Raw genomic sequence first — 288358 nt, forward strand, 5'->3', positions numbered from 1 at the left:
ATGGGCATGGCCCAGAGATGGTACCACACAGACAGATGTCCAGGGGTTCTCGTGGGAGCATCCGTGGGCATACTGCCCCTGTCAGACATGCCCACAGAGGTCTTACAACCTCAGCTATGTTTTGGGCTGTCATGCAGGCACAGTCACGTATGGAACGGTACACCAGACAGGGTCTGAGGGAGCTGACAGCATGTCGCACAGCCATGACTGACAGTATGCGTGACATTGCGGCTGCCATCCGTGATTTCACCGATGTCATAGACAGATGTTGTGGGGACATATTAGACCGGTTCCACAACTACATGTCCATGAGCCAGGGCGATGGTGGACGGTTGAGGCGTCGACGTGGCGTATGCCAGCAACAGCAGCAGCTGGCAGTCGTCGCGATGACAACAGGGCCGCCCCGTAGTGCCAGCAGCAGCCCCAGCAATGCTGGGTCTGTGCTGTCATCAGACCGCCCCAGGAGACCACGTGCACGTGGCTCTGGCCAGGCCCGACAGGGATCTGTGTCCAGTCAACGAACACCTGCTTCTGATGACAGTACCCAGTCTGGGTTGGTACCGGATACGGTCCGTAGCACCCTGCAAGGCACAGGTACCGTGTCCGTGGCCAGAGACACTGATCTGTATGACCTGGCAGGTACAGTCTGTGGCTGTCCACAAACACCAGTATATGGCAGCCATGAGGTGGAACTGTGTGCATCCATACACACATGCGAATTGACAACACCTAGGGCTACCGCATACACGCACACACTGCATCAACATTGCCCCACCTTCTACTGCTGTCCCTCACCAACACACATACACATACATGTCAATCGGTGGTATCGGTGGCTGACTCAGGCATACCAAGTTCACACCCTGTGCATATGATGAAACTGTGCCACCTCCTGCAATCTGTAACAACTGTGCAGGTACAGGTTAACATGTTGCTGATGCACAGGGTGACCACATAGACGTGTAGTAATAGTATCATGTTGTTAACAGTACTGTGTGCTGAATTAATTGTGGGTATATCACAGCATGCCTGATGCAGTAAGGGTGTGATTGTCATGTACTGTTGTCTACACCCATGGTAAGTACCATAGTGTATCATCTGCACATGTTGGCATACTGGTGGTAATGATGTCAACAGAAGGCTACATACATAGGTAGCACAGGGATAAGGTAATGAATGTAGTAATACGCAATGATGGACATGTAAACTGCAAGTGGCATGTTGCCCACACTGGACTCTGCAATGCGGATGTTTGAGGATGTTGATATGTGTGCAGTACTACACGACTGGTACAGGACACACAGGAGCACCCTAGCACTGCAAGCTCACATCTCATACCATGCTAGACAGCCCCAACACACAAAACTAACTGTCACAGGAGGGAGAGTCCCCATATATGTTAGGGATACTGTGGTGGCAGGCCAGGTAGCATACATCCTACTAAGTATGGAACCACTGAGTGAAGGCTCAGTGTCTGTTATTTGACATGTGTATTACTGCAGGTATGAGCACATGGGTTTCCATCCAGTTATTGTACATCCTGACAGTACATGGTCTGTACACTTGTGTGCGCTGAGACTGGACCCTAGCCATCTGACCCGTGTATTTCCATGTACATGTGCATAGTGCCTGCATATTTGCAGTGTTACCTACTGGAAGTGGTACAGCTTGTTTGTTGTACAATGGACTACATGCAGCCCTGTTTACTGTAGCTTTGTTTGCATGCATGTTTGCTTGCAATTACCCTGGAATACTGATCCCACCTGCAATGCATAGTTATAGAGCTTCTGTGGACTCCTAGTGCCATCTGCATAGCTTACTATATGTATGTCCATGTCTCACTTGACAGAATGTCACTGTTTGTCCTGTTCACATGTACGTTGCCTGTGACACAGTGCATATGACTTACCTGGCATGTGTCCACGTGAGCAGTCATATATGCTACTGCTAACTAATCACAGGCACTACACCTTCACATATTCATCTTCTGTTGAACCACCTGCTTCGCTAGGGATGGCCTGCACCTGTCACCCCTGGGCTTTCAGATATTGGCAAAGGCTCTTGCTACCCCCATAGTGCCTATGTTAGGCAAGGCTCAAATGACAAACCCACCTTCATAGGTATCACAAGGGATAAGAAACTAAGAGTAATGCTACCCAACGCCAGAAGTCTAAACCTCAAGATGCATGCACCAAACTCTCCTTGGCATGGAGAACATCGATATCTGTGCAGTAACAGATGCCTGGTTCAGGGCTACTGAGAGCACACCAGCACTACCAGGTTTAACCTCATACCATGCTTTTCAGCCCCAAAACTTGAATGAACCACAAATGGAGGGGAGTATTGATATTCATCAAAGATACCCACACCTCCAGGTTGGTGGCAAAGCACCAAGCATCAGAGACTATCCATGTGCAACTAACAATGGGTGAAACTGCCTTCCAGGTTATAGCCTGCTACAGACCACCCTCCCAAACCCAAGAACTGCACTCGGCCGTCCTGTGAACAGTGGAAATATGAAGGTCTCTCCAAACACCATTATATTGGGCACGTCAACTACCCAAACATGGACTGGGAGCATGACTCTAGCTCCAACACCCTAGGCCAAAGATTCCTAGAATATATGAGCTCAAATGCTATGGAACAACTTGTTACCACTCCCACAAGAAGGGGAAACATACTGGACCTGATCATCACCAACATGGGGACTCTATGCTCCAGACCAGAAGTGTATCCCTCACTGGTAAGATCGGACCATAAACTAATCTCACTGGATATTCACATCCCGACCCCACACCCTGCCCAGAACACGACAGTGAACAACTTCTCTAAAGCAAATTCATACTCCTCAAAACTTAGGTGGAAACCTTCAAAGCCCCCGGGCCTGTGGAAACTACAGACCAGACCGCAGATTCCTCTATAAACGCATTCTATGGACACCTTCAGGAATGCATGGATCATGTGATCCCGAATAAAACCAAGACCCAATCCTCCAAAGGCAGACGTCCTGTCTGGTGGACCCCAGCCATAAACAAACTACACAATAGAAGGAGGAAGCTACTAAATGATACAGCAAATTCCCAAATAGGGAAGGCATCACTGATCAGTATTAGCAAATAACTACAGGCACTCATAAGATTGTCTAAGGCCAGCTTCGAGAGAAATTGCACAGGACACTAAGGATAATCACAAGGCTTTCTTTAGTTATGTTAGGAACCTGGGTGGTAATTCCCAGATATGCTCAGAGGTAGTCCAAAATGTCAATAGAAACACCAAACCCACAGACATTGCCAACATTCTAGCTGACAGGTTCAGTGCAAACTTCTCACCCCCCCTCCACACTGAAAGGGCAAATATGTATCCCAGCAGAGTGCTGCCCCCCCTGACATCTCAGATGCTCAGGTAAGAGCCGCCTCCAAAGCAATACACACTGCATCAATGGGATGAGACAGTGTCCCCGGCTGTGTCCTACATGACCACCAAGACGTGCTACTACCAAACATAAACCTACTGTTCAATCCCAGCCTTACTACAGGATATGTGTCCAAAGTGTGGTGCACAGCAACAGTGGTCCCTCTACAGAAAGGTGGTGCCTCAACGGATCCTGGACACTATCACCCCATAAGCCACACTAGCTTGGTCTGCAGAGCTATGGAAAGGATCATCATGGACCACATAAATATAGATATTGCGGACCTACAGACACTGGTTCATACCCAGTTTGGCTTTGTTAAGGGCAGATCCTGCCTCTCAAACCTGGTTGATTTCTTTGAAACAGTCACCAAGGCCATTGACGAGGGGAAGGTGGTTCACACAGCCTACCTGGACCTCGCAAAAGCCTTCAAAACAATACCCCACTCGGGCATTCTAGAGAAGCTCACCAGCTTAAATATAAGCCCCTATGTCACTAGATGGATTGCACACTGGCTCAAGGACAGAACCCACATGGTTAGAATTGCTGGAGCCATGCCAGACTCCAAACCAGTTACGAGTTGTGTCCCACAAGGCTCAGTCCTGGGACCTCTCTTGTTTGGTATATATTTATCGGAGGTACAGGCCAACACGGAAGGACTGTGGCTGACCAAATATGCAGATGACTGCAAACTGGCCACCATAATCGACTCTCCAGCCGACACAAGCATCTTCCAAAGGGGCATCATAGAAACAGACAACTTGTGCCAGAGCCATGGCCTCCAGCTGAATGCAAAAGTGTGTATAGTCATCCCCTTTGGCAAAACAAAGTGCCCACAAAGTACCACATAGGTGGTACTCCATTATGTACAGAAGAAGTAATTAGGGACCTGGGGACCCAAGTTGATAGCAATCTCTCATTTGACAACCACGTGGCCAAAGTGGTTAGAAAGACATTGTATATAGCCCACCCCATCATGAAGGGATTCACATCTACATCAGGGGAGGACATCCTGCCTCTTTACTCATCCCTCATCAGGCCCATAATTGAGTACAATCCCCCTGTCGAGATGTACCTTACCAGACACCTGCAGCAACTGGAAAGACCCCACAAGTAACTCACCAAGAGGATCAAAGGGCTCAAACAGATGCCATATGCTGACCGATTAAATAAACCCCAGCTCTACTCAGTGACATACCGCCTGTTCAGAGGTGATCTGTGCCTAATGTATAACACCATGTCGAACCCGGAATTAATGGGCATGCTGCACCTGAGAATATCCAAATCCCATCGGGATACACGCTTGAGAGACCTGAGCCTCAGCACTGAAATAAATAGGACATGCTGGAGGGACAGATTCATAACCCAGAGGCTCACTTCACTCTGGAATAAAATCCCAGTCCAGGTTAGGCAGAGTCCCTCATTGACTCTCTTCAAGAGGAATCTTGATGAGTGGATGGGACATTGCAGGTTTACCCCGGGTATCACTTCTGTGTCACTGTTAGACAGAGGCACAGTATACTAACCTCGGAAAAGGGCATGGCAAGATATATTTACAATGGATGGCGACAGCCAAACACATTCTGGCTAGGTTCTTAAATGCCCTAGGGCAGATTGCCTAGTATGACGCTATGAACCTATGAACCTATGTACCTTGTTCCCCATTGGCCCTATGTGCTGTTAATCACCATGGCAATCACAATACTATGGTAGCATGTTCAAAGGTCAGTTGTCAGTCACCTCTATGCTACAGTTGTGGAATATGTGGGTCATGTGGCAATGTCACAGCTGCCACATGTACACAGTCAACCCTCTCCCCTACACATGGACGTACAACACATGTATGAGATGGAACCACATAGCCAAACTGGGGACTAAGCACTCTGAACCCAGTACTGGCATAACCTGTCAGGTGGCATGCAATACTACAGTGACTACAATACCAGTCTGATGTAGACCTACACTGACAGCAATACAAGCACGTGAACACACTGGGCCATTCGTGGAGCCTTAGAATAGCATCCTGCCTGAGCAGCACACACCTCTGCAGCTGGCACACAGGCATACGTTATGCCTGAACACATCACACATAACACATAGCACACAAATCCTGTGTTCCAGTCACAGCCTGTACGGCTAGACAACACACCTGCCACAGTTGTGTTAGCTACCTTTATTGTCCGGTACAGTATGGTCACGCTCACCAGGCTGGACAAGGTGAAGGTCACAGTGATATGCCTGTGGGGCACTATGGTCCACCACATAACACAAGCATACAGGTCAGTCAGAGGCATGGACACATATGACTCAGTCATTGTCCATGCCACATACCTTCTCCTGCTGTACCTATAGGGTGCTGACATCATCAGTGTTTAGAAAAGGGAATGTGCATCCTGTAGTCTGTTCCCCTAGTTGCCAAAAGGGACATTTCCTTCACACACACTAACCCCTCTCAGCCAAACACACACACTTGTCATTTGCAGGATTCAAACCCCTACCTAACTATGTTATGACACTTGAGATGGATGCATTAGCAGAGCGCACTATTTGCATTACTGGGAGGTTTCTCTTCTCCTGCTGTACTTATAGGGTGCTGACATCATCAGTGTTTAGAAAGGGGAATGTGCATCCTGTAGTCTGTTCCCCTAGTTGCCAAAAGGGACATTTCCCCTCACACACACTAACCCCCCTCAGCCAAACACACACACTTGCCGGATTTAAACCCTACCTAACTATGTTATGACACTTGAGACGGACGCATTAGCGGAGTGTGCTATTCGTATTACTGGGAGGTTTTCCTTCTCCTGCTATACTTATAGGGTGCTGACATCATCAGTGTTTAGAAAGGGGAATGTGCATCCTGTAGTGTGTTTTCCTAGTTGCCAAAAGGGACATTTCTCTCCCACAGACTTGCACACACACCAACCCCACTCACACCCACACACACACTGAGCCTTTGCAGGATTCAAACCCCTACCTAACTATGTTATGACACTTGAGATGGATGCATTAGCGGAGCACACTATTCGCATTACTGGGAGGTTTCCCTTCTCCTGCTATACTTATAGGGTGCTGACATCATCAGTGTTTAGAAAGGGGAATGTGCATCCTGTAGTGTGTTTTCCCAGTTGCCAAAAGGGACATTTCTCTCCCACAGACTTGCACACACACCAACCCCACTCACACACACACACACACTGAGCATTTGCAGGATTCAAACCCCTACCTAACTATGTTATGACACTTGAGACGGACGCATTAGCGGAGCGCTATTCACATTACTGGGAGGTTTCTCTTCTCCTGCTGTACTTATAGGGTGCTGACATCATCGGTGTTTAGAAAGGGGAATGTGCATCCTGTGGGGAGGCAGACGCCAAGCACACTCTGGCTAAGCTGTCATTCCCTAGGGCAAACAGCCTAGTGTTGACCTCTACACCCATATGTTTAATTGTCAAATGCACATTATTTGTTGCTGATAGACTGTTTGCACGTCTTTATTGCCATAGCATTCCCTGTTTGTATGAACAACTTGTGTATCTGTGGAAGATGTTTGCATATGGGAGGGATCCACTATATCATGTATGTCTCTGTAGTCATTTAACTGTGTGCACTGGGCAGATTGCTGTAATGTGGTTGGTTCCTGGAATAACACGTAAAAATACCAGATATGTGTGGCCAACTGCTAAACTGAGATTTGGCCTAAGTGTGTGAGCATGCCCAGTTCAGCCTTCCCATGGCATGTTGTCTGACATATGTCTCATTTATCAAAGTGTGTGAGCATGCCCAGTGTGAGCATTCCATATGTTGAACTCTGCAGCCCACCACATTTGTGGATGAGTGTGAACTTCAACAAATATCTCCCGTTTATGGTTGTGTGTTGTGTGTCATGTTGTGTAGTTACTGTACAACTGCTTTGTGTGTGAACACAACAGGATTATACTGTGCCTGCAGGGTTTGCATGGGATACTTTGCATACAGTTGTCAACATCCTTTCACACTGACCTAACACTGTAGTACTGTATAGTGTACTGGTTCAGTACTTTGACTGTGGTGGACAGTATCCTGGGCTTTAGTCCTATCACTGCTTTACATTTCCATAGTGAGCACAACAGCCTGGTTAGGGGCCAGTTGTGCACATCTGACCATGTTGCATTATGTTCAGATATGAACTACTTAAACCAGGCTTGTCCAACATTGGTAGTGTATTCCACAACATAGGTGTACATTTGCAAACACTAGCGATGTGCCCTAGGCCATTTCTAATGCTAGTCGGAGAGTGTGTTTGTCCTTCGACACACATTGTAAGTGGAGTTTGCCATGACATATGTCATGGTTAGTATACTGTGCCTCTGTCTACCTGTGACATGACAGTGATACCCAGGATAAAGCTACCATCTCCCATCCACTCATCAAGATTCCTCTTGAGGAGAATCGATAAGTGACTCTATGGGTAGCCTGTACTGGGAGTTTACTCATGGGTGGGGTGGCTTCTGTGTTATGGATCATGCAGTACAGCTTGTCCTATGTAAGTCAGTGCTGGGGTTCAGGTCTCTCATGTGCATAGCTCACTGCCATTCAGATTGTACAAGGTGCAGCATGTTTATTGATACCAGCTTGGACATGGCTTTATACATCAGGCACAGCTTGCCTCTGGGTGGGCAGTATGGCAGTGTGTGTAGCTGCAGTTTGTTTAATCAGGCAACACATGGCATCTGTGCAAGCTCTTTGATACTCCTGGTGAGGTACTGTTGGGGACTTTACAGTTGATGGAGGTGTCTGCTGAGGTACATCCCACAGGGGCTATTGTAGTCAATTGTAACGCTGATGAAGGATGACTGCAGAGCCACAATGACCTCCCCTTATCTAGATCTGACAACCTTCATGATTAGGTGGGTATATGGTATGTTTCTGTAAACACTACAGCACATGTTTGTCCAATGCAGGATATCTATCACCTTGTGTCCCCAGGTCTCTCATTACATGTTAAGTACGTAATGGGTTAACACCTATGTGGTAATTGGTGGGCACTTACTGTATATCCACGGGGGTTGACTATACACTTTTCTGCAATTAGCTTGCTGACATGGCTATGGCACCAGTTGTCTGTTTCTATGTGGCCCTTTTGTGGGATGCTTGTGTCAGCTGGTGGATCATATATGGTGAGCAGTTTGTAGTCCTCTGCAAACATGTTCAGACACAGTCCTTCCATGTTGGCCTGTACCTATGGGACATATATACACCAGACGAGGGAGATCCCAGGACCAAGCCTTGTGGGATGCCAGTTATATCTGGTTTGTAGTCTGACATGGCTGCAGCATGTCTGACCATGTCTGTTCTGTCCTTGGTCTGGTTTGCAACCCCTCTACTGACATAGGGGTTTATATTTAAGCTGGTGAGCATATCTATAATGAACACGTAGGGTATTGTATAGAAGCCTTTGCAAGGTCCAGCTACGCTGTGTGGACCACATTGCCCTCATCAATGACCTTAATGACTGTTTCAATTGAGTCAAACATGTTTAGGGGCAGGATCTGCACTTAAGAAAGCCACACTGGGTAGGGTCTGGTGTCAGTAGGTCCCCAATATCTTTATGTCTGCGGTACATGCTGATCCTTTCCATAGCTGTGCAGACCGAGCTTCTCAGGATTCTGGGGTGGTAGTTTTCAGTATCCATTCAGGCAACACCTTTGTTGAGAAGGACCACTGTTGTTGTACACTGCTCTTTGGGTACATATCCTGTGGTAAGGCTGACATTGAGCAGTAGTGTGATTTGGCATTCCATTCGTCTTGGAGTCCATGTTGGACTCAGCCCAGGACACCATCTCATACCATTGCTGCTGTGTGTTTTGCTTTGTAGATGCTGGCTGTTACCTCAGCATCTGCAATGTCAGGGGGCCAGCAGTCTGCTGGGATACATATTTTGCATTCTGGGGGGGGGGGGGTTTGCACTGCACCTGTCGGGATGTATGTTGGCAATATGTGTGTGTGTTTGGTATGTTGTTTGTGATATTTGTGTGATTCAGAGCATATCTGTGAATTCCCAACACGGTTCCTAACATCAGTTGTGAAAGCCTTGGGACTATCCTTAGTGCCCTGTACACTTTGTATCTTCATAGGTTCATAGGTTCATATTAGGCTATCCACCCTAGGGCATTTGTTAGCCTTGCCAGAGTGTGTATGTGAATATTATGGCCATTTATGATTTGCTTTGCTGTGCCTCTGTCTGGACATGACACAGTGAAGACCCCCAGTGTAACTCTACGATCATCCATCCACTTGGCAAGATTCCTGTTGAAGAGTGTCAGTGAGGGGCTCTGCCTAACATGGAGTGGGATTCTGGTCCAGGGTGTGGGGAGCCTCTGGATTATGTATCTGTCCCTCCAGCACATCCTATTTCATTATTTGTTGAGGTTGACATCTCTCACTCTCACAGCTCCGATGGCTTTGAGTTTTCTGGGGTGGAGCATGTCCATTACTCCTGTGTTGGGCATGGCCTTGTACAACAGGCATGCAATGCCTCTGTGTAGGCAGTATGTGACTGCATTCAGCTGGGGTGTCTACAGCCAGGCAGCATATGACATATATCTGAGACCCTTTATCCTCTTGGTGAGGTACCTTTGAGGTCTTTCTAACTGCTGCAGGTGTCAGGTAAGGTACATCCTATATGAGGCATTGCACTAGATTATGGGTGTGATAAGAGAACAGTATAGGGGCACAATGACCTCTGTTGACGTAGATGTGAATCCTTTCATGATACGGTGTCCAATGTAGACAGTCTTCCTAGCCACATTGGCAATGTGAGTGTCACATAACAGGTTACTGTCCACTTGTGTCCCTAGGTCCCTGATTACTCCTTCCATACATAATGGTTTAACACCTATGTGGTAATTTGTGGTACCTTGTTCGGTATTTGGTGGGACATTCATACTGTCCAGTGTCTTCAGGATGGCTGGGTGGGGTTCCTGTGTGTGAGAGTGTGGTCTGTAGCATGCTACAGACTGTACAGCAGTCTTGCCTACAGTTAGTTGCACATGGGTGGACTCCAATGCCTTGTGCATTGTCAGTTACCTGGACGTATGGGTGTCTGTGCTGAATATGGATACTCACCCTCCTTTTATGTTTTGTTCCAGGTTTTGGGGCCATGACGCATGATATGTGGTATAACCTGGTAGTGCTGGTGTGCTGTCAGGAGGCTTGCAGCAGGTTTCTGTCACTGCACAGACATCGATGTTCTCCATACTGGTGATGGCCTCGGGAGCATGCATATTGGGGTTTACACATCTGGCAATGGTCAGCATTACCCTTATGTTTCTTTCCACTTATGTTTTCTAGGGTGGTGGGTTAGTCTTTTCAGCGTTGCCTACGAAAGGCTCTATGTAGGTGGCAAAAGCCTTATCTAATATCCAGATGCCCAGGGGTAACAGGTGCAAGCCATCCCAGGAACAGCTGTGTGGCTTGTCAAGCATGACATCCCAAGCAGACAGACATTGGATCCCCTTGGAATGACACCAGTAAGTGTGCCACTTGCTATAACTGATCATTCCGTGTTTGTACTGTGGCATCATTCTTGGTAAGGGTAGGATGCTGCAAACGGTGAGTGTCATACAGGCCTGGACTACATAATCAGAGAGCTCATCTATGTCTCTTTTCATGTAGTCTAGGGAGGTACATCTCAGGTCATTCACACCAGCATGGACTATGACTGCATCATATTTCTACTTGCTTTGGGGTGACCTGCATACTTGTGTTATGTGGCGTATTGTGGCAGCCTACAGGCAGCTTACTGCACCCTTTCCCTTGTTCAGTCTGGTGTGCGGGACAGCAGTGTGTCTCGCTATGGAGTCACCTATTACAACTGTATCAGGCATGTTGTTTCTCCTTCTGGCCTGTGACTGTTTGGCACACCAGCTTTGTGTACTATGTGTTGCATGTGCTATGTTTGGAAGTTGTTTGATTGGGTGCCTGCTTTAGAGGCCTCTGTTGGTGTGCTGTGTTTGTAATTTGTGCCTTCGGGAATTTTTTTCTGTGATTATGTCTTTGGTTTGCAGTTGTGATAGGTCTATGTGGGACTGTGTTTGTGGTGTGTGTGGTTACCTTCTCCTCCTGACTAGTTTTGGGAGTACTGAGTTGAGGGAGCTCAGCCTCCAGTTTGAATAGATGGTTGCATCTCTCACATATATTTGTATTTCTTGGGGGGTGTTGGGGGTTGTCTATGTACTTGGGGCAGGTGTAACATTGCCTCAAGATTCACAGATTCAACTTGTTGTGGCTGGCCTTAGTGGATTGTATGTGTGGACATATTTCATAGTTTCATAGTTTTATAGTATAGTACTAGGCTATCTGCCCTGGGGCATTTGTATGCCTAGCCATAGTGATGTGGCTTTTGCCACACCATGAAATGGTACAAAAATGTACAGAATAAATCTAGAATACTGTGCCTCTGTCTAGTAATTGACACAATGAAGGTCCCCTTATATAATAGAATTAGTTTACTGTGCCCCTGTCTAGCAGTGACACAGATGTGACCCCTGGGGTAAACTTACGATCTCCCATCCACTCATCAAGATTTCTCTTGAAGAGAGTCAGTGAGGGGCTCTGCCTAATACGAACTGGGATCCTGTTCCAAAGCATGGGAAGCCTCTGGGTTATGAATCTATCCCTCCAGCATGTCCTATTCATACTTGTGCCGAGGTTTAAGTCTTTAGCTCTCGTGGTCCTGATGGATTTGGATTTTTGAGGTGGAGCATGTCCATCAGATCCTGATTGGACATGGCCTTGTACATCAGGCAGAGATCACCTCTGAGCAGGCGGTATGCTACTGAATAGAGCTGAAGTTTCTTTAGTCTGGCAGAATAAGACATATGTTGGAGACCCTTGATCCTTTTGGTGAGGTACTTTTGTGGTCTCTCCAGCTGTTGCAAATGCCGGGTGAGGTACATACCAAATGGGGCATTGTACTCAATCATGGGTCTGATGAGGGAGGAATAAAGGGGTACAATGACATCCTTGGATCTGGATGTGAATCCCTTCATGATGAGGTGTGCAAGGTAGAATGTTTTTCTAACCACTTTGGCAACGTGGGTGTCAAATGAGACGTCACTGTCTACTAGGGTCCCTAGGTCTCTGATTACTTTTTCCGTACTCAGTGGGTTGCTGTCTATGTGATAATTTGTGGGTACTTTGTTTTTTCCAAAAGGGATGACTATACATTTTTTGGCATTTAGTTTAAGGTCGTGACTACGGCACCAGTTGTCCATTTCAGTGAGGCCTTTTTGTAGGTTGTGTGTGTCTGCTGGTGTATCGACTATGGCGCCTAGTTTGCAGTCATCTGCAAACTTTGTCAGCCACAGCCCTCCCATGTTTGCTTTAACATTTGAGAAATAAATGCCAAACAAGAGGGGTCCCAGGACAGATCCCTGTGGGACACCACTTGTGACTGGCTTTGAGTCTGACATTGCTCCAGCGATTTTAACTTTATGGGTTCTGTCCTTTAGCCAGTTTGCAACCCATCTAGTGACATAAGGGTTTACTTTTAAGCTGTTTAGCTTATCTATGATGCCTGAGTGGGGTATTGTGTCGAAGGCCTTAGCCAAGTCCAGGTATGCTGTATGGACTGCTTTGCCCTCATCAATGGCTCTAGTGACTGTTTTGAAAAGTCAACCAGGTTTAAAAGGCAGGATCTGCCCTTTACAAAGCCGAACTGGGTGGGGTCAAGTGTCTGTAGGTCCCCTATGTCTCTCTTTATGAGTTCCATAATGATTCTTTCCATAGCTTTGCAGACCAGGCTAGTTAAGCTTATGGAGCGGTAGTTTCCAGGGTCTGTAGAGGCACCCCCCTTGTGGAGTAGGACCACTGTTGCTGTACGCCAGTGTTCAGGTACATATCCCGAAGTAAGGCTAAGGTTAAATAGCATTTTTATGTGTGGGTTTAGCTCCTCTTGGAGTTCACGTAACACGCACCCTGGGATACCGTCAGGACCCATTGATGCTGTGTTTTTTGCTTTGTTTAGGGCGGTTCTCACTTGGACATCTGAGATGACAGGGAGATTACATTCAGCTGGGATAAGTATTTCTTCTTTGGGGGTGAAGGAGGGGAGAAATTTGCACTGAACCTGTCAGCCAGAATGTTAGCAATATCTGTGGGTTCAGTGTATTTTTTGTTGTTGTGAACCAACTCTGAGCATATCTGAGGGTTTCCGCCCAGGTTTCTAACATAGCTGAAGAAGGCTTTGTGGTTATCTTTAGTGTCCTTAGCGATTTTTCTCTCAAAGTTTGTCTTGGATGTTTTTATGAGAGAACGTAGTTTTCTGCTAATGTTGTTCAGAGATGTCTTCCCTTCATGGGATTTCGCTCTGACGTGCAGTAGCTTCCTTCTTTTGTTATATAATTTGTTTATGGCTGAGGTCCACCAGACAGGATGCTTACATTTGGTGGAGAGGGACTTGGATTTGTTTGGGATTGCATGATCCATGCATTCTTGGAGATGTCCATAGAAAGCATTAGTGAAGGATTCGGCATTGTGGGATGTGGTATCCACTGGCACAGTGGGCTTAAAGGATACCATCTCAGTCTTAAGAAGAGTGAAGTCTGCTTTTGAGAAGTTTTTCACTGTGGTCTTTTGTGCTGGGGGTGGAGGTGGGATATGTATATCCAGGGTGATTAGTTTGTGGTCAGATCTCACTAGTGAGGGGTATACTTCTGGTGTGGAGCATTTTGTCCCCATGTTTGTGATGATCAGGTCTAGTATATTATCTCTCCTAGTGGGAGAGATGACTAGTTGTTCCAGTGCATTTGAATTTATGAATTCCAGGAACCTTTGGGCTAGGGTATTAGGGCTAGAATAATGTACCCAATCTATGTTTGGGTAGTTGAAGTCTCCCAGTATGATGGTATTTTGTGATACATTCATATCCTCCAATGTCTTCAGGAAGGCTGAGTGGGGTTCTTGAGATTGGGAGGGTGGTCTGTAACATGCTACCAGTTGTATAGCAGTTTTGCCTATGGTTAGTTGCACCTGTATGGTCTCTGATGCTTCATGTGTTGCTACTAACCTGGAGGTGTGGGTGTCCTTTATGAATATGGACACTCCCCTCCTTTGTGGTTCGCCCGGGTTTGGGGCCGAAAAGCATGATACGAGGTATAGCCTGGTAGCGCTGGGGTGCTCTCAGGAGCCTTGAACCAGGTTTCAGTTACTGCACAGACTTCGATGTTCTCCATGCTGAGGAGTGCATCAAGTGCCTGCATCTTGAGATTTAGACTTCTGGCGTTGAGCAGCATTATCCTTAGTTTTTTTCCATTTTTGTTTTCTAAGGAGGTGGGTTTGTCTTTTGAGCCTTGCCTAAAAAAGGCACTATGGGGGTGGCAAGAGCCTTAGCCAATATCTGGGAGCCCAGTGGTGACAGGTGTAAGCCATCCCTTGCGAAGCAGCGTGACTTGTCCAACATATCATCCCAGGCAGTCAGACATTGGAGCCCCTTAGAATGACACCAGTACTTGAGCCAATTGTTAAAGCTGATCATCTTGTCTTTGTATTGTGGTATCATTCTTGGTGAGGGCAAGATGCTGCTCAGGGTCAGGGTCATACCAGCCTGGGCTACATAATCGGAGAGCTCCTCTATGTCTCTTTTCATGTAGTCCAGGGAGGTACGTCTCAGGTCATTCACACCAGCATGGACAATGACGGAGTCATATTTGTACTTGCTTTGGAGTGACCTGAGTGCGTGTGTTATGTGGCGGATCCTAGCTCCCGATAGACAGCTCACAGTCACCTTCTCCTTGTTCAGCCTGGTCAGTGGGACATCAGTGTGTCTGACTATGGAGTCACCTATTACTAGTGTATCAGGCAAGGTGTTTGGCCTTAAGGGCTGCAATTGGTCGACACACTGATTTATTGAAGTATGTGTTGCATGTGTTTTGTTTTGAGGTGGTGGAATTTTGGATGTCTGCTTTGGGAGCCTCTGTTGTTTTGGTAAGTTTTTTATTAGAGCCTCCGAGTATGTCTTTGTGTTTTTATGTGTTTGGTTTGCAGTTGTGGTAGGTCTATGTGGGACTGGGATTGTTGTGTGTGTGGTTTCCATCTCCTCCTGTCTGGTCATGAGTTGAGAGAGTTCAGCCTCCAGTTTGGCTATATAGTTGCATCTCTCACATGTATTTGTGTTTGTTGGGAGGAGGAGAGGGTTGTCTGTGTACATGAGACAATTGTAGCATTGTCTCAAGATACCCAGATTGACCAGCTGAACTGGAGACGACGCCAGTAATCTACCACTCGACATGCTAGAACAGTATAAGGGAGTGGTATACCTTTAAGGGAAGTGGATATTCACAGGGGTGGTAAGTAGATGTAGTGCTTTACTTAGTACGAGAGTGCTTACTTAGTAGAGAAGTATTGAGAACAAGTGCTAGGCTTATTTTATTGCCATACTACTGATCAGTGATTACTTCATTGTTTATGTTTTCTCTATCATGTAGTAGCTTCCTCATTCTCTTGCATGGTTTGGTTATGGCTGGTGTCCACCATGCCAGATGCCTGCGTGTATGGCATTGTGTCTTGTTTTAATTTAGGATTGCATAATCCAAGCATTCCTAGCAGTGTTCATGGAATGGCTATATTACAGGTTCTGAGGTGTGGCCCATATTTTGCACCTGCACAGGACCTTTAATGGATTCCACATCAGTTTGGAGGAGTGCAAATATTGCTTTACACATGTTTTCCACTGTGGTTTTCTGGCCAGGGACTGTGGTCAGGATTTGTATATCCAGTGTGATTACTGTATGGTCTGGTTTTACCAGTGAGTAATACACTTCTCGTATTGCCATCCAGTACCCATGTTGCTGATTATCACATCCAGTATGCTTACCCCTCTTGTGGGAGTGGTACGTTGTTCCTGGGCATTTTGGTTTATGGATTCTATGAACTTTTGTCCTACAGTGTTGGAGCTAGTATAATGCTCCCAGTCTATGTCTGGGTATTTTCAGTCACCCAATATAATTTGGTTTGGAGGACTTGATATATTCATGTATTCCAGCATAGGTCAGGTGCAGTTCCTGGTGTTGGGACGGTAGTCTGTAGCAGGCTATAAACTGGGGGGCAGTTTTAGCTACTGTTACTTGACCATGGCTAGTCCATGCTGCTTCTTGTTGTGGTACCAACATGGGGGTGTGGTTATCCTTGACAATTATTGCTAGTCACCCTCCTTTTGTAGCTTGTTCCATGTTTTGAGGCTGTACAGCACAGTATGAGGTGTAACCTGGTAGTGTTAGGGTGCTGTTGTGAGCCTTGACCCAGTTTTCTGTTACAGCACAGATATCAACATTCTCCATACTGGGTGAGTTTAGACTGCATGCATCTTGCTGTTTCGACTTATCCCTTAACTTATTCTTATCCCTTCTGATACCTATGGAGGTAGGTTTGTGTTTTGAGCCTTACCTATTCAGGGCACACTGTGGGTAACAAGAGCCTTTGCCAGTATCCATACGGCCTGCACTGATAGGTGCACGCCAGTCCTAGCAGGTGGAGCATCATGTCATGCTCAGCATGTCATCCCAGGCTGGCACACATTGGATCCCCTTTGACTAACTGCGATACTTCAGTCAATTATTGCACTTGATTGTCATATTGTGGCATGATGCTTGGTGAGGGTAGGATGTTAGTCAGGGTCCCCAGGTGTGCATATAGTACATGGTGTTACATTACTTAACACATGGCATTCATGCCTCAGGTGGTGCTGCAGGGCTGCCTCTGTCGGATGCGCATATTACACTTCCCTGTACATGTTTGTGAGCAGGTCATGTCATTTTAGGCATCCATGTTATTATTTGAGTGAGTCAGAGGGGGTATCATTCCCAGGGTTCCTACTGAGCCAGTGTATGTGCTATGCATTGCCTCTTTGCCAAGGCCAGGGCATACTGGGCATGCCTCCTTCTGCCTACTGGGGCAGGCTCTGGTTGTTCCTCCTCCGAGTCACGCTCTGCCTGTGATGGCCTTGGCAATGGTGGGGGGCTGTTTGGACCAGCCCTATGCTGGTCCTGCTGCAGCTGTTTTCGCAAGATCATATTATGTAGCATAGCACATACCATGACAATTTGGGTACATGTAGTTGGTGTGTACTGCAAGGCTCCACCAGATGTGTCCAGACACCGGAACCGTGACTTGAGCAGCCCAAACACACGCTCTATTACATTACGTGTTTGTGCATGTGCCTCATTATGGCGTTCCTGTTCAGGTGTGTGTGCGTTTCTGATGGGTGTCATCAGCCACGGCTCCAGTGCATAACCTGCATCCCCCACTAGGTGTCCATGTGGGATGTCCCCATTGGCAAATGTCTGGTACAGCTGTGTCAAATGCCAGATGTGGGAATCGTGGTAACTCCCAGGGCAGCCAGCACACACATTCATTATTATGCCCTGGGCATCACACACGACCTGGCAGTTGATGGAGGGGAAGCCCTTGCGGTTAATGTAGGCCCTACCCCGCTCACCGGCTGGTGCTTTGATGCATATGTGCGTGCAGTCTGTTGCACCCACTACCTCAGGGTATTCCGCTATTTGCTGGAAGAGACGCATATTGCTGGCCAATACCTCACGGGCATTGGGGAAATATACATAATCACCGAAATGTGCTGACATGGCATCCAGGAACTGGTGCAGTACCCTGGAGGCTGATGCCCGTGATATCCCCATCATATCACCAGTTGGTCTCTGGAAGGTACCTGTTGCTAGTATTCTTAGGCCACCACATACCTTGGCTTCCACTGGGATGGGTTCCCCTCTGTTGGTTCTGTGTGTGAGGCGTGGCCTACACAGCTCCACTATTTGCTGCAGGAGGTCTCTGTCCACTCTATAGCGCTCTACTATCTCCAGCTCATGTAACCCGTGGTAGATGACCCTGGGCCTGTACACTCTTCTCCGTCTCCTCACTGTGGGTTGTCTGTCACCATCTGCATTGTCACCACCCTCAGCAAGTCGCCTATGTCTCATTATGACAGCTATGGCAGCCCCTAACATTTCTGCTCTGAGTTCAGCTTTTTCAGTTTTCACTTCTAATAGCTTACTCCTGTCTTGCAGTGTCTCTTGAGAGAAACATCTTGCAGATTTTTAAGTGTTGGGCTGAGCTACCATTCTGCCTGTGTCATTGCCTGCTTCTAATTGTTTTTACCTGCTAGCTCCAGCAGTATTCCCTGGCAACTTCCTACTAATTGTGTTGCTTCCTTTTTCCTTTCTGTTTCCTCAGGGGGGAGCAGCGTGTATACCAGCAGAAACACGCTCACAGTGGCTTACACGTGCGCACACATGCTTACATGGTTCAGAATCTGCTTATTCGGGTTAAAACGCGTGCACACCCGCGCAAACAGTGTGAAACATCTCCCAACACACTCCCACATGCTCAGACTGCCTTACACGTGTGCACACTGTCTTACACGCGTTTCATGGCGTGCACACGTGCGCATGCATGCCCAGCAAGAAACTTTGGTGTAGGCAACAGTGTACACCTTACAGTTCTTGAATTTCCCATGCTTATGTTGTGGCACTCCTCTTTCCATGATATGTATCTGACATCTGTCATGTAACTCTGACCTCCAATGAACTGCATTTCTTTCTGCCATTCCCCCCTGTGATGTCACCTATCTCCTACTCTGTTCCTCCCCCTTCTGTAACTCTTACACTACTCAGAATGTGCTCATTTGCTATGTGACAGTGGAATTCAGTATACTAACACTCATTTGCATCAGATTGCCTACTAATGCTTAGTTACATCTCTTAGACTCAGCTTCCCCCCTTAGCAACCACTACACGGTGGCCATGTTGTTTTGGTCTGCTGGTCCCTGCATTGAAAATCCATGTATTCCATAAAACCCACATTTGTGGGTTTATAACCTTCATTTTATGTATTATGCAGTGCAGCCCGTTTGCTGGGCTGCGCTGGTTTAAACATCGGCGATCGAAAAAAAATTATATTTTTATTACTTTTGCATCAGGTTACCTTGCCAATGGCCACATATTTGGCCATTGGCATGCTGCCTGACACATATGCACCCTTTATTTGGAGCTGACATGGCTCCATTAGAGTTTTTGCAGAAACGTACTCAGTTGTCAACTGAGTACATTTCTGCAGCTAAAACGGCTCTTACACGGGCTGTTTTGGGCTTCCTGGATCGCTAATCATCCTCATTTGCATGCTATTCGTCTGCAAGTGAGGTGATTAGCTTATCCACGCCCACTCCGTGTAAGAGACGTTTTAGCTGGTCTCTTACACGGACTTTGGGCTGTTCCTGGATCGCGAAGGCTGCATGGAGTCTTACACTACTCTTAGACTCCGTGCAAGCCTTCATGAATCCTGCCCCTTATGTCTGAACAGGTGGATAGCAAGGCCGTATTGTTACCAGAGGAAAACTTTTTTAAAATATACAGTATCAGCAGTTTTTATGAATAGAGGACTGTAAGCTAAAGAGATGTAGATGCCCTGTGACATACCACGTCAGTAAGGTGGGCACAACTTAAATGTAAAGACTATAAAGTCTGTGTACTTCCTGTTTCATGTCAGACAAAATTCTGTACTTGTACGTTTTTTGCCTCCTGGTGTACACTAGTAAACTTTTGAACCTGAACCTCCTGTGTATTGAATTCTTGATTTTATTTAACATATATATATATATATATATATATATATATATATATATATATATATATATATATATATATATGAGTAGCAGAGGTGTGTCCGGTAAAGTGAAGCACATTTTTGCAGGGGGGTCAAGCCCCCCTGCACTCCCACACCCACGCTACTTATATATACTAACTCCAAGATTGCACTACAGTGGGGGAAAAGGGTATATTTCCTTATCCCCACTGTACCGTGCTTCGGTTAACTGATTTACACCAAAGTGCATTTTCGCTGAAGTGGATCTTGGCTTTTTGTTGTTCGAAAAAGTGTGTTTTCAAACAACAGAAGTAGGCCTATCCCAAGATACCTACAAAATCTTAAACTGTGTGTTGATTAGTGCCAAACTTGGACTTGTAATACTGTTACAGTATGCCAGAAGAGACAACCATGGTGTATATATGCCTATGCATGTACGCGCTAAAAGTACACATATAATGTATGTAACACAACTGACTGACAACTTAATACCATTGCTGTACTCACATGCTCACATCACATACATCACTATACTGCATTGCTCATATAGGCAGAACAATTTAACAAAGCCCATGCAGTATGCCTGCACAAGGGCTATAAGTACACACAAGCAAAACAGAGATCTCATACTTTTGATTACATTACAAAAAGTACGCATTTGCGTTCAAAAATTATCAAAATAACTATTGATGTGAGTTATTACTTCTCCATGAAGCATAAGTTTAAATTAAAATATGCATCTGTTTTCTAGAAATTACAGTTGTGTAAGTAAAGTTTAACAAAGCAGAATATTTTTGAATGATTGCTGCTGCAGTAGCCCAAGCTATATGGGTTATGTCTTGCTAAGGACATAACAGCCAGCTAACTTGCAATGCTTCTGGGCACCTTCCATGCACCCAGTTAATCAGATTGAGCTGAGCTGACAAAAGTCAGTTTTGGGATTTCATTCCAGCAGAGAGGGATAATAAAGCCCTGTAAAGACCAATGCTAGGAACATAATAATAATAATAATAATAAAAGCCCACTACCTGGCATAAAAAAGCATGCAAAAAACAAGGGGAATGGAAGGAGGGCGTTTCTACTGCAGTAGCGATAATTTTAACACCTACTGTCCTGGTATGTTTACAGCTGTACTATGTTCTTCATTTAATCATTGCTGCAGTATATAGCAAGGGTAGACTACCATAGTTTAGAAGGAACTGGGAGGAGGAAGTATGAGGGTCCTACACTTGGAGAAGGACTCTAGTATATAGTGTTTTGTAAACGTATGCACAATGGACTAAGTTGTTGCTTCTAGAATATGTCTAGAATCAAACCTTTTCCAAAAATCCAAAGAAGAAGCCAAGGCCCTTATGGAATGAGCCTTGACCCTGCCTGGAATAGTTTTGTTTTGGTAGAGATAACAAAAAGTAACAGCATGAGACAACCATTTGGAAATAATCTGTTTTGATACCAGTTGTCCTCTCTTCTTAAGAAAGAAATGAACAAATAATCAGAAGTTCTAAAAAATTTTGTTCCATAAAAAGACTACTTGAATTGTCTATGGTCATCCAAGGTAAGGAATATCCTTTGTCACTAATTTTTAAGCTCTGTAAAGAAGACAAGAAGATGGATAGCTTGGCTTAAAATAAACTTGGACACCATGTTAGGCATAAAAGAAGGATTAGTTTTCATAGAAACCCTATCTTTGTGAGAAATTAAATATGGTAAGACCTTTCAACTCAGCTACTCTTCTTCAAAAGGTCAGATCAAAAGTTAAGACTGTTTTCCATATCAAGCACCTCAAGTCAGCCTTATGAGCTGGTTCAAATGGAACAAGTGTTGGTTTTTCTGGCACAAAATAAGATCTCAAGGAGGAGCTGACTGTTTTCTTGGAGACTTCTTCTGCAACACCCCTAAAAACATTTTCACATGAGACTGCATGGAAACAGGGGGATCCAAGGGCAGACATGTGGAAATGATCGAAAAAAGAACCTTGACTGAGGAGTAAGACAGGCCATAGGATAGTAACTCACAAAAAATAATGTAAATTCAGAGAAACAATAGCCCTGTCTGGTTCCTGGTTCTGTTGTTGGCACCAACTACAAAAATGTTTCTATTTGCTAATATGATTTTCTAGTAGCAGGTTTTCTTGCCTCCATTAATACCTGTTGCAAGTACTCAGAAAAAATGTACCTAAAAGGCATTAAGGTCCTATCATCCAAGTAGTCAGTTGCAGTTGTTTAAGGTCAGGATGTATTAAACACCCCTGGTCTTGTGTGAGTAAGCCCAGTCCATGAGGAAGCTTGTAGTAATTGCTCTTGGCCATTTACAGAAGAAGGTTGAACCACTGTTGAATGAGCCAGAAGGGAGTCACCACAATGATCTTTGAGGAGTTCTTCTGAATTTTAAGAAGTACACTGTATATTAGTGGAATGGGTGAAAAGCATGCAGGAACATTCCTCTCCAAAGAAAAGAAAATACATCTTTCTTCCAGGCCCTCTTGCAAAGAGCCCTGGAATAGAATTTTCCCAATTGATTGTTTAGAGAGAATACAAAAAGATCTATTTGAGGTGTTCAGTCCTCACAGATGTATCAAGTCTTGGAAAATTCACTGATTCAGTTTCATTCATGAGGGTCTGTCCTGGCCCTGCTCTGCTTGTCTGGAACATAATTTTGCTGTGATGGAATGTAAGATGCTTGTAGAGTGAGACTGTTCTGAAAAGCTATAAACCAGGCTACCGTATCTAACCTGCATAGAGGTCAAGATCTTGTTTGTGTCCAGCATCACTGCAGTGCTGTCTGTAAACACTTGAAGGGGTCTCAGGGTCCACAGATGATTTAGAGAGTTGAGAGCATTTATAAGAGCTAACATCTCTTTTATATGGCCATGGCTTGGTCTGCTTGTTTTGTTCCAAAGGCCCTGTACTTTTCTCCTAATGGATACTGCTACCTAAGCAAAGTCTAAGGCATCAGTTGTGTCTGCCTGTGCTTGAGCAGGAATGGAGTATGGGAGAATTGGATTCTGTGAGATTTGCTTTCTTTGTCGCATAATCTCCCTTTTCACAAATCCTAGAATTGGAATTTGAAAAGTCAAGGGATGCTGGTGCTGGGAGACTTCAGGTAATATAATAACTTTCTTGTGGAGTTTTTCAAGCAGTATCAGTAGCATTTTTAATGCCATGAGGCCCAGAATCCTGAGGAATTTCCTTGCTGAGCCAGTAGTCTGAGTGGAAAACCTCATGGATACATTTAAATACAGATCTATTTTTCCAGTATAAGAAAAGCTCTTTGAACAGAGGTGTCCTGTGAGGAGGAGTCAGAAAAGACTTGTGAATGTTCTCTTGAAATCCCAGCCTATGTAGAAGAACAGAATTCCTGCCACTTTACAAAGTTAAGCAAGTCATCTAAACAATGAAAATGTGAATATCCTGCAGTTTGCAGAAGGCTATCACAAGAGCTAGACTGTTTGTGAATTCCCTTGGAGCAACAAATATCCTAAAAGGTAAGGCAGAGAACTGATAATGAGATCCAGACATACAACACTTAAAAGCCGGAAATCCAGCCCTATATGAATGTGATGCTATACATATTTTAAATCTGAGGTCACTAGAAAACTCAAATGGGGAATAAGGGTTAACAAGTCATGAAGTGACAGCATTTTGACTTTGGGCACCATCACAAAGTGGTCCAGAAAGGAAAGCTCCAGAACTGGTCTCCAAGAGGCTTCTGTGTTTCATTGACACCAGAAACATCGTAGAATAAATCCTATTCCTAACTGAGAAGGATGGACTGCTTCAAATCCCTCTGAGTCAGCATCTGCTGGATGACAGGAGGGAAAAGAAGATTCCAGTTTGGGAGATGAGGAGGAATCTTTTGAATAGGAGGGGGCTTTCTGCTTTGTTTTGGAACCTCCTGGTCACCACTTTCTAAACATCTGCTTATCAGCAGATTGATAGGATTGTTTATTTTCCCTTTTCAATGCAAATTAGACAAGTGAACATAGAATCCCTTGATAAACTTAGAGAAGGAAAAATGAAAAATGTGAGAGAGCCCATGAATCAGTTTCTCTCTCTCATCACACTTGTTATTACTTCTGCAGCTGAAGGTCCAAAACTAGTTATCTATCCAAGGGAGAGTTCAGACATTCATTTTTGACATCATTTGTGAAATTTTGAGATGCAGCTAGGCAAACCTCCTCATAACATCTTCAGTGGCAGCAGGCCTGGATGTGGCATCAGTAGTCATATGCATATTTCAAACAATGGGTAGTGACTTGAAAATCAGTAAAAGCCAAATTACACAAAGCAGATTTTTCCTCGCAATAGGAATGCAATTCCAAAACATTTTTCATATTCTCAAATGTGGCCAGGATAAACTTCCTTCCCTTGTTTGTCAGAATGTGATGGATTAGTACTAACTAAAAATGTAGCTGACTTCATTAAAGCAACATCTTTTGGATCAGCTCTGGGAAGAGTGCATAAAATCTTGAAAGACTGAGGAATCTTATATAACTTACATGCTTTTTTAGCAGCAGCAGGTTAACTGTCAGGGGGAATTGCAGGCAGTGACAAAAATATCCTCAAAAGCAAACAAAACTGGAGGAATAGGGGAAGTGCTGGACATTCTAGTTGTAGAAAATCATAATACTCTCTGAGGGACTGAGAAACATCATTGTTTTCCCACTGAAAGAATGGATTCATCCCAGAAATCATCTCAGAGAAAGAGAATCATTCAAAGGGACTGACAGATGTCACACTCTCCTCAAAATCAAAATCTAATTTCTGAGAAGAAATCACTTCATCTGCCCCTATGTCATCATTATGAGGGTCAACAACACAAATCCCTTCAGAAAATGAGGAATCTATTTTTTTCTCTTACCAGAAACAACCATATTAAATGGGTCCAGAACCTGCAGTAAACCCTGAACTGGTTCCAAAGAAATATTCCTATTCAATGTAACTGAGACAGTAGAAGACATTTCTTACAGTTTTTGATTCTTTATAGCAGGAGATTCTGAAGAAATAGACCTAGAGTTGCAATTCATTGTCCTCCATAGGAAAGGGCACAACTTTCTGACTAGACAGAGAAACATTCTCTGCCTCTTTCTCCAGTACTGACCAGAGTGGCTCTCATTTGCCTACTAAAGGCACTTTAACAGCCACAAAAGATGTGTCAAACCCTTGGTCCTTGGTGGCTGTAGGGAGTACACCAGATGGGTTCAAGGAAACAGCTGACTAGTCTGTCGAACCAGCTTTGGACACTCCAGAGGCACTCACCTATGGCTGAGGCAATTCACAATCCTGCTGTGTTGGCAAATGCTGTTTAATGATTTTTCTTCTTTTTGTGGCTAGGAGAAGGCAGGACAAAGGAACCAGTAGGTTGTTTCAAAGTCAAGCCAAAAAAGGTGTGAGATTCCCAGGTACGTTTAGCAGCAACAGTCAATAAATCAGGGAAGTATAAAAAACACACAGTAAAAAGCACTTAACACACTTATCCTGGTACCAAAAGTAAATTAAACTGAGTTTCCCCAGGAAAAACAAAAGTAAAAAGTGATGCTCCTGAACCCAGCAGCATATATTTGCAGAAGACAGTCAGTAAAACAATCTGTCAGTATCATTCATTAAAAACTCCCCCTAATGTTTTTGCTTTCAGGGATGTAAATTCAAAACACTTTTGATGCTTATCACATAAATTGCCAAAATAATTCCATTGCTTCCAAGTAATGTCAAAATTGCCCACACAACAGTCAAGGGCCACTTTTTTCAATATTAAAAACACACATTTCGTAAAGATTTACAACATATACAATGTTTGGCTTTTAAAGCATTGTTCATGTTTTGCTGTCTAATAGCATATTTATGCTCAGTTATCCTTTCAGATATTTTTAGCAGACTTACTTTCATAATAATAATTACAAAGTACATAATTTACAAGATAATGTATTCCCCTTGTTATTACATGTGTAATATCCCCCCCAACCTTGATTGTTTTCATTATTACTAACTGAAAATGGGAGATGTGTTCACAAATCTGCATTGGGAACACGTTCCACAGGGGAAGGCACCATTTTTCTTCTAATATTCACTATTTTGCACTAAAAAAAGTTTTACTGTATTATTTCTTTTATTTACAAAACAAGGAGCTTCCCAATAATTTGTATCTATTCCTGGTTGCCTAGAATCACCTTTCTGTCATTACAAACAATATTTTTACATTTTTAGAATCTCTGTATAAATTCATTTGAAAGCCTGATGTACCAGTGACCTGAGCTAAGCTCCTATTAAGATTTACCATATCCTACTTTAATGTAGATTTAAAGGTTCTACACCTGATTTTCTCAATTTCCTTTCTAATTTTCTCTGTTAAAATTTCGAAGTATCCTCCATCTATGAACATGTACCTTAACCTTATGACTATCTGGTTTTCTTCATGTTGGTTAAGGTTTAATATTGGAGAGTACCATTTTACTGGGTGAAACTCATAAGTTCCCATTTTATTGACAATAGAGAGCTGAAATGGGTATAAAGAAGCACTCGGGTAGCAGAACTGAACCTGCTCTACTGCAGAGCCCATGTTTAAAATTATCTTAGTGATTTGATGAAATGGGAATTGATACCCGTCTCTTGATGTTAGAGGAATCAGCACACATTGTGGAATTGTCATAAATATTTATATCTATGTATATGTACATTTCATTATATTATGAATGATCAAACATTGAAAAAATCAACTATGCATAAAAAGCAAATACTGCATGAATGTTGAAACTGTTCAACATATGACCCTTCATAAAAGAAAAACAAATACATCTTCCAACAAGCGCAAAACACTCTTTAAAACTCTAAAAAACTAACAAACAAAAAACCTAATAACAAACTCCCTGCAAAAGCATGTCAAACTCTACATGAAAATTAAAAAAAAAATAAATAAATAATTAAAACAAAATGATTTTACATGAAGGACTTCAATCCCCTACACCGCCCCCATGCTCCCTTACTTAAAAATATCACCACTCACAACAATGACAAAAAGAAAATCGGCCTGAAAGATAACCTTATCTAAACAGAATTCAAATATTTAACCATAAGAGGATATTCACTTCACAGTCAGTCATTTGAACAATCAGCCAAAGATACTGCAGCTATATATATATATATATATATATATATATATGTGTGTGTGTGTGTGTGTGTGTGTGTGTGTGTGTGTGTGTGTGTGTGTGTGATTATAGATCGATGGATAGATATGTATATGTGTATATATGTATTTTATATATATATATATATATATATATATATATATATATATATATATATATATATATATAATATGTGTGTGTGTGTGTGTGTGTGTGTTTATAGATTGATGGATAGATATGTATATGTGTATATATGTATTTTATATATATATATATATATATATATATATATATATATATATATATATTTAGATATATGTTGGTGCATGTGTTGATATACTGAAAATAATCATATGTATAAGACACTGCAACCCACATGCTCCAAGAAATAACCTTGGAGGATATGATATAAAAACCATGCTTTTCTGCACCCTCTATGCGGGTAGACAATGTTGCTATTTATATATTCCAGTTCTGTTATTGTAATTGTTCAGTACAGGGGAAAGGGCTTATTCTCAAAATCAGTATTATGCTAATCTTCCACAAATGTCAGTCAGCTATCCAGTCAACCAATTTAAGTTGATAGGAAAGATTATTTACACATGCTCTATAAATGATATTTAATTTTTTTCTGTGCTGGTGTGAATATGACTTCATTTGTTACACATAGTTGACGATATGCAAAATGGTGCTAATGCTTGATGATTTATACTTTATTCATAATTAGTATCCATTGCTGGGATAAACAAAAACATGTATGTGGTTGTAGAATATGTGAACTTAGACATCCCTAGAGCCTCCCACATATTTAACTTATCTAACATGGTTTTATTTTGAGAACAGGGTTTTGTTAGCCCTTTTTTTCTGTAGGACAATATCATAATGCAAATATAGAAATCTCAGCAAGTGCAAAGCATTAGAAATTTACTTTTTTCATATTTCCCATTGTTTAGAAAAATACAGGGTATATGTATAAAAAATCACTCATTTTGTAGAAGACTGCTGTCTGTGTATACTACTACTATCATATTAAGTTAATTGAATCAGTGCATTAAGAAATGGGCTTCTAATGATTTTTGTAACTCCTGTTCATCAAAGTTGAATACTTACATAAGATATATATCCCTAGGCATTTTACAGAGATTTGTATGAAGAACTTTTGTACTCCCAGAACACTGTTGTTCTGAAGTTTTTTTCTCCTTTATTTATTAACAAAAACCTGCTTTTATTTGTCAAACTATCTACACATCTATCACTGAAAGTGGGCATTCTCTACTTTTCAAACGTTTATTTGTGTTTATATTTGTAATGTGTATGTGTGTATGGAATAAAATCTTTAACCATTATTTTTCATGTTATCTGAAACTGACTATAGTGCAGTAAACTGGAACATGGTGAATACTGCTGGTATAACAATAAATATTTAAATGAATTTTGGGACCTGGTGATTCTGGTTGTGTATTAATAACTTTTGTATTTATTCTGATAGAATGCTAATAAAAAAATCATCTGTGCTCTAGCACAGATGTGTCTTTTTATTGCATTCAATAACTTATTCTATCATTAGGACAAATAAAGATCCATTAAATAAATGGAGTATTTGTGTTCTGAGGTGTGATATATGAAGTATCTGCACTGTAGATGTAAAGGAAAGAGTTGCATAATTCTACAGTTCTGATTTTTACATGCCACATAAACTAGACTCAGCATCTTCCAGTTATCTGTTTTTACTAATTTTCCTTCATTTGAATTACTATTTCTCATTCATTTCAAAATTTTATAATAAATATGTAGTGCATGGAGCACCTTGATTATACTCAAAAATGGCAAAACTATATCCTGGTTCAGTACTGCTATAGAGCAAGACCCAACCTTAACAATACTTACAGAGGTGCTTAACAATTGTTAACTCCTACACAGTGTTAACATTGAATCTGCACTAAAAGCAGACAGAGCTGAGCAGAGCATATCAGTAGTAGGACAGGGAACAATTTTTTTTAAAACTCACTGCCTACTGTCTGCTAAAGTATGCACACATTTTGAATTGGACTGCTTCCCTTAGACAGAGAATGTATAAGAACATCAACCACTTCCCCACTGCTTTACCGGATTTCAAAGCTTCGAAAGAAAAATTGCACAAGACACCAAAGATAATCACAAGGCCTTCTTTAGTTATGTCAGAAACCTGGGAGGCAACTCCCAGATATGCTCTGAGTTAGTGCAAAATGACAAAAAATACACTGAACCCACAGACATTGCCAACATCCTGGCAGAAAGGTTCAGTGCAAACTCCCCCCCTTCCCCCCCAAAAGAGCAAATGTCTATTCCAACAGAGTGTAGCCTCCCTGAGATCACAGATGCACAGGTGAGAGCTGCCCTCTCCAAAGCAAAAAACACAGCATCAATGGAACCAGACGGTGTCCCGGGCTGCGTCTTACATGAGCTCCAAGAAGAACTAAACCCTCATATAAAGTCACTGTTCAATCTCAGCCTTACTACAGGATATGTACCCAAGGAATGGCATACAGCAACAGTGGTCCCACTCCACAAAGGTGGTGCCACAACAGACCCCGGAAACTATCACCCTATAAGCCTGACTAGCCTGGTCTGCAAAGCTATGGAGCGTATCATCATGGAAATCATAAACAAAGACATTGGGAACCTCCAGACACTGGATCCTACCCAATTCGGCTTTGTTAAGGGCAGATCTTGCCTCTTGAACCTGGTTGACTTCTTTGAAACAGTTACCAAAGCCATAGATGAAGGGAAGGTAGTCCACATAGCCTACCTGGACCTCACAAAAGCCTTCGACACAATACCCCACTCGGGCATCATAAATAAGCTCACCAGCTTAAATATCAACCCCAATGTCACAAGATGGGTTGCAAACTGGCTCAGGGATAGAACCCACATGGTCAGAATAGCAGGTGCTATGTCAGACTCTAAACCAGTTACAAGTGGCGTCCCACAAGGCTCAGTCCTGGGTCCTCTCTTGTTCAGTATATATTTCTCTGAGGTACAGGCTAACACGGGTGGACTATGGCTGACCAAGTTCGCAGATGACTGCAACCTGGGTGCCGTAATCGACTCTCCAGCTGACACAAGCATCCTCCAAAAGGGTCTCACACAGACGGATAACTGGTGCCAGAGCCATGGCCTAAAACTAAATGCCAAAAAGTGCATAGTCATCCCCTTTGGGAAAAACAAAGTGCCCACAAATTACCACATAAGTGGTAATCCATTAAGTACAGAAGAAGTAATTAGGGACTTGGGGACCCAAGTAAATAGCAATCTCTCCTTTGACAATCACGTTGCCAAAGTGGTTAGAAAGCCCTTCTATATAGCCCACCTTATCACGAAAGGGTTCACATCTAGATCAAGAGAGGTCATTGTGCCACTCTACTCATCACTTATCAGGCCCATAATTGAGTACAATGCCCCATTTAGGATGTACCTTACCTGACACCTGCAGAAACTGGAAAGACCCCAAAAGTATCTCACCAAGAGGATCAAGGGGCTCAAACAGATGCCCTATGCAGCTCGGCTAAAGAAACTCCAGCTCTAATCAGTTGCGTACTGCCTACTCAGAGGCGATCTGTGTCTGACGTATAAAGCCATGTCCAACCCAGAATTAATAGACATGCTTCACCTCAGGAAATCCAAATCCCTTAGAGCTACATGCTCCAGGGACTTGAACCTCAGCACAGAAATAAATACGACATGCTGGAGGGACAGATTCATATCCCAGAGGCCCCCCTCACTCTGGAACAAAATCCCAATCCATGTTAGGCAGAGCCCCTCACTGACCCTCTTCAAGAGAAATCTTGACAAGTGGATGGGAGATCGTAAGTTTACCCCTGGGATCTCTTCTGTGTCCCTGCTTGATAGAGGTACAGTAAACTAACCTTAAAAGGGCTACCTTCTGTGACCTACTATACAGAGGCACAGTCAACTAATCTAAAAGGGTGGTGAAAACCAAACACACTCTGGCTAGGCTTATAAATGCTCCAGGGCAGATAGCCTAGTATCAACCTATGAACCTATGAACCTATGAACAACAGATCTCATTTTTTAATCAAAATTTGGACTAACAAGTAGTGCATGGAGAAGATAATCTTCCATGCACTACAAAGAATTATGATTGGATCTGCCATCGTAATGAATTGTGTGTTCTTGACCCAGATGCCAAGATTCACCTCAGGAGTTTTTGAGGTAAAAATTTGGCATCCATGTCTTGAACACATAATATGCACATTACAATCAGCGACAAGATCAAAATCCTCTATGTTATTTGCATATTAATGTTCTGAATACTGTTTATGTAGCTTGCATAGAATTTTTATGAATGAGCTGTTTTTTTTGTTGGGCTTTTTGGGTAATTTCAAACTTTTTGTAATATTTTAGACACTTTTGAGGCAGTTTGAGGACTATGTTAATATTTGTTATTTTTTATTATGTTTGTGTTTATTATTCAATAGTTTAGTTTTTGATTTTTTTGTCTGATTTGCTAGTAATGCCATTTTCCATCTGTTGTTTGTGCTTATGATTTTATAGCTTCATAGGTTCATAGCTAAGTATTAGGCTGACTGCTGTTGTGGGCCATTTTAAGGCCCAGCCAATTTTCCATTTTGTGCTCAAAATAAACTATTCCATATGGTTATAGATTGCCCTTACCAAGCCTTTGGTTGATAATTATATATTACTTGTAATGATAATAAGTGGGATCACATGATAGATAATTTGAAGGGACTCATCCATGGGATAAAGTATTCGGGAGCTGTCTCTGTCCATTAGTAGTACAGGGGGCAGTCCTGGGGTAAATATTCTATTTCCCATCACTAGATCTAAATTGTGCTTGAATATGGACAACTTTGTTCATGTGAATGGGGAGTCTGTCCCACAGCAGCAGTATCCTCTGCAAAATATACCTGTTCCTCAAACTATTCTGTTGATGTTGCAGACGAGGTTTAGATCTCTATACTGAGTATTTTTTGTACCATTTGACTTGTTGATGTGTAGTAATTCTCTAAGTAATGGCCTGGAGAATGACTCGTATGGCAGACACAAGTCACTTCATAGCAGTCCATTGGATACAGAGTATAGTGACAGGGCTTTGAGTCGGTCCATGTAGAATGTGTTGTTTAGGTCTTGTATCCTTTCAGTAAGCCATCTCCTTTGGGTGTTCCAGTCGTTGTATGTGTCTGGACAGATACATGCCAAAGAGACATTATATTTAATGACTGGCCAAATGAGGGCTGAGTAAAGGGGGACAATGACATCTCTAGATCTAGACACAATCCATTTGTTTATAATCTGAGCAATATAGAAGGACTTTCTCACAACAATAGACACATGTTGGTCAAAAGTTAGGTCACTGTCTATATAAATTCCCAAATAGCAACTTGGGTCAATTCTTAGGGGCATATTATCAATGTCATAGTTCCCTGGAGTAGATGACTTCCCAAAGGATACAGTAATGCATTTTGGCATTTAGTTTCAGCCTGTGAAGCACCAGTTATTTATTTTGGACATCCCTTCCTGCAGTATGGCTAAGTCATATGGGGATTCAATGACTGCTCCTAGCTTGCAGTCATCTGCAAATGGAGGCAGCCAAAGCCCTATGGTATTGGATTTTAGTTCACAAAAGTAGATGTCAAACAAGAGACATCCCAGCATAGAACCCTGGGGGACTCCACTGGTGATTGGTCTTTTTATGGTGGTAACTTCCCCTATTTTAATTATCTGTGCCTTATCTGTGACCCAGCTGGCAATACAGTGGGTTTCATAGTGGTGTACTCCCAGTTTATTTAGCTTTTCTACTATGTCTGAGCTGGGAATTGTGTCAAAAGCTTTGGCCAGTTTGAGGTATGCAGTGTGCACTGTTTTGCTTTCATCCATTGCTTTGGTGACCTTTTCAAAAAAAAAAAATCCACCAGGTTGAGTAAGCATGACCTGTCCTTGAAACCAAACTGAGATGGTTCCAGTGTTTGGAGGTTCCCTGTGTCCTTCTTGATTAATTCCATTATAATTCTTTCCATGACTTTGCATATGAGGCTGGTCAGACTTATGAGTTTGTAATTACTTGGTCTGTGGAAGGTCTCTCCTTATGCAGGGGAATGTCTGCAGCTGTTCTACATTCACATGGTACAAAACCTGTATGGAGGTTGAGACTCAACAATGTCATTTGAGGTGTGGCTAAATCATACTTTATCCTATTTAAGATGCATCCGGGGATCTCGTCAGGACCCATCGATGCAGTATTATTAGCTTTTGATACCACTTTAGGTAGGACTTGTGTGATAGCTGGAAGCGAGCAACTTTTGGTATATCTTGAGGGACAGACTGAGGGGAGAGAGGAATAAAGTTACAGCTAAATTTATCAGTCATTAGATTTGCTATACCTTCAACCTCAGTGTAGATAACATTGTTCACAATCAGTTCAGTGCTTTTCTGTGTTGTGGTTTTAACGTTACACACATAAATAAAAATGCCTTGTAATTGTCTTTGGCTTGTATAGCTATATTAGCTTCAGACTTGGCTTTGGTAGATTTTATTAAGCTTCAGAGCAACAGGTTTTGCATCAACATGTATTTTCTGAAGAATAAAAAGTGTGAAACTGTAATGTCTGGCATTATTGACTGACTGTAATCATCAGCGATTTACTAGAAAATCAAACATTCTGTGAGGGCCATGGCAAAATCAGGAACATTCTGCAAAACCAGGGACAGTTGAGAGGCATGAATGCCAACAAATGTACTATTTAACTATTTTTCTACTACCATATGTTCTTCTGGACTGGAACCATAACAGAATGCCAAACTGGTACAGTGTACAAATGACCCCCTCTACTAACATAACCCATAAAGCTAGAGCCTGAGTACAGACTAGCTTCAAACAGTTCCAGGCATGGCTTGAGAACTGGCTCCTACACTCCCCTTCTATGATCCCTGCTGTGGCTGCTGGCAGGATATTTAATGTACTACTCAATGAGCACACTTGCCTGGCCACATTCATTGTTAAGGAACTTTGGGACTGGTCATGCACACTTGGTAAATAGAGGTGGGCTAGCCTCAGTGGTGGCCATAGTTTTTCTGACTCCCAGCATTAGCTTAGAGTCATGAACAGGAAGTCTAAGGTAGTGCTGCTATCTAAACTGTTTGGACTATAACTCTTAACAACTTTTTATGTAACAGTGTATAAAAATTTGCACAGGCATATAACAGATTAGAAAAAGATGACACTAGAAGATGATATACATATACAGTGCTGAAAGAATTAGGCTAATTAGAATTTCAGAGTGATTTAAAGACAGGCCATTTAAAGTTTGATTACAGACTGCTGTTCTCTGGAACCACCCCATCACTCATGATGACAAAATTTCAAGCCCCCCAAACCATGAGAACACTGCTGCCTACATGGAGCAGTTCAGGGCAACCCCATACAAGCATGTTAAAAGCTGCATAGAGGCAGCTATTCTCACCATGAATAAGTACAGAACTAACTGACAAAACAAGCCACCCTGGTGGAATCACATTAATAGGCTTTAGAGAATGGGCAACTGTACATCAGCACCCTGACTGGAGAACAAACTTTCTCCAGCAGGGTATTAATCGTCGCTTCACTGCAGCATATCAAGCTGCCATGGAGCTCAGACTGAGAATACGGAATGGATGCCATTATTTTATGCTTGCAAAGCACCACTTTTGCTGTTTAGTGAGTGTAAAATGTGAAAAAAAAGAAGACAATTAAAAAAATGTTGCGCGTGTGTGTGTGTGTGTGTGTGTGTGTGTGTGTGTGTGTGTGTGTGTGTGTGTGTGTGTGTGTGTATGTGTGTGTATGTGTTTATGCCTGTGTGTGAGTGTATGCGTGCATGTCAGTGAAAGTGAGAGGAAGTGAGCCATTATTTTACACTCACTAAGCAGCACTTTTGCTATATAGCAAGTGTAAAATAAAAAGGAAAAAAAAATTAGAATAAATGTGTATGAGGGTGTACACGTGTATGAGAGTAAGAGAGAGAGACTGAGTGAAACAAAAAACTGTGTGTATGTGTGTTTCTGTTTCTGTCTGCGTGTGTGAGTGAATGCGTGCATGAAAGCAGAAGAGACTCTCTGTGTGTTTATAGTTCTGTGTGTGCACGTGTGTTCGTGCGAGTATGTGTGCGCATGTACGTGCACATGCGAGACAGAGAGAGTAAAGTGTGAAAGCGATCTAGCAAGCCCCTGGCAGCAGCAGCAGCAGTTTTGCATACCTCTTGACCTTAGATATAGTTCTCAACCTATTACCACAAGAAATCTGGGGAAAGCCTGACATAATGGGGGGACAAATGATAAGTAATAGGGACACATTTTAAATATTGCTCTTATAAACTTAGAAAGTTGCTAGAATAACAGAGTTTGTGTCAGCATGTATTTTCTGAAGGATTTGAAATCTGAAACTCAAATGCATGTCATTATTTAGCAACTTTAATCTTTAGATCATCCCAGTGGTTTGTCAAAAAACACATTTTTTTATGTGGAATAGACCAAATATAGGAGGCAAAAATCTGGGTATTCTGTAAAAATATGTACACTTGAGAGGTATGCTCTTAAATCAAGTCTAAAATAAACATGAGCAAGGCTTAAACTAGGAACATATTTTAAATTATTTGTATTAGCATGCATTTCCTGAAGCAGAGGTTTGTGTGTGTGTGTGTGTGTGTGTGTGTGTGTGTGTGTGTGTGTGTGTGTGTGTGTGTGTGTGATAGACCACCGGCAGCAGCAAAGAGGTTTGTATACCTCTGGACCCTTCAGCTAAAGAAATCTGGATAAAGCTTAAAATAAAAGAGGAACAAAGGCTCAAAAGTAAGAACAGAGTTTAATTATTGCTCTTATAAAATTACAAACTTTCTTAAATAAAAGGATTTGTGTTAGCATGAATTTTTTAAAGGAAGTAAAACTCTGAAACTCAAATGTATGTCATTATTTGGTAACTTCTGTCTCAAATGACTGGCAATAAACTAAACATTTTAGGAGTAAGGGACCAAAAAAATAAAGCAAATACATGGATTTTTTAAAGTGTTACATTTTGGATGTAAAGTGCTTCCTCCAACATCATTAACATATACTACAACAAGTTTGAAACATTAGGCAGATGAACTATTTTACATCAAAAATATAAAAAAATATATAGTACTTAAAAAAATAAGTAAGTAAAACACAGCAATTTTACAGAGATCCCATTCTCTAAGCTCAATAATGCCCTCCAGGGTGTGTGTTAATGTGTAACTAATACCTCTCCTGGGGTGTAGAGGCCCTCTACCTGTAATGTCAGGCTTCATAATAACCCTGGGCAGGTGTTAATTACACATTAACACACCCTGTTGGGCATTATTCCTTGTGTATAACAGAAGGAACAAAATCATTGCAAAAATTAGGAGGTGTATCACCCATCAGGATAAAAGTGCTCTCATCAAACTAGATAAACAACTCAGAGGACAAATAAAGTCTATCAAAGCAAAATTTGAAGGAAAACTGCCCCCCCCAGGCCAAGAAAAAACACAAGGCATTCTTTAGCTATGTCTGCACCTCAAAGGCAATACACAGTTTGTGCAGAGCTGATTATTAATGGAGCCACCTATACTGAGCCAGAAAATGTAGCAAACCTACTTGAGAACAAATTCAGCTTTAACATTACCAATCCCACCTTTCCAGCCTCACCTCAGGAAATACCATCAGATATAACTCTATCAACTATCATCAAAGAACAGAACCACAATGCTCTCTCTAAGACCAAGAACACTACATTGATTGGTCTGACAATATCCCAGGATGCCTTCTAAACAGCATGAAACACGACCTAACAGGCCCTGTGGAATCTCTATTTAACCATAGCCTCCAAATAGGCTTTGTGCCTCTTGAATGGAGAATGGCAACCATCATCCCTCCGCACAAAAGTGGACAATCTATGTACCCTGGAAACTGCTGACCTATAAGTTGCACTAGCTTTATATGCAAAGTCATGGAAAGAATTATCATGAACATGAGCAATAATGACATAGCAAACCTTCAGACACTGAACCCAACCCAGTTTGGTTTCATTAAGTGCAGGTCATGCCTACTCAACCTGGTGGACTTCTTTGAGACGGTCATCAAAGCAATGGATTAGAGTAAAATAGTTCACGCTGCCTATCTTGGCCTGGCCAATGTATTTGACACAATACTCCACTCAAGCATTGATGACAAACTCGAGGATAGTTTTAATCCTTTATGTTGCCCTATGGATAGCCAGCTGGCTCACAGACTGGACCCAGAAAATTGGAATTGGCAAGTCCACCACTACAAAGAGACCTGTCACTAGTGGAGTCTCTCCAGGACTGGTCCTGGAACCACTCCTTTTTGGCATACACTACTCTGAAGTCAAGGCCAAAGACAAAGGCAGTCATAGGATCCTCCACCAACACTAATATTCTCCAGGAAGGGCTGACACAGACAATTAACTGATGTAAGAGCCAGGGACTAAAACTAAATACCAAGGAATGCATAATAGTATCCTTCAGGAAGTCAGCCACCCCTGGTAACTATCATATTGACAACATACCCCTAAGAGTCGACTCAGTAGTCAGGGACTTGAGGATACACATAGACAGTAATCTAGCCTTTGACTATCATGTGTCTACAGTAGTGAGGAAATCATTCTATGTTGAGCAACCTATAAAAAAACATATGGCATCTAGGTCCATTGAGCTCCTGGCTCTACTGTATTTGGCATTCATCAGACCTCTCATTTAGTACAATGCCCCCTTTGGTATGTATCTAACCAGGCATATCCAACAATTGGACCATCCAGAGAGGTTCCTCACTAAAAGAATACAGGACAGAAGTAATATGTCCTATTCAGACCCTCTCAAAACCTTATCCCTGTATTCTGTCTTCTGTATACTGTTGAGGTGTCTATACCTGGCACACAGGGCATTATTGGCCTCACTCTGATGTATCTTATGTATACCCATAACACAAACATCACCAGAATTAACCATTCTAAAGACTTAAACCTTGCCTGTGATATAAAAAGGACCTGCTGGAAATACAGGTATGCATCACAGAGAATACCTCTACTCTGTAAAAGACTCCACATCCATTTGAAGCAGAGGTTCTCCGTAACCCAATTTAAGCGTTACTTGGACAACGGGATGGGGAACTGGAAGTTCACCTCTGGTTTGGCAACTGTGTTTTCAATGGACACAGACAGCCTGTAAATGTTTTATCTCCCAGGACCCCAGCTTGTAAATGTCTCACCTCCCAGGCATCTCCTTATACTACTAAGGGTAACATCATTTGTCAGAGATTAGGGATGGATGAAGAGGCTTGAGAAGACCCCAGTGGCTGTTAGCCTAATGTGTATCTATGAACTTATATTCAGTTGATATTTGCCATTGCTTGACTATCTCCTCACTTAATTCATAAGATGTAAAGTGCATATCAGGTTAGTCTTCATACACACAGTGTAGCCAGCACTTGGATTGTAATATCCTTGCAGTTTCTGGAGGATTGTAAGGGAAATATGTGTGTAAGACCACTGCTAGGAATAAAATGCATGACTGCTGGTTATACAGATGTGTGCATAAACATCAACAATTAGACAGTCATACGAAATAACTTTTGTATGTTCCTAATACTGGTAGTTTCTGTCTCTTTTTGTATTTAAACTTTTATTCAAATTATAAACAGTTAACTATATTTTAACATTTACAGCTCTTAAACTTTCTAATGTAAATTATGACAGTTTCTAGCGGAGTATCACTGAAGCAACAGCATTCTCTGACCACTTGATATTGCCAGTTATTCCAATTTATATCTACTATGTTACCAGTCTGCTTAAAGTCATGAAGTTTATTCAAATAACTTTTTTATTACTGCATTTACCTAAAGTATTTATAACCTTAATGATGCTCAGTGCTTCATATGTTATGTCAGGGCTGTCCAACCTTAGGTAATCCGAGGGCTGCAGTAAAAAAAAAAAGATTTATCCGAGGCCCGCATCCAGAATAATAAATACAGTACATATAGTGAAATTACTTGGAGAGTCTTACCGTTAGTTAGGTTTAGCAAGCACTTCGAAAATTTCATAAGAAAGAAAAGCCATGGTTCTTATAAAAGTTTTTATTGAAATGGACTGGCTCCCCTGTTTCCCAAAGGATTCTGTCAAGTTTGGTCAGTGTGTTTTGGGGGAGACAATACCCCCCAAACTAATTTAACTATCCTCGGGGTCATGGCATTTGTGAAGAAGGGTGGACAGTCCTGATACTGATGCTTCAAACAGCATAAGTTCTACCTCTGCTGCTTGTGCAGTGCATCCGACTGGTTGTTACAAGTAACCACTGACCAAAAGCATTGGCTGCAGGTGCCATCCAAGTAGAATTTAATTAAGTTGGCTGCTGTAGTTTACAGCTGCATTCAGTAGTTCAAAAGCACTTTTCTTGCTTTTGTTCTTTAACGCTTTCTGCTTTATTAAGTGTGGCAAGAGCAATTGTGTATTATGACACAACAGCCAATAACATCTTAGCACTGCCTTTTGGATATTCTGTTAAGTCTGTTACAAGTACTACATGTACGTGTATCTTCTTACTGCACACTATGCAAATGCAGACCTGTACACAACTGCACATTAAAAAATGAAATAATAATTCCTCATTCACATAGTGGTTTGTCCACGAACACTGGTCCCTAACCTCTTAATACAAACTCTTTGTGCCAAGACCCATAACCTCAGTCTGTTCACCTCATCACATTCTAAGTTTGACCTGCAACTACCCATTCACTCCTTTGCATCTTCACTTTACCATGCTTCTCTTAAAGAGGTCAGCTTGTGCCTGTTTCTACATCATGCTACTTCAGCCTTCTCAATATTCTGTTCTTTCCAAACCCAACTCCTACTTCAACACTTTCTTTGTCCCCATCCAGCTCCTCTCTTCTCACACTTAGGTTGAGATTTTTCTTTCATCTACTCTCGTGCTATCTCTTCTGGTCCCTCATCTCACATTCTCAGCTCAGCCCTGTCTCCATGCCATCCTCTCAGCAAATTTGTCTCATTGTGCAGCCTCTCTAACCCCCACAACTTTAGCCCATAGAATTGGCTCCAATTCCTCCCCATCCTTACCTTGTACTCCCGGCTTAGTTTCTGTAGTTTTTGCTTTCAGATTTGCACCTCTGATCAGGTAGAACCCATGGCATCTTCCCTCCATATGCCCCCCCCCCCCCCAGGACCATGTTCTTCTGCTGTTATACAGTGCCATTAGTTATCCAGTCTGCTGCTGCACTTTCCTGCCTCACACACGAGTGCTTCCAATTTTCCCATCTCTATTACCCAGCTTCTGACACGCACTGTACACAACTCAAACTCACTTCTTTCCTTTTAAAAATTCCAATTAACAGCTACTGCATTCACAACTCTTCACCTATGCCACTGCAGAGGTGTTTCACCTGCACCCTTGAAGGGAGTGCACATGGAAACCTGGGTCACCAACTGCTCGAGCAGAGCATTATTTATTTGCAGTCCACATTAGAATACAATAGGGAACAACTATGTATTATGTTTTAGGCTTTAGTACCTAGCTTTTCCCTGCAGTACTTTGCTCTGTTATTGTACCTATGAGGATTTGTAAAAATGTTTTCCTCGTTACACATGATAGCAGGCGGGCCACACAAAATTGCACCATGGGCCATGTTTTGGACAGCCTTGTGTTATGTTACAAGTTGCTTCTTTCCATTTTAACATATCTACAGTCTAGCTTGTAAAAACAGGGAAATTTCATCTGGAACCTCAACTGTTGGATGCTGATGTATAAGTGATTATTTACAACTATGTATGTTGGAACACAGCTACACTGCATTTCATGTAAATGATTGCTATCTGTTTAGATATGTTTCTTCCTAGATAATGGACTGTACTTATATGGACAACAAATTATAAACAAATAAACAAAACACCATGACTGGGTGCCTCTGACACAGCTAAATGCAATATTAACTATCTGAATTTGGAAGACCATCAGCCAGATTCAATAAAGCCTACACGGTCCATTTACACTGTGTGCATTTTTCACCGCAGCACACCAATGGTTGTGTACCATTTTGGATTCAATAAGCAGCTTTACACTGTGTGTAGAGCTGCTTACAGCTGTGCAAACAAGGTAAATACCATGGCATGCAAATTACAGCATAAGCAGCTGAATTATATGCCAATCAACCAATCCGAGATGGAGGAGCTTTTCAACAAGCTATAAAGCAACCATGTAGACTCAGTGCTGTTTTTTCCTGTGAATTTCAGCACATATCGGAATACAGCCATGGAAAGAAGTGTACACAGAAATAATGTTAGGGGTTGCTGTTGCTTTAATTCATGTGAATGTGCAACAGGCTGAAGTCTATGCTGCTGTTGCTAATAGACCAAGCCCAAGGAGCAGAAGAGTTTTCAGACCCTGGGTAACGTATTACAACCTACATGATGTGGAAATTGTAGAGCGCTACAAGGTGGATAGAGACACACTACAGTAACTCTGCCACCTCTGTCATCCTCAGCTCAGAGCCAGGGCAAACCAAGGGGAACCCATCCCAGTGGAGACAAAGGTATGTGTAGTACTTAGAATCTTAGCTACAGGTACCTTTTAAAGACCAACAGGGGACATCCTTGTGTTGTCACAGGCATCAGCATCCAGGATTCTCCATCAATTCTTGAATGCTGTACTCCAACATGCCAGTGACCACATATATTTTTCCTGTACAGCTGATGATAATGACAGAAATATGAAGGAGTTCTACCCTGTAGCACACTACCATGAAGTACTGGATGCCATAGATTGCACACGTAGAAATTAAGGCACCACCAGGGAAACAAGGAAGGCTTCATATTAATAGAAAGGGATTTCACTCTATTAACTAGCAAGTTGTGTGTAATGCCAAGGGAATCATCTTCAATATGTGTGCTGGCAAACCTGGCAGATACCACAACTCACATATCTGGCACACCTCCCAACTGTATAAAATTTTCACTGGGGGGATATCCCACTCGGTTATTTACTGAGGGATGCATGCTATACAATGGAACTGTGGCTGATGGCACCCATCAGAAAGGCACACACACCCACTGAAGAATGCTATAATGATGCAGAAACTCAAACCAGAAATGTCATAGAGCATGTGTTTGGGCTGCTTTCCAGTGCCTAGATATATCTGAAGGAGCCCTGCAGTACATAGGTTCATAGGTAGGTACTAGGCTATCTGCCTAAGGGCATTTATAAGCCTAGCCAGAGTGTGTTGGCTTTTGCCACCCCATTGATTAATTAACTGATCCTCTGTCAAGCAGAGTCAATGAAGTGATCCCAGGGGTGTATTTTCTGTTAACCATCCACTCGTCAAGGTTTCTCTTGAAGAGTGTTAGTGAGGGGCTCTGCCTAATGCAGTTTGGAATTTTGTTCCAAAGCATGGGAAGTCTGTGACAGAAATCTATCCCTCCAGCATGTTCTATTTATTGTTGCGGTGAGGTTTAGCTCACTAGAGCGCGTGGCTCGCAGTGACTTGGATTTCTTTAGGTGGAGCATGTCCATCAATTCTGAGTTGGACATGGGTTTGTAAGTCAGGCAGAGATCACCTCTGAGTAAGCGATATGCCACTGAGTACAGCCGGAGTTTTTTCAGTCGGGCTGCATAGGGCATATGTTTGAGGCCAGTAATCCTCTTGGTGAGGTACTTTTGTGGTCTCTCCAGCTGTTGGAAGTGTCTTGTGAGGTACATCCCAAATGGGGCATTGTACTCTATGATGGGTCTGATGAGTGATGAGTAGAAGGGCACTATAACCTCTTTATTTCTAAATGCGAACCCTTTAGTAATTAGATGGGCCACATAAAAGTATTTCCTAACTACTTTGGCAATATGATTGTCAAAGGAGAGATTACTATCTACCTGGGTCCACAGATTTCTTATTACCTCTTCTGTATTAAGGGGGCTGCCACCTATGTGGTAATTTGTGGGTGTTTTGTTTTTCCCAAACGGGATGACTATGCATGTTTTGGCATTTAGCTTGAGGCCATGACTTTGACACCAGGTGTCCATCTCAGTAAGGCCCTTTTGAAGGATGTCCATGTCAGCTGGAGAGTCAATTATGGCTCCCAGTTTGTGGTCATCAGTGAACTTGGTTAGCCGTAGTTCTCCTGTCTTTGCCTGTATTTCTGAGAAGTATATGCTGAACAGTAGGGGTCTCAGGACCAAGCCTTGTGGGACACCACTTGTGACTGGTTTAGAGTCATACCTGGAGCCCGCTATTCTTACCTTGTGAGTTCTGTCTGTAAGCCTGTTGGCAACCCATCTCATGATGTAGGGGTTTATGTTCAGGCTGGTGAGTTTTTCTGTAATACCCGAGTGGGGAATGGTGGCGAAAACCTTGGCAAGATCAAGTTAGGCTGTGTGAACAACCCTTCCCTCGTCTATGGCCTTGGTGACTGTCTCGAAGAAGTCAACTAGGTTTTAGTAGGCATGATCTGCCTTTAACAAAGCAGAACTGGGTCGGGTCAAGTGTTTGGAGGTTCCCAATATCTTTGTTAATGAGTTCCATGCTGATGCGCTCCATAGCCTTGCAGACCAGGCCAGTCAGGCTTATGGGGCAATAGTTACCAGGGTCAGTTGTGGCCCTTCCTTTGTGGAGTGGAATAACCGTTGCTGTGCGCCATTCTATGGGCATGTAGCCTGTGGAGAGGCTGAGGTTTAACAGCATATTTAGGTGGGGGGGGTTAGTTCGTTCTGTAGTTCATGCAAGACGCAACCTGGGACACCATCTGGCCCATTGACGCTGCGTTTTTGGCTTTTGAAAGGGCTATTTTCACCTGTACGTCTGTGATTTCTGGGACACTACACTTTTCCGGTATTGTTGTTGTTGGCCCTTTTGGGGGTGAGAGGCGGGTGAGGTTTGCACTGAATCTATCTGCCAGGATGTTGGCAATATCAGTAGGTTCAGTATACTTTGTGCTATTTTGCACTAATTCAGTGCATATCTGTGAGTTGCCACTTAGATTCTTAACATAGCTAAAGAAGGCTTTGTGGTTATCTTTTGAATCCTTGGCTATTTTTCTTTCGAAGTTAGCCTTGGATGATTTTATGAGGGACCTTAGTTTCTTACTGATACTGATCAGGGATGTTTTTCCTTCTTGGGATTTGCTTTTTTTCTGAACTAGTTTCCTCCTTCTGTTGTATAGCCTGTTTATGGTAGGGGTCCACCAGACTGGTTTCCTTCTCTTAGAGGAGTAAGTCTTGGTTTTGCTAGGGATGGCATGATCCATGCATCCTTTGTAGGTGCTCATAGAGTGCATTTGTAAAGGTTTCTGCATCTTGGGCAGTGTTATCCTTTAGCGTGGGGGCTGTGAAACCTACCGCCTCTGTCTTAAGTAAGGTGAAGTTTGCTTTAGAAAAGTGTTTTATTGTGGTTTCCTTAGTTGGAAGTGGTGATGGGGTGTGGACATCCAGAGGGATTAGTTTATGGTCTAATCTAACCAGTGACGGGTTGACCTCCTGTGTGGAACACCTGTCGCCCATGTTTGTGATGACCAGGTCCAATATGTTTTCACCTCTGGTAGGGGAGTTTACCAGCTGATCCAGGGCATTTGAGTTGATGAATTCCAGGAAGTGCTGGGCCTGGGAGTTTGTACTCGAGTAGTTTTCCCAGTTAATGGTAGGGTAATTGAAATTGCCCAATATCACAATCCACAGACATGTACTTAAATATTCACAATATATGCCATGCTACACAACATCATTCTGAGAAAACAGCTTCAGCAGGATGAAAAAGGGGAAGGACCACACATCCCACCACCACTGCCAAAGTCACCACAGCTAAATGCAGGCAAGGAGTCAGAGGGAGAAGCAGCAGCTGCTGTGGGTGTAGGCAGACATAGGCGTGCTCAATATGCCATCGCATTGGCTAAGAGACAACACAAGGCACAATTGATCACCACCTAAGGGCCTACAACCTTCCTCCTACACACATTCATATAGTAACATTGATGCCAGGCAACTCTCACAACCTTTACCTCCTCCTGTATTGGCTGTGTAGTGCTTGCATCAGAAAGAGTCAGTCCTGAATGAAAATTGTTGCAACTGCTGGATTTACAAGGTAAGTGTTGAACCTGAAGTGTATTGTGTGATAATATGAATGACTGGCATATCCTTGTATTTTGTTACTTGGTAGTGTAAGCAATTAATTGGTGGGATATTTGTACAGAAATGACCTTAACATGTGACAGCAGAGATTTATTTGCCTTTTATGTGTCCATTATTAAGTCATAGGGCTCAGGCATCAAAGACTGATACAGCCATACTTCTCAAAAGTAGTGATGGTTACTGCATGCCCTTAGTTTAGCACCATACTTTTGTATTGGAAAATTATTAAAGAGAGTAGTTAGAAAGTAATGATACATGTTGCAGTTTCAGACTTCACAGCCCTCACAAGAACAATCACAATAAAGTTGGAAATTTTTGATGCTCTCAACTGTCTAATTTTCTAAGACCAATATAAGTCAAAGGTACAATTACCAGTTAATGTCACAAATGCAGATATACTAAGCACTAAGTCAGCTATGCACCCTGAGCATCAGATGCAAAGCTTATGTATCTCAGAATCTAAAAGATACAAAACAGGTATATGGCACAGTTATCATCACTTGAACAGGGTGTTGAGGGTGGGCAGGAAGCCAAGGCTGACACAAAAGGTTGGTGAGAGTAAGAAAGAGAAGCAGGCAGACATTTGGATAAACCAATAAATGACCAGTGAGACAAAATTATTTTAAGCTGCACTGCTGAACCATGTAACTGTTGTGTGTATGTCTGTAGGGGTCCTCCAGGTGAAATTGGTGTGTGAGTGTCTGCATGGACACAGCCAAGCTCTGTGCTAGCTCTACATCTTGGTATATCAGACAGATGTGAGCTGTGCATGGTAGAGGTGGCAGTTCATCATTGTTATCCTTGACTATGAGAACTTGCTCTGCCAGGAGTTGCACTGGCTTGTTCACACTCACATTCAGATGTGCTGATGCTACCTGAACATGATTGATGTCTGCTGTACAAACTCCCCTCATAAATATGCCCTGGACCATGACCCCATGGCCTGCCATGTCTGGGTGTGGAAAGCTCTCCCACTGATGGAGCAGTGGTAGTACTGCCACTATGGCAGCATGATTGGACATGGCCATGTTGGCTAACAACAGATGATGTGGCTGACCTACTCCCACAAGGATGCTGTCCCCTTCCCAGCAGATGCTCCTACACAGACACTGCTCATTCCAATGTGTTATTCCTCTGATCCATTGAATCATCAACCTGGTGGAAGCAGTCACACATGTCAGCCTGTGCCACCTATGGAAACATGCCTGTGCCTCCATGACTGCCCTAAATATATATGGCACGGGAAGAGACACCTAGATCAGGTGGAGGATGGATGGCAGGCCTCCTCACACTTTGGCTATGGTCAGAGTTAACAGGCACTGAAGCCAAAGTTACCACACTTCCCTGATCAATTGTCTCACCTTCCAGTTGTCTAATATCTGTGAGCTCAATGGAATGGGAAGGCATAGGCATACAAGCTGTGTCCAGTGGAATTTCAGAGGATGGCTGCATGTCACCTTCAGTGTCAGATTCAACCTCTGCAATCCCTGATTTTGCCACTGGGCACCATCAGCATCAGAGTCTGCTGATACTCTAACATCAGGTCATAGAAGTCCACCACTTCTACTGTCAGGATCACCTGTGATAATAAGCAGCGAACACAGGAAAAGTAAATACCTAAACTACTATACTCTAAATATATACTAACAAAATAACAGTGCTGCCACTATTAGACAGTGCAGCAATACACACAACAGTCCTGACATCAACATCACACACTAAAATATTTCTTTGAATTGCTCATCAGTACTCACATAAACATGTTTGGCTTGCCATGTGCAGATGATGGTATCTTCTGCATGCCAGATAGTCCTGAAAGAAGATAAGCAAAAGGTAAGGAAAACATCATCACAATTAACAGTAACGCATGGGGGTAATACTCTTTTCCCTTTATATGTCCATTAACTCTACTTTCAGGAAGAACTTGGATGGCAACTCCAACCTAAGCTAATCAACTAGAATGTGTGTTTAACAGCAGCAATTTTCAATCCCACCCCCCAAAAAAAATATTGTGAAACAAAAGTAACATATCAATTTAAATTGTTTTACTATGCAACAGTATTTAACAGCTGAGATACAAAAGCCTACCTGGAAGCTCTTCCTAGGACATGACTGCTTCCCTATAACAGTAGCACCAATGTCAATGACATGCTGGTCTGCACTTTCCTGGGAGCTGTCTGGATCCCTGACAGTGGACAGGACCCCTTCATTTGCTGTTAGTGGTGGCTCTGTAGCAGCCCCCCTGGTACCCATCCAATCACAGCCCCCTGCATCTGCTGTCCTCTGTGCAGATGAGATCATGTCAGTGGCCCTATGGTGCACCTGGTCATATATGCTGCTGTGGCCACCCACTGCATTAACATCTGTGACAATCTGTTGTCAAATCTGCATTCTGACTGACATATCTCAATGTCCTCTCTCAAGCATGAAGGCACCAGTTTGTCTAAAAGTGTCAACAATGACCTGATTTTCAGGGTCAATGAAGGATGGTTTTCAAGGACTGAGACACCTGGGTGGTATAGTCCTAAGTGTCCTAAAAGACAACAGAAGGATAATACATATAAGTATCACATAACTACAAATAACTGTTTCCAGATAAAACAGAGAAGGTAGCATTTCAATATAACTCACTAGAGAAACACAAAACAGCCTAGAGATTTGAAATATGAACAATAGGCTGGATGCAACAAAAAGGAGAGCAACAATAGTAACATATTCTTGTTTGTGACATAACAGAAAAGCAGCTTTGTTCTCCCCCCAAAAGAACAGGCTAATGATATATTTTACTAACAAACCATCTTTGAAATGTTAAAAGTGTTATCAAATGAACTGTTCCTGAAACATGTCTAAAGATTTAACATACAACATTCAATTTTAAAGTATTGCATATCATGTATACCTGTGAAATGCCCTGACAATCGTGCCCATGTCATCAGTACACTTCTAACTAATGCATACAGATAAATGTACAAAAGCCTTTGCTAATCAAAAACAAAATCTATATATATATATATATATATATATATATATATATATATATATATATATATATATTAATTAAACTATTATACCGATTTTTCTTAATTACATTCTAGCATATGCAGTATGTAGCTGACAAAATGCAAGCATACCTTCCCAAGTTCAATAATCCTCTGTTCAGATATATCCCAAAGTAATAGCCTCTTTTCTGTGGTCACCACATAAACGAGTCTCCTCACCTTCAGTTTCCATAGCTACAAGGTTGCCTTTTTATGGTGTAGATTCAGGGCTGTCAGCAAAGTGAAGGTGCAAATTAGGTGTGAACTCATTAGAATTGCTGAATCCCAAATGCCTAGCTCCATGTTTCAGATGTAAACATAGTACAGGCACTCCCTCAGTGTTTGTTTTTAATGGAGTGCAGCTGTGAATGATTACTGGTTTGGAGAAGGAAAACACAACAGCACTGCAGGCTGCCATACATCCAGTGGGCATGTCAGGTTAGACTTACAAAGTGTTAAATGTAATTTTGTTAAGGGTGGAAATGTAAGTAAGCAGCACACAATTTGCAGGTTCTGTTCATTAACATCCAAACTCCCCTTCATTTGTTGGCAACTGCATTGATATTATTGCCATTTAATATCCTCACCCATTTTAAGGCCAATAATATAGAATGACTTACACACTGTATGTCTCAGATTACTGGTCAGATAGGAGAAGAATGATCAACAAATACTGAGATGTAAGACAGAGCTGCATATTTGCAAACAATAGTCATAACTGGTTGTGTGATCACTTAGTGCGCTACATGCAAAAATAAATGTACAAATAACAGTTGTACAGTTTCTTATTACTGCAGATGACGTTGCAGTTGGTTGTATGCAGAATTATTTCAGTTCCTTGCTGTAAAGCTGTTTGTGTGGCAAAGAGGGATAAGGCACCCTTCCTGTGTTCTGAATGCTCATTGCAGGGAGAGTGTAAATCCAGACCTATGTAGAAATGTCTTATGTGTACTAACAAACATTTTGTTGTGTTTATTTCATATATTGCTTTGCTTTATTTGAACTATTTTTCTTTTTTTTTATTTATGTTTCAGTTCCCTGCTGCAAAGCTGTTTGAGTGGCACCCTTCCTGTGGTTCATTGGAGTGAGAGTTCAAATCCAGACCTATGTAAAATATCTCCTGTGTACTAACATTTTCTAGTGTGTATGTCATAGATTGCTTTTCCTCATTTCAGCCACGTGTCCCTTTTTTTCTTTTCTTTCTTTCTTATTTGTTTTTTGGGCCAGTGTTTGTGAGATGCATTGCTTAGCACAAAACACAGGAAATGGAGAAAAATGAATGTCAGGTTTGGCTGTGCTAATCTCATTTGAGCTAAGAGCAGCAGTGGGCAAACTGGACTAGTGGGCCATCCAGGTAGCAGACAGGACACCTTCAGAATACCTGCAAACATGGCATCAGTAAAAGGGCAAAGGTCAGCAGTGGTGCAGCAGTAACATTGTTGCCTCCCAGCAAGAGGTTCTCCAGTTCGATTCTCAGCTGGGGTGCCTTTTGTGTGGAGTCTGCATGTCCTCCCTGTGTTCGTGTGGGTTTCCTCTAGGTGCAATGGTTTCCTCCCACGTTACAAAGACATGCGTCTGGAGTGTTTCTCGCTGGGCCTCCGCTGAAAATTGGCTTCATTCCAAGTCAGACTTTCCCAGTTATCAAATGTTAAATAAATAAATAAAATAAAATAACATAAAAAATAATACATTGTTGTAATTTTTGTATTTCATCGTGCAATTACGCTTTGCAGTGTTGCACAGCATTGTGTGGTGGTTAGCATGGTTCCCCAGCAGCTGCAGCCAACAGACACCTGCAGACAGCAGTCAGACAGCCAATAATTGAAACTGGATACATTCTATTAATTATGCGGAGCACCACACAAACCCACTAAGTGAGACATGGCAGTTAACACAGAGACTTTAAGTATGATTAGGAAATTAGGAAACTTCATGTAACTAATCCTCTGGCAGCAGATATAACTGTAGGGCTGGAATACAGCTGGTTCTGGGTTCTAATACAGGCTGTGCAACCTATTTTTCTGTTGTGACAGTGCAGTTTATAGCAATGAACTGAAAAATAGACAAGTGCTATTTCAGTATTCTTGTGGCAAAAGGTGTAGGTGTAGTACTGCCATACGCATGGTTTTAGGTTCTAATGCAAGATATTTCAGACATTTTTACTGTTCCATTTTCTGTTATATTCACTGTCACTTATAACGCTTTAGGTAGTGGAGCTGATATGAATTATATGTATGACGGATGAGGCACCATTATTGTGTTTTCAGATGTATGACTGAGGGTATGCTTTCTACTATATTTCTGTAAGTATAATTCAGCTATCTGGACTTGTATGGCCTTCGCAATTAACTAAGACGCATACACAACTGGATCTATATCCAATAACCGTGTCAGGTCACAAATATACATGTGTAACAGCTCAAAATGTCACCTGTATTTATGTATGATTCTTGACTATGTCTGAGCAACACTTCTTCTATGGCAAAGATGGAAAATCAGTGCTGTGAGATACATTGTTTTGTCACTTATGCCTAGGTTTGAATCCCACACTGTAAAAGTAAATGTTCTCAGAGTATAAAGACAAAACAAATGTGTCAGGTCATTACACTTATGCCCCCAGTGCACGTCTGCAAACGTAACTCACCTAATAGTCACCTTTCAATTTCCAGTATATATGTTCAGGCTACAACAGTACACATCCCTCAAGTTAATGCCAAGTGTCAGATTTACCTTCCAATTTAAGTTATTTAATTCCTCCCTGCTTGGCACTGCTGTGCTCTGCTTAACATCACACAAACATGGTTGGCATTGTTGATCGGGTTTGCATACTACCAGTAAACGTGATAATTGGAATTGGTGGGAAAGCATCAATTTCCATTGCTCTAGTTCAGCTGGTAGACATGGCTGGCATGGGAGAGGAAGGTGCACACTTTAGCGCACAGATGTGGAGTGTCCAGGAGTGCAGTATATTTACTGGACTCCTGGTAAAGCACCACAGCCAAAGGCTTCTGCAGGGGGACTATTCTGGCTCCCAGTACAAGTCTGAGGTGTGGAATAGTTTGGTCCAGGCTGTATCCAGTGCCACTGGTATCCCACACACTGGAGGGCAATGTAGGCATCATGTTAATGACCTTTGAAAGAGAAAAAGGGATACTTTCAACTGTTGGTTGCAGGAATCCGAGATTGCAGACATCCTGTAGTTGTGTAAGTATGACAATAAGAGAGTACATGTAAGACTTAGAAAGCTAAATATAGGCAAGACTGGTATGGATAATGCTCTTCTGTTCCTTTCTGTTCTTTTCCCATCTCCCACTGAATGTGAGTTCAATCAACAGGCTCATGTTGCTCTGTTGGAGAGACTGAGGGAAGCAAGTGGTATGTATGTAGCAGAAGAGAAATGTTATTGTAGCATTAAAAGTTACAGATAGCTTTTTTTTTCTCTTTTATAGAGTTGTATCAAATTGAGCATACATAACCCAACTTTAAAAGCAAGTGTGCATGCATCAGTCTGTAACCAATTGTAAGAGTCCGATATTAGACTGTAGTCAGAGGGTGTGGGTTCAAATACCACAATTCCCAACTATACAATACTGCGATTTCTTCAATAATATTTACATTAAATGAAAAACTCTATACCAGTGGCACAAATCCTCTGCTGTAAACTATAATCTGTATAATTGGAACATGTATATTTGCAATATATACATATTTTAAGGATTACTTTCAGCAATCCATAATGTAGTGTGTATATTTTAGGACATATACTTAAATGTAATACCTCAGATAAAAGAGTTGTATAATTGTGTTAAAGCATTGTATGTCACATATGATGGTACTAATTTTATGTCTTTTTTCTCTCACCCCAATCCTTATCTCTCTTTTTTATTTTCTATTATATGTTGTCAAAATGTCTCCATGTCATTCATGTGTACCACATCACTAAATGCTACACAGCACAGCAAGGTATGCCAGTCCCACTGGATCAGCCTGCACCTGCTCCAGCACCAATGCCCAGCATGTCTGGGAGCAAAACCGGTAGCACTGCCTCTGCTGCCACTGCACTACCTGTGCCCTCAAGTAGTACTGCCCTGGAAGCTAGTGCAGTTGTACCCTCCAGGAACAGTGCTGGGTATGATGATTTCATTGACAGAGAGTCACCAGGGATGGTGCATACGGATGTGCACTGCACCACTGGTGTATGCCTATGCCAGATGGAGAGGCTGCTCTCCCTCATGGTCCATAGGAGGAGGATTTGTCAAGCACTCCAGTTACCAGTGGAATTTGGTGACGGTGATGACAGTCCAGTGGTTGAGGCCTTGATTCTCACAGATTCTCCGAGCTTGATGTCCATGAACCTGTGTTGTCCCTTCCCTCACCCCAATCATGGTGTCCCCCAAACTTTCGTGTCCATCACCTTCCCTGTCTTTTATCTTGTTTGTTTGTATTTTCATGCTCACCTACCCACCTTACCTGACCCAGACATACCTATGTCCCTTACCCAGTAGTCCTTTCGTACTGAATTTGAAAAAAAAAATTGGGTACCTGTCCCACAAAAAAAAAAAAAAAAAAATGAAAAAAAAGAATCGTCCCATACATATCTGTCAATTTCACACGTGTCTTCTTCACACACTTGATTCGGTCCAATTGGCTATACAATATGATTGTGTTGTTGTCACCACTCTTTGTGGAGGTGACAGTCCAAATTCAATTAATATTCTGCACATATTTTCAATTTATACTGTTAAAGAAATGGATAGCTGTAGTTCTTTCCTACCACCCTCCTGCACATTCTTGTATTGCTTTGCCTTTGTTATTCCCCCCTGCTTGCTCCCCATTCCATGACTTTCCTATCGACCCCATTTTAAAACCTATAATCTGGTCAAAAAATAGAATCACACACAACACACATATGTAGCAGAAAAGGCAATGGATCGCTTCACTATTTGGCCTCTGTGTTTGCATTGAGTTTTGCATCTCACACCAATGTGCAGTGATGACAAGCGGCGGTACAATGCTGGGGTTATCTCTGAGCAATGCATCTTAACCCTGCTGTGCTATGCCAATACACAGCAACTCATGTACTATAAAGAATTTATTGTCATTGAATTATCACTGTTTATTTAAAAGTCTTTAAAAGTATCAGACACACCTGGATTCAAACACAATATCATCTGGGCTCAAAATGAAATGTGTCAATGCATTTTTACCTGCTACCACAGAGTCAGTAAAGCAGCAGGTGTGTTTCATAGACAGTACTAACTCTCAGACTTTTCACAATGCGGCTCATGTTTGTGCTCTGCTTAACTATGTACAGACATAGAACATATCGAAAATGTGTATCTCGCATGTGCAAACACTTTGTCAACCATCGGGCAAACCCACTGCTCATCGCGCTATGGAAAAGTAAATATTATTATGTATTACTGATTTTACTGTCCATTTTCTGTCTATGACATGAAATTCATTGTGGAAACATAACAAACTGAAGGGCCCATGTAACAATATTTCACATATTTACAATACAGCCATGTGCTGCCTCCCCCTAAGCACTGAAACCGTAGTGTCTAAGTAATTTTTCCACACATATATCACCTGCATTGCAGACATTAATATCAAATGTTGCATGATACACAATGCACATCAATCTGGTAACATGCAGAACTGGAACTATTGACCCATAAGCCTGAAAAGCCTTATCTGCAAGGCTAGGGAAGGGATCAGCATGGACCTTAGCCACAGGGATATAGGTGACCTTCAACCCACTTGATCTGACCCATTTTGGTTTTGTCAAGGGAAGATCTTGCTTATTATACCTAGCAGACTTCTTTGATACTGACCCCAAAGACCTGGATAAGGGATAACAAGACATACTGCATATGGCCAGTTATCCAAGACCTTTGACACTATCCCTCATTCAAGTATCATAGAGAAACTGTCCCATCTGGGGATTAACCCTTACATTACTAGATGGATAGCCAACTGGCTCACCAACAGAATTCACACTGTCAAAACTGGTGACTGCACCTCCACCTCTAGACCACTTACCAGTGGAATACCATAAGGAACTGTGCTGGAACCTCAGCTGTTTGGGAACTATTTCTCTAAAGTCCAGGCAAAGGTAGATAGCCTGAGGCTTACCAAGTCTGCAGATGACTGTCAACTGAATGTAGTCATATAGAGTCCCCCAACTATGTTAACATATTACAAAAGGGACTGGCACAGACAAATGACTGGTGTCAAACTCAAAGATTGAACCTTAAAGCAAAACATGCTTCATTGCTCCCTTTGGCAATGAAGTACCACTGCTAATTATGATATACATAGTACCCCTCTAAGTTCAAACATGTGTTGCAAGACTTTGGAACACATGTTGATAGCAATCTACACTTCAATCACTATGGTTTCATAGTGGTGAGACACACATTCTACATTGGAAACCTCATAAATAAGGCCATCACATCCAAAACCAGGGAGGTCATAGCTCTGCTGTACTCTGCCCTTATCAGACCATTAATTGAGTATAATGCCCCCTTCTGTCTGTACCTCACCAGACACCTGTAGCAAATGGAGAAAACACAGAAGTTTGTGACTGAGAGAATCCAGGGACTGCAAAACATGACAAACATGGAAAGACTGAAAGACTTGTCACTGTATTCAGTATCATGCAGGCTGCTGAGAGGTGACCTGTGTTTGGCCTACACAGCCATCTCAGACCCTGTCCTACTGGAAATGTTGGACATTTGCAAATCAAATGAGATAAGAATAACTTGTTCCAGGGATCTCAACATAGCCTGTGACATAAACAGAGCATGTTGGGGAGACAGATGTATCTTCCAGTGATTGCCACTCCTGTGTAATAGGCTCCCACTGTATGTGAAGCAGTGCTTCTCAATGACCCTATTCAAGCTCAACCTTGACAACTGGATGGGTGATTGTAAATTCACCCCTGGGGTAGCACCTATGTCCCTCTTGGACAAGGCCAATCAGTGCTGATTACAAAATCTCTCTGCTAAAAATGACCATCTAACTATGCTCAATAAGGATATTTGTGTTTTTGCATGGCTAGGCTTGTAAATGCCCTAAGGCCATTACACTAGCAACCTCCTATGAACCTATGCAGGCCTCCTAGCATCTTCTCTCCAACATGCCCTGCTAATGTCATTCACTATAATTTGACCTGCACTCTTAAAAAAGTCAGACTTGTACAGTGGTGCTGGCATAACGTACTGAGTTCTGTACTTTGTGTACTTACATAGGTAGGGGTTCTGTTCTCACTATAGTCAAATGTGTGTGTGTGTGTGTGTGTGTGTGTGTAGTCTGAAGATCAAAAGTGTGTATCCAACAGATACTGTTCCAAATCAATGGATTGACAGTATTTTGATAGTTGCACATGCCTACGCATCCATTTCATGCAGGCCTCCCAACAGCTTCTCTCCAACATGCCCTGCTGATGTCATCCACTATAAGATGACCTACAGTTTTATAAAAGTCAGACTTGTGCCATAGCACTTGCATAAAGTGTTGAGTTCTGTAGTCTGTGTACTTAGATAGGTAGTGGTTCTGTTCTCACTGCAGTCAACTGTGTGTGTTTTGCTCTTGGTTGACATTACAGAGAACATTTTACACCAGCATGTGGGACATTGTTATCACCATATTCTCAACAGACACTGCTGATGTCATCAGCTATGAAGTATTGTTAGAGACACTCCATGTCTGATTTGGGCTGTGGTGCTTGCCTTAAATACAGAGGTCTGTAGTCTGTGTACTTAGGTAGGGGTTCTAGTCTCACTGCAGTCATCTGGGGGGTGTTTGTGCTCTTGCTTGATATTACAGACAGCCTTTTACACCAGCATGTGGGACACTGTTATTACCATATTTTCCTAAACAGACACTGCTGATGTCATCGGCTATATATGATTTGTGAATATGCACTATTCCCACCAGGGCAGGGTCAGAGACTGCAGAAGTTACCTCATCCTATACAATATAGAATACATTGACATGGCTTTCAGTCTATCCACATACATCATGGCATGGTTTGTAGGCCCTGTATTTTCTTGGTAAGTAACCCCTGTGGTCTCTCCAGCTGCTACATGTGTCTGGTGAGGTACATGCAAAGGAAGGCATTATACTCTATTAGTATTTTGATGAGGTTTGAGTACATTGCTGTCATACAGTCCAAAGATATGAATATGATGGCATGACTTATGATGTGCACAACACATGCTTTCAATACCAGTGTGGACACTTGGTGGTTGAAGTTCAGATTGCTATCTACATGTGTTCCCAGTGCTTGCATAACTTGGTTTCAGCATAGAAGGGCTGTTGTCAATGCTGTAATTAGCATGGAATTCCACTTTTCAGAAGGACAAAAATAAAGACACATTTCTGCATTTATTTGTAGATCATGTGGCTTTGTCACCAATCATTTGTCTGTGTTAGCCCCTCCTGTAGTATGTTATCATCATTGGTGGACTCAGTAATTGCACCTAGTATGCAAGAATCAGAAAACCTGGTTAGCCAAAGGCCATATACCTTAGCCTGAACTGTCAAGAAATAAATTCCAAACAGTAAAGGCCTAAGCACAGATCTCTGGGGTAGACCAATGGCGACAGCTCTACTGGTACAAGTTGATTTACTAATTTTCACAGTATGTGTTCTATCAGTGAACCAGTTTATTAACCATATAGTGACATGAGGTTTAATCCCCAGCTGGGAGACTTTTTCAATGATCCCTGTGTGGGGGATTGTGTTCAAACCCTATGCCAATTGAGGATAGCCAGTATGTACTGTCTTACCTACATTGAGTCCTATCACACAGAATCAATGGGCTGTGACAGCATCACAGATCACCTATCACATGACTCATCACATACACCTTCATGACATGGTTTAATAAACACTTCAACACACCCTCCACACAGATTATGTTGCTGTAGAACAGTGTTTTCAACATGCATCCATGTGAATTGAAGGGGGGACAGCACCCAATACATGCATGGATAGACACATCCTGACTCTCCTCATCTGTGAGGTAGACAAACATGTCATCATGGACCTTTTCTAAATGGACACTAGTGATATCCTGGCTGTGTGCAACAGACCTGTGTGAGTTGTTAATGCTACATTATGTCTGTTACATCTGTCAGATGTCTTCAAAGAGATCATTGAGGGCATGCATGATGGCAACACTATCATCCATTTGAACTTGACAAGCCAGAGGCATTTGACACAAATCCACACTGAGGTATTCACTGAACATTGTCAGATGTGGCCATAGACACCTATATCACCAAGTGGGTAGACCACTCTATCACATACATGGCATCTAAATATGTTGGCATGTGTGAAATGACCTATATCTCAGGTCCAGTTATTAGGTCCGTACATCATGGCTGTATGCTAGGCCCTTTTCTGTCCATTGTTTAAGTAATAGATATCACAGATGCCATACATATCCTGTGTCCAAATTGCTGCCTGAAGGACTACAGACAGTGGTCAATCTTCAACTTCAACTGTGATATTAGTATAATACAGACAGTATCAACATACACTAAAGATTGCTGCCACAGCCATGACAATACCTGCAATGACAAAAGAAATGGGGGGATTTGTTATGTCAGGAAAACAAACACACAACCCAACTATATTGTGGACATCACACTCTATAATCAGACCAATAGGAATGTGACCTCTGTTTTGGGGTAGATGGTAAGTGGAACATCCACCAGCATGTGTTCACAGTGCTGACTACTCCCTTGTATGTATCATAAGTACTGAGTATGTGAATGACATCCACATCAGAGACCATAATACCTCCATAGTTCCCAGCCTTTATCACACCAATAACTGAGTACAATGCACCCTTCTTCATGTATCTCCCTACACATCCTTCACTGATGTGTAACTGAAGTGTACCGCCTTTGTCAGAGTGAGCTGTCACACAGCTTATTAGCCATACCTAGGTATTCTTTTTGTGGCATAAACATTACTGTCTGATGGTGCAGAACCCTCATCAAGTTATTAAACCAGATGCATGTGTGCAATCTGTTCTGGTGATGCACACAGTACATACATAGGTGTTTGACAACATTAATGGCACGAATAACATTAATGGCATGGATAACATTCATGACAGTGTGGATTGTGTCATATATGTATGCCATGCACACCAGTCAACAAGCCTGTATTGATCATATTGTCACATACAGGTATGGCAGTGTCCCTCCTAACACCTCCAGCAGACGTTACAGTGCCAGGACAGTGTGCATGATTACCCTCATAGAGTGCAGATGTATCATAATAGTTGTACAAGTGTGTCTGTGCCAAATCATCTCTGATCACTCTAAATCACATATGTTATGTCAGAGGCATGGGATTACTTGTGTTATTATTCTGATATTGTCCATGATTGTAGTTGCTTATTTTAATGTTGTCCATGAGCCTTTACCTGCTTTCCACTTGGTGGAGACCTCTGCTGAGATTACATTCATATTAAGGCAAATCAGTTTGTATAGGTTCACAATATGCACCCTACCTCAATTGTATGCCAGATTCCCTGATAGATTTCTCTGTATTATTCATGTAAGGATGATTATCTCACTCAGACATCCTCTCCATTGTTATGTCACCTTGTGTGACAATCACGTAATAAGCAGTTTCACTGTGCAGCCTCTACTGTACCATATTGATATGTGATTGGCATTGCTGTTACAACTCTCTCCTATTGACATGCCCTCATCTGCTGTACATTAGGTTGGTTTACCTGTCCTCTTTCCCTATGTTCAATCTTATGATTCAACTGTGTGTCCATATTCAATACACACACATGTCCCCTGAGTGTTCATTTTATATGGTAGTCCATGTACCTCTTACAGATCATTTACACAACTTCAGTACAGAATGCTAGGAATGGGATATCACAACACTCTGCACTGTAGATGCACTGTCCTGTACTGTGGTTGGACCATATACTTAACATCCATACCTGTCAACTGTCCAGATCTTCACAAAATGTCCAGACAATTTCCTTATCAAATTTGTGATTTTCCACCACATCACTGGGATGATCTCAGGACTGATGTGAATCAATATTACATACGTTTGAGTTTCAGAATTCAAATCCTTCAGAACATATATCTTAACACAAACCCTGGTTATTCTAGCACATTTCTATAGGCAAATATGTCAAATATGTCCCTATTTCTGGGTCATTGTTCCCCCATTATGTTGAACTTTAAACATATGTCTTGCACTAAGAGATTAAGAGCTATCTGTGAAGCCCTGGTGACAACTGTGGCATTCTGGGCAAAACTGTGGACCTTCAGTGCTCTGATTTAAACAGGAGTGCTATCTGTGTTTGCTTATATGGTTTACGGGCTGCTAACACTGTTGCCAGCCAGAAAACCTCACTTAATTATGTTTAAACGTGGTGTACGGCATGAATATGCAATGAGGGCTGCTGCTCACCGTACATCAGTGTGCAGACATGTAAACTCCATGTAGGCTTCACACGAAGCCTACACAGAGTTTATTGAATCTAACTGCATGACTTTTCTCATTAACATAATTAAAATAAGTGGAGTTTAAAAGCTGACTTGTTTTTGTTATTCGTAAGCTATGAATAAATAAAGTAATGTGACTTTGCTGACATTGATAACATAACCAGGATGGGTCATATTCATATTCTTACCTCTTTCCATTCTTTCCAGTTTCAAGATATTGAGAAATTCAGTAAAGCACTTCTCATCTCCATTCTTTCAATAAGTGTTCCTAACTTTTAACAAAGAGTATTCTGAATTTTACTGTTAGTAGCTAAGGAAACATTTTTTTCATCACAAAGTAAACTTTTTATCTCTTTAATCCAACCCCAAGAATGATGTGTTTAAAGAAATCGCTATTCAAGCTTCCTCTGTTTCTTGTCTGTACTTGAGTTTGCAGTTTTTTTGCTAGTGCCACTTAGGCTGGGATTTAGGAGGCAAATTGCCTAGACATAGTGAGGACCTACTAGGTTTAATTCGAATGGCTGCCAAAAAGCAATTACTAGAAAATGGAAATCAAAATCTGTACCAGCTGTTAGAAGTTTTAAACATTGTAAATGCAATAAAATAACTGGAAGTGAGAATGTTTAGAAAAGGGAACGACCAAATTTTATAGAAGTAAATGTAATTAATGGGAACAATACATGCAAAACAATGTATGGATTGGGGGAGGAGGAATGAGATTTAAGGGCAGGCAGGAGTTGAGTAATTTGTGTAATGTCGGAGTGAATGAAAATTAATAGAAAGGAAACACAATCCCCCATTCCACCTTTGGAAAAGGATAAAGATTCCTAGCACTTAATTTCCTGATAAGTCAAATATTTGAATGCAAATAACATTATCCAAAGCACAGTTGATTAGATAACCAGAACTTTCCAGCCCAAAATTGTATAGCTTTTGTCAGGGAGTGACAATCAAAGGAGTTCTAGATTTGCTAATGTGTGTGCATGTGTGTGCGTGTGTGTGCGAGTGTGTGTGCGTGTGTGTGCACTCGTGTGTGTGTGTGTGTGTGTGTGTGTGTGTGTGTGTGTGTGTGTGTGTGTGTGTGTGTGTGTATGTGCGTGAACTTGCATGTATGTGTGTAACAATTTTAATTTTTGCTGCTCTCTTCTGTTTAAAATTGCAGTTTTTCATATTGCACATCTATTTTACATTTTTACTGAAAAATAAGCAGCTACATGTTTTGTGCAGTTTTTCACATTACTCTCTTTTAAGACTTCAGACAAGTTTTCTTGAGGCACTCCCAAAAAAGAACAATAGTTTTAATTGAATGGGCATTCCTTTAGTTATACTAACCAGTTATTGCCTTAATACTAAATCTACGTTTGTATTCCTAGCACCACCCCTGTGCTGGATTGTTATGTTGCCGGACAGTAACCCCAAGTTCCATCTATGAAGTGCATTATTTTCTCTACTGACCCAGTATAACCACATTAAAGGATTGCAGTCTATACCAACTGCAAATTTTCTACCATAGCAGGGTTGAAGCTTTTGAAGAGACCAGACTATCCTCAAGCAATCATTTTCCACAGCTACATATGATTCTTCTTTTGGACAAAGTCTGTGACTGAGACACATTACTGGATTTCACTTTGATAACACCTGGCTAAGTATAGCCCTGAGACCATGTTTTAAATAATATACCTGCAGAATAAGCTCTTGATAGTAGTCAGGTTTGACTGCTGCAGCGGATCTGTACAAGGTCTCCTTGAGATTTTGAAATGCCTGCTTCCAAGCTGCTGTCCATATAACTTCATCTGGTCTGTCCTTTAGGGTAAGATCTGTAAGAAGAGTAGATGTTGTACTATAGCAAGGTGGCAAACTTCCTAAATTGCCTCACTATCACAAAGAATGCCCCCTCTTGCTTTTTGGTAAGAGAGTTAGGCCATGCCTGAATAACTTTAAACTTGGCAGGCTCTGCACAGATTTTTATCACCATTCATCAAGGTAAGACACTTCCATTCCTACCTGACATTTCTTTGTTCTGAAGTTAATTCTGCCTGTTTTAATCTGCTTCATACCCCAATAACCCACTACATACGTTGTTGCCATGGTATGGTAGGACTTTATCATGTTAACCTGGTGGATTATATGTTTCTGCCCCCTCCTGGCAACTCTGTCACATAGTTAATGTTGCTTTGCTTCCTCAGAATAGCGAAGGGACTGTCCCTTTCTGCCTGTAGCTTATTCTGATGAAAAGAGATAAGTACCTTGCCCTTTTGTCTATATGCATGTTCCCAGGCACTATGTATCTGTGCATAATAGATTTTTTTGTTGCTGTGATGGTTGGTTATGTGATCATGTCTCAACCCCTATTAGCTCACTAAGCATAGTCATAAAATATAGATAATATTGCACAAAACACCTTTTATGAATCATATTCACTCTCCCACTTGTTGCAAATGAAATACACAGGTCTTTGTATCCTGTGATCATAAAATATCACAAATGGTGAAACAATGACTACCTTGACACATTTCTGGATGCAAAGAAGACATAAGACATGTACAAGTCTTATTCTTGCTTGAACTGATCTGTAAATGTTCAATGTGTGGTCTTAAGAGGAGAGTTAAACTGTTGACCAGGCCATTTGTTTGTGGGTTGAAGGAGGCAGAATTTAGCAAGCTTTATTCCACAATACTTCCACAAGCAAGTCAGCAGGTTTGATATGAAATTAGCTCTGCGGTTAGCATTTTGTGAAGAAAGCCAACACTGCTGAAAATTTCTTACAGATCATGTTGCCACCTTTTATGCTTCAATAGTGGACACAGCTATCACTGTCAGGAGGCTACCACAAAGAGGTTCCTGTTAACCTTGGTGTTTGGGGGGGGGGGCGCACTAAGAAGTCCCTAAATGTCCATGGCTATGCTTTGCAATGCTTATGGTCTAACTGGGAAATGAGAAAAAGCAGTCCTAGTTTTATTTTCTACCTTGCCTGCCTTTTGGAACTGTTCACATATCTTACAGACATGGAGACACTATCAGTCAGGGAAGAGTGCCATCCCCTACTGGACACATGTCAGAATCTGCAACTAGCACCAGTGGGTGGGTAGGATACACATTTTTGAAGGAGACATGTTAACTGCCTTTTCTCTAAAGTTGGTGTGTCAATGGTCACAACCCAGTGAATACACAAAGCCATCATGGGCGGATAGGCCACTACCCCTGCCATGGCAGAGTTTTTTATTTATTTGTTTGTTTATTTATTTATCCTTTGTTGAACAGGTTAGTCCCACTAGGCTAGTAGCCTCTTTTCAGGGGAGACCTGAAGTGGTATTTATACTACTAGTGGAGATTTGGGCAGGGCATCGAGGGCCTCCCCTTCTTGTCATTGGTTTGAGTAGGATTCATTGTGCAGAAGTGGCCCAGAGAAACAGGGAGGCAGATGGAGAGAGAAGGAGATTATGGAGAGGTGAGAGAAATGGAGGAGAAAGAAATATTGAGAATGGAGAATGTATGCAGGATTCTGTGGAGATGTTTCAAAGAAATCTGTTTGATGGAGATGAGTCAACAAATGATGGATGCATAATTACAACCCTCTGGTCAGGAGGGTTGCAGGACAATTTACTTGAAAAATGGTGATACAGAGTGAGCAAGAAAATGAAGGAGGTGTTTTCTGGGGGACATTATGGAGAAAATACAAAAGGAGGATACAGAGACAATCCTGAAAAATAGTGGTGAGATGGAAAAGAAAACATATGCAGAGAAAGTAAAAGAAGGCAGAGGGGAGTAGCAGAAAAAAGGCAGAAGAAAATGAAAACCAGAAGTATTTATTGGGGATTCAAAGTAAAGAAGACAAAGAAATGGACAGGTATGAACTGTGGGACAACTGAATAGCTCCTTCAGGAGTAAAAGCATATGAAGTAGTAAGATCATTTATTCTTGTTAACAAAGAGACATTTTGTGGCATTATATCTGAGACTGTTTTTTCAATGGAAAATTTTCTTGGAGAATATGAAAAAAAGACTGTAACCCATGGAGTCTTTATGTGATAAAAGCATCTAAAATGAAAACAAAAAAGAAAATTTATGTAAAATTTTGTACAGAGGTAGAAAGAGAGACTGTGAAAAGGCATTTGAAAACTTTAAAGAAGTAGTGGTTACTGCAAACATTTATGACAAAAGAGGTTTATGGACTGGTGGCTGGGATTGTAATATTGTATTAAAAATAGGAAGAGAAACATTACAAATATATCAAGCATGGTAAATATGGAGGAGAATAGGGGTGTTGTAAAATAATGGGGACAACCCAAAATGTGTTTTGTTGTACAAAAGAAGGACATTTGATAAGTAACTGTGACAAAAGAAAATGTTATATTTATGGGGAATGTATTTTTATTTATTTTACATTTGGATGGTGCAGTGGCTTGCATTGTTGCCTCACAGCAAGAGGTTCTCTGGTTCGATTCTTGGCTTGGGTGCCTTCTGTGCACAGTCCGCATGTCTTCCCTATGCTCATGTGGATTTCCTCCGGGTGCTCTGATTTCCTCCCACATTACAAAAATATGCATCTGGAGCATTTCTCCCCAGACCTCTGCTGAAAATGTGCTCATTCCAAGTCAGATTTTTCTGGTAAACAAATATTAAATACATAAACATGTACCGGGAGTGTCCTACTGAGCCAAAAAAAAAAAGGGCCATGATGCAAAAAATTGTAACGGAAATGTAATAAAATTGGACATTTATAAATGGATAGCAAAAAATAAAAATAAGAATAAGGAAAAAGAAAGAGAAGAAAGTGAACAATGAGAAGCCATTTTAGAAGTAGTAGAAATAGAAGACAAATTAGATGAGAAAAAAATAAAAAGGACATAGAAGAAGGTTCTGAAATAAGTGATGAAGAAAACATAAATTGGGAGGTAGTAAAAGGAAAAGAAACATTCTACTGGTGAAAGGGTAAAAGACGGAAAAAGAAAATTTAAAGAGGTAAGTACAAAGGAAAATAAAAAGGAAATGGATGAAAAAGAATATATGCAGGTAATGACTGGAGGGGTTGATATAATAGTTAAGGTGTTTGATTTTCACCTTTGGGAGGGAAACTGGCTATGCTTAGAATGGTCTATGAAAAAAGCTAATTTAGTAATTAGCTATGCACTTATGAAGCAATGAAGCTAAGGAAAAGGGAAAATTTAAATTTTAGAGTGCTTTCTGTAAATGTGAATAGTAGTAAGAATATTATAAGAAGACTAGGGATTTTGGAGAAATGAAGAAAGATTACAAACAGAAAAACTATGAGGAGGAAAGATAATCTGGAATTTGGGAAATGAGAGATGTTTTGAAATAGCTATATATTGTAGAAATACAATAAAGGTATTATATGTAAGTTTAGCAAAAATGGGAAGATTAACTATTGTAGATTTAAAATGGAAATAGCGAGTATACAGAATTATAACATTTTATCCTTATACTAACTGTAAAGAAAGGATAAGCTTATTTCATCAGATTTTAGACTATGTAGTGATAAATCTGAGTATTACAATAACAGGAGAGTTTTACTGTGATTTAATAAGCAAGCGTAAAAAAGAAAATGATATAAGAAAAATGTTAGAAGTTATAAGATGTGATAAGTTAAAACTTTGGAACAAAAATTCATGGACTTACAGAAGGGGTATGTATAGAACTGAAATAGATTATTTTATAGTATCAGAAAGTTTAGTTATAGGAGAAGGGGAGGTAGTTAAAACAGGATTTTCTGATCATCTTACAGCATGACTAGAGTGAAAGAAAAGCAAGGAATATATATAATAGGCAAAGGAATAAAATGGATATATGATAAAGCATGAAATGAATCAATGAAATAGATTAATAATACAGTTATGGAAAGATCATATTGCTATGAGAACATTTTATAAAAACATGTCTGAATAGTTGATAATATTTAAGGAAAAAAATTTTTTTTTTATGTAACAATATGATGTGAGAAGAGTAGGGAAGGAAAAGTATAAAATAATATATAACAATGTATTGGAAGTTTTAGAACATATTGATAGAAAGTGTTTTGACAAAAAAAATAATTATATGAAACAAATCAAGAAAAAATGCAAGAATTATTACTTAAGTAAAAATATTTTTACAAGGAAAAAGAGGAGACGTATTGAGTTACTTAAGTAGATTAGTAAGGAAGATGGTAATGTAATGAGAGAAATAAAAACTGTAAAAGGAGAAATAGAAAGAATTGAGGATAAGATTATTATTAGTGCAGTACAATACATACATAAAGTGTTAAAGAAAAAAGAAGGTAGTGAAAAAAAAACATGGAAAGTAAAAAAGTTAACAGAAAAAAGAGAATACAGAGTTGGAAAAAGATATTTTTAAATGAGCTAGATAAAGTATCAAGACAAGTAAATATCGATTCAGCTACAGGACCAAATGGAATAGGGTATGAAATGTATAGTAATTTTAAGGGATTTGCAAAAATATATTTATTTTTAAAGATTTTCAATGAATGGTTAAATGAAAGTTTTATGTATAAAGAGTTATGTAGTGGAATACTTAAATTCATAAGGAAGAAGGAAGATAGAAGACAATAAAAAAAACTGCAGACCAGTATAGTATTGAATAGTAATGATTATAACATCTTTATGAAAATAATACAAGAATGATTGGAAATTAAAATGGAAAATATTATGGAAGGCTTTATTAAATTTGTATAAATTGTTAAAGTGGATAAATGAAAAGATGTGAGATTAGTAGTAAAATTGGGGTCTATATTAGAACAGCGAATGTTCTAAGTAGCGAATGCTGACACGAGTGAAAAAGCAGGACCTCAAAGTTTTTTTTTATTGCAGTATGGTGAAGATCAGAATATTTGCCCTTTCCTCACTGTAGTGCGATCTTGGAGTTGGAATATATATTTAGCAGGGGGAGGGGTGCAGCCCCCCACAATAACATTTTTGAGTTCCTGCATTTTCGCTCATGTGAGCATTCACTATTTAAAACATTCAATGTTCTAATATAGACCCGTAAAATTGTATAAATATTGTGATGATCCTCCACTGCCAACCAGTAATCAAGGAGCCTCATTCCTCACCACTGGCAACAGTGGGGGGGGGGGTGTTCACTGTGAGGATAACAAATACACACACACACAGTATTTCCAGATGTAGCTCTCTGCATCAAGTGCAATTTCCCTTAAGAACACACAGAGACCACCATCAATCTGCGGCTGGTTTCTCCTTCTTTCTCCAGATCCCCAATAAGACTCCCCACTGGCACAGCTATAGAGTTGAGATCTCAGCTGAGTGACCAAGCCAAGACCTCCAGCACTCTCTCTGTCCAACCAGTGCTTCATGTCCCTGCCAATGTAGCTGACACACACACTCTTTGAGGTTTGATTTACACACACACACACACACACACACACACCTGGGAAAGGCTGGCACAGGTTTACTAGCTATGCCCCCTTCTGTCCAGACTATAAGGTAATTACAACTGCTACCAGTCACTCCTTATCAGCTACTTTAGGGCCCCTAACAAAGGATGTCCAATTTTACTTTGTAATATTAATACTAATACAAATGGTAGTTTGACCAAAAGCAAGGCCATTAGGAATGGCCCACACAGTGTCACCAAATAAATATGCAAGTACTCTCAAAGCTTAAATATCTCTACATAGATCAGCCACAATGAAAGATTTAAATATATTTAATAATAAATAATGAAAGAACAAGACAATACTAAATATATATTCACAGTGACATCAGAGTTCAAAACCACAAGAAATATTTAAAATAACATTGCTGTATAGGCTCACACAAAGAAAAACAAAATCTAAACCAAGCTTTGCTATATTCTTTACTGTATCTAAGAGAGTTACTATACCCTAATAACTTACTTAGAGCAAGGCAGATGAAGTGAATGGTTCTTATTGTTGTTGTCAGGTCCAAGACAGAATGCAGAATGCCCTGTCTCACTAAGAGACTTCTCAAAATAATATCGAAAACATTACTGCTGGGATAGCTTGCAGAATGACATAATTTCTGGTCATCTGACTTCTAGTTCCCAGGCAATCCCCCAGTGATGGCAGCTGATAGCATTTAGCATCTATCTGTAAAAATACTCATACAAGGGCTTTTGCTCAGATCTTTGGCAGGTGCTGGAAGTCATAAAACAAGTGCATTCCTTCATGCTTCCAAAGTAGCAATTAGTTCACCCCAAAAACAATACAGAAAGCTTCCTAGTACAGACTTTGTGTCACTAGCTGCATTAATAGCCTCTTTATGTACTAGCCTATAAAGTGATTTAATTTCAAATATTTTTAAAATGTTTGCTGGACTGAGGTTAACCCTCCAGTTTCCTCTGTTAATATATACATTTAAACAATTACAATAGTGTGTCTACATTTCTGTTCTCTTCCAGTAGGGTACAATGTGGAAGGTCTATATTACAAGATCGAATATTTAGGTGATCGAACACCGGCCATGAAAATAAAAAAATAACTTTATACCCAAGCTATGCCCCTCTCACCCCCCCCCCCCAACTAAACACAGCAACTCCGAGATTGCTCTACAGTAGACAAAATGGCAAAATCCAGTGAACGGCCAAGGGAAATCTTTCCCTGCATTAAATCGGCCGTTCACCATTTTTTGCTTTCGATATTACAAGTTCGATGTTTAGGTGTTCGAGCATCTAAACATTTGATTTTGTAATATAGACTCCACCGTGGATACATTTTAAGCACAAGCACTTTAAAAATACCTTTCAACATAAACATCTATACAGAGCAGCTTGATATACACATAAATACATTTCTAATACATTTGCAACACAAGCATCTCATATAAATTAGTTTGATATTCACAAATGACATACAAGTATTTAGAAAATTCCAGCTTGCTGTGCTGGCAGTACCCACTTTCATCACAAATATAAGTATGATAAATTTTGGGGTATGGTAAAAAAGAGCAAAAGAGAAGAAGAGTGTATAAACGAAGAAATAAAATTTTACCAAGAAAAAAATATTTTTGTGGAAAATAAAATTGATGATACAGAAAAAAAGACAGAAAAGTACAATATAAAAATGTGATGATAAAACATTACTGTGTAGAACCATGGGAAAATCTAACAGATGGAAAACAATTAAAGCTATAAAAATAAGAAGCAAATGGTTTAATCAGAAAGTAGAATGCCAACATTTTTGTGGTGACTGGTAATAGATAAATTGCCAGTAAAAAGAAATATGCCATATAAAAAGAAAAGTGATAGAATATGTTTACATTGTCAAAAAGAAGAAGAAGAAGAAACTACAGAACGTGTTTTTGAAATGTAAAAGAGTTAGTTACGGGGAAAACTATATCAAAATTTTTTCAAAGATGTAAAAGAAGTGAACAAAATAAACATGGATATGATTACATATGGATATTATAAGAATAGAAGTAAAGAATATTTTAAAAGAATAGATACAACATTATTTTATGTTATATTGGGGATATGGAATGAAAGAATAAATGAAATTATGTTTAATGGTAAATGGATTTTAGCAACAATATTAAGTAAAATCAGATGGTGGTTATGGAAAAAGGAGTGCGGGTCGAATAGGGACGAAAATTTAGTATGATTGCTGGGAAAATTATGAACGTGTGCAAATAGATTTGTATAACTGTATATTTGTACATTTGTAAACATGTAAATAAGAGTTCTTTCTGCATACAAATAAAGGACCCCTACTTCTTTGGATAGGTGCTGTAGGATTTTTACATCCACCTGAGCTCCCAGCTACTCTAGCAGATGGAGCTTTGATTTAACTTCTTATCCAAAGGACAGCACATGCTTATGCTACACTACATTGTCAGCAGTTGATCTACCTGGTGTGGGAATAGAACTTATAGACTTCTGCACTAAAGGTGGGTGTGCTACCTGTTATGCCACTGACACTACCTGATTGGCCTTAGAGCATAGTTAGTGTAAAACCTGCTTTTTTTCTGATCACATATAAGCCTTGTGTTTGCACAAGTCTTGGTTCATTTATCCAAACCTGCTCATCCCTTGGTGACAATGCCAATGATTTTACTAACATCTGAAGCCATCCTTGGCAAGGCAAACAAAATTAAGTATCATTTTGCACACACATTGTTTTTTTTTTTCATTATACAGTGAAAGCTTACTGTGCTATTATTTATTTTTTTATTTATTTTGCACTTCTTTAAAGTTTAAAGTTGCATTTACAATTTGCTGTAAGGGCTGCAATTCTGCACTGAAATGTATCATATCTAGTGTTTCTTAATTAGTATTAGACATCTGTTTGTGGTTCCTTAACACATGGGCTCCAAACCAGTCATTTTACATTAAGAGGGTCAAAGTCTGCACTCTTATGGCAGGAGAGGGCTAATTTTATCAATAAGAGCTGAGAATTGCTGGTGGAAAGCTCATTGTGTGATTACCTGATTGGCCTTAGGGCAAACAGTATTTAACCAAGTAGAAAACTGGTTCCAACAATGTCGCCTCCTCCTTAATGCCAAAAAAAACTAAACTATTACTATTTACTACAACTATTAAATCTGCCCCAATAGATTTCTCTATTATATCCATTGATGGTACAATCATAGCTCCTGACCCAACTACAAAACTATTAGGTGTATTGATTGACCACAACCTCAACTTTGACTCACATATTAATGCCACTATTAAAACTGTAAACAGAAAACTTGGATCCTTATATAGGATAAAACCTTTTCTCACCCCAGAAGCCAGAACTACTACTGCCCAGACCCATCTGATCTCCACCCTCCTCTATGCCTCATCAGTTTATACTAATCTTTCCAAAAGCAACCTAAACAAATTGTCCACTTCTTATAACAATATTGCCAGGTTTGCTACTGGGTCCTCATTTAGAACTCATCACTGTCTAAATCTCAAACTTCTTGGATGGCTAGAACTACATAACCAGCTAGAATTTCAACAACTCTCCATTACCCATAAAATTCTGTACCAGCCTAGTAATGCTCCTATTCTCAGTAGCCTCATCTCCCCCTACACAAACCTTACTAACCTTCGCTCAGCAAATAAACTACTGGTTACCATCCAGAAATCCCACAACAGGGCAGGTGATTCACTTTTCTCTAATACAGTGGGGAAGATCTGGAACAAGCTTCCCACTAAACTTACATCTCTCTCATCATTACCACTCTTTAAAAAGCAACTAAAGATTCAACTAAAAACACAATGGCTCTGTCCTTGTACTAACCCTGACTAACCCCCCCCCCAATATAACATTATTCTATAACTCTCTTCCAATAACCCTCTTTGCAGTATTAGCAAATTCATCCTGCACCCCCTTCTTAGTATCTTATTCCCAAGCTGCTTGCACTGAGTATGCTCCTAACAACCTTGCCTTCTTCAGTGAGCTCTTATCTTTCCACCTTGTATATAAACCAATCTATTTCATTCACTATGACTGTAACTACTTCCCCATGTACATACATTCAATAATTCTCTTACTTCTCAGTGTTATACACTTTTTCATAACCAATTTACATCTTTACAAAGGCACATTCATACTCAATATACTAATCAAGAATATCTATCTCTTTCCCTTGGTAATAATACTGTATTTTACCTTATTAAACTCAGTAGGCACAATCTGTATATTTTTAGTTCTGTATAACTCAATTTGATGAAGAAATTCTTCAAGTTTATGTACTGTATATATTGCATGGACTTTTGTTTGTCGTGATTTATTTAGTTTAAAGTGGAGCTTTTCTCCCCAAGCCTCTACTGAAAATGGACATGTATCCAGTTAGACTAGCCCGGTCAACAAATGTAAAATAAATAAAAAATAAAAAAAAAAACATTAGTGTAAAACATGCTTTTTTCTGATCTTATATAAGCCTTGTGTTTGCAAGAAGCTGCTCTTTGCAGAGTGGTGGTTACTGATGCCTTGTATATATGCAATTACCAGAAGTTGAAATTTCCCTATATAAACACCTATGTAGGTCTACCTTACATTATTATAGCACCCAGGACTATCGCTGCTCAGACAGCATTTGGTTTGGGTGGTGGGCAGCATCACTGGTTAGGTTACTTAGATCACACCAAGTAAGCATCGTTCCCTCACCTGGTTATAAACACACTCCACTCCTATACCTTGCAAGTAAACATTAGAACTTGCAGCCATGGATATGCACTGTCTTGCTATCTGTGCATCCATCTTGGTGGACATGGGCAGTTTGAGGTGATGTAGCAATTGCCTTATATATACTGATAACCACTTAATTCTCAAAGAGACAAGTTCAGTATGTGAGAGATGTAGTGACACTGGAGGTTAAACTTTCACATACAGACACAGAAAGCAACAAACATGCTGTCAGTAACTCACACACATCACTCACTGCACTTACAGAGGACCACACACATAGACCCACATATGTAGAGGTGCTTACATGTAACTTACTCAAATCTCAAAGTCCTCTCAGGAACAGTCCTCAGAAACTCCACATACACACAAACAAGACAGTTCCTACCACAACATATAAAGCCACATCTCACTGTGTCTCAACTATCAAGCCCATTAGGTGAAATATTCCACAATGCAATATTCTGGTCATAAGAGACTCCGTTGTGACACACTGATGCCCCTCATACTAGGTTGGATAAGGAGAAGGTTATAGTTACCTGCCTGTTAGGGGCAAGGATCCACCTGATCACACAAGCAGTCAGGTCACTTACCCCTAAGTACCAGTATGACTCAGTCATAGCTCATATGGGTGTGAATGACGTGAAACATACCTCCTTGGAATATATGAAGACAGACATGCTTGAGCTCTCAGGATATGTGTTAGAGGTGGGTATAGCATTGAGCAACATTTTACCATCTCTAAGGATGATGCTGCAACACCATCTGAAAACGATCAGCTTTAACAATTGGCTTAACTACTAGTGCCATTCCAAAGGGATTCAATACTTGTCAGCCTGGGAGGACATGGTTTACAGGCTGTGCTGCTTTGCCAGAGATGGTCTTCATCTGTCATCCCTAGGTTTTGGATATTGGTCAAAACATTATCCACTCCATATAGTCCCCTTTTTAGGCAGTGCCTAACAGAAAGATCTCCCAACATAACAAAAACTACTCAGGACAAACTAAAGGTGTTGCTGCTCAGTGCTAGGACCCTCAACAAGAAACTCCACTACCTAGAAGCTCTCCTCTCTCTGGATAATGTTGACATCTGTGCAGTTACTGAAACTTTGTTCAAAGCCATGGAAAGCACTCCGGCAGTGCATGGCTTTAACACCTTTCATACATTCCGACCATCCACTGAACATGAAAGAGCAAAAGGCAGAGGTGAATCTATCTACATAAAGGATAAGCACACCTCTAGGCTGGTCAAACAACATGACATGCTTGAGCTACCCCATGTCCAACTAACCAGGGGAGAAATCCATTAACATATTCTTGCTAGCTACAGGTCCCCCTCCATGAACCAGGAAACCCATACATTGTACCTAAAGTTACTAAAATCACTCATAATCCAGCCCAATACCATGCTCATGGATGATTTTAACTGCTTCTCTACTGTTTGGAAAGCATACATGACCACTAACATGCATGCCCAAACATTTCTTGACTTTGTAAATTCAAATGTCCTGGAGGAGCTAGTCTGTACTCTCACTTGTGGAACAATTATCCTAGATGTGGTACTCACAAATATGGGAGAGCACTGCACTGCCCAAGTGTGATGTCCACACTGTTAGGATCAGATCACAAAGCAGTCTCCCTTTAAATAAAGGTAAAACTAGTCCCCCCACCTAACCTCAAAAACTTCAAGAACTTCTCTAAGGTAAACTACAGCCTGTTAAAGGATGGCATAACTAGTTTCCAACCTTCCATAAATCCAGAAAACACATAGATATATGCAGAGGCACACACAAAAGCCCTGTACAACCATATAAACAGCTGCATAGAAATGGCAGTATCAGACCAAAATAAACTCAGGTCAAACCACAAAAATAAGCCACCCTAGTGGACCCTTAGTATCAATAGGTTGTACAACAAAATAAAGAAAATCCTAAAGTAAGAAGGCATTTGCCAACAGAACAAAAAGTCCCTCATTATACTAAACAAGTGAATCAGGGAACTAGTTAAGTCTCTGAAAGCAGACTTTGTGGTAGAAATAGCCTCCAAAGCTAAAGATAACCATAAGGCATTTTTCAGTTATGTCCACAGTCTTAAGGGCAAAGCACAGCAATGTGCGGAGTTAGTTGCTGATGACACCACCTATACTCAACCAGAAGATATTGAAAATCTGCTGGCTAACAAATTTAATTCATATTTCACCTCCCCATTACCCCCAGTTCTCCTCCCAAAAACACCCATCACCACTCCACTGCCAATTATTACCAAAGAACAGGTTGCCACTGTGCTCTCTAGAGCTAAAATCATGACATTAAAGATGCCTGATGATATACCAAGTTGCTTCTTAAAGAGCTTAAATCAGGACTTATCAGGCCTATTAGGCTTTCTATTTAACTACAGTCTCTGGACTGGCTTTGTCTTGGTAGAGTGAAGGATAGCAACAGTCATCCCTATGCATAAATGGAGACCATCTACTGATTCGGAGAATTACAGACCTATACGTTTGACTAGTCTTATATATAAGGCCACGGAAAGAATAACCATCGACCCGATAGTTAATGGCATAGGAAATCTAAAACCTCCAAACACTAGACCCGACCTGAATCAGCTTTGTCAAGGGTATGTCATGTCTATTGAATCTAGTGGATTTCTTTGAGAAAGTCAATAAGACCATGGAAAAGGGTAAAACAGTACATATCACCTACCTCAACCTGGCCAATGAATTTGACACAATTCCTCACTCAGGTATTATAAATAAACTCACAAAACTGGGCATAAATCCCAATATCACCAGATGGGTAGCCAAATGGCTCATAGACAGGACACATTGTTAAAGTGGAAAATCCAGAGCCAGCAAGAGGCCATATACTAGTGGTGTGCCACAGGGTTCAGTACTGGGACCACTCCTGTTCTGAATATACTTCTCTGAAGTTAAGGCTAATGTGGAAGGCCTCTGGATGATAAAGTCTGTGTACGACTGCAAGCTGGGGGGCAATCACTGAATCCCCCAATGATGCAGATATCCTTCAGGAGGGTCATGATCAGACAAATGATTGGTGCCAGAGCCATGGCTTAAAACTAAATGCGAAAAAATGCATTAAAATACCCTTTGGGAAATTAAATACCCCTGCAATTTACAGCATCAATAGCACACCCAAGTGTAGACTCAGAGGTGAGAGATCTAGGTACACAGATAGATACTACCTTGAACTTTGACCACCATTTGTTCACAATGGTGAGGAAGTCCTTCTATGTGGCACAACTTGTAAGTAAAGGTATAGCATCCAGATCCAAGAAAATTATAGTCTCGCTGTACTCAGTCCTCATTAGACCAATAATCAAGCACAATGCACTATTTGGCATGTACTTAACAGGCAATTACAGCAGCTGGAGCAACCCCAGGAGTTTCTTACAAAGAAAATATGGGTATAAACAACATATCCTATGTGGATAGACTAAAAGCCATATCCCTTTATCCTGTCTCCTACTGAATATTAAGGGGAGACCTATGCCAGACCTACAAGGCACTCAGAAGTCCAGCCCCGATTGAGCTTCTATACATCCATAAGTCAAACAGCATGGGGGTAACCCAATCTAGGGATCTAAACTTAGTCAGTGACTCAAACAATACATGTTGGAGAGACAGATATGTGTCTCAGAGATTGCCGCTTCTTTGGAACAAGCTTCCTATTCATGTTAAGCAGAGCACTTCCTTGGACTTTTTCAAATGCAATTTGGATTAATGGATGGGGAATTGCAAATTCACACCTGGGGTAGTACCTATGTCCCTTATAGATGGGGGTAATCTGTAAGATATTCAAGGCATAGGCACAAACCCATGCCATCCTCTTGCCCCTAAGGGCCATATATTGGGGAAAATTGGGTTATATTGGTTAGGCTTGTAAGGGGTCTTAAGCCTTTAGACTGGTAATCTCCTAAAAATCTATGTGTGACATGTGTGATTGTACTAATAAGCTAAATCATCTATTGGAACATGTTCTGTCCTCTCAAGATTGTTTTTCATGCATTAGGTGCTGTCCACAAAGTCACTCCACCAGTACATCTATGGATGGTTGCCATCATGGCTGCAGAAGAAATAAACCATGCTCACGCAGTCCTAGCACTTCTACTGCTACATCTGTTATGGGGATGTCTACACCCAGGAAAAGGCATTCCTGGGGTCATAGTAGTCATGGTAGTGGCACATCTTGCAATGAACTTAGATGCCAAACATAGTCACACCACCACTGTATACAGTACATCAAACACACACACACAAACACACACACACACAAACACACACACACACACACACACACACACACACACACACACACACACACACACACACACACACACACACACACACAAACACACACGCATGCACACACTTTCTTGCTGAGATAGTGTCCTTTTGCAATAACCTTTGTATTAAGCCTCCAATCCCAGCCCAGACACACATCTGCATTCTTTGTCTTACTCGTCCTCTGCACTCAAATATTTTCCTCTGAAAAGCACCCATACGTGCTCCCTTAATCACCTGTGCAGATGATGATAACTGAGCTCTACCTTTTGTTCAGTGTTACCTGGGTTGCCTAAGTCTGATGTACAGTGTGGCCAGCCTATGCATGGGTGAGCACAGTCTGGTGATTGTTTTGCATTCATTAGTTTTAGTGTGGGATATTTGCTATGCACCAAATCTGGGTGCTTTACAGCCGCTCAAGTCTCAGCTGCTCGAATTCCAGTACCTCACAGCCAGGGACTCAAATGACTGTTAGCCTGTTCAACAAGTTGTTCATGCTCAAACTTGAATTTGAATTCAGTCAAGTAGGTGTCACATACAATTGGTTGTGTGCTAGGGAACAGAGTCAGGAAGTGCTCATGGGCTAGGTAAATTGTGAAGGGAAATGGTAAGAAGGAGGATTTTAGGTTTAGGGAGTGATTTGGAGTTTAAGTTTTGGTAGGGTAGGGGGCTGGAATTTTAGGTTTATGGAGCAATTGCTAGATTGGGCGTATGGAACAGATGAAGATTTTAGGTTTAGGAAGTGATTGGTACATTAGGTTTAGGGAGGGGCGGGGATTTTAGGTTTAAGGTGTGAGCTGTACATTAAGTTTAAGAAAGGGAGGAAGATTTTGGATTTAGGGAATGACTGGGAACTGGTTTAGGGAGTGGATGAGAGTTTTTAGGGTTAGAATCAGGGTTCTGGTATGGTTATAAAAGATTGGACTTTGTGATTTTGTAATAGATGCTTAGATAAGGGGCTTGAGTTAGTAGGAGTTAGACCACTTGTCAAAGTGAATGAGTAGCAACAAAGGTGTATGTCAGAGAACGTGTATGTCTCAAGCAAATATGTCTCAAGCAGATGTAGTAGACCCACTGAAGCTATGTACAAACTGTTGGCTATTTGTCAGTCCCACAGCAAGCAGTGCCCACCTCCTTCTAGCATGTTCATTCCCTGCAGCTGAGTCCTAAGCTGAATCCTTATATGGCTCTGCCTTAGCTACCTGATATGCTGTGATGTGCCTCTCTTGCAAGTGACACCCCTGCTGTATATATCTTCTCAGAACCATATTGTGCAACATTGTACATACTGTAAATATTTTTGCACATATGCGAGAATCCTACCACCAGTTGAATGCAGACAGCAAACCATGCCATCAGTAGCCCAAACACCTACTCAATAATATTCCTTCTGGGATATAGGCATAAATGTACCCTGGGATGCTTAATTTTGTAGGTATCTGATGGATGCCATCAGCCAGAGTTCCAGGGCATATCCAACATCATCAATAAGATAGCCCTGGGGGAATCATCCATTTCAAAACATTGGTACAGTTCACAAGTATGTCATGGAAACTGCCTGGGAGGCCCACAGACACGTTGTAGATGATACTCTATGCATTATAAACCACCTGGTTATTGAGGATGTGAAACCCTTTTTGGTTCATGTACCTCCTTCATGTATTCCCATGTAGGGCATTTTTTTTCAATGTAGGCAACCCTTAGTACCTCAGAAAAATGGTCTACATTATAGAAGTCCTACATGGTGTTCCATTTTTTAACTGTGCTACAAGGAAGCACATATGCTCCCCAACATGCTGCACCGTGGCATCAAGAAACTGATGGGGTATTCTGGAGGCAGATGCTCGAGATACACCTTTTGTGTTCCCAGTAGGTTAGTGAAAGGTCCATGTAGTCAGTACAAGTAAAGTCACACATACCTTGGTACCCACTGGGATAGGTACTCCACTACTCCCACAAGGCTGCATATGAGGATGACATATGCTCTGCATGGTATCCCTATCCACAAGGTTGGTGTCATGAAGTACATAAAATGGCCCCTGTGCTGGTCCCATAAACTAGCGTCCCACCCTGTTAGCTCTTCAGGTGAAGAAAAGAACTTCTAAAGAGCAGTAACCAATGCACTCCACCTCCTCAAGCAAAAAAAAAAAAAATCCCATTCCTTTTACTAGCACGCCAGTCAGATAGCTAAATACAGGACACCCCCACCTGCCACAGCAGGTCCTGCTTCTATGTCCTACCCAACCATCCTTCTTTACATTAAAATAAAAAAAAAACAATAATAATTAAAAAAAGAGATTCTCTTTTAAGTTGAAGTAAACTGCCTACTGCAAATGTAGCAAGCAATTGCAACAGTTTATGTCCTGTAAGCAGGGCTACATCACTCAGGTTTTAGTTTAAAGAAAATTTTTTTACACTTAAACTGTAGTAAACTGCTTGATACAATGTAGTAAGCAGTTGCTACAGTTAGACCACGACAGCCCTCAGGTTTGACTGCAAATGCAATACCGATTTTTAAAGTCTAAAAAAAAGTTTGGTATTGCACTAAGAGCAGAAGGGATGACGGATGGCCGATCAAATTTGTGCCTGGTGCAGGTGGCCATTTTGCCCCACACAAGCTACACTACTGGCTTGTGGAGGGAAATTAGAGCATGTTAGAAATGCACATTTACTAATAGTATGGCAATCCCTAACATTTTTACACAATTCCCTCATCATGAATACAGGGAATGAGTTATGTGGTGTGTGCAGCTCTGTGGCCCAGCATTTATATGTTTAGGAATCCCTTTACCATCTTGATTTACCTCATTTTCATACAACAAGCTGCATTTTACTTTCTCATTTATTTGCTGGGTTTCTGCACTGGTCTCATTACCATTTCATTATATGTCCATTGACATATACTGCACCAAGCACTGCTGCTCCATATCTGCCACTAGTGGTATGTGTGTGTGTGTGTGTGTGTGTGTGTGTGTGTGTGTGTGTGTGTGTGTGTGTGTGTGTGTGTGTGTGTGTGTGTGCATGGGTATGTGTTTGTTTACAAAAACATACACAGAGCACATAGCCACTCAGCATGCCAATATGCTTTCCACAATGTAGCAAAGTTTCTGACTCCCAGACATAATGTTTTGACAAAGATGTCAACTCAGACCAAGTAGTACAGAGCTGTACCAACTGCAATGCATATGATAATAACAATCCAAATAAACAGATGATAGTACATACATTTCCAGATCATGGAGCAGATATGTTTCAAAGCAGAGAAGACAAGTATTTCATGTGTGCATGGATTATTATTATTCCAAGTTCACTGAAATAATCAGGTTGACAGACATAAATGTATGAGCACATGCACATGTTTGAGTAATTCATTTAAATCTAAATTCACAAGACAAAGTACATCAGATATTCTTGTATCTGACAATGGCCTGCAATGTACAAGTCAGAAATTCAGAAGAATTTATGCATGAACAAGAATTCAAAGACATAGTATCCAGTATATACTGTTCCCAGTCAGGTGGGTGCATGAAGAGAACTTTTCAAACAACGAAGAAAGTTACAGGGACTGTCATCTAAGAATTTTGGAATATATAAAGATTTATTACAGGGACTCAGTCACGCACCAGCTCATCTCCTGGTGGGCAGAAGTTTGAGACATTACTGGTGCCTGAAAATCAATATAATATAAAGGAAATAATGGAAGGGAATCAATAAAGACAGAAATACTACTTTGATAGAACTTCAAAATGCTACCAGATACCAGGTTGGTGATCCAGTAAGAACCCATAAGTCATGCAAAGTATGTGCAAAATGAAAAAAAAAACATTTTCAAAGAGCACACAAAACTAAACACACAAATGACAAGCAAAATATAAAGAATTAAGATTCAAAAGATAGAGAGTTGATCAAACAGAAGAGATCATATGTGAAGAATACAATACAAAAGCAGCACTATGAACAATAAACTCATAAACTCAAGATCCTAATGAACAGTATATATGTATGTGCACATAAAGCCACTAGGGGAGGTAATGAAAAAGAGGCATCGGTTTTTGTGATCAGAAAACACAAGATTTCAGAATTTTTTAAAATATGTAAGGGTTCATGATCACTGTTACCATATGCATAACCTGATTACTCAGGGCAACAAGTGAAATCCCTGGTTGTAAGGACTTTTTCTGATTCTATCATATTCAAATGCACATATTTTTCAAAATTAAATGTTCTTGCTTCCATAGTCAGGGCTAGATCCAGCACAAGGCAACCTGGGTGGCTGTCTAGGGTCTGGCACTAGCTGAGGGTCCTGACCTGGACATAAAAAAAAATATTCCACTACCTTTCCAGCTGTGAGAGAGTTTTGAATGCAGGAAATCAGGCAAGGACATGAGCCTGATCTTTGCCCTTTGCTTTCCAGCACTAGCCTGCTGCTTGGGAGTTTTGAGCACAGGAAATAAGGCAGATAATTGAATCCAACATTTGCAGCCTTTGCACTTTGTTCTCCAGCATCAGCCTGCTGCGCAGTAGTTTTGAACACAGGAAATTGGGCTGGAAATTGAATCTGAAAATTACAGAGAACACTTCAGGCTTTCTATTGGACCTGTGTGACCTCTTGTGTGACCATTTTCAGCATCTTGTTTGCAGAGCACATGAAGCAAATGAGGAATCAGACCTCTGCAGGGCACACTTCTCAAGAAATTTTGTTTTTCTGCTACCTTTTTGCTCACCCATGTCATCAGCACTACATTTTCCGCTAAAATCAAATAAAAGACAAATATCAGGAAGCTTTAAATGAAACATGGCATCAAACTGGATTGCAAGAACTTTGCACTTCTAGGGAGATAGGGATGTCATTTCTGCTGTATTTAATTTACTGTTGGTGGTATATGAGAAGTAACTGTAAGCCAAGGCTTCCTACATGATACCACTTGGGTGAAGTGATAACTTGAGAAATAACATTAACATTCTCTTCCAGTGCTGTAGCTGACTTCAAGTGCTCATTAATTGCAGTGCTGAAGGTTTGGGGTTATAAAATTAATGAAACCTCACACAGGTGTGAATTCTAATATAACAGTAGTGATAATTTGTTCTTGAGCTGAATGTCACATTAAACTTGTCTCTGTAACACATTTTACTTTCTGCTTACTTATAGGCTCATAGATTAGTACGAGGCTAAGAGCCCTTGTGGGTCATTTTAAGCCTAGCCAGTTACCCCATGTCAGAATCAAACCCTGCACCTTGTGCTGGTAAAGCAGACACCTTAACCATTATGCCAATCTCCTACCCCCCCTTTTATTAATGTACAGAGTAATTAAGAGCTGTACATGTTTCTTAACCTCATTTAACTCTTTTCTGTGTGTTCTCCCAGATCTTTCAAACTCTAAACATGAGAAATCTGGATAAAGCTAAAAATAACGGGGAGACAAAGGCCCAAAACTAGGGACAAATTTTATATATTGCTCCTTTAAGTCTTATAAAGTTGCTAGAGTAATAGGTTTTGCCTTGACATGTATTTTCTGAAGGTTATGAAGTCTGAAACTCAAATGTATGTCATTATTTAGTTACTTCAATCCTCAATGATTTGCCAGAAAAGCACAAATTTTATGAGAAGACCAAAAATATAAGAGAACAATCTGGACAGTTGAGAGCTATGGTTCCCCTGATGATCTGCAATGAGTCTTACTGACATTCTACCTGCAATACTGCTCATTCTGCTGGCAGACCTAAATGTACAGACTGCCATTCTACAAAATGATTACAAACTGCTGCCTATCCAAGGATAATTTGCATTTATAGCCTGCCATTCTGCCTCCAGGAGGACTGCAGACTGAAAATTCAGGTAAGGGTTTACAATTAGTCAGTAATAGCTCTCATTCAGAGAATATATTTTTTTATTCACCATGTCCCGAGAACAATGTCTGTTTAAGTGACTTGCTCAAGCTCGCCAGGTAGGCAAAGGAAAGCTGAGGGAATCAAACCCTGTAGCAAAGGAGCTACAGCTCACAGCTTTAAGTCTCTGTGCCAATTAATATTTTAACTGTGAATACATTTGTAATTAAGTCTGTTTTTTTTGCAGGCACACAGGTGTGATATGCACCATAGTGGGCTACAACAGTGTGTCTGGTACTAGGTGCAAATGAGTAAGGTTACGAGCTACTTCTATAGGGTAGGGCTTATTTCTCCTAGCCTTCTTTATCTACTGTGTGACTCTGACCCAATAACTTCACCAGACAGTGCTCTTAGGCTCCACCTCATACCTCTCAACCTGGAAACATCAAAAATCTGGACAAAGGCCCATGAAAAGTAGGTACAATAGGCCAAAAATTGGGGCGGGGGGGTGATTAACATAAAATTTACATACATGATTATGAAACCTCACACACTTCTATGGAAATGGGGGATACCAACATGGATTGAATTCACTAAATAATAAATAATGGCAGACATTTGAATTTCAGACTTCATATCCTGCAGAAAATGCATAACAATGCAAAACCTGATATTCTAACAACTATCTAAGTTTACAGGAGAAATATTTAAAATATGTCCCTATTTTTGGGACTTTCTCCCACCATTATTTTTGGCTTTGTCTAGATTTCTTGCTCTGAGAGACTGAGAGTATGGCTGTACTCCATATAAATACACACAGTTCTGACTAATCACTAATATGTTTTAAATTCATAGGTTCATAGGTTCATACTAGGCTATCTGCCCTAGGGCATTTATAAGCCTAGCCAGAGTGTGTTTGGCTTTCACCTCCCATTTTAAATTAATTTTGCTATGCCCTTTTTCGAGGTTAGTATACTGTGCCTCTCTCTAACAGTGACACAGAAGTGATACCCGGGGTAAACCTACGATCTCCCATCCACTCATCAAGATTCCTCTTGAAGAGAGTCAATAAGGGACTCTGCCTAACCTGGACTGGGATTTTATTCCAGAGTGAAGGGAGCCTCTGGGTTATGAATTTGTCCCTCCAGCATGTCCTATTTATTTCAGTGCTGAGGTTCAAGTCTCTCGAGCGCGTAGCTCGATGGGATTTGGATTTTCTGAGGTGCAGCATGTCCATTAATTCCGGGTTGGACATGGCTTTATACGTCAGGCACAGATCGCCTCTGAGCAGGTGGTATGCCACTGAGTAGAGCTGGAGTTTCTTTAAGCGGGCAGCATATGGCATCTGTTTGAGCCCTTTGATCCTCTTGGTGAGGTACTTTTGGGGTCTTTCCAGTTGCTGCAGGTGTCTGGTAAGGTACATCCCAAAAGGGGCATTGTACTCAATTATGGGCCTGATGAGGGATGAGTAAAGAGGCACGATGACCTCCCCTGATCTAGATGTGAATACCTTCATGATTAGGTGGGCTATATAAAATGTTTTTCTAACCACTTTGGCCACGTGGTTGTCAAATGAGAGATTGCTATCAACTTGGGTCCCCAGGTCCCTAATTACTTCTTCTGTACTTAATGGATTACCACCTATGTGGTAATTTGTGGGCACTTTGTTTTTGCCAAAGGGGATGACTATACACTTGTTGGCGTTTAACTTGAGGCCATGGCTCTGGCACCAGTTGTCGGTTTCTATGAGACCCTTTTGGAGGATGCTTGTGTTGGGTGGAGAGTCGATTATGACGCCTAGTTTGCAGTCATCTGCGAACCTGGTCAGCCACAGTCCTTCCGTGTTTGCCTGTACCTCCGAGAAATATATACCAAACAAGAGAGGTCCCAGGACTGAGCCTTGTGGGATGCCACTTGTAACTGGTTTGGAGTCTGACATGGCTCCAGCAATTCTAACCATGTGGGTTCTGTCCTTGAGCCAGTTTGCAACCCATCTAGTGACATAGGGGTTTATATTTAAGCTGGTGAGCTTATCTATAATGCCCGAGTGGGGTATTGTATCGAAGGCTTTTGCGAGGTCCAGGTAGGCTGTGTGGACCACCTTCCCCTCGTCAATGGCCTTGGTGACTGTTTCAAAGAAATCGAACAGGTTTAAGAGGCAGGATCTGCCCTTAACAAAGCCGAACTGGGTAGGATCTAGTGTCTGAAGTCCCCAATATCTTTATTTATGAGGTCCATGATGATCCTTTCCATAGCTTTGCAGACCAAGCTAGTCAGGCTTATGGAGCGATAGTTTCCAGGATCCGTTGAGGCACCACCTTTGTGGAGAGGGACCACTGTTTCTGTACGCCACTCTTTGGGTACATATCCTGTAGTAAGGATGAGATTGAACAGTAGTTTTATGTTTGGGTTTAGCTCTTCTTGGAGTTCATGTAGGACACAGCCCGGGACACCGTCTGGCCCCATTGATGCTGTGTTTTTTGCTTTGGAGAGGGCGGCTCTTACCTGAGCATCTGAGATGTCAGGGGGGCAGCACTCTGCTGGGATAGATATTTGCCCTTTTGGTGGGGGGGGGAGTTTGTGCTGAACCTGTCAGCTAGGATGTTGTCAATGTCTGTGGGTTCGATGTATTTTTTGTCATTTTGGACTAATTCTGAGCATATCTGGGAATTCCCACCCAGGTTCCTAACATAACTAAAGAAAGCCTTGTGATTATCCTTAGTGTCCTGTGCAATTTTTCTCTCAAAGCTGGCTTTAGACAATTTTATGAGTGCCCATAGTTTTTTGCTAATACTGATTAGAGATGCCTTCCCTTTTTGGGATTTTGCTCTATCATGTAGTAGCTTCCTCCTTCTATTGTATAGTTTGTTTATGGCTGGGGTCCACCAGACAGGACGTCTGCCTTTGGAGGATTGGGTCTTGGTTTTATTTGGGATTGCATAATCCATGCATTCCTGCAGGTGTTCATAGAATGCGTTTATAAAGGATTCTGCGGTCTGGGCTGTATTTTCCACAGGTTTGGGGGCTTTGAAGGATTCCACCTCAGTTTTGAGGAGTGTGAAATTTGCTTTAGGGAAGTTTTTCACTGTGGTTTTCTGGGCAGGGGGTGGGGTCGGGATGTGAATATCCAGTGAGATTAGTTTATGGTCTGATCTTACCAGTGAGGGATACACTTCTGGTTTGGAGCATAGAGTCCCCATGTTGGTGATGATCAGGTCCAGTATGTTTTCCCCTCTTGTGGGAGTGGTAACAAGTTGTTCCATAGCATTTGAGTTTATAAATTCTAGGAACCTTTGGGCTAGGGTGTTGGAGCTAGAGTAATACTCCCAGTCTATGTTTGGGTAGTTGAAGTCACCCAATATAATGGTGTTTGGAGAGACCTTCATATTTTCCAGTGTTCTCAGGAAGGCCAAGTGGGATTCCTGGGTTTGGGAGGGTGGTCTGTAGCAGGCTATAAACTGGAAGGCAGTTTTACCCACTGTTAGTTGCACATGGATTGTCTCTGATGCTTTGTGCTGTGCCACCAACCTGGAGGTGTGGGTATCTTTGACGAATATTGATACTCCCCCTCCTTTTGTGGTTCGGTCCAAGTTTTGGGGCCAAAAAGCATGGTATGAGGTATAACCTGGTAGTGTTGGGGTGTTCTCGGGAGCCTTGAACCAGGTTTCTGTTACTGCACAGATATCGATGTTCTCCATGCTAAGCTAAATTTTATTATTAATAGAGTGGACTGAAGTATAAATTACCTGACTCAAGCAAGTTCTGCTCAGTTTTTTTCAACATGACAGCCTATCAGTAGATTGGCAACATTATGTGCGTTTATCTTCTCTGAGCTTTCACAAAACTTTTCACATCTTGGAAACTATACACCCTAAACATATTATCAGCGGTATTTTAGTTCAGCCACCCTGTGGAATTTCTTGCAAGCATATCTGAAAGCCTGCATACTAGGACATGTATGGAACTATGAGCAGCTTTTTTCTACCTACAATTAACAACTAACAAGGCATAGTTCCCCAAGATGTATGGCGTGCACTACAAGTATTTGTTACAAAGTACAATTTTTTTCAAAATAATATAAACTCTAGCCTGATATCATCAATAGCTTGTACGTCACCTAGTTTTCGAAACATTAATGTGTGCTTGAAAACATTGGTTTATCTTCATAATTATTGGCAACATCTTGATTATAATGCATTAGACACATAATTGGGCAGTGAACTTTCTGTCTCACACCACTGCATTTTAAAGTATGCCCTGAAGGAGACATCTCATTCAGTTATGAAAACACAAAGGAAAATAAGGATAAGGAGTGACTAATATCCACACTGCTGCATATACTTGCCCAGATTAATAATCTTAATGTGCTATCTTGTTTATTGCATACCCTTTCACATGCCAGCTGCCTATTACAGGCTGGTAAAGTCACCAAGATAAAGAAGCAATGACCCCAACAAATGCCGTGACACTATACAAAGCAATGTCTGTTAAATGAAACTATACATAAAATACTTTAGAAGTATGAATTAGAAATCAATATGGTAAAATTTCAATCTTTAATAGACAGGTGTGCATATAAAACCCCTCAAACCTACTTGCACTTTATTAATGAGTCCATTTTAAGTGTCTGTACTACACAGTTACACAGAATGGACCCATCCTGACAAAAAGCAAGGTGTCATTTACTGTAACTGAAACTGTGTTTGGTACCAACCAGTGAACTAATTAGAAAACAGCATGAAGATGTTTTTGAACTCATTTTACCCAACAGCAGACAAATAAACAGTTTCTCTAACTTTCAGGAATTAATCATTATTTTGGAGGTATGGCACCCACATCAGTAGCGGGGGGGGGGGGGTCTTAGACCAGGTACTAACAATAGGGGCAAAAGGTACACACCATAAGGGCCTATCCAACTATATACTTCCTTTTCCCAAAAATTGGACAGCGAATTTGTTATGTACGGTACTGCCCCAGTCTCCAAGTCCGAAAGGCAGTCAGGCACAGTCACAATGCTGATGGCATCAAGCACACCCCTGTACATTGATGATATTACCGGGTAAGCTAACAATATGTGATGACATCAGCCATAACAAAAAATTTTAAATAAAAATTTTTAAAACATCAGGAATTGAAGGGGCCACTCGGAAATTCGTGGCACCCCATTAATTTGCCCTCAAAAGCATTAAATACTGAGGATTTTGGTATGATTGAGAGGTATACTTCTCCTGAAAAGAGATACTTGCATCTAGTGGGCTGTCCCAAGCTTTTAGCAAATGTGTTGCACATTTGTCTTTTTAATTCCTGTGCCATTTACCTAGTCGCTAATTAATCCTTTTCTATATGCTGTTATATGTTGTTTGAGTATGAGTCCCAGCATGTTTTGTAGTTTAATGGATTTCCAGATGCATTTTCAGTTAATGTGAGTTACAAAGGAAGAGTTGTTTACTGTTGCTCATGCTAAGTCTTTCAGTGTGACTGTTTTTTTTGTTGTTGTTGTTTTGTTTAGCAAATGTCTGTCAATGCTTTTGCTGCAAATTTTGAAATCACAGTTTTAAATTAAATCCAAATCTCTGTGATCATTGTAGAAGCAACAGAAAAAGAACTGACTGGTTTAAATTGTGTTTTATGGTAACTGAAGCAAGACAGCAAAGTAGTAGGACAAAGGTCCCATTTGACCATGATCCAACTCTGTCAATAGCATATTTGTGAAACAACACAGCAGAAACTGCAGAAACCATCTTTCTCTTCACTGAACAGCATAATTATATCCTATGTATACTATTACTGTATCATACTGTTTTGTCTATATACTTTGTCTGCTGAAGGACAATGTTGTCATGTTCAAGGCTTAGAATTAAAAAGCAGGAACGTTTCCTTTGACTGGCCAAAGTGATTGCCTGAAGTTATGAAATCTTAAATACAAATACCCCTGTTTACACCATATATTTAGACTGGAGTTTGTTCTAGTTTGAGTGGTGTATTGACAGAATAAAAGCTTACTGGCAAATCAGGATACCTAATGTAAACTGTACATTGTTAAAGATAGAGTAACCATCTCTCCATTTTCAGACAGGACAGTCCCTATTTGGTCAGATGTGCCTTGTGAACAAAAGCATGAAAATGGCAAATGTCCTGACGTTTTATGGCAGAAAGCATTTCTTACGTTTCCTATAATCGTTGTATAAAACAATAATTCTGTGACTGAAATATCCTAGTATTTGTATGAAGCAACATATGAATTTAAATTTTATAATATTTAACTCTTATTTTGGCAAAAGTGAAGTCCAACTCTTTGCACTGGTTGTGGGTATGGCTTGTCCTGCAAAATCTCATGTTTCCATAAAAAATGTCATACTCTTAAGCATCTGAAAAGGTGGCAACCTTGGCTGAAGAAGATATTCATAACATTTCTATAAGTGTTTGGGACCTCACCTTACTTTTAAGTGAAACAGCTCTATGCTTGTCACCAGGAAGATGTCTAGCAAACAGTGGAAATAGAGAATGTTTTGTTTGCACCTGTGCAGCAGACCATTGGCTGTCACTGGTGTCTCTTTGCAACCTCTTGAGGCTAACAGAAGGAACATGTTTGGTTGCTAAACATCAGAGAAAGTACTCTGGCTCTTTGCTTTGTTTGGTATTCACTGTTGTTTGGGTAAATAGTCTGAAAGTCTGTCCTGTTTACAAATACTTTCTGACTTGTGGGTTGAATCTTTTATTGTGTTTTATATAAATATGACCTTTGCAGTCAGGAATTAGTCCAACATATACACACAATTATTTAATGATATTTTGCAGCCTGGGCAACAAAAATAAGTAAATAGCTTTCACTATATTACATTTTGTTAGTTTGTGTGTGTATGTCTGTATGCATGTGTGTGCAACATACATACATATATATATATATATATATATATATATATATATATATATATATATATATATATATATATATATTTACATACACACATACATATATATATATATGCATATATAGGTGTATTACCCAACATCGGATGGGTACTTGATTGACATCTATTTGGCTGATGCCATTTAGTTGGAAACAGATGGTCAACAAGTTTGTGAGATCAAAAATCCCAGTGTAGGAGAAAATACTCTTTCCCTGGGAATTTTGCAATCTCTAAGTTAGTACATATAATTAGCAGGGATACGGGGGATGCAGAGGAGCTTGCCATCCTCCAAAAACACTTGATTTTGGATTCACCTGCTCTGAAGTTAATCTTCAAGCATGCACTGTATGTGTTGACATTCCATTTTCAACATTTTTAAGCTGATATTTTGGACACCGATGATTGGTCTAGTCAACAAAAATAAATACACCTCTCTCTCTCTCTTTCTATATATATATATAGATATATATATATATATATATATATATATATATATATATATATATATATATATTTATATATATATATATATATATATATATATATATATATATTTATATATATATATATATATATATATATATATATGCTTAAATGTTGTGTATCTTTTGTTGACAAGATTAGTCTCACTTGATTAGTAGCATCTTTTCAGGGGAAAATGAAAGTGGCATTTATACTACCACTGGAAATTTGGTCAGGGCATCAGAGAACTTCCCCTACTCTTCTCAATAGGTGCTGTGAGATCTTTTACATGCACCTGATATTACCATCAACTCAAGCAGATGAGGCCTCAGTTTAATGTTTTATCTAAAGGAGAGCACACTCAGGAGTGCAGTACCCCACTCTTATGCTGCACTATTTGCATGGTGTGGGAACAGAACCCAGAACCATCTACACCAAAGGTAAGTGTGTTACTTGTTGTGCTACTGACACCACTTACACACACACACACACACACACACACACACACACACACACACACACACACACACACACACACACACACACACACACACACACACACACACACACACACACACACACACACACACACACACACACACACACACACACACACACACACACACACACACACACACACACGCACACGCACACGCACACACACACACACACACACACACACACACACACACACACACACACACACACACACACACACACACACACAATTATGAATTAGAATAACTCACAGACTGTCAATCACAACTGAGTGAAACCTGATTTAGTCGACTATGAGGTGGAAGCAAAGTGAGAATTGTCTCCATTGCATAACCTGAGGTAAATCACACACAGACATACACATGCACACCGACACACACACACACACACACACACACACACACACACACACACACACACACACACACACGTGCAAACAGACACAAGAGTCTTGAAAATCTTTGATTCACGTGCCTACCTGACTTAGTGGCATTTGCTGATAATTGTCAAACTGGTATCTTTTCACCTAATATCATATGGTCAAATCTGACTAAAGCAGAAACAGTGTAGGTGTCAATAAGCACATAACACAAACGACACCATGTGAATTTCTGTACTCAGAAATAATCTGTATTATGTCCTCAGGAACCAAGGTAGCCCGCAGGATTTTTTGCAGGGGGGGTGCAAACCCAGAGCCCCGCCCCTCCACCCACACAGCCTCCCCTGCCCACGCAGCCATTCCAGTGTCCCATTACTTGGATATTTCTCCCCATTTGTCATAGACACTGTTCAAATCTCTCAGTCTGCATACTGTTTTATGCTTTACTTCTATAATGATTACAGATATTTGGATTTCATTTACAACTTTTATTTCAAATTTTATAGCACAAACACTGATAGACATTTACTAAACCTAAACAAAGCAATAGTTTTACAATGAAAACTGACTTAGCATTAAAACTTCTCTACCTTTGAAACCCCCATTCACTGAAACAGCATTGAAACCCACATTCAAAGAAAATGCATCTGGCCAGTGTCGCGGTAAGTTTTCCTTTGGGCCGTTTTCAAACCATAGGCTCCTTCCATACATTTTTAGAACCATGCAAAAGTTCTTTGATTCACCTTCCTGACTATATTAATTATACTATATAATAATTGAATTATATCCCTTGTATAATACAACACCACTTGTTAGAGTGTGTTTTAAATTTATAGTTCTGAACATTTTTCCTTTAAGCAATGAAACAAATCATATGAACCAATAATGACAACCTGCCCAATTCAGAACATTTCAACCATAAAGGGCCACTCAAACTTGTCATACAATCCACCAATATCAATCAATATGCAGAATCTCTGCAGAAGTAAAAGTCATCTGAATAATTCCACTTTAAATAGATCTGAAACCAATGAAGAGGTTGTTGCTAAAAAAACAACTTTATATTTCAGTGTTTCATTTACAAATTCAGTGCCTGTTGCCCTTGAAGAATAAATTGTCTATGTTGCATTAAAAGAAATGGTAAGCTGGTATATTGCAATAGGGAGTGGGGGGGGGGGGCAAGAAAAACAGGTTCATAGTTATTAGGTATCTCATCCAAAGGAGAACATACTAAGGACTGCACTTGTTAGAGTGTATTTTAACATTTATATTTTTGAACATTTTTCCAGTAAGCAGTGAAACAAAACATATGAACCAGTAATGACAAACTGCCCACTTCAGAACATCTCAACCATAAAAGGCCACTCAAACGTCTGTCATACAATCCACCAATATTGGTCAATATGCACAATCTCTGCAGAAGTAGGTAATCTGAATAATTCCACATTAAAATGATCTGAAACTAATGAAGAGATGTTACTAAGAAACAACTTGTATGTCAGTGTTTCATCTACAAATTCAGTGTCTGTTGCCCTTGAAGAATAAATTGCCTACATTACATTAAAAGAAATGGTAAGCTGGTATATTGCAATAGGGAGTGGGGGGCAAGCTAAAAAAGAGGTTTAAAGTTACTAGGCGTCTCATCCAAAGGAGGGCATACTAAGGACTGCAGTGCCTAACTCCACCCTTTAAAATACAAATTTACATGCTGTGGGAGTTGAAGCTACAGCCCTCTGTATCAAGACGCAAGTATGCAACCTGCTGTGCTACTAATACTGCTTTAAAACTCTATACCACAATAGTGATACCATTTGCTAAACAAAACAGTTGCACATTTTAAGCAGACTTAGCATGAGCAGCTGTAAACTTTTCTTCTCTTGAAGCTCACATTTCCTTGAAAATGCACTTGAAAATAAATTCCACCTACAGCTTCTAATTGTGCAGTTGTTGTTAATGCTGATGTATGCTGTGTATATTTTCACTTTTTAGAAATCTTTTTCATGGAGCATTTCTACTAAAACTGGTCACTTTCTTATGACATTTGCCTGTCTGATTTGAAAATGTATTATTCTTGTTTCTATATCCATAATTACAGGTGGTTTGCACCCTTAAAAAAAGAAACCATGTCTCAGTGGGCATGAGCATTTTCTGAATCAATAAAATAAAAATTTTAATTATGGCACAGTCAGGCATTAATAAACCAAGCCCCAATGTACTAGTGCCTTGCGACTCAAAATGTAGACATTGTAGTAAGTGGAGTGTAGTGTTTTTGGTTGTAACAGCCTTCACAAATCCATGCATACCATTGAGATGACCTCTGTTAAGAAAGATTCTGGGCAGTGACCTTAATTATTTCACAGTAAAAAGTGAAGGCTTTCTCTTAAGTGTCAATCCATATCTGAGAATGTATTATTTTGCACAAGTAAAGTTTTTAAAGGATGTGAGCCAAACAGTCTTTCTGCAGCTTAAATTTATAGCAGGAAAATATAACAGAAAATATTTGTTCCAAGTGCCATAGCATCCAGAACTGTTCCATTTTAATGAAAGCAATAAGTAAAAGTAAGTCGAACTAAAGTGAGAAAAATGTATATTTTTTACCTGTGCAGCAGCAATATACATAGTTTGTATCGATTTTAAAAGCAGACCACTCACTCCTTTTAATCGGCCAAAATCTAAAGAATGTGCTTCACTATAAATGTCACAAAATATATTTATGTGACTGGTCTGTAGTTATTGGCAGGGCTGAATCTATAAAGGAGGTACAAAGTAACTGTCACAACCTACCATTTCACCTTGAATAAACATCATTCTACACATGGGAGGGGGGACACCTGTTTCATCAAAATTAATCAAGCGCCAACACATCGAAGAAAATGCAAACACAAAACCACAGAGCACCCAGCATAAACGCACGCGGACATTAGTGTCACCAACCAAAATGGAACACATACCTTTCGACTATCCCTGATTTTGGCTTTTTTTTCTTTCTTTAAGAAAATGTGGTATTGCACTGATGAACTTTTCCTCAGTATATTTTAGGTAAAGAGGGGAAAACTACTTAATTATCTCAAATGTGCCACTTTAACTTTTTGGCACCAAGCTTGAAGCTTAGCTGACATAACTGACATTGATTCTTTGGGTATAAAAAAAAAATACCAAGAGGAGCTTCTTTCTTGCGACAGAACGTACCTTAAGTGCTGCACACATGACAAATCCGATTCCGATAATCTTTCTGAGGCAAAAGCTCTTTCTGGTCACAAAAACACACAACTCTCGTCGTTCACTCTGCCACTGGCAATCTGGATAACTCTTGGCTACGCTGCGCAACTGTCAATGGTCAGAGAGGCGGGAGATGCAGTTTGAGGAGGAATTGAGGCTTGCTCGTCATATGCATCATATGACTGCAACCTGCAATAGCATATCAGCATCTCCTCTGAATGATGCAGGTTTAACGAGGGAAAAAAAGGAAGTTGAAATTGAAAAATGTGCGGTTTTGCCAGTACATTTTTCGATTTCAACACACATCATCGGATAAATTAAGAAAATCCAGGGGGGGTGCAAGTGCACCCCCTTGCACCTGCCTGCGGGCACCCTTGTCAGGAACATAGGATTTGGTATGTAAATTCAAATGATTGTCTATAATAGTGTAAATGGACAGCTATAAGTATCAGATAGCTGATCACCCACATGATTTGAATGAAATTTGTGTGTTACGTGTGTTATAGGAGTTAGGGTTTGAAAGACTAAATATTTCCACTAGGGTCTATACTTCTGAGATTCTGCTTCTGGATGCCTATGTATTAAATTTGCTTAGGAAACAGATACAAAACCCTAGCAATAAAATACATTTCACTTACCAGAAGGCCTAGTTGTCTCCTGTATTGATGCCGATACGCACAAAGAAGTGGATGATTTATCATAAAAGTAAACAGGACACCTGATGTGTTAAATGCTTGAGGCTATCCAGTGTAATTATCTTTTCTAATTAACACTCATGACCCATTATGAATCTTGTATGTTGCTTCAATTATGTGGAAAGGACTATATAACATGTTGAAATGGTTATTTGGGTAAAACTGTAGTAATGATCAAGTTTATATGCGTGAATTCATGCCCGTGTACTGTTGTGAAGAATAATGTCACCAATGATATAAGGCACTGATGGCTTTTGGTTACATTTAGGGAATCATCAGTGACATAAGGCACTGACAGCCACATTTCAGTTACAGCTGCAAGGTCAATCCAGCTAAACCTAAGCCCTCATCTCTGTCCCCTCTACTACTTAATCCTCACTTCTAACTAACCTGCTTATATACTCGATACTTCTTATTTCAGCTACCTCACTATGGTACTTTATTGCATTAACATCTCAAAATCCATCTCCTCTTACTAACCACTCCTGATTACCTGTTGTACCCTTCCCAATTAGTTGATAATCCCTGATCACAGCTAGCCTACTATTCTAATATTATTCTATTCCAGAAACCTCCTAAATTATGTTAAGATACACAACTAATCCACCACTTACCTATGACAAAATAGTGCATAAGAACAAACTTGAGCATATAATATCAGATTGTACATGCTTCTTGTATTATATTAGATTATTTTATTCTACTTTTCTACTCAAATTTGTATATTACTGTTTTACACATATTTGAATTCCTACTGTGTTTCCCATGTTGTCATTGTATTGTGTTATCTACTGTACTTGCTATTATCAATGCAAGTAATCGCTGTAATTTTGTGTGGAGCTTTTCTCCCCAGGCCTCCATTGCAAAGTTAATCTGACGTTCCTGGTAAACAAATGCAATAAATAAACAAAGCTAGGGTGACAGTTAAACAAGGCACTGACAGTCATGTTATAGTTACAACTAGGCATTCTTTTGTTTTGCCTATAGCTGTAATAGTCTTAGTTGTCATTGTGTGATGTACTCAGATGACATGCACTGAATAAATCAGTGGGAGGGTTGCAAACCCTGTTACCACTGTAGATTTTTCAGAGAAGTAATGCCACATAAAAGAAACAGAGAGAGTCACATTGCCCACTGCCATAATTAGAAGAAGGCTGATCATCTGCAAGTACCAGTACCTTTGGGCAGACTCAGTTCTAGCGGCAGTCATGGAGACAAGAGAAAGCATCATTTTTTTAAAGGCTGAGGTTTATCTCCCCCATCTAAGTCACATATTTCCAGTCTACTAGAATAAATATTCTATGGCACTTCTATTGTCCCATAATCCTTGTTTAAAATTTACTATAGGATAACATAGACTACTATGTCCTGATATGTCTTCATGCTGAAAAGGCATCTAAAGCAGTTTGTATATACCTTTTTCAAGATGTTCAATACTTTGTGGTTTGTACCACACTTTTTCAGATAGACTGGGTGTTTTCTTCTCTCCTTTAATCGAGATCGGGACCCTTCCACATTGCTTTCTACATACCGTGAACCAGTATAGTAAAGACTGGAGAAGTAATGTGATTTGAAAGGCAAACTAATATTAAGCACATTATATGAATATTGATGTACTGTGGCTGACTGAATGACAGAAATGGAAGACAGACCTAATTCAGCACTCAAACTGCAGTCACAAAACAGTGACTATTTAGTTAAACAGTAAACACTGAAGCTTGCTATAGCAATTTCAAAACCTTTTTGCAGGGGCTTTGGTACCACTACAACCCTGATATAGAATGTTTTTCTGTACCACTGCTACTTATATCCTATCTCCGAGATAATTATACATTGGAATTAAGGGAATTCTCTAAGACATAACTGCAGCCTTGGTCTTGCTATACATACCATTTGAATCACATATTTGTGATTCGACTTCTCAGTGTCAGTTGAAACTGTCTCACATTTCTGCATAGGACTCACTAAGGCTTGCAGTCTGTCATCTGAGCTACACAGTTGGTTTTGTATGTTTTTTTCAGAAGCAAAATTAATGACAGTTATAGAAAGACATGAACCAGAAGGCAGCATCATCATTCTGGCTTTCATTGCCAAATCTTAATCGGTTTCTGCTAATAATCTTTGCTGTTACTTTACTTTAAAACTGCAATTTTAAGCTAAAAGAATAGGTCAAAAAGTCACATACATTATAATGGACACTGGACATCTTCTTTAATTTATCAAAAATATAATATGTGTTAAAATTACTGTAGACTGAACTGTGTAACTCCCATGACTCCTTACACAATTGTACAAGGAAAATAATAGCATAAACATAAACCATAAACATACCTCCAAAGGCAAAAAGTGGAAAGATACGCAAAAGGGCTGATGCCATCAAGTTCTACAGAGATGAAAGCACTTCCCATCTCATTTCTTAAAGTAATTCTTTAAAAGTTTACATTCCTGAGCCTTCATCTGGTATTTGTTTAGGTTCATTTTTCAGTTCTGACAATTATTCAGTATAGATAAATTAGTCCACCCCCTTGCTCAACTTAATTACAGGTTCCCCATCATAGCCACAGTGTCTAAAATACAACTCATCCACTCTATAGTTCATTGAAAACAAAATCTGCTGATTCATGGCAGACTCCCCCCCACCACCACCAGGAACATCACTGCACCACCTGCTCCAAAGCCAGATGGCTCCCAGTCTCCTACAAAGTTAAGCTACTCTTAGGGTCTCTTCTTTTCAGACTGCTTCAGACAGGCACCTTCTTGCCTCTTGTTGCCAAACTCCATAATAAAATCATGCTCCACAGCCTCCACAACCTCTCCTAATTAACTCCCTCACTTAGAACTCCCTAAACCAAACTGTACTGCACTGTACCAACCACTTCTTTTCCACTTTTGCAACCAAAATCTGGCAATCTCTTCCCTTTCACCTAAAAGAAATCTCTTTTTTCCCACTTTCAGGGTGCAGCTCAAAAGACACCGCCATCAAAAATCTGACTGGAAGTGCTTTTTCACTGAAATCATCACCTAACTCCCCCCCTCACCTACATCACTTCTGCTTCAAGTCTCTATTCTGTCTTGCTCTTTACCTCCCATACTTATTACTAAAATTAATCCATATTTGTTTTTCTACTCTGGTAATGATATTAGCTCCTTGTTTCAATTGTCTGCAGGGCTCTCTGCTCTCTGGGATTACTCCATGTATGTGAATTTTTTCAACCGGACCATGCCTGCAAATAGACAATTGTGATCAGTGTACTACCCTGTAAACTAAACTAAAAAAAAATAAAATATATACATGGGTTCTCTCATATATGTGTTTTGCCAGTAGCAAATGATCGACAATCACCTGATTGACTTACTGGTGCGATCTCAGAATTGGTATATATAAGTAACAGAGGGTGTAGAGGTGCAGGAGGCTTGTCTCCTGTAAAAACAACTGTTTTTTTTTTTTGTTCTGGAACATGCACAGTTTCTTGCCAATCTTCTAAGAATTATATGTTTGTGTTGCTTACATGTGAGTTGATCTAATGTTTGATGTATCAACATACACATATCTATAAATACACACACACACACACACACACACACACACACACACACACACACACACACACACATATGTACACACGCATACACATACACACATACATACATGTATATAAACACAAAATTAGGTCACAACAAATCATGGATACCTGAAACTTAAAAAGAATACACAGTTTTAAACAATAAGCACATTCCATCTTACTTTATCAAGACTTCATCAGATCGTTTTAAAACTCATTCAACACATTCATGTATGCTCTCTTCATTATCAAGTTACAAATTACACAAATAACAAACACGTATCATTCAAAAATAAAAATATATATATTTTACACAACAATTTAATCATATAACCCACCAATAACATTATCCAGATGCATATTTAAAAGTCTGTTTATCATTTCCTACCTCTCATTAAGTACTGGAAGGAGATAAGCTCCTAACTTACTTTACCATCTCATTTTTTTGAACTTAACTTATTGTCTCCTATCTAAAATAGCTTTCTCTAAAACAAAAAGCTGTATTTTTCCAACCCTTACATTTATGAGAGTGTCTATATAATGCGTTGTATTTCTTTTCTGCCCTCACTGCATATAAGTGATCCTTCACTCTCAGTGCCAATTTCCTTTGCTTTACCCACATTAAAGGATGCACATGGCCCACATACTGGTGTACATACTATTCCCTCACTACTACATTTTGTAAAAATGTTACTTCCTATTGTCCTATCATATCCTTCTACTGCTTGAGGTGTTACACATAAACCTACAGTACCTTTACTTCCCACATAAATACTTCCCTATTTTTTTAATTTTTCTGTACTTATTATGTGGCTCTCCAAGACATCTGGCACATTAAACTGTATTTTATAAGAGAACATTGGACTTTCTCACACGTTTCCCATGCCCTTTTCAGCATTTACTGTCATTCATTTAGAGCCTATTATATTTTTTTTTATTTCTTTGTTGTCCACTGAATATTCTAACACCATTCAATTTACTTTGTTATTAGTAATCTGTTTTTCATCCTTTCTAAAAAACTGTCTCTATCTTTTTGTATTTAGCTACTTAACCTATAATTTTCCCTCTCTATTGTTCTTTATTTTATCTATCACCCGATTAATTAAATGTCACTGATATTGTCTGTTTAAAAACAGTTCTTTGAATTATTTTAACAACAAAAAAAAAACTAAACAAATATTCTCTTTATTTTATTTATTTTTATTTTGACATTTGTTAACCGGGCATGACTGACTGGGCATGAGCCCTTTTTTAGTGGAGGCCCTGGGAGAAAAGCTCCAAGCAGAGTACATTATTAATACATGGAATCTTATATAAAAAAGCTATAAATACAATCAACAGTCTAGTAACGGAGGAGGATATATATGCAAGTAAGTTTCAAAAATGCAGTAATTATTAAATATGCCTTAGTCAGAGGAGGTAGATTATATATATTAATGATGTAGTCAATAGTTGATAGAAGAGCTGATAAGCAAGTTCAGGAGTATTTAACTTAGAAAAAGGATACAACTTTGTAGAGAAATCACGAGCAGGACAGACAACAGAGTAGAGTGCACTTAGTTGAGAGAAAATAGTTAATTTGGGCTTAGGCAGGAGCAGGTCTAAGAGTTTAGTAGATTTTTTTTTAGGGTTTCTTTGAAATTGTGAGTACTGGATATGGTTCTGATGGTGAGCGATAGTTTGTTCCACACTAGGGCTGTTAAATAGATATATAGTTGTTGGCCAATTGTTCTTTTGGGCTTGCACATTTCTAAGAGGGACTGGTCTGAGCTCCGTAAAGTATGAATAGGATTATATAAAGAGATGATGGAGAAGATGGTAGGTCAGGAGGTGTGTTTGTTGAGTATAGAGTGTATGATGAGTAGATGAGGTAGATGGAGCTGGTGGGAAAATTCTAGCAAGTTAATAGATTTGAGGGAGATGCAATGGTGGGAGCTATAGGGCTGGTTTGCAGCGAACCTAGCTACTTTATTGTAAGTGAACTCAAGTTTAGGTTTTAGAGTAGATTGTAGGTTGGTTATGATCTGAGAGCCATAGAAAGGTTAGAAAAGAAGGTAGAAGTAAGCAAGGGAGAGTCTGGAGTAATTGGTGAGGATTTTCTTTTATTTCTATACAGAAATCCTAGTTTTTGCTGAGTCTTTTTTATGCAGTAGTGTACATGTAGGTCAAATCTGAGCTGATCATCAATAATAACTCCTAGGAGCTTACTGTGTGTTTCTGCATGAATGATAGTGTTGTTTAGAGATGAGATAGCAAATTCAGGTTTAAGATGAGTGAGAGATTTGGGGAGGAATAAGAGAAGTTTGTTTTTGGGGGGGGGGGGATTGAGTATGAGTTCATTGTCAGTAAGCCAGTTTTCAATGGAGCTGAAAGAGTTTTGAGTTAAAAAGTGAAGGTCAGAGAGATTGTCAGAAATAGAGATGATTGTGGAATTGTTGGCATATTTTATAAGGTAGGAGTGAGAACAAGAGGTGTGGAGGCAGTTAATGAAGATGTTAAATAGAATTGCACCAACTATGGAGCCTTGGGGAACTCCCATCTTGATGGGGAGAAAGGGAGAGTAGGAAGAGATCCATTTGACAGACTGTTGTCTAATAGTGAGGTAGCTTGAGAACTATATAACAGGATTAGAGAGACTAAGGTCTGATTGTTTGGCAAGGAGCTTGTGGTGGGAGACAGGGTCAAATGCTTTGGAGAGATCTATAAAAGGCAGAAGGCTAATTTGTTATTTTCTCTGGCTTGAACAATTATTTGTGTGAAAAAATTAGAGCTGATATAGTGCTGTGGTTAGAATGGAAACCATGTTGTGTTGGAGTTAGAATATTTTCTTAAAGAAGATAGTTCATGAGCTGCTTGTGTACAGATTTTACAAGTAGTTTAGAGAGAGGAAAAAGAAAGGCTATGGGCCACTTGTTAGATAGTTCAGTGGTGTGTCCTCCTTTATGGATTGCTATAATATAAAATTGTTTTCAGATAGTGGGGATGGTAGATTCGCTGATGGATTGTTAATAAGGAAGGAGATTGGCTAGACAGAGTCTGCAGCAGGCTTAAGGAAGAAGGCAGGTAGGTTATCCGCAGATGGAGAGCCAGGCTTTAATTTGCTAAGTAGGGTCTTTATATAGCTAGTAAGAGGTTAATCTTGAGGTTCTAATTAAGTAACTTTTAATAATTTTCTTCTTTAACCAAAATGGATAAGCACTCATAAAATGAAAAAGAAAAAGCTATTTGCTATGGTCTCTTTTCCATAATGCTTTGTATGACTTATGCCAGACATAAGAAAGTAACTTTGAATTCCCATGCCATTGACATATAATTGGATTTGTGAGGGTCACTGTTATTTTCTTTACCTTTTGTAAAAGGACTGCTTCTTTTCTGTCTCTAATCACTCTCATTTATGTTTGGCTCAGACCTTGTTTTACACTACACTTAGAATTTACCAGTTACAGCCAGAAAAGTAACTAAATTGCAAGCCTTTGTTCAGTGTTTTCTTTTGGAGTTCAAGAGGAATTGAAAGACCCTCCCCCACACTACTGCAGAGGTGTTAAAACTGTCACTGCACTGAGAGACCCTTGCAGAGTCAATTCCTCTTAAACTACAAAAGAAAACCCCCACAAAGGCCCGTAATTTAGTTACTTTTCTGGCTGTAGCTGGATAACTTCTAAGGATTGTGTAAAACAAGGTCTGAGCCAAACATAAATGAGGGTGGTTAGAGACAGAAAACACAGAATGTAAAGAAAATAACAGTGACTCACACAAATCCCATTATATGCTAATGACATGGGAATTCAAAGTTACTTCCTTATGTCTGGCATGAGTCATACAAAACATTATGGGAAAGAGAAAGGGTTGAGGGAGAACAAGATCACATTGATACATCAAGCCCCATTAGTAGCCATGTTGTGGAAAACAGGCTAAAATTAAAAATAAAACACTTAGAGTGATTCTGAGGTGTTAAAATAGGTCATGAAACAAAGAGAGTGAAAAAAAAACATATTTTATTTACTTCCAGGGTGTATATTTCTTTTAAGGTATGGCACATGCAATAAAGATTGTGATCTCTAGTGTCTAAGACTAGATGAAAAGGGGTTCTAGGCCACGTTTTGTGTGTGTGTATCCCCCTGTAAAAAAACTGAAAATCCCTCATTGGCTATCAAACAGCAATGGTTATGCGCCTTTTGGCCCTGTAAGTTGCTGTTGGCTTCCAAATTGCCCCTTCTACAAGGCCTGATGATGTCATCTACCTTAAGACTACCTGCAGCCATTGTGATACTACCCATAAGCCGTGGTGCATGGGATAAGTGTTGTGATCTATAGTGTGAAATACTAGATAGGTAAGGGTTCTAATCTCACTATAGGGAACTTTGTGTGTGTGTGCGTGTGTGTGCGTCTGTGTGTGTGTGTGTGTGTGTGTGTGTGTGTGTGTGTGTGTGTGTGTGTGTATGTGTGTGTGCATGTGTCTGTGGGTGCACGTGTGTGTGTGTGTGTGTGTGTGTGTGTGTGTGTGTGTGTGTGTGTGTGTGTGTGTGTGTCTGTGCGTGTGTGCTATCTGTGTGCTGTGCTATCTCCTGTGAGCAGTAATTGGAAGTGTTGCTATCCTCAGTGTAGCCATGTTTGTGTGTGTGGCTGTTAGAGCATTTTGCATCAGCATATGGAACCATAGGACATTTGAAATTCCCTAGAATAATGCCCATACAGCCCTCGCTGTGTGTGTGTGTGTGTGTGTGTGTGTGTGTGTGTGTGTGTGTGTGTGTGTGTGTGTGTGTGTGTGTGTGTGTGTCATGATGATGTCATCTACCTTAAGGCTACCAGGTGCCAGTGTAGTATCACACTTAAGCCATGGCTACCAGGTGCCAGTGTAGTATCACACTTAAGCCATTGTGCATGCGATAAGTATCATAATCTATAGTGCCTAAGACCAGAATGGTAGGGGTTCCAATCTCAATCTAGGCCACTTGGTGTGTGCATGTATGTCCGTATGGTATAAATATGATCACCTCAGTAACTTAGAAAGAGGAAGGGTTGTGCAGTATCTTATTTGTAGCAGGTGATGTGGCCCTCCAAATGCCTGACCACAACTAGGTCTGCTGATGTCATCAAGCATAATATGTCCTAAACCGACAGTACTAGCAGATATGAGGTGTGTTCCGTGCATCACATACTGTGATCAGTAGTGTGTACCATTACATAGGTAAGTGTTCTAATCTACATACAGCCAACTTGCACTATCTGTGTGCTGTGCTATCTCCTGTGAGCAGTAATTGGAAGTGTTGCTATCCTCAGTGTAGCCATGTTTGTGTGTGTGGCTGTTAGAGCATTTTACATCAGCATATGGAACCATAGGACATTTGAAATTCCCTAGAATAATGCCCATACAGCCCTCGCTGTGTGTGTGTGCGTGTGTGTGTGTGTGTGTGTGTGTGTGTGTGTGTGTGTGTGTGTGTGTGTGTGTGTGTATCCCTCTGCAAAGCAACTGAGAATCCCTCACTGGCTATCAAACTGTAATGGTTATGCACTTCCCTATAAGTTGCTGCTGGTTTCCAAAACTGTCCTCTTCTACAAGGCCTGATGATGTCATCTACCTTAAGACTACCAGCTGCCATTGTAGTATCACACTTAAGATGTGGTGCATGCGAAAAATATTATAATCTATAGTGTCTAAGACTAGATAGTTAGGGATTCTAATCTCACTCTAGGCCACTGTTTGTGGGTGTGCTTGTATCCCCCTGCAAAACAACTGAGAATCCCTCATTAGCAATCAGATTGCAATTGTTATGCACTTTTTGACCCTGTAAGTTGGTAATGGCTTCCAAACTGCCCTCTTCTACAAGGCCTGATGATGTCATCTACCTTAAGACTGTCAGCTGCAATGTTAGTATCACACTTAAGCCGTAGTGCATATGATAATCAGTATGATCTATAGTATATACAACTAGATAAGTAGGGGTTCTAATCTCATTCTAGGCCAATTTGTGTGTGTGTGTGTGTGTGTGTGTGTGTGTGTGTGTGTGTGTGTGTGTGTGTGTTTGTGTGTGTGTGTTCCCCTCCAAAGCAACTGAGAATCCCTCATTGGCCCTGTAAGTTGCTGCTGGCTTCCAAACTGTCATCTTCTACAAGGCCTTATAATGTCATCTACCTTAAGGCTACCAGGTGCCAGTGTAGTATTACACTTAAGCCATGGTGCATGCAATAAGTATCATGATCTATAGTGCCTAAGACTAGAATGGTAGGGGTTCCAATCTCAATCTAGGCCACTTGGTGTGTGCAGGTATGTCTGTATGGTATAAATATGATCACCTCAGTAACTTAGAAAGAGGAAGGGTTGTGCAGTATCTTATTTGTAGCAGGTGATGTGGCCCTCCAAATGCCTGACCACAACTAGGTCTGCTGATGTCATCAAGCATAATATGTCCTAAACCGACAGTACTAGCAGATATGAGGTGTGTTTCGTGCATCACATACTGTGATCAGTAGTGTGTACCATTACATAGGTAAGTGTTCTAATCTACATACAGCCAACTTGCACTATCTGTGTGCTGTGCTATCTCCTGTGAGCAGTAATTGGAAGTGTTGCTATCCTCAGTGTAGCCATGTTTGTGTGTGTGGCTGTTAGAGCATTTTACATCAGCATATGGAACCACAGGACATTTGAAATTCCCTAGAATAATGCCCATACAGCCCTCGCAATCCTAGACAACTTCATACCCTTATTTACATGATCAGCACATGTTGCCCCAGTCCAAGAGGGGCACAGGCAGAAGACCTGTTGGTGAAATGATGATTGCCCAGCCAAACATACAGATGGCATGTACTTAGGTGCACCGAGGAGCTCTGTTTGCCATTATTCAAGGTTCTGTTTCAAAGGTGTGTTAAAGTCTGCTAGACAAATCTCTCCCACCAGCATTTATTACTAATATCACATACTAGATTAATGTCCTTAGAGTGATTAATCCATCTACTATGCCACCTACAGATATGCAGCATGTAAAATCAAGCAGGGTCATGCATTACCCCGTATGCAAGCAGAGATCACCTCTGCGTAGTCTATATGCCACAGGCTACAGTGACACTCATTTCAGACAATCTCAATTGAATACGTACTAAAGACGTGAAGTTACCTTGTGATGGACCATACTGTTGTGTGCAATTGCCAGTACCACTTGGAAAATAACATTACCAAATGGCCATTGCACTCAGACATTGGCATGCTGAGGGAAGAGTACATGGAGGTTATGAGTATGCCAATTATGTGTGACTGTGCACTCAGCTATGACATATGATTCCTGTCATACTACTGGGGAGACATGGTGATCTCAGGCATATTAACTGTAAACCTATGTGGCCAGGTCTGTTTGCCCAGTTTTTACATTCCTGAGTATGTACATAACATGTTGTGACTGATGTGCTACTTACCAGGTACGTAGGTGTTAGTGATGGAAATTATACTACATATATATTTGCATATAGTTTTTGGCCATTAGTATGTCAACAGACATTTGTTCATCAATACCCTTTTGTAGGATATTGACATAACTCACAGACTCTATGAGTGCTCACAGTTTGCAGACATCAGCCAACATTGTTAGCCACAGGCATTCAGTATTCACTTGTATCATAGTGAAATGGATTCCAAGCAGTAGAGGACACAGGACTGAGCCTTGTTGAACACTGCTGCTTACAGGTCAGCTATTGGAGGTGGATGTCCCTATGTTGAATATGTGTGCCATCAATGGGCCACTTAGTGACCTTTACAATGATAGTACTGTGGATGCTTAAGTGGGTGCTTTGTAAATGATGCCTGAGTGGTGGATATAGTCAGATGGTGTAGCTCAGTTCAGGGGGTTGTATGCCCTGATGTCCTCTCATTCAGGTCCTTGGTGACTGCCTCAGAAATGTCTTACACTTTTAGCAGTCATGATCCCCCTGTCAGATGTCCAAACTGTGTATAGTCACCTGTGTGTAGATCACATATATGTGTGCTGATCAGCTCCATGATGATTGTCCTTACAGGCATACAGATATGGATACTCAGGCAAAGAGATCTATAGTTCTAGTGGACAGCGGATGTACCACTTCTGTGCAAGGGAAAAACAGCTGCCATTGTCCAGTCAGCTGGGGTGCAGCCAATGGTTTCAGTATGATTTCAAGGTGTTCCTAATAGTTTTAGTAATCCTTGTTGGATCCAATGTAGGATGCAGCCTGGGATGTTAGCATGCCCAGTAGATGCTGTGCATCCTCCATAGAGAGGCCATTTATGACCTGCTCTGTAGATATGGAAGTTATGGGACAGGTTGTAGGAATGTCATGTGTCACATGTGATGGGGACAGGGGAGTGAAGTTGATGCAGAACCTGTGGGACTATAGGTTAGGTATGAGTACAGACCCATTATATGTGGCATCATTACGTATGAGTTCACTGACAATCTGGGCCTGTCCTTTGAGGTTACACATGTAATTACACTGTGTGTTGTGGTTCTGCTTTGTGTGGGTGGCTAATTTTGTCACTTACTGTGTCTACACAACATCACAAGAACATTATGTGCTTGATTTAGCTGAGGAGGTTGTGCCTCCATTTTAGGGGGGGCACCCTCACCCCTACTGTCACATAGCAATGTCCACCTCTTATTGTACAGCCTGATAATGGCAGCTGTCCACCAGGTAGGTTTGCTGTGCCATGAGGAGCCTGTGTTCCTCCTGTCAGGTACAGCTGAGTTCATACATTTGTAATTCTACTGGCATAATGCAAGAATGTAGAGCTCTGCATACTTGCCTGTCTCATCTGAGGGGGGAGGTGCAGTCAAGCTATATAAACCATCACACAGGAGGTAATAGATGGCTTTATTGAAATATGTGTCTGTATTGTCTGCAAGGGGGGGGGGGGTTACTGCTGGAAGTTTTAATGAGAATGATCTGTGGTCAGATCCCAACAGGGAGGACCTCACTTTGGGGGGGCTGCAGTGGTCACCCAAATTGGTAAACATAAGATGTAGTACATTGGTTACCCTTGTGGGGATCATAGCACTACTCCAGGGCATTGTAGTTAAGGACATGGACTAACCTTTGGGCAAGTGAGCTGCAGCATGACTAAGCAACACAGTTGGTGGTCACCTAATGCCACCCCAAACCATGGTGTAATGATATATCTTTCTAGACACATGTACATATAAATATGCACAATGGGTGTCTGTATTCATGGAGTTACTCCTGTACCCAGCTACTGCTTGTTATTGCGCCCTTCCAGTACTGAATGATGCATGCAGTGTCTCTGGGACATCACAGTGTTTTACAAAATCTGGATGTGTATCTATCCTTAATGAGTATGTATACACCACCCGCATTACCTTGCACACTGTCATTTTGAGGTCTGAAGAAGTGGATGGATGTGTGGTCTGGTATGGTTGTGATGCTGTCCACAGCCTTGACCCAGATGTCCTTGACTGCACACATGTCTGCATATTCCAGGGTGGGGACATCTTTCATAGAATGGAGTTCAGTGTTGCCTTACCCAGCATGTAGCAGCATAACCATGATGTTGTATAAAGATGATGTTCTTCCTGCAAACTTTACCCTCAACAGTGCATCTAGGATGCATTGTGGGAGGTGTCAGCAGCCTTGGCCGGTACTCCAGATCTCAGGGGTGAGAGATGAACACCATCACTGGTGAAGCATTGATATCTGTTGAGCAAGACATCCCAGCCAGACATGTACTAGATCCCCTTACAATGATACCATACACTAAGGCAATTATTTACTTCCATCAATTTCTGTGTGTATGGAGCCATCATCCTAGGTGACGGTCAGCTGCAGCTGAAAGCTATGTACATACACATGGGAGACACAGACTGGCTAAGCTCACGCATGTGCCTGCACACAGTCTGGTGACATATGTTCCTAGTCATACACACCTGCAGGAACTATGATGTCAACATTATGTCAACTGATATTCCTTGATTTGTGGCAATGTGTGGTAAGGCCTATGGTGTCAACCCACAGACCGCTATCTGTGATCTTTCCCTTATGTAGCCACTTGACACAGACATCAATGTGTCTCATGATGTAATCACCTATGACTAACAGGTGTGATTTTCTATTTTGCTTCAGGTGTTTAACTGGTAAGAGAATGGTGCATGCAGTATTATGTGTACTGTGCTCTCCAGAGGCAGGATTTTCTGAGGTGTCTGTTGTTTGGCAATGTGCCTGGTAAGGAATTGCACACATGCAGGTGTGTGTGATGTGGGTGTAGGTGGTGCAGGATGTGAGCTGTGCATGCTGACATACTGCTCATTGTCATATGTAATGACTGCTGTTGGAGACACCATGGCAGCAAGGTTGGAAATGCAGTCACATATGTCACATGTTGTGTTTGTGTGTCATAGGAGAAGAGGGGGTATGGACACTGTCAACATCTCATCAGCAGGTCCTGCAAAGTTAGGGCTATGCTGCCACATACTTAGGGTTGACAGCCTGATATACAGTGTTTGTAGACACAACTTGCAGTGAAGATGTTGATGCCCATGCATGCATAGAGGACTTGTACAACTTTGCTGACATTACATTGGCCTCGCAAGTGTATGATGCCTGTCAAGCAACAAGATAGCACACTGGTTGTTGTGTGACATGATGTGGGAACACAGACATGTGTTTCAGGTACATAACTGCACAATATTGCATGCCTAGGACATGTGGCAGGTGGACACACATTGGCCAAATGTGGCCAGTCCACTGCAGTAGGTCTCACAGCCATGTCATGCAGATATCCACCATTAATCTGTTGAAGGGCAAGATGCATGACTAGTTGTGAAATTGTCACCTATGATGGCTCACCGCCAGTGTTCTGATTGTTTCAGCAAGACATGATATCTATGTCACTGGACATTGCATATTATATTGTGGTGCTACAACAGTGCTCCTAACCACCATCTTGTCAGTTCCCTAGTGATATTCCACCAATCCTGGAACAGAAGGCATAATACATGCAAAAGCCAACTAAGTGCCCAGGTTGCTAATCAAGGCTTCTACCTGGAGAAGGGTATATGCAGCCTACAGAGCCTTTTTTGATGTGAGACAGCTATGTGGGTGAACAAATAGGCTGTATCCATCTTCTCATCATGGTCTTCTTTGTAACATTTTGTGTGTAATGACAGAAAACATATTGGAGCATGGTATCCTATGTGAGACTGGTGTCAGTGAGGCCACCATTAGTAGTTGTCAGGCACTGGCAATTCCATGGACTCCCATGCTTAACACAGTTTTCACAAGGTAATTGTGTTCTTCCAGTACACACCGCCTGAGTAGTGCCCAACTGCAGGATACCTGCGTAAAACCCCCACCTTGCCTTTACAGGGTATACATATTACACTTCCCTAACTTGTTTGTCTGTGCTCTGTACAGACACCTTGGATGACTCACTTCTTGGAACATGCTGGATGTAACTGCAATACTTAGTTGCACAAAGGACAACTAGCATGTAGTGCCAAGCAGTGTCTCCAGATCTCTGGGCCACGTGACATGAAATGCCATGAAAGGAGTTAGCATGGATACAAGCAGTAACACTGTCATACACTTACTGATACTGGACCAAACACAGTTTGTTTTGCTCAAGGCCATATCATGCCTACTAACTCTAAACTGGTGGACCCCATTGAGTGTTACACTATACAGTGGATGACAGGGATATGATTCACTCTACCTAACATGGCCTGACAAGGTGTTTGTCAATATTAGGCCAGCAGGCCTTGCTGGAAACTGTGTAGGTTGTCTACAGAGTGTTATACCAGATGGTTGATAGGCAAGTGTCTGACAGTCATAATCTGAGAAGATAGCATTGGGAGACCTATGCTACAATGACACCAGCCACCAGTGGATTTCCCCAGACATCATTAATGGTTTACCCCTTCTAGCCATTGCCTTCTCTGCAGTCAGAGCCACTGTCAGTGCCTCTGAATGACTACATTAGCAGGTGATTGCATATTAGGAGCTGTCACTGAATCCCACACAGAACCAACAGTTATCCAGGATGGCCTGCGACACACATTCAGTTGTTGTCTGAGCCACTGACAAATACTAAATGCCAATGACTGCATAATACGAACCCTTTGGGAAGTCATCTACCCCTGGAAAATATAGTAGTGTCTGCACACTGCACACAGTTCAGCCATTAGTCATGGACTTAGTACAACCTATACAGAAAGGTATGGGATGTAAATCCCAGACTATCATTGCTATACTGAATTTGGCACTCATCACACCTATCATTAAGTGCAATGGCACCCTTGCTGTGTCACTACATAAGCACATCTTACAACTGTAGCAGCCACACAAGTTCAATGGTAAACCAATACACACTGTAGATAACATGTCCTATGGAGTCCATGCCATGACTGCACATGTGCAGTCTATCTTCTAAATGCTTTAGAGGGGATGTGTATGGCTGCCATACAGGAAGGTTTCAGATCCCACTGTTTACCTTCCTCGTATCCATGACAGGACTAACACACATCATTCCTGTTCTACACACCTACATCTTTACTGTGGTATAAATAGTCCATGTGAAGAGACAGGTATGTAACACAGACAGTACACCTTATATGTAACAGCCCCCCTCCATGCATGTGAAGCACACATCTTCAGCGACACACATCATGTTCAGATTACACCATGGGATGCAGAACAAGACAATCATAGCTGTTGTCAGACAAATGTCTGTACTGGACACAGGAAATTTGTAGATGGGTCATCTCCAGCACCACAGCTTGTAGATGTACACTCATCAAGGATATCAGACCTTTGCACAGATTAGGGATGCATGAGTATGCTGAATGATGCCATTGTCCTTGTTAGCCTGTTATACACATATGAACCTATGGAGCCATGCACCTGTAGTGCTGTACCTTGCTGAAGACATATTTCTTCTGTGCTGACATTCCATCCTATGCTGTGACATCTATGGCTTTATTGCAGCTGTGTATTCATAGGTGTTCCCAACCGACTCCTGAAACATAAACAGAAACAGGTCTGTGTCACACCTTTCATTATGTGAGTATACAGCCATTACAACATCATACAACATAAGGTATACAAAATTATGTGGCTTACTCATTACAAATGTCAGCATACAGTATTTGTCAGTGACCAGTACAAGTGGCATGGAAAAGCAACACTGCATTACACAATTACATATTAATTTATACAGTCACCTTGTGCATCAGACACATACCTTAATTTCCCTGCATCGATGACGAGAATGACAGGGATGTGGCACAGGTATCATCACTTGCACAGGGTGTTGTGCGGGGGTGCAGGAGGCCTAGGCAGACCCAAAAGGTTGGCAGTATGTGTGTATGTCAGGAAAGGAAGCAGGCAAGATGGACCATGGAAATTTGCCATTTGTGTCTGTAGGTGACCTGCATTTGACAGTGGTGTGTGAGCGTGTGCATGTACATAGCCAAGTTCCGTGATAGCCCTACATGTGTGTATGTTGGACAGCTTTGAACCTGCATGCTACAGCTGAGAGTTCACCATCTCCAGCCCCGAACATGGAAACTGGCTCTTCCAGGAGTTGCACTGGCACCTCCATGCCCCAGGTCAGAAGTGGTGCTAGCACCTGATGGTGACTGCTGTCTGCTGGAACTGTGTCCTCCACGGGAATGCCCTGGACTATAAGTCCATGGCTTGCCATGTCTTGATGTGGGCAGCACACTCCCCTCTGTAGCGCTGGATGTATGCCACTATGGGAGTGTGCTTGTGCACAACCACGTGGACTCTCAGCAGATGGGGTTGCTGACCTATGTCCATGAATCTGACTCTCAACTCCAACCACAAGTTCCAGCACAGACACTGTATTCGAAGACAGATAGTGTGTGATCTGTCTCAACCCACCTTTTGACTCCATCAGTGAATCATTCCAAGCTGCCAGTAATGCTGTGGAGGCAGTCACAGATATCAGACTGTGCTGCATCCATAACCATAAGCATATTTGTCTAGTTCCTTTCAGAATATGCCAGTGCCTCCATGAAGGCCCAAAACATGCACCGAGTGACCCATGATGTGACATCTGCAACAGGTGGCGGACAGACAACAGGCCTCCTACAAGAACCCCTATCAATCCACCTGTGTGGAACCTCACCAGCTATCTGGCTATGGCCAGCGTCTACACTCACTGGAGCCATAGTTACCACACTTTCCTGTTCAATGTCCCCACTCTCTGACAGTCCAATATCTGTGGCTTCCAGGGACTGGGTATGTGTGGGCATACTGACTGTGTGTGGTGACAATGATGGCAGAAGAGGGATGTCAACCTCTGGGACAGATTCAGGCCCTGAAATCCCCACCTCTGCCTCACTCTGGCCACCATCATCACCAGACATCAGGTTGTGTAGGGGACAGAGACCAATCCCCCTGATCACCTGGTATAACAAAGGAAAAAGCAGTACATTAATACCTTCTTTTTTATGCTTTGCAGTACTATGTTGCAATATATGTAAAGCTCTATATACTGTTCTCACTATTATAGACCTGTTGAAAACCCAACCTAAAATAACAGGACAAGAAGACATTACTTTTCTCACAAACAGCTGTAGTTACTTGTAAATAAAAGCTCTTTACACAGCAATCTCATCAGCAACAATGAGGTACACTGTTGACATTTGTGAAGACTCACAGCACAGTTGACACATATGACAAATCTGTAATGCCTGACAATACTGTCACATATATCAGTGTGGTCACACCTGCAAGGCATAGGTATGACTCTAACGTGTATAGTCAGAAAATATATGTGCAGTTGGCAATCATGGCAACAGTACAGCAATCCAGGCAGCAAACCTGTGATGACACTTCAGGGATTACATTGCTGTAAACCTACATCTATAACAAAACAGTGTCATGCTTACCAGGAGCAGGACCACGGCCCTGTCCAATATCTGATAGACCTGTGAAAATTTGAGGGAGAGGTAATGTCAATACCATTGCATGTTGCACCACAAGAAGGTAATACATCCATATATTTCACATTTGTAGTAGCTACTGTGTTAATTGTTATATTGGTCAACATCTGAGCATGAGAGGCAAACTGCAGTTAAACCCTTCCCCCCAAAGAACAAAAAACTGACACCCACATAAAAGTATGTACACCCTGACACACTAAATGCTACAGTATTGCAATGGTGATCAAACTAAGCTTGCCTGCATGCTTCTGAGCTGTGGAAACTGTGGTACCCACATCCACAATGTATGGTGTGAGTGATGCTTGGGAGCTGTCGTGTGTGCCTAGGTTCACCAGGAATTCTTCAGTGGCTGAGAGTGGTTGTTCCACTGCAGGCCTTCTAGCAGTGATGCCACAATTCCTGGCTCTGGTTACATCTGCTGCTCTTCTGCGTGCAGCATTGATCATGTCCTTTGCACAGTGTTGAACCTACTCATATGTCCTGCTGTGATGACCTGTGACATTCACGTCATGGACAAGGTCGGCCCACAATGCTGCCTGCTGTTCCCTGTTTTGCATCCCCTTGGACAGTAGGAGTTCATGGTGTTGCTGGAGGCCTTCCAGTATAATATTATTCTCTGCATCCGTGAAAGGTGCACTGCGTCTTGGATACGTGTTTTCTGAAATTCAACAAAATGGGAACACATATCAGGCTCACATATGTCAGAGTACACTATGTACAGATACAGCAAGGACAGAATGGCTGGCAGTAGCCATTGCTTGATCACACATGTGATATTCCACAGTGTGCAAATACTTAGCATATGGATACAACTAAGATAATAGAGATAGTCAGCTATTCCCATGTGTGCCATGACAGATAATGCTGTATGATCATACACCCAACACTGGAGTCTATTCTGGTGTATCCCCTAGGGTCAACCCCCTTGATAATATGTCAAAACAACAGTGCCAAACAAATAGCAGTGTGCTATTACAACCACTATAAAGGGACAGTCCCACAAGACCAGTGTGCCACATTGACAAAAAACATTCCACCCTTGATGTGTTGTACATCCTCTGTAGGTGTAACAAATCTGGACATCAATGACATGTCATTATCACAGTTCTAAGAAAGGCTTAATGCTGTAATCCCTATTCCCCATAATTATATTCACACATCTGCATTCGGTTGTAAACAAAAAGGTTACATGCCTGATGGAGTACAAAACTCCTCTGTTGATATGTGGTGTTACTTAAGTTTTTGCAAATATGTGTTCTCTGTGAAGAAAGTCTCATACAGAATGATTCCTCATAGCCAGTTGTTTGCCTTTTAACATGTTTTTCATTATCATGTGATTGCCTCTTAACCAACCTGTGGTTCTGAAATGCTAATTGCAGTCAACACAGCTGATTTACACTATCATCAGTCAATGACATGCAACCACTGTGCAAGATATAAGGCCTTCATGTAGATTAGATGCTCTTTCTGATATGTTGAGCTGGACATTACTGGGGTGAGGAGACTATGTCAATGCAGAGGGTAGGTTTGTAGCAGCTACTTTTACATAGAGATGTGTGTGCTTCAGGCTGCAGCTGCTGCTGCAGGTAATAGGCATAGGCAGTGTGTGTGAACACTTTGGAGGACAACAAGCTGTAAGAGTAACTGTGGGAGCTATGTCAGCCTTGTTGTAGAGACAGAGCCAAAGTGAGGGTAACCATTCTACTCCAATTACGGCATGTGTTTAAGGTAAGTATATTAGGCAACGATATCACTAACAGAGTACTAGGCAACATGTGTGTTGTGTCTTTGAGCAACACAGGGGACAAAAGTAACATTATGTCCACCATTTGGGCAACTTCCAGGCCATGTGTTACAGTCTGGTAGTCATTTGGAACGTGTATGCTGGCAGTCCTTGTCACAAGTGGGGGCTTCATATGTGTATGTTCATTGTGCTAATCTGCACTGTGAGTTTGAAAGGATTGTGTACTGCACTCTGATATTAGTGGGCCTCATTTGCATTAACTGAGTTAAAATCCTCTGTTAATGCATATTACTGCATGACATGACACTTTATGCACTTACAGTTTTGCTATAGGGATATGTAAAGTGTGTTCCTATCTGCAGGCCTGTGACTTCCATCAGTGAAAAGCAGACATTTTATTTGAATTGCATTGTGTAGATAAAGAGTGCATGTCTCAGTCATTAATTGCTGGTTTCACAATAATGTAATTTAAATACTACACATCACTGGATTTGAACACAGGTCTGTGTGAGGCAAAATATACTGTTTGCAAGACATTTAAGAGACTGAGTTACTGAGTCACTGTTACAGCAGGTGTATTTGCAAAATATATGTGCACACATACAGGCTGTGACATACTGTTTTTTTTTACATCCATCATTATGTGCTTGGCTTTATATGGATGTATTTCTGCACCAGCGTCCCAGATGAATATGTATTTTGACATTAATGCCTTAGCAGGTGTATTTCTAAATGTTGCTGATAAAAGGGCACATTTACCTGCTGTCATGAAAGGAGATATTGCCAGCACAGTTATCTGGAATTTTGCAAATAATTATATGTCATTTGTGAATATCAACACGATTCATATAAGATGCTTGTGTTACAAATGTATTAGAACTGTATGTCATGTATATATCAAACTAGGTTTGTACAGACGTGCATTGAATAGATACTTTATAAAGTGCTGTTTAAAATGTAACCATAGTGTGCCCTACTGGAAGAGAAAAGAAATGTACATGCTCTATTGTAACTGTTTAAATGTATATATTTTAACAGTGGAAACTGGAATACAGGAGGTTAACTTCAGTCCAGCAAAACTTCAGAAAAATAGCTGAAATTAAATTACTTTATGACAGCTACAGGCACAATGTCTGTGCTGAGAAGCTTTCTGTATTGCCTTTGGAGTGAGCTAATTACAACTGTTTTATGACTTCCAGGATCTGCCAAAGATCTAAGATTTATCCCCAGGATTCATGAAGCTCGGCGCAAGGATGGTTTTAGCCTTGCACCGAGCATCTTCCTTAGAGATGGTGCAGCAGTACAATATGAATATTTATGAGGGCACGCTGCTGCACTCTCTACATGCACAGGAAATGTGTGCGAGTGCAGAGGGCATGTTTAAGCATGTCATGGAGGCTTAAACATGCCCCCACAGTTGCACAACCTACAATGCTTACTATTAGAGCCTGCCTCTAATAGTAAGCAATTATTTTCAGTGTCCGTGGATACTGAAATGTATGCAAATCATACAAGAGTGTCCACAAACACTGAAATAAAATCAAAGGAGTAAACACACAAGCACGTAGTTTAATGTTGAGCCCCTGTCCCTAGAACTATTACATTTAAATTACATGTTCCTATTTTACATTTTTATTTCTTTATTTAAAGTGTAAGCGAAGTGCAGCGTGTTTGCACGTTGCTGCCCTTTGCTTAGTGTAGCTTACACGTCAAAATCATCCAAATAGAAAAAAACATACCGCATCAACTTTAATGTCAATAGTGTAGTGGCTAGAGCATCCACCTAATAAACAGGCATTCATGGTTTGAGTCCCACTGCAGCACATATAATTTTCTATGTAGAATATTTTGTACATCTTTTTGCTGTATAACCTACACAATAACATATAAATGTGAACTGGAGTACTGCATTAAATGCACATATGAAGTGTGAACAAGTGCAGGGGGCTTGTCTGAGAGCAGACCTCTCAGAATAAACACTCCCCTGCAAAGTACAACAGCAGAAAGTCTGAATAAATGAGCGAGACCGCTCATAGGTGTTCGCATATCCCCACTAACAGTCCCCATATGTACAACAGCAACAGTACACAGAAATAAAATGAAGAAACCATTTATTTTGTCTTAAAACCCCAAGTACAGCTAACCATAGGTGTGTGGGTTTGCCCATCACTTAGCTACTGTTAAAGCAGCTGAAAAGGCTGAAGAGGATAACAAGGAATATAAATGCAAATGCAGCAGCACAGCAGTAGTGTAGTGGTTAGAGCATCCGCCTAATGAACAGACATTCCTGGTTCGAGTCCCACTGCAACACATATCTTTTTCCATTGGAAATCTATATATGAACATATTTTGACATCTGTTTGCTGTATAACCTGCATAATAACATTTAAATGTGAACTGGAGTGAAGTGTCAGTGTCATAATGAATAAGGCACTAGTAAGCAGGTATAACCATAAATAAGCAGTAGTAAGCATATGTAAATACTAGTTAGCATGTTTGCACATTGGGAAGCAGTGCTAACAGCCAGTTACAGTTTCTCACACTCAGATAGCTTCTAGATTACTTCACCTGTGTAGGCAGTGCTTACCCCCATGCAAACAGGCTGAAACCCTCCTACTGCTGCTTAAAAGTGCTTACTCCTGCTTACCCCCGCGCGAACAGGCATAGACACGCTTATTGCAGGAAGGTGGTGAAAAAGGGGCACAAAGAGGGAAAGCCAGTAGGCAAGATAGCTAGGGATGTGCAGGAAGGGTATAGGGGAGGTCCATACCTGCCCATTTATTCTATAAATGTGCTGGTGCCCGGTGCCACCTGCATTGATAGCGTGATATAGGTATTCCCTGGTGTCAGTGGCATCTGTCCATAAAGGACATGTGTGTAAGGCATTGTATGTCCTTTGTGGATCAAATTTGATGGCACCACATATGTTGCAGGCGTCCAGTGGGGAACATAGTGAAGGTGCATTGTCCACAATTATGTGCCTATTGTTGGACAGGCTGCCATGCCCTCTGCAGCCCATTGCAATCACACCATGATTACTATCTGTCAACAATATGCAGGGTACTAGGAATGTAGTGGCAGTCTTCTAGGCAAGTGTGTTTCTGTATGAGACATGGGTTTAGACTGTATTCCGGGTAATATTAGTGTTGCTTACTTTGTTCACCAGGCCTTTTATCAGATGTAGGGTTATGGCTTGCCAACCCAGTCTCTTGGCTAATTGAAATCTGTAATCCTCATCAGGTGGACATTGTGACATATAATATGGCCACCATATAGTAAAAGTACAAAACCCACTCCTCAACAATTCCACTTGTTAGGCACTCACAGCCACCTCCACACAGGATATGACTGAGAAACACACACACACACACACACACACACACACACACACACACACACACACACACACACACACACACACACCTGCCATGTCTTGGAATAGAGCTCCTACCTAACTAGTTCCTCACACTACAGCATTACACAGTTATAGCATGTACTATAGAGATTACTGGGCTACAAGGTTCCCAGACGTGTATTTTCAGGTGGGTGACATCAGCAACCTAATCCTGAATGCCTTAGCAAAGTTAAGTATGTGAACTGTATGAAGTGTGACTACTCTAAAAAACATTGTTCTCTACACAGGCAGAGATGGACAGATGAACACACACACACATTTGCCAGGTCTGGGACTAGAACACTTAACTACTTTAGCACACTACAGCCATATGCAGTTACAAGACACACTACAGAGATTACTGGATTACAGCATCCCCAGAGGTGTATTTCTAGGTGGGTGACATCAGCAGGATTGCCCAAGTAGGGCCAATGAATTGTAGTGAGTGTGACTAGCCAAACATGCATTGCTCTTTACACAGGCATAGGATAAGACACAAAAGCACCTACAACTCCCATGTATGAGACTAGAACCCCTACCAGAGTTCTATATTACACTACAGCATTACACTGTTATTGCATGCACCACAGAGATTGCTGGAGTACTCGTTTACCCAATGGTGTACTCTCCACTGATTGACATCAGCAGGATTGCCAATGTAGGGCATTTGAATTGTATTGAGCGTGATTAACCTCAATTGCCACAATTAGTCTGTATGCATTAACTGCTGTCCTGGCCGGACCAAATAACCCACCTTTGCAGGTCATGAACCCAGGACCCTGTACATTATAGTCACAGTAACTAACCACTAAGCCATCACAACATAGGTTCATAGGTTCATAGGTTCATACTAGGCTATCTGCCCGAGGGCATTTACAAGCCTAGCCCATAGTTTTGTGGCTTACGCCACCCCTTTAGTATGGGGAACTATACCCATTATTTTGCTGTGCCTCTGTTGAGCAGTGACACTGAGGTAATCCCTGGGGTATATCTGCGATCTCCCATCCATTGGTCAAGATTTCTCTTGAACAAGGCCAGCGAGGTGCTCTGCCTCACATATACCGGGATTTTATTCCACAGCATAGGGAGTCTTTGGGTGATGAATCTATCCCTCCAGCACGCCTATTAATAGCCATGTCGAGGTTTAAGTCTCCGCCCTTGTGGCTCTGACGGATCTAGATTTTTGAGGTGAAGCATATTCATCAAATCTGGGTTTGACATGGCCTTGTATGTTAGGCAAAGGTCACCTCTGAGCGGTAAGCGTTTACTGAATAGAGCTGGAGTTCTTTCAGTCGGGCAGCATAGGACAGATGTTGGAGACCCTTTATCCTTTTGGTGAGGAACTTTTGTGGCCTCTCCAGCTGCTGCAAGTGTCGGGTCAGATACATTCCGAATGGGGCATTGTACTCAATCATTGGTCTGATGAGTGATGAGTATAGGGAGACTATGACCTCCCTTGATCTAGATGAGAATCCTTCATGATAAGGTGGGCAATGTAGAAGGTCTTCCTAACTACTTTAGCTACATGGGTGTCGAATGACAGACTACTATCAACCTGGGTCCCCAGGTCCCTGATAACTTCTTCTGTACTCAGTGGATTGCCACCTATTTGGTAGCTAGGGGTAACCTTGTTTTTCCCGAAGGGTATGACTATGCATTTTTTGGCATTTAATTTTAGGCCATGGCTCTGGCACCAGTTATCCGTTTCTGTGAGACCCTTCTGAAGGATATCTGTGTCAGATGTGTTTTCTACTATGGCCAGTTTGCAGTCATCTGCAAACTTTGTCAGCCATAACCCTCCTGTGTTTGCTTGTACTTCGGAAAAGTAGATGCCAAACAAGAGTGGGCCCAGGACTGAGCCCTGTGGTACACCACTTGTGACAGGCTTTGAGTCTGACATGGCGCCAGCAACTCTGACCCTGTGGGTTCTGTCACTCAGCCAGTTTGTAACCCATCTTGTGATGTATGGGTTAACATTTAAGCTGATGAGTTTTTCAATGATACCCGAGTGGGGTATTGTATCAAAGGCCTTCGCCAGATCGAGGTAGGCTGTATGGACTGCCTTTCCCTCATCAATGGCTTTGGTGACTGTTTCGAAAAAGTCAACCAAGTTTAGAAGGCATGTACATGAGACTGAGGTTTCACCACAGTAATCCCACCATAGGCTAATCAAAGTGAACATGTGAAAGGAATGTATATACAGTTGTCCATAAAAGACCTATCCAAAGCCAACTTTGTGCTACTCAAGGCAGAAGTGACAATGTTTGTGATACCCATGGGGACAAGAGCTGACAGTTCTACTGATGAACACTGCACTAAGGTACTGTATGAGCACATCCACTTGTGCATGATTCCTAACATCCCACATGAAACCACAATGCTCACCTCTGAAATAAGCAAGCCGGTCTGGTGTTCTCCTGCCATTAGCAGAGTATACAACAGAAGGGAGACACTGTTGCAGCAAAAAGGATACTCCAAGGATGCAAACAACTCTCTAACCAACCACAGTAAGATGTTGAGATCCCTCAAGGAAACCTCCAAAGCTGGTTATGTAACTAAAATCACCACAGATTCCATAGACAACCACACAGCATTCTATAGTTATGTTCAGAATCTAACTGGCAATGCTAAGAAGTGCTCTGAGCTATGACAGAAAGGCATTACACAGATTTCTCCCACGGATTGTGCCAATATCCTGGCAGCTTGGTTTAGTGCCACAGTCACCCCCTCTCACCCCCAAAAGGGCCCATGGCAATATGAACAGAGTTCCATTGGCCAGAAATCATGGCCACACAGGCAGAAACTGCACTATCCACAGCTAAGAATACATCATCCATGGGACCAGACTGTCATGTGTAATCATAACCTCGCATCAGGCCTGGTGCCCACTGAGTGGTGGACAGCTGCAGTTATCCCAACTCCACTTGGGGGGGGGTCCACCCTGGATCCCTGGAACTACTGTCACATCAGTCTGATGAGCCTGATCTGCATGGATATGGAATGCATTATCAGGGAGGTTTGGAACACGGACACTGGAAACCCTGGAGCACTGGACCCCACACAGATTGGGCTCATGGAGGACCATTCTTGCCTCCTGAAACTGATTGTCTGCTTTGACTCAGTCTGCATAGCTGCTGAAGAGGGTAAGGCAGTGCGCAACACCTATGTGGACCTCGCCAAGCCCTTCAATACCATACACCAGTCTGGAAACATAGATTAACATACTAATCCGGCCATACATCCCTATGCCACTCGATGGTTTGCCACATGGCTTGCTGACAGAACCTAAACTGTAGGTGTAACTGTCTCCAAATCCATCCCCAGACAAGTGACAGGTGGAGTACCTCAGCGTTCAGTCCTGGGACCACTGTGTTTGAAATTTACATCTCTGGAATACAGGCCAACAGTATGGGACTCTGGCTAACAAAGGTAACAGATGACTGCAAAATATGAGTTATTATGCGCCTGACTGTACTGCATGATATGTTACTGATACCAGCCTGACATCATACCGGTGGGATGGGGTACTGTCAACATCTTGTGGCCTTGTTGTGTAAGGTCCTGGTTATGGGATCTGCAACAGTTGGTAGTGTATTGCAGGGCAGACATGTTTGGCAGTTGGGGGGAAGTACTTACTTGTGCATGACGTATGTTGTTTGTGCCTGTCAACCCCATTCATGGTACATGTGGACATATATGTCTCTGCTATGCTCCCACCTTATCTACAGATGTATGTTCGTATATACCTATATAGATATAAATATCTGCTTACACATATATGGATATATATATATATATATATATATATATATATATATATATATATATATATACATTTGTATCTGTGTAGACATTAATATATTTTCATACACCCATACATCTACATGTTGGAATACATTCTCTGTACTGTTGAATGACTGGGCCAGATGATATGTTTGTGAATACAACAGGGTTATGTATATCTGAGGTGGCTTAGAGGTAAATCACTTTGGCTATGGTGTGCATGGTCCTGGGTTCAAGTGTAGCAGAGGTTGTTTATTTTGTTGCTAGGCAGAACAAGGGACAATGGATACAGAGTGATTAAGGTACTGTAAAGCAGTTGTAAGCATGTCATCAGGCATGGTATGTCCGTTGTGAGTCACATGTGAAGGCACCATAGGTGGTGCAGGTGTCCATTGGGGAACATGGTGGAGGTGCACTGTGTGCATGTACGTGCATATTGGACAGATGGCCAGGGTGACATACCCTCTGTAGCCCACTGCTATCACTGCATAGTTACTATCAGTGGCCAATATGCAGTGTACTACCCACATATTGGCTGTTGCCTAGGCATGTGTGTACATATGACACATGGGTTGAGTGTGTGCCCTGGGTAATAGTGGGGTTGCTAACTGTGATTTGCTTGCCTTGATGTCACATGTATGGGTATGGCTTTGCACTCCAGCCTCACAGCTAATGTTCATCTGTTATCCCTGTATGGTTGACATTGTGATATAGAGCACGGCCAACATACAAAATATGCAGAACCCCCTCTACATTGCCCACAGGTGTCACACAATTCCAACCACCACTACAGAGGATACAAGTCACATTGACCTGTCATCTCTGGTATTCAGACCCTTACCTAACTAGTTTATTACACTATAGCAGTACACAGTTATAGTATGCGCCACGGACATTACGGAAGTACTTTTTCCCCAAAGGTGTATTTCACAATGAATGACATCAGCAGGATTACCAAAGAAGGGCATTTCAAGTGCACTGCGAGTTTTACATTTCTTTTAAAAGTTTTTACCCACTGCTTACTGTCACAAAAACACATTTATACCTGCTTACAGCTGCCTTATTATGGCCTAAACAAAGTTATTAACAACCCTTGCAGGTTTTGAACCCTGGACTATGCACACCATAGTCACTGAACTTACCACTAAGCCATCTGAGTTATAAATAGCTTCATGTTTTTTTTTTAGAATACACCTTTTACTACAGGTATTCCACAGTACTGAAAACACATGTGACAGTCACTTTGTGTACATATGTACAGTACCTTTTAATGTACTGTACTTTGTGAAACAACATAGACAAGTCTACATTTGTACAACTGTTATAAATAAATACTATATATATATATATATATATATATATATATATATATATACATATATATATATATATATATATGCACAGACACACACACACACACACACACACACACACACACACACACACACACACACACACATATATATATATATATATATATATATATATATATATATACACATACACACACAGACACATCTATAGCCATATATATAAACATATCTGAACACCCTTAGTGACACAGACGGATTCCAAAGGAATGCAGTGTACACAAAAACACAGGCAACTCTTGTATTATAACATTGAAATTGTAATTAGTTCACCAGAGAAGGGATGGTTGTTGTGTATGTGGAGTTTGGGGTGGGGAATGATGGGTTAGGAAATACACCCCAGGGATTGTGGAGTTTGGGGGGATGATGGGCAAGGAAATACACCCTTGGGATCACTTCTGTGTCACTGCTCGACAGTAGTCATTCTTGACTGTCTATTCTTTTCTATTCCTACCTATGTAATATTTTGTAGACTCCACTCACCACAGATGACTGCCATGGTGTGCAGCATGTTAAAAGACATAACACATGTGTATGCCTGGCTACAGGGTAGTCACACACACACACACACACACTCACACACACACACACACACACACACACACACACACACACACACACACACACACACACACACACAAACACACAAACACTTGCCAGTATTGTGCTTACAAATCTTACCTATGTAAAGGTTACTAGTAGAGTGGTAAGCAGTTGGAGGATGTGCCACAGAACCCATATAATTACAGTTAATCTGATTCTGCGTCTGAGCTGGGTGACATCACAGGAATGATTACTTGGAATGGGGAGGGGGGAAAAGTGTGGTTTATCAGATGACAATGATAAAGGCCGGTGCAAAAGGTGGTTTCTTTTTGGAAAGCAGTAAAATACACACTCATGACAGGAGGCAGACACAAATACACTCTCACTCTGGGATTTCCAGACACGCACACACACTTGCCAGTGGTGGGATTAAAACTCCTGCCTGTCTACAAATTACTATTACAGTACTATGCAGTTACAAGATGCACCGCAGAGATTACATATTTCCAGACAGTCAGAATAACCCTTCTAAGATTGAAGACATCAACAGGGATACTGACAGTTAAGATGTACATAGCTGTAAACCTGTGTGTTTAAAGTAATAGTCCATTACAACCTGTACGCACAAACAAGACACATCATCTGCAGGTAAGACATAGGTAGGCCTGAGAGGTGTATTTGTAGCACAACAAGCCCTGTACTGGAGTATGTCCATCTGTGGAATGGACTACTACTATCACTATACAGGGTTACAGTGGGCATGCTCATACACTTAGAATCACAGGACTTGCGATGGATTGACTCCAATTACACAAGTTGACAGTGGGCACGCTCATAAACTTAGTAGCACAGGGTTGTTTGGGATGCACTCTGATTCTAACTACAGAAGACCACAGTGGGCATGCTCATACACTTATACATACAGAACACATTGTAATGGAATCCTATTGTAAACACACAGGTTTACAGCTATGTACATCTTAACTGCCAGTATATATGCACATCATACAGGTTTACTAACAGATACCTGTATGTGGCCCATAAATGATATATCTGCGTCTGTGTTGTGTGATACACATGCATACATGTACATGAAGTACTGCCATATATATGTGAAGCATGCACAATCATGCATGTGTGGAAGTGACAGACAATTGGTTAACTGGGACACACAGGTGGATGCAAAGTACAGCATGTGTCACACACATAGCTGCCCTAAAAGGCATACATTGATATCAGGTTGTGGACAGTGGCATTATACTTGGAACAGTGGCATGTGAAAGCATAATATGTGAGCCCCATTGTCTAATGGTACTGAGGTGCAGGTGTCAAGATGACCTCACCCGCCTGTGTTAGTAGTTGTCATTATTAGCAGGACTGCTCCACTAATTCTATCTCACATTGGTCATCTACACAATGTCTGCTGCTGTCCGTCACCTTAGATGTAGGATTTGATACCAAGCACAATACTGCCACTCACAGTGATGTCATGGTAAGAGTGGCAACTGCTTGACCAAAAATATGAGCCAATGTCCTGCTGTAATTATGAGGTTGTCTAGTGGCTGTCACTCCGGGATGACATGACTGAAAGAAGACAAACCTTTGTCACATATCACATGCAGCCATCATTCAAGGGAGTGTGGATAATATCTAGGTTGCATTTACCCATATAGTGCCATTCCAAGGCAAATGCCCTAAACACAGAAGTAACACCTTGACACATACAAGACAATTGCATTGGATGCTTATGCTAACCAGTGCTAGATGTGTGGCTTTCATAATCCACTTGCTCAATGTAGAACCTACAATGGGGAATGCTGACATCTGTACAGTGAGGAACACCTGGCTGAAGGCACTGTAGTGCACAATAGCACTACCACCATATAACTCAGATCCAAACATGTCAGCCATAACACTGGTATGGACCACTCCAGGTGGTGGTGTTCCCATATTCATAAAGGCTACTCACAAGTAAAGAACACTACTCCAACATAATTCATCACAGATGAGTCAGGTACAGGTGACAGTGGCAAAAGCTGCATTCTAGCTTGTATCCTGATATACATCCCTCACCCTGTCCTCAGACTACCAACACACATCCAAAAATGTGGTATGAAATATTATGGTACAACGCCAAATAACCTTCAACTGGTGGACTGTACCTAGCCCTACATCAACTGTGCAAAGTACCCATGTACTGACACAGTTGCATAATGTGTTATGCAATTCAATAATACCACTGTTTTTAACCAGGTCAGTTGTACACATACCAGGGTCCCTTGGATGTTGTCACCAGTAACACAGCTGACTGTTGCTATACACCAGTAAACAACACCCTCATGGTCAGATATGACCTAGACGTACCTGCCCTGGATATGTACATCCCACACTTATACACCATACATGAAAATACCATAGCTGTTGTTGTCCTTTGTACATACAGGTGGCTACATTCATTACACACATGCACATGGAAGATTATAACTGTGATGTGGAAGCTACAAAGTGCATGCAGGTATTGTCATACAGACCTGTGAGTAGTCTAAATTTACATATGGGACACTAACTGAAAACACTGACATCCCCCTTGTAGTCTGTATGCTCACATTTGGTACATGCAATTACACCTGAAAGAGGAAGGCAGAACATCAAGATCAACATGCAGTTACTGTTGTTACACATGATACATACTGTCAACAGTACAAAATGCATTCTAAAACTCTAGTACATGGTATGTCTGCTGACTGCCAACACTACTCAACCATTGTAATCTACAATTGTCTTCCTAGTATGTCCACCCTGTGCATCAGACCATATGACCATGTCCATGCACCGATGGTATGGATGACAGGGATGTGGCACAGGCATCATCATATGCACAGGGTGATAATGTTTGCCAGAGGCCTAGGCTGCACCATTGGATGACATCATGTGTGTGGGTTAAGGCCTTTTATCTCACTGTGTGTGTGTGGATGTTATGCATGTATGTGTTGAGGTGCCCTACATTTGTTTCTGGTGTGTGTGTGTATGTATGCACACAGGTCTGGCATGTGACTGGCCTACACAGGGGTATTATTGACAGCTGAAGACTTTACAGGGCAGGTTGGGCAGTTCACGGTGTCCGGCCCACAAACACGTGACCTGCACCTGCCAGGGGTTGCATGGCCACTACCAGGCAGAGGAACAGATTGGGTACTTTCTGATGACACATGCCTACCAGAACCATGTCCCTGTTGGAACTGTCCAGGACCATGTGCACGTGGCCTGCTGTGTCCTGGTGTGGACAGCACAGCACCAGCTGCACTATTGCTGCTGCTTCTGCCACTATGGGAGTGGGCATGTGAAGTAGCATGTTCACGTAGACCTTCAACAGTTGGTGTAGCTGGCCTACGTCCACATGCCCGATGCCTTACTCCAACCAGATGTTCTAGCACAGACATTCCATGCTTGAGGATCAACACGCCATGGTCAAGGACTCCCACCATGTCACACAATCGTCTATCCAAAACATCTGCACGCTGATGGTGAGCATTTGCAATTGCCTGGATGTTGTCAGTTAAAGAACAGACAGCAGCCCTCTGAAGCCTAAGACCGTCTCTGTTGTGCCATTCAGAACATCCCTGTACCTCCATTACAGCCTGAAACATGTGTCTGGTGACACCAGCTGATGTGCTATGTCTTGCAGGGGCATGTTGGCCAGAAGCCCCCATACAAGCATCCCCGGGCACATGCCTGTGTGGGATATTACCAGTCAGTTGGCTGGGATCATGGTGTGCAGACACACCTTCCATAGTCTCCACACTTTCCTGTTCCATGCTACTACCCACCAACTGTCCTTTCACTATGGCCACTGGTGATGGGGTATGTGTAGGCATGTTAACTGTGTGCGGGGATGAGGGGGATACAGGTGGAATGCCAACCAATGGCACAGATTCAGCCCCTGACAACACTGCCTGTGCCTCAATCATACTTTCATCATCACTGCTAGAGTCTGTGGGGACACTGACATCAGGTGGACCACAGGAGGCCAACACACCTACATCAACACCTGTGAGGGGCAGACAAGAACTGTACATTACCAGTTATACATCACAGTACAGACACACAGAGACAGACACACATAGACAGACACACAGGCAGACACAAAGACAGACACAGACAGACACATGATATGGCACCCAACGGCATGCAACATGCATGTGATATGGCAGAAGGCATTCAACTTAGAAAATTATAGTGGTAGTTATCATACATCCCTGAGTTGCACACAACAACATGCATGTGTTATGGCAGAAGGCATGCAGCTTACAGAATTATAGTAGTAGTTAGCATACATCCCTGTGTTGCACAATTTGTGTTAGTAGGTTACGCCCCAAACCTGCAACACAATGCATGCACTATGCACCGTTGCACCACACTGCCATGTTTTGTGCACCATACCCCACATCTTAACAGACCATCGCTGACCTGGGTACATCTGCCAGTGATGCTTTGTTTTGGCCACTGCCCCTATGTGTGAGGAAGACATGAGCAGAAGGGTATGTTGAGTGAATACTATGTTTGCCAGAGCCCTAGCTTGCATATCTTCCCATAAACAGTGCATGTTTGTTCAACATTATTCTGCTTACCCCTGAGCTGAGTCTATAGACAATGTGCATGTGGCTATACACACGTTTGACATGGCTGTCCCTACTTTGCAATGGTTCCACAGACCAGCACAGGTTAACAGTACACTAGCCTAATGTGTGGCATATGACCTTGCCAATCACATGTAGTATGACATGTCTTCTGCTGAAGTGATGAATGACATGCATACATGTTTAACACAATGGTGTCCTTTCAAATATACAGTGAGGTACTAGTGTCCCAATGCAGGGACGTGTTATATTAGCATGGACCTTCAGCTGACGCAATGTTGTCAGTCCACCCTACAGATATACAGTGACATACTGCACATTGAGCTGATGTGCATAGCCATTGCAGGGCATCATGTGGCTTCACTATTGCTATACAGTGTGAGTTACAGACACAATTCATAGCCATGACTGTGTTCAGATGCAATGCATATCTAATGTGGAATGTGTCCCACGTCACTGAGGTGTATACACACTAAACCCTAATGTGGAATGTGTGACACAGGTCACTGAAGGGTATACAGATGACACCCCTGCACATCTGCAATCATATTATGGATGCCTAGCAACTGTGCCCAGGCATGGGTAAGTTTTCAGTACTCCATGTTCCACATGCCATCTGTGTACCTCACACAGGTCCCTATCAAACGATAGAAAGCTCATTTGATAGAAACTCATTTCATTGACACCATAAGATAGAAAGCTCAAAACACTAAAAACTCATTTGACTGAAACTCAAAACACTGAAAATGTTATATGCCCTTTTCCCCATGGTAGTGCGATCCTAGAGTTAGTATATATAGTTGGGGGGGCACAGCCCCCCACAATGGGTGGGGGGTGGGGGGCATAGCCCCCCACATAGGTTATGTAAATATTGTTTTCTCCAAACAGTTATTCATTGTAGTTATTAGTCTCCATGTGTAGGGTTTAAAATGTATGACGTATGTGGAGGGCTACACCCCCCACCCCCCCAACTATATATATATATATATATATATATATATATATATATATATACTAACTCCAGGATCACACTACCTTGGGGAAAAGGGCATGTAGCATTTTCAGTGTTTTGAGTTTCAGTCAAATGAGTTTTCAGTATTTTGAGTTTTCTATGTTTTGGTTTCAGCCAAATGATTTTAAATCAAATGAGTTTTCTATCATTTGATAGGGACCCACCTCACACACATGAGGAGCAACCATGACAGTGATGTCTGACAGCAGCAAGGTGAATGTACTGTATCTGTGGCCTGATGTGGTTGTATGTGTATGTCATGCAACACATGTATGTATTTGGATACTGTATATGTTAAAGCTTTCATGTCATGACACACTCAAAATGTTCAAGACATGTTTTGTGGTGCTTTGATGTCATGCCTACACAAGGTGTGTACAGCCCTGTATGATGTTTAGTGTATCATATCTGCAATATAACCATTACACAAAGGCCAGAGTTGTATTGTGTCGAGCCAATGCACAACAGGGTGTACACACATGTACATCCCTTCTACTTTCTGTGTTGCTTCATGTCTCTGGCCATCCTCCATGGCCATGTATAAACATGTTTTGTCCAATGGTTGTGATGGGCATCTGTTTCATATGTCAGTGTTGTCCCATATGACATACACCCGTAGATGTCATATGCTCCACTGAGGACAGGTTTATGCAGACAAAGGGTGGTATGTTTGGGATGTGAGATATCATGTTTTGCAGGATAGTTAACCAGTGTTGCAGTCAGCCCACAAAATGTCATGGACATGTCAGATAGCAGATGGCATTGTGTGACATTCATAGCAAGGGTATACTCCACAAGGGTGAATCCTGTCGGTTTGTCATAATCCAGCTCCAAAACATATAGAGTGTGTGCACACATATGCTCTTTGTATAGTACTGCTTGTATTCCCCACATGTGTAATGCTGATCTGTAGTACATGTCCCTACAGTGAGCCATACCTCCACCATTGGATTTACAGGTCCACACATCTGGCAATAAGAGTTTGTAAGGTTTAGTGTAGGTGTTTCATATAGTCTTCAAATATTCCACATGGGTAACCACTGTGATGCACTGTAGGTCTGACCTGTATATATTAACAGGATCACCATACATTATGTGTACATGTGTTAAATGGCCACATGGCCAGATAGCATGCATTTAATATGATCTGTGCATTATCAAGCTTGATAAGTAATAACAAACTCACCAGCAACAGGCTGCTGCCACTGTGAAATGCCAGAGGTACCTAAATAGGAGTGTCAGAGCAGTAAGTTCATTATCCACATCTGTGTGATAGCTGCAGGGTGCAATGTGCATGTTAGCACATAAACCAGTACAATAGACTATACTATGCAGTATGCACATCTGTGCATACATAGAGTAGCAAACTATAGTATGCAGCATGTGTGCATACATGCCTTGCATATGATGTTAAGTTAAATATTGCACAGTAACACGTATCTATATTAAATATAGTTGTGTTATATGTGCAGTAGTGACTTACCAGCCATCTCCTGGCTCAGTGGTTGTGAGACACCCACCTCCACAATACCAGCTGAAGCTTGTGGATGGAGTTCTGCAGGTGTCCCCAGGTTGGCCAGGAGCTCCTCAGTAAGTGTGAGTGGGGCCCGGGTGAGTGTCCTCCCACCTGTTGCAGCTTGTTCCCTGGCAATTGTGTTTGCACGCTGTTTCTCCCATCTAATTAAGTCAGTGCAGTGTCAGCGCACCTGCTGATAGGTGCGATTGTGGTCGCCAACATCATTTACCCTCCTGCAAAGTTTCTCCCACTGGACATCCTGGTGCTGTGCATCCTGTGGCACATGCTTGAAAAGTGTCTCATGGTTGTCAAGAAGGTATGGAATGAGGACCTCAACCTCCATGTGGCTGTACGGTGGCAGCCTGGCATGCGGCATACTTGGAAAACATTATGACGGTGACAGGTCACAGTAACTCACAGAGAAATACAGAAGTACAGCTGCACATACATGTGTATCACATTTATTATAATTACAAATATGGCTTTGCAAATCTGCATGACACTAACACCACTGACATGTTTAACTCACACACATTTGACACTTACTGGTGATTTCATGTTATCACCATATATGTGTGTGTCAAGTGCTGACATTGCTTATACTCCATGTGGATGTTCAAAACCATTCTCCTATTTCTTCCTCCTTCCAATATATCACAAACAACTCTGACCCAAAGAAAACCACCGACTGTGGTGAACAAAAAGTCAGACAACTATGCAAGATACTCTGTTCTTTATTTTTCTAGTGCTTCAGTGTCTCCACCTTCAAGGAATAACAAACACTCAAAAAAATATACACACATTTTTATATCCTACATAATTAATTACATTCAATTAATAATTAAACAATAAATTACCCCCTTAAAGTAAACACTTCCAATTCAACTCATTGTTTAAGCCCTTTGGCATCAGTGTTTTATATTTTAAAATATAAATATGTTCCTTGTACAATAAATTATATTTCAATACATCTTCATCATTATGTAAACATTCCACTCTTTCTAAAACTGTACCTTGTAATAAAGTGGCATCACTATTGTGTAACATTTTAAAATGTAAAGCAATAATTTTGTCTTCCCTTATATTCCTAATATCCCTTAAATGTTTCATGAATCTGATACGAAATTCACGTTTAGTTTCCCCTATGTAATATAACTGACACGGGCACCTCAGGGCAGATATAACTCCCTTACTTCTACATGAATAGGTGCCTCTAAATTCAAATTTAATATCATTTATATTATTGAACACATTCACAATATGTGTGCACATACTGCACTTATTACAGCATAATGTTCCTCTAACTGATGGTGTGTTAAGTATTTTCACAACTGGCATACAAAATTTACCATGTACTATCACGTCTCTCTAATTTTGTCCTCTTTTATAGGAGAAAAAAGGTTTCCTAGGCAAAATATCTGCCAAAAACCTATCCTCCAACAAATATTTCCAGTAGTACTCTATTAGTGTCCTCACCTCTTCACTTTTAATATTATAAACAGACACATAATAGATGGAATTTACTACATTTTTATCATTTATTTTACTTTCATGCATACTATGGATGTCATTGTATTTATACTTACTAATACTTCCTCTCACGTTTTTACCTATTTTTATTTCTTCACTTACTCTTGTCTGGGCTTCTTGCATAATAACTGGGTCATAACCCCTTCTCAAAAACATGTCTCTAGTCTGTCCTATCTCATTTAGCAACAAATTCTTATCACTACATAATCTTGAGATACGTAATATTTCCCCAAAGGGTAAAGCCTTTAAAACATAGGGGGGGGGTGACAACTAGTCGCGTGTAAATATTGATTACCATCAACAAATTTTCTATGTATGTTTGATGAGATGTCTCCACTTTCCTTACCCTCCAAAACGAGGTCCAGATATATCACTTTATTCCCTTTCTGAAGCCCATCAAATGAAAGGCCAAAGGATTTTTATGTATTTCTGACATAAACTCATCAACTTCATCCCTACCACCCTCACAAACAAATATCAAATCATCAATAAAACGAAAATAAGAAATAACATATTTTTTCATAAAGTTCAAATTAAATAAAAATTTAATCTAAAAAAAAAAGACATAAAAAGATTGGCATGCATAGGGGCAAATGCTGCCCCCATTGCAGTGCCTTGTTTCTGTCTATACAATACATTATCAAAATAAAAATAATTATTCTTAAGACAAAAATTTACCAAATCAACTACAAACTTAGAGAAGGGGCTGTCACCCAGAAAATATGCAATAGCCTCCAGACCATCACTATGCTTAATAGTGGTATACAAAGTTTTAACATCAATCACCAGCCAGTATTTATCCTTGTTCCAAATTAAAGGGGAAATTTTCCTTAAAAAATCAAAACTGTCTTGTATATATGCCGGAGATCTCTGAACATATGGTAACAATATTTTATGTAGAACCAAACCAACATTATGTAAAAAATATTTGCAAGCCGAAATAATAGGTCTACCAGGTGGATTTTCCATACTTTTATGTACCTTGGGTAGACAAAAGAAAACAGCTATCTCACTGTTTCGGTTAAACAACCTATCCCTGACATCCTTGTCAGTGAAGTAGCCCAATCTAAGACTTTTATCTAACATTTTCTCATACTCAATCACTGCTTGATCATATTTATTCCTATCACATTTTTCATAAACTTCAACATTCTCTAAGTGCTCCATACACATTCTATAGTATTGTAATGTGTTCATAATTACTATTTTATTCCCTTTATCCAAAGGTTTTATTATTATATCCCTCCTACTTCTCAGCACTTTCAAAGCTTGCCACACTTTTAAAGTTAAATTATAAGATATCTCATTTTTATTTAACAAAACACTATCACAGATATTTTCACTTCCAAAACATATCATGGAGCCAAACTGTGAAATACGTGTATTTTCAAAGGGTGGCATAAATTTGTTAAACACAGGTATAGTTGATACATCAATTTTACAATATGCATTAGGAAACATACTTTCATCATTGTCACCATCAGACATTTCCCCAGCTTCTTTATAACAGGAAAAGAAACTATCATCAGATTCACAAAGCAAAGAATTATTACTTGCATTATTATTTTTTAAGTGCATCTCAAAATGATACTTCAAATACACTTTCGTTACAAACCTAAACATCTCTTGCTTAACTATATGACCCCTAGGTAACACAGTAGGCACAAACTTAAGCCCGAAATTTAATACTGATACTTGCTCCTGTGTTAAATTACATCCTGATAAATTCAACAACAAACTCGGTTCAGTACATACCTCAACGTCTGAACCTTTTGTTGTAGTAATGTCCATTACTGTGTCCCTGCTTAAAGTCTGTTTTGTAACCTCCTTCTGGGTTACCGCCATTAGTCCCATAATTTCTGTTCCATTTCTGCCCCTGTCGATACTGCTGCTGGTACTGTTGCTGATCTCCCTGGTTCCGAAATGTGTGCCAATGTTCTTCTGGTCGTTGTGGCTGGGGTAACTCAAGAAATTCTTCACTGGTATCCTTCTCATAACGGCTGTCCCCTTCCGAAGAAGCAAACAAAGTTGAGGCAGCATTTATGAACCTAAAGTGTTGACATCGCCGATTTCCTGCTTTCCGATAGGAAGAGAATGAAAAAGCATACCCTGCTTCATATTCGTTAATATCTCTTGTTAATTTAGATTTCTTCTGTTCAACAAGCTCAGCTTCTAAAAAATAAGCTTTTTATTAGTTCTCTCCAGGAGAGCATTAATATTCTGCATGTTCATAGAGCTGCTAATAGTTTGCAAGAGAACTGTCGGTTCCTGTCTTAATTTTTTATGTTTTACTTGCTCTCTCACCATCAAAATATGCACCCATTCAATTACACATTTATGTGAAGCTTTCAACCAGCACTCTTTAAACTGTTTATCTACAGGACAGTTCAAGTTAAAAGGGGTACTAGGGTTTTTAACAAACCGGAGACCTTTAGGTGTAATGTCAAGGTCAATGTAGCGCTGCAGTCCCAAAATATTACAAAACGTTCTTGTTTCCTTTTCCAAGAGCTTCTCGTATTTGTCACACATTTCCCTCATATCAGAAGGTATTACGTTCAGCATCTGCCCCACTGAATTAAACGGGTCTGATAATCTTTTCGCTCTTTCCTTAATAAATGTCTCGAATAAGGGACCAGTACCTGTGTTAACTTGCCGGTTCTCCATAGTTGGTCCCAGTACTTGCATTGAACCATTTAGATAATGTTCCATAGTCCTCTGGGAACCCACCTGGGATCTCAAACCTCCAGCTGCTCCCAACAAAGACGCAGTTTCTTCTCAAAATACACGAGGGACATCCACATTCGGGTCAGAAGCCATACCCCAAATTGGAAATATAAAACCACTCTCCTATTTCTTCCTCCTTCCAATATATCACAAACAACTCTGACCCATAGAAAACCACCGACTGTGGTGAACAGAAAGTCAGACAGCTATGCAACATACTCTGTTCTTTATTTTTCTAGCACTTCGGTGTCTCCACCTTCAAGTAATAACAAACACTCAAAAAAATATGCACACCTTTTTATATCCTACATAACTAATTACATTCAATTAACAATTAAACAATAAATGACCTCCTTAAAGTAAACACTTCCAATTCAACTCATTATTTAATCCCTTTGGCATCAGTACTTTATATTTTAAAATATAAATACTTTCCTTGTACAATAGCTTATGTTTCAGTACATCTTCATCATTATGTAAACATTCCACTCTTTCTAAAATTGTACCTTGTAATAAAGTGGCATCACTATTGTGTAACATTTTAAAATGTAAAGCATTCATTTTGACTTCCCTTATATTCCTAATATCCCTTAAATGCTCCAGGAATCTGATACGAAATTCACGTTTAGTTTCCCCTATGTAATATAACTGACACGGGCACCTCAGGGCATATATAACTCCCTTACTTCTACATGAATAGGTGCCTCTAGATTCAAATTTAATACCATTTATATTATTGAACACATTCACAATATGTGTGCATATACTGCACTTTTTACAACATAATGTTCCTCTAACCGATGGTGTGTTAAGTATTTTCACAACTGGCATACAAAATTTACCATGTACTATCATGTCTCTCAAATTTTGTCCTCTTTTATAGGAGAAAAAAGGTTTTCTAGGCAAAATATCTGCCAAAAACGAATTCTCCAGCAAATATTTCCAGTAGTACTCTATTAGTGTCCTCACCTCTTCACTTTTAATATTATAAACAGACACATAATAGATGGAATTTACTACATTTTTATCATTTATTTTACTTTCATGCATACTATGGATGTCATTGTATTTATACTTACTAATACTTCCTCTCACGTTTTTACCTATATGGATGTTGTCTTGATGTGGGCATGTCTGTTTGCCTGTACTGGTGTCTTTATCTATTAGCACATGCCTGGATGTGTTGACATTAATGCAAGAGACCTTAATGCTGTGTATATGTCACATATATAGTCATACACAGCCTTAAGAGACATGACCTGAGACCCTGCAGACTTGCTCACAGCAAGTTGTACATATCTGTGTTTTGCCATATATATCTACATGGCACTGTACAGCAGTATAGCATCCTGCCATGTATTTCCTGTGTTGCACATGTAAAACACATGGGACAATGGCTAGCTTGATGGTATTTGCAGGGTTGGATATCAACTATAGCATGTATGGTCATAGTGAACTAGTAGGCTATATGCCCTTGACCATTTATGAGCATAGGCTGAAAGGTTACCTAGCTGTAGCCAACAGACGGGTAACTTTCAGTGGCCAATTCAAGCAGTGCCACAGGACTGATCCATAGGTTTACTGATATATTTGCCATGCGGTCATCACACCATGTCTCAAAGAGGGGTGATGTGCAGCTTCACTGGACAGGGATGCATAGTATGGCAGGAGTATGTAAAGTGTATGGGACAGAGATCTGTCAGGCATGTTGTGATTCTTGTACTAGAAAGGTGGATGTCCATGAAGTATGTGTTTATTTGAAATCAGGATGTGTAAGTGTAGCATATCCAATATATCTGGGTTGGACATGGCTTTATTCAGGGTAGGCATCATGCTACATAGTGGAGCTAGGGATTGGGAAGGCCAGTGTAGGCCATCTGAACATGTCCAATAACCCTTAAAGAAAATATGTGATCTATTATGGGTCAATTGAGTGTTAAGTATGGGTAAACAATGATCTCTATATTCATGAATGGCACCCTGTCATGATTAGGGGTGCCACTTACGACTACCTGACTGTTGTGGTGAAGTGACTATCAAAGAAAAGACTACTGTCCAGCTGGATCCCATACACACATAGTTTCCATTATGTTGACCGTTGCCTAGGTGGTAGTTCATGGGTACAGGGTTTTTAACATAGGGGATGACAATGCAATACTGTGCAGTGATATTGTAACATAGGAGATGACAATGCAATACTTTGCAGTGAGATTGTGGCCATACGTCAGACACCACACATCTGACCCACAAAGGCCCTTCTGTATGTTGCCCACAGCACTCATTGAGTCAACTATACCTCCTAGTTCATAGTCATTTGCAAACTTCAATAGGCAGATGCCTTCTGTGTTAGTCTGTGTGGTATAGATTTAGATAACAAAGAGGGGGAGTACCAGGACTGAACCCTGTATTACTGTAGATGGCACTGGTTTGCTGTGCATGTATTAGTCAGATACCTTCTGTAGTGTTGGTTCTGCCAGCAGTCCAGTTGCCAACCAATCTTGTGACATAGGAATATACATCTAGTTTACTGAGTGTAGCTGAAACCCAGTATGGGTGATGGTGTCCTAAGACCTGGCAAGATCAAGATATGCTGTGTGAATCAACCTTACTGTCATCTACATCTGTACTGACTACATCAAATAAGTTGATCATGGTTCATGGCCTTACAGACCAGACTCAGCAGGGTAGGAGTGCACTATTTCCCATTATCAGTGGTGTCTCCCCCTTTGTGGGGTGTGATACCTGTTGTTGTGCACCATTCAGTGTTTACACAGCCTGACATGCAGCTATGATTGAACATGATGTGTAGGTGGAGAGCAAATTGTTCTGACGTTTGTGTAAAACATACCCTGGGATGTTGACAGGTCCCATGCAAGCTGTATGTATGGCTTTAGAGAGTGCAGCTTGTACATGCATAGTTGTTATTACAGGGACTCTGTAGTGTACATGAATATATAAATATATGTACCTGTTGGGGGGGAGGTGAGAGTGAGTTTAAGTTACCACAGACGCTATCTGGATGAACAAGTGCTATTTCTGTAGGTGCAGTACTTCTCAAGCAGGGCAGGTGTTGTTGTTGTCGTTACGATTCATGACACAGCTATAGAATGCTCTGTGGTTGGCCTCATAATATGTGGCTAATTAGTTTCACAGTGGCTTTGTGTGGTCTTAAATTGTGTATCTAAATCTTACTGAGGCTGACCAGAGATCACCTCCACACATGTGTGCTCACTCTTGCAACAGTTTCTACCTTCTGTGGTACAGTTTATGGCAGGGTACCACCAGTTTGCCTTCCTGTTTGTGTTTGGTTGAATCTTGGTTCTGTTTCAATAGCACAATCACTGCACTAATGTGGGCGCTTAAAGTGCATTTGTGTAGGATTCACCATTTGCACATGCATTGTCCATCTGCATGGGTGCTATGATGTTCACCACTTCTGTCTTAAGAAGCATAACATTGGCTTTGGAGACTGACTATGTGTAGCATACTGTTAGCCCTGTTTGTGTGACTATGGTGATCCAGGTCATTGTGGTGATGAAATCCAACATGCGTTGAGCACAGGTGTTGGTACATGAGGAGTCTTCCCAGTTAATAGTGGGATAGTTGAGAGTAGTCATTATTATGGTTTTCTGTCTCAAACCTAATATTCCCCATTACAGCACAATATGACAGTTGGGAATTCTGAGGCATGGTGGGTGATCTGTCTCAAGGTGCAGTTTGAATTCCACTTTGGCACAAAGGTAGTTGCTCAGCATAATGCAACTGATGTTATGCAAGTGCTATTTGCGTGGGGGTGTACATATCCTTCAGGAATATGCACACACCTCTGGCCTGTGTGTTCCAATAAAGGATAATGACCAATAGGTGAGGTATGTGTTATAACATGGTCATGCAGGGGTGCTCTCTGGAGCCTTGAACCATATCTCAGTCACTGCACAGATATGTTATCCATGTTAAGGATTGATGTAAGTGAGTCCATATTGAGTTTCCAAAATGCATCACTGAGTAGCTAGACATGCAGTTTATTGCTTGGCTGTCCCTGTTACAGCAGTTGCATTGTCACTTGAACCTTGCATGATGAAGGCACTATAGGGAAAGCATGAGCCCTAGCCAGTATCCATATTCCCAGGGGTGACAGATGCAGGCCTTATCTGGCAAAGCATCATGGCCTGTCAACTATGTTATGCCAGGCAGAGAGATACTGGATACCCTTTGAATTACACCAGTACATTAGACAATTGGGGAATATAATCCTTTTGTCCCTGTACTGCAGTATCATTCTGGGCAATGGCAGACTGCTACCCAGGCCTTGGGACATACCTGCATTGGTTACAAGACCTGACAGTTCCTACATGTGTGTTTCCATGCAGTCCAGGCTACTGCATCCCGGGTCCTGCACAACAACATGGAATATGCCAGAGCCATGTGTACAGTTCAAAAGGTGGTCTGAGCGTATGGGTATGTAGCTAATCATGGCAGACAGGCAGCTGACAGCATGTTTGCCCTCGTATAGCTTGGTGTGTGACATAGTGCTAGACTTTGCATTCACAAATGAGTACTGTTGGGCATGTTTCTGGCCACGTGTTCTGAGGAGTGGCACAGTTTTGCAACCTATGACATACAGTTTGTGTATTTTGTTGTCTGTCTATTCCAGCTTGGGAAGTCCCTTGCTTGGCCAGATACTTGGAAGCCTCTGTGAATGTGTGTGCTTTCTGGTGGTATGTATGGGTGTCCTTATGTTCTGGTAAGGGTATGTGTTGAGTGTGGTGACGAGATGCATGTGTTAACCTACACCGCATGACTGTCCAGTCCAGTCATGGCTGTAGACTGGACTGCCTTCCAGCCTGCCACTGTAGCTGCATCCCAGACAATGTGTGGGGTGTGGTGTTAGGTGGGTTTGGCAGTGTACATGGCATAGAGATTACATTCCCCCAGGATGGCCACATACACAAAGCTGACATTAGTAAACACCAGTAGCTGACTAGTGGACATGCCTGTATAAGCATTCAGTACTACAAGTACCAAGTACTGTATTTAGTTTACTTATTGCTTATGAAGATGTTTTAGACGGTGATGTTCACAAGTACATATTTGAGTTATGGACGTGAAAACACTGGCTATTACAGAAACATAGTAGCTAACTTTAGCAGCAATCCTCATCTGAGGAGCACATCACATCCTGATAGTTGATTACAGATGATGCAAGTGTCAACAGGTCTGTATCCTTTTCTGAGTGCATATACACACATATCCACCAGAACCATGAGGTCTGTTGGGCACGGGCACCCACTCCCCAAACAGAATCAAGTATCAATAGACTCTACTGCCACTATCAACATGATCAGGATATAATCAGATAGTGTAAGCCATCACCTATGAAGCAGCTATTACACATGAGCAGCAGTCTCCTACATCTTACACTCCTGCTGCAGATGTTACACTGGAGTTAAAGATGATATGCAACTTGTTTCATTAGCAGTACTGTGCACAACCTTACATACAGTAGTTGGAAGCAGCTGTTAGGTTGGCAATGAGAGGTTAGGCTACACAAACATGAAAGTTCAATCAATGGGTCTCTACTCTCCATATCCACTCTATGTAGGTGTGCACATAGCCATTTGGCCCAGCCCTGTAACAAGGGTCACAACACATTTGCATAACATGTACACATGCACAGCTGTTATTGCTTGCAAACGATACTAGAGAGGTGGATATTACATGTCTTATGTGCATGGATAGTTACCTAGCTCTTTCAATTGTCTTTGCTATCATGCTGCTAAACTGTCAGATAAATACAATTCATATGTATCCTGTTATTAAGTATTGTAATTGCCAACAGACATAACTAATGTTTACATAACATAACACAAATGCTATGTAAAATGGAGTACAGATGAGACTGATCTGCCTAGGATACTGTACATTACACAGTTATTGGCACAATATCCCACAATGCAAATCATATTTGCAAAGTAAGTCCACCTTTGACATGTTCATCTCACTAATACACCCACACATATGTCTACTGTTACAATATATCAACATATACTATCCCCTGTTATAGCACATACTTGTTGGACCAACCCTGACACAGACCATGGCTGGAAATGAATTAATGAATTCCAAGCCCAAATATATCATCCCTTGTGGTGTATGAGGAGTTTGCCTTGTGATCTACAGCAGTACGCACATAGTATACTACAGGCATAACTACTGCTCAACAATACATTACTACAAGATAGCTATTTCCACTATATGCATTGATTATACTGTAATTATTACAGAACAGGTACTACATACACAGACATACTAAAATTTATACATACCTTATTGGTAATTGGAGGTGTTATTGAGTGGTATTTTATTTATTTCGGTCTTTGTTTTATTTCTTTTTGGGGTATTTTGTAATGTTCTGCAGGTATATACAGATGGTTTGAATGTGTGACAAGCCATCCTTTTATAGTTAGAGATCAGTACCATGTGCTATTCTGATCAACAATTGGTGTTCCAAAGTAGTTAATTACATGCACATCAGCTGTATAGCTACTCCATTAGCCAATACCATGGCGACAGTGGAGTATAATTGAGTACTCCAATTGGGCATTGGCCCTTTGCCTTACTTCTGAGGAAGACAGCCTGGAAGTGTGGTCTGAAATCTATTGCAACAGCTGTATGGAGACAAACTCAAAGATATTGTGTGGAATGTCTAGAAGTTTTGGTCTACATGTGAGTACTGCTGTTATATTTCTGAACATTGCTACTTGTGCAGGGTTTGTCTGTACCTAATACTTCTGCATATGTTTCAGTCTGGCCAGGTTGTTTGACCAGCTCAAGACTGTATGGCTATGCATATAATGTTAGGGGATTTACAGTGTGCAGTCTGCATGTCCTCCCCGCGGTTGCATGAGCCTTCGAAAGACATGTGTAAATGGGCGTGCCTTCATTGAAGGTTGAACGTCGAGCTGGCACCTCTGCATTCGTGAAAATCTACTGCCAATCATTAGCGGACCGAAGTTCCGCTGTGGCGACCCCTAACCGGGAAAAGCTGAAAGACAAACAACACCATACATCTTTAGTTTGGTGCTAATGAGTATCATACTGTGCTGATAATCAGTAATTGGTAACACTTCCTGGTGTAACTACTTTTCAACCCTCTGAAGCAAGATTCGTTCAAACAAACCCTGTAACATCAGCAGCTGTTCCATTGTATAACAGCAACTATTTCACACAGGGCCATGTTAGTGTGACTTTGTCCAGGTATGTCAAGGTTTCAGCAGATGTCGTAGAGTGGGTGAATAATTGGTAATGGTATGACAGTATGTATTATTCTAATTAGTCTGGGTGTGGGGGAGATGTTGGTGGGTATACATAGCAGATGCAGGTGTGTAGAAACTGGCTTTTATACATATTCTATATGTGTGTGTGGGGGTTCTTTCCCTATCTGAACACCTATCCCTTAGTGGACTAATACTATGGTAATTGCATGCTGATTCATTAAGGCACTGTTAAATGCTTCCTGTATTGCATGGCAGGTAATGTTAGTCCTTGAATCCCTTTGGGCATACATCGGAATATAATAAAGTTTTTGATAAAGATGTCTGTGTATTTCTGTCATGGATATTTGCAGTCATTGTAGTTGTGTTGGTGACTAATCCTATTTGTCTCATGTCCGTATGACATATTTGTAATAGTGTATTGGCATATACTCTTCATATGTTATGTTCATATTGTTTTGGGGGGGGGATGTGTGATTGCTATGGTCTATGTTATACTCAGATTTGAACACTTCAGATGCTGTATTTACACATGTATGTGTGTGTATATATATATATATATATATATATATATATATATATATATATATATATATATATATATATATATATATATACACACACACACACACATCTTTATGTACCAGTAATATATATTATTGCATGCGTTTATATGTACCTCCATAGATGTGTAGATGTTTTTAACCTATCTATATATATGTATATCTCTATATATTGACATGTGTCTATCTATCTATCTATCTATCTATATATATATATATATATATATATATATATATATATATATATCTATATACGTGGGTCCCCTACACTAGACCGACATGCCACAACACCGACGCCCAACAGACCGACACCAGAAGACCGACGACACAGATGATCGACAAGGTGAAATCCCGACAAGTGAAACACCGACATGGGCAATGTGTGAGCGTGACTCGTTAAGTGTGCGATAGTGAGGGATTTAGGGTTAGGGAGTGGACAGGTAAGTGTGCGGTAGTGAGGGATTTAGGGTTAGGGTGCGGGAAAGGTGAGTGTGCGGTAGTGTCGGACTTAGGGCTAGGGTGCAGGTAAGGTAAGTGTGCGATAGTGACGGACTTTAGGTTTAGGGCGGGTTAAGTGAGTTAGGGTTAGGGTGCGGGTAGGGTAAGTGTGCGATAGTGACGGACTTTAGGTTTAGGGGCAGGTTAAGTGAGCTAGGGTAAGGGTGCGGGTAGGGTAAGTGTGCGGTAGTGTCGGACCTTAGGGTTAGGGTTTGGGTTAAGGTTAGTGCATATATATAGTTGTGTGTAATGTGTAGTTTACGTTTTGTGTGTTGGTGTTATGGTGTTCGGTTTTGTGAGTTGTCGGTTTTGTGATTTGTCGGTCTTTTGGTGTAGGTGTTTTGGGTGTCTGTTTGTGGCGTGTCAGTGTAGTTTCATTGGGTACATGGCATTTTGTCCTATTTCCACACAATCTTTCCTTTTGTATTTTAACCTGTCTGAAAACACAGCTGACATAGGTACATCTCAGGTAGCTTAGTGGCAGTTTACTCTGAAGGTGGTGTACATGGTTGTGCGCTCTAATCCTAGAAGTGGTTATTATTTTACTTCTCAGAGCAGGCACTGCTAGGGAATGGGTGATTAACGTACATTTAAGCAGTTGTAAACAAGTTTGCTCGTGATCTGCGCGACGGTAAGCAAAGGATACACATGTGAAGCGCTTATCCGTTTAACCATGTTTAAGCACCACTTACCATTGCGTGAACCCGCTTAAAACTGCTTAAAAGTGCCTTAATCAACCTGCATTCAACAGCTCTTATTCTGGCCCTCAAAATAAATAAACAGCCCTTGAACCCAGAACCATGAACACCACAGTCATTGACATTACCACTAAGGCATCTGAGATATGTACGAATGTTATAGTTTTTAGAATATACCTTTTATTACAAGCATTCCTCACTACTGAAAACAAATGTGACAGTCAGTTGATGCACATATGTATAATACATGTTAATGTTCATATGTTTGTGGAATTATGTGTTACAATGTGACCTGACAGGGTGTATTAGGGATGAGCATGGTTCTGGTTTTGTGTCCTTTTTTTATTGTCTCCATACTCCATGTATACACCTCCAGTTCACTTATTGAACATCCAACCCAGGCTATCCTTGATGCATAATTTCATTACCCATCATTCCTCCCCCACCCCAAACTCCACATACACAGCAACCATCCCTTCTATAGTGAATTAAGTTAATATTAATTGTTATAATACCAGAGCTGCATGTGTTTTGTGTACAAAACACATGCAGCTCGATATAACTGTGTAATTCACCATAGAAGGGATGATGAATTAAGTTAATATTAATTGTTATAATACCAGAGCTGCATGTGTTTTGTGTACACTTCAATTCCTTTGGATTGCTTCTGTGTCACAAAGTGTGTTCATAGATGTTGCTATATATGGCTATAGATGTGTCTGTATATATATATATATATATATATATATATATATATATATATGTGCACACATCACTGACATGCATATATATATATATATATATATATATATATATATATATATATATATATTTAGTATTCATTTTTAACAGTTATACATATGTAGACTTGTATATGTTGATTCACAAACTACAGTACATTACAATGTACTGTACATATGTACACAAAGTGACTGTGCCATTTGTTGTCAGTACTGTGGAATGCTTGTAGTAAAAGGTGTATTCTAAAAACCGTGAAATATGTATACGGCTTAGTGGTAAGTCTTGTGACTATGGTGGGCATGGTCCAGGGTTCAAGACCTGTGATGGTTTGAAATTTTTTTAGGTCAGACTATGGCTCTTTTAAGCAGTTGTAAGCATGTTTAAAAGTGTTTGTGTGACATTAAGGCAGCAGTAAAACATGATTAAATGAAATTTAAAAGTGTATAACCTGTGCGTGCAAACATGGTCACATCCGCTAACTACTCAGGATATATATACTTAAGTGTAGTAACATATCACTATGTGCTTACATAACATTACAATCTCTGTTGACTTTACTCTCGGGCACACATGGTTTTATGTGGGTGTTTCAAATGTTTATTAAACTGAAGATTACTACCTAAATATGCAAACTGTGGTTAAGGTATACTTTTTAACTTAAAACATAAAAAACATCCCTGACTTTATTGGGATTTGAACTACAAATGCATAGATACTATGCAAATGCTCTAACCATTACACTGTTGACATTAATATTGCTGCTTCCTATTTTTCTATTTAGATGATTTCTATGTGTAAGCTTGTCTAAGCAAAGGGCAGTGGCATGCAAACCCACTGAGCTTCACTTACTCTTGAAATAATAACATAAGAAATGAAAGGGAAGAATATAAAATAAAATTCCTAACTACATTAGGCATAGCCCCTCACTGACACTCTTTAACAGAAACCTTGATGTGTGAATGGGTAATGGAATATACACCCCTGGAATCATGTGTGCCAGAACCATACAGCCATGGAGGGGAGCCCCCCCCCCCAGTTTTACAGCTGCAAGACCTGTCAGGGAAAATGAATGGTGTGGAGTTTTCATGCTAACATGCCCTTTTTAGATCACTAAGTGCCCCTATCACCCCCCCCCCCCAAGTATTCAACAGCTTCTGGCACCTCTGCCTGGAATCATTTCATTGGCTATGCTTGACAGAGGCTCAGTTAATTGATCAATGGGGCAGAGAAAGCCAACACACTGTAGCTATGCTTCTAAATGCCCTTGGGTGGATAACCTAGTACGTACCTGTGAACCTCTAAAGTGCAGGCCGTCAAAGAAATACAATATGTGAATAAACAGAGCTTTCAGATCCTAATATACACTGAGAAATCAGCATGCAGGCAGAAAACTGTTAAGTACAGCAAGAACATGCAGAACACTGATACTTAATCACTCCAAAAGTCTCTTTTGGAAGCTAGAAGGCTTGTATCAGTTTAAGGCTTTATATTGCTTACCAGTAGGTTACCTACAGGAAAGGTGAGAAACAAGCACAGACAGGAAACATGCATGCAACAATACCATACCAGCTTGCACCTGTCACCTTTAGGCTTTTGAATACTGGCCAAGGCTCTTGCCGCCCACATGGTACCTTTTTTAGACAAGGCTCAAAGGTGAAACCCACCTCTGTAAACAGCACAAAAAAGTAAAACAATGAGGGTTATGCTACTCAGCCCCAGGAGCTGAAATCACAAAATGCATGCACTCTTTGGTATAGACAACGTCAACATCTGTGCAGTAACTGGAACCTGTTTTAAGGCTCCTGAGAGCACCCCAGCACTACCAGACTACAACTCATACCACACATTTCGGCCACAGAACAAGGACTGGCACAGATATGGAAGGGGTTTATCCATATTTATCAAGGATGCCTACACCTCCAGGTTAGTGGGGCAGCATGATACCTCTAAGATCATCCATGTGCAGCTAACATCAGCCAAAACTGCAATGCAAATTGTGGCCTTCTACAGATCACTCTCCATGACCAAGGACCACCACTCCACCTTCCTGGAGACAGTGGAAAACATGACAGTCCTACCAAATACCCTGATATTGGGCAATTTCAACTACCCTACCATTAACTGGGAAAACTACTCGAGTACTTAATTCTAGGCCCAGCGCTTCCTGGAATGTATCAACTCAAATGCCCTGGATCAGATGGTAAACTTCCCAACCAGAGGTGGAAACATACTAGATTTGGTAATCACCAACATGAGCGACAGGTGCAACACAGCAGAGGTAAACCCGTCACTGGTTAGATCTGACCATAAACTATTCACTGTGGATGTCCACACCCCACCATCTCCCCCACCCAAGGAAACAATAGTGAAAACCTTTCCTACAGCTAACTTCACACTACTAAAGAAAGAGGTGGGAAGTTTCACAGCCCCCACACTAAGGGAAAACACTGCCCGAGATACAGAAATATTTACAAATGCACTCTATGAGCACCTACAAGGATGTATGGATTGTGCCATCCCTGGTAAACCAAGACTCAGTCCTCCAAGACAAGGACACCAGTTTGGTGGACCCCTGCAATAAACAGACTATAAAACAGAAGGAGGACAGTAGTCCAGAAATAAAAGAAAATCCCAAGAAGGAAAGACATCCCTGACCAGTATTAGTAAGAAACAATGGTCCCTCATGAAATCAACCAAGGCTAACTTCAAAAGGAAAATAGCTAAGGATTTCAAAAATAACCACAAAGCCTTCTTTGGCTATGTCAAGAATCTAAGTGATAACTCACAGATTTACGCTGTGCCAGTGCAATATAGCACAAAATATACTGAACCTACTGATATTACCAACAACCTTGCAGATACATTCAGTGCAAACTTCACCCCCTAAAGGGCACACAACAATACACAAAAAGTACAGTATGCCAGACATCACAGATGCACAGGTGAAAATAGCCTGCTCAAAAGGAAAAACACAGCATCAATAGTGCCAGATGGTGTCCCAGGCTGCATCTTGCAAAAACTACAAAACAAACTAACTCCCCACCTAAATAAGCTTTTCAACCTCAGCCTCTCCACAGGCTACATGCCCATAGAATGGCACATAGCAACAGTTATTCCACTCCACAAAGGAGGAGCAACAACTGACCATGGTAACTACTGCCCCATAAGCCTGACTAGCCTGGTCTGCAAGGCTATGGAGCACATCATCATGGAACTCATTAACAAAGACATTGGTAACCTCCAAACACTTGACCCAACCCAGGTCAGCTTGGTTGAGGGCATATCATTCCTACTGGACCTGGTTGATGTCTTACAGTCACCCAGGCGATAGACGAAGGGAGAGGTGGTTCACACATCCTACCTGAACCTCACCAAGGATTTCGACACCACTCCCCACTCAGGTATTATTGATAAACTCACCAGCCTGAACATAAACACCTACGTCACAGGATGGGTTGCCAACTGGCTTACAGACAGAACCCACATGGTAAGACTAGCGGCCCCCAGGTCCAACTCTTAACCAGTCACAACTGGTGTCCTACAGGGCTCAGTCCTGGGACCCCTACTTTTCAGCATATACTTCTCAGAGGTACAGGCAAACACAGGTGGACTATGGCAGACCAAGTTTGCCAATGACTGCAAACTAGGAGCCATAATTGACAGTCCAGCTGACACAGACATCCTTCAAATGGGCCTCACGGAGACTGACACAGGGTGTCAAAGTCATGGCCTCAAGCTAAATGCCACAAAATGCATAGTCATTCCATTTTGGAAAAATGAAATACCCACAAATTACCACATAGGTGGCAGCCCCCTTAATACAGACGAGGTAATATGAGATCTGGGGACCAAGGTAGATAGTCATCTCTCCTTTGACAATCATATCGCCAAAGTTGTTAGAACATCCTTCTATATAGGCCATCTAATTACTAAAGGGTTCACATATAGACATACTGAGGTTATAGTGCCCCTTTACTCATCACTCATCAGGCCCATCATAGAGTATAATACCCCATTTGGGATGTACCTCAGGAGACACTTCCAACAGCTGGAAAGACCACAAAAGTACCTCGCAAAGAGGATTACTGGCCTCAAACATATGTCCTATGTAGCCAGACTGAATAAACTTCAGCTGTACTCAGTGGCATCTCGTTTACTCAGAGATGATCTCTGCTGGCCTACAAAGCCATGTCCAACTCAGACTTAATGGATATGCTCCACCTAAGGAAACCCATGTTACAGTGAGCGACACTTTCTAGTGAGCTAAACCTTGCCACAACAATAACTAGAACATGCTGGAGGGACAGATTCCTGTCACAGAGACTCCCCATGCTTTGGAACAACATCCCTAATTACATTATACAGAGCCCCTCACTAACACTCTTCAAGATAAACCTTGAAGAGTGGATGGGGAACGGTAGATACACCCCAGGGATCTCACCATTGGCTCTGCTCAACAGAGGGACAGTTAATTAATCAATGGGGTGGCAAAAGCTGAAACATTCTGGCTAGGCTTATGGATGCCCTTGGACAGTTAGCCTAGTACCTACCTATGAACCTATACATACAGTAGCAGTACATGCTGATAGCTTAATTTACTGTTCAAGTGTTCACTTACCCTGTGCCAATAGCAGTTGTGTGTGCAATAGTTGTGGGCTGCCTATGTTGGATGCACACAGTAGACTGCCTATACATGACAATTTACAGGTAGTCTTGTGTGTGTGCCATCCATGTTTACTGTGTGTGCAGGTGGAGAAAGGTGTCAGTCCCTAGGTGCCTACACTGTCAGTGTGTGTGCTATATGTTCCCTCCTTGCCAAGGCATGGGCATACTGGGCACGCCGCCATCTGCCTACAGGGCATTCTGTCCCTGTACAGCTATTTTTGCAGGATCATATTGTGTAGCATGGTACATACTATGAAGATGTGGGCACATATGCCTGGAGAGTACTGCAAGGCTCCACCAGATATGTCCAAGCAACGGAACCATGATTTGAGCATCCCAAACACATGCTCTATGATGATTCTGGTTTGTGCGTGTGCCTCATTATGGCATTCTTGCATGGGTGTGTGTGCATTTCTGATAGGTGGTCATCATCCACAGTTCCAGTGCATAGCCAGCACCCCTCACCAGATGGCCATATGGGATGTCCCCCCGGCAAATGCCTGATACAGCTGTGAGGCATGCCAGATGTGGGAGTCGTGACAGTTTCCAAGGCTGCCAGCACACACATCCATGATAAAGCCCTGGGCATTGCACATGGCCTGGCAGTTGATGGAGGGGTATCCCTTGTGGTTTATGTAGTGCCTACCCTGCTCACCGGGTGGTGACTTGATGTGTATGTGCTTGCAGTCTATTGTACCCAGTACCTCCAGGTATTCTGCCACACAGTGGAAGAGACGCATATTGCTGGCCAACTCCTCCTGCATTTGGGGGAAGTATATGTACTCATTGGGATGTGGTAACATGGCATCCAGGAACTGGTGGAGTACCCTGGATGCTGATGCCTGTGGATCCCCATGATATCCCCAGTTGACCTTTGAAAGGTACCTGTGGCTAGTATTCTCAAGCTTACACATACCTTAGTATCCACTGGGATGGGTTCCCCTCTGTTAGTTCTGGCTTTGAGGCATGGCCAGCACAGCTCCACAAGTTGCTGTAGGGTATCCCTGTCCACCCTGTAACACTCTACTATCTCCAGATCATGTAGCCCCTGGTAGGATACCCTGGGTCTGAACACTCTTCTCCTCCTCTTGTGCCTGCAGTGGTTCTCAGAATCATCCTCCTCACCACCTTCAGTCTCCATCACATGCTGGTGGATCAAAGCAATGGCAGCCCCTAACATGTACATATTAAAACTTCCCTGTTTGCATACACCAATGGTGCAGTGTGTATGGGAAAACACAAGTATGTGTGAGGTGCTTTCACACTTTATACTATTGTGTTATCAATGCTGCTGGTGTCATTGGTTGTGTATGAGCAATTCCATCCGCAAGGTATCTTACTTATGAGTTTTACATTGATTACTGCAAGTGTGAGGGCTGTAGTGAGGAGTTATGCTTGCCTGGCTTGATTCATCTGTTGTCATTTAATTCCCTTTTAAACCTAGATCCCCTCCCATTGCCAGCTTTGTTGTCTTGCACTTTCCCTACCCAGTCGTGTGTTGCAAAGTGTGTCCTGTAGCTGATATAATGCAATTCTACTTTGTTCTGCTGTGACACTTTACTGTTTTCTTTGCAGTACAGCCCCTCCCCTTTCCTGTTCTGTGGGTAGCTGCTAGCAGCCTTGTTAGCTGTTATCAATGGCCCACTGTAGGTTCCTAGGTGTTAATTACTCATTTGTACTCCAATTTCCCTGCTGCAGCATTTCCTTATTTTTTTCCTATATCCTTCCTGTTTCAGCTCCGGTGCGCGCCACGCAAACCCGTTTACCGGGTTTAAGTGCATTTTAATCTCTGTTCACATGCATATTCGGTTACCTTGTGAGCTCTCAGCTAGGCAAAGCTAAAGCCAATTAAACACACCCCTTTCCTTTAGCTTTGCTTAACTACAGGCAAACCAGATTGGCATTGCTCCAATGTGCTTACAGCAAAGGGGACACACCCCTCTCTTGATGTCATCTTTATTTCATGGTCACACCTCAGTGTTATAACACTACACTGTGAGGTGCATCCTTACACCAGGGGGGAATCTGTGATTCAGTATAACTCCTCTCATTTGCATTAGATTGCCAACTAATTCCTAGAAACTGCACATAGCACTAACACAGCCCCTTAGCAACCCTTGCACCATGGTGTGGTTTAACATGCCTGCCATTGACTGTTATGGGGAAATCATGATATGTGTTACATTGCAGTTTTATTTTCTTTTTTTCTATTTTTCTTACGATCCTGTTTGCGTGCCGCTGCCCTAGTCTTTAAACTTCCCAATAGTGCGAGAAAAAATAAAAATTTTATTTTTACATTTTGTACATTTTTTTTATGTCAATGGCTATATATTTAGCCATTGCCATATATTAACAATATAGTACATGTGTTTGGCCGGCTGACATGGCTCCGATTTTATGTTTGCAGTAATGTAAACCATTTTTTACAGTTTACATTTCTGCATGCTTACACTATGCCTGCACCACTTCCTGGATCACTAAATACCCTCATTTGCATGCTACACTGCTGCAAATGGGGTGATTAGCATACAGGAGCTGAGAGCTGTGCCGGCATAGCGTACGCAGGTAGTGCACATGAAAATGGCTTGTACCTGCATTGCTCGGCTGCCATATTTGGTGTTGGAACACAGATGCTACTCCTGCACCTGGTGCAAGCTTCGTGAATCCTGGGGTGAGTATTTTCACAGGTAGATGCTAAATATTGCTAGCTTCCAGCAGTGGGGGTTTCAAATGGGATAGAGTCAGATGACAAGAAATGATGTCATTCTGCAACTTATCTCAGCAGTAATATTTGAGATATTAATTTGAGAACTCTCTGAGTGAGGCACAGAATTCTGTATTCTGTCTTGGACCTGACAACAACAACCAGAAGATCAATTCACCATATCTGCCTTGCTCTTAAGTAAATTAACTAGGGTATAGTAATTTTCTTAGATTCAGTCAGGAATATAGTGAAGCATAAATCTAGCCACTGGGGAAACACAAGTCAGTGTATTTCTTTGTGCTGGTCCCAAGCCCGGATAAATGGGGCGGGTTGCATCAGGAAGGGCATCCGGTATAAAACTTTTGTTAAATGACATATGTGGACAACAATACAGATTTACATACCAGATTGGTCGAGGCCTGGGTTAACAATGACCGCCAACAGGCAGCTGCCAGAAATTGGGCTACTGTTGGCCAAAGTAGAAGGAGAAGAAGAGGGGGAAGGCATGCCCAAAGGCAGGAAGAGAGGAGAAAGGTTAGGAGTGTGGTAGTGAGGGTAGGAACTTTGAATGTTGGCAGTATGATTGGTATAAGGAGAGAGTTTGCTGATATGATAGACAGAAGGAAGGTTGATATATTGTGTGTGTGCAAGAGGCCAGATGGAAGGGGAGTAAGGCCGGGTATAGTGGAGGTGGGTTCAAATTGTTCTATCATGGTGTGGATGGGAGGAAAAATGGGGTAGGGTTATCCTGAAGGAACAGTATGCCAAGAGTGTTTTGGAGGTGAAAAGAGTGTCAGACAGAGTGATGTTTATGAAGCTGGAAATTGATGGTGTAATGGTCAAATGTTGTTACTGCATATGCTCTGCCTGTTGGGTGTGCAATGGATGAGAAAGTAAAATTTTGGAGTGAGTTGGATGAAGCAGTGATGACTATAACCAAGGGTAAGGGAGTGGTGATTGGAGCAGATTTTAATTGGCATGTTGGTGAAAGGAACAGATGGGATTAGGAAGTGATGGGTAGGTATGGTGTTGAAAGGAATGCAGAAGGTCAGATGGTAGTTGATTTTGTGAAAAGGATGGACATGGCTGTGGTGAATACATATTTTAACAAGAGGGAGGAGCATATGGTGATATACAAGAGTGGAGGAAGATGCACACAGGTGGATTTCCATCCTATGTAGGAGGGCCAGTTTGAAGGAGATTAGAGACTGTAAAGTGGTGACAGGGGAAAGTGTAGTTCGGCAGCATAGAATGGTGGTCTGTAGGATGACGTTCGTGATCAAGAAGAGGAGGAGGAGTGGGAAGAGTGGGAGTGCAGCACCAAGGATCAAATGGTGGAAATTGAAAAAGGGTGATTGTGAGGTGGAGTTCAGGGAAGAGTTAATACAGGCACTGGGTGGCAGTGAAGAGTTAGCGAATAGCTGGGTAATTACAGCAGAGCTAGTAAGGGAGACGACTAGAAAGGTGCTTGACATCTGAACAGAGGAAGGAGGACAAGGAGACCTGGTGGTGGAATGAGGAAGTACAGGAGAGTATACAGAGAAAGAGGTTGGCAGAGAAGAAGTGGGATTGTCGGAGAGATGAAGAAAGTAAACAGGAGTATAAGGAGATGAGGTGCATGGCAAAGAGAGAGGTGGTGAAGGCTAAGGATAAGGCATATGGAGAGTTGTATGAAAGGTTGGACACTAAGGAGAGAGAATAGGACCTGTATGGATTGGCTAGGCAGAGGGACCAAGCTAGGAAAGATGTGCAGCTGGTAAGGGTGATAAAGGATAATGAGGGAAACGTACTCACAAGTGATGTGAGTGTGTTGAGCAGATGGAAAGAGTACTTTGAGGGGCTGATGAATGAGAGAGAGAGAAGGTTTGATGATGTGGGGATAGGGAATCAGGAAGTGCAATGGATTAGCAAGGAAGAAGTAAGGATAGCTATGAAGAGGATGAAGAATGGAAAGGCTGTTGGTCCAGATGACATACCTGTAGATTCATGGAGGTGTTTAGGAGAAATGGCAGTGGAGTTTTTAACCAGAGTATTTAATGAAATCTTGGAAAGTGAGAGGATGCCTCAGGAGTGGAGAAAAAGTGTTTTGGTACCAATTTTTAAGAATAAGGGTGATGTGCAGAGCTGTAGTAACTACAGAGGGATAAAACTGATCAATCACAGCATGAAGTTATGGGAAAGAGTAGTGGAAGCTAGGTTAAGAAGGGAGGTGATGATTAGTGAACAACAGTATGGTTTCATGCCAGGAAAGAGCACTACAGATGTGATGTTTGCTCTGAGAGTGTTGATGGAGAAGTACAGACAAGGTCAGAAGGAGTTGCATTGTGTTTGTTGACTTAGAAAAAACATATGACAGGGTGCCTAAAGAAGAGTTGTGGTATTGAATGAGGAAATCAGGAGTGTCAGAGAAGTACGTAAGAGTGGTACAGGATATGTACGAGGGTAGTGTGACAGTGGTGAGGTCTGCAGTGGGAGTGACGGATGTGTTTAAGGTGGAGATGGATTACATCAAGGATCAGCTCTGAGCCTTTTCTTATTTGCAATGGTGATGGACAGGTTGACAGACGAGATCAGAAAGGAGTCCCCGTGGGCTATGATGTTTGCAGATGACATTGTGATCTGTAGTGAGAGTAGAGAACAGATTGAGGAGACCCTGGAGATGTGGAGATATGCTCTATAGAGGAGATAAATGAATCTCAGCAGGACTAAGGCAGAATATATGTGTGTGAATGAGAGGGAGGATAGAGGAATGGTGAGGATGCAGGGAGTAGAGTTGGCAAAGGTGGATGAGTTTAAATACTTGGGATCAACAGTTCAGAGTAATGGCAAGTGTGGAAAAGAGGTGAAGGAGAACAGGCAGGGTGAAGTGGGTGGAGAAGAGTGTCAGGAGTGATTTATGACAGACGAGTACCAGTAAGAGTGAAAGGGGAGGTCTACAAGAGGGTAGTGGGACTAGTTATGTTATATGGGTTGGAGACAGTGGCACTGACAAAAAGGCAGGAGTCAGAGCTGGACGTGGCAGAGTTAAAGATGTTAAGATTTGCACTGGGTGTGACGAGGGTGGACAGTATTAGGAATAAGTATATTAGGGGTCAGCCCAGGTTGGATGGTTTAGAGACAAAGCTAAAGAGGCAAGATTGCATCGATTTGGACATGGGCTGAGGAGGGATGCTGGGTATATTGGGAAAAGGATGCTAAGGACGGAGCTGCCAGGTTAGAGGAAAAGAGGAAGGCCTAAGATAAGGTTTATGGATGTGGTGAGAGAGGGCATGCAGGTGGTTGGTGTGACACAGCAAGATGCAGAGGACAGGAAGAAATGGAACAGATTATTCACTGTGGCGACCTCTAATGGGAACAGCCAAAAGAAAAAGAAGAAGAAGATAGTTTAGGTGTTTTTCTTTATTTAATTGAGACTGTCCTGCAATGTTGTTTTAATTATTTCTTGTTGTTTTGAACTCTGATGTCACTATGAATATATAACGAGTATTTTCTTGTTCTTATATTATTTGTTATTAAATATATTTAAACTTTTCATTGTGGCTGATCTGTGTTGGGATATTTAAGTTCTGAGAGAGCTTGCATATTTATTTGGTGACACTGTGTAGGCCACTCCAAATAGCTTTGCTCTTGGTCAAACTACCATTTGTATTAATAGTAACATTACACAGTAAGATTGGACATCCTTTGTTAAGGGCCTTAAAGTAACTGATAAGGAGTTGGCTGGTGGCAGTGGTAACTACCTTATAGTCTGGCAAAAGCATAGCTAGTAAACCTGCACCAGCCTTTTCCAGATGTGTGTGTGGGTTTGTGTGTGTGTGTGTGTGTGTGTGTGTGTGTGTGTGTGTGTGTGTGTGTGTGTGTGTGTGTGTAAATCAAACCTCAAAGAGTGTGCGCATCAGCTACTTGGGCAAGGACACGAAGCACTAGTTGGACAGAGAGGGTGCTGGAGGTCTTGGCTTGGTCACTCAGCTGAGATCTCAACTCTATAGCTGTGCCAGTGGGAAGTCTTTTTGGGGACCTGGAGAAAGAGGGAGAAACCAGCCCATGACTGACTGTGGTCTCTGTGTGCTCTTAAGGGAAATTGCACTTGATGCAGAAAGTTGCATCTCGAACTACCGTAAGTGTAGTTTTCATCCTCCCAGTGTATGTCCTCCACTGGTGCCAGTGGTGATTATTGAGGCTTCCCAATTACTGGCCAAGTGGTGGGGCATTACACATGGTATTAGAGACCTCACTTACATCCATTATTCTATGCATGGCTTTCTAGAATGTAGTCTTGCATCAGGCTCCAAGGTACACTTCCATTTTTTCCATTACTCTTTAAGTAAGTTTGCGAGACTTGGCACAATGCACAACTTTGCTTAAACTTTCTTAATGAGTGTGACTTGCAATTACTATGTTTTGCTTAAACCACCTGTTTTAATTAGCAGCTGTGTGGCATGGCAGGTTAATGCAGTGGTCTGCAGCTGCAGTGGTCTTGGGTTCAAAATAGGGGACAGGTGTTTATCATTTAAAACACATATCAACATAGCTCCATTTAGCTGAGCTTAGCAATGCTGTGCGATGTTGCCTGTTACACAAAAACATTTTAAAGAAAAAAAAATGGGGAGATAGGAAAGTGGTGAAATGGTGTGCAAGCAGGGGGAAAGTATAGTGAAAGGCAGGTACATATGTGCAGGAAGGGTGTAGGAAAGGAACATAGCTATCCATTTCTTGTACAGAAAGAACTTTGCACTTTGACAGAATATGTAGATGAATTTGGACAGTTATGTTGTTCTCATCTAGAGAGAGGGGTGATGACAACATAACTGCGTTGTTAAGCCAATTGGACCAAATTATGTATGTCCAGTAGACATGTGTGTGAAATGGAGAGCTATATATGGGAGGATTTTTTTTGGGGGGACAGGTGCCCATTTATTTAAGGTGAGAATAGAATGTTGGGGAAGGGACATAGGTATGTGTGGGGGAGGTAAGTTGGGTAGGTGAGGGAGCTTTTGCAGACAGATAAGATAGTAGTAGCCAGGGGTGGTTTGTGACATAAGAGGGGTGTGAACAGCTTGGATGGAGAGGGTGTTGTCGAATCACAGTCCAATGTAGTGGTGGAGACTGGGCTACAGAGTGAGCCTGCCTCACCAGATTGGCCAGTATGCTCTCCATCCAGCATAGGAATCTTCTACACCCATGGAAGGCAATCCTGTGCATCAAACCTGGCAGTTTGTCATGGGTGACAACTCCCCCTCCACCAGTGCTCCCAGAGGGGGGTCCATCTATGTTTTGTGGGGCAGTACTACCCGACATTGCAGGTAGTGCAGGAGTAGCAGTGGGGGTACCAGCAGGCTGGGTTCCAGATGTGCCCGGTGCCATGGCTGGAGGAGGCAAGGTAGGCGGATCATGAGGAATCGGCTGACCTGGATGCGCTGAAGTAAAGTAGTTATAACAATAAGTTAAGGTTAGTAATAACCAAACCAATGATAGTATTAACAGAATGAAACATAATATTGATTAATCCAAATACATATTAAGGTATATTATGTGTAACACAACATTAAGTAACATAACAGTAAATATGTTATCTGCAAGCCAGTATGAAATAATCCATAAGGACAACAAAACAGTTTAGCAAAATATGTTAATATTAAATCATAATAATACATAACAAGAATAAATTAAAGAAGATAAGGAGGGGAAGAGAAGAAGATACCATTAGTGGTATTGCAGATGATATCCTTAAAAAGGTTGGTAATACATACTTCTACAGGTGTGCAGTTTCAGTTGTGAGTACAGTGACTACAATTCTTCTATAGCTGATGTAGCACATACATACCTCTTAAGCTGTTAGCATGGGACAGTATGGGCCAAGCACTATCACATGCAGGTACACATCTACACAGAACAGTTTCACATAATGTGCACGTACATGACTACTAAGGTGTTCTGCAAACAGATTTGAAAATACATTGCACTGCAGGTAATCATTTATCTGGCAATCATGGACCAGACAGATTAGGTGGTTGTAATTACATTATGAAAAATCATGACAGTTGAGAGGTATGTTTGTGTACATTAAGTAGACTAGACAGCCATCATGCCTTAGTTGGCAGCCATGGGAGTAGAACCTTAAAGCTGTGACTGCAGGGGACATCTGCGAATAATGTAACAATTGGCTGCAGCAGCTTAGAACAGACATGCAATGAATACAGCCCTACTGCAAATATTAAGACAGATTTACTTAGGAAACCACAATCCTGCTTAACACTTTATTGGTATTGGTGTTAATTAACTGTGAAGTCTACACACAATATCTACCCATAAAGTGGGTTACCTCACTCATATAACTGTTGATCTTGGAGTGGGAGGAAAAGAGAGCATTATGTGACTGAAATTGGCCTGGAGACAGCCTTGAACCATACCATGAGTTGTGCAATACATTTCTCATGCCATTACTTTTGCATTCTACAACTATTACAGTTTTACAGTTGACTGTAGTGACATTAGAACATACATGCTATGAATACAGCCCTACTGCAAATATTAACACATATTTACTTAGGAAACCACAATCCTGCTTAACACTTTATTGGTATTGGTGTTAATTATCTGTGAAGTCTAGACACAATATCTGCCCATAAAATGGGCTACCTCACCCATATACCTTTTGTTCAGGGAGAGAGAGGAAAATAGAGCATTATGTTATTAAAATTGGCCTGGAGACAGCCTTGAATTGTACTATGAGTTGTGCAATATGTTTCTCAGGCTATTATGTTTGCATTCTACAGCTATTACACCTTTACAGTTGACTGCAGTGACATTAGAACAGACATGCTATGAATACAGCCCCATGGTTTACTATCAAAATGTCAAATGGAAAAAATAAAATCCCATTCTAACATCAAAGAAAACAGTGAAAGTTAGAATATACATCAGTTCACAATGCCGAATCTGCTGAATGAATTCAGATTCAACATTGTCTTTGAACAAAGCACATGATGTCCATATAGGAGGTCAAGTAAGTGAAACACCTGCACCTCACATCACGTTTTTGCAGGGGGACAAGCCCCCCTGCACTCCCTACCTTTATATTACAACTCCAAGATTGCACTACAGTGAGGAAAGGGTTTAATGCCCCAATCCACACTGTACCATGATTTCTGTACATTACTTCAAGTTCATATCAGAGAATGCATGGTAGCATTTGCTGATGTGAACTTTTAGTCATGTACTGCTCGGCAACATGGGAATTGAACACCTACCATTTGATTTTCCATCTGCAGAGTATGTCACTTCATCATTTTGATAGTAAACCCAGTCTTACTGCAAATATTAGCACAGATATACTAAGGAAACCACAATCATGCTTAACACATTATTGTTATTGGTGTTAATTATCTGTGAAGTGTACACACGATGTCTGCCCATAAAGTGGGCTAACTCACCCATATACTTTTGTTCCTGGAGTGGGAGGAAAAAATAGCATTATGTGACTGAAATTGGCCTGGAGACAGCCTTAAACCATACCATGAGTTGTGCAATACATTCCTCAGCCCATTACTTTTGCATTCTACAGCTATAACAGCTTTACATTGGCTACAGTGACATTAAAACAGATATGCAATGAATTCAGCCCTACTGCAAATATTAAAACAGGTTTATTTAGGAAACCACAATCCTGCTTAACACATTATTGTTATTGGTCTTAATTATCTGTGAAGTGTGCACAAGATGTCTGCCCATAAAGTGGGCTACCTCACCCATATAACTGTTGTTCCTGGAGTGGGAGGAAAAGAGAGCATTATGTGACTGAAAATGGCCTGGAGACAGCCTTGAACCATACTATGAGTTGTGCAATACATTTCTCAGGCCATTACTTTTGCATTCTACAGCTATTAAAGTTGACTGCAATGACATTAGAACAGACATGCTATGAATACAGTCCTATGGTTTACTATCAAAATGGAAAATGGAAAAACAAAATTCCATTTGTAACATCAAAGAAAACAGTGAAAGTCAGAATATACAGCAGTTCACAATGCTGAATCTGATGAATGAATTCTGCAGACTCAACATTGTCTCCCAACAGAGCATATGATGTCTGTATAGGAAGTCAGGTAAGTGAAACACCTACACCTCACATCAAGTTTTTGCAGGGGGGCAAGCCCCCTTGCACCATCTTGTGAGAGGCTGCACCCCCCACACACCCTGCTACCTTTGTATTCCAACTCTGAGATCTCACTACAGTGAGGAAAGGGGTGAATGTCTCAATCTGCACTGTACCGCGATCTCTGTACATTACTTCAAGTTCATATCAGGGAATACACAGTAGCATTCACTGATGTAAACTTTCGGTCATGTACTGCTTGGCAATATGGGAATCGAACACCTACCATTGGATTTTCTATCTGCAGAGATGTCTGTTCATCATTTTATAGTAAACCCAGCCCTACTGCAAATATTAACACAGATTTTACCTAGGAAACCACAATCCTGCTTAACACTTTATTGTTATTGGTGTTCATTATCTGTGAAGTGTACACATGATGTCTGCCCACAAAGTGGGCTAACTCACCCATATACTTTTGTTCCTGGAGTGGGAGGAAAATAGAGCATTATGTGACTGAAATTGACCTGGAGACAGCCTTGAACCATACTATGAGTTGTGCAATACATTTTCAGACCTTTACTTTTGCATTCTACAGTTATTACAGTTTTACAGTTGACTGTAACAACCTTACCATAGACATGCAATGCATACAGCTCTAATGCAATTATGTTATGATACCATAATCCTGCTTTACACATTTTTGCTTACTGTTATTGGTATTGTTTATTGTTTATTGCACTACAGTTTTTTTGTTCATTTATTGCACTACAGTTCTAATTGTCCATTTATTGCACTAAAGTTTGTTTTGTTTATTCTTTATTGGACTACATTTTTAGTTTATTCTTTATTGCACTACATTTTTACTGCAAATTTTTTATTGAACTACAGTTAGCATAATATGTCCATACTTACCACACTCACAGTGCAACCTGGCCAGGTGCCCAGCATGGGACTGCATGTTATGAGCCCTCTCAGCTGCAGTTGTTGGGAGAGAAGCACACCATTATGCATATCAGTTTTACACAGATTCTGCTTGCATTTTAGTAAAATAGTGGAAGAAATACTTACATATGTCTTGGGTATGCCCATCCCTGGTCTCTTAAACCCAGGTGTCCAAAGTTCCCTTCTTTCTATGCTTCAGGTCATCATAATGGTAATGACACTGCTCACCAGTGCAAGGGATACCAGTGGCAATGGTAAGTTCCCAGGCCAACTGATCCCAGGTCTCAGCCTTACATTATGAGCCCTGGTAATCACCCTGCAGCAGCCTAGGTTCACAATTGCATATTAGGAGCCCCAAAAAACCCTAGACTCAAGCACACCCCATCTCTGTGCCCCAAAGTGTGCATCCTCACCAACACCACCTGTGATACTGACAGTTAGAAAGATTCCAACAACTGTTGCAGAATTCCCACCTATTGGCCTTAATATAGGCTGTTTTCCCATCCTTACACATCATTCCGCAACATTAAAAAAGTGCCCTATTGCTTAGCATTGAGCAAACCAGTTAAGTGGAGCTGAGCATCATGAAAACTCACACAACCATGGTTTTAGAGAAGCTTAGCAGCATGCAAACATTAGTAGCCTTTAATAATGTTTAAACAGTGCTTAGCACAGTGCGGCTCTGCAAAATGTAAAAGTTATGTTTTTAAATTAAACAAAAATGTACATTACATTAAACAAATGGCATGTCTGTTAGGAACTCGAACCCAGGACCTACAAAGCTTTAGGCTGTCACTCTACCCATTTAGCTACTTGGATAGTATATATACTAGTACACTTCACATATACTACTAAGCTATCATGCTGCGCTGTGCAAACAGGCTTACAAATAACCAGACATAAATAATTAATTATACCTGGTTTCTATTTTTAAATGGCTAGCAGGTGTCAGCTGTTTATGTGTAAGTGCAGGTTGGCATTGCTGCACTCTGCGCTACTCTGCACAAATGGACATTAAAAAAAAACAGATATGATAATTAATTACATCCAGTTTCTATTTTTAGATGTCTAGCAGGTGTCAGCTGTCTATGTGTAAGCGCAGCTTTATATTTTTTCACCGAGCAAACAGAAATGAAAAAAACATAGTTAGACATTTAGAACACAAACTATTAATTCACAGCACATGTCAACAGTAGCAGGGACCATTACAGGGAGCCTCACCCTGTACATAACATCTGACCAGGTATCCACAACCATGGGATAGCCCCTACACTTTTGCCTACACGGATTCAATATCCTTGTTACTATGCTCTTCCTTGGCATAGCGCCATGTTTAATATGCATAGCGAGCTGCCGAGGGGGAACTGTGGCTGTCTACACTGGTCCATTCCATGTAGACTCTACATGGAGCCTCCACATATTTTATTGAATCCTGGGGATTGCCTTTAAACCTTATTTTCTTACTTACTCTTTTTCCCATTCTGCCATGACAAGATTAACATAATTGGCCCATCACTGCCCCTATTGCCATTTCTATTTTTATTGCATTCCCAATAAAAAAAAAAAAAAATATATATATATATATATATATATATATATATATATATATATATATATATAAAATTTAATATTATAGCTAATAAACTTATCGACTGAATAGCATGCTCATTTAACTGTATTTTTGTTGTGAAAAACTCTGTTATTGCATTCATACCTTCTAAATGTGGTATCATAGAGTAAACCTCTCCAACAAGCAACCAAACACCCCAACAAATGCATATACAAGAGACCATCAACCTACCTTGCCTACCACAGTTTGCGTAGCTAAAAAAAAAAAAAATATATATATACATATATATATATATATATATATATATATATATATATATATATATATATGTATTATATATATATATACATATATATATATATATATATATATATATATATATATATTTTTTTTTTTTTTTTTTAATATCAATGGTTCTGTGGGGAGTTCATCCCCATCCACATCCAACTGCTCTAAACTGTGGCACATTCGTCCATTCTTCTGTACACCCACTTGCCTGCAAACTCAATACCCAACATGAAAAACCCATTTAACACACCATTACTAATGACCTCCATGCAGCATAATGGAGTCAACCAATAGACTGACTGCATTCCAGATTCTGAAGCTTCCTGGTGCTGTGGAGAAAGACTGACCACACCACCCACAAGCAATCCCAACTTAAACGAAACACAGTGTCCTAGCCACAAAGCACTTTATAACAAAGACTACACACCAGTGCTCTAATCCATTAACCAGCAAAGCATACGCATACACTAAAGACCAAAACATGAAGCACAACTACAAAATGCCTCACTAGGCCTGAATACGAGGCAACCTCCCAACCAACTCTCCAACAGTAAGGGAGAATAACTCAAACTCCAATCCTCTAATACCCAAGGCTTAATCAAACCCCTAACAACAACCTCAACCACTAAGACAAAGAGAAGGAAAAAAAAAATAAATCACTCATCCAGCACTTCCATGTCCCACTATTACCCGAGGCCTACCCACTCTCCAAAATACCTATAGGTCATCTCAGACATAGCACTCGCCTTAGCAAGTTCACACCAAAATGTGATTCCTTACCCGGTTGCACTCACATAAAACCCAATAAACCCTCCTTACACTTACCTCATTTCCTCCCAATCCTCCTACTTTCCCAATTTAACCATTTCATCCCCACCCCAACTAACTTTCTTCCACTACCCTCTTAATTCCCATTGCTATTTCTACCTAACCCTTACCTGAAGATGTCCCTGGACAAATTGGTTTGTTACCAAACCTCATTTATTGTTTGATTTAGAATATGGCAAAAAAAACTCAGTTTATTAGCTTTTTTCTATTCATAGCCTTATTTAATGCTCAACTCTTAGCCCTGTGTTTTAAATATAGTTGTCTAACAAATATTTTTAATGGCAAAATAGTGTTCATGTGGTTGAGAAAAGAGAAGCAGTGGTCTGTGCAGTGAAGCCTACTTTTTGGGGCTAGAACTAAGGGAGCTGAATGGTCATGATTCCTGAGGTTGTCTTCTTAGTTTAGATGTTAATGAAAAGAATGTTTGGTTGTATTTAACTCAGAATACATGGGAGCCTAATAAAAAAGTAACTTCTTTGCTTGAGTGGGAGCTAGTTTTTCCTAGGGTTTTGCAGTGGTGCTCATGATTAGGGAGAGATATTGATGAATCTGCAAATTTTATTGGTAACTGATTGTATTTTCAATGTCATTAAGAAAATTAGTTCTATGCAAACATTTCAGGACTATCTGATTAGTGATACAAAAATCAAAGTACAAGTTGTCCCATGTAAGACTATTGTATTTAGTATATTACTTTTCTAGTAGCTTAAAAATGGGCCCAGTTCCAAAAGACTTGTTCTCATTGCAAGTGACCACTTACATTGAGAGCAGGCCGAGAACACGCTGAGAGCAGGTCTTTTGGGTTCTTTTGGAATCTGGTCAATGTAGCAAGCCTGCTGATAGATAGATCTTACACCAAATTAAGTCATACTGCAAACTAGGAACTCTATACAGACATAAGAATTTTCTGGATAGCTCCACCAAAACAACCCTTGCCAGTACTTACTTGCTCCCTCCCTCTTATACTGTGCCTCTGTATTCACCAGTCTACACTTATCACGAAAAAATAAGCTTCATTTCTGCTACTACAAGATCACCAAATGTGCCACAGGCAACTCCTACCACTCACATTACTGCCGTGGTCTAAAAGAACTAAACTGGCTTGATTTCCCACAACACCTTGACCTCCTTCAACTGTTATAGCTCATAACATTATCTACAACCCAGATAGCTGCCTTGCTCTTAAATCCATATTAAAATCCTATATCCCCACAAGAACCCTCCGTTCTGAAAAAAAAAACAATTCATAACTGTCCACATACCAAACAAAAGAGCTGGACAGTGCCTATACTCATATGCAGTTGCAAAACAATGAACACTCTTCCTACTACCATAAATAGCATTGATAGTCTTAACAAATTTAAATCCACCTTAAAAAGCTATCTACTTAGTATTCATGATTGCCCCTGCACCTACCCAAAGAGGTAATAATCTATCCCCACTGCTCTGAACCTTCATATATCCTGTCAACATAATAAATCCTCTCCAAACCTGTACGATACATAAACCTCCCAAACTTAATTATAATCTTTTCATACAATGTCTTCTCATTCTTAAACCCAAACTTAATTGGTATCTTGACTCCTTGAATCCTCTTTGTTTCTAACTCTCCTATATAAAAAAAAAAATATATATATATATATATATATATATATATATATATATATTTGTTTTCTGCTATTGACTATGTTTTACCTACTACTATGTATAATAAGTTAACAATCAAAGATACTGTAAATAACGTGTGTACCTACTATGTGACTCCACTGTTTAATAGCTATTTTAGATATGGACTTTCCCAGTTAACAAATGTCAATAAATAAATAAATAAATAATAATAAGTCACTTACACTGACAGTAGGGCTCTTTGGAATCAGGGCAGACTTACACTGAGAGTAACTCTTTTGGAATTTGGCTCACTGACTATTACATCTGTCCCCTCAGCACTTGTGCCATTAGTGTCCCAGTTAGCAAAAGAGTTTATGGAATTCTGAATATATCAGAAATACTACCACTTTCATCTGGTCCTTTTGATGTGCATACTACTATGTCTGACGACATTTTCAAATCTCCAGCTTTCTTCTTACTACAATAAGTTGAAACATGGGACAAAAATGTCTTCACTGCTATGGAACATGTACATTTTGTATATGAGTAAGAGAGAATGGAAATTGACATTGAGGGTGAGGGATCACTTGTATGTAATAAAGATGAAAAAGTAATGTAATGCATTATACAAACACTCTGCTAGATGTGAAGGATGGAAAAATACAAATTTTTGTTTTAGAGAAAGTTATTTTAGATAGTAGGAAAGGAGATATAGAAAATGAGTTGGCAAATTAAGTTAGGAGATTATCTCCCCCTATGACTTAATGAAGTGTTGAGCATTAAGCCATAGTTATAGAATAAAAAATGAGGGCTTATAATAGGGAATATAAGTAGATTTTCAGATGGGTGTCTGGAGAATGTGTTTAGAAAGGATTTAAATAATTAAGTTGTATAAAACAATTTTTGATGCTTTAATGATATGTGCTTGTTAATTGGTGGAATTAATCACATTGCAATAGGTAGAATATAAATTAATGTGTTGATTGGGTTTTAAAAGAGCCTGATGAAATCTTGGTAAATAAATAAAGACATAAGTGCTTAATGTTGAAAACAGTATATTATTTAAGTTTCACTCCTCCAGAATTTGTTGTGACCTCACATTTATGATTTTATGTGTTTAAGTACATGGTTGAGCTACAAAAAGAATTTAGAATTTTATACACACACACACACACACACACACACACACACACACACACACACACGCACACACGCACACACACACACACACACACACACACACACACACACACACACACACACACACACACACCACACAGCACTAAAACTATCCTTTTGTTTAGCCCTTACAATAACCCTAACAGACAAGCCCTCACACAGACACTCCCACTCCAATACCAAAACTTTCAGCATATCCCAAAGTTTCAGCATTAGCACGTAAAGTCATTTACTGGAACCCAAACACATCCCATACACAAAAAGAAATAGTCTACATTCCTCCATTTACTAAACCCTGCACATGACAAAGAATACTCTTTTTTTAAAAAGTCAGCAGTACACCAGCATACTCTCGTCAACAAAGCCAACATGCAGCAGGGTGAATTGCAACTGTGTGTGTGTGTGTGTGTGTGTGTGTGTGTGTGTGTGTGTGTGTGTGTGTGTGTGTGTGTGTGTGTGCGCGTGCATACAGATGGTATCAAGTGAGAACAGGAGCCATGAGAGAGAAAAGGCAAGTAGCTGATAGTAAGCAGGGCAGAGAACCTCAAAATATCTTGAAAATGCCTGTCTATCCATTACAAAAAGGGTTGCTTTTCTTCTAGTCAACCTTAGAATTATACTGCTGCATTCTAATTCTTGCCCCAGCTCAAAAATATTTATATACATCTCACTACTCTCTTAGATCCAAGAACTCAGAGTGATAATCATTTAATTCCTGCATTTTCAATAGCTGCAGGTGAAGACGCCTTTTGTGAAATCTCCCCTGACATATGGAATTGTCATCTATACTTCATCTATGATTCTTCTCAATTTTATGCTTTTAAAACAGTTATTGAACTACCTAGCTGATATCTCATCTTGCAGAACTTTGGATTTAGGCTAAATACACAGTGTCATTACACTAATCTGATTCTTTCATTTAATAAAGCTCTCTGCTTCTAGCCTCAATTTATCTAACCTGCACTCCTTATGCATCCTCAGACTCCTCATCCTTCCTACGCCCTGCCTATACAGTATTACTTTTTACTAAAGTATTTGCTTGACTACCAGCTGTCCTGAAATGACAGGTGAAGTCCAAAAATGCTAGTCTATCTTAAGGCTAAGAATTTATACCAGAGATTTAGTTGGCTGTTCTGGCACCCCCTCCTCAAAAAAGGTTTGCAAATGTAACAAGCAGCTTGTAACATTTATTTTTAGTACCACACATGGAGCACTGAAGCCGCAGCACTTCAGCCCAAACTGTAAATGCATTACTGGCATTTGAATGGCTACACTCTTAATTTATACCTTGAAACAATGACTAATTCTTCATTAAGAAAGAATTCAACTGTAAAGGATGAGTTAAGAAGGTGACCATTTGAAATGATGGGACCATCTACACTGAGTCCCGAAACATGGAAACTGAATGATAAAAACAAACAAAAAAAAAAACAGACACATATAGTAAGTCCAAGATGGCCATTTCCTAGAATATTCCTCTTTTCTCTTTGGTATGGTGATCTTGGAGTTAGTATGTATACGTTCAGGGTGTGTGGGAGGCTTCTTCCCCAATATCAGGGAGGTGCAGGGGGGCCTTTAAAAAAGAAGTTTAAAGGAGCAGAGCAACATTTAAGATTCACTCTTCTCCTCTATTTCCAATCTTAATAAAAGAAAATAATAACTCCTATAATGAACTTGAACCCAGGACCTGCAGTTTTTGGTCCAGGTGTCACTGCTGTTGGACCAAAAAGAGGATTGAGATAGGAAGGTAATGAGTTTTCCTTTAAGAGCATTTCCTTTCATTAAGGAAACTCCCAGCCTGGAGACCAAGGTCATATTACAAACACATGTGCACACAGTCTGATCATACACTTCTAGAATCGGAAGTATGAAAGAAAAATACCAGCCACAGATTGGGACTTGAACCCAAGACCTCCATCCATACGTCTCAACTGTACAGATTTTTGGACTGTTCCTCATAAAATTTGTAATTTTCTGGCAAACCACTGAGGACTGAAGTAAAACAATAATGACATACAATTGAATTTCAGACTTCATACCCTTCAGAAAATGCATGCTAACGCAAATCTTATTATTCTAGCAACTTTTCAACTCTATAAGAGCAATATTTAAAATCTGTCCTTATTTTTGGGCCTTTGTCCCCCATTATTGTAGGCTTTGTCCAGAGTTATTGAGTTAAGAGGTTGAGAGCTGGCTCCATCATTCTGTAGAGGTGCCACTGGCACTGGACAGACAAGAGCCTCTGAGCTTGTAGGTGTTAAGTTTTCCCTATAGAGACTTTTCCTTTCAGCTAGGAAACCCCCCAGCATGGTGACCAAGGTCAGGCTACAAACACACACACACACACACACACACACACACACACACACACACACACACACACACACACACAAATGTGTGTGTGTGTGTGTCTGTGTGTTTGCAATTTGACCTTGGTCACCATGTTGGATGTTGGGAGAGTTCATAGCTGTAAGATAAAAACTGTTAAGGGGAAACTTCACACCTATCTATCCAGTGGGTCTTGTTAGGCCACTGGCAGTGACATCAGTACAGGATGCATGAGGTCTTGAATCTGAGTCCCAATGATATCAGGTATTTTCCTTTCATACTTCTGATTCTAACAGTGACTAAACAGAGGGCTTTCTTTCCATCTGGATGTGCATGCATTTGTAATTTGACATTGGCAAAATAAAGAGCCCAGTGTAAGCAATACTCAGATTTAAAACATTTATCTACTTGTTAACATACAAAATGGAATGAAACAGCCATTAGCACTAATTCACATCTAAGCCTTCTTTTAACAAGTATTTCCTTATGAATGCAGTTTGTGAAAAGTTATTGCATGTTCTAGAAATCTGTATAAACGCACTGCAGATTATCATTCATTAGTATTTTAAGCCAACATTTGCCTTTCAGAGCTAAGGCTTACTTCACAAAAACTGTTTAAATTCACAGCCTCACTCTCTTTGTTATATATGCAGCATCACAGAAACTTGCACCCATCCCACTGGCAAGGCTTGTTGCCCCAGACAGGTGGCAGCAGCAGCTCCACCATCACCATCCCCATCTATAGAACCCAACACATCTGTGTCCTAGTCTATCATAGTTACCGCTGTACATCCTGCCCTACCTGTACCACCTGCATCAGGTGACTCTGCACCGGAGGCTGGTACAATGATATTTGGCTGTAGCAGTGCAAGTGGAGTTGACACCTTTGTCTCCCATCAGCAGCTGGCAGACATTGTGGGGGATGTAGTCAAAGTGATGTTAGATGTCCACGTTGGCTACATAGAGACCATGCTTCGGTGACTTGCTGAGTTGCATCCCCTCCCAGCACTGTCTCTACCTTCTGAGCTACCACTCAGTGCTGACAATACCCAGGATGAGAAGTAATATCTGACTGTGTCTCAGCTAGCAGCGACTACATCTGCAGATATCCAGTTCTATCCCTCAACCTGGTGTTTCCCTCCCTTTTGTGCCCACGCTCACCCTTGGTGGTTTTACAATTCTCCTCTCACCATTATCTTTCCTCTGTTATTCTGCTGTCTTCTTCAGCATTGTGATCTCCCTCACTCATTGTGTTACCCCACACCCAATTCGTCTTGTCAGTCTTTCCCTGGTACCTAACCTACCCCTCTTACCTTCCTCTTGCTTCTGTTACTTCCTTCCTCAACTTTCCCTTCTCTTTAAAAAAATGGGTACCTGTAAAAAGAATATGCCTCCTAATGCACCTCCATCCCGCCCATTTGCCCATTCCTTATTTGCTCACCTTCTGTTCTTCTGTTTGTTTGAATCCCGTTTTCATTTCTGTCCTATACTGCCATTTCAAACCTTGATCTGCTCAAAAAATAAACACACATTACATGTACACACAAAGGGCTTATTGAACAATTACCTTTTTGTGCTCATATAGAGTACAAGAGGTCATGCAAAGCACTCTTGATGCCCATGCATACAAGGTTAGAAGTGGCACATCTCATTGTTTAGCAGAAATGAAGCATAATCAATGTCATGCACTACATATATTGCCATTATTCACGCAAGTGACATGAGCACCATAGCACAGCAGTTGTCAAATATGAAATGGTGTAAACCTTATTCATTTATTCTGACTGCTGTCATGGCTCAGCTTTTTAATGACATATTTTGCAGATTGTTCATTCACAGAGTGGGGTGTCCCAGTCAGAACCAGAATGTGGTCAAATGGGGCCATAGGTAGGATAAATGACCATCCCCCCTCCAGCCATTCCAGTGTCCCCTTACTTGTCTCTTTCTCTCCAGTTACCATAAGCATTGCTCAAACCTGCCAGTATGTATACTATATTTTTTTTCTTTTTTTACTTTTATAAGGATTACAGAGATATGGACTTAATTTAAGATTTTTATTTCTAATTTCATATAAAAAACACTGATGGCAATTTGCTAAACAAAACAAAATAGTGTCATATTGAAAACAGATTTATCATGAGCAACAGTAAACTTATCTTTCCTTGAAACTCACATTCATTGAAATGCATAAAAAGTCACATTTATTGAAACCGTATCTGCCAAGTGGTGGATGAAGTGTCTCTTTGGACCAAGTCTGTTTTCAAACCATGTATCCCCCTGAATGTTTTTGGAATATTCATAAATACATGAGTTATTTGATTCATCTTCCTGATTATTTTAATTTATATTTCTTGTTTAATACAACAACATTTGCTAGAGTGCTTTTTAAATTTGAAGTTTTAAACATTTTTCTAGTAAGCAGTGACACAAAATGTATAGACCAATAATGACAAGAGTACCCATTTTGGAACATTTCATAGGTTCATAGGTGTGTACTAGGCTAATGGCCCTGGAGTCTTTACAAGCCTAGCCCATAGGATTACCCTGGCAACGTGCCACCCAATCTTAGTTCCCAGTGCCTCTGTTGAGTAGAACTACTAGAGAAGAAGAGATTTCCCAGGTGTGGGAATAGAACCCACAGCCTTGTGCACCAAAGCCAAATGTGATATTCTGTGCCACTGACAGGGTGTGTGTGTGTGTGTGTGTGTGTGTGTGTGTGTGTGTGTGTGTGTGTGTGTGTGTGTTATAAAAGACTACTCAAACTTCTGTCACTATAATCCACCAATGTCCATACTCAACAATTATGGCCACTTTACTGACTGTGAATACATCACATCTGATTGTGATAAAGGTGGCCACAGTAAAGTATTCCAGTTTGCTTTACACAAATGCACACTAGTCCTGCAAAGACAGACTAACAACTTTTTAACTTTGTCAGCTCAGCTGTGTCAGTCATTGTTAACTGCGGACATAGCTACATTGTTGATTGTGTTTGCATTCTTCTCAGATGCCCGTGCCAAAAAAAATCATAACAATAATAATGACTAAAATTACATCTTTCAAATTTGTTTCACACAAACAGACAGCCAAAATATTCCAACTTAATTCACACCACACACACACACACACACACACACACACACACACACACACACACACACACACACACACACACACACACACACACATACAAGACATGCGCATGCACACACGCACAAACACACACACACACACACACACACACACACACACACACACACACACACACATGCATATGCACACTAGTCATTCAAAGCCAGATTTAGGACTGTTTAAAAATACCAAAATGATAAGTGCATGAGGTACTTTTATCCACTGAGAGGCCCCAACCCCTCCAGCAGTTATAGCCACTTTGCTGAGTGTACATCCCTTATTGGTATGAAGAAATAAATTCTATGTACTTTATTGGTAGCTTTGGATGAACTGCATGAAACTGTATAAAGATCAGAAGTATCAGACCATAAGATAAAACTATGTGTAGCATGGTTTTAAAAAGAGAATTTATGAGAACATAAAAAAATTAACCACCTGATAATGTGTTAAATCAGTACGACAATCTCTGTACGAGAATCTCTGTAGAAGTAAAAGTTATCTGATTAATTCCACATTAAAGAAAACTATTATTAATGCAGAGGCTGCTGCTGGCAAACAACTTTGCATTTTATTATATCTGCAAGGGCAGTGCCTGCCACCCTTGAAGAATAAATTGCCTAGGTTTCATAAAAAAATAGTGTGCTGGTGATATTGCCATAACACATCCAGAAGTAGATCAGCTATGCAATAGAGGATGGCTGGCAAACAAGATAATAGGCTCACAGTTTCTATGCATGTAATCGTGGAGACCATTAAGGACCCCATCCCATATTCCCAATTGCTCTAAAGCATTGTCTGGTTAAGTGAACTGCTCAATGTCACACAGTAGGCAAATGAAAGTGGAAAGAAATAAACACTGTACCCTTGCCACAGGATGCAGCTAATTAACAAGTTGGAGCATTAGTCCTCTGCACTAACTGCTGGAGTAGCAGTTGCTAACTAACTAACTGAAATCCTTTACAATCTGATCTTGTAGAGCAGACTGTATCATAATTATATGCAACAATGACTACATAATAGATGCTGAAGATCAGACGGTTCTGATCCTCATACCAAACAATGCAGACTATATGCCTGACAACTGTCAACCTCTTTGCTGCTGGAGGCTGTAAAGTAGGCACTGTAAAATATATTACTAAAATACCACAGGATTAGACTGTATTACGCAGCCTGGGCCTAATAATGAAACAATTCATGCTTTAGTGCAATGAATAAAGTAAAACAATTAAAGACAATATAAACAGCAGTTTTTGTTCAACAGCCCACAAATCATACAAAAATCAGAAATATTACTGCATATTATATCTTATCTATAATCAAGAATAGCTAACCGATTTGACATCACTCAGTACAAGTCTGGCCTGTTTGAATAGTAATAATTCTGTATTGTTTCATCATGTGCCTCCAGAGTCAACAGATCCAGGTCATGAATATCTGGGGTTCTCTGCATGATAATTAATCAGTCCCCCACCAACCATACAAATAACTCATTACTTGGTTGTCTCATCCCATTTGCAATAAAAAGTGCTCAAACCTGTCAGTGTACATACTATTTTCTTTTAACTTTTACAATTATCACAGGGATTTGCATTTCACTTGAAACTTTTATCTCGAATTGTACTGAAACATAATGACAGCTATGTTCTAAATAAAACAACACACTCTCACATTAAAAACAAACTGCATAAGAAACAGTAAACATCTATTCTCTTGAAACCAATATTTATTAAAAATGCATCTGGTGACATATTAAACTACAAAAGAAATGCTGGGATTCATACTCAGATTGCATTCTCAATGATTTACAAGAATAAAACATTAAAGAAGGCTAGGCAGTTGGTGTGGAGGATTAAGGCTCTTGCCTCCTATAGCCAAGGTTCTGGGTTTGACTCAGAGCAAATCACTTAACTAGACAGTGCCCCCCAACTGGGACATTAGAGACAGGGACAGAAAAACACCCAGTCTGTACCCAGACTGATAAAATATATTTCCCTTGCACTCACTCACTTTGAGGAATTCTGAGGCTTTTCTGCCACAAAGATCACAAGTCCTGCACAATATAATATCCAAACAAACTCATGCTGGTGGAATCTCCCACAAGACTGCTCAGAACTCAGATCCCCTATGCAGATGTCTTTCTTGCTTGTGTGAAAATCTAGACATACATGTGTACTGACGTCGCGGTGGTGCAGCGGTAGCGTTGTTGCCTCACAGCAAGAGGTTCTCCCATTCGATTCTCGGCTGGAGTGCCTTCTGTGTGGAGTCTGCATGTCCTCCCCGCATTTGGGTGGGCATTCGAAAGACATGTGTAAATGTGTGGTTGAACGTCGAGCTGGCACCTCAGTGTTCGTGAAAATCTACTGCCAATCATTAGTGGACTGGAGTTCCGCTGTGGCAACCCCTAACCGGAAAAAGCCAAAAGACAACAACAACGTGTGTTGATGTCCATGAGGAAGTCTCAAGATTAGGCTGTCCAAGTCTCCTATGACGATGTTTTCTCCACTGAAGGTGTAAGCATTGTTTTATTTAGTTTAAAGCATATTTTTATTTTAAAACAATGAAGTTTCTTTCTTTCTTTCTTTCTTTCTTTCTTTCTTTCTTTCTTTCTTTCTTTCTTTCTTTCTTTCTTTCTTTCTTTCAAGTCAGGATGCCCCCTCTGTCCAGCCAGGACAGGGCCATAGGCAGCTGCCTACATCACCTTGTGCTGGATCTGTCTCTGTCTCTGATTTCAGTCACCTCATGGTTGTATATACATATGTTTTATGTAACTTTTATGCTTTCATTCTGTCCATGTATAACATTTTTCTGAAATATGTTTCACTGACCCCATCACTAGGAATTCTGTGATGAAAAGAGAATAGTAGCAGAGAAAGGTAATGAGGAATAGCCTTGTGGGGAATAGGGAGATAACGTTAAGTAATGGGTGCAGAAAGACTGGCAAGGATGCTGAACTTAAAAACATGAGTTGGGCAGTGAGTAGACACAGACGGGCACTGGATAGACAATTGGTGATGTAGAGAACTAGACAATGAATCTAATATACTTAATGACACAGAATGGAGGGATAATACCAGGACAGGGCTAGGGTAGAATGCTGGCATGGCTGGCTTCCAGACTGGCTCAGAGGACAACTTCTGGTATCTCATACCTGAATGGCTAATGTTATGGCTTAGTTGTTCCTGCTGGCATCTGATGACTGGGGTCTGCTGGCTGAGAAACTCATAAAGAAGTTGAATATGATTGGATAAATAAGTTTAGAGCTGATAAACATCCAGGTTTAAATGGAATGGTCAGTATTAAACTAATACTGAAGTTATGGGGTATAAGGAAGTAATTCCATGCATTTGGTTTATATTAAGTGTATGCAATTTTAAATGAAATGTTTAACACTTGAGAAAACCATATAGTGAATGCCATTGTGAGACTTATACATTTATTTGTTTTCCTAATACAAATATTACATTCTTTCATGTCTGTGTGAGCTGTCTTTGGTTTTGACTGTAGCTGGTCTTACCTCCTGTGAGGGCCCCACATAGACTCCTTGCCATACCTCTCAATTCTCCAGATTTTTGCAGAATGTCCAGATTACTGCCTCATATTTTTGTTTTTTTCTTCCTAAAAATAGTTTTTATTGCAAATTAGTGAATATTGAATTTACTAAATAATGACAGACATTTGAGTTTCAGTCTTCATATCCTTCAGAAAATGTATGTTAACAAAAAAAAAAAAAACTTGTATTCTAGCAGCTTTTTAGGTTTATAAGAGCAGTATTTAACATTTGTCCTTATTGTTGTGCCTTTGCCCCCCATTATTTTTGGTTTTGTCCAGATTTCTTGTGCTAAGAGATCAAGAGGTGTGAATCTTTCTGTGTTCCCGAATGATACAGATGAGGATTTTTGCCCTGCCTGTGATGTGGACATACCCTCCAAAAGTAAGAGACACAAAGGAATCGGATGCTGCTATGCATAGCTTTGACCTTCGACATTGAAAATGTGGAACTCTACCTCTCATAATGTGGAACAAATGTTAAAACTTAGGAAGCTCACAGCTTGGTTATTAGCTGTTTCTTCATACATAAAAAGAGCTCTTTTGACGAATCAGTATGAGTCAATATTACTCAGTATTTTTTACCATGGATATTTGATAAAAAATCTTAACAATGAATGTGTGCCAAACCTTATCAATGTGAAACAGCATAGCACATACAATTAAGACTCAAAACCAGGAACATTCCTTATTATAAGGTACAGTTTAATGGTATGCTGTCATGACCCTTATACTGCTCCTGATATGTATGCAGTACTCAGAATCAACCAGAATACATGGAGGTTGGGGATCCAGGTACAGACAGCTTTTATGGACAGCACTATAGAACTGGCAAGTGGCTCTGTGGCATTCAGGAGGACATCCACCAAATATGCAATGACCTGGAGTTTGTGAACAATGACACAATCACTTATTTATTGTTTATTTAGTAACATTTGTTTACCGGGAAAGTAGATGTGCATGAGGTGTTACATTTTGGAGGACACATAAGCTGCAGACACACTCTTGCTTTCTCTCACTCCTATTCATGATCAGAGATATCCCTGATCCTATTCCCATGGTATACTACCTGAGGGTGGCCCTGAATGGTCCCATAGTTCAGTCTCACCCCTGCCACAGAATGGATGCATCCCTGACACGGCTACCTGATACACTGCATGATGCCAGTTTTATCATAGTTGCAGCCCAACCCCATTAGTGAAGACACCATCCTTGACACCTTACAAACTCCCATACTATGCAGCTAATGCAGTCATCTCCCAAGACCTTATTCCACTTTGTAGGATTGAAGTCAATTGCCACTCTACTGTGTCTACCCCACCTGTGCAAGTGATGATGACTACACCTTACCCACCCACTAGCCATTTGGGTTAGTTGATATTTGATGCACAGCATTACCAGACTATTCCCTGACCAACACAGACTAAGTGTTACAGCATGCATCATATTAATCTCTGGAGTCTATATCTTGGCCAGTAGGTATATTCCAAACACCATCACTTTGTCTGTGCTACAACATATGTGCGTCTTCTTCTTCTTCTTTTGGCTTTTTCCTGGTTAGGGGTCGCCACAGTGGATCGCCTGTCCACTCATGATTGGCAGTGGAGTTTTACGGTGCCAAGGTGCCAGCCCAGCACTCAACCTTCCACAGAAGGCACACGCATGTACACACTCACACCTAGGGCCAATTTGGAGTGCCCAATCCACCTACAGCATGTCTTTGGGATGTGGGAGGAAACTGTAGCACCCGGAGGAAACCCACGAGACCACAGGCAGGACATGCAGACTCTGCACAGAAGGCACCCCAGCTGAGGATCGAACCAGAGAACCTCTTGCTGTGAGGTGGCAATGCTAACTGCTGCACCACCGTGGCTGTGATGTTGCCTAATCTGCAATTCTGGTCCTCTGTTGTCTTTCTCTGAATTTCCTGAATCTCCTCCCTGCCCTGCTATGCCCTGCTATTGCTTCTGTGTCAGTGATGGAATGTCCAGGCATGGTGTTGTTGGCATGGTCTGTCTGTTTGTTTATGCAAGAACATGTTGCGTAGCATGGCACACACTACAAATATTTTGCTGCATATGTCCATACTAAATTGCATTGCCCCACGGGAGATATCTAGGCTGCAGACTCTACCCTTCAATAGTAAAAAAATATTTTTGATAGTATTCCATGTCAGTATGGGTAATGTTATATGACATTTCTGCCATTGTTTGTGGGTTGCAATTGGTGGTGAGGGGCCATCTTCCATGGAGCAAGAGTATATCTGGCTTCATCCACAACACACAAAACACACCTTTATATGTAGCATTCAATCATCATCTGTGCTTTGAGTATGTGTGGGCCATTCTAACTACTGCATAAATATTTCTAACAAAAACAGTGACCCCGTGGGAAGTGTCCTCACCATTGGTTTTGGTTAGATGTGTTCCATATGTGTGAACCATATGAATTGCTTAGGTAGCACACAAGCACATTAGAGATAATGTCCTGGGCATTACAGACTACCCCCTGATTTAGGGAATGGTAGTCCTTCCTGTTTATATATTTTTGTCCAATCAGGTAGGAGGGGCTTTAATAACAGCATCAGTGCAATCTATGATACCCAGGAAGTCAGCGAATCATTCAGTACCACAGAATGTCTACATGGTGATGGTACTCTCCTCAGGTGTCCTTGGGAATCAGATATACTCTTCTACTTGCAGTAGCATAATATCAAGTAAGCATTCAAGATACAGAGGCCTGCAGTATACCATAGTGTCCCCCACAGGTCTCTGGAAGATCCCTGTAGCCAAGGACAGGTAATGTTACACATATATCAGCGTCTGCAGGAATGGGCATACCACTCATACTCCTTGATTCTGCCATGGATGATACAGTTTGACCAGGCCTCATAGTTATCCCTGTCAACCTTGATGTAATCCATTATCTGCTACTCTATGAGATGGTATGTGAGTCGTAGCCTGTAATATATCCATTGAAGCAGGCAGTTATGGCATGAAATAGTGGCAACAATGATTCTGAAGACAGCTACCAATATATGCTGTTAAGCTACTGTTGCTGTTATGTCTAACTTGTCTTCTGTCCTATACTCCATAATTCGTGGTCTACAGTCTAGCTGAGTGCAAGTGTACAGTGTCATGGTTTTTATGCCTGAGAATCTTTCTGCCTTGTAGGTCTCTGGCATTTGCCTATCCCATCTTGTCCATTTACATGCATTTCTTACTTACATGTTATTATGCACTCATTTGCATGTGCTATATATATATATTATGCAAATTTTAAGCATTTTGTATTCATGAGAACAGTGATAACAAACAGTGATAACCTAAAACTATGCATGGCCACCATAGGCACTATTCTGTACTGTTCATTGTGTAGGCCATCTGTGAATCCCACCCAATAATTCCTGTGTTCAACAAGATTTTTGCTGCATTTGTTATGTTAGACACTGAACCAACAATGGTGCCCTTTTTAGCAGTTGCTAGTTCAAGCAATTAGTGAGTGTCAAAGTGGGATAGTAATTTCACTACAACTGCAAGCAAATAAGTTAGTAGAACATTTCATGACAGACAAGGCTTCAAGTAGTGCTAAAACAAAGGGCACTTCTTGGAGACAGCAGCTGAATAGTATAACAGGGTATTACAGAAGTTTTAGGTTATTCTACTCCTGAAATTATACCTGCAAGCTTAATATTTCAATATACATTCAGGAATAAGATATTCTGATTAATTGAATCCAAAGTGGCAAATGATAATAATGTTAAGGCAGATTATTTAAAAAAAGTAGGCAGAAATAAAAAGAAAGTGTAATTAATATGCTTTATAAAAAAACTCATACTGTGCCATTGAGAAATGGACAACAAAACAGTCCTGAATCCTATCATGTAAAACACATTTAAGACCAATGGCCATAGCGATTAATGTAAAGCACTGCATAATAGACATTTTTTGTTTAAAAACTTCTAGAGACTTTGGTACCAGAGATGGCTGTGACAGTAATGCAGGATGTGACACGATCTATGAATGGTAATGACAGTTAAACTCTACCTAAAACACACATGAGCGGACTCCAGATGTCTCCAAGGGTTACCAGTAATCCTTCACTTTAAATGACTACACTTTACACTGATGAATGTTTTTTTTGTTACATGACATTTGAAAAGTTAAATGTCTATTTATGTAAGTCAGAAAATGTTGTTCACTTTAACTTGATTATTTCTCTCAAGTTGGATAGATTTATAAACCTTCTTAGCAAAGAAAAATGTATTTGGCAATCTAATATAATAACAATAATAAATCTAGAACAATTTGGACTTAATGCTGCCTAAACACAGCAAATATTTTTCCAAGCATTTACCCAAACTGCTGGTATTTATTTATTTATTTGTTAAGCAGATGAGTGGAGCAGTCCTTCTTTGACCTTTTTCAGTTACAGCCCAAGCTACAAGGGTAAGGGTATATACTTCATATATGTGAAGAGTTTTAGTGTAACCAAAAAGCCATCGTGCTTTTGGGAGGTGGGAGGAAAAAAAGAGTTCTAAGATAAAACCAGTGGGTATGTCAGGAATATACAAACTCTACACAGGCAGCTTAGCTACTGGTTTTGCCCCTGATAAGTGTCACACAGCAGTGGTGCTACCACTCAATACAGATGGCCTTAAAGCCAACCAGGATAATTACAGATTTATCAGCTTTACAGGCCACATCTGCAAAGCCATGGAATGTGTTATAACTGGCTTCATAAACTGTAATATCAAGAATCTTGATAGACTTGAACTCCAGCAGTTTGACTTTGTGAAAAGTAGATTCTCTGTCTATTTAGTCTAGTACATTTCTTTGAAAGGGTTACAGAGGCCACAGAGGGTGGCCATGTATTGCATGTGCTGTATCTTGACCTGGCCAAGACCTTCAACACCATTCCCCATGCTGGCATCATCAAACGCTAAATTCTTTAAAAATTAATTCATATATGCTAAGATGGATAGCAAATGGGCTGAAAGACAGAACCCACATACTGCGAGCTGTAATTACCTCATCAGAAATTATAAAAGCAACCAGCAGTATCCCTCAGTACTCAGTGCTGGGACCTCTCCTTTTTTGTATTTCCTTCTCAGATCTGTAAGCAGAGTGTCAAGACTTCTGCCTAACAAAGTTTGCAGATGATTGCAAACAGGGGTTATTGTTATGTCACCCACCCTATGACACACAAACCCTCCAGAATAAATTCCTCCCTAGTAAACTCTTGTATAAAAATGGGCTCAAACTAAATTCCAAAAAATATAGTATCATCACTTTTGGTAGACAAACCTACTAAAAAATGAAAATGTAGCTAACGACCTAGGCACTTGTGTTCATACCTCACTCACTTTTGACCATTATGTGGCAAAAGTTTTCAGGAAATATTTTTAATTAACACAGCTAATTGCCAAAGAAATATCACCCGGGTCTAAAGAGGTAATCAATCCCTCAGCATTGATCAGGACGGTTGTAAAGTACTATAACAACTTTGGTATGTATCTTACTAAACGGTTTACCATCATATTGTCGGCCTGCACATCTGCGATGGCAGATGCATGAAAGGATGTTTTCAATGGTTCATATTAGCAAACCAAAAGATGCAGAAGACACAAAAGAGCAAATGCCAGTGTGCATTCGCACTTTTGTGAGTTCAGCATTCTTCACTGTAGTGCGCCCTCAGAGTTAGTATATATAATTAGAGGAGGGCGTGGGGGATGCCCAGGGGCTTGCCCCCTGCTAAACATGTTGTGAATGCCACCGGACATTTAGGTAAGTTCGAACAATTTTTAATTTGTTGTTATTCTTATTCGCTAATGTTAATTTCTACAATGTTTTTCAAGTAAGTGATTACACGCACAAAACACTGTTGAAATGATGATGGTAAATCTTACTAAACATATCAAGCAATTAGAAAGACTTCAAAGATTCCTAATCAAAAAAAATCACAGGCCTAATCATATCTCTCAAGAGTCCAGATTTTTGCAGAATGTCCAGATTTTTGCTTCATATTTTTGATCTATTTGGCATAAAATTTGTGATTTTCTGGATTTTTGCAGCAAATTCGTGAGGACTAAATTCACTAAATAATGACAGGAATTTGAGTGTCAGACTTCATACCTTCAGAAAATGCATGGTAAGACAAGACCTTTTATTCTAGCAACTGTCTAAGTTTATAAAAGCAATATTTAAAATTTGTCCCTATTTTTGGGGCTTTGTCCCCCCATTATTTTTAGTTTTCTCCAGATTTTTTGTGCTAAGAGGTTGAGAGCTACACCTAAAGTCCTTGAGCTGCAAGAGTTGCTAGAAGCTATATCCCTTTATTTGGTATTTTATAGAAGTTTGAGAGGAGATCTCTGTCTTGCTTACAGCACTATTCCAGGCATGATTATATGATTGTCCTGGATCTCGTGTTTCTCTACAAATCTAATATCTCTACCAATAATAGAACAGATGGAAAAAAACAGTGGAGAGACAAGTTTATATCAGCACCTCTTAAACCACTGGAATAAACTTCCCCTGTATGTTAAGCAGTGGGAGTCACTATTTTTCTTTAAACATAAAGTAGATTTTTAACCACAAATGTACTTCTTGACTATCTATATACCCCATAGAGGAAGCGTACTGACGGGGCAAGACTGGTTATGAGACTCAATGGCCTTGGAATATCTATGAATCTAAGAACTGAAAGTCAAGACTGAACCCCATACCCTGGACCTTGAAGCTGTGAGACAGAAATCTTACCACTGAGGAACCATGCTGCTTCATAGTGTGGGCTGGTTATTTAAAATGGTGACTGTGAGCTTTACACCTGCCTCTGTAAAAAGGGATGTTGCAATATTTTTAGAAATGTAAAAACATTGCATAGGCATTACCACTTAATTCAAATTCCTAAAAGAACATTGTCACTTTTAAAAAAGATCTCCTAAAATTAAATGGAAGGCAGTCTGGTAATATAGATACATGATTAGGTCTTTCCTTAGTGTGACTCAAGTGGCCAGGTATCTCTGAGAAGAAGCTGTGAGACTTGCATCTGTCTTTGTGAATATTTTCCCCTCATCTAACACTAGAATCCCCACAATGGTGGAGTCCAGATGGAGAGATGATAAAATCAACAAGCAAAGGAGAGTAGTATTGCTAGAACTGAATTCATCCTCAAGACTCAAGTCTTGGTGAGTACATTCATGAAGTGAACCCTGTTTTCACAAAATCTCACAGAGACAGCACTAATATATAGACTGTATATTATATAACATATATCACAGACAGAACTAGGCTAAAATAAAAAAATGCAACTGTGTGTACAAGTCTTATGATAAAAAGTGCCCAATCCTGGTAGGCACATGGCTGCCAGGACTGGGGAAAAATGACAGTGTAGAAACCACAACACATGGAAACATTCTTACAATGGGATTAGGCCAGACTCAGGGGAAAAATGGATCCCCTATTGTAGAAGGAAATAGTATTCCGCTAAAACACAAAAACTGACAGGCCAAAAAACAGCCATTAAGATGACATAGTGAACTATTAATAATAAGAACGAAATTATGTATTGTTACTATTTTGCAAGAAGAACAGAATTTCTGGATAGAAGATATTCAAAAAGATTAAGAGAGAAATTAAAGGAAAGAAAAATACTTGCACAACAAAAACTGTGAAAAGCTTCAAATACAAATGTGTGTTAATTAATACAACAGATTCATGAAAAACATTATATAGACCAAGAAACCTTGGATTGTTTTGAAAAAGAAACAACTGAGGAAGTGTGAAAATATAAAAAACAAAACATAGACATTTTTGAATGGTATAAAAAAGAAATATGGACGTGTGAAAGAAAGAGAGATCTGATATGGTGTAATATTTATGCAAAGGAAAAAGCCAAACTAATCAATATAAAAAAGCAGCTGCAAAGATATTTGAAGAGAAATACAAGCAAAAGCACTCAGATATGGAAAATGTTCCAATACAAAAAAATAAGATCTCAAAGGCAGAAAGTAGAACAGAGGATTAGTAAAATAAAGGTTAAACATATAGAAGCTGAAGTTATGAAATACCTGTGAAGTGAAGGATTCAGTATAGAAAGTCTAACACAGGTTATGGCACAACATGATGGAACAATTTGCCCCCCCCCCCCAAGTAAGGAGAAACAGGTGGAGCAGGAGACATCTGAAGAAGAAATATGGACATGGAAAAGAAAACCTCCCGGATTCTCAAAAACTTGCACGGCGTGCATGATTAGTGTAAGATGAAATTTTGCCAATATGGCAGTCGAGCGATCCATGTATGTGCACTTTTGATGTGCGCGAGCACTGTAGCACTAGTGCTGCACATTCCCAGCCCCCGTATGCAAATCACTCCATTTGCAAGTGAAAACCATGCAAATGAGGTAAATCTACCAGGGCGTGCAGGACTAGTGTAATATGCAAAAATGTACTCAGTTAGTAACTGAGTACGGTACTGCAAACTCCAAAACGGAGCTATGAAAGCTCCAAATAAAGGCTGCATATCATTGAGGAAGCATGCCAATGGCCAAGTAGAAGGCCATTGACATTGCAAACAATGCCAAATGTACAAAATACAACTTTTATGATATGTCCACCGATCACGGCCATTGAAGCAAAGGGCAGTGGCACGCAAACAGGACCGGTGGGGAAATAAGAAAATAAACCTAAAAAAACAGTCTAACTAAAATCAGTATTCCACCATGCAAGTCAATGGCAGAATAAAGACAACCTGGACAGTGAGTAGTGGTTGCTAAGGGAGGAGGCACAGTGTGACACATGCAACTATGCATTAGCAGGTAATTTTATGCAAATGAGGGGAAGGATAGTGAATCCTGGTTTTCCCCAGCATGTGAGGCAGGTCCCAACAGTGTATGAATATGAATAGCTGAGTGCAAGACTAGGAGGTAGGTGACATCATGTGTGGGAGTGTCAGGCATGCTGTCAGTGGACTGGAACCCTGTGGCTCGGGGTTGCATCCAGCTTAGCACAACAAAGCCAGGGGGTGTGTCAAAACCTGCCCAGCATGTATGACAAAGTGTAAGCGGGTGTGCGCGCCATGCAATGGGATCTACAGGAAGATAAAGGAAGTGAACCCAGGAAATAGCAGCAGTGTGCACATTGGAGTACACCGATTGCACGGTGCACACTCGGGATGAATCAGAAGGGCAATGGGAAGGGAAAGCAAAGCAGTAGTAGGAAGTTAGTCAAGGGGTACTAGGTTCACTGCCAGGTGAAACGTATTGGAATCAGCCAATTACACAGGCAGCAGACCAGCCCAGCCCAGAACACCACTAAAAACTATGCAAACACCTACCCCTCTGTTTTTTCCCACACCCTACACCACCCGTGTAAACAAGCGAGGAACTTTTAACACTCACAACAGCAAAATGTTAGGGGCTGGAATAGCTATCATACAACTTGTGGAAGAGGCTGTGGGTGGTGAGGATGGGAATGCTGCTAACCAACCCACAGTGAGGAGATGGAGAAGAGTGTACAGGCCCAGGGTAACCTACCAAGGGCTACATGAGCTGGAGATAGTGGAGTGCTATAGGGTGGACAGGGACCTCCTACAGCAGATTGTTGAGCTGTGCCAGCCATGACTGACACACAGAACCAACAAAGGGGAACCCATCCCAGTGGAAACAAAGATATGTGTAGGCCTAAGAATACTAGCTACAGGTACCTTCCAAAGGCCAACTGGGGATATGATGGGGATCTCACAGGCATCAGCATCCAGGGCACTCCACCAGTTCCTGGATGCCATGGCAGCACGTCAGTGAGCACGTATATTTCCCCCTCACCCGTGAGGCATTGGCCAGCAGTATACATCTCTTCCAGCAAATAGCAGAATACCCTAAGGTAGTGGGTGTAATAGATTGCACAGACATAAGCATCAAAGCAACACCCGGTGAGCAGGGTAGGGTCTACATGAACCACAAGGGCTTCCCTTCCATCAACTGCCAGGTCCTGTGCGATGCCCAGGGCATAATACTGAATGTGTGTGCTGGCTGCCCTGGAAGTTATCATGATTCCCACATCTGGCATTTGACGCAGCTGTACCAGAAATTTGCCAATGGGGACATCAGACAAGGTCACTTAGTGTGGGATGCTGGATACACACTGGAGCCATGGCTGATGACACCCTTCAGAAATGCACACACACCCAAACAAGAACTCCATAATGAGGCACATGCACAAACAATAATAGAGCGTGTGTTTGGGATGCTCAAGTCACAGTTCCCGTACCTGGACACATCTGGTGGAGCCTTGCAGTACTTGCCAACTACATGTACCCAAATCATCCTTGTATGTACCATGCTACTCAATATGATCCTGCGGAAACAGCTGCAGCAGTAACAGCAAGGGGCAGGGCCACATAGCCCCCCCACCAATGCCAAGGCCTGCACAGGAACAGAGTGACTCGGAGGAGGAACAACCTGAGTCTGCCCCAGTAAGCAGAAGGAGGTGTGCCCAGTATGCTCTGGCCCTGGCAAAGAGGCAACGTATAGCACATACACTGACATGGGAGGGACCCAGGGAATAGCACCTCTCTCTGACTCTCACATACAGTAAAAGGGATACCAAACATTACACTACCTGTGCCTAACCATGCGTAGGCAGTGTACTATGTGCATCCAACATAGGCAGCCCTGCAGCACCACCCGCAATACTGGGACACCCGCAACTCACAACAACAGTCACAGCCAGCAGGACAGGTATAGACAAACACACACAAATGCCGTACTCTGGCCTCTGAATGAGGGGTATGGGTGACCCTCACCCAGGCCTACACGGACAGACTACAGCAGGCCAGGTAGTGGGATGTCAGTTGTGATGGCTAGGAAGTCAGAAACTAATGTGTATGCAATCCAGAAATAAGAACGGTAGTACACCGGTATGGCATAGCCAGCACGATAGGTAAGACTATTGACTGAAATGGACTACAGGACATACCATACAGTCCTAGCAAATATGTACAACTGTCAGGTGTGCCCCCCACCTCACACAGAAATATAGTAACAGTCAGGTGCTCCCCCCGATCCTGTGTAGAAACATAGAAATAGTCAGGTGTACCCCCCGCTATGCAGACATGTTGCAACAGTCAATGCCAAATGATCGGTGGATACCCTGCAGACACAGCATGCTACCTGTCGGTGTACAACACAAAGGTCAGCTATACAGTACAAACCACCGGACATGCTCCACACATGCAAAACAGATGGCCTTACTGGGCATGCTCACACACTTAGAGAAATGAAGGCAATGTCAGTCATCAACATACTGAAAGGTCATACTGGGAATGCTCACACACTTAAACACATGAAGATCATGTATGCAAACACCAGTGGACCAGACATATCCAGCAGTTGCAATTGTTACTGCAAACACATGTCAGTATGCACCACTCATGCCTTGCACACACAGTGGATAGGAATACAGACATATATGTAAGGACAACACACCATAATACGCTAAATGTAGATGGTTATAGATGTGTGGAAGAGGGTGACTGTGACAAAGAGCCATCCACACCTGTCCCACTGAGCACAAAGCCAAAGGGCCCCAAACACATCAGGTGCAGATGTCACACACTGCAATTACTAGTGACCAGTACCTGTCAGCACCACAGACTATGTGGTCCATGTGCCAGCTGCGCAAAATGGCTGTACAAGGACGTAGTTAGCCAGTTGCCCTATACACGCACCTGTGACATATGACCCTGTGTGTGTCCAACTGTGGTGTATCACCCCTACATGAATGGTGTATGGGCCATGCACACATTGGCCAACCCATTGCAGTACACTGACAAGCCTGTTGAGGTTATCCAAATGTGAAATACACCTCTGGGAGAGGTGTTGGCCAGTAATCTCTGTGGTGCTTCCCATAACTATGTACTGCTGTAGTGTGATAGACTAGTTAGGTAGGAGTTCTAACCCCAGACATGGCAACTGTGTGTGTGAATGTGTGTCACTGTTCGTGTGTGTGTGTGTGTCTGTCTTTCACTGACTGTGTGGAGAACAATGCCTTTTAGGCTACTCACACCCCTTACTAGTCACATACCCTACTTTAGCAAGGCTGCTGATGTCACCCACCTAGAAATACTTCCCTGGGAAAGCTGTAGCCCAGTAATCTCTGTAGTGCATGCTGTAACTGCATACTACTTTAGTGTGATAATGTAGTTAGTTAGGAGGTCAAACCACAGACGTTGCAACCGTGCATGTGTGAGCCTGACTGTATAGAGAGCAATGCTTTTTAGGCTACTCACACCCCTTACAAGTCAAATACCCACCTTGGGCAAGGCTGCTGATGTTACGCAACTTGAAATACACCTCTGGGGCGATCATAGCCCAGTAATCTCCATAGCACGTCCCATAACATCATATGGCCATAGCGTGATTAAGGAGTAAGTTGGGAGTTCTAGCCCCCGACCTGCCAGCTGTGTGAGTATGTGTATGTGTGCATGTCTGATTGTGTAAAGAATCACACAAAACGAGCCTGCACAAGGTGGATGGCAAGCAGAAAAATATCTTTTATTGTGGCAAAATAAAATAAAGCATTGCAAACCGGTTTCGGCCTAACAAATAGCCTTCTTCAGTGCATAAAGAAAGTGTTTGAAAAATGGTGCATTCTCATGTGCCTTATATACTGAAAATTGATTGTGTAACGAGCAATGCTGTTAGGGTACGCACATCCCTTACATTTCACATACCCAACTTTGGCAAGGCTGCTGATGTCACCCACCTAGAAATACTCCCCTGGGAAAGCTGTAACCCAGTAATCACCATAGTGCATGCTGTAACTGCGTACTGCTGTAGTGTGATAATGTAGTTAGGTAGGAGGTCAAACCCCAGATGTGGAAACTGTGCATGTGTGAATATGTGTGTGTCTGTCTGTCACTGACTGTGTAGAAAGCAATGCTTTTTAGGCTACCCACACCCCGTACAAGTCAAATACCCACCTTTGGCAAGGCTGCCTATGTTACGCAAATTTAAATACACCTCTGGGATGATCATAGCCCAGTAATCTCCATAGCATGTTCCATAACATCGTATGGCTGTAGTGTGATTACGGAGTTCATTGAGAGTTCTAGCCCCTAACCTGCCAACTGTTTGTGTATGCGTGCATGTCTGACTGTGTAGAAAGCAATGCTTTTAGGGTACTCACACCCCTTACATTTCACATACCCAACTTTGGCAAGGCTGCTGATGTCACCCACCTAGAAATACACCCCTGGGAAGGCTGTAGCCCAGTAAACTCTGTAGCGCATCCTGTAACTGTGTAGTGTGATAAACTAGCTAGGTAGGAGTTCCAACCCCAAACCTGGCAACTGTGTGTTTGTGTGCATGTCTGACTGTGTAGAGAGCAATTCTTTTTAGGATAGTCACACCCCTTACAAGTCAAATACCCACCTTTGGCAAGGCTGCCAATGTCACACACATTGAAATACACCTCTGGGACAATCATAGCCCAGTAATCTCTGTAGCACATTCCATAACATTGTATGGCCACAGTGTGATTAAGGAGTTAGTTGGGAGTTCTAACCCCCGACCTGCCAACTGTGTGTGTATGCATGCATGTCTGACTGTGGAGAGAGCAATGTTTTTAGGGTACTCACACCCCTCACATTTCACATACCCACCTTTGGCAAGGCTGCCGATGTCAAGCACCTAGAAATACACCTCTGGGAAGGCTGTAGATCAGTAATTACTGTAGCATGTCCTGTAGCTGCATACTGCTGTATTGTGAATTAGAAGCATGGTTGGGTTCCATCCCCACACATGGCAGTTCTGGATGTATTTTATGTGTCACTGTCTGTGTAGGGAGCAATGCATTTTAGGCCAGTCTCTTGCAGTCATTTCAAATGCCCTACTCTGGCAATCCTGTTGACATCAGTGTGAAATACACTTTTGGGCAAGGACTACTCCAGTAATATCTGTGGTGTGTACTATAACTGGGTAGTGCTATAGTGTAATACACTAGTTAGGTAGGGGTTCTACTCCCAAACATGACAGGTGTGTGTGTTTGTAACCCATATCCTGTGTAGAGGTGGTTGTGACTCTGTGGCCAATGTGTAGCAAGTTTTGCATATTTCTTATATGATGGCCATACTATATATCACAATGTCCACTGTACAGACATAACACATGTGATATGGCTGAGAGGCCAGGCAATTACAGTTAGCAACCCCAGTATTACCCAGAGCACACTCTCACCCCATGTGTCATACACACACATGCCTAGGTAACAGCCAATGTGTGAGTAGTACACTGCATATTGGCCATTGATAGTAACCATGGAGTGACAGCAGTGGGCCACACAGGGCATGACACCCAGTCCATCTGTCCAATGTGTGCAGACAGTGCACCTCCCCATGTTCCTCAATGGACAACTGCACCACCTGTGGTGCCATCACATGTGACCCACAACAGACATACCATGCCTGACAACATGTTCATATGGACAGATGCCACTGACACCAAGGAATGCTGATAGCATGCACTCCATGTAGGTGCAGAGCAAAACTGCTGGCCATTACCAGCTCCCACCACAGGTGGCCAGGACTGGCACATCTGATGATAATCTGTGTTCACACATGGGCCAGACACCCCAGGTACAATTCCAAATGTCACTGTACATGCATGTGGGAGGTGTGCACATCCTAGATGCTGTCCATGTCATGGATGAAGTAACACAGACATGGCAATGATGCACAGCATTGCCCACACACAGTAGTCACCCAGGTGACCAGATGGGGGACACAATACCCACCTGTGTGGGCAAATGCAGACACTACATCCCTGAGCCACAATGCAGACCATCATCATGTGGCCTGATGCCAAGGTACACCCATTGCCTAGCCTTGGACAGCCATCTGGCGCAGTCGAACACCACACACCTGTGCAGATATGCACCCATGCATGTCAGTAGTGGCACCCTGTGTGTTTGTGTGTGTGTTGCATGCTGCAGATGTTCACATCCACACTCCCTGCAACCCCCATGGGCATACTGCAGCAGGCTGTCTGATGTCAGACACCTTCCCATACCCTTCACCCCTACAGCCCCCGTATGACCTGTGTGGTGCATGGGATACCTGCACAGTGATGTGATAATCCCACAACTGATGAGTTGTACACCTGGTCCTGCCATGTGTGTCAATGTGTGTGTGTCCTTGTGAGAGTGTGGCTGTGTTGACGCTGGCACCTGTTCATGCCGACAGGCATGTGTATGTATCCTACCATACAACTACTGTATCCCTGTTGCAGATGTCACTCACCATCACATATATGTTCTGAGTTCTCCACAACAGGTAACCTATGTGGCGCATCCAATAAATGCAGCGAACTGTGTTAGCATTACATAGTTATCAGGGATTTGATACCCTGTGCTGCTAGGTGTGTGACACAAACATGCTTCAGTTTTACCCACTCAACCCTCCCTGACATGTATTTGCCTCTGTCTGTGTCCCCCACCCCCTCTCAGTTGGACGTGGAGACCTACACCTGCTTTGCTTAGGCAGCAGCATGTGTAATGTAAGTAATGCTCATGATCAGCTGATGGCCTCTGCATGAATCGCAGCCCTCCCCTAGTTAATTGCATGTGAAACAGCTGTGCTAACATTCCCATAGCCAATTGTATAGAAACACACTCCAATACCTAGGAACATCATGGTGGTGTTTGCCCTTTTCACCCACTGTGAGAAGAAACTAAATCTGTCGTGTGCCAAACAGCATCTCAGATGGATTGTGGTGTACCTCTAACAACATACACTGTGGAAACAGTGCAACAAGCAGGAGGTGGATGTGCCTGACCTGACTACAGACTGTAAGTGCCACTATACTGCATTTGGAGTAATGTTGCTTTCACAGAATTTGTGTGGATATGGCTATTGTACGTCTCAATACCTGCGATGTCAGTTCCATGTTGATGGGAATCTCCATCTGTAGGGTCATCTGCAGCCTGGGTAGTGTTGTGTCCGTGGTTGCATGTGTCACCCATTGAGCATCTAGCTGTTGACTGCTGAAGGTAGTGTGAGGATTGCAGTCTGTAAATGGAGAAAGCTGTGGTAGTCACAGACATCATATCCTTCAAAGGACATATGTTGCAACAGCCCTGTAACAACAGCAAATGTATGTGGTTATCACAGCGACATGTCAATATTGGCCCTGTGTATGTGCTCCCAGCCACACTTCTGTCAACCTTTGTACATATGTTGTGCATGAAGTGGTGCATATGTGCTGTACACCATACTTTGAGGCATCATATCTGTGAACAAGCCACTGATATATCTGGCTGCTACACGTTATATACAGTAGGGGTTACATTACATTACATTACATTACATTACCTACACATTCTGTGGATGTTCGTACAGTACTGAGATCTGTGTACCTATGGTGAATGTCGACAGTGTGTGTAGTGTTGATATGTACCTTAGCCTGTGTATAGACTGTGGTAGATGACATTGTTCTAGTTCCCCAACTATCAGATGTTACATGCTGCCCCACTGTATGGTACTGTAGTAGCATACATGCTTGTAGGGCCATAAACACACGTGTCCCATACCACAGACAGCCACCAGACCAAACTGTGTAGCAGGCCAGTAGTATATGTAGGGTCAGTCTGTGAGTGGCACATATGAGGATGGTGTCAAACACTTAGTCCATATACTGTAATACCATGCTAGCTAACCATATGTGGCTGTGGCTGTGTTCACATTGGTTGTGGATATGCACTGTCACACAGGTGTATCTTACCCTGTGCTGTGACATGCCTGTTGAGCCTGCTTTATATGCAGGTACATGTGCATTCCCCCTTGGGAGGTAAAGGCTAGTGTTGAGCCAGTCTGCCTGCAGCCTGCACAGTGCATTGTGACATGCCTAGCAGCTGAGTGTACCTACCCAGTGGTATGTCATAGGTTCATAGGTAGGTACTAGGCTATCAGTCCTGGGGCCTATACAAGCCCAGCCAAAAAGGTACCCTGTCTTTTGCCACCCAAGAAACTTATTTTCCTGTGCCACTGTCGAGAAGAGCCACAGAGGTGATCCCCAGGGTGAATTTCCTATATTCCATCCAATCATCAAGATTTTTCTTGAAGAGTGCTAATGAGGAGCTTTGTTTGATATAGATAGGTAGTTTATTCCAGAGTATGGAAAGTCTCTGGGACAGGAATCTATCCCTCTGGCATGTTCTGTTTATTGTGGTGACAAGGTTTAGGTCCCTAGAGCATGCAGCTTGGGGGGATTGGGATTTCTTTAAGTGGAGCATGTCCAACAGCTCTGGGTTTGACATAGCTTTGTATGCTAGCCAGTAATCACCTCTGAGTAGGCGATATGCGACGGAGTAAAGCTGGAGTTTTTTGAGACAGTCTGTGTAGGGCATCTGTTTGAGGCCAGTAATCCTCTTTGTGAGGTATTTCTGCGGCCTTTCCAGTTGTTGTAGATGTCTTGTGAGGTACATACCAAAATGGGCATTGTACTCTATAATGGGTCAAATGAGTGATGAGTAGAGGGGAACAATGACCTCTTTTTTTCTGGATGAGAAACCTTTTGTGATGAGGTGTGCCACGTAGAAGGATTTCCTGACTACTGTGGAGATGTGATTATCAGAGGAGAGACTACTGTCCACCTGTGTCCCAAGGTCTCTTATCACACTTTCGGTGTTAAGTATACTACCGCCTATGTTGTTGTTCATGGGTACAGAGTTTTTACCAAAGGGGATGACAATGCACGTTTTGGCATTGAGCTTGAGGCCATGGCTTTGACACCAGGCATCTGTCTCAGTGAGGCCCTTTTGTAGGATATCGACATTGTTAGGAGTTTTGATTATGGCTCCTAGTTTGCAGTCATCTGTGAACTTTGTTAGCCAAAGACCTTCTGTGTTATCCTGTACTTCAGAGAAGTAGATACCAAACAGGAGAGGACCCAGGACTAAACCCTGTGGTACTCCACTTGTCACTGGTCTGAAGTTGGATTTGGAGTCGGCTACTTTCAAAGTGTGGGTTCTGTCAGTGAGCCAGTTGGCAACCCATCTTGTGATATAGGGATTTATACCTAGCTTAGTGAGTTTATCTATAATTCCAGAGTGGGGGATGGTGTCAAAAGCTTTGGCAAGATCTAGATAGGCTGTGTGAACCACCTTACCTTTGTCTATGGTTTTGGTGACTGCTTCAAAGAAGTCTATCAGGGTTAGGAGACATGATCTGCCTTTTACAAACCCGAACTGGGTAGGGTCCAGAGTTTGGAGATTACCAATGTCTTTGTTTATAAGTTCCATAATGATACATTCCATGGCCTTGCAGACCAGGCTCATCAGAATAATGGGGTGGTAGTTCCCAGGGTCCATGGTGGCTCTCCCCTTGTGGAGTGGGATAACCGTTGCTGTGCACCATTCAGCAGGCACAAAGCCTGAGGTGAGGCTATGATTGAACATGGTACTTAGGTGGGGTGCCAGTTCGTTCTGTAGTTCATGTAGAATGCAGCCTGGGATGTTGTCTGGTCCCATGGATGCTGTGTTCTTGGCTTTGGAGAGTGTGGTTTTTACCTGTGCAGCAGTGATTACAGGAACTTTGCATTCTTTCGGTATAGAAATGGACTCTTTAGGGGGTGAGAGGGGGGTAAAGTTAGTACTGAACCTATCTGCCAGGATGTTGGCAATATCAGTTGGGTCTGTATATTTAGTGCCATTGTGCTGTAGCTTAGAGCAGATCTGAGTGTTGCCATTGAGATTCTTGACATAGCTATAGAATGTTTTGTGGTTGTCTTTAGAATCAGTGGCAATTTTGTTTTCATAACTAGTTTTGGAGGATTTTATCAGGGATCGCAGCTTCTTACTGAGGCTGACCAGGGAGCTCCTCCACTCATGGGATTTTACTCTCTGTTGCAACAGTTTCTTCCTTCTGTTGTACAGTTTGTTTATGGCAGAGAACCACCAGATTGGCTTCCTGTTTTTGGAGGATAGCGTCTTGGTTCTGTTTGGGATAGCATGATCCATGCACTCATGTAAGTGCTTATAAAGTGCAATTGTGTAGGATTCAGTAGTTGTAACTGTATTGTCCATCTGCATGGGTCTCATGAAGTTCACCACTTCTGTCTTAAGAAGCATGAAGTTGGCTTTGGAGAAATTTTTTACCATGGTTTCCTTAATGGAGGGTGGGGGCAGGATGTGGACATCTAGGGTAATTAGCTTATGGTCGGATCGGACCAATGAGGTGTTGACTTCAGTTGTGGAACACTGGTCACTCATGTTGGTAATGACTAGATCTAGGATATTGTTGCCCCTGGTGGGGGTGTGGATAAGTTGATCCAGGGCATTGGAGTTTATGAATTCCAGAAAGCATTGAGTGAAGGAGTTGGTGCATGAGTAGTTTTCCCAGTTAATTGTGGGGTAGTTGAAATCGCCCATTATTAGGGTGTTTGGTTGAACCCTAATATTTTCCAGTACATCAAGAAAAGAGGAGTGGGAATCCTGGGGCATGGTGAGTGATCTGTAGCAAGCTACAATTTGGATTGCAGTTTTGCCCAGAGTTAGTTGCACTTGGATAACCTCAGATGCATTATGCTGAGCAACTAGCCTGGAGGTGTGGATATCCTTAATGAATATGGACACACCTCCGCCTTTGGTGTTCTGGTCCAGGTTACATGGCCGAAAAGTGTGGTATGAGTTATAGCCTGGTAGTGCAGGGGTGCTCTCTGGAGCCTTGAACCAGGTCTCAGTCACTGCACAGATATCGATGTTCTCCATTTTAAGGAGTGCCTCGAGTGAGTGCATTTTGAGATTTAGACTTCTAGCATTGAGTAGCATCACCCTCAGTTTTTGCTTGCCTGTTCCTGTTATGGTGGTGAATTTGTCATTTGTACCGTGCCTAAAAAAGGCACTACAAGGGAGGCAAGAACCTTAGCCAGTATCCGGAATCCCAGGGGTGACAGGTGCAGGCCATCTCTGGCAAAGCATTGTGATCTGTCGACCATGTCATCCCAGGCAGACAGATACTGGTTCCCTTTAGAATGGCACCAGAAGCTTAGCCAATTGTTCAAGTCAATCAGTTTGTCCTTGTACTGTGGCATCATTCTGGGTGGTGGCAGAATGCTACCCAGGGCTAGGGTCATACCTGCCTGGGCTACAAGATTGGAGAGCTCTTCCATGTCTCTTTTCATGTAGTCCAGGGAAGTAAGTCTCAGGTCGTTCACACCAACATGGACAATGACAGAGTCATATTTGTACTTGTTGGGGAGTGACCTGAGTGCATGGGTTATGTGGCGGATCATGTGCAGATACTAGCCAGATGTCCTGCTGCCGGACCTCCCATAACAGTCATGTTTGTCAGACAGGGCAGTGGGATGCAGTGCAGATGTATGTCAATACCTATTGTGTAGTATGTGGCCATGACATCCCTGTACCAGTGGTCATACCGTTACAGGCCAGGTAGGGGTGTGTGAATGCATGACCTATGGTGGACATCATATACCAGTTGTTATGTGTTATACCCATTTACATGGCCATCCACATCCATATTGTCAAGCATGGCACACATGGAGCACTAAGGGCTTATGTGTATACCTCTGGACTGTACAGACCATGTCAGACCCTCCACATATATTGGCCAATATCTCTGCTGCAGTCCACAGCGGCATTACATGCTAGCAGCGGTACTATACACTGATGTCCTTTCGATGTCATTCAATAACCAATGGCACAGATGTTATGAGCAGATTTGACCTCCCGCACACACTATGTCTGCAAAGACACTCCCAACGACAGTAGCAATAGTCTACTAATATTCCTGCTATAGATACCCGACATCCCCTGCAACTACAACATTGGGAAAATACGGGTTGGGGTTGGCCTACACTTCATGTCCAGGACATATGGTGGGAATATATGTACATATGCATATCCAGATAGCCAGATATACGATTACACATGTGTACTACCCCCAATTAACACTGTCATGGCAACCACCCACTATAGATTCTTACATCATGTGTGCGTGGTCCCATTACATTTCCTGTGTGATGGGCATCCCTCCTGTGTGTGGGCAGCAGTGCTACCGACAGCATGTAGCAACACCCCATGCAGGAGAACCGGCACATTCAGGGCAGCCAGATATTTGTAGGTGGATCAGGAAGTACAGACAGACTGCGAGTGGAGTTGTGTTATGCTTTGTACAGTACTGGTGTTACAGGGTGTGGGTGTACATACTAGTTTGCCATGGAATGCAGTCCATCTGCATTGCATGCAACTATGAGCCTACCCTCATGCTGGCTGGAGCTGTGCCTATCATGTCTTGTCTGTCCACCACACAGGACAGGTCTTGTGTCAGATAATACGCTGGCAGTGTGTGTGTTGCGTGTTACCAGTACATGGCTACATCCATGACTGTCTCTACCAGCAATTCCCTGACTAAGGGTATGTTACAGACACTGTAACACCTGCACCTTGCATAGTGTATGGCAACAGCTGTCCACATATATGCCTGTATTCCAGCCTCTGTCCATCACCTACATACCAAGCTTTGCACATATGTCATGATGTCGGCAGTTGATCCATAGTCAGCTGGGAGTATAACACACTGCCATGTCTGCCATCAGTCCACTGCTGTTGTAACTCCCACACATATGGTGGGGCTGGGGCCATATATGTGTGGGTGCCACCTACACAATACATGTCTGCCCTCATGCACTGCAGAGCCCAGTGTATCTAACAGTGGTATATGGCCCTGCATTACTGAATCTAGGGTGAGAGCACAAGAAATGACCTAGGCTGCTACACAATTTGGGGGTATCAGGGCTGAGCTGCCTTAAGGTATCTGGATGTACAGTACCATATACTTCACCTATATACACATTACTGACATGGATCTGGGTACTCCAGGACTACTGCCCCCTGCCATACAAACTGTTTTGTGTGTTGGTGTGCTCGTGATGGTGTTAGTTATGCCATGTTATGTAGCAGTTACAACTCATGTGGTCATAAGATGTCTGTACCACCTACTGTGGTTGTACAGTGTGTAGGTAGAGGCTGCTGAACTACACACCTGGAGTACATACTGTTGATTGTTAGGTATCCTGTGGCCCAGTGTGTCTTTCCTATTGTACAATGTGAATGGCTTGGCCTGGACAGCAACAGCTGTGAAACTTTCCAGACTACTGTATGACTGTAACTGGTCCACTGTAGCATCACTCCGTTGATATAGTTGTCAGTGTCTGAACAGCTATATGGCATGGCATGTAGAACTGAATAGTACATGATGAAAGGTTTCCATGTCTGCAAATCTGTGGGTGTTGTTTTACCTACGACCTCTCTGTGGGTGTATGTTATAGACAATGATTATCATTTGTATGGGTGGCACATACAGTGTCCAGTCATTCAGGGGTCAACTGTAGGCATAGTGGCTGTTCCATATTGTCTGTACCTACCACTTATGTACTGCTTGTGTATGTGTAGTCACATGTATATGTACATATATATATATATATATGTATATATATATATATATATATATATATATATATATATATATATATATATATATATATATATATATATTTCTAAATATGTATACCTGTATCTTCATATCTGTGTCTGTGTATTTGAAGCCTGGTAATGTTGATGGCTTCCGCATAATACGTTCCCCATGGGTGCCAGACTGTACTGCATGATATGTTACCAATAACAGCCTGACATCATACAGGTGGGATGTAGTACAGGTAACATCATGTTCCCATGTTGTCACTGGCCCTGGTTATGGGATCTCCAACACTTGGTAGTGTATTGCAGGGCGGACGTGTTTGGCTGGGGGGGATGCCTATTTGTACAACTCGTATAGTGTGTGATGCCTTTCAACCCCATTAACATAACATGTAGCCTGTTACACTCTGCTCCCTAACAGCTACATGTGCCTTGCAGTACCAGCACAACAGTGTTGCACCAATGGGTCGGTAGGCATGAGAATCCCATTGAGGTCTGCCACGTGTGTGTATGTGTGCATATCTGTAGGGTGTACCAGTCCGAGTCCACATACTCCTATTATGAAACACATTGCCACACAGTAGTATGGATATTGTTGTTGTCGCCCATAGGTGTGGCAATGCAATGCAGCACCCTACTATGCCTGTGGCGTGTGCGTCACATGCATATCCCTCTGATACCACTGTTGTGATATGCAATGGTTTGTTTTTGCTTCGTGGCCAATGTGTGATAGTGGATATGTCAGAGTATCAGGATGGGCTCTAGTGTGTACAATATTCAGTGGTGGATGTGGGTGTTGTTTACACTGTCTTTACACCATGGTACACCTGGTATATGGCTCACAAACCACTCTCAGGTGGCTAATGTCACCATCACCCATACAGGTAACAGATAGGATACATATGTGCTGTGTCCAGCCTAACTGTAGCACATTGGACACATGGACTAGTTAGTTAGCAACTATACAATCAGGTCTCTAAGATGTTTGTCTACCTGTTATGTGTCAGTCAGTGTGTATATGATGGTATGAGACGCTATGTATTCTCCATATACAAACATTACATCCCCATTACCATATTGTACGTGTCTGTGGATGGTCTGCATGTAGCATGTGACCTGGTACACACCTCACCCTACAGATGGTGTCGTGTGTGCAATGACAGCCACACAGTTCAGTAGCACTACATATCCGGGTTGGGGTCTAGACACAGTGTCTCCAAGTAAGAATGTGTGTGTATGTGGATGGTTTGACATAAGGGTGCAGATTATGCCTGTACCAGCAGGCCACCGGTCATGTTTGCATGGCCAATAACTGTTATACATACCTGTGGCATGTGTGCAACTGTACACCACATATGTCACGGCCATGGTGTCACCACACTGACATACCTCTGTGGAATATGAATGAGAACCATCCTTCTGCTGACACACGTATGCCTTCAGCACAAATGGATGACAGTATGGGGATATCAATTGGTGTTACCAACAGCTGAGATGCATCATAGCTGCATGGCTACACTACCTGACATGTATGCAGTACACATTACCCCTGACAACATTCTAAACTGCAGTACATTGCGGCACTCTATCACAGTCACCGTGTGCATCAAAACCATGTTAGCCTATCCCTGCATCAATGTTATGGATGACAGGGATGTGGCACAAGTATCATCATATGCACAGGGTGTGTGAACATCATCTTAGCTGCATGGCTACACTGCCTGACATGTATGCAGTACACATTAGCCCTGACTACATTCTACACTGCGGTACATTGTGGCATTCCTTTACAATAACCGTGTGCATCAAAACCATGTTAGCCTGCCCCTGCATTAACGTTATGCATGACAGGGATGTGGCACAGGTATCATCATATGCACAGGGTGTGTGAACATCATTTTAGCTGCATGGCTACACTACCTAAAATGTATGCAGTACACATTACCCCTGATTACATTCTACACTGTGGTACATTGAGGCACTCTATCACAGTCACCGTGTGCATCAGAACCATGTTAGCCTGTCCCTGCATCGATGTTATGGATAACAGGGATGTGGCACAGGTATCATCATATGCACAGGGTGTGTGAACATCATCTTAGCTGCATGGCTACACTACCTGACATGTATGCAGTACACATTACCCCCTGACTACATTCTACACTGTGGTACATTGCGACACTCCATTACAGTTACTGTGTGCATCAGAACCATGTTAGCCTGTCCCTGCATCAATGTTATGGATGACAGGGATGTGGCACAGGTATCATCATATGCACAGGGTGTGTTGCAGGTGTGCCAGAGGTTGAGGGTGGTCCAAACATGTGTCACCATGTGTGTGGGTAAGGGGTGTGGTTCCTTGATTGGGGCGTGGTGATGTGGTGTGTGTCAGTATGGGGTCACCCTATGTGTGGTTGCATAGTGTGTGGGTATGCATGCACACAGTTCCACCATGTGGCTGCCCTATACGGGTAATGTTGGACAGCTGCAGACCATACCTGGCAGGGTATGCAGTTCACTGCCTCCGGCCATGGACACACTGACTGTGCCTGCCAGAGGTTCCTTGAGCACATGCAGGTACAGACCTTGAGGTGCTACTATCCCCTGATGATGACATATGTCTGTTGGAACCATGTCCTGCCTGGGACTGGCCAGGGCCATGTGCAGAAGGCCTGCTGTGGTGTGGGCAGCAGCCCCTGTGGTGTGCTGGGGCTGGTACTGCCCCTATGGGAGCGGCTGTGCATCCTGGGACATCCATGTTGACCACCAGCTGCTGGTGTCTCTGGCCTACGTCCATGAGGCCATCGCACCACTCCCACCACACATTCTAGCACAGACATACCACGATCGAGGAGGCCAACCATCTCACCCCACCATCTATCCATGACCTTGGTATATTCACAGAAGGCACCAGCAAGTTCATGGAGGTTGCCACTTACAGCTGCAAAAGCAGACCTCTGCAGCCTCAGAACCTGTCTGGTGTGCATTTCCATACATGCCTGTGCCTCCATTACGGCCTGAAACATGCTCCTGGTGGTACCAATTGTGGCACCTCTGCCAGGGGCATGATGACATGTGTCCTTCCACGAGCACCATGGTACATCTGCCAATGTGGTGGCCTTCCATTCATCTGGCTATGCTGACTGTGACCCGACACAGTTGGCATGGACACCACACTTTCCTGGTCATTGCCACCAAGTGCCAACTGTCCCTCTGCTATGGCCACATGTGATGGGGTTTGTAGGGGCACTGTAACTGTGTGTGGGGTTGGGGTGGCTAGGAGGGTGATGACACATGTTGGTACAGTGTCGGACTCTGACAACCCCACCTGTGTCTCACCTGTACCTTCATCTTCATTGGTTTCTGTAGGGACGCTTACCTCAGTTTGCATGCAAGAGGGATCCTGACCCACCTTGCCACCTGTGGGGGAAACAAATACACATGTTAAGACCTGTACAGCAGTGCATAACAGTACACACACTCACACACACTCACACTGACAGCCACCTTACTATCTCACTTTCCCTGAGTTTAGAGACAGTCCCACAGTCAGTTACATATGTTCCCCATCCTGCATGGCACTTGCTAATATATATGCATCACTACCAGCCCATTAACATATCATTCCTCTCCATGCCTACACGTGCGGTTACCACACCTGACCTGTTACTCCATCGCCTCCCTGACTTAAGTGGAGTAGGTTGTACATGGCCTCACTGCTGTCATCCTGTATTACCCTGTGTATGGGCAGTAATGGTGTATGAGGCCTCTATATGGTTGGGGCTGCTACATTCACTACATATGTCACACACCAGAGCCTCATACTACAGTCTTGCTCAGTCCATGCCACATCTGCTGCACAAGCGACCCATCATGTGGACAACAGTACTACCTGGATACACTCACAGATGTGCTGTGGTAATTCCCCATTGCATTTGTAGTGCTGCATGTGTGGGTAGCCGGTTACTTATCTGCTGTTGGCAATATGATGTGTATACCTGGTATGTACTACACCTCCCAATGCATGCTCCATGCTACAGACCTTGTTATGCTATCAGCTGTCCTGTGTTCACATACCTGACAGGTTGTCCTGGTGTCCCATGTCTCATGCCATGTACAGCACAATCCCAAGGGGAAGTACCACCATGTGGTCAATCCCACTATCGCCTGTGCATACATGGACACACACACGCATACAAACACACGTACACACACACATCTGACATGCATCATCCACACTCCACTAGATTTGAACACACCCGAGACACACACACACACACACACACACACACACACACACACACACACACACACACACACACACACACACACACACACACACTCCTTCATGTGGAGTTGCACAACATTTGTACACACAGTCCTCCCATTAGCCTTCTGTCAACATGCATTACATATGGAGCTCAACAGCATGCAGTGCAACTATAGTGACATCATACTAGCGGCAGTATACATGTGTGTGAGGCATGGGCTTTGTTGGTAGGTGATGGCCCTTCCCCATGTTAACACTGCATCCATGTACAAAGTGTTACTGTGGACCTGTTCTGCACCCTGCCTTGTACTGTGCACCATACCTCGCAGGTGTAGAAACCATTGATGCATCTGTAGTACTGTGTCGGTTATGTCAGCTCCAATGCTCACAGCCCCTATGTGTTGTAGCAACTCATACCTGGGATGATATGTGAACAGCTATCAATTGTGGATGCCTGATGTCTGAGTTACAAATCACAGCATCAACAGTACATGTATGACAAGTACATGACTATTACACTGACAACCATTGGACCTTACCATGGCTGTGAGGGGTGCCTTACACATGTCCCAGACCTCTGCATGGTTGCAAGATCTACTCATGTGCACATCCCTTGGAGTGCACACACTGCTGTCATGAGTGCTGTGGGGTCAGGGTTACATCTGCAACGTTTACTTAACCTGATTGTGTGCAGCTGCAGCCATGGTGGTGTTGAGTCACACATGTCCTTACTGTAGGCTGTGTGTCCTGCCACACGACACATACCTGTGGACACATTGCATATTGACAGGATGTTAGGTATCTTGCATGTGTCTGTTGTACTCTTCCGGTACCCCAGCATGGTCTCTACTGTGATGCAGTGCATTTCTCAGCAACAAAATGTGAATGTGTACAGCATGCAGTATGGGTAGGTGTGTTAGACGTGTACATGGGGGATATCCCATAGCTTTTACATGCCCAGTTTATCATCATGCATGAACATGAACCATATTCACCAGCTACGGGCTGCTGCCATGGTGGTATCCTGAAGGGACCTACATAGGATTGCGCGAAAGCTGATGCCAGTGGCCACAGCTGTGGCATTCATAAAAGGTGAGTGCAGCATTACATTACATCAACAGTAGAATTACACAATATTACAGCTTATACACAACTGTGTATTACTACTACACAGCAGCAGACTATGTATATGTCATCTCAGTTTTGCATGATGTACCTGTACAGATGCAGATGCATACACACAAGTGGGGTACTGATGTGCCCTGGGGTTTTACCTGCGTGCTCCTCAGCTGCTGTGTCATTGGCACCCACCTCCAAGATGTGCCCTGCCAGGTGTTAATGCTGCAGGTGGACAGGTGCCACAAGGCTGCTGAGAAGCTCCTCGATATGGGTGAGGGGTGGATGGGTTGCCCCCCCATTACAAGGTGGTCCCCCTTTACAGCAGCTGCATGCTGAGGTACATGGCGAAGCAGGTTGGTGCAATGATGCCGGACCTGCTCATAGCTGCGGTCATGCAGTCCGACACCATTGACCCTGTGGACTAGCTCATTCCACAGGGTGGTCCTTTCCAGCTGGTCATGGGCTGTCTGGCCAAACAGCAGTATGTAGTGCTGTACCAGGTGGTTGATATTGATTGCTGTTTCAGCAGCGTTGTATGTGGGAAGACGACTATGCAACGTGTTTCTTGAAAGACATAAGGATGGAAACAGGTCTGAGCCACCCATACAGCAGGGTTACCATAGTTCTTAATACACATATTTGTCTCCCCCCACCATATCAGCTACAACAAACCATTCACAGACTGCAATTGTTATGTCAGCTGCTTACCAACCATTGGGACATATGTTGTACTGTACCAAGCTTTGTGCTATGTGTATGTGCTATGCTTTGTGCTATGTGTTTGGAGCCATGCTCTCTGTGGGGACACTTATCTTTGCTGGCCTGTTATAGACTATTTCACCTGCATGCCATTGTCAGTGCCACTATATATATGTTTATAAATATACATCTATGTACATATATGTGTAGATATATGTTGTATGTTGTTGATATACCTATGACTATATGAGTGTCTGTATCTGTACCTATACACGTCACATTCCATATCACACAGATATGTGGAGTGCATACAGACATCTGGTCCACATTCTGTAACCATCTTTCATTCACAGCTGCACTGTTCTGCCTTGCTGCAACACAGACAGGTGCCACATATGAACACAGACTAACATTAGGGTAGTAACTATGGTGTGACTTTGCTGGTACGCCTGTTACACGCCTATGGCATTTGTGCATGCTACATTATACATTAACATGACTGTCCTGCAAGTGGTGTGCTCTGACACTCATGTGTCTATCATGACGGCAGTACATCCACCAACAGCTATTGTCCACACTAACATAACATACACAGCTATTATGGCGGACATCTTTGTCATTCATTGCTAATCTGCACAGTTGGCGGGTATGTCCCACTGCTTACAGGGACAGACAGTATTGTCCGGATCAGTTGTTCAGCGGGACATCATTACAGGGACAACTATTATTGTAAAATACACCATTAAAGGTTGTCTGTGTATACATATCTGTGTGTCGTCTCATGTCCTTTGAATAGTGAGTGGGTCTATGTGTAATGCAGTACTCCTGTTCAAGTATAAATGTCATTTAGTAGGTTATACAGTAAAACAATGTTGTTATACCGACTTCACATGGAAAATAGAATGTGCTACAGTGGGACTCGAACCGAGAATGCGTGCGTGTTAGGCGGATGCTCTGCCCACTACCCTATTGCAGTTCTGCATAATTTGCATATTTCTACCTTAATGTCATATCCATGCTCCCTTTCCCCGGCCCCCAAGCTCCACATACACAGCATCCATCCATTCTCCAGTTGCTAGCCCTGCCATACCACACCTCCACACATTTTCCTCTCTGCACATCTCGGTACTCCTCCATTTTACTGTCTTGATGCAACCTTCTGCAGGCTCTTTATCCGTTTAGTCCACATACGTTCGAGCCTTCTCTTCATCCACCTTCGATACTGGTGGAAACATCATTGTGACCCATAAAGTCTGGTGCATACTGCCAGGGACGGACCTGTTGTTGTGTCACAAGTAGACTTTGCTGGTCTACACTGTTTCTCCCACTGGTAGCATCCTGCCAGGGTTTTGAGAAGCAGCAGTTTGCTCACACACCAGACCAGCCTCATCTTCCACTTACACGGATGAAACATGCCCCCACGGTGTGCCCCGTTTTCCATTCTTCTCTTCAGTATTATAGAAGGCTACTGTTCTCACAGTATGTGTGGACAGGCACTGTTCATTGATACTCATAGACTGGTTGTAATACTGTGACTGAGCACTGTGCACATGTTTGCTGGTAATAGTGTACATACTTATATACATTTCCTATACTGTTGACTGACTGTGCTGGATGATATGTTTGTGATAATAGCAGCTGATTGTATATCTGCCATGCTTTCGTGGTAACTCACTTGGACTATGGTGTGCAGGGGGGGGACCTGGGAGTGCTGATTATGTTGTTACTGGCCATGACAAGGGCTGTGGGTACAGCATGCCTAAGGCATTGCAGGGAAGTGTAGGCGAGTATGCTCTGGTGTGCACTAGGCTCAGACTTGCTGCCCTCCGGTTACGGTGTCTTACACTGGGTTGGCCTCCACATTGCTTAACCAGTGTGGGCACTGCTTACAGCTGCCCAAACAGGCATACTCCCGCTTGCTGCCACATACCCCTGCACTACATCATGTACATGTTGGTATTATACATGCTTAAGTCAGGTGTACATGTCAGGTATGACTGTTCACGAAGGTCAGTGTAAGGTTAAGTGGGATTCCAGTTTAGAATTTCTGGATAGGTTACACTCAGGTATTCAGGTTAGGTTTAGTTATGCCATATCTGTGTTGTAGAGTAGATGTGAATCGTGAAGGTGTAGGCAGGTAGGTGGAGGGGGGGACATTTTAACTGTATAGTAAGCTGTTCGACTAATTGGTGGGGGAGCAGTAGTGCAGGTTTGCAGGGTGTTGGGATATGTATGCGAGGCAGGACAGGAGGTGTCAGTGTCAGTAGTTGGTGTAGGGGTATGGAGTGTTGGGGGGTGGTGGACTTCGCCAGGTGGTGAGCAGGTGGTTATCCAAGTGTGTTTGAGTTTTCCCTTCATGTGTTATTCACATGTGTAGTCTGAGACAGCTGCGGTAATACACCTGTGTTGGGGGTTCCAGATTCTGCCAATATAGTTGTGTGGAGGGTGTCACCTACTTGTGACTGTGAACATTACTACGAATGAAACAGGGGTCGATAGGTAAGTGGTGTTATTGGGCCACACAGAGGGGCTGATAGTAGGGGACATGTCCAGGGATGTGCAGGATGGCTGTCCGGGAAGGTCCACAGCTGGCCATTTCTTCTACAGTGACAGCTGTGTATATACCCTGCATTTGGGTGTAGGTCTGGACGTTCACACCCATGGGTGGGGGTGAGGACAGCAATAATACCTTGTGATGCCAATTAGTTTGGCTTACATGCCTATAGTGGGGTGTTGCGACCATGTGTTCTTTGGTTTCATTTAGTGGGTTTGCAACAACACATCTGGTTATTCCGCCCTTTGCCCTGTAAACTAGACATTGCTGCTGTGGGACTCATACCAGGCATGGCTGCTCGTTAGGTGTCAGGTCTGCCCAATGTACACTATTGCTTACATCCCTGGGACGGTCCACATAGAACCTCTCCAGCCAACACCTGCATGCTTAGGCCCATAATTACGTACCCATAGTTCCCCACCTGCACCTCCTGTTCGGCACTCTTCCTTACTCCGAGTGCAGGTTGGATCTGGCTACACCAGTACACACTGCCCACTCCTCACTTCTCAGGACCCATCACTTATGTTGTCTTACCCCATGGATCATCAGGCTTCCCCAACCTTGTAGTCTGAGAACATGCTTGCCCTGCCGTTGGACATCTGTGTAATGCCTGGAAACCCAAATATGCAGTTTCTGACAACATCTACTTCATTCAAATCTGTCATGGCTTAGAGGTAAATCACTTTGTCTATGGTGTGCAGGGTCATTGGTTCAAGACCTGCAGGAGCTGTTTATTTTGTTGTAGTCCAGAACATGGGCCATTGGATAAAGAGTGATTATGGCACATTAAAGCAGTTGTATGCGGGTGTGCATGGGTTTGCGTGGAGCTAAGCACTGCTAACCTCCAGTTACAGTTTCTACTTTGCTTATCTGGTTAGGTAATGCTTACAACGCATTTAAACACACTTAGTGCTTATATATGCTTACTACTGCTTATTTGTGCTTAAATCTGCCTACTAGTGCCTTATTCCATCTGACACTGATACGTCACATGTGCATATCTTGCGGTACTCCAGTTCATATATTTCTGCTATTTCATGGGACTTGCAACAAAAATATTGTTCATAATGTGCTTTGCTGTGTAAAATAGACTGTGCTACAGTGGGACCCAAACCAGGAATGGCTGCTCATTGGTCAGATACTCTGCCCACTACATTATTGCAGTTCTGCTTAATTTGCATATTTCTACCTTAATGTCATACCCATGCTCCCTTTCCCCGGCCACCGAGCTCCACATACACAGCATCCATCCATTTCCCAGTTGCTAGCCCAGCCATACCACATCTCCACACATTTCCTCTCTCTGCACATGTCGGTACTCCTCCATTATACTGTCTCGTCCCAAGCTTCAGCAGGCTTTTCATCCATTTAGTCCATGTACATTCGAGCCTTCCCTTGATCCTCCTAAGATACTTGTGGAAACACCTATGTGACCCCCATGGTTTGGTTCGTCCCACCAGGGACAGACCTGTTGTTGTGTCATGGGTAGACTTTGCTGGTCTACACTATTTCTCCCACTGGTAGCATCCTGCCAGGTGTTCAGGGAGCAGCAGTTTGATCACACATCGGGACAGCCTCATCTCCTGGTTCTGTGGAACCAATGCCCCAGGTGTGACATTCTGTGCAGGAAGCACGCCCACATGCCCCCACAGCGTGGACCGTTATTCATTCTTCTCTTCAGTATTATGCAAGACTACTGTTCTCACAGTATGTTTGGACGGGCACAGTTCATTGATACACATAGACTGTTCAGAATACTGTGACTGAGCGATGTGCACATGTTTGCTGGTATTAATCTACATCCCTACATAATTTCCTATACTGTTGAATAACTGTGCTGGATGATATGTTTGTGATAACAGCAGCTGAATGTGTATCTGCCATGCCTTAGTGGTAACTCACTTAGACGATAGTGTGCAGGGTTGAGAGGTTGGAACCTGGAAGTGCAGATTACTTTGTTAATGGGCACAACAACAGCTATTGGCTACAGAGGGCCTAAGGCACTGTATAGGAAGTGTAGGAGGTATGCGCTGGTGTGCACGAGGCTCAGATCGGTTCAGATCTGCTGGCCTCCGGTTACAGCGTCTTACACTGGGTTGGCCTCCACATTACTTAACCAGTGTGGGCATTGTTTACTGCCACCCAAACAAGCGTACTCCTGCTTCCTGCAGCATACCCCTGCACTACTTCATGTATTTAGTTCACATTTGTTGCCCGGGACAATCCAACTGGATGCTTCTCCATTGTCAGCGGTGGCCTGGAGAGTGAAGCTCCACAGTAATCCCCAGCTATACATTATGCTTAGTACTGAGGTGTACACATTCATAGAGAGTAACAGACTTAACATAGCTACGTACCACATTCTTCATGCTTAGTTCACATGAACATGTCGGTATTATACATGCTTAGGTCAGGTTTACATGTCAGGTATGACTGTTGACATAGGTCAGTTTAAGGTGAACTGAGATTCCAGTTTAACAGTTCTGGATAGGTTACACTCAGGTATTCAGGTTAGGTTTAGTTATGCCATACCTGTGTGGTAGAGTAGAAGTGAATAGTGAAGGAGTAGGTAGGTCAGTAGAGGGGGGGGGGCATTGTAACTGTATAGTAGGCCTTTGGTATGATTGGTGTTGGAGCAATAGGGAAGGTATGCAGGATGCTGGGATTTGTATGCAGACAGGTCAGGAGGTGTCGGTTTCACTAGCTGGTGTAGGGGTATGGAGTGTTAGTTGGGGGGGATTCGCCAAGTGGTGAGCATGTGCTGCTCCAAGTGTGCTTGAGGTGTTCCTTCATGTGTTATTTACATGTGTCGTGTGGGATAACTGAGGTAATACATGTGGGTAGGAGGTTCCAGATTCTGCCAATATAGTTGGGGAAGAGGGTGACACCTACCTGTGACTGTGAACAGTAGTTGTAATGACACAGAGGTCGATAGGTAAGTGGTGTTAATGGGGCACACAGAGGGGCAGATAGTAGGGGGAATGTCCAGGGATGTGCAGGTAGGCTGATGGGAAGGTCCACAAGTGGCCATTCCTTCTCCAACAACAGCTGTGTATATACACTGCATTTGGAGGTAGGTTTGGACACTCACACCCCTGGGTGGGGGTGGGGACAACAATAATACCTTGTGATGCCAAGTAGAGGTATATGTGTTTGTATAAATACCCATAACTATATAGATATATACCCCCCATCTCTGTAGTACAAATGTATACATACATAGATAGACATATTTATAAATACCCACATATAGTTATATACATGTGCAGACACCCATACATCCACTTGTTGTTAGATGTATATATATATATATATATATATATATATATATGCCAAGTAGTTCGACTTACATGCCTACAGTGGGTTGTTGCAACCATGTGTTCTTTGGTACTATTTAGTGGGATTTGCAACAATACATCTGGTTATACCATACTTTGCCATGTAAAATAGACTGCTGCAGTGGGACTCATAGTGGGAGTGGCTGCTCACTGGGCGGCGGCTCTGCCCAATAAACACTATTGCTTACATCCCTGGGGTGGTCCGAATAGAACCAATCCAGCAATCACCTGCATGTCTAGACCCATAATTATATACCCATAGTTCCCCAACCCGCACCTCTTCTACAGCACTCATCCTTACTCTGGGTGCAGGTTGGGTCTAAACCCACCACTACACACTACACACTCTCCAGTCCACGAGACCCATCTCGTACATTGTCTCGACCCATGGGTCATCAGGCTTTCCCACCCTTGTAGTTGGGGTACATACACGCCCCGCCTTGATAGGTCATTGCACAGGCATCCTCCTATAACAAGACAATTTTTGGGGTGTCCCGCAAGGAACGCTCCTGTTTCTGTTCCAAGATTAGACTTCTCGGTTCCACTGTGGCACCCCCCTGGTTGTATCCTGCCTGTATTCTGGGGAGCAGTGCATTGTTTACATTGTTCATGTGTTTGTTTGTATGTTTTCCCTGTCTGGCTGGGGGGGGGGTTCATGTTACATGTTACACGTTTGTTGATTGGGCCCCTCACCTCCATTGGCATGGCCTGTGAACATATGTTATTCTTAAGTGCTGTATCATATCATAGCTATATATCTGTGTATATCAACACACACACACACACACACATATATATATATATATATATATATATATATATATATATATATATATATATATATATATATATATATATATCTGCATATATATATATAAATATATATATATATATATATATATATATATATATATATATATATATATATATATATATATATATATATATATATATATATATATATATATATATCTAACAACATGTGGATGTATGGGTGTCTGCACATGTATATATCTATATGTGGATATTTATAAATATGTCAATCTATGTATGTATACATTTGTACTACATAGATGGGGGGTATATATCTATATAGTCATGGGTATTTATACAAACACATATACCTCTACATATTTAGCTACATATCCTGTAATGCTGACTGGTATTGCTGAATACTGTGTTTCGTGTGCAAACCGGGCAACATTGTATGCCACGTATTCTTTGCAATACCTACAATTAAATCCATTAGTGTACACTGAGTCCCACATGAAATCTATTGTTCGTACCAGGAATACATTTGTCCCATGAGGGACAACCCAAACATTGGGTATTCAACCTTCGTCTATACCCAGGATTACATAGATACCCCTGGCTATGTGCATGGTCTACGGCATGTGCCACACCTAGGATACTTGACTCAGGACATCATATGAGATGGGTCCCGAGGGGGGTGGGGGTGCAATGTGTCGTGGTGTGGTAGCTACGGGCCGGAAACCAGGGTAGGGATGGTGGCTAAGGGTGTGCTGCGGGTGGGGGGAAGCAGAACAGTGGGTTATGCATGTATGGGTTTGGGATGGCCTGGGTTGGATTGGCCTGTACTGCTCGGCCCGCCTAGTGGGTGGGGGAGAGGGGTATGTGATGTCAACATGTGAAACATAACAGAGGGCTAATTTAATTCCCTAGTTCAATGACAGACGTACAATACTATGAGCTTGGTAGTGTATTGCAGGGCGGACGTGGTTGGCTGGGCGGGGGGTATGCAAATTCATATGTGACGTATATTGTTTGGGGCCTCTCAGGCCCATTCATGGTGCACGTGGACATATATGTTTCTGTTCATCTACCATTGGTATCTACAGATGTCTGGCCATATATACCTCTGTGGGTATATATATTTGCTTACATATTTCCAACTATGTCAGAATACACCTACTGAGACATATATCTGTGTACATATATGTCACGTGATGTGTATATGTGGACATATAGATGTTGACATATATACGTGTAGTTGTCAGCATTTGCATGTATATCTGTTCATATATTTGTGTGCATATATATATATATATATATATATATATATATATATATATATATATATATATGTATATGTCTCTGGATATTTATATATATGTATATATATATGTGACTACATCTATAGAAATATTGTATCCATTTAGATAATGATATATTTGAACACACATGCCCATCTAGCTGTAGGTATACATTCTCTGTACTGTTGCATGACTGGGCTGGGGTTATGTTTCTGACAGCATACAATTTCTTCATATCTGGCATGGCTTAGTGGTAAATCATTTTGTGTATGGTGTGCATGGTCCTGGATTCCGGCCTTGCAGAAGCTGTTTGTTTTGTTGATGGGCAGAACACCAGCTGTTGGAAACGGTGTGCTTAAGGTACTTTCAAGCAGCTGTAAGCAAGTTTGCGCAGAGGTAAGCACTGCTGACTTCCAGTCACAGTGTCTTATACCCAGTTAGCTTCTCCTTTGCTTAATCTGTGTTGACAGTGCTTAACCCCGCGCAAATGCACTTGCACATGCTTACTAGTGTTTACATATGCTTACTACTGCTTATCTGTGCTTAGGCCTGCTTACTGCTGACTTATTCATTATGGTACTGACTCTTCACATGTGCATTTCCTGCAGTACTCCTGTTCATAAAAGTTATGTTATTTAGTGGGTTTTGCATTACAAATGTTACTTATACCATGCTTTGCCATGTAAAATGGACTGTGCTGTGCTAAGACTCGAACTGGGAATGTCTGCTCATTGGGCAAATGCTCTGCCCACTACACTATTGCTGACATGCTTCATTTGCATATATCGTCCTTGTTATCCTCTTCAGCCTTTTGGGCTGCTTTCACCAAGGCTGACCAATGGCCACACCCGCGCACCTACAGTTAGCTGTACTCGGAACTTTAGACAACAATATGGGGGTTTCTTCTTTTCATCTTTATGTCTTATTTATTTATTTATTTATTTGCAGTTGGTTTATCAGGATAGTCCACTGGGCCAAGATGAACCCATTTTCAATGGAGTCCTGGGGAGAAAAGCTCCAGTAAGAAGGTTACAATAGATTTTACGTTAGATTACAATGTTTACAAGTGAACAAATTAGAGCAAGACATTTCATGTAGTATGGCTTGAGAAACAAGGTTACAAGTAGGTTTTAGGTTATATTACAATATTTTCAAGTGATGCAGTTTAAAGCATAATGTTTCAAGTAGTACAGACAGGTGATGAAAGTTTCAGAAGAATATAATACTGGTAATGAAAACATTTCTATATAAGTACTGAGAGGTCCTAAATATTGACTAAGCTTGAAAGTATGACACATAATACAATTTATAAAAAGTTTGGTTAGAATAAGTAGAGAGAGTATGAGTTAGGAGAGGAAAAAAGAGTTTGCCAGTTTATATTATGATGGATGAGAACAGGAGCATTCCCACTGGGATATTAGGTGAGAGTGAAGAGATTTTTTGAAAGTGAAGTGGTTAGAGATGATACGAATGGATGGAGGTAGGGAGTTCCAGAGACGTGCTAGGCCATAGAATAGGAGATTTTTACCTGGGGGGCGAGTAGGTTTATGCAATTCTATTAGATTTTGGTTGTTAGATCTTAGTACTCTGTTGGGTAGGTGCATTTTAAAGGCAGAGGAAAGGGATGGACAGAGAACAGGACTGAAAATGTGTTTATGTGCTAGAGTCAGTTTAGTGTAGGTGAAATGATTGGAAAGTTCTAGCCATTTTAGTTTGTGGAGAGAAGAACAGTGGCGGCTAGATGATTTGTGGCTAGTAGCGAATTTTTCAATTTTGTTGTAACATGAGGAAAGTTGTGTTTTAAGGGAAGATGGTAGATTAGTTAAGAGTGGGGATCCATATTTTTTTGATATTTAGTTGTAGGTGGGAGTTGAATTTAAGCTTACTATCAATTTGGACCCCAAGTAATTTAGTCTCAGGCACCAGTTCAAGAGATGTGTTGTTATTACTAGTGATATAGAAAGTGTTTGTATTGATGGAGGTGACTTTAGAGAAAGTGAATACCATTAATTTGGTTTTAGAAGCATTTAGTGCTAGGTGATTTCTTTTCATCCATTGTTCTGTGATTGAGAATGCATCTTGTGTAAGTTTTTGCAGTGTGGGGAGGGATGTGGCAGAACAGATAATAGTTGAATTATCTGCATATTGGATGATATTTGAGAAAGGAACAGAATTGCGGAAGTCATTTATGAATATATTAAAGAGGAGAGGACCTAGTATGGAACCTTGAGGAACTCCAGTTGGGGTAGCAAGGAAAGAAGAGGTGGCTTTTTTCCATTTTACTGATTGATATCTATTAGATAAGTAACTGGAGAACCAGTTCAGAGAAGAAGAAGACAGGTTAAGCTGAGAGAGTTTAGTTAGAAGAAGTTTGTGAGAGGTAGTGTCAAAGGCCTTAGAAAGGTCAAGTAGGAGGGTAGAGACAATATGACCAGAGTCTCGGGCTTTGTTTACAGTTTCCAGGAAGGAGACGAGGGCTGTCATAGTGCTATGACCAGGCCTAAAACCATGCTGTGTTGGAGTTAGTAGGTGATTGTCTATGAGATATGGTAGGAGTTGTAGTTGGATACATTTTTCTAGGAGTTTAGAAATGGGAGATAGGATAGCGATGGGTTGGAAATTAGTTGTATTGTTATTATTACCACCTTTATGTAAGGGTATGATGAAAGCCTTTTTCCAGATTTGGGGTACTATGCTTTCTTGGATAGAGCGGTTTATTAGGATACTAATGGGGTAGGCAATGGCTTCCGCAGCTATGCTAAGAAAGTATGATGGGATGTTGTCAGGGGCATTAGATCCTGGCTTGAGTTTTTGAAGGAGTTTTTTTATGGTGGATATGGGTATAGGTTTGAAAGAAAAAGGAGAGGAAGGGGTAGGGAGGGTATTAGAGAGTGATGATAGTGGAGAAGAAGAGAGTGTAGCAGTAGGAGTGCAGGTAGAAGTGTTAGTAGAGGAAGTTGAGGGTGAAATGGAAGGAGTGGTGTTGTCAGAGAATGTTGATGTTAATTTAGAAATAGAATTTATGAAGAAAGAGTTCAATTGTGTGGCCAAATCTATGTCGGGAGCACTGGGGTCTGGGCTGGGGTTGTCAATTTTGCCTGGCTTGATAAGGGTGGCGACTCCTTTCCAGAATTTCTGAGGGTTTGTTTTATTGCTGTTTTGGAGTATGGAGAAGTAATTTTGTCGGTCAGTGATAATAAGCTTTTGTTTGTTTGTCTTGTTGCTGTTGTACACATGGGGGACTGTTGGTGGGGATATGCGGATCCACTTTCTGCTGTTCTACTTTGCAGGGGTGTATATATTCTGAGTGCTCTGCTCTCAGACACACACCCTGCACTCATACACGCTCCGTGTATGCCTGGGATGTCAGGCAGTGCGCCTTCATTAATATGCATGGTGTGTTGCCGTCCTGCTCCTAAGCGGCCACTTCCGTGCAGGACTACACTAGTCCTGCACGGGAGATTAGTAAATCCGGGGGAAAGAGATTTAATATGGTACAATATTTATGCAAAGGAGAAAGCACAACTAATCAGTACAAAAAAGCAGCACCAAAGATATTTGAAGAGAAATACAGCTAAAGGCATCCGAATATGGAAAAATTTACAATACAAAACATAATAAACCAACAAAATATATAGAAATCAAACAAAATAAATATGAACAAAAACGGAGTGCAGGGAGATATAAAACGCCAACAAAAAATAATTATAACTGTTGCTAGTTAAATCAATATATTTAATAAAACAAAAAAAGAGAAACAAGTGCTTTCATCTCCACAATAGGAGACTTTATCAAGTTCAAATATAAAACAAATTGACACAATTTTAAAATGTAGCATGCCCACACTGTAACCCAATCAAAAAAGGGTCACCAATGAATACATGAATAAATTAGCAAACGCCAGCCCACATAACATTCAAGGTAAGCTTTCTAAATTAAAAAAATACAAGCTTATAAAGAATGAAGTATACAAATAACATGTTTGACAGAAAAATATAAATATAAATATAAAAATAAGAAAACAAATGGGGGAAGTAGAAAAGAGGATTAATAATGGAGAAGTTAAAGAAATAGAAACTGAAGTTATGAATTTCCTGCAAAGTTAAGGATTTAATGTAGAAAATCCAACACTGGTAATGTCACAGCATGAAGAAACAGTGAGCTACTCTGGAACCTTCAGTAGGAAACCTGTACAAAAGTTCAGTTGGAGTTGCAAGCAAGGAAGAAAAAAGAAATGGTGGCAACTCAATGTTGTGGAGTGACAGGTCAGTGAGTTCCCATCTGAAAGAGCATTCGACAACGCAGGATGCAGCTAAAGAGAATATGTCACAGGAAGATGTTCTGGAATGTTTTGTAGAATGCCCGTAGGAAACAGAGAATAAAGAATGTGCCCTCAGTTTAGAAGAAAATGATCTAAGGGAAAAATTGTTTGATTTAATAGAGATGGATGGACATATTAAGATTGATGAAAGAAATAGATTAAAGAAAGTAAAACAAAAAATGTTAGAAGTTTGATAAAGGAAATGAACACAGTAATCAAGCCTACTAACAGAAATTCATGTGATATAACATAAGTAAATAGGATATACTGTATTATTATGCTGCCAAATTAATAACAGATAAAGTCTTAAAAATGCAGGACAATAAGAGAAAGGAAGGGAAGAAATTAAATGCCATCATGGGATTACTGAATAGAGAAAACTATAAAGCAATTAAGACAAAGAAGTGTCACTGTTAGTAGAGTACAGAAGAGGGAACAGATTAACAAATATACTTAGAAAGATAAACATGATAACAACAATGTGCAATATTAGAACAGACCAGGATATATTATACACTATTCAAATAATAAACTAAAGATATCAGCAGAGGCAGAAAAACTTAGAAGATATGCAGATAAATATAAAGAAAAAGTACAAAATAAGCAATTTATTGATTAGCCAAAAAATTTTATATAGAATTAGGAAACAAAGCAAAGGAACATACACACACTCAAAAAGATGAAATAGACATATTTTGGAGAAATATTTATGAAGACCCCTTGGAACATAACAAAGATGGTGAATGGATAGAAGAAGTAAAAGAAACATTAAGAAGTTCAAATGCACAGGATATGGAATGGAATGAAGTAACTGTAAAGATTGGGGAAGATGGGCAAAGGTTGCCAGCCTAGTCAAATATAATTTGATACATAATTCTATCACTTATATATATAAATGTAAAATATAGGCTTGTGTTCTTAATTGAAAGAAAACACTGTAAAATGTGAACTTCAAGATTGTTTCAACCTTGCCATCTGCTGTAAGGAAAACTAAGCCAAGCATTTCAAATGTTCTTTGAAGTAGAATTATCTAAATAGTGGTGCTGAAGCGTCTGGCTGAACACATTATTTCTATTGTCTTAACTTAAGGAATAATTGCTAGAGTTTACATGTGAAATGTCTTTTATTGTTGTAGTTTTCTGAGCAGGTGTTAGATTGCTAAATAATGCAGTTTGTTGGCCTGGGAACTCCAGGTTAAGTGTCAAAATTATGTAATGTGTATACTGGGAAAACCTAAGTGTCAAAATGATGCAATTTGGGAGTCCTAGCAAAGATGTTTGTTAGTGAGTTTAAAAACTATTGTTCAGAGAGAGACTGTGAGCATTTTGATCTTGATATCCCACTTATCAGCACTCTGCCTGTTGTCTTATGTAAGTAGTGTCTTAGAAGTATGTTTTCTTGTAGTAATAGCTAGGAACTTAGAAGAAAGTTAGACAAGTGTTTTTCTCTTATACCAGACTTTTTCTACTGTATCGTTTTAAGTTTCTGTGTGATCTCTGAACTCTTAGATATCACTGTGGTATAGTAGTATTGTCTTGTGTTTTAATTATTTATTATTAAATATTTTAAAAACCTTTACCTGTGGCTGGTTTGTGTAGAGATATGTATCTCTGGAGTACATTGCATATTTATAAAGTTTATTATAATAAGCCACTCTAATAAGCCTTAGACTGAATAGTCACATTACCAATTGGATAATAATATTGCACAGTAACAATTTGACACCCTTTTAAGGGCATTTGGTTAGCTGATAAGTATTAGCTGGTGGTGGCAGAAATTACTACCGTATAGTCTGGGTAAAGGGGCACAGCTGGATAATCTGTGCCAGCCTTTCCCAGGAGTGTCTGTGAAGTTGTATAAATACTTATCTCAAAGTGTGTGTGGTGTGTCGGCTACCTGGGCAGGGACATGAAGCACTGGTGGGACAGAGAGGGTACTGGAGGTTAGCTTGCAAGCTAGGCTGACATCTGGACCCTATAGCTGTGCCAGCGGGGAGTCTTATTGGGGACCTGGAGTGCAAGGGAGCAACCAGCCCCAGACTGACTATGATCTCTGTGTGCACTTAAGGGAAATTGTACTTTACTGTGTGTATTTGTTATCCTTTCCTCTTATATGAGATACCCTCCCTGGTGTTAGTGGTGAGGATTGTGGCTCCTTGATGTTGGGACAGGGCAAGATTGTTACCGTAACAGCCAGAGAAAATGAAATAAAATTAAGAAATGCTCCTAACTGGAAAACTGGAAACCCCAAACCCAGATGCAGTACCTAACTTTTGGCTAAAAGTATTAACATTGTTACATGAAGATTTGGCCCTGAATAAAAATTTCTTATATGAGCACCTTGAACAGAAACTGACTTTGTTAACAGCAGGAAAAATTATAGTCTTCCTAAAGAGTGAACCTGTAAGCTATCCTAAAAACTATAGACCAATAACTTGCCTTCCAACTATGTATAAACCATATACTGGAATTGATGCTGACAGAGTTTACAGTCATTTAGAAGAAAACTCAGCCATGGCAATAGAACAAAAGGGTAACAAAAGACAATAATATGGAACAAAGGATCATTTGCCGTTAAATAAATTCATAATGGAAAATTGTAAAAAGGGAAAGAATCTAAGTATGGCATGGATAGATTACAAAAAAGCATTTGACAGCATTCCACATTCAAGGATAAAGGAGTGCTTACAGACATATAAGATATGCCCTACATTGATCAATTACATTATAGTGACCATGATACAGTGGCAAACCACTTTTCAGCTAAGCCATGATAAAGGACAAATTATTATCTCAGGGATAAACATTCACATGGGGATATTCCAGGGTGACTCTTTGTCACCATTGCTCTTTTATCCATTAAGCTGTCTACTTAACAGATTAGGTCATGGCTACAAATTGGCTTCCAGAAAACATCAAAGCATAAAGACTTCTCATCTTCTTTTTGTGTGTGATTTAAAAATGTATAATTCATCAGCTGAAACTGCAAGTGGTCAAAACTTTCTCAGATGATATAAGAATGACATTTGGTCTTGATAAATATGAAAAACTAACATTTAGAGCAAGAAAGCTACAGCACCAAAAATATCAGTCTGGGACAGGAATGTGATATAAAGGAAATAGCATAAAGAAGTGTATAAATATTTGGGAATTGGTAAACGATCAACAATAAAACATGAACAAATGCAAACAAAACTCAGTAAAGAATATTTTGGAAGACTAAAATTAATACCAAAAGCAGCCCTGACATCTAGGAATAAAGTCTAAGCTATAAACCAATTTGTTCTTCCTGTTCTAACTTACAGTTTTGGGGTGACTGACTGGTCCCAAGAGGTACTGGATCAGTTGCAAAGGAAAACAAGAAAAATACTTCACGGTTATCTAATGTTGTTGTTCTTCTTTCGACTTTTCCCGGTTAGGGTTTGCCACAGCAGAAATCCGGTCTGCTAATGATTGGCAGTAGATTTCTATAGTGCCGAGGTGCCATCCCGTCACCCATTCAGGCATGTCTTTTGAATGTCACTCGACTGTGGGGAGGACATGCAAACTCCACAAAGAAGGGGCTCCAGCTGAGAATTGAATGGGAGAACCTCTTGCTATGAGGCAACAACGCTACCGCTACACCACCGCGGCTATACAAAAATCAGTGTATACCAAAATTATATATCCCTATTTTGGAGAAGTTATGGGCCTCCTTGAAAATGATTACATGTATAGATTTCCAATCATAGGACTGCATACATATCTGCTGACCTTGTCGGATCCAGTCATGGTGAAAGTTTTGAAACATGAAGAGAACATATCCAAGATGACATCCCTAATTAATTTAGCAGAAACATATCAGTGTCAAGCGGGAATGGAAACCAAAACAAAAATCAGGCAGCATCTGAATATGACAAAAAAACAAAAACTAGTATATAAGGAAAAGGAACAGATGAGAAGGCAAGAAATGTGGAAAAGAAATAAATATAGTTGGAAGTAATGAAAACTCCTGAAAAACTTCATATCAACCAGGATCTGACACAAGAATGGTTAAGGAGAGGTGAATTTAAACCAAAAAAATGAAAGATTAACATTAGCAGTCCAGGATAGTGGATCATTTGCATGTTGTTATACAAAGTCCATTTAACATGTGGGAGAAACAGAAAAATACACGCTGTGTAAAATGGAACTGGAAACAGTTGCACATCTTGTTGCCAAGTGTGATACACTAATGACAGGAGGGCTGTATACTGAAAGGCATAATAATGTGGCAAGACTGCTGCATTGGCTATTGTGCAAACATCATAATATTGAAGTAGCTGAGGAGCATTGAAGACATGAGCCACAAGGCATTACAGAGAATGATGACATTTATATCACATGGGATCATTAATTGTTAACTATTCAAAAAGCAGATGCAAGAAAATCAGATACAGTAGTCCATGAAAAGACGACAAAAGAAGCATTGATCACTGAAATTGCTACACCCAGTAATTACAGTGTCTTACATACAGAGAGACACAAAGTCATAAAATACCAGGCTATGCAGGCAGAAATGCAGGCAGTATAAGAAGAAGGATACCCGAACAGTTCCAATAGTTGTAGGAAAAATGGGTCTTATAAATATACAGTCTTGTTTAGATATGCCACTGATACATATAATTTCTTATGAATTGCAGAAGGAGTCAGTTCTGGGCACATGCAGGTGCTCCGAAGAGCACTTTTGGCTATCATCAAAAAACTGAAGCAATACTAGTTTCACAAACTTTAATCATACTTTGACTTAGGAATAGGATCCATTCCCACCATGGTATTAGAAACTCAAAAGACTTGGAAAAGTTAAAAAAAAAAAAGGTGGAGAGCACTGGCACAAGCTGTTCCTTGGCTGTATTGGTTAAAGAAGGAAGAAAGGTGAGAATGTAAATGGTACTGCATAACACATTAACTCTTATTATGCATCTTTCACCTGTTGGTCGTTATAGAATTCCTGCATTTTGTGCTAGACTCCTCCTCCTAAGATGTTCTGAATGCAAAGATATACTTTTCTGATATGAAATAAGTCAAACTGCTACATTGTTCAGTTGATAAATGCAGCAGTGGTACTTTGCAGAAGCCATGGTTTCCAGCGTAGTACTTTGTGTGGCAAAAAGTTTTATCTTTGTGGTACTCCTATTGCATTCATAAGCAAATTCCTGACGGCTTATGCCTCTGGGAATTTGGTCTGGTCAGGTCTTAGAGTGAAAGGCTGTGATTTATTTACATTTATCTTCCCCATACATGACACCAGGGAAGAAATAATCAAACACATAGTACTTTTCAGTCCTGGTGGAAGGATAGGAGGTGGCAGTCATTTTAGAGCATCCCTGAATAATATTAGATAGCTTGCAGCATATATGAGAGGCATATAAGATTGGTGTTCTCATTTAAATATAAAAATATTGGCATGTTTGGCATTTTTACCTTCTAGCTATATCTGCTTTTTTTACAACTTGTTTCTGCTGACTTTAGGCATCAATGCCCTGCCCCTAATACACCCAGTCATTGTTCTACTGATATCCTCTTGAGATAGGATGGGAGAGCTGGTGATCAAATCTGTCTGACAGAAAACTGGGTTGACCTTTTCAAATGGCTTACATTTCTTTGGCTCTCAGCATAACAGGTTGGGTTACAGTCAGTGCTCCAGATATACAAGATCCAGCTTTAGAATGTCCTAGTACACACTTGCAACCTCACTGCTTTTCTTCTGTACTGAAAACCTTCTCCAGGAAACAGGCACTGAAAGGTCTGTTTCTCACTCAAAAATAGGACTGATTAATCAATGGCTGCGAAGTCCTGCCCTTTATGTCTCACTCTTTGACACAATTCCCAGCTGTCTGTGCACACTGCATCAGTATCAATGGCTAACCTATGAGTATCAACTGGAAGAAAGAAGTAGAGATTGCTGATTCTGGAAGAAGATGCTTATCAGACCGTGAACCCAAGTTTACCTTGGAGCAAGGAAGGCTTAGGTAGTTACAGGAAGTTATTGCAGAGCAACAGTGTAATATGCCAGCTGCAGCTACAAAAAAAAAAGGAAACATATCCTGTTGCTCCACTTAAAAATGTATCATATATTTACAGAAGCAGTACCATACTAACACAGCATGTAAAATGAAAAACATATTTTGTTCTTCTCTTTCCTTAAATCATGTTCAAGTAGTAGAATTTGATTTCTGTAAACTGTGGTGAAGGTTGCCCTTAAACTAACTAGTGCCCCTTGGCAAAACTTATATAAGTTTTTGTTAATCACACTTTAGTCACCCCCTAAGAAATGTAGCATTTGTGATGTTGCTTAAATTTCTTAGAGTGAAAACAATTCCTTACCCCTGATATGAACTTTTGAAGTCAGTTCTGAAGATGAATTCATTTGTGTTGCATCATCTGTCAGATTGTACATGACCTGTTTAACAATTCTAACAACAGTGGCAGCAGTGTAAGTATACATTTTAGTGGCAGTAATAACAAAATTATACTATTTTAGTTGCTTCTTTGTCTAAAGCCAAGTTCAGCACAATGAAAAAGGCACATTAGTGACAACTATACTTCCAATCAACAGCCAGACACACTTAGAAAGTGCAGTGACAAGTTAACAGAATTACTTGCACTGATTTTGACAAAACAGGTGAGATTAACAGCACACGCAACATAAATGCCACCTTTTATATTTCCCCTTGTTTATAGATATCTTTGTAACTAAAAATGAAGTTTTTATTTTGACTTTTAGAATTTCTTTTAGTGAAACTTCACACACTAACAATAAAATACCCATAATATAATGTTTTGAGCTAGGGCACAGGCCCTTAATCAGTTTACTGCAGATTCAGATAACACCCATAATATAATGTTTTCAGCTAGGGCACAGGCCTTTAATCGCTTTACTGCAGATTCAGATAACACCCATAATATAATGTTTTGCGCTATGGCACAAGCCCTTAATCGGTTTACTGCAGATTCAGATACAGATTTCCTAGGCATGAGATAAAGATTTTCTAAAGACAACCTGCATGTTTGACACAATTTTTTTTGCATAGGAAACATATCATAGAAGAGTTACATTATTGAACAGATTCAGTCTTTGGATCCTCATTGGACACCAAATGGCTTAAAGTTACAGTTAATCACATTTGCATGTGGCTTGTCATCCCTGTTTGTCAATTCCTTCATGGGGATTACTATAGCTGTTTGCATGCTGGTAGCTCACAGCATACCTGCTCACTGTCACTTACTTGAAGAAGCAAATGCTCCATCTCCTATTATTCTCATCTCTAACTTGTATGTAGCCCCCTGCAAACCTGACCCAATGCAACTGTATAGCCCTACCAAACCCCCCACCCTGTTCCCAACATGTGTCTTCATGCCCTTAACCTAAATCTCCACCCACCTTCTCCAGTCCTAAAGTCTCAGATTGCTCCCTAAGCCTAAAACTACCATCTCTCTCATTAAACCTTCCCCTCTTGGTCCCTAAATCTCAAACTCCTCGCTCTCCCTAAACCTGGAACTCCCCTTCTACTCTTTAAACCTAACACTCCATTCCTGATCCCTAAACCTAAAACTCCCTTTCTGCTCCCTAACCCCCAAACTCCCTTTCTGCTCCCTAAGCTTAAAATCCTTCACCAACTAACCCCCCCCCCCCCCCCCACGTTCCATCCCCACAGCTGCTTGCCAGACTCCTACATGAGTTTGAATGCAATCAGCAGCCTAAGTGCTCACATTCCTGGTTTTTAAGCACTTGGGACTTGAGTGGCTTTACTTCCCCCTATTTACAGTAACTAGCAAACAAAGAACATTATTACTTCCAACATCCTTACTGAAAATCCCATATAATCTCTGCCTTAGTCATATAACATCCTAGAAATGCACAATGTTAAGCTTTAAGATATGTCCTAGACATCTGGTGTGCAGTTTTAAGACATTGCTAATGTCACTGACCTTGAAGAATCTGCTTCCTGCTATGAGATAAGATTCTGACATGCATGGGATGACTGCAATAGACTCAATACTTTTCTTAGTGAAAGTCTTATATCCAGTTTGCTTTCGCATGGTAAATATTTCTTTTAGTTTATCTGCAAATTTATCATGTCATGAAGATATCTCATTGTTGTTGGAAAATTAGCCGAAGCAGTTTATGGGAAAGTCATGATCGTTCCCTCATCGATATTTTAATGTGCACATTTTAAGGTCAACATGACTTCAGAAATTGACAGAACCATTTCATACACTTGCACCCAAGTAGCTATAGACATTTATATTTCTTCAGCACATATTTGCTCTATCTTATATGCAAAACACTAAAGTCATTTTAAATGATTATTTCACAGCTCTTTTTCTTTGCAACGTCTATTCACAGGCTCTCGAAAACAAACAAACAAAAGGTTTGGTAAAGACCAGCCAAAGCAGTGCTTTGCTGCAGACTGAAATGTTATTTTTGTTTCGTTTTGTTGTTCATTATTGTTTACAAAAATAAACTTGGCTAAAGAAAGGAGTGCAGCAATATGTCCATGCCTAGAGATACAGAAATAACATAACTGAAAAAACTGAGAAGTCTGACACACATATAAACACACACACATGCACGCACACACACACACACACACACACACACACACACACACACACGCGCGCGCGCGCGCGCGCAAAATCATGCAGTCTTACAGACGTACACGCGCGCGCACTCATGCAACTTTACAGACACGCGTCTCTCTCTCTCACACACACACACACACACACACACACACGAGACACTAGCTTGGAAAACTAAACAGTGAAAAACAAATATTTCTAAATTAGTCAACAGAATCTGCTGAGTCTTTAAACATCATACATAGACAGCTTCATTCCAAAGCTCAGAGCTAAATTAGACAGAAGGTTTATTGTCCTTTGAGTATAAGAACCAGTGACTACTTATAATCCAGTAATGTCAGGAACAATCTTGAGTACTCTGAGAGATAATTGCTTCAAATGTTTTATTTCACAATTTAAAATGCAGGACATTATTTAAACAAGTTAAAGAAATGCCTATCATGGAGACAGTCTGAAATTTCAGATTTAACAGCATGTTCCTTCTCTATTATCTCTGTACCTCATACTGGCACACTTTATTTGATTTATGGCATTGATTTTAAATGTGAATTTAAAAATAAAAATCCTATTGATATTCTCTAATATATAAGCCATGATAATAGTCTAATGTGACAGATAATTGTGTTATGCTATACAGTGAACAAGTTGCACCCTTACAATTTCATTTATTTATTTATTTTTTTTCTGATATCACCTGTGTTGTATTATAAACTATATACATCATTGCTTTGTTAAACACTGCTGAAAAAAATAGTTTGCATCCAGCAGAACTGATTGACGTCCATACCATTTAATGAGATCAGCAAACAAATGTGTTAATGAGTTTTAACATATATTGTGTAGTGTCTTCTTTTTGGGGAAAATGGCATCCTTAACAAATTAAACTTTAGGTCAATAGTTATGCGGTATACACTTATGCAACCTTAAATATAAAAGAGACCTTGACAAACTAAGAGAGTCTCCAGATCAGTTTACAAGCACTTCAATGGATTCCATTTAGGAAGATTTGATAAAACATCCAGAATATTTTTGTCAGGCAACATTAGCAACAGCTATGTGATCTAATTTCTGTCTCACTCAAGCCAAGCATGAAGAACAGAACATTTTATGCCATACACACCATGGTTTTGGACTGGCTATAGCAACTTAATGTATACCATATAACAAAATCATTCAGAGTATGACTTCTCAAATTCACGTGGAGGTAGAGATTAAAAAAGTATTAACTCAACTCAGATCTCTCACAGAGTAGATAACCTATTAACCAAGGAGGCTAGAAGGGCAATAATAATTAGTCTGCTTCTTCCTCAGGGTGAATACAGGCTTCCCAGCATCGTAATGCATTCTTCTCAAAATATTTCTCTCATCCAAACTGCTGAAAACAACATTCTTATCTCATAGACTGTAACAGGAACACAGCATAGCACTATATAACACTAAACAGTGGAAAGTAGTGTCTGTCAGAAACACATTCCTAAACTCATTAACATTCAAACACCTACGTGTGGTATACTGCCCACCTTTCAAAATAAACTTAGCATTACAGATCAGTCTTATACATTAACAGACTAAAAGGCATCCGGCTATTAGTCAGGCCCTCATTTAGTTTTGCTAGCAGTAAAAAATGCATATGGGAAACTAGCATGTTAGAGTAACATACCTGAAAAAATAATGAACAACTTACACCATTTAGGAAACTGTTCAATGCACATCTCTTTAAAGACACAGTGCAAATGTTTCAGAGACAATGACTAGATCACCACCAGGCACTGATGAAGTCTCTGTAATTTTGGAATATTGAGACGAAAGCGCTTATATATTTTATTGTTTAGTAAATAAAAAACGGTCATTATCCTGAAGAAATAGTATGCTAAGTGTGTTTTGGAGGTGAAAAGAGTGTTGGATAGAGTGATGTTTATGAAGCTGGTAATTGATGGTGTAATGATGAATGTTGTTAGTGCATATGCTCCACAAGTTGGGTGTGCGATGGATGAGAAAGAAAAATTTTGGAGTGAGTTGGATGAAGTGGTGATGATTGTACCCAAGGGTGAGAGACTGGTGACTGGAGCAGATTTCAATGGGCATGTTGGTGAAGGGAACAGAGGGGATGAGGGAGTGATGGGTAGTGATGGTGTTAAGCAAAGGAATGCAGAAGGTCAGATGGTAGTGGATTTTGCGAAAATGATGGACATGGCTGTGATGAATATGTATTTTAACAAGAGGGAGGAGCATAGGGTGACATACAAGAGTGGGGGAAGATGCACACAGGTGGATTATATCTTATGTAGAAGGGCCAGTCTGAAGGAGATTGGAGACTGTAAAGTGGTGGCAGGGGAAAGTGTAGTTAGGCAGCATAGGATTGTGGTTTGTAGGATGACATTGGTGATCGAGAACAGCAGGATGAGTGTGAGGGCAGCACTAAGGATCAAATGGTGGAAATTGAAAAAGGGTAATTGTGAGGTGATGTTCAGGGAAGAGTTAAAACAGGCATTGGGGGGCAGTGAAGAGTTACCGAATAGCTGGGTAACTACAGCAAAACTAGTAAGAGATATGACTAGAAAGGTGCTTGGTGTGACATCTGGAAAAAGGAAGGAGGACAAGGAGACCTGGTAGTGGAATGAAGAAGTACAGGAGAGTATACAGAGAAAGAGGTTGGCGAAGAAGAAGTGGGATTGTCAAAGAGATGAAGAAAGTAAACAAGAGTATAAGGAGATGAGGTGCATGGCAAAGAGAGAGGTGGCGAAGGCTAAGGATAAGGCATATGGAGAGTTGTATAAAAGGTTGGACACTAAGGAGGGAGAAAATGACCTGTACTGATTGGCTAGACAGAGGGACCGAGCTAGTAAAGATGTGCAGCAGGTAAGGGTGATAAAGGATAATGAGGGAAACGTACTCACAAGCGAGGAGAGTGGGTTGAGCAGATGGAAAGAGTACTTTGAGGGGTTGATGAATGAAGAGAATGAGAGGGAGAGAAGGTTGGATGATGTGTGGACAGTGAATCATGAAGTGCAGTGGATTAGCAAGGAGGAAGTAAGGATAGCTATGAAGAGGATGAAGAACAGAAAGGCTGTTGGTCCAGATGACATACCTGTGGAAGCATGGAGGTGTTTAGGTGAAATGGCAGTGGAGTTTTTAACTAGATTATTTAATGAAATCTTGGAAAGTGAGAGGATGCCTGAGGAATGGAGAAAAAGTGTTTTGGTACAGATTTTTAAGAATAAGGGTGATGTGCAGAGCTGTAGTAACTACAGAGGGATTAAACTGATCAGTCACAGCTTGAAGTTATGGGAAAGAGTAGTGGAAGCTAGGTTAAAAAGGAAGGTGATGATTAGTGATCAGCAGTATGGTTTCATGCCAGGAAAGAGTACTACAGATGTGATGTTTGCTCTGAGAGTGTTGACAGAGAAGTACAGAGAAGGTCAGAAGGAGTTGCATTGTGTCTTTGTGGATTTAGAGAAAGCATATGACGGGGTGCCTAGAGAGGGGTTGTGGTATTGTATGAGGAAGTCAGGAGTGTCAGAGAAGTAAGTAAGAGTGGTACAGGATATGTACGAGTGTAGTGTGACAGCGGTGAGGTCTGCGGTGGGAGTGACAGATGTGTTTAAGGTGGAGGTGGGATTACATCAAGGATCAGCTCTGAGCCCTTTCCTATTTGCAATGGTGATGGACAGGTTGTCAGACGAGATCAGACAGGAGTCACCGTGGACTATGATGTTTGCAGATGACATTGTGATTTGTAGTGAGAGTAGGGAACAAGTGGAGGAGACCCTGGAGAGGTGGAGATATGCTCTAGAGAGAAGAGGAATGAAGGTCAGCAAGACTAAGACAGAATATATGTGTGTGAATGAAAGTGAGGATAGAGGAATGGTGAGGATGCAGGGAGTAGAGGTGGCGAAGGTGGATGAGTTTAAGTACTTGGGATCAACAGTTCAGAGTAATGGTGAGTGTCGAAGAGAGGTGAAGAAGAGAGTACAGGTAGGATGGAGTGGGTGGAGAAGAGTGTCAGGAGTGATTTGTGACAGACGAGTACCAGTAAGAGTAAAAGGGAAGGTCTACAAGAGGGTAGTGAGACCAGCTATGTTATATGGGTTGGAGACAGTGGCATTGACAAAAAGGCAGGAGTCAGAGCTTGACGTGGCAGAGTTGAAAATGTTAAGATTTGCACTGGGTGTGACAAGGATAGACAGGATTAAGAATAAGTATATTAGAGGGTCAGCCCAGGTTGGAAGGTTTGGAGACAAAGCCAGAGAGGCAAGATTACATTGGTTTGGACATGTGCTGAGGAGGGATGCAGAGTATATTGGGAAAAAGATGTGAAGGATGAAGCTGCCAGGTAACAGGAAAAGAGGAAGGCCTAAGATAAGGTTTATGGATGTGGTGAGAGAAGACATGCAGGTGGTTGGTGTGATAGAGCAAGATGCAGAGGACAGGAAGAAATGGAGAGAGTAGATCTGCTGTGGCGACCCCTAACGGGAGCAGTCAAAAGAAGAAAAGAGATATAGATATAGATATATGTGTGTGTGTGTGTGTGTGTGTGTGTGTGTGTGTGTGTGTGTGTGTGTGTGTGTGTGTGTGTGTATGTGTGTGTGTGTGTGTGTGTGTGTATAGATATATGTTCACAGAGGCATAAATACACACATGCGCGCACACATTTGTTTGCATCTGCTCTTTATGCCCTGGTGACAGCTGGAAAGGGTCCTTAGACCAGATTATCTTTTGAATAAATTAATAAATAAGTCAGCCATTGCCAGACTGGTTGCCCCCCCCCCCATAGGCTGTTAAAACTTGAGTTAGCCACCATTTATACCTTTATTTCTGCATTTATGCCACTTGTCTCAATTTGGTAGAAAAAGTAACTTGTTCTAGAACCTTAGTCTTTTGGGTTTATTTGTAGCTGGGGAGAATTGTAAATTAGTGCAAGATCTGAGCATCATTTTGACATTTTCCTCTACACTTCTATCTCTCTAAATAGAATTACTTGTAAAAATGAAATGTTTCAGTTTGAAGTCATTATGGGACCTTAGTCTTGTAGTTCTATTTGCAATTGTGGAGAACTATGGACTACTACAGGATCTGGGCCTCATTTTAATAATTTATTACTGCATTTTCCATGAGCAGTGCTGCTGGTAAATCCCTGCCTGGTCTGGTGCATTAACTGTAGTTTGAATGGCATTATATTAGAAAAGTACCTTGCAGGCTGGGCTGAGCAGAAATGGGAGTGGCCTCACTGATTGACATGTGAAACAGTCATGTCGCGTCATGGTATAGAAGACTTCAAGTATTTTTTTTCCTTTATTTTGGCAGGGTGCCCCCCCCACACCATCCTTGTGGGAGGTTCCGCCCCCACACTACCTGCAAAATAAATATACCAACTCCGAGATCACACTACCTTGAGAAAAATGGCAAACTATGAATAGACAATGAACATTTATGCAGCCATCGGTATGAATATTACTTTAATTTCAATAATTGTTGGATGGTGAGTGGGGTTTGGGCAGGACTTGCTACTGCTCATCCTGTGAGGCATGTTTCCAATACAAAGCTGTTTGAATTACAGTAGTGGCAGTATTGTAATTTGTCTGCAGAATTTGGGTTTCTACACCTGTTTCCATTCCAGCTTTGCTGCTTATTAGTTGCATTCCAGTGCCTTTCCGTTTGTTACATTTGCTACTCCTGATAAATGTACTACTATTGTTTGCTCTCTCGTGTGTGCTACATTTTTACAGCCCTCCCAGCCTGCACTAATACATTACGTAATGCTGTGCCTGCTGCTCCCTACTGTTTGTACATTAATTACAATGTTCCCTGCCCCCACTGTAAAAGCTAGTTTCTGAAATTCTGACCTATCTGGGGTCATTTACCTGTAGCTTAGAGTAATAGGACTAAGACAATTGTGATTTGCTACAGGTCTTGAAGTCACAGAGTTCCACTATTGGCTACATGTGATTATATCCTTCTTTAGCTCATCTGCTATAAGCTGCTCAGAGGTGCATCCACCAAGGGTCTTGTATTCAAGACTCTGAGTAGAATGGAAAGCCCTGAACTGTGAGAAACAAGTTTTTCATCAAAAATGGAAGAAAAAATGCTGCATTGCACTACACTCAGCACAGCAGCACCAATGGACTTACTATATACTGGTTGTCTGTCAAGAGCTTTTTTTCTATGTAAAAGACCTGCAAAATCTATACAACCTTAAAAATCCAGTTCTGAAGTGCAAATAACACATGGCAAATGCAAATAAACACACCCTGAGCTGTAATATACCCCAGACTAGATAACTAGGCATTTCCCTATGCCTCAGTAGTATGCCCATGCAAATATTATCTTAAACAAAACAAACTCCAAGCAGTTGTAGTCGCCCTTGCCCCTGAGTCATTCCTTCTGAAACCATGGACCAACACTTAACCATAATTGAGATGGATATCTTGAGACAGTGTAAAAATTGTCTCATGCTGTCTGGTGATCATCTATTACATAGTGTATGAGTGATGTACAAATGTAAACACAACCTCTCACAATTAACTCCCTCACTACAGATAGCCTAAAGCAAACTGCACTGTACTAGGCATTTCTTCTGCATTTTTGCACCTAAACCCTGGCAATTCCTCTCTCCTCATCTAAAAGAAATCTCTTCTTTTCCCACTTTCACTGCACAACTCAAAAGACAAATCCATCAAAAATCTGACTACAAGTGCTTTTCCACTGTAAACATCACCTAACTCCCTCTTCACCTCCATCACTTCTACTTCAACCTACTGTTTTTACCTGCTGCTTCCCACTAATCTTTACTACTAAACTTAATGCATCGATCAAGCCACTGGTTTACCGCCTAAGTTATACAATGCCACCTCACACAATTCCACATCATTTGATAATCCATCTGATACTGATAATTTTAACTTGAAGATGAACTTTCCTCCTTTAGGGAGATCTGAAAGGATTCAGAATCAAAATAGGGATGGGGCTTTTTAGTGCAGCCACCCCTCCAGACTAGTGAACAGAGAACAGGGCAGGGGCAAGGGGAAGAGAAAAAACAAATGGAATAAATAGATTGTATTTCTTTAGATGTAGACAGTACCTCACCTATGAGAATGATTGTATTTTTAGTACACATAGAGGTGTAGTGCTTTCCCATCAAGGTTTTAAAAGTTTCAATTACACATATACTATTAATACTCCGGTGCATTTTTCTTTATTTAATAAGGGATTTAAGGTTGTTCCCACCCCTAAAATGGACATTGCAGATACTGTTATTGAGCTTAAACCTTTTACACGTAAACTTAATTTTTAATTGAATGCTTCCAACAAAGATGAGAGTAAAAACCGCCCCTCTCTATTACTGAATAATGTTGGCAAGAAAAGAGTATATACAAACCCCCATTGAATCCTACTGTAGCCATTTCTGAAAAGTCATGAGAAAGAGACCTTTATTGTATACAACAGTCTCAACTACCGCAATATTATAACTTTAGGAAATACGAAAATGATTTAATGAAGCAATTAAAAGGGGACACTTCCATAGAGTGATGAAACGTGATAAAGGAGAGGGCATAGTGATTATAGACAAATTTGATTATACCTGTTGTATTTACAACATGCTACAGGATACTGATAAATATGAGACTGTCTCAAGAAATGACATTTCTGTAGCTTATGAAAAGATTGATCATTTTCTCGATGATGACTTAACACAGGAGGTAATTAACCTGGATGCGTACAATTTTTTGGTTAACGAATCTCCTTCTATAACCACGATATTCAGTATACCTAAAGTACATAAAGATATTATGTGTCTGCCATACCATCTTACTACTGTGGCAGTGCATAATTCTAAAGCTTATCCGCTTGCAATATACATAGACTGGATTTTAAAGGAGTTGATTAAATCAGTTGAGTGTATTTTAAAGGATTCCTAGAATTTTATAACCAAGATTGAAACACAGTTTTTAATAACTCAGTTTTTCCATGGTGGATGTAGTTGAGCTCTTTACCTCTATACCCCATCATCCAGGGTTGGATTTATTTTACACTGCCATCACTGAATTTATTCCAGTAATTAACTTCATTACAGAGCTAATGGAGTTGCTTTTACCAAATAATTTCATATACTTCAAAGGTAAGTACTACCGGCAGGTAAAAGGGATAGCACTGGTTGCAAGTTGTACTCCACTGTTTTCAAACCTTGTTTTGTATAGTTGGGAAAAGACCTTTGTTATGGGATCTCAATATCAAAAAGATCAGCACATTTACCTGCACTTTCTTGATGATATTTTCATTTTATGGAAGGATTCGGGCAATAATAAAAATGTAGCCTTTGTTTCTTATATTAATTCTACCACTTCCTTTTTATTGTTTACTGGTCAGCATGCCCTGGATTTTATTGATTATTTGGATGTTACGATTTTTAAAGGCTATTCCAATAGCTGTTTTGGTTTGAAAATATTTAGGAAACCCACTTTTTCCAACAGCTGTCTTGATTATAACAGTTGCCACCCTAAACATGTCAAGAGGAACATATGTAAGGGGCAATTAGTAAGAGCAGCTCATATGTGTTCCAACTTTAATCACTTGAAGACTGAGGTAAATGTCTTGATTAGGAAATTTTGGACAGGTGGTACCCACCTAGATTGTTGAATGCTATTAGTAAGGAAGTTTTACAGAATTGGGGCCTAGGTACCAGCCCTTATTAGGATAAATTCCTAACACGCTACCATTGTTATCTCATGGCATGTCTACACATAAGAGTCCATTGAACCCAAATTTTCTCATTCCTAATTCATTGCATTTGGTGGTTTTGTTAAAAAAATACAAAATATTACATCTAAGAATTGGAAGTAACAAAAACACTCGGAGTTCAGTAAGAGTGACTTGATTTTTAACCTTTCTTTACATTGTTTGACTGAATCTCAATGTTCTGTGCTTAATTGAGGACTCTCGTTCATGACCTCTAGGAAATCTGATATGTTGGACATTTTGTTAAATCTGAGAATGTTTGGTAGGAATGTTTCCCTGTCAGCTAGTTGTAAGAGTGTGAATGCTGATTATAATGTGTTCAGTGAACCAAGTACATTAATTCCTAAAAGCCATCCCTCTGTGGAAGCATTTTGCAATGCATGTCAAAAAAGAAATTAGGGAGTGTTTTACTAAAGAGCGTAAATCTGCCTATTTTAATCTGAGCAAGGCTGAACATGAAATGAAATGAACATGAATTGAAAGGAATTAGAACTGTAGAGTTTTGACCTGCAGATAAAGGAGGAGGGATTGTTCTGATAGATAAGGATAAGTATATAAGAAATATGTTAAATTTACTTAGTGATCAGCATACTTTTACTACTATTAGTAAAACTGTTCTTCAAGCACCAATAGAGAAAGTTCTGTTTCTAGTGTTTGATTTACTTATTACAAGGATGATAACAGAAGGATTGTTTAAATATTTTAGTGTTGATGCCCCCACTATCCCAATTATTTATGGCTTGCCTAAGGTACATAAGAGCCTGATAGACCCACCCATGTGACCCGTTGTTTCAGGGAGGGGGTAGGTGACTGAACCTTTGAGTATTTTTGTAGAAAAGATGCTACACCCGATTGTTGATCAGCAGCAGACTGTTTTAAGACACAAAACACTTTCTGGAAGATCTTTATAAGGGTACGGTTGGTATAGAAACACAGAGAGAGGTGTTTTTAGTTACCCTAGATATAAGTTCACTGTTTACCATTATTCCCAATGAATGGGGTGTAGAGAATGTGAGAGAACTTTTGACAAAGGGCAAATATTATTCTAATGAGAAGATTAATCTTATTTGTACTCTGGTTGAGATTATATTAGAAAACAATGTGTTCATCTTTAACAGGAACTACTATCTTCGGAAGATTAGCATGGCTATGGGGACGGTTTGTGCCAACAGCTACGCCAACCTTACTGTGGTTAATTGGGAATCTGATGTAGTTTTGACTAACAGCACTTTTAGTTCATGTATTATATGGTATAAAAGATTTGTGGATGATGTCTTTGTCTTGTGGGGGGGGGGGGGATGAAGAACAGTTACTGTGATTTTTTTGATTTCTTGGAAACTACCACATCCTTTTTGAGGTTCTCACAGACATATTCCACTGAACAGATTAATTTTCTTGATGTGAGGGTACAAAGGTCAGAGATAGGTACCTTTAGAACAGGGCTATTTAGGAAAGAAATAAGGAAGAATACATTACTACATAGGAATAGTATGCACCCACATCATGTCCTGAGGAACGTCCTTACTGGGCAATTCCTCAGGATGATGATGCTACACAATGATGAAGAGCAATTGATGAGCGCCTTTGATCAACTTAAAAGAGATTTTATTGACAGAGGGTACAAGGTAAGAGAGATTGATGACTGTATACAGTCAGTACTTAGAGAAAGAGATAAGAGGGGTAGACCCTTCTTCTCAGAAACCTCCACTAGAGTATGGTCTTCATAGATGTGTACAAATGTAGATGTATGAAGGGTTAGGTTTCAGTTAACATACTCAAATGATGTCAATATATTTTGTGACAACATCAAGAGGAACTGGAACATCCTGTATGCAAATGATGATTTCAGGGAGATAGTGACCAGTAAATCTAGCTTTTCATTTAAGAATAATTCATCCATTAAAAGGCAGCTGTGTTATAGGAAGAATGAGACATCTTCCACGATTATCTCTCAAAGGAAAGGGACTTTTCCGTGTAGGCAATGCAGTGCGTGTAAATACATTTATACTGGCAGTCAGTTCATACATCCTACGCGGAAGTGTGTTGTAGATTTTCCTTTCTATGCTGACTGCACTACTAAGAATATAGTTTACTATGCTTTCTGTACACACTGTGGTATTTACTATATTGGGAAAACAAATCGTTCTTTTAGAGAATGCGTGCTTGAGCATTTAAGGGATATTAGGAACAAGAAAAATACAAGTGCCTTAGCTAAGAATGTGGAGTCCAGTAATGCACAGCATCAGTTTAAATTCTTTGTATTAGAAATTATAGAAGAAAGCTTAAGGGGGGAGGGAATATCAGGGATAGGACTGAAGCTTGTGAGCAGAAATGGATTCTGTTATTTAAAGCAGACTGTCCTCCTGGCATTAATGATATAGTCTCTCTCAAACCATTCTTAAGACAGAGACAATTGAAACATTGAATAAAAGATTGTGTTACTGCTATACTTTTATGATTGTATGTTTATGTATGTGTTTTCCTATGTAAAAAATTCTGTACTGGCACTTTAAGATCATATGTTTCTGTGCTTAATTGAGCACTGATTTTTATTGGTTAATTTGAATATAAATAGCCTGATGTTTTTAATGGTGATGTCTGATGAAGTGGTGTTGAACTGCGAAAGTGCTTACCACATTAAAACATTTTTTTTATTTTTATCTGAGTTGGTTTTATTTTGAGCATTGCAGTGTATTCCGTTTTCTTCTGCCTGCAGGATATATTTACTTCAGTGGAATTCTGTATCCTGGTCCTTGTTGTTTTATTAACTCCAATATTGTTGGGATATTCAGAGGCACCAGAATATGTGGCACTTGCCAGTGTAGTTACATTTTGGAGAAGAGGGATATTACAATAGGAAACCCCCCTTTAAAGATACAATTGGGTGATGGAAATTGTGCTATGAAGGGGGTGGTCTCTATAGCTGTACGTCAACAGTGCTCTAATTACTATGTAGGTAAAACAAAGAGACAGATTCAGAAAAGAATTTATGAACATCTGTATGCTATCTCTAAGGGTAAAAAAAATAATTCATTACGTAAGCATGCACAGACATGTAATACATTTTACAAGTTTCTTTTTGGTATCTTGGAAATTGCGCCATTTGATATCCGAGGGGGTTCTTGGGAGACAAAATCTGAATTAAGAGAATTGATTTAGCAACTGAAATGAAATGCTTCTAATGATTTTGGTTTAAATGAACAGTTATCAATTGTACCCGTTCTTAAACTCAGAACTGCTCAAGTCTAAAAACTGTATTTTCCAAACATCACTATTAAATAAGTTGAAATAAACGGTTCCTTTTAGATGACTGAAGACGCATTCTTTTGAATGCGTCTTAGTCGAACTTGAAAAGACGAAAAGGCAAAATGATGAAGTGGCATATAAGTAAATTCTTTCCCTGGGAAAGAAATCGCTTGACCGCATCCATTACTTTGCCATTTTCGTCACTGTAGTGCGAACTCAGATTTGGTATATTTAAGTAGGGGGCTGTGGGGGGCAAAGCCCCCAATTTATGTTATATTTTAAGTGTTTTTTTTTTTTTTTTTTGGAACAGCGATTTCTTTCCTTTGGAAAAAAAATCACTGTTCTAAGAGTTCGAGTTTGTAAGCTTTCACTTACATGGGGCCGATAAATCATCATTCGCTTTTCTAAGCGTTCGATGATTTAATATAGACCCTTAATAAACATACTAGTAATATAATGTTTTAGTTGATTTGGTTTCATTTTTAACTAAATGTTCATCAACATATTTTTCACACTTTTTTGTTGCTTTATTAAAATAAGTTTTTGCTGCTTTCTATTTATACAGGAATTTATATGTTATTAGATATTCATCTGTGACCTATAATGTTACAATAGTAATTTTTATGGTGTTTTTTCCTTTAACACTTTGGTGAAATTTAACATCTGATTTTTATTTAAAGTATTTAAATGTTTTTTTTTTTGAATTTGGCAATGGTTCTGATGAAGTCCTGCATCTTAGGGACAAAAGCGCTGAATCGTTTATATGTTTTAATTTTTTGTATTAAAATATTTTATTGGATTTTGAACTTTTGTCTCATTGTTTGAGACTGGTGAAGCTGTCTACACTACATGAGCCTTTTGGAGTGTTTTCAGTTTTGTATATGGGCTACACACTTGGACACTTTTATTCTCATTACTTGTTATTCTGCTGTGTTAATAATAATTATATATTATTTCAATTGTCTGTGGGAGTGTCTACCTTCTGTGATTGCTCCATGTTAGTGAATTTGTTCTGCTTTGATTTTATTTTGTTTTTTTTTGTGAATTTCTTCACCTGGGCTGTGCTTTCAAATGGTCTATTGTCATCAGGGTACTATCATGGTAAACAAATAAAAACAAACAAAAACAAATAAAATAAATAGGATAGGATGGAGTATATCAAAATAGAGGAAGATACCTCCACAAGCAGACCATTCACCATTGTAGTCCCTCAATGGTTCAGGGCTGAGACTTCTTCTTCTTATTGTCAGCTATTTTTCTGAAGTAAAAGCCAATACCAAACAGATCTGGTTGACTAAGTTTGTAGTTTACTGTAATCTGCAATCATTGAATCACCAAATGACTTAGCCATCTTGCAGGAAGACTTGTCCCCCCAAAAAAAAAAAAAAACACTGGTGTCAGAATCATGGACTGAGAATAAACACCAAAAATGCATTATTGTATCTTTTGGGACTTTGTCTATCCCAGAGAACTGCCACATTGGCAATATGCCCCTAAGAGTTGGCCTATTTGTTTGGTATTTGGGAAATTATGGAAAAGAGACCTATCTTTTGACCAATATGTGTCCACAATCATAAGAAAGTTCATCTATATTGTGCAGCTTATAAGCAAATCGATTGTCTAGATCTTGAGATGTCATGGTCCCACTTTGCTCAACCCTCATTAGGTCAATCATTGAGTATAATGCCCCGTTAGGCATATATTTGTCTAGGTGTATGCAATAACTGGAATGCCCACAGAAATACCTTACTAAAAAGATACAAGACCTAAACAATATGTTCTACATGGACCAAATCAAAGCCCTATCCCTAACAAGTTCCACATCAATATAAAACAAAGCTTGTCCCTGTCCATATTTAAGTGCAACTTGGATCTATGGATGAGTAATAAAAACTTTAACCCAGGACTGCCCCTTGTAGTGTTAATGGACAGAGGCAGCTCATAAATGCTTTATCCCACACATAGGTCCCCTTAAATTATCTATGGTGTGATCCAGTTATTGACATTAAGGGTAATATATAATTATTGACCATGGGATGAGTAAGGCCAATGTAACACCAAACAGGATAAGTTAATTCAAGCATCAAAAGGAAAATTGTCTAGGCTTAAAATAGCCCAAAAGGGCAGCTAGCATAGTACTTACTGATGAACCTAAGAACCGGTGAACACAGTGGCACACTTTGTCTAATGATATCAAGTGGCTGCAATTACTTTTTAGGTTCTTTAAGGCTTTCAACATAGAGACTCACTATGTGCTGCAATAAAACTCGGGATTTTGGCAAGAAATGGTTTGGAAGCTAACTTATAAACTGCACTAAAGCCACAGCCTGGTTGAATGTTATCTTACCTAAATACTGACTGAAAACAGGGTAACACAGGGATTTCTGTTGTGTTCACTGCTTTTCTCATGATAAAACACTGACACAGCATACAGCTAGCTTGCACTGGTGGTGTAGAGGAAAAAAGTCGTGACCATGGCCTGGATGAACCAAAATTCAAATAGGATCTTGTGTGCTGACAGTGCAGACAGGGAAGGTGGACCTGTCCATCCTGGGGGGAGGTATGCACTTCGATGCACCTTCTTAGTCAATCACAGGTAAAGGATGGGGACATGGGGGTGTTGTCATGGAGGGTGGGCGGTGGTTGATTCACATGTGAAGGCATGGACAACACACCAGGGTAATCTACTGCACATCTTTCTCTAGGATGGCAGAGACAGAACCAGAGGGTGGGTTCTTAGGGAAAAAAACACTCTTTCCCAGCAGCACGATGCTGACCCAGGAAGCCTTGATCTTCTTACTGGTCAGGTTTGGTAGTCCTGGTGGAAAAGGAAAGGCCCTGGGAGCAGCTGTAGAGCAGCCACAGGGCACCAAAAATGTGGCAAAAAAAACAAGCCTATGAACACCTATGAACCTATACAATATCCCAGTAACTATTCCTGGTGTTTGGCTCAAATGGTCTTCTGTGGAATAAACTTCTGCTCTGGAATAAACTTCCAATATAGGTTAAGCAGAGCTCTTTGTTAACCCTTTTTAAGTGTAACTTGGATGATTGGATGAGAAACCACAAATTCACTCCAGAGGTTTCACTCGTGTCCCTCTTGAGTAAGGGCAGTCAATGCTGATTTAGATCTGCTTATAACATAGGCCATATCTCTAGACCCTTAAGGGGCTAGGCTTGTAAGGGCCCTAGGGCCATTAGCCTATGAACCTGTGAACATATGATCCTTAGACCTTAGCAGCCATGCATTGTGAAGGCTTTGACAAACTCACAGAACAGGTTACACATAGTAGATTAATGCTAAATGAGAATAACACAAATATTATGCTCTTTGGAAGACACATCTTTAACTGTAGTAATACCTAATACTTGCCAGTATGCAGGCAACATCAGGGAGCATAATGGAAGCAGACACCTGGAAATACCTAGGTATGCTGACTGATTACAAGTTAAATTTCAAAAAACATGTAGTTACTACAGTTATACATGTAAATGAAAACTTGCTAGCCTTACACAGAACAATGTGACAACTGACTGCAGATGCATGCATTAAGATAGCTATTGAAGTCCTGTTGTTAAACTGCCATATGATTCACTATCTCTGAACAATTTTATTAGCTTATGAATGGCTGGCCAGATTTGTAGCAGACTTCCTGCCTCTTAATATTACAGCCTTACTTTTAAAAGGTTAAACTGGATCAACATAGACTGTTGGCTTAAATTTTGTTAGCTTCTGCAGTCACAGTCTCCTGCACAAGAATTACTACCTAGAGCTGATGTAGCTGTAGCAGTGGCACCTAATGTTTGGAAACCTCATATCTGTCACACAGTGCTTAGCAGCAACATCCAAAACACACACAAAGATGGAGGGCAAATCTCCATAGCAGACTCACTGTATACAACAGCACACTCTCAATGTACCAAATTAGACATCTCACTACTGCAACTGCCTTCAAGAAAACTACTAAGGAAATTTGCCTTGGTGCATCCTGTAAGAAAATGATGATTCATCTTTGATATTAGTAGTCAAAATAGATGAAAGAATTCATTCCATAAGGCAGCATAGCATACATAGCTGTTGTAAATGGTAAAGACATCCCGAAGGCATTAAGCAAAACTTGGGCTAAAATGTATTCCAGTATGAATTTGTCTTTCCTTGTCTCCTTAGAAATGCATTGTTTTAACAGTTGTCAGTCTTGGCCTTTTCAGCAGAAATTGTTCTTGTAACATACATTCAATTACTTCTCAAGGATTCTGCCTATGCTATGCCTCTCTTTATAAAGTGCATATAAAATTGTAAATAGATGGATACACATTACATGACCATAGAAATTAAAAAACACATCAATCAGGTATCCAACTCCTTCCTGTGTCTAGACTGCATGTCTGCTTGATTACTTCTTTTTCCATCACACAACAGATTTTTTTTCAATAATATTTCTTTATTTTTCACAGTATACAAATTAATATACAAAGGTGATATTTGATCATAACTACATCAAAACAGTTAAACATATTTACACTATTTACATGAATACTTTCATAGCTTAACATTAAAAGACTGGTTGACGCGCAACCAATTCATATGAATCCTGAATTCAAATTAAATAATAATATGATAAATCTAGAAAATTATCCAATTATTAAAAAATGTACAATATGGGACTTTTATCAAATAAAAGATAAACCCTTAGACTATGTCATTGAGCATCTCGAGGCAAACAAAAAATATCACCTGATAATCAAACAAATAAGGTATCTAGTTAACTTAAAAACCTCAGAAATCAACATAAATCAACAAGAATTTCAGCTTTGTCAACAAACTGTCTCCTGTTTACTACAAAAAACTAAAATGCTTTCAAACACTTATAACCTAATCAGATGTTACAAGTATCAGAATGAAATAGTATACTCCAATTATTGGATGTCCAAAAATGTAAATATAACAGATGAGCAAAAAAATAGCAGCAATAGATATAACCACAAAACTCACACCCTATAAAAAACTAATTTATACACAAATTATGATTAATAATAATGCCTACCATACACCTTCTTTTCTAAATAAAATTAATTCCAATTCTTCTCCTTTCTGTCCTTTCTGTCCCAACATAATTGCGGACACACTTCATATTTTCTGGTCTTACAAAACTGTCCATAAATTCTGGAGTTCTCTGAGAGTAAAATTGGAGAAATCAGGCTATATGAAATCCACCCTCTCATGGGAAATGGCAATTCTAAACATATTCCCTGATACTTATACATTAGAATCTAAACATATCATAGTAACGATAAGTGCACTGATTAAATTCTATATTGCTCTTAACTGGCTTAACAGAGGAAAAATTTCATGGACAGAATTTAGAAATATTGCTGTCAAATATGTATTGGCCAACAAACTAAAAACTGTAAGTAAAAAAAAACTGTCCTACTTTAGGAAGTATTGGGGAATCCTTATTGAAATTTTATCCTAACCCTAAAGATAATCTAATACATATTGCTACACTCTACTTTACCTTTAAATTAACTCATAGATAACTCTCCCTCAAGAATATAACCAGTGACAGTATACAACATAATTATTTAAGATAAGATTTGATCTATGAGATAAGTAAAGGATCATAAACATGGCGTTAGTTTTAGCTAAATAAACAAATGCAGTATAGTTTAATGAGTGACAACCCAGTGTAAATATGTGTAAATATTGTAAATAGTTTCTCTGATAGACATAGTACAGTACTAAGATTTCTTTCTCACTTTTCTGTCTTACATTAAGACTATTTTTACTCCATTGTTATTAACACATGATGTTTACAAGAATTTGGTTCTGAATTGATATCACTTAGTAGCAATGTTGTGTTATGACAATAGTTTTGTGTAAATTAGTCCTTAGTCAAATTAGTTGTTACCCTGTATTCCACAGGTACTATTTTATCTCTTTGTTTATAATAAGTAGAAATTTAAGCTGTACGTATGAAAAAGAAATAAAAATTTTAATTTGAAAAAAAAAAAAGACTGGTTGACTTCATATACTTCTTCTGAATGCTATCTCCAGGGTTAGTAACAACATCTCAGTTTATGACTACATAATGTTGCAGTGAATCTTGTGTATGTTGTATTGTATCTTACATTTAGTGGTTTATGTAAGTATAATATTGAAAATCTGTTCCCAGAGTTTAAAAATATTGGGATTTTTGTTTTGTTTGTTTATTATGTATTTATGGGCTAGTATATGTTTTATCGCCAAAATCCTGAAATTCTCCCAAGAGTTCTTATACGGGTTAAGTCAGTTGGTAGCTATGTAGAGTTTCATTAATAGGAAAATATTAATAAGAATGATTATTTGGTTTTTGGATAGATTATTTGGGGAATATGTAATATCATAAATTCCCAAGTGAGCATTGATGTTTGATAGCCCATCTTTTGCAGTTGTAATTTCAGGGAGTTCCAAAGTTTGAATACACATTTACAGCTCCAGAACATATGAAAAAGGTCAGCAGTTTTATCTTTACAATGTGGGCAAGTTGGGGAATTTTTAGAGTTAAATTTATGCAAGCTAAGGCGTGTATAATATGCATTGTTATATATCATGAGTTTGAGTGAATGCTAACTTTTGAAGGGATATGGATTTTATTGTTAGGTTAATTGCTTGGGTTAATTTGTGATTCTCAATAGATGGTATTTTTTCTTTCCAATAGTCAGATATGAGTATATGATCTTGAAATTTCATGTCTTTTATCAATTTATATGAGCATGCTGTATATTTTTTGTTTAGTAAAAGAGTTTTCCATAGTAAGTTACATTTCATTATGTCTTCTTTATTAATGTTGATATCATGAAGATAGCTTATACACATTTCTTTAATCTGTCTCATGATCAACAGATATGATTTGGGAAGGTTCATTTGACTTCTTATTTCATGAATAGGACAGTTTAAGTATGGGTATATATCTTGTAAGGTTATGTTTATTATATGTGGGAAGCATTTTAAGTCTAACATCTGGTTATTTATTTTGAAGTTGGGGTTTTTATGTATGGGTTGTAATATCATCATGGGTTGAAGCAAGTTTACTGATTTAAAAAGTTTTTGTGTTAGTGCTACATCATATTTAAGGGGTTCCATTAGATTATATGATTTCGTAATATTGTTGTTTAGAAATGGCAATGCTTTGGGATTTATACCCAGACTTTTGGCATGTTTAAAGTATATTCTTACCCAGGGTGGACACCAAGTTTTATCTGATGTATTGTAGTTTGCAATTCTTAAGATTCTATTGGCATTTATAATTAAATAGTAGCTTTCAAAATTTGATAAATCTAATCCACCTTTGTTTTTAGGGGTCATCAGCTTATCATATGAAATTCTACACTTTTTAGGTTCCCATATAAATTTAGCAAATTCAGTGTGAATCTGCTTAAAGAATTTCTTGGGTATGGTTAGCTGGGAGGACATGAAGATGTATAATAGTCTGGGTAAGATATTCATTTTTATAATCGAGACTTTGGCTAATGGTGGTAGTTTCAGATTTTTCCATCTATTTAGGTCAAGTAGGATGTGGTTCCATTTTTGTTTAATATTATTTAAATAAAAATCTTTGTTATCCGTGGAGAATGTAATCCCTAAATATTTGATCATTTCTTCCATTTTTACTTGTCCTATCAATGGTAAAAGTGAGAAAGGTTTAGGGGTTTTTAAAGGGAAGATGTTAGTTTTCTTGAGGTTTATTTTATAGTTTGATATTGTGGCAAAGTCTTCAATAGCAGATATTATTTTCTTTATGTCCGTAGTGGGCGTTATACAATAAATGTTGAGGTCATCTGCAAATGCTGACAGGGAAATTTTGGTGTTGTATATTACTGGGGCGTTGTGATATATATTTTGTTTTATATTTAGAAAAAGGGGTTCTAGATATAAGTTGAACAGTAACGGAGATAGCGGACAACCTTGACGTGTACCATTTCTGATCTGAATTCTATTAGAGCATGTTTTATTTATATATAATGATGTGTATGGGTTATTGTATAATATTTGTAGGGTTTGAATAAATTCTTGGGGTACATTAAAGTAAGTTAAGATTTGAAATAAAAATGTTGTGTTTACTCTATCAAAGGCCTTATGGGCATCTATGATGAGTTCATACATGTTTAGGTTGTTTTGGTTAGTGTATGAGATTAGTGTGTGTAGTGTTAATGTATTATCACTCGATTGTCTGGATGTTAAAACTCACTAGAGATAATTATATCCATTATTTTTTTCATTCTATTAGCCAGAATAGATGCTAGAATTTTGGTATCGATATTTAATAATGATATGGGTCTGTAACTATCCGGATTTTGAGGGTCTGCTTTTTCTTTGAGTATAAATATAGTTTTGGATGCATTAAAGTGTATATCATTAATTTTATTGTTTATTATATAGTTTAATATGTGGGACAGGATTTGTACAATGATAAGGAAAAATGTTTTATAAAATTCCGCTGTGAGACCATCTGGTCCGGGTGATTTATGGGATTTCAGTTTTTTGATTGTTGATATTATTTCCTCAATGGTTATTGGTTCTAGTAATTCTGTTTGTAGTTTCCTATCAATTTTTGGGAAATTAAGTTTTTGTAGGAAGTCTCTACTGTTTTCATTTATGAGTAAGGACTGTTGGTCTCCATAGATTTGTGAGTATATATCTTCAAATATGTTAATAATATCACCATTTTTTGTATAATTCTTATTCTCATAGGTTATTTCAGAGATTTGAGAGGATACTCTTGACTGGTTAATAATCCTTGCTAGTGCTCGCAATGGTGTTTGGACATAACTAGCATATTTGGCAAGTATTTTAGTTTCGTGGAATGATAAGTTATTATTGTGTAACATGTAAAGGTCTTTTTGACATTTCAATAATTCTGTTTCAGTTTGAGTGCTGAAGTTCTTAATTAGATTCTGTTCTAATGATTTAATTTTAACCTCCAGTTGTTGTTCCTCTCTGAGTTGTATTCTTTTATAGTAGGTTGCTTTTTGAAGAAAAATACCCCTGATTTGAGCTTTTGTTGTCGCCCATTCAATATTGGGAAGGTGTTGCTGTTTTGATAAGTTCGCCAGAGTTGTTTTAAGGATATCCTGTATTTCCTCAACTATCTCCTTTTTATTTAAAAGATTGGGGTTCAGGGACCAATTATATCCTCGGTTTAGTGTGTTATTTTTGGTGTTCTTAATAAAGTTTAGGGTAATTTTCGAATGGTCAGATAGGTATCGAGTATGTATGTTTACTGTAGGGGCTAGATTAATTAGTGCTTCAGAAATTAGAAAAAAATCGGGGCGTGGCCAAGGATGAACACAGGATAGCAGCAGATTTCTTCAGCTCCACCAATTTCATTACATTGACAGGAATTAATTACTTAAAAAATTAATTCTTGAAGTAATTTTCTTTCTAAATATGTTTGTTTTATATAGTTCTTGAACTATATCTAAAAAAGAAAGGAAATCTTAATAATATTCCTGTCAGAAATTACTTTGGAAATTTTCCTGTCAGTTTATCAGTCTGAAATGAGTTCCAGTAAGACAAATTCTCAAGACTCCAGCATCAAGAAAGAACTTCAGTCTCTGATAATTATAGTCCAGCAACTTACTGCTAAGATGGATAAAATGGATACTAAAATAGACACTTTCATAGAAAAACTACAAAACAAATAGACTTGTTACATATGGACCTGCAACAACAGAAGATCCAGATGACAGGCATAGAAGAAGCTGTGAATGACATGGAAAATAAAATACAAGAAGAGGAAATCAACATTGAGTTTCTGCTGAAACAAAATACACATTTACAAACAAAGCTGGATGACCTGGAAAATAGATCTAGGCGCAATAACATTAGGATTTTTGGACTGCCAGAAAATATTGAAGGTAACAATATTACTTCTTTTTTAACAACATGGCTCCCTAAAACTTTAGATTTACCAGAAGCATTCTCTTTTGGTATCGAAAGAGCACATAGATCTATAGCTAATACCAACTCTAACAAAAACTATCCTAGATCAGTTATAGTTAGATTTCTATCATCCTTTGATAAAGAGATGGTTCTTAAATCTGCTTGGGCTAAAGCTCCTGTTAAGTTTAATGAGACAACTGTGCGTTTTGACAATGACTATTCTTCCATGGTAATTGCTAAAAGAAAAGTTTTTCTGCCACTAATAAGGGAGCTTTAAAAAGCACAGTTTAAAACATACCCTCTGTTTCCTGCCAAGCTTAAAATCTTCCTTCCTGATGGTCCTAAGGTCTTGATGATTTAGACTCTGCTTTACTGTTTGTCAAAGAAAAAAGGATTTTGGATAAAATAGAAGAAATGGAATGGGCTAGTTCTTCATTAAAGAGATTGGCAACTGAAGCTTCCTGGAAGACTTCAGAGAAGAAGAAGAGACTAAAAACAAATGATTTGTTATATGTTTTTTCTCTCTCATCATTTTAGTTCATTATTAATCTTTTTTGAATATAGTTCCTGCATTTCCAGAAAGCCACAAATATTTTGGAAAAGATTTAATCAAAGTTATTCTCTATGTGCAAAGAAATGTTTTGTTTCATAACCAGTCAAAATGCCTGAGGATTTAATGGCAGGCTGTGACTCGATTTGTTTTTCTTTCTGAAAAAAGGTTAGTAATTTGATACATTTTTTTATCTTTATCTTTTTTTTCCTTCTTCTTTTATTATTTTCTTTGTTTAAACAATGACATTCTATTTAGATTATGTAGTGGGTAAAGGGTGGGGGAGGGCAGGGAGAGAACAGTAATGAAAATATCATTAATAGAATAATAACATATTTATTTCTTGTAAAAGTTTATAAGTTCTTCAAATGCTATTTCTAATTATACTTCCTTGATTATACTGCTTATGCTTGTTTGTAAATAATCTGTCATGCTTTAACTAATAATAATCAGAACTAAATAAGAGTAAATAATATGTTTTATTTTTAACTCTATTAATATAAACAGTAAGTAACATTCCATTGTATATACTTCTTACAGCTTTCCCTTACATTTTTTTATTTCTGCCTCACTCCCTTTTATTTTCTACTCTCTTTTCTTTTCTTTATTAATATATAGAAATGCTTTTGACTGTGTGGGCACAGTGAATAATAGGATTTGTATGAAAATTGAGTTGGGAGAAGAATGCTGAGTTTTATTGCTTGTTAGTAATTTTGAGTTTAATTTCACTTGCATAGAGGCTGTGATGATCTGTGGAATACATTGTGGAGGTTCTGTCATGTTTAGATGCATTTACACTGCTAAATGAATGTTTGTCACTAGGTTTTAATAAGTTTCCCGCCAAAATGTTAAGAGAGACAATCTGGGATGTGGGCTGTCTTATGCACAATGTCCTTGAGTTACCTCAGAATCTTCAAATCACAGAATTCTCACAGAGAAACTGAAAGCAGTTAGTATAAACATTGACAAGGTTATCACACTGACACACCACAGATTCAGGAAAAATACTCTGTTCATAAAATATGCCAGTTATAATGAGTTTAAATGATGTAGTTTCTTGTAGTAAGTAAATGTCTTATTTTAGAAGGCATAAAAAGTGAAACATTTATTTAAATGTTTTTGAAAATCTACTTAACAGCAGCATAATAATCTGTGTTAAAAATTTGTGTTCCAAACATATACTTTACTATAACTCATTTAATTCATCTGATTGACAAACATAAATAATCTTATAACTCTATTCTGGAAGAAATGTCATGTGATATATTTTAAAGCAGTAGGTTAGCATGATTGTAAAATCTGGTTACCAATATGTGTTTGCTGTGCATTGTTTTGTATAAAGCAGACAGATTTATTCTGGGGACAGCAAGTGGGATGGTGCTCTGCAGGGACACAACTCAGTGAGATCAGATATATATATATATATATATATATATATATATATATATATATATATATATATGTGTGTGTGTGTGTGTGTGTGAGTGTGATGGCTTTTTTTCTGAGAGTCTGCATGGCTATCCAATATGATTTGTAATGATTTCTATGAATACAATGTTTTACTCTATTGACAAAATGAATGTTTGCCACAAGTTTTAATAAGTTTCCCGCCAAAATGTTAAGGGAGACAATCTGGGATGTGGGCTGTCTCATGCACAGTGTCCATGAGTTTCCTCAGAAGCTTCACTCACAGAATTTTCACAGAGAAACTGAAAGCAGTTAGTATAAACATTGACAAGGTTATCACATTGACACACCACAGATTCAGGAAAAATACTCTATTCATAAAATGTGTCAGTTATGATGAGTTTAGATGATGTAGTTTCTTGTAGCAAGTAAATATCTTATTTTAGAAGGCATAGAAAATGAAACATTTATTTAAATGTTTTTGAAAATCTACTTAACAGTAGCATAATAATCTGTGTTAAAACTTGTGTCCCAAACATATACTTTACTATAACTCATTTAATTCATCTGATTGACAAGCATAAATAATCTTATAACTCTATTCTGGAAGAAATGTCATGTGATATATTTTAAAGCAGTAGGTTAGCATGATTGTAAAATCTGGTTGCTAGTGTGTGTTTGCTGTGCATTATTTTGTGTGAAGCGGACAGATTTGATCTGGGACGGCAAGTGGGATGGTGCTCTGCAGGGGCACGGCTCGGTGAGATCAGATATATGTGTATATGTGTGTGTGTGTGTGTGTGTGTGTGTGTGTGTGTGTGTGTGTGTGTGTGTGTGTGTGTGTGTGTGTGTATGTATGTATATATGTGTATGTGTATATGTATGTGTGTGTGTGTGTGTGTGTGTGTGTGTGTGTGTGTGTGTGTGTGGGGGTATGTGTGTGTGTGTATATGTGTGTGTGTATATGTATGTGTGTGTGTCTGTGTTTATGTGTGTGATGGCTTTTTTTTTTTAGGTAATAACGCAGGTGTTTCTGAGAATCTGCATAACTATGCAATATGATTTATAATAATTTTTATGAATACAATATTTTACTCTATTGACAATAATGAGTTTAAGTAAATGCTCATATACAAACAATTCAAGATTTTTTGGAAGCTGTTGATAGAATTCACATGACAGAAAATAGATGCATCTTAATGCATGTAATGTCTGAATCATATTAGCCAAAGTTTTTGATTTAAATGAATGTTAGAACATAATTTTCTCTCCTCTTGATTTCTAACATTAAGATTATTTGAATGCTATTAGAATACAAGTGTTATATATTACATAGATCTATATACTAGTATGAACAGTTTTTAAAAAAAAAAAAAAAAAAAAGTTTATTTTAGTTTATATGATGCTGTTTTACCAAATGTGTAGTTTTGTCTTGATAGATAATTGAATTGAAAACTGTTAACCTCAGTTAAATATAACTAGTATTAAATTGATAAGGTGGTAGCTGAGGTACTGCTGCTTAGGGTAGGGGTTAACTTGAGTAGTAAATACTGCTCTAAGTTGGAGTTTTCAACTCCAGGCGGGATGTAAGGTTTAATCCTTACATTATTTTCACTTGTTCATTGTTATATGTATATAGTTTTGACATCCACAATATATTTTGTACACTCATTGTCACTACAAACAAAATTGAATCCTATACAAAATCCCATAAGAGATTTAATAAATACAGCTATGTTTAAAGGTACACCTAAAAGAGGAGATGTAACATTATTTATCTTGTTATTTGTTATTTCGATCATAAGATTCTTGAGTTTTAAAAATGCCAAATGACATCTTTAAAAGGAATTTCTTTAAACATTAATGGATTGAATAATCCGTGTAAAAGGGCAAGCCTAATAAGATACATTAATCTACACAAGGCCAATCTAGTCTTCCTGCAAGAAACCCATCTCTTGAAAAAAGATATTGATAAACTAGCCACTAATAAGTATACAGTATTGGTTAGTTCAGAGCACATTCAGAAAAAAAGAAGAGTGGCTATTTTATGGAATAAAAGTATGCCCATTCCTAAAACCATTAAGTCTTATCAGGATGACAAAGGAATGTTTTGTATGGTTACAATACAAATTAATGGGAAGACTTACACTTTAATTAATGTATATTGGATACCTGGAATTGGTATTAATACAGTGAAACATCATATTGATAAGATCATATCATTCTCTGTAGGGGATATTATTTTAGCTGGTGATTTTAATTGTATACTACATGAAAGTGATACTACCACTATAAAGAAAAGAAGAATTACATCTAATGCAAAACATTTAAATGATTTTGCTAATTCTTATCATTTGAATGATATTAATAATCAGAGAGAGTCAAAATCATTACCATACACCTTTTTTCTAACAGATACAAAACTTATTCAAAAATAGATAGGGTCTTTATTTCTAACCAGATGGTAACAGATTTAATTAATTCCAAAATCATTTCATGTCCTATATCTGATCATAACTCAATTGTTTTGAATTCATGATAAAAATACTCATAATGTTCAGATCAAAAGGATACCAGCATACTTAACTCAGCTAAAAGACTATAAAGAATATATACTTTCAGAAGTACAACATTTTCTAGACATAAATAATACTCCTGAAGTCTCCATTGTCTATGTTTGGGATGCCTTAAAATCATATCTATATGGACAAAGTATCAGATGGTATAATAACAAAAGGAAATCTTGGGATAAGGAATTCTTAGATATTCAAAGTAAACTAGACTCTTATAAACATAATAATAAAGAAAATATTATGGACAAGAAAGTTATTGAAGAAATAAACAAACTAAATGAGAAATACAAAGAAATTTTAACTCATAAAGTTAAAATAACTTTAGAGAAATACAGTTTTTGTCTTATTCAATAAGCCCCAAATACTTACATAGGCTTAAAACTAAAACAAAAGATTGAATAAACAAAACCATATCAAAGAAATCTTTTCTCTAAGGAAAAAGAAGAATGTTTCTAGTATACCAGAAATACTGGATGAATTTAGAAATCACTTTCACAAGATTAACCATAACAACATTAACATGGAACCTAAAGATAAAATAAAGGAGTTTATAACCACAAACATGAATAAAAAGCTTAATAAACAACAGATTAAACTATTGGACAAGAGTATTTCATATACAGAAGTTATTACACAAATAAATAAGCTTAAATCAAACAAAGCACCGGGTAATGATGGTATTATACCAGAGATATATAAAATCCTTTCTAAAACTACATATTCATTAATACATAAGGTTTTTATTCTGGCCCAAACTGAGTTAATAACCCCCATCTTGGCAATATACATTTATTTCACCAATTTTAAAACCTAATAAAGATCCAACTAGATGTTCTTCATATCGACCCATCTCATTACTTAATGTTGATTATAAAATGTTTATGAGTATTTTTGCTGATAGATTGAAGACAATTATCCCGGCATTATAGACATAGATCAGACGGGCTTCATTGTAAATAGAAATACTTTTGATAATATAAGAAGAACTTTAACATTAATTGATTTTGCAAATAGGAAAAAGAAAGATTTAACACTTATTAGTCTTGATATAGGTTCAGCATTTGATTCAGTAAGTTGGGACTATCTGTTTACCTTACTGAAATGCACAAATTTCTCTGATGCATTTGTAAATTTAATTGAGCATTTATACAAAGGAACGCTGGCTTATATTAAGGTAGGAACATATGTTTCACAAAAATACCCATTCTTAAAGGTACAAAGCAAGGATGTCCACTTTCTCCACTATTATTCACTTTAGTAATGGAGCCTTGGGCTAATTTGATTAGAAACAGTACTGACATAGAGGGTTTTGAAATAGAAGAAAATACAACATCAAAAATTCAACTTTTGCAGATGATGTTCTAATTACATCAGCAGGATCTAATTCTTCTATGCAGTCTTTATTTGATAAAATGATGAATTTTAAAAGTATTTCTGGTTTAATATTCAATGAAGAAAAACTAAAATACTACCTATATATACACGAAAAAATACTCTCATTAGTGATTTTACTAAATATGTACCCAACTCAGGTCAGATAACTTATTTAGGTATAATACTATCTAAAGATATTAAATCTATTATATATAATAACTATAATACATGTTTTCTTAATATACAAAATCTTTTAATACCTGGAATAATATGTTTTTACTATGGAGGAGAGACTTACAATTATTAAAATGATAATATTCCCCAAGATTTTATACTTAATACAATCAATAATACTTTCACCTACAAAAATAACTATCAAGAAACTGAATACACTAATGTTAAATTTCTTATGGGCACCTAATAGACCTAGGATTGCATTAAAGAAACATACTAATAGCTGGTCTCAAGGGGGTATTTCCTTTCCAGACTTTAATTTATATATTATCTCTTCTATTATAAAAGTTATTACTTTATTAATAGATCGGTCATATGTCGCAAAATGGAAAGATTATTGGGAGCTAATTAGTATGCACTTCATGAAAATCTCCTTAATACATAAAAATATGATTATAAATAACTCCATGTTGTGGTTGCTAAAGGAATTTTGTACTTCACCTATTACACCTAAACATATGGTCTGTTACCCATTAAATATTATTATTAGTTATCGTAACTTTATATTCATGCACCCTAAGTATAGGGAATGGAATTTTATTGTATTCCCTATAATTTATACTCAGGGTATGCTTATGTCATCTACTTCTGAAGGAGCTCATTTAGCTATAGATAATAATCTAAAGTACTGGTATCAGCTGATATCTGATAATAAAGTTAAAAATCTAGATTTCTTAAAACAAGAATTTGATCTAAGAGAAACTTGCTGGTTAGAGGTTCAGATCTTTAGACAACATCTCATTGATAGAATAGATCTAATGTCTATAACAGTTAAAGAATCTATTCCAAAACTGATTGATTACTTGATAATAAATTTACAGCATAAAGTTTCTGATAAAGGTAAACTTTCATATATACATAAAATTATCAGACAAGAAACTTTTTACAATGTAGATTCATACTGGAATTATTTCACCTCTATTAATGGGGACCCACCAACTCAACAAGATAAACAATATATATTGGAATCTGCTTATAGAACTACATCTTCCATTGTCTGGAGACTTTATACATGGAAATTTTTACATAGATCTTTTATACACCTTTGATGATGAATAAAATTAATAATAAAGATAATCTATGTAAGAGATGTAATGTAGAAATTAATGCTGACTGGGCTCATATGTTTTATGACTGTATGAAGTTGAAATAATACTGGAAGTCAATTAATGAATTTTTGCAGGCTCTTTTACAGATAATTTCATTATTTCTAAGTCTCTTATATTATTCAACACACCTGTACCTCAATGTGTTAAAAAGATTAAGCTTCCCTTGTTATGGTCTATCCTAGCAGTGGCTAGGAAAATAATAACTAGAAATTGGATTTCAGATACACCTCCTTCGTTCAATGAATTTAAAAATGTTATGAATATAATGTGTCATATGGAAATAAGCACAATTAGAATGAGAACAACTAGAAAAACATCACATTTTATTGTATGGGATAATTTACAAAATTTGTTAAAAAAATTCTAATTTCAATAGCACAGTATTTTAGTTTAATTAATTGATCTGATTGTAGTGGATGTCTTTGTAAATACTTTAGTTGTTTTGTTGAATATTATAATAATACCTATTTTTAATTATTTGTATAAAATTGTTATGATATTTCTCTTATATGTTAAAACAATAAACTTGTTTTGAAAAAAAAAAAGAAATTAGAAAAAAATCAATTCTCGGCCACATTTTATGACAGTTGGAGTAAAATGTAAATTTATTTGAGTTATTTGGGTTATTGCCATATTTAAAGGGATTATATAAATTAAAGTCATATTTAAGTTTGTTTAATGCTATAGATGCCTGCTTATTGTATGACATATGTAAACTTGATTTATCTTGTTTTGGGTTTTGATGGGTGTTCCAGTCACCTCCCAGAATCATATAGTGATTATGGTATTGACTTAAGATAGGATACAATGATGCAAAGAATGAGTGTTGATTATTACAAGGTGCATATATATTAGCAGTAAAATGGGTTTAGAATAGGCAGGGGTTGAAAGGATTACATAATACCATCTTCCATCTTTATCTATTTTGGTTTCTGTAATTTTATCTTGGTATTGCTTCATAATGATTATAGCTACTCCTGCACTATTGGTTTTGCCTTCCGAAGCTATAATTTCTCTTATCCATTTTTTTCTTTGATTTCTGACCATTATTGTATAGTTAAATATGTTTCTTGAATTAGTATAAAGTTTGCCTTAGCTTGCAAAATAAGGTGTAGAAACAATTTCCTTTTTTTATGTTCTGGAGCCCCTTGACGTTCCATGAATCAAATTCCCACATTTACATAGCTTCTTGATTTATGTATGTAGTCCTGAGATTTGAGTATACATATCAGATTGTGTTTATTTCTTGTCAAAAACATGTTATGAAAGCATTCTCTTATTCCCGTCCCTTCCCTGTGCCTAACCACTAGACTCCTGGACCAGGAATTAAGCAGGGTCTGAAGAAGTTTAAACCTTGTATATTTTTGTAATATTAGTATAGTGTTCACTTGTGTGTTAGAGTTTGTGAAGTAAAAGAAGCTTAATGACCCTGCATGACTTATCACTATTTGTACAAAGCCTACCCAACTCATTCCCTAGAAAAAAACACTGCTTTTATAACCTAAGCCACTTCTTATGAGATTTACTATAGAATGTTATAATTTAGATAACATATTTTCAACCAATTTGGTCTTAGTTAAGTCAGGGAACATCAATTCAAGAGACTTATCTCTAACCAATATTTACATATTTTCTAACTGTAAATTGTTATCTCAAGCTTTATTTACTAACTATAGTAGTAATAAGTATTAATTCCCAGTCTAAACTTTCGCTATGATTGGTCATTACCCCCCTTGAAGGAAGTTTCTTAGTTCTGTTTATTTCCCTCTTAGATTTGGGAGTATATGGGTTCTTAGTCTACATAATGTTATGTTGCTGTTTTCCCATTGCAGAGTTTGAGTATCTATTTGCGATTGCATATGAGTTTGTTTTATATCTTCTTTGTAGATATTTCTCAATTTGTAATTCCTTTTAACTTTTTATTGTCTCCCTATATTCCTTGGTTTTGTGATATATCTGTTTCTTCTCTCGATTCATTTATTTGTCATTTTGTGTGGTGTAGAGTGATAATGTTCTCAAGTTGGGTCTTTGGATATCCCCAGTGTAATTGACAACATATGTTTCGTTGCCCTTGCCTTGTGTTGTTAGATTCTTGAGCGCAGTTATATTATATACGTCTTGGCGTGACATATCTCTACTACAGCATTGTTATTCGTCATATAGTTCATTTTACCCATTCTTATGCACCCAGGAGAAAGCATTGCAGCTATACATAAGTTTTGTACAGTTTGGTGAAAAAGCAATAAATTAAATTCTACTCTGTGAGATAATAAAATATTCTCCTTAAAGAACAACTTACAGTATATTGACATATGCACAATGTTAGACATTAATTTACAAACTAGTTATAGCAGTATAGAAGTGATAACATATTCGTTGGCAAGTTCTGTTAATTCTGGGATTTTTATAAAATTATCTGAAAATACAAATACAGAAGGAGTGATATACAATTATATACTTAGTAATGGGTAGAATAGGATAGAATGGTGATGACATACACTGAGAGGCAGTGAACAAAAGGTATGCTAGAAGAGTTAGGTGAAAATGTGTTAATGGTATAGCAGATGTGTATAGATATGAGAAGGAGAAAAATGGCTGTTGGGGTTCAAGTTATCTAGAGTGTAGGACCTGGACATTTCAATAAGTGGATAAGTATAGAAGGGAACAAGTATTTATGCGGCCATTTGATATTCTATTTAAGCTCGTTTTATTATCAAGAGCTTGATAATCCATGGGTATCAAAAGTGTTTGCCTTTAGGTGAGAATTTGCTGATTGTTGGTAAATGAGAGAGAAAAGGAAGGGAGATAAAGAATTCTCCAAACTTCAGTCCCAGAATATTTTAAGCATACACATATATGATCTTGACCCCTGGAACAATAGCCCATCTATATTTGATATTTTCACAAATATTATAGCAGAGATTAGATAGTATTGCCCTATATTGAACCGATTATCTCCATGGAGAAGAAGAGAAAAATAAAAAACACAGTCTCCAGTACCATTCCCGTTCTACCAGCAGCAATGTTACACCCAATATACATAATGAAGAAGCACCTAGTTTCCTTTTAAACATTGAGATAAAATTCAGATTCTTCGTACAGGTAGTTTCCTTATTGCCTGAGTTAGGCTACCTTCCTTCTTTTTTTTTTTTTTTAGTCTCAAAGCCAAATATATTTAAGAGACATGGAATTAGGTGCAATGTAGGATAACAGCTTTTTCATAGTGAGATAGCTTGGGGAAGAATCAGTAAAGAGCCTTGACATATGCATACATTGACTTTTATCTATAGTTTTATGTTGGTACTGTTATCTAGTTCTTCATTATAGCTACTCAGGGTGCATGGGTTTATTTTGTCTCTTCAAATATTACTTAAATGCCTCTGTTAGTATCTGAGTGTTGTAGCATCCTATTTATAGTCTGTATTAAAGTAAGCAGTTTGCTATATTTGAAATACTGTTTGACCATTTAAATTAAGGTCAGCGCATAGTGGCGCTCTTTGCAGATTAGAGTTCCCAGCAACTGGAGGTGTGTTTTTACTAAGAGAGAGCTTTCCGACTCTCTCTTCAGTTTTTCACTTCTTTTTTTTTTTTTATTTATATTCCATTTAGATGCCTCACGGATCTTCCGGTCAGCTAAGCCGGCTGCTTAGATTCTTGTAGGGGGACTCTGAATGTAAATGGACTTCCGGAGGTACCTCCTTTTCAAGTCGACCTCCTGGAGATAACAAATGACTTGTAGTTCCTCCCGTGGGAAAACTAGTATGTTGGAGTTGTAGTACGTTTCCTGTTGCGATCCTTGTGGCCTGCAGAGAGAAAATCAGGGTTGCGCCACTCAAAAAACAAGGCCCAGGGCAAGACAAGAGCAAATTGATGAGGCAAGAAGTCCCCGACTGTTCGCATGGCTCGCAGCCGACCTCGAGATCTCTATGAGCCGATCCGGTGAGTGTATCTAGTTTTCCATGGCGGGAACTTTTCTGAAAACTGTCAGAAAAGTGTTTTTTGCTTCTCTGTGGTTAGCGACCGAGTGTTTAACTCCATCCACATAAAATATCAGTGTATTTGGGTATTTCATTTGAAACTTTAGCTTTCTGTCAATTAAGAATTTACAGTAAGGAGAGAGGAGTTGTCTAGCTTGTCTAATTTGTAGGGGCAGATCTTGAGCAAGTGATATTTTGTTATTGTTCCATATTATGAACCCACAATTTTTCTTTGCAGATATTAAGACTGTGTTAACATCCTGAAAGTTTAGGATTTTGGCATATACAGGTCTTGGATTGTTTGATGCTTGAGATTCTCTTAGGGCTCTGTGTGCCCTCTCTATTATTATTTGGTGGGCTGTTTTTTGGTCTTTGAGTAGTGTGGCAAATATTTGTATGATAGAAGGGATCAGTTCATTGTACTGTATATTTTCCGGCATGCCTCTGATGATTATGTTATTCCTTCTAGATCTTGTCTCAAGATCAATGATTTTTGCTTGCATGTTTTGGATGTCTACTTCATGTGCATCCGATTTTTTGGAAATTAAAACTATTTTATCTTCATTCTCTGTGATTTTGGCTTCTGATTTGTCCATTCTTTCTATTATTTGGTTAAAAGAATGTCCAAATGATTGTAATTGGGTGGACAGTTCTTTTATTGCCTCTTGAATAGGAAGTAAAGCTGCTTTGATGTCATCCAGATTTGCAGGTTGATCTGCTTTATTTTTGTTCCCTGATTTTGCAGTATCTTGTTGCTTTGTTATTTTCTGTCTTTTAGAATTTAAACCTTTCTCAGGTGATAGTAATTCAGAGAGTTTAGTTTGTGTTGTTGTAATGTCCATGTTTTTGTCTTCTTTTGACATTTTGTGTAAGTGAAGCGTCTTGGTTTGCAGATAAAGTTCAGTATGGAAAGTTTCCTGAACACACGGCTTTCTTTCTTTATCTCCCTCCATTGATTCAGATAATCTGTTAGAATCCTAGTAGTTGGGCTGTTTATTCAGGTTTATTTTTTCTTTCCGGAATTGTTGGGTGTTGATTAGATTTATTAGCTCAGATTATTATGTTAAAATTGATCCTGTTTTTTCTTCTGGGTTGATTTTATTCCATAGAGATTGAAGAGCTGTAGGTTAGCAGTGTCTACAAAACAGCGGCCATCTTTGAATCCACACAACAGATTTTTTAATAATTGTGTTAAGGCAATATTTAAAAAAATATATAAGATTACTTGAAATCCCTCTCTTCTTGTTTCCTTGGTAACGTGTTCAGGATTGCTCAATATCCCTATTTTGAATAACATTAAGTTAGATAATATATTACATTTTTCTTGTTTTCCTTTTTCAGACTAGTCTATTTCCCCTTTTGCCTGCAGCATGAGAGTGACGTATGAAACTTATACACAGCTCTGCTGTTCTGTTCTAAGTCATAGAGAAAGAATAGCATTACATGCATTACAAGTACATATAAATGTTCTGTACTGCAAAGAGTATGACTAAGTATACTATTTGTAGATTATATGGTGAGATTAAGTGATTAACACTGTGTACTTAAAATTTATAATTTTTAAATGTCTAGTATATGACTATATATGTTATCTATGTCCCAACATTTACACTCTCAAAGTTTATATATAGTCTGGATTATCTGTGTAATCAAGTGCATATATATATATATATATATATATATATATATATATATATATATATATATATATATATATATATATATATACAGAGAGAGAGACAGACAGACAGACAGGCAGGCACACACACGCACACACACACACACACACACACACACACACACATATATATATATATATATATATATATATATATATATATATATATATATATATATATATATATATATATATATATATATATATATATATATATATATATATATATATACATACATATATATATATATATATATATGGGTCTACTTCAAAACATTGAATTCTCATAACATTGAAACTCAAAACACTGAGACCATAACATCGAAATCCCAAAACAACGAAAACTCAGAACACTGAAAATGTGCATCATAACACAGAAAACTAAAACATACATGTAAATAACATCCCCTCCACCTATAACAACACCAAACTAAGAAACATACTTTTTACTATATTTCTGCAGGGGCCAAGCCCCCCACCCCCCACATGTGGGGGACTCTGCCCCGACACCCCCAGTAAATTAAATATACCAACTCCTAGATCATACTACAGTGGAAAAAAGTTAATTTCCTAACCCCACTGTAACATGATCACCATACAGAATGTAAACACATAGATGTGTTGCTTTCATGGAAGTTAAGTTAGTGTTCTGAGAAGTGCTGGGAGAAGTGAGTAGGAGAAAAGGTGTTTATTTTGCCAATCTGTACGTGTTTTTAGGCCATACAGGTAAGTGATTTAGACATTATGTTTACATTCTTTATGGAGATCGCGATACAGTGAGTTTAAGAAATTAACTTTTTTCCACTGTAATGCGATCTCGGAGTTGGTATATTTAATTTACAGGGGGTGTGGAGGATGCAATGAAGTAAAAAGTGTGTTTGTTAGTTTGGTGTTGTTATATGTGGAGGGGATGTTACTGACATGTGCATTGTTGTTTTAATCTTATGATCCAAAGTTTCAGTGTTCTGAGTTTTCATTGTTTTGGGTTTTCAGTGTTTTGGGTTTTCAATGTTATGGTCTCAGTGTTTTGAGTTTCAATGTTATGAGATTTCAATGTTTTGAAGTAGACCCATAAACACACACACACACACACACACACACACACACACACACACACACACACACACACACACACACACAGACTGCAACTGGACTATCAAGGAGTCTCTAGACAGTAGATACCTAGTTGTCTCAACAGCAGTTTCTGTGTGTGTGTGTGTGTGTGTGTGTGTGTGTGTGTGTGTGTGTGTGTGTATGTGTGTGTGTGTGTATGTGTGTGTGTATACACACACACATATTTATATATATATATATATATATATATATATATATATATATATATATGTTGTGTGGTTTCGACTATGTCAGGTAGAACCATACACATACATACATACATACATACACGCACATGTCTCTAATTGTCTATCTGCAGATACACACACATATACACATATCTATTATATCTATATCTATCTCTCTGTCTATAAGATCCACATACGCATGCAGACACACACCTACACACACACACACACACACACACACACACACACACACACCTATATATATTTTTTGTTCTACAGATGAAAGATCTTTAAAAATACCATGATGAGGAAAATAGACAACATTTTTTTTTCATATTTTTGCCTGATTCATCCTGCTGATCTTAGGTCCTATCACACAGCCACAGCTTCACCCCCCCCCCCCGCACCTTAGTAATGTGTACAAACCCTATCCCTAACCCTACCCCTAACTGTCCCCTGCATCCAAATTAAAAAAAAAAACTTCCCATAACACTGCCACTGCACAAAACAACTCTAACACACACAAACACACACACACACACACACACACACACACACACACACACACACACACTACATCTACCCCCTAACTTAACCCAAACCTTAACCCTAAACACTCACAATCATATGCACTTACTTTTATCTCACACACATTTGCAAACACAAACACCTACTACAAATCTAACTTACCTGTTTCGATGAAACACACATGATAAAATGTTCATTCAATTAACCATATGTTCGACCTTTAAACAATGCACTTCTGCCTCCTGACAAATGCATGTAACGATCAAACTCATTGCACTGATAGATAGATAGATAGATAGATAGACAGATAGATAGATAGATAGATAGATAGATAGATAGATAGATAGATAGATAGATAGATAGATAGGTAGATAGATAGATAGATAGATAGATAGATAGATAGATAGATAGATAGATAGATAGATAGATAGATAGATCGACAGATAGATGAATATTAATTGAACTGAAAATTATGGCTCTCTGTCTCTACAGTTAGTCCCCCCCTGTTCTCGTTTTGGTGTTAATCTTGGTGGCTTGAAATTGCATGTCCCTCTTGTAAATTTGTATTTGGATACTCCTTCTGGGCTCATCTCATTTGCTCACTCAACTGAGTGCAGTGAGGTCATATTCTGATTTCAGGCACTCCTACTGTGTACAAAGAGAGCATTTGGGAAGAAAAAAAATGTTTTTTCTAAGTTTGTTTCCTGCCTTTCCTGTAAGTACTCTAGTCCACATACAGATTTGCTGTATCCAGGACTATTTGTAAGCTTCTGAGCCCCCAAACCTTTCTGTGTTGGAGAAAAGCCTTCTAGCTTAATTTTGTTACTTAGAACTAGCCAGTTTTTTTAGTTTCAGCACTCAAATATTTTCCTTTGAGCTCAGCACTTGTTAAACTCATTGTAAACACTAAATAAGCTACAAATTACTACAACACTCAACTTTCCTCACCTGTCTAGAGGAAAGCAGGTTTTAGTACTTAATAAATGAGCACCTATCCAGGCATGTCTAAAGGTCAGCTTCCGGTGTTTTCTCCTGTCTACCTGATGAATCTGGGCATCTTGGGGCAATGCAGCAATTGCCTCATGTACACAGACAACCCTCTCCTCCTACCACCCAACACTACAACCTGTGAGAGATGCACTTATATAGACAAACTGGAAGCAAAGCTCTCTTCACCCAAGACTGGACTAGACAGTCAAGAGGAGAAGGTAAACGCTTGCACCACACCACACTCATCACATAGTCCCTCAAAACCTACACCACCAAAACACACACATAGAAACACAAAACACACACCTACACTCGCAGAGGCTCTCAATAAAAAACCTGCCCAAGCAAAAGGGACCTCCAAAGCAGAAACGCAAGCAAACTCAACCCCCAACACAACCCAAATGACACATAGCCTACAATCTCAGTGTGCCACTCAACCACAGCCCATAAGGCATAACAATGTACCCAACACTCTAGTCATAGGTGACTCTTTAGTCAGGCACACTGATGTTCCACTCACCAGGCTAAACAAGGAGAAAGTTACTGTCAGCTGCCTGTCAGGTGCCAGGATCCACCACATAATGCACACACTGAGGTCACGCCACAAGTACAAATATGACTCTGTCATTGTCCATGTTGGTGTGAATGACCTGAGAAGTACCTCCCTGGACTACATGAAAAGAGACATGGAGGAGCTCCCCGATCTTGTAGCCCAGGCAGGTATGACCCTAACCCTAAGTAGCATCCTGCCATCACCCAGAATGATACCACAGTACAAGGACAAAATGATTGACATTTGGCTAAGCTTCTGGTGTCATTCTAAGGGGATCCAGTGTTTGTCTGCCTGGGATGACATGATCGACAGACCACGATGCTTTGACAGAGATGGCCTGCACCTGTCACCCTTGGGATTCCGGATACTGGCTAAGGCTCTTGCTACTCCTATAGTGCCTTTTTTAGGCAAGGTTCAAATGACAAATTCACCACTGTAACAGGTACAAGCAAGCAAAATCTGAGGATAATGCTACTCAATGCTAGAAGTCTAAACCTCAAAATGCACTCACTCAAGGCATTCCTTAAAATGAAGAACATCGACATCTGTGCAGTGACAGAAACCTGGTTCAAAGCTCCAGAGAACACCCCTGCATTACCAGGCTATAATTCATACCACACCTTTCGGCCACCTAACCCGGACCGAAAAACTAAAGGCGGAGGCATGTACATATTCATTAAGGCTATCCACACCTCCAGGCTAGTTGCACAGCATAATGCATCCGAGATTATCCAAGCGCAACTAACTCTGGGCAAGACTGCAATCCAAATTGTAGCTTGCTACAGACCCCCCACCATGCCCCAGGATTCCAACTCCTCATTTCTTGATACACTGGAAAATATTAGGGTACAACCCAACACCCTAATAATGGATGATTTCAACTACCCCATCATTAACTGGGAAAACTACTCATGTACCAACTCTTTTGCTCAACATTTTCTGGAATTCATAAATTCCAATGCCTTGGATCAACTTATTCACACCCCCACCAGGGGCAGTAATATCCTAGACCTGGTCATTACCAACATCGGCGACCGGTGTTCCACACCAGAGATCAATTCCTCGTTGGTCAGATCCGACCACAAGCTAATCATCCTAGACATCCACATCCCGCCCCCACCCCCCATTAGGGAAACCACCGTAAAAAACTTCTCCAAAGCCAACTTCGCACTTCTTAAGACAGAAGTGGCAAACTTCATGACACCCATGCAGATGGACAATAGAGGTACGACTGCTGAATCCTACATAAATGCACTTTATAAGCACTTACACGAGTGCATGGATCATGCTATCCCTAACAGAAACAAGATGCTATCCTCCAAAAAAAGGAAGCCAATCTGGTGGTCCTCTGCTATAAACAAACTCTACAACAGAAGAAAGAAACTGTAGCAAAAAATAGTAAAATCCCATGACTGGAGGAGCACCCTGGTCAGCCTCAGTAAGAAGCTGAGATCCCTCATAAAATCCTCCAAAGCTAATTATGAAAACAAAATTGCCACTGTCTCTAAAGACAACCACAAAGCATTCTATAGCTATGTCAAGAATATCAATGGCAAAACTCAGATCTGCTCTGAGTTATACAGCACAATGGCACTAAATATACAGAACCAACTGATATTGCCAACATCCTGGCAGATAAGTTCAGTGCTGACTTTACCCCCCCCTCTCACCCCTTAGAGGGCCCATCTCTATACCAGAAGAATGCAAAGTTCCTGTAATCACGGCTGCACAGGTAAAAAACACATTCTCCAAAGCCATGAACACAGCATCCATGGAACCTGACAATATCCCAGGCTGCATTCTACATGAACTACAGAATGAACTGGCACCCCACCTAAGTACCATGTTCAATCATAGCCTCACCTCAGGCTTTGTGCCCATTCAATGGTGCACCGGGATCGTTATCCCACTCCACAAAGGGGGAGCCATGATGGACCCCGGGAACTACTGCCCCATTAGCCTGATGAGCCTGGTCTGCAAGACCATGGAACGTATCATCATGGAACTCATAAACAAAGACATTGGTAATCTCCACAATCTGGACCCCACCCAGTTCGGGTTTGTAAAAGGCAGAGCATGTCTCCTAAACCTGATACACTTCTTTGAAGCAGTCACCAAAGCCATAGATGAGGGTCAGGTGGTTCACACTGCCTATCTAGATCTCGCCAATGTTTTCGACACCATCCCCCACTCTGGAATTATAGATAAACTCACTAAACTGGGTATAAATCCCTATGTCACAAGATGGGTTGCCAACTGGCTCATGGACAGAACCCACACTGTGAAAGTAGCAGACTCCAAATCCGACTTCAGACCAGTGACAAGTGAAGTACCACAGGGTTCAGTCCTGGGTCCTCTCCTGTTTGGTATCTACTTCTCTGAAGTACAGGCTAACACAGAAGGTCCTTGGCTAATGAAGTTTGCAGATGACTGCAAACTGGGAGCCATAATCGAAACTCCTAACAATGTGGACATCCTACAAAAGGGCCTCACTGAGACAGATGCCTGGTGTCAGAGGCATGGCCTGAAGCTCATTGCCAAAAAGTGCATTGTCATCCCCTTTGGTAAAAACTCTGTACCCATGAGCTACCACATAGGTGGTAGTCTGCTTAACACCGAAAGTCTGATAAGAGACCTTGGGACACAGGTGGACAGCAGTCTCTCCTTTGATAATCACATCACCACAGTGGTCAGGAAATCCTGCTACGTGGCACACCTCATCAGAAAAGGTTTCTCATCCAGAAAAAAAGAGGTCATTGTTCCCCTCTACTCATCACTCATTAGACCCATTATAGAGTACAGCACCCCTTTTGGTATGTACCTCACAAGACACCTAAAACAACTGGAGAGGCCACAGAAATACCTCACAAAGAGGATTACTGGCCTCAAACAGATGCCCTATGCAGACCATTTCAAAAACTTCCAGCTTTACTCCGTCGCATATCGCCTACTCAGAGATGATCTCTGCCTAACATACAAAGCTATGTCAAACCCAGAGCTGTTGGACATGCTCCACTTAAAGAAATCCCAATCCCTCCGAGCTACCCGCTGTAGGGACCTAAACCTTGTCACCACAATAAACAGAACATGCTTGTGGGATAGATTCCTGTCCCAGAGACTTCCCATACTCTTGAACAGACTACCTATTTATGTCAAACAGAGCACCTCATTAGCACTCTTCAAGAAAAATCTTGATGATTGGATGGGAAATAGGAAATTTACCCCGGGGATCATTTCTGTGGCTTTGCTCGACAGGGGCAAAGGAAAATAATTTTCTTGGGTGGCGAAAGCCATGGTACCTTTTTGGCTAGGCTTATATAGGCCCTAGGGCCAATAGCCTAGTACCTACCTATGAACCTATGATAGCTAGATAGATAGATAGCTAGATAGATAGCTAGATAGCTAGATAGATAGCTAGATAGATAGATAGATAGATAGATAGATAGATAGATAGATAGATAGATAGATAGATACAGATATAGATATATTGATAGATGCGGGTTTGTTTGTGTAGAGAATATAATTTGTGGAAGGCAGCAAGGGAAGTAAAATGAAGACAGGAGTGTACAGTAGGTAGTAGGGCCATGCAAACATATAACATAGCTAAGATCACACTCAATGAAGAACAGGGCATTACACACACACACACACACACACACACACACACACACACACACACACACACACACACACACACACACACACACACACACATATAAAAGTCAACTAAATGAAGATAAAAATGGAAAAGAACACATGATGGGCCCTATTGTTGTATTTGAACCCATAATCATATTCACTCATACTTCACAAAGTGCTTGATTTACATGTTGTGCTACAGAAGTGGTGAGACAAAAAGGCATAATTGAAGCACAGCAGCTCCTTGTGACACACTTGCAAAATGAAAAAATAAAAGAGATAAAAAAAGCATACAACCCTGACTACTTATATAGTGCAAAGCACTTCACTTACAGGTTGAGCTACAGAGGTAGTTAGAGAGAAGGTATCAGTGAAGCACATAGCAGTTCATTGTTACACACTTGCAGAATGAAAGAGGCAAAATGCATACAAACCAGAGAGGACTTAACCCACAACACTGCCCACTTAGACTGTGTTGAGTTACAGGAACAGAGAGACAAAATGCTTCAAGGAAACACAGTAGTTGGCTGTGACACACTTGCAAAATGAAAGAATAAAATAGACAAAAAGGTATAGAACTCTGCCATCTTATACTACAGAAAGCAATTCGTTTACAGGTTGAACTGCAGAAGCAGTGATAGAAAAACACTTCAGAGAAACACACAGCAGTTGATTGTTACACACGTGTAGAATGAAAGAATAAGAGTCAACAATGACTCATCTGGATGCCACCTTTGGAGACTAACCTGTCACCCATAAGCATAGTTGGCACTGTACGTCTTTGCAAGGAGGAGCAATTCAATTGCTTATATTTTTACCTTGTGTTACATATACCAACCTCATTTGCCAGTTGAGACCAACAGTGCACAAAAGTGACTGTTTGGTGCTTAATAGTTGGGCATATGGTACATAACAGCCCACCTCTTTGCTATGCAACAAGCAGTTCCAGCTGTCACTAATTGTACATGAGAATCAATGATGCTCTTTACAGCCCATCTTGTTCAGTACAATCACTAAAGAGAAGTGATTTGGAAGCCCTGTATAGGTATGTGTGAGGTGCATTTATTTTTTTTTTTATCAGTTTAAAGGCTTTGAATGACAGCATAGTAAAGAGATTAAAAATAGAAATAAGAACAGTGTTGAGTAGAGTTGAGTAAGTAAGGTGTGAGCAGGATGGAAGTGTGGAAGGTGGGTAATTTTTTTTTGCGGACAGATACAAGATTTTATGTATAAAGAGATGGTAAGTTGAGGAAGGAAGGAAGGAATATAAGAGGAAGGTAAGAGGGTAAGGTTAGGTTGCATGACACAGTGTGTAGTAATATGATGAGGGAAGAGTAACTCAGTGGTTAAGGTGACATCAGACAGATAGAGAGAAGACAATATTGATGGGAGGACTGAACAACCAATGGGTTGAACACAAAAGGCAGGGGAACATCAGGATGGAGATAGTATGAGGTATCTGCAACTACAGTCTCTACCAGCAGTGACCCAGTGAGAGATTACTCATTACCCTGAGTACAAACAAACAAAACCAGAAGTAGCAGAACCGAAGGACCAAATTGATAATCAACAAATACAGCAGCAATAAAACCCAAAGGATCCACCATGGCAGAGTATGAATAAAATCGTTAATAACAGGATAAGCCCTTTCGAGTAATCCAACTCTTTTTCAAACCCAAGTACAAAATATAATAAAGCACAAACCTATTTAAAAACCACATTCAACTAATAAAAATGCAATACAGCACACACCCTCTAGAGGGACCAATCAATTCAATTTCCAGGGTCTACGCCCTCTAAGAACATGCTTTAGTGATAAAACACTATTAAGCCCTGGCACTCTATCCGCCTGCAGATCTGCACTCCAGTTTACTTCAATCTGTTTTGTTTTGAGGGAAATATCACCCCCTCTTCTGGTTAGAACACATAACTACAGGACAATGAATTTAAAAGTATATCTCAACATTTTCTTAACATGCTGTGCCAGTGCATTATGCTCAACACCAGTCCTTATATCTCTGCAATGTTATAGGACCCTCTCCTTCAACATTCTGTTGGTTTTGCCAACATAAAATGAGTCAGCTGTGGATGGCATATATCTTTAGCTAGCATAAGTTCAACTTACAGTATGGAAGAAGTGGTGACTGTTTAACTTAATCGTTTCATCAGCATATGAGGCCAGGACTGCAGCACCTCCTGTCACTGTAATGGTGACAGCATTGCTCCCCAATGTGTGTGTGAGATGGCCACCAATATGTGTCATCCCCATGCTGGATCAGTAATCAAGGAGCCTGAATCCTAACCAATGACACTAGAGAGGGATGTGCACTTGGAATACAAATGGATACACTCAGTATTTCCAGATGCAGACCTCTCTGCATCAAGTACAATTTCCCTTAAGAGCACATAGGGAACACACTCAGCCCGGTGTCTGGATGTCTCTAGATCTGTCTCCCTCCAGTTCCCCAGTAAGACTCCCCACTGGTACAGCTGTAGGGTTAGTTCCTTAGTTGAGTGTCCAAGCCAAGTCCTCCAGCACCCTCTCGGTAAACTCAGTGCTTCATGTCCCTGTCCCAAGTAGATGATACACACACTCTTTAAGATTTCATTTTCACACACACACACCTGGGAAAGGCTGGCACTGACTACCTGCTCTATCAGCTTTGTCCAGACTGTAAGGTAGATTCACTGCCACAAGTCATTTACTATAAGGCTCTTACAAATGGTGTCCAATTATGCTGTGTACTATTAATACTGATACAAATGGTAGTAGTTCACCAAGATGGCGAGGCCTTCTGGAGTGGTCCACACAATGTCACCAAATAAATATACATACTCTCAAAGGTTAGATACTTTCTACAAGGACAAGCCACAATAAAAGTTTTAAATATATTTATTAATAAATTAATAAAAGAACATGACAATACTGAATATATATTTACAGTAAACCGCAGAGTTCAAATCACAGAGAGTATCGAAAAGAACATTGATGGACAGAAAGAAGGAAGGTGATGATTAATGATGAGCAGTATGGTTTCATGCTGGGAAAGAGCACTACAGATGCGATGTTTGCTCTGAAAATGTTGATGGAGAAATATAGAGAAGGTCAGAAGGAGTTGCATTCTGTCTTTGTGGACTTGGAGAAAGCATATGATAGGGTGCCTAGAGAGGAGTTGTGGTATTGTATGAGGAAGTCAGGAGTGGCAGAGAAGTATGTAAGAGTGGTACAGGATATGTACGAGGGTAGTGTGACAGTGATGAAGTCTGCAGTGGGAGTGACAGATGCATTCAATGTGGAGGTGGGATTACATGAAGCATCAGCTCTGAACCCTTTCTTATTTGCAATGGTGATGGACAGGTTAACAGACGAGATCATACAGGAGGCCCCATGGACTATGATGTTTGCAGATGACAGTGTGATCTGTAGTGAGAGTTGGGACCAGGTTGAGTAGACCCTGGAGAGGTGGAGATATGCTCTAGAGAGGACAGGAATGACGGTCAGCAGGACTAAGACAGAATATGTGTGTGTGAATGAGAGAGAGGATAAAGGAATTGTGATGATGCAGGGAGTAGAGTTGGTGAAGGTGGATGAGTTTAAGTACTTGGGATCAACAGTTCAGAGCAATGGTGAGTGTGGAAGAGAGGTGAAGAAGAGAGTACAGGTGGGGTGGAATGGGTGGAGAAGAGTGTCAGGAGTGATTTTTGACAGACGGGTACCAGTAAGAGTGAAAAGGAAGGTCTACAAGAGGGTAGTGAGACCAGCTATGTTGTATGGGTTGGAGACGGTGGCACTGACAAAAAGGCAGGAGTCAGAGGTGGAAATGGCAGAGTTAAAGATGTTAAGATTTGCACTGAGTGTGACAAGGATGGACAGAATTAAGAATCAGTATATTAGAGGGTCTGCTCAGGTTGGACGGTTTGGAGACAAAGTCAGAGAGGCAAGATTGTTTTGGTTTGGACATGTGCTGAGGAGGGATGCTGGGTATATTGGGAAAAGGATGCTAAGGATGGAGCTGCCAGGTAAGAGGAAAAGAGGAAGGCCCAAGATAAGGTTTATGGATGTGGTGAGAGAGGACATGCAGGTGGTTGGTGTGACAGAGCAATATGCAGAGGACAGGAAGAAATGGAAACAGATGATCCACTGTGGCAACTCCTAATGGGAACAGCCAAAAGAGAAGAAGATTGATGGACATACTCAGAGAAATAAAGAAAAACAATATCTAAACTAAGCTTTACTATATTCCTGACTGAAACTAAGAGAATTTTACTGTTCCCTAGTTAAGTTACTTATTACCACAAGGAAAGATGCTGTAGGCGAGTGTCTTTCAGACTTCCCAAACAGAATACTCTATACTCTGAGATTTCTGTTTTTAATATCTAAAATATAATTTCCAAGAGGGCTGGCAGAATGACCTCATCTGATCACCTGACTCCAGGTTCTCACAGTACTCACCTTTGAAGTTGAGACAGGAATTTAGCACACACTGCCACACTACACATCCAAATGTTTATGGCAGTGCCTGGGGGCTCCCCTCTTTTTACTGAGCTAATTTCCCAGACCTATCGTCTCCGGTCCTATTCAGCACGGTGGGGTGATGTTTTAATGGTTTAACAGCTTATTAACATTTCCCTTATTTTTCTTAAAGTTAACCTTTGCTGTCCCGGTGTCCTCTATTAAAATGTGCACAATTCATTCAGTTGCAATAATACATGCACATTTCTTTTCATTTCAGCAGGGTGCACTGTTGATACAATTTAACACACGCAAACTTCACAAACATTTGCATCACAAGCATCTGTACAAATCAGTTTGATATACAAATGACATACAGTTCTAATACATTTATAACACAAGCATCTTGTATAAATCAGTTTGATATTCACAGGACACATCATTCTTTACAAAACTCTAGCTGGCTATGCTGGCACTTGTCCATATCATTACAGTGTGGGATGTCAGTGTCATGGGTGACAACCTGGGCTAAACTATTCTAGGCTTCAGTCTTATATTGAGGCTTTTTTCTAGCCCTCCTGCAGGGGACTCTGGCTGTAATCTATGTAAAGGACCTCCAGAAATATTTCAGAGTCCTCCACATATCAAGTCAGTGCACTAAAAGGAGCACTATTCTATCCTACTTTAGCCATGATGTCACAACTTGAAGAGCCTCTATGAAAAATGGCAAAAAAATGACACTCATATAAGGTCTCATGTGTCCCATCTACTGTACAATGGTGGGCATCAACAGGTATCTCATTTGCACAATGGTTGGTGGCTTAGGGTAGTACTGTACTGTATTATTATGGTTAACAATGGCACTTTAAGGTGTGAGACATAGCAGTTCTGTATTCCTGTACATGCTATATGTAGAGTTACAGTGCTACCTGGGGCATGGCCTGTACCCTTAAGTGCAGTGCTTCCTGCAAGAACATAGGGGTGTATACAACATTGAGTACAACTGAGCATGATGCTTAGCAGATTTTCTCATTACGCAAATTGAGTGATTCAGAAACAATAATGAGGTGAGCCCTAATTAGCATAATCATTATGCCCAACCAGGTGAATCTGCATGATAAAACATGACAGCAGGCAGAGAGCCTCATTGCCCTATGGAAGAAAACTGTAGAGTGTAGAGTTCAGAACCTCCCAAAAGTGAATTTTAGAAGGTTACTTCATGAGAGAAACCTCTCCTATTACAAGGTAACTGTCACATTTTACAAGTCCATGGATTTGTAGAATGGTTACTTTTAACTGCTATTCAGCCTACTGATGTAATAGGATATATGTTTGTTAGCACTTTTAACTGTATTGGGAAAGGTGTATGGAGAGGGTGATTGCAAGGGCAAGTAACTGCTGGGCTCCCAGTCTGTTAATTGTAATGGGAGACACACCCATATGCACATACTTAGAACACATTTCAAAACATTAGTACAGTGTATATGATACTACTTTCAGTAAATACATTTGACTGTTGTATACACTGCATGTATCTCAGCGGCAAAACTGTTTTTAACATTGGTGAAGTGCAATGGTATGTGATGGTTTTGTTGGGGGATGTGCTCAGTAAACCAATGTGACTAACATTAGTTAAAGGGTGTGGATGCAGATATGCACCAGTCAGGAATATAACCAGCATGCTATATGGCCAAAGAGGTAACTGGTGGTATTAGGATTTTTCTGGGCCATGCAGGAATTAGGCTGGTAGTTCCACTGTTTTGCATACCAACAGAGCAATGCCTAAAAACAGTGCAAACAGATGCAGACTGCTGAATCTTCTAGAACATCCACATATAAGTCCAAGTTTTCTGATGCAGAGACTGAAGTGTTACTCCAGACTGTCCAGCCACAGATGTAGACTATTTGTTCTACATGCAGCTGATCAAACTTATCAGGAACATGCCTGGGATAATATTGTGACAAACATTAATGTTGTTGGTGACCACAACTGTGGTTCTGAAATGGTACATTGCAGGTGCTATTATATGTGGTGCCCAACAAACAACGCAACTCCTGGCATGGGAAGGCAGGACGACAGATGTGGAGCCATCAAGCATAACACCTGTCATGGAGATGGAGGAGTTTCTAGCCTGCCTCAGAAGGAATGGCACCAGTATAGTGTTCAACAGTGCTGTGCTGGGTTTTGAGGTAGAACTAGACAAGACCCAGAGACAATCCACTGGAGATACCTTAGGTTGTTGTTGTTTTGTTTGTCTTTTCTGCTTTTCCCAGTTAGCGGTCGTCACAGCGGAACTCCAGTCCACTAATGATTGGCAGTAGATTTTTTTTTTTTATGGTGCCGAGTTGCCAGCCCGATGCCCAACCTTCAGCGAAGGCACGCCCATTCACACATGTCTTTCAGAGGCCACTCGACCATGGGGAGGACATGCAGACTCCACACAGAAGGCACTCCAGCTGTGAATCGAACAGGAGAACCTCTTGCATATGTAAACTTATTTCTGTGTATCAATTCCTGTACATCCTCTGTATCTCTTATTCACTATCAAACTTAATAAAGCTGTCTGACTTATGGTGTACAGGTACATTGGAGGTTCAACATCCATAGGTTCATAGGTTGGTATTAGGCTATCGGCCCTAGAGCCTATACAAGTCTAGCCATAACAATTCTCTGGCTATTTCTTCCCACAGTATTTACTTCCCTGGACCCCTGTTTAGTAGGGCGACTGACGTGATCCCCGGGGTGAATTTTCTATCTCCCATTAAGTCATGGTGGTTTCTTTTGAAGAGGGCCAAAGAGGTGGTCTGCTTGACATGTATGAGTAGTCTGTTCCAGAATCTGGGGAGTGTCTGGGTCAGGAACCTATCCCTCCAGCATGTTTTGTTCATTGTGATGACAAGGTTTAGATCCCTGGAACATGTGTCTTTGAGGGACTGGGATTTCTTTAAGTGTAGCATGTCCAACAGTTCTGGGTTTGACATGGCCTTGTATGTTAAGCAGAGATCACCTCTGAGTAGATGATGTGCGACAGAGTATAGGTGGAGTTTTTTTAGAAAGTCAGCATAGGGCATCTGCTTTAGGCCTGTGATTCTTTTAGTGAGGTATTTTTGCAGCCTTTCCAGTTGTTGCAGATGTCTTGAGACGTACATACCAAACGGGGCATTATATTCTATAATGGGTCTAATGAGGGATGAGTACAGTGGGACAATGACCTCCTTTTTCTAGATGAAAAGCCCTTAGTGATGAGGTGTGCAACATAGAAGTATTTCCTTACTGTTGTGGCGATGTGGTTATCAAAGATGAGACCACTGTCCACCTGTGTCCCTAAGTCTCTTAGCACACTTTCGGTGTTTAGTGTACTGCCACCTATGTGGTAATTCATGGGTACATGTTTTTTTCCAAAGGGGATAACTATAAATTTCTTGCCATTGAGCTTCAGCCTATGGCTCTGGCACCAAGGATCTGTTTCTGTAAGGCCCTTTTGCAGAATATCTACATCATTTGGGGATTCAATAATGGCTCCCCGTTTGCAGTCATCTGCGAACTTTGTTAGCCAGAGTCCCTTAGTGTTGGCCTGTACTTCAGAGAAGTAGATGCCAAACAAGAGCGGTCCCGGGACTGAACCCTGAGGTACTCCACTTGTCACTTGTCTGGAGTTTGATTTGGAGTCGGCTACTTTTACTTGTGGGTTCTGTCAGTAAGCCAGTTGGCAACCCATTGAGTGATGTAGGGATTAATGCCCAGCTTAGTAAGTTTATCTATGATTCCAGAGTGGGGGATGGTGTTGAAGGCCTTGACAAGGTCCAGATAGGCTGTGTGGACCACCTTACCCTTGTCCATGGCTCTGGAGACTGATTCGAAGAAGTCAATTAGGTTCAGGAGACAAGATCGGCCCTTCATTAACCCAAACTGCATAGGGTCCAGTGTTTGAAGGTTGCCAATGTCTTTTTTATAAGTTCCATGATAATACGTTCCATGGCCTTGCAGATTAGGCTCATCAGACTGATGGGGCGGTAGTTCCTGGGATCCAAGGTGGATCCCCCCTTGTGGAGTGGGATAACTGTAGTTGTGCGCACTCAGTGGGCACAAAGCCTGAAGTGAGGCTATGATTAAACATGACACTTAGGTGAGGTGCCATTTCATTTTGTAGTTCATGTAGTACACAGCCTGGGATGTTGTCTGGTCCCATGGATGCTGTATTTTTAGCTTTTGACAGTGAAAACCTAAGCATGTTTGTGTCACACACTTACCAGTATGGGGTTTCAAACCCCTGCCTATGTATTGCTATCCACAGACATCTACACAATGTATGCATTTGTAAAACTGAGTTACATGTATACTTGTGGTTCTGGGTCCTACTTACACTGGATATTTTGTGCTTTGACACACTCACAGGTGATTCTTTATCCAGCACCAGCATTGTGGAAATACCCCTGCCTGATTTTGGTAGATCTACAGCCTTTGGTAATGATGGTGGGGATGAGTTGGCATAGTCAGGGAGCACAAAGTGTGTGTGCATGTGTGTGTGTGTGTGTGTGTGTGTGTGTGTGTGTGTGTGTGTGTGTGTGTGTGTGTGTGTGTGTGTGTGTATGCGTATGTGTGTGCATGTGTGGGCACATGTGTGTATGTGTCTGTGACTACTGCATCACCAGAACAGACCATGGACACAGCTTCTATGTCTGCAAATACTCAAGCTACTCACACCTCACAGGGAGGACAAGTTAAAAGGGACACTATCAATCAGGAAAGTGTGCTTGCCTGCAGTAGACAGATGCCAGAATGTGCAATGCACTAGTAGGCAGAGAGGTCCACACATGGGGAGGGCAATAGTGCTTGTTAAAGACATGGACTGCCATCCTCCTGAGGTTGCTGTGTTAGTCACCACAACCCAGTATATGTGCAATGTCATCGTTGAGGCACAGACCAGCATCAGTACAGCCATGGCAGAGTTAGTGAGGTAGATGCAGGGTATGCATGATGACATGCAGGAGTGCATATCCCATATATGTGATTACTTGGATAGACTCAGTTACATACTTCAGTGTGCAATATCTTATTTGATTTGCTGTCAGGGGTGAAGGGCCATCCATGGAGCAGGTCATCTGCTTTATCCACAGATGGTAGCCAATGTACTTGTGGACACCCATCATCCCTTTCCTGCAGTGCTAGCACAGCCACAGTGGTATATGTTAGGGTGAAGGTGTCTATACCCAGGACAGGCCATCCCTATCGCCATCACCATAATTGCATGCCACATAGCAGATGTCACTCAATTTCACACAGCACACCAGCATCTACCCAGTGTCTTGGTACATCGAGTGCAAGTCCTGATAAAGGCAGCTGTCTTGGGGAGGGGCATATATTGGGTGCTGAACCCTCTGCTATGTTTGCCCTTGATCTGCCCAGTAGGCCGAGCTGTAGTGTTGTAACTACTCACATCTCCATAGCCCATAGTACATCACACACTGACCCTGGTCCTTCACAAAACCTTTTATGTTATCGCTTCTCCCTCCAGACACTGAAGGGCAATACACACAACAGCACATTTTACATTAATAATCCTCTGCATTCACACATTTCCATGGGAAAGACTTGCATACATGAGCTACCACCCCTAATTGTGCAAATGATGATAACTGTGATCTGCCCTTTGTACATTGTTACATGGGATGTCTATATTTGATGCAGACTGTGGCCAGCTTATGCATAAGTAAGCATAGCCTGGTGTTGATTTTGCATGCATCATTTATACTGTATTGCGTCTACTCTACTCTTGTCTACTATGTTCTGAAGTTATGTGTAAGTTGCTGCTTCTTTGCTAATGTCACAGCACACCGCATTCAACTCCATCTGGCATGATCATCTCAAGATACTGGCTCCTCCACTGACTCCTCATCTGACTTAGCCTTCACTGCTTGATGTGTGAGAACTGCTGCCCCTGCAAGTGCCCAGCCTCCAATAACTGCTTTTTATGTATGATATTATGTAACATTTCACACACCGACACTATTTTTACACATATGCCAGGGTCGTACTGCAGGGCACCGCTGACAGTGAAAGTGTGCCTTCAACGGCACAACACTTGTTCAGTAATATTTCTTGTTTATGATTGAGAATGGTTGTACCCATGATTTGTATGATGTTATGGATTTCTTATGTGTATCATAAATCAAGGTTCCAGGGCATATCTTGCATCACTAACAGGATGCCCCTGTAGGAACTGATTTTTTGCAAACCATTGTTACAAATAACAGCTGGGCCTTATGTGGGAGTCTTGATAACTGCCTGCATAGCCTGCAGACGTATTGTAGATACTATCATGCACAGGAGGAGATTGGAGCACCTAAGAAAATGCAGGGTGAGTATACTTGTATTACAGACCACCTGGCAGTTGATGGAGTTATAATCTTTGCATTTCATGTACCTGCATCCCAGTTCACAGATGGGGCCTTTATTTCAATGTGGGTGCAGTCTACAGTCCCCAGTAATTCAGAGAAATAGGCTATATATCACAGAAACGTAGATGGTGTTGGCTGTCTCTCCTCTATGGTATATGGGAACCACATATGCTTCCCCATAAATGCTTACCCACATGCCAAAGCATGGCATCAAGAAAGAAATGGAGTATTTTCAAGGCAGATGCCTGAGATACTTCCACTGTGTTCCCAGCAGGTCACTGAAGGACTCCTGTAGCTAATACATTTAAAGCTACAGATATCTTAGTATCCACTGGGATGGATACTTCATGACAATCAAGAGATGCAGATGAGGCTGACACTTGTCCACAGTTTCTTGGATAGTGTCCCTATTTACATGGTACTGGTCCACAATGTTTGTGAGTAGAATCCATGACATGTTAAACATGGTTTCATGATTCAGTACCTCTGGGAGTGACACTGAGCAGCACTGAGCATGGTAGTGGCAACAATATGCTCTTGCAGATGCAAATTTAGCAATGTTGCAGCAAACGCTAACATTAACAACTTAACAATAATCTCAATGTAAAACGAGCATTCTGCTGGGTTTAAATACATGGCGGGTGCAGCTCCATTGTGAGGCATTTGTGCATCTCTGAATTGCTCTCTCATCTTGTTTTGGCTCATTAGCATTCACAGAAACCTTCATTTTAATGATGTTGCTCATTACCATATGCACATCTGTAATGTGCTGCTTGGTCTGGCCAAATCGCTGTGCGTGTCTTTTTGAATCACTCAAACCCTGTACATGGCTACTCATCATGTAAATTCACTTACTATAATGTGGCAAACCTTTCTGAATCTGGCCCTTTGCCTTAATTCATTGCCTGCTAGTGGATATGTATAGATTTTAAATGTACAGCTTGATGGGAAATATAAGAAAAATGCAATATACAGGACTACATTTGTGATAAAATAATAAATGAAGAGCCCTAACTGAAACAGTTCTCATTAAAATATAGAGACCGCATGAGGAGTACTGCTGATATTTCTTAAACATTTTAAGCAAATTATTTACTCATAACAAATGTTTAATGCTTCAGGTTCATGCTGCAAAGTCTGCATTATTGTGCAACACTTCACCAATGCTCTCTTCTGCTTTGTACCTCTTTTCTCTTATTCTCAGTCTCACTTTCCTACCATTTTGGTGAGGACCTTAATCAGGGCTAGTCAACATTTAACAAGTACTTGCAACTTTTCTCCCCTGCTTTTCATCTCTGGTTTTCTACTTTTAACTGATTTATACCAAATATGTTGTTCTACTTTTAACTGATTTTTTAACTGATTTATACCGAATCTAAACACAAATACACCTGATTATTCCTCCGTGCTTGCCGAGTCCCTTTTCTTCTCCTTTTATGAATTAACTGTTGGTTGTTGCACCAAAGGTTCTCCAGTGATTAATGCTGGTCAAATCAGAAATATCAGGATACACCACTTATATAATCAAATAGGTAACCTTTATTCATAACATGGCCACTCAGCACAAACGGTGTTAACACTTCAGTATTATACACTCAATCGCCAAGAACTGCAATGCATTGTGGATTAGATACACTTCTGTCATAAAACAGCAATGGTTATCTACAGGTACTCAATGTATACAGTCACTTTAGCAGCTATATTTCACTTATCACATTAACCCTCTTAAAATGTGTGCATCTTCAAAAACTATATAATCTCCTACAAGACCATCAGCAACATAATCTATAAAAAGTCACAAAGACCAGGCCAGCTTTTTAACAATATACATTCTGAAATCTGACTGTGAAATTAATGCAAACTCAGACTGCAGCAATTACCGTTTTTTATTTTCTTGGTAAATTCTAAGCTGTATAGGTCACTCTGGGAGATAACTGTTGTTTCACATTAAGAAGTCCTTTACTTATGGCACCAGACCTAATTTTGTCCTAGGTAGTTTGTAATTCCCTACTACTTGCCTAATATGTTAGCCATAACTTAGAATAGCAACCTTAATTACCACAGAACAAAATGTATCTGTCTTCAAACAGTTCCATATTGCTTCATTGCGTCTGTTTCCAATCAGTTCTGTAGTCCCTAAGTAGCAAAGTGACAGAGACAGTTACATTTAATAGTATGATGGGTATTGCAGAGACCCCCACAGCAAACATACTGCTAGGAGTAAAATAAATGCTCTACAAGTAGTGTGCAGACACACCCACGGTAATGTAACAGGCTGATGCATTCCTTCAGCCATGGTGTAAATATACAATACGTAACCAATTAATCACTTTATAAAATCTATGTGTGTTCTCAACAGTAAATACATGGTCTGTACTTTAGAAGACGGTAGAGCCGCACAGGTGCTGAACTGGGGAAGTCAAACACTGTAGATTGAGTGGTAAAGAAATGTAGTATTTATGTCACAAATGTAACCTTGCATTCATTAATTGTTTTAATATACCCATTGAAACAACTCCTTCATCCTTTAAGATCGGAGAAATAACTTTATGTAATATAACTAAATGTATGCATTTGTTTCTGATGTTAACATTTTTCAGTTAATGTGTTTGTGTATGCCTGCAGTAGAGTGGTATGTTTGTGTTGATGGGGAATTCCACTTATGCAAATCAGCATAACTGAAAGTTGGAAGAGAGGGCAGGCTTGCTTGAACAAGATCTATGCTCAGTACTGGATGTTGATGTGGCAATGCATTGCCTTCTGGGCATATTTGCTAACAAACAAACCTTACATCATTTGGGGTTTGGCTAAGGAAAAGACCTGCTGATTCCTTATCACTCATTTCTTGCCTAAGGCACTCTTGATCTGAACTTTCGGAATTACTGACCTGGTGATGGGAGAAGTTTCTTCCTGTGCGGTTTCATCCCACTCACATAACAGAATATTTTTAAGAGTGACATGGCAACCAGTATATTTAGGCAAATATTTGGCAGCTATATATTAGAAAAAAAAGATGATTTCTTTTAAAATTAATGTATCTGACAGACATTGGATAGACCATTTACACTTAATGTGTCGTTGTATTTGCATTTACTGTAAAATTATTAATTTACTTGTTTACTGTTTGCTAGCTAATTGAACCATTTTAGACTGCAAATATAGCAGTATGAGCTTTGATTAAAGGTTGTTTTATTTTATATGTATTTCTTTGAGACTCATTTTCATTGGGAGAAAAGCGCAAATTGTGATTTATGAAAACATTAAAAAGAAGAACAAATGAAAAACAAAAGCATGCAACTATAATACATATACAAAAAAGGGAAACAGTGAGAAAGTATTTACACATATGCACATATCACACAAACAGGATTAAAAATATGTATTAACCAGCACATGCACTCACACAAACAGGATTAAAAGCATGTATTAACCAGTACCTCTCACCCAAAAAATACAACGTTCTGGGGAGCTGAGATGGAAAAGAGTGATGCTGCAAATTTCTTATAGCATAAGTAAGGTGTGCGCACACAGACACACCAATGTATACACAATCACACACACATATATGCACCCCCACACACAAACACAATTTCTCTATGGGTGGTGTGCATGTATATGTTTATACATGAGTGTGTGTGTGTGTGTGTGTGTGTGTGTGTGTGTGTGTGTGTGTGTGTGTGTGTGTGTGTAAGGGACAGATAACTCCATCCATGTCTTCATTTAAAAAAAAAAAAAAAAGGTTTGATGTAAGTCTGTTCCAGGACAGGTTATGTGGTTGTCTGGCTGGCTTCCTAATGGCTCTTCTACAGCTTCAGGTATGCCTTGAGCAATTACATTTAAATGGCACCAGAAAATATTTTGGATGAAAAAGATCGGAAGTGGTTCCTAGTATTCTGACCAAATGTTTACCAGTAACTAGAAATAATCACCTTGTATTTCTCTGTAATAATGATCAAATTAGTTAATGAACCTCTCACCTTTTAGGCAGTGCCATGAAATAGAGAGGTAAAGCCCTAACTATGCCCCAGAGAGCCCAGGTTCAATTACTGTCTCAGTTGTCTGAGGTGCTCGCAGCATACTTCTCAAGTGTACCTCATTACGAGGAATGTACCTCATTTGGGGTCTTAAAAAGTTCATGCTCCTCAAAGTTCCTCAATGTTCCACACTGAAAGACTCTGCCATGCATTCAGTGTTAGTAATTTTTTTTAAGTGAAATCCATGGTAAATAGAAATGAATCAAATTAATTCATTAAAACATCTTCTTTATAAGTAAAACCAGCATATTTTAACTATCTTATAGCCTTCCTAGTTGAAGTAGTTAGTAAGTCATCAGTATGTGTTCCACATTTTGCCCATTTGTTCCACATTATGAGGGCTAGTGTTCCTCATTTTGGAGATGGAAGGGTGAGAGCTATGGCTCGCAGGGAAGAAGGGATAGGTATGCCTGTCCAGGGAGGGAGAGCATTTATGTAGGCATTCTCTGCAGAGAGACATGGTCCATAGAGGGGAGTAGTACATGGACATAAACAGGTGAACACAGGGGAGGGGGCGACCACGGAGAGGGTCATAAATGAAAAAAATCCCCTGTGGAAGTAGTCAACAGCATGAATTCCCAGGGTTCCCTTAGGTTTTGCTCCAGAAGACAAAAGTAGCATTGATCATTGAAATTGCCACACCCAGTGACTACAGTGTTTTGTGTACAGAGAAAGACAAAGTCATAAAATATCAGGATCTGCAGGCAGGAATGAGAGCAATGTGGAAGAAAGATACCCAGACAGTTCCAATAGTATTAAGAGCAACAGGTCTTATAAAAAAGAATTTACAATTGTATTTGGATACGTTACCAGTACATGTAACTCCCTACGAACTTCAGAAAGAGTCATTACTGGGCACATTGCGGGTGCTGTAAAGATCACTACTAGCTGACTTCAAAGACTGAAACAATACTAATTTCATGAACTTTAACATAGGAATGAGGTCCATTCCCATCATGGTATTAGAAACCCAAAAGACTTGGAGAAATTAAAAAGACAGAAGGGAGAGGGGGGACCACAGAGATGGTCATAAATGAAAAAAATCACCTGGTGGAAGTAGTCAATGGCATGACTTCCCAGGGTGCCCTTAGGTTCCGTGCCAGTCCAAGATTTAGAATGAAGATAGTCTGGAGGCTGGAGAAGAGACTTGCAGACTAGGTGATGAAGAGGGGCATTGGGGTAAGCTGGAAAGATGAAACAGAAGGAAAATAAAAATAAAAAAATAAAGAAGAAATCAACCTATCACCTGTCTCTCTAATGAAATGTAAAATAAGCAAATAAATAAGCATACAAATAATATCCAGGACACTGGTATTTCCTAGTTTAACAATTTTTCTCAGTCCACAGTGTTTTATCAGCTATGACACTCAGCATAGGAAGTGAATGTTCGGCTGCCTAGCACAGGGGCATTCCTGCTTACCACTGAACCATTTTAATGTTGTGTCTTTTGGCTTTTCCCGGTTAGGGGTCGCCACAGCGGAACTCCGGTCCACTAATGATTGGCAGTAGATTTTTACGTGCCGAGTTGTCAGCCCTGATGCACAACCTTCAACGAAGGTGCGCCCATTCATGCATGTCTCCACACAGCTGAGAATCAAACAGGACGACGTCTTACTGTGAGGCGACAACGCTACCGCAGCAACAACTGAACCATTTTAATATTTACCATAAATGCAATTATTTACTTCACATGGTATGATAATATCGGAAGACAAGTGTTCGAAAAATCCTCAGTGATGTGACACAAGTCACTTGCTACTCCATACTTACAAGAAGAAATGTGCATTTACTATAGTTTTTGTGTTTGCGCTTTCCTGGTCTAAAAAAGGCAATTGGCCTCATCCTTCACATAGATGTCATACTTCATGATGCCACCAGTGTAAAGCCATGTCCAAATGACAACTCCTTAGTGTTTTTGACAAGTATCATTCTTGGAAGACTCTCATGAATGCTTGCCTTTCAGTTTTAATTGTCATAAAAAATACCACAGAGTTTGGTTAGTGAAGTACCTCACCGCAAATTCTTTTAGCCCAAATACATATATTAATCAAATTATATGTGTAATGAATTAGTAATATGACCCATTTTATGAGCATTTAACTGTTTTACAACTGTTTTATGTCTGTTCTAATCTGGGATAAACAAACCTACTTTTCTTAATCTCTCTTAATTGGTAGCTACGTATTTATTCTGCTTTCAAGAGGGATTTGTGTAACTCACTTAACGCTTAGTATTAATAGTAGATTTTGACAGGTTTGGGGGTTTATTTTTAATAGTATCTGTGTTCAGTACAGGTGAAAGTAAAACAACCTCATTAAAGCTGTAGCAGTGTTTTTGAAACTTTTCAGTTCTGTGGCACACCTAAGAATGCTGGAAAGCTCTCAAGACCAAAACAAAATAATTACCATCAGATTTTGTCAGGCCATAGTAGTAAGACTTTACAAAATGCAATGTAAAAGTCAGGAGAACAATTAACATAGCATCAGGTGAATACAAGCTGTATATAAAAATCATAGCTGTCCTGCTGTTACAGAGACAGGATATCCATTTGTGCGGCTGGCCACCCAAGTTTGGGAATGAAATTAGTTGGCTGATACGGTTTACGGGGCGGGGGATAAGATGAAATGACTGATAGCTAGCTCTACTATGCAGGACTGATGGTTTGTAGAATTATGTTGCCTATATCACATCAGGTGAAGACCTGGAGCCTTGCAATTCACTTCCTGAAGGAGTTGGCTATGATGGTCAGTGCATGGGGCAGATTACTGACCACCACATAGGCCATTCAATAGTTAGGGATCTTTTTTGACTTCTCACAGTTGACTATCAGCTGCTGCCATCTCTCCTTCTTATTCGCCAGGTCTATCTGACCACTGGGTTCTACCTGAAACATGTCTGGAGCCAGTGGGGAGATCTGAGGGCATTGGTATAGCATCATATTGCTGCCAGGGAGTGCTTTCATTATACCTCAGCCTATCCTAACAACAGCCCTAAGCTTTGATATAGCTACCTTTGGGGGGTGCATGCATGCTTCTATGGATGTGCGACCTCTCAACCAAGCTGCAAGGTTCTTGCAGTGCTGGGTTCACCAGGTTCTTTGTGTTGTAATTGCTATGAGCCAGGCTGCCTACCTCCCTCCCCTAGGATGGGTGAGCTAGTATCAGACACATGGTCCCTCCAGTGTCTTTATCTCTAATGAAACATAGGCTGTCTGGGGCACAGTAATGGAATTATCTGTCTGCTCCAGATGGCTAAGGCATAGTTAGGGATCTTGACCAGCTGCTGCATGAATGACAGCTCCTCATTCTTTGCAACTCTCCATCACCTCTTTCACTTCTGGAGCTCTAAAGGTTGATTACTGGGAGGTAGACTTCCTGAAGAGTTAGCAGCCTCAAGGGTTACATCTGGGATCATCCAGAAAGGAGCAATTGAGAGATTTATGGCTGGATGGGTAAAGAAACTGTCAATGAACTTAGGCTAAAAAGGTATCAGGTAGAGAGAGAAGAGCAAGGGAAATATTATATATATATATATATATATATGTATATATATATATATATATATATATATATATATATATATAGAACCATATATAGATATATATATACACACACACACACACACACACACACACACACACACACACACACACACACACACACACACACACACACACACACACACACACACACACACACACACACAGTTTAATGAGAACAATGGTCAGAATCTAATTAAGTGAAAGAATGATTGTAGTGACGATGTATGGAAAGTATAGTCAAAAGAGATCTAAGAGGGATGCTAGTTGCAAAGGACATATATAAGTGTGCTGAAGAAGATGAGTTGTTATATGGGAATCAAGATCCAAGAAGGCTATGTACCCCAACTTTGGAAAATAGCCTTCGTCTTACCCCTACACAAAGGGGGCAACAACAATAATATCACAAATTTCCATCCTATCGCCATCTTATCCCCCATCTCCAAAGTCCTTGAAAATTGCATCCATCTACAACTCCTACCATATCTTATACACAACCACTTACTAACTCCCACACAGCATGGTTTCAGACCAAGCCACAGCACTACCACTGCTCTTCTGTCCTTCCTCGAAACTGTCAACAAACCCCGTGACTCTGGCTGTACTGTATCTACACTCCTACTGGAGCTCTCTAAGGCCTTCAATACCATCTCTCACAACCTTCTCCTAACTAAACTCTCTAATCTAAATCTATCCCTTTCCTCTCTCAACTGGTTCTCCAGTTACCTCTCAAATAGGCAACAAGCAGTTAAATGGAAAAAAGCCACCTCCCCATTCCTCAACATCCCCACAGGTGTACCACAAGGCTCCATACTGGGTCCCCTCCTGTTTAATATTTTCATAAATGATTTCCACCCCTCAATCCCTAACACAAATCTTATCCAATATGCAGACGATCCAACTATAATCTGTTCTGCCACCTCTATCCCCACTCTCTTAAAACTAACCCAAGATGCTTTTTCTACCACTGGACAGTGGATGAGAGGCCTAGCACTCAATGCCTCAAAAACCAAACTTATGTTATTTACCCCTTCTAAAACAACCACTATAGATAAAAACTCATTCTCCATCACCAGCCACAAAAATACAGCTCTCGAACTTGTATCTGAGGTGAAACTATTAGGTGTCCTCATTGATGATCAGCTTAAATTCAACTCCTGCCTACAAAGAAACATAAAAAAAACCCACCAGAAACTTGGTATGCTCTACCGCCATTCTTGCTACCTCACTCCCTCTACTAAGTTCACTCTCCCTACCACATTCCTCATCCCATCTCTCCTATATGGTGCCCCACTCCTAACTAACCTACAATCCACACTTAAGTCAAAACTTTCCTCCTGCTATAATAAGATTGCAAAGTTTGCCACTAGCCACAAATCTTATACCCATCACTGTGTCACCCTTCACAAACTAAATTGGTTAGAGCTACCCAGTAATCTCACCTACATTTAACTCACTCATGTTCACAAACTCATTTTTAGCCCCTCCCTCTGTCCCTTCCTATCCTCGTCCTTTAAAATGCACCTTCCAGAAAGATCCTTAAGATCCAACAATCAAAACTTGATATAATTGTATAAAACCACCCGCCCTCTTGGCAAAAATCTCCTATGCTTTGCCCTTGCGCTTCAGTAGAACTCCCTACCACCATCCATCCGTACCATCTCAAGTCACTCTTCCTTCAAGACCTCACTTCACTCACACCTAACATCTCTTTGGGAATGCTCCTGCTCCCATCCCACATAACCTCTTCTCCTCTCTATACCTCAGACATCTCATGTACTCCAGAGTCCTATTCATTTCCTTGTAAAGTACTAGCAAAAATTTACAACAATTCTTATTTTTCTTAACTTTGTTTGTTTCATATTGTATCTTTAAATACTATGATTTTATTTGTACTTCTATATTTACTGTTATATAATTACTTGTTTATAACTTTTGTTATCGTGGAGCTTTTCTCCCCGGGACTCCATTGAAAACAGGTTCTTCTTGGCTCAATGGACCATCCTGGCAAACAAACTGCAAATAAATAAAATAAATAAGGAGGACATAAGGGCATGTCACAGTTGAAGATACTGCCAAAACATGTCTAATATAATCTTTCTTTTCCTTTTTTGCTCTCAGTATACTTCATTATTCAATGTCATGCTCTTCTAAAGTCGGAAATTCTTTTATCCCACTTTTTCCCCTGATATCACAGCATACTATCTCCGTAAACACAGGGATAGGATATCACAGTATACTATCTCTGTAAACGCAGGGATGTCATAGATATAAACCAAGGGGGTATGAATTTAACAGAAAACAAAACAGTGTAAGAAACTTCTCTGTGTGGAAGATTTTCAGTCCATATATTTCTAGTTAATCATATAATCAGATCAGACAATAGTAGTAGAAGTAGCGAACGTAAACTCGTCAAGTCAAAAAGTAATAATAGAAAATATATAATTCTACAGCATTACTAAGTATTCGAAAGTAATCCAAGCAAGGCAGGCAGTCTGTTTCCAGTCGAAAATCCTTTATTAAGTACACGGACAAGCGATCCAAGTAAAACAAAAATAGAGTAATTTAACAGAAAAGATGCAAACATGCAGGTGCATCGTATACAGGTTTCTTAAAGGGACTGAAGAGGTCTGTGTATAAACCTTGCAAAAAGTGGATTATAAAAGGGGACTTCACAGCAGTTGCTTCTTATTCGGAATATGTGGCAATCTGCACTGATGTTCTTTAGTCTGAATGCAGATTGTTCCTAGTGAAATACGTATTTACTAATAAGACGGAATATACAACTGGACAGTCAGACTTGCAGGACAGTCTTTATTTATGCCGGACACTAGTAAGCAATGTGCAGTTGAAGAAATGCTATTCAAATCAATGTTACAGTTAAGACTCACCATTCTGGTATTTGACAACACAAGGCTAAAGCTTGCTGCTCAGGCTTGAGTTTACCTATGACCCATGAAAAAAGCAGAGTGGA

Source organism: Protopterus annectens, chromosome 1.part0 (genome assembly GCF_019279795.1).
Source record: "Protopterus annectens isolate FY-2018-M chromosome 1.part0, PAN1.0, whole genome shotgun sequence".
In the NCBI taxonomy this organism is placed as follows: Eukaryota; Metazoa; Chordata; order Ceratodontiformes; family Protopteridae; genus Protopterus; species Protopterus annectens.